Below are 288,358 nucleotides of genomic sequence, written 5' to 3' on the forward strand. Positions count from 1 at the left end.
AGTTAACTAAATAATTAGATAAGAGAATGTAAGTCTCTCTCTCCAGTATGTGTGAATTATCTCTAAAAATAAAACCTTTAAGAAACTCTCAGGAACGTCTCCATGTGACTTTTCTTTTGAAGATAGGTACGGCAGTATATGCTCATGATTTATGATACTATTCTCCCAGACATTCCCTCTTCCTTCGGGGGCGGTAATATAGTATATGTTCTTTCATAATGTTATCAGCCTCCCGGACATTATCTCCTCCTTGGAGGATATATTTTCTGTTGTAATTAAACCATTAATTCTGTTCGAGCGAGTATTGTAGTATATGTTAGTACTTCATGATATCAACTTCACAGGTATTACCACCTCCTTTGGAAAACCCGTGTAATATATGTTAGTTTGTCATATCATCGGTCCAGGCAATACTTTCTTCCTCTAAGTTTAAGTTTTTTTTGGGGAGAGTGGTGATATTATAGCATCTTTTCTGTGATCATAATGCAATCCTCCAGGAGATTGCCTTCTTTTGGAGTGAGGGGGGAGATAGTGATATACTAGCAAAAATATACAACCTAATGTTGGATATATATGCATTATTCCTTAATTGGAATTTTTTTTATTTTGAGATGAGCATTTTTATGTTAATTTTATTTTTATTTCGGACTATTAGTCTCATCTTTATTAGTTTTTGTTTGTTTGGCGCAGTTGATAGAGACGTTTTTGTTTGTTTGGCGCAGAGACGTTTTTGTTTGTTTGGCGCAGTTGATAGAGACGTTGAATCTCTACGGTTCCAGATGAACATTGTCTGAAGATTGCGGTTTCAATCCCACCCAAAGCGTGCCAGAGGTAATTGGTCAAAAATGTGGTGAGACGACGACAACTACGGATGGCAGTGATGGCTGAGAATGCAGTTAGGAGATTCGAAGTTCCTATCCGTCGCGGTTACCACCTGACGAAGGCCAGAGGAAGTTGGCCGAAACGTTGTGAACCAATAAAAAAAAAAACAAACAAACAAACAAAAACTAATAAAGATGAGACTAATAGTCCGAAATAAAAATAAAATTAACTAATGTTGGATATTTTTATTATTACTCCTATAATCCTTATTATTATTTTTTTTTACACAGTGATCACCACTTGTCAAGGCCCGGAAGCCACTCAGGGATAAGGGTTATTGCAAGTACACTACGTTAGTGTGGAGATTTGATGAAGTGTTTACTTAAGGGGGCGGTTCATTAGGAATTTGTTAACGTTGGACTTGAAGACATCCAAGTTGTAGTCCGGTGGGAAGCAGGCAGACGGAACAGAGTTCCACAGGCGTGCAGTTCTAAGAAAGAAGCTTTGTTCATGGAATCCGCGTTTTGATTTAGGCACAGATATAGAGTGGGGGAAATTTTTCACATACTATAATTATTAACGTTATTATTATTTCTACTATTATTAGTAATGTTATTATTATTACTATTATTATTATTTTGTTGCAACTACTGCTATCATTATTACTATTACTTTTATTATTACTACTACCATTATTATATGACCATCAGAGTCATCGTTATTATTACTACTACTCATATTATTATTATTATTATTATTATTATTATTATTATTATTTATTATTATTATTATTATTATTATTTATTATTATTATTATTATTGCTATTTATTATTATTATTATTATTATTATTATTATTATTATTATTACTATTATAATCAGTGTTACTATTATTAGTACGAGTACTATTTTTATTACTACTAATATTATTATATTTTATAATTGTTTTTTTTGGTTTTTGGTTTTGTTTTATTTTGTTTGGTTGTATTAAGTAACTATGCATAATATAAAGCGTCTCATTTTTCTTGAGATGAGATCCCGGATTTCCCCTTTGCGGGAACAGACTATAATTAGTGTAAATGAAAGGTCCTTCCCCTTGCTGCACATTTATTGGCTCGTTCCGGTTCCTGGACAAAATGATGGCGTCCGGGTCCGGACAAAACTAGAAACGGGACGTATTATACGTTGTGAAATGAATCATAGTCTAGGAATAACATTATCGACCAAAAGAGGAAAAAGAGAGATAACTTTTGTGGAGAAAATAAAAGAAATGACTTTTGTTTACAAGTGTGTCACTACTTATCACGTCTCGGAGGCCTCTCGAGAATAAGGGTTAATGAGTGTACGGTAGTCACTGAGACAACAGCGTAGTGGTCGTTAGTGGTGGGAATTAGGTATAATTTAAGGCGGAGGTTCAACAATAACTTGTTTACATTAAATTTGATGACGACAATATTGTAATCAGCGGAAAGCAGGCTAGCAGAACAAAGTTCCACGGGCAGGTAGTTCTAGGAAAGAAGTTTTATTCATAGAATTTACGTTTAGATTCGGCACAGATAGAGAGTGGTGGAAATTGTTGATAATAGTTGTAACTAGACGAGTGTTTTTTTAAGTTTAGCAAGAAGGGGCATAGATCGAATCTCAGACGACCACTTGCCAAGAAAATAACGATAGAGCAGAGACGCTGAAAAAGCCTCTCTTGTGAGAAAGGAGTTGAAAAGAAGAGAAAAGGTCGAAACTTACTAGGTTTCGAAACCGGTTTTGAATTTTGTCCAGGCAAGATAGGGTGATATGAGAAGCTGCTGCCCAGGTGTGACAGCAGTAATCTATTTTAATTTGTAATCTATTCTAGCATGTATCTGGCTCTTATAAAAGTATATGATTATGTCGGGAATGAGATACCTTTTGGGGCGGTAAAATGAGGCAATCATTTTTCTGCTGACGTTGGCAACAGATTTCATGTAAGTCTTCTATTTTAGTTATTTCCTAACTATCACAGATTGTGGCTCATCGTGGTTTTCAGTGGGGAGGCAGTTAATACGGCAAGACTCGGCAATTATAATTAGCCAACTGGACGTGGTGTTTTGTGAACGTGGCCCACCTCACTAACTACTGACAGTTAACGACACATCCTTCTACAGCAAAGAATTCAGGGCATTCGCAAATGAATGAGGCGTGAACTTGAGATTTTGCTGTGCATATGCCTCAGCCGGGAACGGTATATCAGAGCGATGCCATCACACTGTGAAACAGTTCGCAACTAGAATGCACTCCTCCATATCAGAGGCGATCTACTGGTACAACATGACTCCAAAAGACGACGTTATCTTCCTGATGAAGCCCACGGTTTTGAAGAGGCCGCTCAATTGCGTAGAAGCACCTGACAAAGATGGTCACCGCCAGGATGTTGTCTGTGTGATCATGAGATCAGAGAGAAGTGTAACAATAGTCATAAAATAATCGTTCAAGAGTGGCGTGTGTGTATTGTAAAAAGTCGCCGACACTAGAACTCGAAATCCGATCGATAGGAAACGAAAAAGTGACCTGTGAAAACTAAGAAGCGGTCGAATTTGAGTATATTTCTTTCATTCGGGAGGAGATTGTTTGTTTACTCGGAGTTGCTTACACGTACGGTTAGTTCGCATGTCAGTGAGAAAAAAAGGAATACGATTTTTCTACGAACATCGAAACCGGAACAGAAAAAGGAGTGTGGCTTTGGCGTGTGCCGAGAACGTTGCAAGCTGAAGAAAAACAGGTTTTTTTTTTTTGCACGAACATTTAACGGTATTCAGCAATTCGAAGGAAAACTTTAATTTCAACACGTCAGTGAAGTACTGGATCGTCAGCTGAAATGATGCATTTCAAGTAGTTAGAGAATGACCCTTGCATCTAAATAAACTCTTTTGGAGGAGACATCTTTATAGGTGCTCTTTATATTGACGATATCATTCTGAAAAGTTTCTGACACGTATCCGAGAATTTGTCAAAACAATATCGACAAGTTTAAAGATTAAGGACAGAGGGATGCTACATTACTTCTTAAGTGTTAGGATTACTCGTCCCGAACCAAGGAAATATAGACTGGGCAACATTGAATTCTGACGTAAGAATCTAACGTCAACACGAATAAGACAAAGGGAGCAAAACAATAAATAACGAAAACAGTATTTATGGATTAAAAATCACGTTCGGAATGGTCACTGCGAATTAAGTAAAAAACAGATGAGTTTGAACGGAAACACGGTCGCTGTTGAGACAGAGATGCGTGTTGGCCGCATTTTTCGACTGTGGTCAGCAAAACTCAGCCATCACGATCCTCTCTCCCGCAACCAGTCAAATGCCGAATGTCAAAATAAAGCCGTTTTTTTATAAACAAAAAGTTGTCATTTTATTTGTTAAACACTGTAGTACGTAACATATGCAATTTTGTGCCATCAAGTATACAGAGATGTAATATGGTTGACGGAATGAGAGCATGCTACCCCCATGGGTTAAATAAAGAGTTCCATTCAAAATTTCGTGCAGATTCCTGAATTTGACAGAAAGAATCTCGAGTTCGACATGATACAGTTGAAAAAGTTCGGAGGTTACCTCGGCGAAACGCTGCGCATTATTATTATTATTATTATTATTATTATTATTATTATTAGACATTGGAAAAAGCGCAGACGGGTTTAATTATTGTTAATCGAAGGCTTTACCTCTTGTTGTCTTGTGATTGGTCCCTTTCACTTCGGAAACTAAATAATGACATCCGGGTTCTGATAAAACCAGAAACGTAGTTTGTTATACTGCTGTCAACAAGAATTGGATCAAGGACAATATTGTCGGCGTTTATCTGTAATTATAAAAGACGGAAACGTTTTATCGAAAAGGAAGCTAAAAGTAAGATTATTTATGACTTGTACTTTAGTAGCTATCGCACTGGTCGGGTTGAGCCGACTTCTTCCCGAACAATTACAGCGTCTTTAGCTATCGCAGCTCATTTTTTTTTCCGATCCTAATCAAGAATGGCTCGCACCAGTGGTATGTATAATAGATGGAAGGCACGTAGAAAATTATAAAAAGTAAACTAGTTTCTCAGAATTAAGTACATTGTGATAATAATCGTTTTCTTTTTAATTTTGTTTAAGCTTTTAACTTTAGTTATTTTATTCAGTATTTTGTTACTGTTTTACCCATATTTGTATGCCAGAAGTATTTTCGAATCGTACTCTTTTATAATGATTGAAATGTTCATGCGATAATAATCATGTTTTTATTCTGTTTGAATTCATAACTTTTGTTTATCAATCAGTATTTTGTAAGAGTTTTACTCATTTTTGTATGCTTGAAGTATTTTCGAATCGTACTCTTTTATAATGATTGAAATGTTCATGCGATAATAATCATGTTTTTATTTTGTTTGAACTCATAACTTTAGTTTATCAATCAGTATTTTGTAAGAGTTTTACTCATTTTTGTATGCTTGAAGTATTTTCGAATCGGACTCTTTTACACTGATAGAAATGTTTATGTGTTTTTCACTAATATGATATTCTTTATAATGTTCTATATTAAGTGGTTTCTGATAGATCTAGGATAAGCAAATAAAAATTGGTTTAAAAAACTCAGTTTTGTGCAGCATGTAAGGTTCAGTAGCAGACAAAAAAAATAATTTAATGACTGATGCGTATAATTTTATGCTGATGAGTCTCATGGAATAACGAAATTTCTAGTTATTTCATATGCAAATATAATGCTGCCGATTAGAATTAAAAAAACTGTTTTTCAAGGACTGAGGTCAATTTAGAGCAGTGAGCTTTAACAGCAGCGTGTTAAATTTGTATTCGTGCGCTTTGACAGCAATTTATCTAATTTTGAGCCGTGCGCTTTGGCAGCAGTGTGTCGAATTTAATCCCAACAGTTGTTAGCACAAAGTACGAAATTGGTTATTTAACCACAGCTAGATCACACATGTGGCTAACGTTTATTCCATAGTCAAAGACAAGCTACTTGTAGACCTGGTAATGCTGATTATCGCCTCCCAGTTCTTAAGCGTTTGCGCCAATAGGATAGAGAAGGATGGAGAATGACAGGGGCATATAAGAAAAAATAAATTAATAAAATCAGTTGATCTTTAAGAAATGTGAAACTTGGTACAAGGCCAAATAACTATGTCACGTAAGAGATAATGTTGTGGACAGATTGAAAGACGGTGAAGACAGAAAAACAAATGGCGTTATATATTAGGGATCCTACGTCAGAAGTGATTAAGTTAGCTAGTATGAATTTTGAGAAATATCACATCGAGCGCATAATAACCCAGACCGGCAAAATAGAATCGTTCTTAGGGTTCAATCAAAGATGAGCCACAGGGCAAGGTCAATAGGCCAAAGGCCGTAGAAAAACAGGAGTTGAACGATATGTTGATATGATAAATGATGTCACGTTTTCGAGCGAGAGAAAACTAAGGTTCTCAAATCAGAGTCTCCGGGAATCCATGCGAACAAGACATGGCTAAATGAGGTAGATGACTGATATCAGCGAATGTCACCCATGTTTCTATCCATCTGTGTCACTCATTTCTTAAGTTAGAAAGGTTTTAGAAGTAAAGAACTACTCTCTCTCTCTCTCCTTCATAAATTCTCCAAATAAAAACCTGAGAAACTTGGCGAACGTCTCCCTTGTATCTCCCATGCATGAAAAACGTTTTCGCCTGAGTCAAACAGACGAGACGGAAGATGGCCACTTATGGAACTCAGTGGTTTTTGACTTTAAATTCAGATGAACATATGTCGGTTCAAACAAGAGTTTATTAATTGAAATAAGCACCATTAGAATCCACACACGTTTGCCAACACAAAACAAGTGTATTTATACCAGTAACGTAAAAAGAAATTGCGTTCTGGTGACGATGGAGGCGTTTTTGATAGCGTTTGAAATAGTGTTAGTCGGTAGGTGAGAGGTTCGGAGAGTATGGCAGATGAAGCAGAGTTTATTTACCCATTTCGTTCAACTTCTGCAGAGTCGATTTAGCAGCATGCGATCGAGGATTGCTGTGGAGTAGTATATGTTACATCTTTGTAAAATTGTCGGTATAAATAAATTTGACTCTCTGATTCATGTTTCCTCGTTTCATTCCCATAATCTTAAGTTGTTAAATTAGTTCTTGTTAACTAGTGCTCCATTAATAAAGTTAATGATTTTATCTATATTTTCCATTCGTCAATTTAACTACATATATATAAACTGTTCTTGACATTTTTCGAAGGCATTATAGCGACAAAATGTATCCGGAACCTGAAGCGACACTACACTGCCATTATTTGCGACTTTTTACAGCCACAGGATATTTAAATATTTTGCTTCTTACACATATACTTTGCAAATATTGTGAAATAAAATCAAACTCCAGTTTCCTCTATAAACATTAATTTTCAATTTACTTACAAATTTTATATTTAAATTGACTTGTAAATAACACTTATTTAGCATCATTTGGATTCTTTGGGCTACTGTTCTCATATTGAGTGTTATTTTCTACAACGTCTCGGTAGGTGTAACCTCCGACCTTCTTTAAATGTATCTTATCAAACTCGGGAATTTTTATGTCGAACATGTGAATCATTACATCGAACTCAGTTCAAACCTCAGTGCGGGTGACCCAAAAAATACAATTGCGAATTACTTTGGACTTCTACCCAGTCGTGGCTGATCGAACGAGAGAATGCTATCCTGTGGACTAAATAAAACGTTCCGTTCGTAAATCCGTGAAGAATCCCGAGTTCGATATAAACATTTAGGCGTCCGACATAAAGATTCCCGAGTTCGACAATGTACGCCTGAATAAATTCGGAGGTGACATCGATGAGAACAATAGTCTGAAGAATCTAAATAATACAAATAATTAATCCTCAACTCATAAATTCAGAACAGTTTTATTTTTGTTTAGATTACAGATACCGCTTATAAGTTATTTAGCTGCTGCTGATGACTGCATTCGTTTAGATATATTAGATTGAGTAGAAAGTTCTTGCGGAATTTTTAATTTTGATTTCAAATGATACAGTTTCAAATAAGTTTTCGTTATAATCCCTTTAATTTATATATCATTTTAAAAAGCGTTTTCGCTCTATCTAACCGTTTAAATTACAAACGTTTTAAAACAATTTAGCCTTTTCAGAACTCTGAATACAATATAGCAAAAAAGAAAATTCGCACAATTTCCTTATTTCAATTCAAGCTAGGACGAAAAGCTGATGAAAAACTCGCGATATCCACGAAGCATTTGGCCCAGTAACCAATACTGAACGCACAGTATAATGGTGGTTTAAGAAATTTCGTGGCGGCAACAAGAATCTTGAAGATGATGAGTATAGTGGTCGGCCATCGGATGTTGACAACGATCGATTAAGAGTCTTAGCCAAATCCACTCACAACTGTTCGAGAACTTGCTTCTGAATTAGACATAACGTTAGCTATGAGTTGCAACCATATGAAAGAGTCTGGAAAGAAAAAAAAAAGGATAATTGGGTGCCTTACGAATTGAACGACAACCAAAAGAAACGCCGTTATGAAGTGTCATCTTCCCTACTTTTACGCAACAAGAATGACCCATTTCTCGACCAGGTTGTGATTTGCGATGAAAAGTGGGTCCTTTACGATAATCGGCGATGCTCAGCTCATTGGTTAGGCACCGACAAAGCTCCACGACACTTCCCAAAGCCAGAGTTGCACCAAAAGAAGGTCATGCTGACTGTTTTGTAGCCTGCAACCGGTCTCGTCCATTATAGATTTTTGAATACAGGCGAAACCATTATAGATTTTTGAATACAGGCGAAACCATTATAGATTTTTGAATACAGGCGAAACCATTATAGATTTTTGAATACAGGCGAAACCATTATAGATTTTTGAATACAGGCGAAACCATTATAGATTTTTGAATACAGGCGAAACCATTATAGATTTTTGAATACAGGCGAAACCATAATAGATTTTTGAATACAGGCGAAACCATTATAGATTTTTGAATACAGGCGAAACCATTATAGATTTTTGAATACAGGCGAAACCATTATAGATTTTTGAATACAGGCGAAACCATTATAGATTTTTGAATACAGGCGAAACCATTATAGATTTTTGAATACAGGCGAAACCATTATAGATTTTTGAATACAGGCGAAACCATTATAGATTTTTGAATACAGGCGAAACCATTATAGATTTTTGAATACAGGCGAAACCATTATAGATTTTTGAATACAGACGAAACCATTATAGATTTTTGAATACAGGCGAAACCATTATAGATTTTTGAATACAGGCGAAACCATTATAGATTTTTGAATACAGGCGAAACCATTATAGATTTTTGAATACAGGCGAAACCATTATAGATTTTTGAATACAGGCGAAACCATTATAGATTTTTGAATACAGACGAAACCATTATAGATTTTTGAATACAGGCGAAACCATTATAGATTTTTGAATACAGGCGAAACCATTATAGATTTTTGAATACAGGCGAAACCATTATAGATTTTTGAATACCGGCGAAACCATTATAGATTTTTGAATACAGGCGAAACCATTATAGATTTTTGAATACAGGCGAAACCATTATAGATTTTTGAATACAGGCGAAACCATTATAGATTTTTGAATACAGGCGAAACCATTATAGATTTTTGAATACAGGCGAAACCATTATAGATTTTTGAATACAGGCGAAACCATTATAGATTTTTGAATACAGGCGAAACCATTATAGATTTATGAATACAGGCGAAACCATTATAGATTTTTGAATACAGGCGAAACCATTATAGATTTTTGAATACAGGCGAAACCATTATAGATTTTTGAATACAGACGAAACCATTATAGATTTTTGAATACAGGCGAAACCATTATGGCGGGTTAGGGTTAGGGTTAGGATGCCGGGGAAGCATTATTAACAAATAGATGAAATGCATCAGAAACTTCGACAACAACACCCAGCATTAGTCAACAGAAAAGAATTCTCCTCCACGACGATGCCCGACTCCACGTTGCTAAATGAGCTTTGCAGAAGTTGAACGAATTGAACTACGAAACTCTGCTTCATTCGCCATACTCTCCAGATTTCTCACCTACCGACTACCATTTTTTCAAGCATCTCAACAACTTTCTGCATGAGAAATGCTTCAAAAACTTAAGCGATATCAAAATGCCTTCGGTGACTTTATTGCCATCAGAACGCAAGATTTTTACGTTACTGGCATAAATACACTTGTTTTGCGTTGGCAAAAGTATGTTGATTCTGGTGGATATTATGACGATCAATAAAGTATTGTCTGGGCCGAGATATGTTCACCTGAATTTAAAACTTAAAAACCGCAAGAACTCTTTTGTCAACCTGATATATGGGATTACATCTCGTAGTGTTCAATGCAGATAAGGTACGCAAATCTAACACAAGTTCTCGTTGACATCTTGCAGTAGTTTACGGTAAACTATCAGAAAAAATAGCTGAAAAGTCCAACGCGATAATCCAATCAGCAATCAATTGTCAGCAGACGATGTTTTTGTTAACAGGAAAATATCATTTATCTAATACTATTCTTGAAAAATAATGTTTCGATCATAGTTGTTTCCATGGAAAAATAATGTTTTGCCGTTACAAAAAAAAAAAAACTTTTTAGATTCTTTCCATGAAAAATTTAGAAGGAAAAAAACAAACATTTGATTTTCGTTCATAATTCTTTTGATGTTTTCGTCTTTAAAAAAAAAGACTTATTTCTCTGAAATATTTGCTAAAAAAAATTAGCACTCTTTTCTTGAAGAAAAAATAAAAAATATTTTGTTTTTTTTTATAGCATTTTCGCCCCAAACAAGGCACAGTACCATTTTGACGTAGGGAGCTTCTATCTAGGACATAAATTGCAGGGATACTATGTAGGGAGTTCAGCAGCAAAATGTCTTTTTACATTACACTTGAACTTTTGCATGTCAGTAAAGTCAGGAAAGCAAAAACCCGGAAGGGAATACCAAAGTCTAGCAGTTTTGTGGAAGAAACTATTAGAGTAGAAAACTTTCTGGCATCTTGGGATCTCTGATGTGTAGGGGTGGGATTTTGCTGCTTGTCGGGTTTTTCGGGAGTATTTACGTCGAGGGAGTACAAGGGCTTGTAGTTCGTCGGGGCATCCACCATTAAAATATTTGTAAAGCAGACAGAGGGATGCAACATTTCGTCAATGGAACAGAGGCTGAAGTCTAGGTCACACTTTGGGACCTATTAGGTTGGCGACTCTCCTTTGACCCCTGTCCAGGGGGGAGAAACTAGTAGCAGATGCAACAGCCCAGATGTGGCAACAATACTCTATACAAGGGCGAATGGTGGCCTTGTAGAGGTACAGGATACTTTCAGGCGTAAGTAACTTTCTTACACGGTAGAGACAGCCCACCTTCCTCGCAGACGCCGCGGCAATGTCCTCGGTGTATCTACTCACGTTCCCTATGAATGTCAAGCTTAGGAATTTGAACAAAGTATTTTCAGGTAATGTATCATTAGCAATAGCGATTTGTGGTTGAGAATGTTTCTTGTAATTATTAAAGGAAACAATGTGACCATCCATTTTTGTCTCCATTCCACTACAGACTGGAGATCTTCCTCTAGGGTTTCCGCCGTTGCCTTGGATATGTGCTCATTTCTTTTCCTCTCAAACCTGTTATAGAGCGTGGTGTCACTAGTAAATATACCCATCTCAGAGACAATTTTATTAGATTTATTTATTATTATTTTATTTATAAATAACAGGAATAATAAAGGTTCAAGGATCGACCCCTGAGGTACAGTCACATTTATATCATATTGCTTTGACGTACACCCATCGAGGACAACCTGGATTCATCTCTTATTTAAGAAGGATTTAATTATGTTAAGTATTCGTTCAGTAATATTATATGATATGATTTTCCTAAGAAGACCATCGTTCCATACCCTGTCAAAAACCTTAGATATATTTAGGGCTACTACCCTCCCCTCCACTGTCTTATCCAATGCGTGGTATACACGTTCAGATATTACAGTTAGAATATCTGCAGTAGAAGAGACTTGCCTAAATCTATATTGTTGGTCGGAAAGAATTTACCAACTATAAGGTAGTGAACTAGAGCTTGATTAATTATGGAATCAGATATTTTGTTATTCCCCAGCATATGTGTAGTTTCTTTGGGTCGTCTTACTCTCCACCGTTCTTCTCTGTCTATAATTTTTACTTCGTTCCATAATAGTAGATGGTTTCCCTTTTTCCTTCCAGATACGGTCAGCTATACCTGATTTTTTCGATCTCTTCACGTACTACAGATTTTTCCATGTTCTTCTAACCGTACTTTCAGTGGACGGCACGTCTCACTATTGAATAGTTTTCCACATTTACATGGAATTTCATATACACAGTTCTTAGTCATGATTTTTTTCTGTAGGGGGCTTGACTCTCACAAGCTGTTTTCAGAGAGTTGAGTCACTTCTGAATACTGTCCTGATGTGATATGGTTTACATTTTCGTTGTAGTTTTTCAGACAAGCCCTTCATATATAGTATACAAAATATAGTGAGTTTCTGATTGGTGTCCTTTTGTGTCTGATCCAGATGTCTTGGAGCTGATGTTATGCTCTCTAAATAGTTGTTTCGGTGGAGGGTTTCTCTTAAACTGTCCATCTTCTATTGATATGCACTGTTGTTACTACATATTGCTTTTGTCAGGTGTTGAAAGCAATGAACGATTCGAAAAGGTCGGAAGTTACATCGACCGAAACGTTGTGAAAAATCACACTCAAGATGAGAACAGTAGTCCGATGAATCCAAATAATACGAAAAACCAATTCTCATCTCAAAAGTTCAGAAACGTCAAGTTTCAGATTATTTAATTAAAAGTTCTTCTGGCTTCTAACGTTTAAAAATAAATCCTCCTGTCATTAAAATTCGAAAATGTATTTTGCATAAACATGAGTAGCGGCTCATTTTTTCCTATCAATTTGAATTTAAAAGAAACGGTTGAAGCTAAGGTTAAAATACAGTATTAATGTATATTAAGATTCAAAAGATGGTGGTATGGTGTGATTAAGGGGTTTTAAAGAGTTAAGATATTGTCTATATTGCAGAACATAGTTAAAATAAGTTACTTTGATATCATTAAGTTTTATCTTTTGGTTTTAAAGCTTTATTTACAGCGTTTTGCATTTATTGTCTAACAGTGTTTGCGTCGACTTTTTCCTGGCAATTTTCCGGCTGCTTACACTAAACAGTCAAAAGATGCCGACGTGGTTTTGGGTAAAGTTCTGGATAAGTACCGTAAGTAGTTAGTTATACATATAGATAGTAAAGGGAAACTGCTGCGTGCGCTAAATCATGGAGACTAAATAGAGCCATTAGAAGAAGAAGAAGAAGAAGAAGAAGAAGAAGAAGAAGAAGAAGAAGAAGAATTCTCTCATTTTATATAGTAGAACAAAAATAAAATTATCGATTCTCAATGTTGTCATGTTGATCTAGCTGTTGTTGCCATCCTATAAATTTATATCTATGGCTTAAGCAATATGAAAGCCTTCGAGCCGAGGATGGAGAGAGAGAGAGAGAGAGAGAGAGAGAGAGAGAGAGAGAGCAGAAATAAATGGTGGCAGGGAAATAGGTTGTTAGGGACTTGGGAGCAATCAGATTTCATAGACCGTTTTGGTCGACGGGAGGGTTAGAGCTGTCACCGGGTTCGAATCAAAAATTGAATTCGTTAGCGCAATTGTTAGAGGGCAAAACATGAAACTGCAATTACGTTTGATGGGCCGAGCAGATAAGAAATGGCTTCGCGAGAGTAAACAAGTGTCTGCGATGTGTGAGGAGGGTAGTGAGTGATTATATACGCGCGCGTGTGTGTGTGTGTGTGTGTGTGTGTGTGTGTGTGTGTGTGTTTAAAAGTAATTTAACTACTTGGGCAATGATTACATATGAATAAATAACATAAAGTTCTCATTTAGATAGCTCAATAATACGATACTAGAGCTATGAATATTTGTTTTAAAGATACCACATTATCACGTTATTAGGAATATACACACAAAGTATTTACTCATTTCCGGAGTTTTTCTTTTATTGATAACACCCTGTGTACAATTGTTTCACCCCCTCGATGTTGGCACATAAGAATATTACCTTTCATTAAATTATAATTCGCACAACTTGGGCTTCGTCAGCGCGTAGAAAAAATATTTAAAAGTTTCACAGCCCACGAATAGGACCTTTCCAGTTAATACAACGGATATTCATTTTTTATCGACAACATATATATAAAGTTTTAAGGAGGATTTATCTGCATTTTTGGATTGAACACTTTTGCCTTGCAATGTAGTAATCACTCGAATTCTGTAGTAGTTGGTAGCCAGTTCGTTTTTATCTATTGCACGCGGTTTATTTTTTTTTGGGGGGGGGGGGGTTCTACTTCCAGTCGTTCAGGCTTAAGTTGTTAGCTTCGCAGCAAGTGTTATTATAATTCAGTTTATTATTTTCTATAGGCTAATTGTTTAAATTATTATTTAATCAATATTTTTCAAACATACATATTATTTTTTCTAGATTTAAACCCAAATATTTTATACCTTAAGTTAATGTTTACAGTTTTGTTTTTTTTTTTTTTTTTTTTTTTTTTTTTTTTTTTTTGATAAGCTTACATTCTACATTACAGTACCAGTACCGGAGACAAGTTTTAAGATTCGTCGTTATTTTTTTATAATTCAATTTCAAGTTTCCTATATTGGTATCTTTTAGTCTAATTTTTAATATTATAATTTAATTAAAAATACAACATACAAGTTATTTTATTTTCAAATTAAAATACAAGTCATAATATACAGATTAACTTCACTTATTGTAAAAATTCATATTGGTGTATGTTATTCAATTTTTGAACTATCAGCGTCTTATTCCACTGATCGAATTTTTTAACATAATTATTTAGTCAGTAGATATGTTTAATAATTTTCCAATTTTTCCATCCTAGTATCTTTTTTTATTATTTAACGGTATATATATATTCAACATGGTAACGATTTGTTTACATCTACGGTAATTTACATTTCGTTTTTTCTATTGCACGATTTTTATGTAATTGAAGTTACGTTTGCAATGTTTACATTCTGAATTAGTTTAGGTGCAAGTCTATAAATGGGCCACAAGTAATATTTGTTACTATAAGAATCTGAAAAAAAATCTTTATAATGTACGTACTTGTCACTGCATGAAAATGTCATATTCCAAAAATTACGTAAATCGATCAAGTAGTTTTTTTTTTTTATTTAAGAAAATCAAATATTATCGGACGTATTATCGAAGTTTCGCCATTCCACCATCTTGTTTGAGAGATAATGCCACTAGCGACACCTAGCCGATATATAGGTCAACAAGGGCACAACATGCAGACCATCGAATATTTTATCAATCAAGTAGTTTTTTTTTGTTTTTTTTTTTGTTTTTTTTGAAGAAGAAGAAGAAGAAGAAGAAGAAGAAGAAGAAGAAGAAGAAAATCAATTTTTTTTTTAAGGAAAAACAAATTTTACGATTTTTAGGGATAATAAATAAATAAATTGACTTCTTTTAATAAAGAGAATGTGGAAAACACTAGTTTTTTTTTTTTGTTTTTTTTTTTGTTCGCCTGAAAACAAACTTTAATAAGCGAAGTACTTTTTTTTTTTTAAGAAAAAACAAATTTTACGATTTTTAGGGATAATAAATAAATAAATTGACTTCTTTTAATAAAGAGAATGTGTCTTTTAATAAAGAGAACGTGGAGGGCAGACCATCGACTATTTTTATTTATTTTTTTTTTTTAGTAAATGTCGAAAACCCTTTTTGATTGATAAAATATTCGATGATCTGCATGTTCTGCCCTTGTTGACCTATATATTCGCTAGGTGTCGCTAGTGGCGTTATCTCTCAAACAAGATGGTGGAATGGCGAAACTTCGATAATACGTCCGATAATATTTGATTTTCTTAAATAAAAAAAAAACTACTTGATCGATTTACGTAATTTTTGGAATATGACATTTTCATGCAGTGACAAATACGTACATTATAAAGATTTTTTTCAGATTCTTATAGTAACGAATATTACTTGTGGCCCATTTATAGACTTTTGCACCAAGTTTGTTTTCAGGCGAACAAAAAAAAACTAGTGTTTTCCACATTCTCTTTATTAAAAGAAGTCAATTTATTTATTTATTATCCCTAAAAATCGTAAAATTTGTTTTTCCTTAAAAAAAAAAAATTGATTTTCTTAAAAAAAACAAAAACAAAAAAAACTACTTGATTGATAAAATATTCGATGGTCTGCATATTCTGCCCTTGTTGACCTATATCCGCTAGGTGTCGTTAGTGGCGTTATCTCTCAAACAAAATGGCGGAATGGCGAAACTTCGATATCACGTCCGATAATATTTGATTTTCTTAAATAAAAAAAAAACTACTTGATCGATTTACGTAATTTTTGGAATATGACATTTTCATGCAGTGACAAGTACGTACATTATAAAGATTTTTTTCAGATTCTTATAGTAACAAATATTACTTGCACCTTAGTTTATTTATTAAAATCTATTTGCACTTATCGTTTATTAGTAGTAAAAGTTGTTAAGTTGTAACGCGCTTATGATATACGTTAATCTACAGACCACGCCATATAAGTAAATTTCTAACTTTTTTTTTTCGTTAACTGGAAAGAAATTTATATAAAATAATTTTATTAAAAAAACAAAAACAGTCATACTCTAGAGTGCAATGTAGAATAACATATATTTTGGACTAAGTTACTGTATGGAGGCATGTGAAGCTCCGTCCCGGGTCGATTTCACGGATTTCGATGACAATAAAAATATAGGAGTGTGAAATATTCGTTGATCATCATTAAATCCCAGGCAACGGCTGTAAAATATACATAAATATTATATTTGAATTCATACAGAAACCGAGACATGCTCATGCAAGTACTGTTTTTTTTCTAAACAGTTCACGTCTTGTAAGTAAAAAAAAAAAATACTCGAGCTGAGATCAAAACCAAAAATAAAGACAGTGAGTTAAGTACGTAATAATTAGACCAACTTGGAAATCTATATATCTATAAAAGTGAACGTGTCTGTCTGTCTGTCTGTCTGTGTACATTTCCCTACGCAATAACTCTGTCAAGTGTAAGCAAACCAGGGCTGAATTATATATTTCTAATAGAGAGTGAGATCGTTATGTCAAGGAAAACTTTTTCATACGTTCAGACTGCAACGTGCATTAATGATTCCACCGAAACATATAAACTTCTTTGATGTGTGTTTCAGGTCGATAATGTAGATTAATCGCAATGCCAAATGACCGGACAACAAATCCCTGGATTTTGGCAAGAGTTTATTTGGATTCATTTCAACTCATTTTTAGTAAACACCCTTAATAAATTATTTATATTTTCGTAAGATATGATTTTTTAATTATATTTCACTCTTTATGTATATCAATCCTTTTTGCTTAGAAGCTCAATGTATGTTGAATATATATAAAAGAATAACAGTATAGCTACATATTCCAAGATCCAAATATTTATTTTTCTTACAAAAAAATTCTTTCAGCATATTAAAATGTCAGTACAATTTTTACAGACCTGTTTCGTTATGTAAAACAATCATTTATTATTATTTCAATATCGAATCTTCTTTTGCATATAGTCCTCAGAAAAATGGAAATTTTTTTCCTTAGAAAGTAAAAATGATGACAATATAATAATGCCAGAAAAAACAAAATCATAGAAGGCCCAGCATCGCATTTCTGTTTATGTAGCCATCTCGAATTATATTGTAAGGCTAATCACGTCTTAATGTTTGAATTAAAAATGTTCTAAAAAGGTTTTAGTCTACAAAGAAAATATTTATATTTATCTAATATATTACTTTATTTACATTTATTGATTGTAATATGTTAACTTGTGTTATATCTAAAACGGGTTTACATAGGTCATGGATGTGAAACTGCTTTTTATAATTTATAAATTGAGATATCAGTTGCCAACAGTACTCATCTTGTGATCAAGTGGTTAAAATTGCTGACTACCAATTAGATTGTTGTAGGTTCAATCCTCGTTTGCTGAAGGAGTTGAGAGGAGGTCTAGTATGACCACAGAAACATTTTTAACTAAACAACGTGGCACACGAAATTTGCAAACTCCCTCGTCAGACAAATATATGTAAAGCTAGACACCTTCAGATAAACCATAACTTAATAGATCCGAGCACTTTTTTGCTTCATTTTACTTCAGTCAAAGTTCTCAGAAATCAAGGGGGCCCCTTTCTTGAGGCTAACACTTCTTTCTATATGAGATACAAGGATATTTGAATATTCCATGAAAGTTCTAATTTGCCTCTCAAATGTTGAGTAAAGAAGTGAAAAACCTTCATTTTCCTCTTTCCTAATTGGTCAGTTAACTATGTCATAGTATTTCATTTGGTCTCTTGGTCTTACCGGATTCAAAAACAAGAATCCTTCTAGTCTGGTGGATTATTCTCTTCGTTACTATTGGCAACATCACTTGGGAAATGTGCACCATTCCTTATATAAGCCAGTGTGTAATAGCCATGACTGAGAATCTTATTTGGGCTGCAAATACTGCTATTCTGAATATTTAATCAAGTGTTTTTGTAGAAGGAAGTATCCCCATATCAGGTTGTCCTGACCTGCACAGAGACTATTATATATCTTTACAAGGCCATAATTCTTTCATGCATGGAGTATTGCTGTTGCCACGTCTGAACAAATGCATCTACCACTAGTCTCTCCCTCTTGAACAGAGTCCAAAGAAGAGTCTCCAATCTAATAGGTTACAATGTTGCGTCCCTGTGCCCATTTTACAAGGATTTTAATGGCATATGATCCCATAAACTTGTGCCTCTTTAATGTACATGCTCTCAACTCACCTGACAAGCAGCAAAATCCCACCCCTTTACCGTAGAGGTTCCTAGATGTAAGAAAGCTTTCTATTGTAATAGTTTCTACTCTTGGACTACTAGATTTTAAAATTCCTTCCATTTGCTACAGAAAATTAAATGTACTATGAACAGACATCTTGCTGCTGAACTCCCCACAGTACTCTGTTTGATGCAATCTTATATAGTAGCCAAATGGCAATATGCCCTGTTTGGGGTGAAAACGAGTTCAAAAAAAAAATAAAATAAAATAATGTATGGCCATCAGTAATATTAGTTTGTTGGGTCAGTCAAATTCCTTCTCATTATATGGCAACGATCAACTGTTGATTGAGGTCTTCAATTCTTGTTCATAATCCTCCCTTAATTATTATAAATTCCGATTTCTCTTATACACAACCTGGTGATCATGCTGCAACCTACACTGCCATCTGCTTATCTAATTTTTTTTTTTTTTTAAATCAGCTGCATTAATACACCGCACTGAACAGATGGATTGTCTTCCCAAGTTCCAAACTGTGTTGCAAATGCTAGCAAATACTTTAATGACATCAATACCAAGTAGCATATAAAAATCTATGTTTCTCTTGCATAACCAGCACATTGATTGTAGTAATTTTACTAGTATTTATACAAATCCTAATAATGCAATTTCTGCATATCACCAGTCAATTTAATTACCACCATCTTCTGTTTTGACCAAAACCACTAATAGCCATGGCTAATGATACATTACCTGAAAGTACTTTATTCAAACTCCTTGGTTTAACGTTCACGGGGTACATGAGTTGGAACAAATACATCGAGAGCATTGCTGCAAAGAAAGTGGGCTTTCTCTAGCATGCTAGAAAGTTACTTAAGCCTGAGAGTATCCTGTACCTCTACAAGGCCACCATTCGTCCATGTATAGAGTATTTTTGCCACATTTAGGCTGGGTCATCTGCTACTAGTCTCTCCCTCTTAGACAGTGTTCAAAAGACAGTCACCAACCTAATAGGTCCCAAACTGTCAGCTAACCTTCAACCTTTGTCCCATCGATGAAATGCTGCATCCTCTTGCCTGTTTTACGAGTATTTTAATGGGAGGTGCTCCAACAAACTACAAGCTCTTGTACCTCCTTGATGTAAATAGCCCCGACAAACAGCAAAATCCCACCCCTACACAGTAGAGATTTCTAGATGTAAGAAAGCCTTCTACTTTAATAGTTTCTCACATAGGACTGCTAGACTTTGGAATTCCCGCTTCCCTAACTGTACTAACATGTAGAAGTTCAAGTGTGATGTAAACAGACATCTTACTGCTCAACTCCCTACATAGTACCTCTGCAACTTATGTTCCAGATAGTAGCCCCTACATCAAAGTGGCACTATGCCTTGTTTGGGGTGAAAATGCAATCAAAGCTGACATCCAATTTAGCTCTAGTCTACAGGTTTACAATGTTTGTTGTTGGTTTCAGAACTTGCTATCTATTATTATCTTGACCTCTAGGGATTGCTATGCATGGTCCAGAACATTGTTATACAGTCAAGTCAAACTCAACCTAACAGCTCTTCTAAGGTCAGATAACCCTCTCTGGAGAAAGACTGCAACAGCCTGTACAAAAACACAGGGTCTGACAGCTTCTGCAACTCTACCAAATACACATCTGTGGCCTTGTCCATATACAACACATACCTCAAACTTCTCATATGGTGTAAACTTGTCATCGGCAAAGGCAGTGAAGAGTGATTCTTCAATTTGCGCTGTATTTGATTTCTGTTCTTTAATCAGCTGTTGGTAAACAACAACCCACTCCCCAACTCCCAGTTAGTCAAAGCTGCTTCTGTACCGCTTACTTCCCTACAACGATATCCAGTGAGTGATGTCACCAAATTCGGCTGTTTTGGGTTCCTGTTGATCATTTGGTATCCGGTAGTCACTCGGTAGTCACTTTGACGAAGACCCTAGATGTTAAAAAGGTCCTGTCCAATGACTCACTACTTCCCCCATGTTGTGAAAAAAATAGAAAGAGCAAATCGCTCAGAAGTGGCCACCAAAATCTGTATCACTGGGGAGTAAAGGTTATTTCAAGTCAAAGGAAAAAACAATAACATTTTGACGATTGGTCTTTTTGAATAAAGTAACAATTATTTGTTGAAAGATTATACAATCTGATTATTCACATATCTTTGACTTAAGTTCCAAATATTTCTTTGGACAGCGTTAAGTCTGGTAGATTTTCAAGTTTAGCAATTGTAACCCTAAGCCTGAGGGTCAGTCTCTTAACGATATGGAGTTAGCAGGCGAACAAAATTGAGTCACTGAAGCTCACTCATGCACCGACTTATGTTAAGAATCAGAGGAGTATAACTTCACCCCCCCCCCAATAGAATTCAATTCATAATTCTCAATAATACATTATTAGTAATATTCTACAATTTCTCTGGAGTATACATTATCAGATCATGAGTGGCTAATAAATTTTTAGATCTGCCCTTTTCTTCATCTATTTTTCATCTCTCCCAGCTAATGGGAGGTTTCTCCCCCTCTTTGAGCTGGTCCCTGAAATCGCAAATGTGCTTCCTTAATTTGCATTAAAAACAATCCTTCTTTGTTTAATTTGTTATTGAAACATCAATCACAGACAGGGTCCTTTGGCAGGAAATTTAATTAATACTGCCTCTCAGCCCTGACAGCAATTCACCACTTGACACATACAGGAAACTTGGTCAGCAGTGTCTTGTTTTAGATATTGGTCAAGATCCTAATATTCTCATTATGATAATAATAAAAAAATAAAAAAAAAATAAAATCTCCCCGAGATCAGCTCACAGCAGAGTTTTTAAGATTACCCTCAGTGAAAGATTACCATGCCTGGATAAAAAGCCATTACTTTTTATCAAAATGTCAGCTTATTTTTTTATTTTTTTTTTATCACAAATCTTCAGAGAAGCGAATTTAACATGGCCCTTCTCTTCATTATCAATACCTTTTTTTATGACTCCTACAAGCATTTAACACAGTTGAAACCTTTTTCTTTACCTTTTATTGTTTTTGTATTGCACTGTCTGAATTCAGACGTTTGTCTATGTGGCATATCAACTCTTTTTAATCCGTCAATATTGTTACACTTCACTCCAGGTAAGTGACACTAATTCCACTTTCTCAATCTATTTAATGACTGCACCAGTCCCATCAAGCTCCGGAATTATCTTTAACTCTAAATGGATATTTATTTTAGGCGGAAATAACTTCTAACTTGTTTCAAATTGATAATTCAGACTAATGCTCTCATCTTGAGTGATATATTCACAATGTTTCCATTAATATAACCTCCACATTTCTTTATGAGTATCTTGTCAAACTCTGAAATCTGCACAAAATTTCTCACAGAACCCTTTATTTAATTCACAAGGGTAGCATGCTCTCTGTCAATCATGACTGGGTAGAAATCCTAGATAATTTATTTAATTAACCTTATCCGTAGTGCCATGGGTCTTGCGCACCAAACATTTATACAAAATCAGGAATTTATTTTCTTTGTTTATTCACACATCTTCAGAGCAAGCAAGATGAGAACAATAGTCTAAATAATTCAACATAGGCATCCTTATCTCAAAATTCTGAAAAAAAAATCAATTTTTTTAATCGTGTTGCAGCTTGCTTAAAAAATTGTGCATAGCAAGAAATTTGATCATTGAAAACAGTGACAAAGTATAGTATCTGTTCTCATACTACACTTCATTTTTTTCTGTCCTTTGTCAGTGATTACAAATCCTTCTAGTTGAGACGATTTTAATTTTTGTGTTATTAGAGAGTGCCCTTTAAAACAAACCTTATGTCTAACTCTGTACTAACATGTTGAAATTTAGATCTAATGCACATAGACATCTTGTTTCTCAATTCCTTACATAGTGAACTTGTAGACAAGTCCCTAAATAGTAGCACCATTTTTGGAGGGTGAATAAGAGTTAAAAAAAAAAGAAAAAAAAAAAATATATATATATATATATATATATATATATATATACACACACACACTAGTGTTAAGACGGAATTAATCAGAATCGGGAATTGGAAAAAAAAAAAAAAAAAAAAAAATCGGCAAATTAAGGGGTATCAGAATTGAAAAAATTGGTGCCTATTTTCCGATGCCAAAACAATTCTTTTAATTGTATTTTTTTTTTTTTTAAATTTAATTTTGTTTACAGCAAAATCTTCCATTGCGGATAATAATGATAAAATAATAAATATTTACTGATTATAAAATACCAATAAAGCTAAAATTAATTGATCATTCTCCACAAGTGTAATTTTACGTTTAGGAAAATATCTGCATACTCAACGTTTTTTTTTTTCTGTTTTCTATTTTAACAGAAATCAGGGAAAATAACTCTATAGTTAAATATTTAGAGATTTATAAAGAATCGGAATCTTTAATTGTATCAGAATCGAGAAAAATATTGGAATCGTTCCTTCACTAGTATATATATACACACACACACACACACACACACACACACACACACAAACAGAATAATAGAGAGCACTAGTACTTTCCAATAAATTTCAGAAACTAAAACATCTAAAGACGAATGGAATAACAGAATTACAATCAATCGTTAAAGCTGTATTATTCGGATTTTTCAGACTATGGTTCCCATCTTAAATGCTATTCCCACAACAGTTTGACCAATGTAACCTCTGACCTTCTGTAGATGTACCTTGTGGGCAAAGTACTTGGTAAAATTCAGTTGTAAGTGACACTCTCCTGGAGGTTGAAGGTTCAAGTCTCAGTGTAGGCAACACAAAAATACACTTGTGGATTAATCAACAGGATTGATAATTTACATTATTCGGATTATTGTTCTCATCTTGAATGTCATTTTCACATTTTGGGTTGATGTAACTTCCGGCCTTCTTCCGGTGTATCTTGTCGAATTCTTAAATTTTTCTATCAAGCTGTTACCTTCACAAAACTTTGAACAGAACCCTTTAATCCACAGGGGTAGCATGCTCTTGTTGTGTCAGCCATGATTGAGTAGAAGTCCTGAGTAATTCGCAATGCCTGCACTGAGGATTGAACCTCCAGAAGAGTGTAACTTAGAACTGAATTTTACATGGTACTTTATCCTTTTGCAGACAATTCTAGCAAGAATTTTAGGAGCTTTAAACCTATTCTTATTTCTAGATGCATAATCTTACTACCTCATCCGTTACATCACAGGTTCTTGCAAGCTGAATGTTCATACAAGGAGGAATTTGTTCGTTCACATCTTTTGGGCAATCAAGATAAGAACAGTAGTCTGAATGATACAAATCCAACATCACTCCTATCTCAAAAATTCAGAAACAAATCAATCGTTTCTTTTATTTTTTTTTCAAAGAGTGTTGTAGTTTGCTTGAAGCATTCTGCATACTCCGTTTGATTATTGAAAACAGTGACCAAGTGTAGTTTCTGTTCTGTAACTACACTTGATTTTTTCTGACCTTTATCAGATAAGATAAATCCTTCTAGACTAAGGCGATTTTAAGTTTTTGTCCTATTCCAGAGTGCCTTTACTATACACTTGTGGGGAAAAAAATAGATAATTTTTTTAAAGTTATAAGTAGAAAAATTCTGCTATTTTTAATCTTTGCTTAAATAAAAATTGCTGCCTAAATATACACACACACAGTAAATTATGAAAATAACTATGGTAATTAAGCTACACAGAATTTTCCCTCTTATCTTTGAAAGGATTCTTCAGCCTAAGATACACAGAATTTTCCACGTTTCATCCTGACAAAAATGAAACGCAGAAAATTCAAACGTTGATAATACAACAATATTGAAGAATTCAAGAATTACTAGCATTTCAGCCGGCGTTGCCTGGGTGTTTGGCGGTTTATGTTGAGCATTAAAAAAAAAAAAAAAAAAAAAAGTGGTAGTAGGAAGGCAGGCTCAAACCCGTACCATGAAGAAGGAAAAGAACGGGAAAAAAATGTGACGTCTTTGCTGTTATGACCACCGCCAAACCGGAAGTAACGTAGGTTTAAATTAAGGCTAGACAATCGAAAAGAGGGGCTAACTTTTAAAAATATCGACCAAAAAAAAGCAACCCCTCCCTGTAAAAAAGTGCCTACTTGAGGGTGAAGAAATTAATGTTTATAGCCAATTTTTTGGTACTTGTCGTCTGAAGGGTTGAGCTTCCAAACGATACTGATCTTGTAAAAATCTGTCGCCTCTGACGAAAGTTTTAGGCAGACATGCAAACATACAAACATTTATATATTGGTAGCTCAAATGTTCGACCAAAACCGATTGAAAAGCTTGCCCTCTCTTTGAATACCATTTATGTCAAATTTCAAATGTTTAGACCAGAAATTGTGTGAGTAATTTGGTAGAGACCGCAGAAGTCACTTTTTTTTTTTTTAACTTTGACCCCTATTATGACCCCTTAACATTTATTGTTTTAGGCTCAAATCAAGTTATTAAGTTAGATCCATGTCCAAGGAACCTATATCTAAAATTTCAATTGTTTATACCCAAAATTGGTGGAGGAGTTTGGTAGAGTTCTCAAAGATCAAATCGTTGAACTTTGACCCCTTAACAGCCAAATTTCTGGCCGAAAACGGATTGCAAAGATTTTCCCAAATCTCAATACCCTGTATATCAAATTTCGAGTCTGTAGACTGAAAATTGACAGAGTTATTGCATAGGGTTGGTTGTTTTTGTTTTATGGCATATCAACCCTTTTTTAGGCCATTTAATGCCGATCTAGTGATTTTGAAGAAAAAGTTTTTAATAGAATATGTTTTTTTTTGTCCAAAAAGTTTCTATTTAACCCATAGTTGGGACCCTAACAGGTACTACCACTCTGGGTCAGAATGGACCTGGGAACAATGGCAATTAAATGGTGGCTCCATACTCCCCAAAGCCCACAAGCTGGGGTCTCACCATCGGATATAGTTTAAGGTCATATCCAGGACCTATTGCATAGGGAAATGTACACAGACACACACATACTTTCACTTTTATAGATATATAGATTGATTAAATATTCATCAACTCAGTGTGTGTGTGTATATATATATATACACACACACACATTTCTCTTAGTCTGTTTGCATGTCTGTTCCATTTTTTCTCTGAAAATACGATCTGGCTAAAATTTTGCATGAATCTTTGTCATAAGGTGCAGCGAACTAAGTATTATGGTATCTGTTCAGTGTACAGTAAGGGATTAATAGGGATTAGTTATCACAATATAACATTTACTCTAGAAGTTTGACATAAAGCACTCATTTAAAATCAACAGCTTTTGCACGTTTTTAACAGGCCAAAATGTTTAGTAATAATAATGATACAAGGCCTGCATATGATCATGTTTCAAGGTCACATGAAGAAGAAAGTTGAATTCTTCCATGTTTTTTTTTCTATCTTTGTTGTATATGATTTTTTTATCAACATCTTTAACTTAATATTGCCTAGTAACTGTTTTTGATAAGCAAACTTTTTTTTAAACATCCAAGTGGCATTCAATAAGTAATGCCCTTGACCCATTTCTTATAGTAGTAGAGCTACAAAATTTGGCACAGTTTTTTTTACATGGTAACCATCCAGAGTTACACATTTTCCCATTATTTAATGCAGCTCTCCAGAGCATTTTTGTAGAACACTCTAGGTTGGTTCTCCAACCATGATGTAACTTCTAAAATTAAGGCTGCATCATCAAGAAAATGCTCTTCTTTTAAAAACAATTCCATGATTGGGAAAAGATGAAATCAATTCACCAACAGATGTCTCATCAATGACAAAAGGGGGATAATCAGGTCTAGGACTTTAGTTTCTGGATCATAGTAGTAGATGCAGGTTTCATCTTGTGTAATCAGTCTTTTGAAAAAAATTTGACTCCTTTTCTTGGCACATCTTCAAACTCATCCTCAAGCACTTGACACATTCTCACTTCTGAAAAAGTGTCAGCGACCTTGGAGCCCATCTAACAGACACCATATGCATATGGTGATGAATGATAGTTTTTGCAGACCCTATACTAATCTTGACCTCTTCGGCTATTTGGACGAATAGTCACATATTGATCTTCCAAATTGGTAGCTTCAACTTGACTGACAAATAATTCATTAAAAGCCAAAAGTGTGTGAGAGGGGAGTAGGTCTTTGAGTTGTTTCTACAAATTTCTGGCCATGTTTGAATTCACAATGTCAGCATTTTATAAAGTCATATGATGAGGTATTGTTCCCTTACATTTCATCAAAAATTTTGTGTGGTGCGCATCCTTTTTTAAAAAATTTTTTTTACATGGAGCTCACCACTGATCAAGGCCCGGAAGCCACTCGGGGATAAGGGTTATTGCGTGTACAGTAATCAATGGGATAGTATTGTAGTAATCATTAGTATTGGAGATTTGATAGAGTGTCTTACTTAAGGGGGCGGTTTGTCAGGAATTTGTTTATGTTGGACTTGAAGACATCCAAGTTGTAGTCAGGTGGGAAACAGGCAAACGGAAGAGAGTTCCACAGGCGTGCACTTCTAAGAAAGACGCTCTGCTCATGGAATCTATGTTTGGATTTAGGCACAGGTAAAGAGTGGGGAAAATTATTGACAGTAGTTTCAGCTAGACGGGTGTTTTTTGTGAAAGATTGGCGAGGGGGGGACAAGAGACTGGAGCTCAGACGAGCACTTGCCATGAAAATAACGATAAAACAAAGATAGGCTTGCAACGTCTCTTCTGTGGGAGAGAGGCTGTAGGGAAGAGAAAAGGGCATCCTCCACTAAGCCACGGTCTATTTTGTACTCTGTCAAGGCAGGATCTCCTGCCCAGATGTGGCAGCAGTACTCCATCCTTGGACGTACTTGGCTTTTATACAGATAGAGAATTGCATCAATAGTGAGATATCTTCTAGAGCGGTAGAAGGATCCCACCATTTTTCCAGCATCCTTGGCAACAGACCTGATGTAGGTGTTCCATTTCAGATCAGGAGTAAAGGTCAAACCCAGAAGCTTGTCAAAACATGGAGCCTCCCCTAGACGAGAGCCATCCATTTCAATTGATGCCAGATGTGGATCAGAGCGCTGATGATGTAAAGATAGAAGCTTGGTTTTGGATGCATTAAAAGTAACCAGCCACCTCTTCCCCCACTGTACCACGCGCTCAAGACAAGAGGAGAGAGAATTAGAGAGAGCTTTGTCATTTACGGCCTTTGATGTGTTGCCATTGATGGTCATGTCATCAGCATAGATATCAACGAATGATTTAAGTATGTGTTTTTGGAGATCATTGATGTAGATCAGGAAGAGAGTTGGGCCCAGGATGGACCCCTGAGGGACTCCAGCATTAATACTCTGGGCCTCTGATTTCTGTCCATCAACCACTACTCTTATGAACCTATCGAAGAGAAATGATTTAATAATTGAGAAAACATTTCCAGTGATACTGTAGCTGGAAATCTTGTAAAGTAGGCCTTTATACCATACCTTATCGAAGGCCTTTGATATGTCAAGAGCAATTGCCCTGAAAAGGAAGCCTTTGTCAAGAGATTCACTAATCCTATGAGATATAACCATTAGCACATCTGCTATAGATCTTGCAGAGCGGAAACTATATTGCATGTCACTAAGAAGGTTATTTCTGCTGAGGTGGTTGACTACTTCTTTATTTAATATGGATTCCAACAACTTACTCATGACACACAGGAGACTTATTGGTCTGTACTGAGAGGGAGATGACTTTTCGCCTGAATTCTTAAATACAGGGCATACTGATGAGGTTTTCCAGGGTGTTGGAAAGCACTTTCTTAAGGCAACGCTTAAACAATTTTGTAAGTATGGGGGCAAGTTCTGGTTGGAGCCTTTTCAGCACTATAACTATAATACAAAAACCGAATCACTGTGCAACACTTAACAGGCTCCATTTTACACCTGACTCAGTTCAAACACTTATAAATCAGAAACAATTAAATCAGAGCAGTAATTTCCTACATATCCCATAGAGATATAAATCATTGCACATGCAAATTTTCAGTTACAGACAAATTGGAGTGGTTTATTACCTCGTACCATTGTAGAGAAAAGAATCAAAATTCCAAATAACTAATGATTCTATAAAATTATTTATAAAAAATGTTTCTTATACAAAATTTGGAGAGGATCGAGTTGAACGTTCATGCACAAGTGAGAATTTATGTTCTTTATTCATTCATTCACATTTTGAAAATGTATGCGTGTATTAAAATATACAAATATAAATTTGGTTTTTATTTTTGAATTTAGAGCAGATGATTCTTTTGTTGAGATGTACAAGGAGTTCATATAAGTTTTATATACTACAAATACATACAATTATCATGTCTGGTTGCATACGTTTAAAATCCAAGAATGTACAGTGAAAGCTTGAGCGTTTTTGTATTTTAACATAGTAACTTATATCAAGGGAGATAACTTCTTTCAACTTATTTAAAAACATTTTTTTTTTTTTTTTTCAGAAATTGCTTTTAAAAGATCTGGCATTTTAACATTCTACAAACAACAAAAATATTGTATTTCAAGCGAAACAAATGGTACCTACGTAATTATCAGGTTTTAAATGGTAACATATCCAAAATTTACAAAAACAATAGGGTAGGAAAATTATTAATGAAAAAAGGAATTTGTGAAAGGAAGCGAAATTACTACATTATGTTTACTAAAAAAGAGTTTACATGGGAGATAATTAAGTTCTGTTGCTTACATCACATGACGAACATAATTCAAAATGTTGGATGAAATTTATTTCCCATATAAACTTTATCAAAAACGGTTTTTCATTAATAATTATTTTTCTATCATCATTTTACGTAATTTTTGGATGTGTTATTTGTGAGATGACATTTACCTAGGTACCATTTGTTTTACTAAAAATTCAATATTTTTCCATTCGTATAATATAGAAGCACCAAAGATCCTTATTTTCTCTAGATTTATTTTTATATCTCATCTTATTTTTAGATTTCTTTTTTCAGCAATTGATTCTTATTTTATTTACAAAAACAAAGATATATTTTGTTCTTGTCCAAAATTCCCCCTATATTAAAAAAATAAAATAAAATAAAGAAATATTTTTGATATATATACTCATGACGCAATGAAACTATCTTATTCCAAAAATCACATAAATGGATCAAATAGTGTTATTTTTATAAAGGAAGTCATTTTTAAGCAATTAATGGAAATTCAGTTATATCACAAGAAAAATTTTGTTTGAATTATCTTCCTTGTTTTTTGATATTTTCAAAATGGCAACAGTCGCTCCCCCTGTTACTCATAAAATTTGATTTTTTTTTATTTAAAAGTAAAACTACTTGATCAATTTGTGATTTTTGGAATATGACATTTTTGTTCACTCACAGGCACGTACATCATACAGATTTTTTCTTCATTTTTGTTTTTTAATATGGACGAATTCTGGACACAATGTTTATTAAATTCAAAATGAAATGAAAAAAAAAAATGAAATAAAAACGTTTTATTGGATAGTTAAAATCTCCTCAATGGTCATAATCTTCCTTAAGACTTACAATTTATTCCTGCATCAGAAATAGGTCTGATTTTTTTTTTTTTTTTTTTTTTTCAGTAATTGATTTTAACAAAGATTTTCCATACATTTCCTACATTTATTTGTGAAAGCTGGCCATTTTTGTTCATAAAAGACTGCAACTTCTATCAAGGGAGATAATTTCACCTAATTTTTAGATTTTTTTTAAGCAATTGAATTTTATATATAAAAACAAAGATTATTTTTTTTATTAGTTTTGAAATTAAAAGAAAATTTGTTTTATTAGCTCGTTACAATCTCCTCATTGGTTATTATCTTCCTTGGGAGCTACAACTGCCAATAAAACATTTTATTCATTTAATTTCAAAGATCCATGAAACAACTGAAATATATTAGAACATAAACAAAATTCATTTTTTTTATTATAGAGTTTCATTTTCATTTGGTGTCTCTAGGGACAATTGTCAGTTAGGTTCATAAAATAACTGAAGTTCATTTTATACAGTAATATTAGAAGGCTATCACAAGGCAGAAAAACCAAAACAAGTTATTATTGTTTTTAATTACTAAAAAAGTTTAAATAATCATTTGTTTTTGGTTTAGCTCCTTAACATTAAAATATTTCCACTTTTTTGCATTGTTTTAAGAAAATACATCAGTAAAAATTATTTTTATTTTTTTTACTTAACCTCATATTGTAACTGTTATTTTTATTGTAAACATATATTTGAAATTATTTCTGACCACACAGGCAACATCAGGTGAATACCACTAGTTTATAAGAAATTTGAAGACACTGATGCTGTCTTTTGTATAGGTTCATCTTCTATTATATAAAGGGTATTTGTTTGTATGTCCAGATAAAACTTCAAAAAGAACAATAAACCCGCTACAAAGTTGGTATTTTTTTTCATCAAAATAACCCCGAAAAAATATCTAAATTTTTAGAAAAAAAAAAGACATTCTTTGGGGGTTAAATGGTCATCATTTAATATCATCAAGAATGAAATCCAATTTTTTTAATGTTATGCATTCATACAGCCCAGGAAATTAGTCAGCATTTATATATTTTTTTAATTGAAAGACATTAACTCTGGATTTAATTTATCATTTAACTATTATTATTTCTCCAAGAAGAGTGGAAGAAACTTAATTTCATTAGTGCTCTTGTGGTATCCTTAATTTTATTTGGTGTTTTCAGTAGTACTCTGAAGGCTTCCTGAGTTTTATTTTTTTTCATTTCTCTACTCCTCATATAAAAAAAGGAATTTCTCTGGAGGGGGGGGGGTAACATTATTTAACATCTTAGTTACTTATGGCCTTGAGAAATGATGGGTAGCCTTTCTAGTTAATTAATATGGCACAGTTTTAATAGCAGTACTATGATAACTCTGTGCAAGTGCAATCTGAGACCATCACTGCACATTCCTAGATAGCTTTCTGGTGTGCATTGTCAAACATGTTAATTCTATGCATTCATAGTGTACACAATGTTATGAATCCCTTATAAATATGAAAAAAGAACTGCCATTTTATAAGTAAGTTTCTGTCCAGAATTCTTCCCATCTTAAAGAACCAAAATAAAGAAAAATCTGGATATATGTACTCGCAATGAAACGAAAATATATTCCAAAAATCACAAATTACTCAAGTAGGTTTATTTTTTACAAAGAAAATCATTTTTAAGCAATTCATGAGAATTCATAGAAATTACAACATAATTCTTCCAAGTTTGAATAACTGGTGAATTATCTCTTGTTTCTTGAGTTTATTTTCAAGATGGTGAAACGAGACAGTTGCTCTCCTATTACTTATAAAATTTTCTTTTCTTTATAAAAATAAAACTACTTGATAAATTTACGTGATTTCTGGAATATATTTTTGTCACGTCAAAGACAGATTTTTATTTTTATTTTTGTTTTTTTAATATAAGGGGAACTCTGGACAAGAACCTATAAGTATTGGTTGGGAATGGTAGAATTGGTTCAGCTCCAAACGTCACAAGAGTAACGTCCTCGAGCCTGCATCTTCTTTATGTAATCTGTCGCATGGGCCTTGTCAGTAAATTTGCCACATTCCATGATTATCGATAAAAGTGTTTCATTTACGTCACGAGCCATACGTGTGGCATCACTGTAAAAAAAAAAAATAAATAAATAAAAACATTGTGAAATATATGAACACAATATCAGGTTTGTTTTTTTAATAAAAAATTATTTTGCAATTTTTTTGTTACAAAATAAGTTTTCAGATTAAAACAATTTTTTTAAATACCTAAAAAGTAAAATACAAGATCAAAAATATTTTGGTTAAATTCAATAAACTTAAGTCATTTGGACTTCCGCTTTCTGTTTAGCAGAGCTCTTTCCAATATACCCCAAGGAAAAGTTCCTTCCAATTAATACTTATGTAATTTCAGTTTAATTTTTAAAAAGTTTACATAAAAAATAGTCCTTAATTTGAAAAGCTTTCAAATGGTTTTATTTTGAATAAAACGTTATAATCAGAATATCTTTTTTTAATCTTTATTTTGAAATGTTTTTCCTTTTCAGAATGGTTTTATAAAATAAAAAATATTTTAAAAGTTTAGATAAAAAGAATCTTTACTGCTGCAAGGAAGATAGGCTCCCTCTATTATACCTGAAAGTATCGTGTACCTCTACAAGGCCACCATTTGCCCATGCATAGATTATTATTGCCACATCCAGGCTGCTGCATCTACCATTAGTCTATCCCTCTTGGATAGGGTCCAGAAAAAAGGGATCTCCAATCTAATAGGTCCCACTTTATCAACTAGGCTCCAACTCCTGTCCCATCACCACAGTGTTGCATCCCTGCACCTGTTTTACAAGTACGTTAATGGAATGTGCTCTGATGAAATTTTCGCACTTGTGTCGCCTTGACCTACATGTCACTGCTTAGCAACAAAATCACACCCCTTTACTATTGAAGTCCCTAAATGCCAGAAAGCTTTCTACTCTAATAGTTTATTCCCTGAAATAGGTAGACTTTGAAATTCCATTCCTGCTATCTGCTTCCCTGATTATACTGATATGCAAAAGTTCAAATCTAACGTAAATCAACATCTTGTTAATCTTTCTTAGGCATGACTTAATTAGTAGCCCCTTACATACAAGTGGCGATATGCCTTGTTTGGGTTGAAGGTGAATAAAAAATAAACACCTTATGCGGGGAGTTGAGCAACGAGATGACTGTCTGCGTTAGATTTAAATTTCTGCGTGTTAGTACAGACAGGGAAGCAAGAAACACTGAGGGAATTCCAAAATCCAACAATCTGTGGACAGAAACTATTATAACACAAGAGTTTCTGACATCTAACGACCTCAACTGTGAAAGGGTAGGATTTTGTTGCTTTTCAGATTAGTCAGGAGTTTGTACATTCAAGGGGTACAAATGCTATGAATTCATCAAAGGGCATTCCATTAAAATAATTGTAAACAGGCACAGGGATGCAACATTGTGGCGATGGGACAGAGGTTAGAGCTTGGCTGATAGTGCAGAAACTAATAGATTGAACCCTGTCTAAAAGGAAGATGGTAGCGGTAGATGCACCAACCAGCTGTGCGAGGGAAGAAGCTATTTGAGTAGAAGGCTTTCACAGCATTTAGGAATCTCTACAGTGTAGGCATCAGATTTTGCCACTTGACAGGTTTATCGGAGGTACAAGTGCATTGAGTTCCCCAGAGCACATTCCTTTAAAATACTTGTAAAAGTGGCATAGAAATGCCTCACATTTTGGTGGTAGGATAGAGGTTAGAGTTTGGTTGATAATACAAGACCTATTAGGTTGGTGACTTTTTTTTTTTTACCGTGTCTAAGAGTGATAGACTAGTGACAGATGCACCAACCCAAATGTGGCAACAATATTCCATGTATGGACGAATAGTGACTTTGCAAAGGTACAGGATACTCTTAGGTATGAGTAACCTTCTAGCAGAGTAAAGAAAGCCTACCTTCTTCATAGCAACTTTGGAAAGACTTTGGAATTCCCTTACTGTTACCTGCTCCCCTATTTGTACTAACATGTTGGAATTTGAATGTAATGCAGAGTTTTTCAAATTCCTACATAGTGCCCCTGTAGACATGGTCCCAAATAGTAGCCCTTACAATCAAATGGCAACATACTTTGCTTGGGATGCATACAAATTTAAAAAATAAATAAATAAATAAATAAATAAATAAAAATTTAAAAAAATGATGTCACAAGATAAAAGTATACCCACAAAAAGTTTCAATGGTGAAGATGCTGTTATGATTAATGGAAACCACCTTCCACTATCCAATTAATTTGAGACGTTTAATAAGATTCCAACCCAAAGACCGTGTTAAGTATAAGAAACAAAATGTTGCTTAATCCTGCGTTAGTACCATGGAGTGTTTTGTCATCCCAATTTTATTTAAGTACTCATTATTCTAGTTAGCAACTTATTTCTTTTCCTCCCTCCCAATACTCTCCTGACTAAATGAGGTTATAGCACACGTGATATTGTATCTCAGTTTTTCTTGGAGATACACGTCACTTTGTCTTTCTGAGGTGTCCAGTCACCCCAGCTGACAAATGTAGGTATGATTTTAAGATTTATATATTTTTGTATTTTTCCAGTGGGAATGAAAATTTGTAGATATAAGTGCATATTATGTATCATTAAGCTACTCTGTAATATTTGATATAGCATTAATGTTTTGGTATTTTCTTTATTATAAGTTTTAATGGATTATTATTTTATTTACAATTTATTACTCTTTCAGTCTTGTAACTATGAGCTTAGCTAATGTAATATCTTAATTTTTTCTTATTTTCTTAATTTATTTTATTGTATTATTTTATATAAATATCAACAAACTACAAGTGATCCAAACTGTTCAACAGGGACTGTAAATATATCCTAAACCAGCATAACTACATTTTATAAAAAAATTATAAACATTTTTGTATTAGGGTGTATAAACATCCCATGGAACTAACCATGTTTGAAACACCCAAGTGACTAACTATTAATTTATATACTCAATTAAAATAATAAATTATTATATGATTAATGTATTTTAAAAATAAGTACAAGTGGAAATATGATTTAGTCAAGTGAAGTAACAGGTACTAACCAATTTAACTAGATTGGAAATAATTATTAAAACTTGATTGAAGAATATTTGTACATAATTACAGGCTGAAAAAAATACATTTTTAGAGCAAGACTTTCAAAATAATTAAAATAAACAATAGTAATTAAATAAATAAAATATTAAATAAGGTTACAAATATATAATAGCTCAAATTAAAATAAAAATTTCTTTTTTTAAATAATAATGGTCTTTTTTTTAAATAATAATGGTAAAACCGCACTCACCCACAAATGTAAAAGTGACCGCCAGACTCAATCACACGCCACACTTCCTCTTTATTTTCCTTTAACAAATTCTGGACGTAAATTTTCTTGTCAGTGTCACGGGAGAATGCCACATGAAGATTGGTCAGGGTTTTATTCTCAATATATTCTTCAAGTTCTTCTCGGTAGAGAAAATCTTGTTCTTTGTGTCGACAACCAAAATAGAGAATCGTATCACCAACAACTTTTTCTAAAAAAAAAAAAAATTCATATACTATTAAAAAGTTGTTTAGTGGAACATCCTGAATTTTTTATAAACTAACTTTCTAGGCTTCTAGTTCAGTTTTCTAATGTAGCTCAACTGATTAGACCAGTAGTTCTCAACCAGTGTGATGTGGCACATTATTGTACCATGGAATAATTAGTGGTATACTACAAAAAGATAATAGCTAGAAATCATGTAATTTAATGTTTAATATGTTCCTAGATTTATCAGTCATCAACATTTCCAACTCCTCTAAGTAAAAAAAAAAGAAAATTAAATAAAAAACATCAAAATCTTACTTCAATTCTCAACTTTGTAACTATGTGAACTGGGATTTTCTAACCTATACAACATTTAAATATAAAACGTGAAAGACTGAAAAATATTGAAAAAGAGTTCGTCTTTCTCACATTCACCCACATATTGCAGCAGTAGTTAAAAAAACACTAGGCACAATTGTTTGACATTCACCATTCTATACCAGATATTGAATGCAGGGTATGTTGATTTATATGAAAAAAAAAAAATGTTCCTTCTATGTGTTTGTCATCGCAAAAAGACTTTAGGAGTAGAAAATATTTATTTTTAAAAGAGGTATGTCACAAAAGTTTTTAAAAAAATCAATCATGTGCCGCCATGTAAAAAGGGTTGGGAACCACTGGGTTAGACAGCTGAACACTAATTACTAAATATAATAACAAATGTATAACATATCTCGCATGTCAAAGGCGCTTCGTGCCAAATATGGTGTCATTCTAATTAGTAGTCTTAAGAGCCTGTGAGTTTTTATTTATTTTTTTATTATTTGAAAAACAATAGTAGTGTTTAGATAGCCTCCCACTATTGACACACCTTGTATCTCAAGGGTGCTTCATGTCAATTTTGATGCAATTCTGTTGAGTAGTTTTGGAGCCTATAGGTGATCAACAGAGAAACCAAAATATCAATATACTAAAATGTTATGGTGTTCTTGGAGTTTATCCATTTGTAAGCAAATAAAGTTTATAAAATAGGAATAGGGAGCGTAAACATTACTAACACAGTATTCTTTATGATGTAAACACTTGAGTTTGTATCTCACATAAGTCTAATGGATTTTTTCAACCTGAAGTAACAATTTATAAATTTAAAGAAGTAACAATTTAACAAAAACATTACAATTTTTTTTTTTGAAAAATAAGTAAACTTTTTTTATAATCTGCAAGAAGTAGACAAAGGGTATTCAGCATTAATTCCAAACAAATTATTTTTGAAGAACACAAGCAATAATAGTATTTATAGAAAAGAGCGAGACTAGCAACATCATCTGTGAGAGAGAGAGGTTGCAGAGATGAAGAAATAGTGAGGTCAATTAAATAAGAAATACATTTCTGCACTTTACCAAGAACCTTCAAATGAGACACAGATTTATCAACCCAAATATGACAACAATACTCCATACATGGTCTGATAATATATTTGCAGAGATAGAGAATAACGTCAGGTGTGAGAAAATATTTAGAGCAATAGAGAGAACTGATTTCACAAGAAGCTGAAAGATCAATGGATCTAATATATGAACTCGTTATTTTCATGACAAGTGCTCAACTGCGCTTCAATCTATGGTTCCCCCTTGCCAAACTTTCACAAGAAACACTCGTCTAGTTGAAAACACTATCAATAATTCCCCCCACTCTTTATCTGTGCCTAAACCGAAATGTAGATTCCATGAACAAAGCTTCTTTTTTAGAAGTACATGCCTGTGGAACTATCTTCCGTTTTCCTGCTTTCCAGCTGACTACAATCTGATTATCTTCAAGTCCAACGTAAACAAGTTCTTGATGAGCCGTTCCAATTAAGTTAACAAATTTATCGAATTTCCATTACTAACGATTACTATATTGTCCAATTGACTACTGTACACTCTTAACCCTTATCCTCAAGTGGTCTCTGGGCCTTGATAAGTGGTGATGCCTATGTAAAAAAAAAAAAAACTAAGTTTTCATGAGAAAGAAAGACAAAGAAGTTTCAGTTGATTTCTCCTCAAGAGCAGAACCATCCATGAGAACCTTGAGAAGAAAAAGGAACATGCCTATATTTGAAAGACAAGAGTTGAGTCTTAACAAAATTAAACAAAACAAGTTATTTCATACTCTAATCTACAACTGAACTCAAGTCAGTTTCTAAATAAGCTGCATTTTTCAACTGATCAGAGGAAGATGGACAAAAAGCAACACCAGAATAAAGAGTGGTATCATCAGCATAGCTGTTAATCTTCGATCAGAAAAAGACCTAATAATATCAAACACCTCAGCACTAATAACATAACTCTGAAGTTTATGTAGAAGGCTAGAATGTCACACTGTTGAATGTCTTAAAAAATAACAGTTGAAAGAAAACCACAAAAACCATACTGAACATCACTAAAGAGGACCAGACTTTCAAGAAAATCAACAAGCTTATTGACCAACCTTTCAAAAACTTTGCTAATAACAGAGAGGAAACTAACAAACGATACTTAGTTGGGTCAGACCGATCACTTAAGTAATAGAAGCTAGATAAAGATTGGTAATAGATATACCTAGGTACTGCACTGTCATGTTTGAAACAACCACAGTTATTGGTTTAATAACAAACCAAAAATGATCAATGGGCATAGTATTTACTACCTCTCTAGGAAAGCAGACACAAGGTCAGATGTATTTTTCAAAAACCAGTGCATTAGGATAAGCACACTCTGGCCTACAAAAATTGCCTGAGCAGTTACATCTATATTCCTAGGTAGGTGCGCTTCTTAAAGAAAAAGGGAAGCTTTGAAGAGCAGATCTCCTGAGACTAAATAGAATCATACCTCAGTCCAACAGAGCAGAGCTAATAATGACCCACCCTCTGCCAGTGATGATAGAGGATATAACCATCCTCTGATATGAACTATGCCGACTCAAACTGCTTTGGTTTTGTTGTTTCACAACACTTTTCGGGGTTATTTAATGCTGAATCTATTAACTTCCAAAAAAGGTTTTATGCTTCAAGTTTTTATAACTTCAAATTTTTATTCATGGTGTTTGGTTTGTTTTATAGAGGAAAACTGTTAGTTTGATTTTTGCAGAACATGATTGAGTTTTGCAAAGGAAAAGGAAAAAATAATAACATCAATGTCCAATGCATGTAAGGTCAGGGAGCCAGTATCTTCAGACAGCCTGATCTAGTAGCACCAGTCAGTGGAAGAAGGGTGGAGGTAAGAATATAAGTTACAATAATAACAATGGCTGTTTTTGTTTTACGGCATATCAACCTTTTTCAGGTTATTTAATGCCGAATCTAGTGATTTTGAGGAACTATTTTTGAATGGAGTATATTTGTTTTTAAGTCAGATTCTATTCAACCCATAGTTGAGACCCTAACAGGTACTACCACTCCAAAGATAGCTTGTAGTGAAGATTTCTTTTTATATATATATATATATATATATATATATATATACTGTGAAAGCAAAATCAAGGCTTCAAAAAGGGTGTTAATGGCAACAAAAAGTGTATTTCATTTTACGTTACAATTGTTTCGATGTCCAGTCGAACAATTTCAAACATTATATCGTTTGAAAATTTTCCAAAACCAGTATTTCTATATATATAAAGATATATGTATATAAAGATAATCAACTTAACCAGATGGTCATAGATTTAATCCCAGCTTGTGGCAATTGCTAGTCTAGCTGTACTGAAAGCTATGATACAGCAAAACTGCTTCCCCCCCCCCCCGACCAGACAGAGGCCATAGGATTAGTTTTAATCAAATAATCATTTATGGATTCAAGGAGAATAAAGCAATTTTCAATTTACCTTGTTTTTTAAGGTAATCTCTTTCTTGAATGAATCCACGGAAGGGTGCAATACCAGTACCAGGACCAACCATGATGACTGGTGTGGAGGGCTTAAAGGGAAGACGGAATTGGGATTTACGAACATAAATTGGCACTTTATTAGGTAAACCATTGGATGGCTTCTGAAGGGCAAGGAAACCAGTGGCAACTCCTTTTGTTGGTCGACCAGTGGGTGTGACATAATCAATCAGAACTGCCGTGATATGAATCCGAGTTGGATGGACCTGAAAAGCAAAAAGTTAGAAAGTTATTTTTTGCATTTTTTTTTAATCTTCAGAATTAAGTAATAATATTTAAATGCAGGTGCATAAAAATTAAGTTAGAATGTTAAATTTCAACATAAACTAAAATTAAGTGGAATTTTCTAATTAAAAGCTGAGTGAGAGCTAATTGTTTTGATAGTGATATCACAAAGACAGGAAGTCACAAATCATATGTGGTTAAAAGCCGAGATGATCTTTTTTGACTGAATTAGCAGAAAGAGAAGTAGGTTTGAGATAGCTGCTTACCCCACCACTACCTTCTTTGTGGAATATTTTATGAATGTACATGTTTATAAGAAGTGAGATATAAATGAAATAAAAGTAGAAATAAAAGAATTAAAGAAATAGAAAAAGAAATAGAAAAATTAAAAGAAACAAAAGAAAAATTAAAAGAAAAAGAAAAAAAAAGAGGTCTATAAAGTGAGAAAGTCAGAAAAACAAGAAAGTTATTTTTTCTATCTTTTTTTTTTAATTTTCAGCGTTCTACAATAGGATTTAAATGCAGAATAAGGGTAGGATGCTAAATTTTGTCATAACACCAAAATTACGAAGAGTGTAATTTTCTAATTAGAAGTTGAGTGCAAGCTGATTATTCTGGTAGTAACGCCAAAAAGACTGGAAGTCACAAATCTGATGTGGCAAATAAGCCAAGATGATCTTTCTTTTTCAACTGATTTAGCAGGAAAAGCAGTAGGGTTTGAGATAGCAGCTTACCCTCAACATCAGAAGAGGGGATATTTTATCAAGGCAAATGTACAATATAAAGAAAAAATAAAATCTCAAACAGATTTTTAAAACCCAAGTGCATTTGTGACGTTTCTAATAATGTTCAAGTTATTTTTCCATTCTTTCTTTTAAATTTTAGGAGTTATGCAATAATATTTAACTGCAGATTCATAAAAGGTTATGATGCTAAATTTTGACAAAGTTAAAATTAAATGGAATAGAAATTCGAATTAGAAGTCAAGTGAGAGTTAGAGCAGGAAAAAAATGGAGACACACAAAGAAAAAAGTGCATAAATATACAGAATAATATTCAAAGGAAAAAAATATAGAAAAAGATAAAGAAAAAACAAAAAAATTAAAAAGAAACAGACACATATGGCGGTAAAGGAAAAGACACAGATACATGCAGAGTTAAGAGAAAAGGTTTTGAGATAAAAGAAAGGACATGAAGATAAAGGAAAGGATGTGGATGGACACAGGAGTAAAGAAAAGGCACACAGAAATAGAGGTAAAAGAAAAAAAAACACAGAAAGGCTCAGGTAAAGAAAAGGCACGGATAGATACAGAGGTAAAATATAGGAAAACTAGACTCGGAAAAAATAAAATTGAGCAAACATAGATGCTCCCATGAGGAAAAAAACTAGAGTGAATAGACACTTAAAACAATAGAAGAGTAAATAAATGTGATTGGGGAAATGAGTGGATGAATACTAACATGGCAGGAGTGGGAGGATTGTTTGGGACAAAAACACAAAAAGCAAGTTTTCAGTTGAGAAGGTAAAAAAGTAAAAATCTTTGTATTAACTGACCTTTCCTGATGAGGAGATAGAGTAATAACGAGCTTGGAGTCTAGGCAACAATTCACACAAATGATCCAGGGGCGGTTTCAAAGATGGAATGTCCTCTAACACAGCCAAAATGTTCCGATGATCCTTCACTATCCATTCACTGTACAATTGCTGGAAATCAGGATATGAAATATTAGTGGAAAGCGTTTAAATATATATATAATGATTACTTCATTTAATCACTTAAATTAATATACGAAGATATAATATATGAGTAAATTTTTCAGTATTTACTTCAACAGTACTCAATAGATAGAGCTAGGTAGTAAGTTATGAAAATATATATGGCAATTAAGCTACACAAAATATTCCGCATTTCATTCTCTTCATTCAATTCTAAGCCTGACGAATTCTCACGAAAATGAAACGTGGAATATTCTGTGTATCTTAATTGCCATATATATTTCCATAACTTAATAAATAAATGAATATATATACATTATATATATATATATATATATACACACACACACACATAGAGAGAGAGAAATTATACCATTATACAAAGTGCCTTCAATAAGTTTCCAGACTTTTTTGTATGGACACTTATTGCAAGTAAACACATGAAACTCTAGCTCTCTTCAAAGTAATCTCCTCCAGCTGCAATGCACTTGTTGTACCATTCCAACAACTTCTGGAAGGCCCCATGGAAGTTCTCTCGTGTGAGCATGTCAATGACTTGTCATTGCCTCTTTCTTCTTCTCAATTGTCTTATAATGACAGTCTCTAAGGTTTTCCTTGAGCTGAGGGAATAACCAAAAGTCACAGGAAGCAAAGTCTAGACTATATGGAGGGTGAGGAACTGTCTTGATGTCAATCTTGGTCAAATAGTCTGTGACAAGAATAGAATTGTGGACTGGTGCATTGTCCTGGTGGAAATGCCACTGACCCAATTTGAAGAGTGCTGGCCTCTTTCAACGGAATTTCTTCCTGAACTTCCTTAAAACCTCAACATAGTATTCCTTGTTGATAGTCCCATGGGAACCCAGTGCATGTAGATCATGTCCATGCTGTCAAAAAAAGGGGTCATTATAAGTTTCTGGATGGATTTGCTCAGTCTGGCCTTCTTGGGCCTGAGAGAGCCAGCATGCTTCCACTGGGGACTGTCTCTTGGTCTCTGAGTCATAGCAGTAGATCCAGCTTTCATCACAGGTCACCAGAGCATCAAGAACTGTGGGATCTGAATTGATCTGCTACATCATTTCCTTGCTGCCATGACATCTTTCTTTCTGATCTTCTGAGCACCCTTGGGACAAACTTCGCACAAATCTTTTGCATCTTCAGAATAATTGTGTGTGCAGTTCCCACACTGACATTAAATTGTGCATTTATTGTCTCTATAGATACATAATGGTACAACTCTGGTTTTCTGATTTCCTTACTCCTTTTACATCTATTATCATCCCTTACAGACTCCCTACCTTCCTTGAATCTCTTATACCACTCAAAAACTGATGCTTTATTCATGCAAGATGGTCCAAAAGCAGTTTGAAGCATTCCATACATTTCTGTGGCATTTTTTTTTTCAAGTTTAAAACAGAATTTTATTGTATATCTTTCTTCTAAAGTGTCCTCACGTCCAGATAGCATTTTTCAAATTCACCAGCTGTGATAATCAGGCTTTAGTAAGGTGTATTCCAATTCCTACTGGAGTTGTTCATTTGAACCTAAAATTATAAAAATTGGTCTCAGATGTATAACAATAACATGCTAAATTATCAAGAGTCTGCAACAATTTTAAATGCCTGTACAAAAATCGTTTGGAAACTTATTTAAGACACCTCGTATGTGTATATATACAAAATTTGTTATACTGTATGCAAAAAAAAAGAGAAATGAAAAGTAAAAAAAAAAATCAAGTTCGGAAACCTAACAGAAATAGAAACAAAAAAGAAAAGACACAAAATCTATTGATTCGAACCTTGCCTTCTGGAGAAGTGGATGAAAGTTTTTCCATAAATTCTTTGTCTTTAGGTTCTTTGGCATAATCTGAAAGTTCTTTGAGGACATGGCTCTTCAAGGGGTTCATTACGTCAACATAATGAGTTAGGGCTACTCTGTATGTTGTTGGACACGGAAATGGATGCTTTTTATTGGCTTCAACTGAAAAATAAAGAAACAAGATGAACTAAAGCCTTAAAAAGGGTCATTTAATTTCTGTTAGTATTTCATAGAAATCTGAACAATAAGAAATTAAATTGGTTAAAGACAAGAGCCATTATTTTTTTTATCTGTATGGAAGTTTTTGATGCAAGCAATCAAAAACTTCCATACAGATAAAAAAAAATAATGGTTCTTGTCCAAATTTGCCTCTATATTAAAACAACAAAAATAAAAATCTGCATAATGTGCATACTCATGACAAAACGAAAATATCATATTCCCATAAATTAATCTAGTAATTTTAGTTTTAAATGAGAAAATCAAATTTTATGAGAAACCACGGAGAGACTTTAAAAACTCAAAGGGATATAACTCAACAATTCCTTTCCTTTAATAATTACAAAAAACTTTTTATCAACCACTAACAGCCATGACTAATGATACATTACCTGAAAGTACTTCGTCCAAACTCCTCAGCTTAACATTCATGGGGAACATGAGTTGGAACAGAAACATTGAGGGCATTGCCAAGGCTGCTGCAAAGAAGGTGAGCTCTCTCTCTACCGTACTAGAAAATTACTTCTGCCTGAGAGCATCCTATACCTTTACAAGGCCACCATTTGCCCATGTATGGAGTATTGTTGTCACATTTGGGTTAGTGCATCTGCTACTAGTCTCTCGCTCTTAGACAGTGTTAAAAAGAGAGTCCTGCATTATCAACTAGATTTCAACCGCTGTCCTATCTACAAAATGTTGCATCCGCTGTCTGTTTTACAAGTACTTTAATGGTAGATGCTTCGACAAACTACAAGCCCTTGTAGCCCCTCGACGTAAATATCCCTGACAAACACAAACTACTAGAGTAGAAATCCCTAGATGTAAGAAAGCCTACTCTAATAGTTTCTTCCCTAGGACTGAAAGACTTTGGAATTCCCTTCCGGATTCCTGCTTCCCCGACATTACTGACATGCAGAAATTCAAGTATAATGTGAACAGACATCTTGCTGCTCAACTCCCTTCATAGTACCTCTGCAAATTATATCCCAGATAGTAGCCTTTCTACATCAAAGTGGCACTGTGCCTTGTTTGGGGTGAAAATGCAATATTTTTTTTTTTTTTTTTTTTTTTTTTAATTCAAACATGCAAAAAAAGTTGGGTTTTTTTTTTCAATCAATTTTCACCCCAAACAAGGCACAGTGCTACTTTGAAGTAGGGGGCTACTATCGGGGACATAATTTGCAGCGGCATTGTGAAGGGAGATGAGTAGCAAGATGTTTGTTCACATTACACTTGAACTTCTGCATATCAGTACAGTTGGGAAAGCAGAATCTCGGAAGAGAGTTCCAAAGACTTACAGTTCTGGGGAAAAAACTATTAGAGTAAAAGGCTTTCTTACACCTAGGGATCTCTACTGTAAAAGGATGGGACTTAGTTGCTTGTCGGGTTTGTCGGAGATAGTCACATCGAGGACGTACTAGTGCTTGTAGTTCATAAGAGCATTCACCATTAAAGTTGTTTGTTGCAATACTTACGAATTCCCATTAATCACTTCAAAATAATTTTCTTTTGGAACCAAGAGAAAACAAAAAGAAAACATTTTTTTTGTTAAATTTATTTAAATATCCATTTTAATCTAAACTCAAAGTATACATGTCCCAAGATGAGTAAAATTATCCAAACAAAAAAGCTTCATCTTACTTTTATGTATGCTTACCAAGATTAAAATAAAGATATAATACTACTAAATTTTATGTCTATAATTCTTATTACTATATTGATAAAAAGCCATTGCATAATTTTGATTATAAAAAAATGCCTAGAATTGAAGGCTTAAACTAACGGGGTTTAAAAATATTCAAGGCAAGGGAATCTTGCTTAACTTATCTAATAACTATGTATCAAATTCAATGTAAATCTGAAATATTTGAACTTTCAAAATGGGAGCATTTGTGCGCATATTATATCCTCTAAAAACTCTATAAAATACTTCAAATAAACTAAAATTTGATGAATATTTATTAATTTGTCTCGTGTCATTGTTCTAATTTCACAAAAATCAGAGGTATCTGAATTTCCAAGAAGGGTTTCCACTTCCTCTTTGCCTCTTTTGCATAAAACTAAATATAGCCCACATTAACTACCCTTACACTGAAGAAAAAAAAAGAAAAAAATGAAGAAAAAAAAATGTATAATTACCATCCACGTTATTCAAAGTGAACACAATATCAAGGTCAATATCTAGAACCTTTCCAATGCGGTCAACAATGTCAGGATTATTACTTGGAAAGACTGCGACATGATCACCTGCATCATATCTAGATAAGAAAGGCCAAAGAAAAAACAAAATAGAAACCAGTTATTTTCATTTCTCATTATTGTGTCCTCTTCTAAGGCTAGAAGGACTTCTAATTTCTGTATGTTGTTATTTCACTTGTGCCGCTCAATAGAATCAGTTAATCATCAACTGATATCCTCCTTTGATGAAAAAACCCTACTGAAACCTCTTTATATTAGTTTCTAAGAAAAATTGAAATTGTTTAAAGTCCTAACAATATATAACTAACCTTACCTTGTAGCCCAATGAGTGCCTCTCCGGTTGAACTATGATAAAAATAACACAAATTGTTGGTATAACTCAGTTCAACTCTGTGTTTGTGTGATAATGTCCTGTAGTGTAGAAAAGTCCCCCTAATGTTATCCATTGTTAGTTGTCTGTCCATGTCAGACCTCTGAGTTGCCAGCTGTCCCAAACTAACTGACTCCTAAATTTACATCTATCATCTACTTAAATGATAAGGTTTATAATTAGCTAGAAATTCAGAGAAAGAAAAATAAAAACAGATTCATATATCAGATTAGTTTACGATTAATACAGGACAATAATCATCATCATATTTGGTTTAATATGTTTCACATGCTAGAATGTATTTAGCAGCTTTTAGAAATTGACTTCTAAATTTACCTATCTCTGACCAGGTCTTTATCTTCCTCTCAAATAATCTTTACCACTTCTTTCCATGTCTTCCTCAACAAAATAATTATCTCAACTCTTCTGCATCTACTAACCAAAGAACTCTCATCCAGTTTTCCAACATGGCCATACCATAAAAACATTCTATATTGTACAGATTTGATCTACCTCTGGTCAATAAATCTAAGACTATCTTTAAGGCTTATGTAATACGTACATCATATCATATTTCTCTCCGTGCAACACATGTCCTCAATCCTTATTAGTAATGTTTCACTTCCATACATCTTCACACAGAATTGATATACTCTTCCCTTGCTCAATAGTGGTAACTCTATTGGTTTGTAATGGCAGAAGTTGCCTAAACTTCCTCTATCCACTCCTACTTATTGCAATTAGATTAGCACTAGAAAAACTTCCTGACAACCACAATACCTTCACCATCGAGATATACTTTCTCCACATCAGAGTCCTCATTTATCTCCAATGCCTTACCCTTCTTGCACACAAACTTGTTATCTTCTCTTAAGTTATCAATAATTCTACTGCAGTCTTGTGTGCCCTATGCTTACAAGTATCATTAAAAAAAATTTAAAAAAATAAAAAAAATAAAAAAAGAGCTGCTAGCAACTTCCTATCCACAAACAGATGGGGATTTTCCTTTTTCTGAGATTATTCTTGCAGTAAAATCACTTATCTCCCTTGAAGACAAACAATTGTATTTAACTATTTTTAAATCTTTAATATTTTTATATAATTTTAATTAAAAGAAACTTCTATCAATAATATCCTTGCCTAATATATAAAATTGTAATTGTTAGATTGCTAGCAAAGTTCATGACTGTTCACAAAATCCTATGATTTTGGAAATAAGACTCCATAACAATATATATTTTGAAATTACATTATCCACTGTATTTGGATACATACATTTCATTTTGATCAAATGGGGTGAAATAATATAGTCAGGCCAAATATCAGTAAAAAAGAAATCAAACATTTTACTTTTTTTGATTTGAATAATTATGTTTGTTTTTATGAGTCAGCAGCATCAAGAAATACGTATTGCCTCCATAGTTAATCATTGTGAAATTTCAATTAAATTGGTAATGTAAAAATATGGTTTTATCGATTTTGAACAAACCAGATGTTTCATTTTTATAGATATAGATTTGCACTCCCATTTCAGCCTTTCAAAAATTACATGATTATAATATATAATAACCCTTTTTTTTTTTAACCTAAACAGCCTCATAAGATAAATAAAAATACCTAAATTGTTTAATGAGATTAAACATCTTAAATATACATAAAATACTGAACTCTACAAAATAAAACTGCATGCTGGTTTAATACATAAACTGTAAAATATTCAACTCCACAAAATACAAATTAAAACAGCATACCGGTTTAACATAAAGCTTTAAACTATTAGAAAAAACATTGTTCACTCACTGAATTTGAATGTTTTGAATCTACCTTCAAATAAATGCTACAAGAGGGAACAGGTGGTAATGCCTGGGGTGATGATATGACAGGAAATACTACACTATTCTTCCATTATAAATTAAACACTGAACGCTAGAACATTAGTCTGAAATATAGTAAACTGAATTTTATGCATAATTTTTTTTATAGAAATTCTACAAACTTGGTTTAACTTCTTGATCCATGTGTCTTAAAGTTGAGCTGGCTTCTAAAAAGGCTCACAATGATTATAAGAAACATGCATTTTCTCTTTTTATTAGATTTTTCCATTACACCAAATTGAGCCATAGCAATGCGTGGCAGGGTACAGCTAGTATATATATTTATAGATAACAATAAATGACAAAAGTTTATATTACAAATTTTAAGATGTTGACCATCTTGCAATATATTCCTTAAAGTACGTTGACATGCACAATACTGGAAAGCACCTGTTTTATAGCACAAAACCATTCATTTAATTATTATATCAATCAATGAATATATTCTGCCCTTAACTCATCAGAAGAAAAAAAGCACCCATCAATTCATTAAAAGAAAATAAAATAGACGGACATGATTACAAAATCCAAAAATTGGAAGAGAAGTTGTAATTATCTTTTATATTTTTTTATTACGCCATGTTTGAATTTTCAAGTAAAATCACTCAAATTTAAATTCCCTTAATAAATTGTATTCATTTTGATATAAACTAATAAAAATATTTTATTGTTTAAAATTAATCTATATATATTTACTTAGATAATATCAATAACTGTAAAATCTATAACATGTTTACATATTTATTTAATTTTTATACAAAACTAATTACTTAATATATTGATTTTTATTTCCGGTAATAACATCTGTTGATTAGACTTGCATTTTATATACCTATAAAATCCTATTTTATTAATATTTTAATTTTTTTTTTCTACATTAACTATAATTTAATTATTCTTAATCATTCTTAACATTAATATAGGATTTAATCTTTTTCATGGTTTTTTTCTTTTTTTTTTTAGACGTCATTTGTTTATTATCCATTAAAGGGCAATAATCTATTTTCTAATTTGAATGAATTATTTCCCTTTATATACAATCTTATTACAAATTAAAGGTTTATTCTTTTCCTTTTCCCCCTTTTTACTGCATTAATAAATTATATATTAATCTAATTGTTTTTTTTTTTTTTATATTACTTGTTTATTAATTTATTTTTATTGATTATATTGGTGCTGTCAAAAATTGTGCATGTCAACGTACTTAAAAGAATAAATTGTAAGATGGTCAACGCCTTGAAATTTGTAGTATAGACTTTTGTTATTTATTTGTTATATGCTCTGTAATTACATTGGGCGGTTATCTTTCAGATGCAAGGTTCCTTGTTTACTTGCGATTGTAACGATGTAAGATTCCGTTGTACGGAAGACCAAATCGGCCATAATTTAAATATTTAAATTTATTTATTGAATTTAAATATTTAAATTGATATACTGTTTAAATGATAATATACATCTACGATGTTTTTATTGGCGCTTTTCTTCGTATTTTTTAATAACATTTTTTTGCACCATTTACAAGTTTTTTTTTTTACAAATATTTTTTTTAATACTGTAATAGTAAAATTATTTTAGTAAAATTCTATATTGGATACGTTTTTTTTTATGAAGTTTAAGTAAAAAAAGTTCACTTTTTTTATTATTAAAAATACATTTCATGAAAACACTCATTATAAAATGTTCACGTTGTTTAATTAAAAGTTCTTAATTATAATCTAATAGTTTTATAATTTTGTTATTTTGTTACAAATTTCTAATAAAGATTATTTTAATTTTAACGGTAATTTGGTTTTCATTATAGACTCCGTCATTTTAAAGGCTTGAAAATCACTTTAAATCAATTTTAATATTAAAAAAAAAGAGAAATCAACAGGAAAAAAATCTCGTGTGAAAACATTACGAGATACTTATTCCGTATAATTAATAAATGTGTCTTTATTTTACTATTACAGTATTAAAAAAATTATTTGTAAAAAGAACTTGTAAATGGTGCAAAAAAATGTTATTAAAAATACGAAGAAAAGCGCCAATAAAAACATCATAGACATTTTGGCCGATTTGGTCTTCCGTACAACGGAATCTTACATCGTTAAAACCGCAAGTAAACAATGAACCTTGCATCTGAAAGATAACCCATTGGGCTTCATAAATTAAAGGATTGGTATAAATTAAAGGTGAAACATAATTGAAAACATTTCCACAAATATATATATATATATATATATATATATATATATATATATATATACATACACACACACAGTGTGAAGGGAAAGCGGTTCTGCCATAATAAAATATATTTAAATGATATTTTAATTGGTCCAGATTTCGTATACATTATATAGAGTCGTGATTTTTCAAAGGTAATTAAAAAAAGTTGGGTGCCATCAACTGGAATTGAAACCAAAACTGTAGCATTCAAAGCTGGTGATGTTACCACTGTACCAACATGACACGCATATGAACAGGTTAAAAATAAACTAAGACGAATGTACAAAATGTATAATGATTTTTTTTTTTAATTCTGAACCCTCAAAAACTATTTTAACTGGCTAAAGACACATAAAAAAGAATGGCCAATAAAAAATCCAATCATTTGAGGCCCCTAGCACCACTCTGCGACTTTTAGCTTTGGACGAGATCAGAGTTTGAAAATATGGAGACAGACAACGCCTTTTATATATTAGATTTTTATATATTTCAAATATAAATTTTGGTTTTAAATATAGTTTGTTTTGGTGCTTCTTTGTTATTAGAACGAAATTTGAAAATCGAAATAATGAATTCCACATAAAACCAATACTATCTACTTAATTTATGTTGCAATAGGAACAAATACAAAAATTACAGAAAAGAACTAGATAGAAAATTAATTGTTTATGAAAACCGTTTTGAAGACAATTAGTGAAGTTTTACTATACTAGACGAAGAAAATAGTTACCTCCCTTGTTACCATTCAAACTGTCCAGTTTTTTTTTTTTTTTTTTTAGCAAAACTCAATTTTCATTAATAATTAATTTTCTATCTTTTTTGTAATTTTTGGATATGTTTTTTTATTGTAACATGACATTAAGTAGATACTATTGGTTTTACTCAAAATGCAATATTTTGATTTTCACTCTGATAATGAAGTACTAGTTTTTTTTTTTTTATATAAATTTATTCTAATAATAGCTGAATAGTGCAAGACTAAAGCTATAAATACTTTTTTTTTTTTTTTTTTTCTTAATTATGTTAACAACTTTGAATACAGTAAATAAAACTCGTTTTGAATTATTCAGCGAAAAATTGTCCTTTATTATCTACTAGCAGGGAGTACCCGGCATTGCCTGGGTGTTTGGAGGTGTGTGTGTGTTTGGGGGGGGGGGTAGATCAAAACAACCCTGTTTGAAAAAAATAACGTCGGCCAGGTGTTTGGAGGTGTAAAAGAAAAAAAAAGTTTTAGTAGGAAGATAGGCTTGAACCCCGAAGCCTTGACGCGAAGGTGGAAACGAAATGGAAAAAAACTTGAGGCCTAACCATCTCGGCCACGAGGGGAAAAGCAAGTGATAAGTTAATGTTTATAAAGTGAAATTGACAGGTGCGAGAAAGTCGCATGACCTAGTTTTGCACTGCAAGCCAGTTTCTATTTCCCCTGCCCCATCATTCGCTTTTTTATACTGAAAAGTGTAACGAAGATGAAAATAGTGCGTAAAAGTTTGGAAAATTAAAGATAGCCGTGACCCCCATTCTTAAGTTGTAGATATTATGATTTAGATAGCATATAAAAAGTTTTAAGAAGGAGTGAGCCGACCGAGAAGCCCGGCGAAAAAAGCGTTTGGCAGACATACATAAAAATGCAGCACACACACACACACACATTAACACATTTTCGCTTTTATATATATAAACTAGCAGGGGTACCCGGTGTTGCCCGGTTGTTTCGAGGTGTGCGTGTGTGTGTGCGTGCTCTTAAATCAAAAAGAAACATGGGGGGGGGGGGGGGTAAAATAAGTTTTGGTAAGTAGCTAGGATCGAACCCAAAGCTCTGAGGCGAAGTTGGAAAATAAAATGTGAAAAAAACATAACACATTAACCTCTCGGCCAGCAAGAATGAGTTACTGAAAGATGTTTGAATTTATTTAAGTAAGAAGAGAATTGACAGGTGCCCGCACTTAATGACATCAAGTGGAAGTCGTAGAATTAACATTTTGTGCGAGCGTTACGATGACATAAGCAATAGCTATTCAGCAGTTAACATTTTCTGCAAGACAGTTTTTAATGAGGTCAATAACCCGGTTTGTTTGTTTTTACCCAACTTTGAAGAAAACCAGCTCTCCGTTTATTAGGAGAGTGTCTGGTCTCAAAATGAAAGCAATCGTCTGATATGACGATGATAAGCTGACATTGACCAAACGTTACATGGCTTTTTGGATACCACTGGCCATGAGCCAGGGATTCTAATCGAGTTTCGCTTTTTTTATGCCGAAAAATGAAAGCAACACGCGGCAATCGAAAAATGTTGAATATTTAACGTTTCAAAGTAGGGTAAATTAAATAGACAGGCGACCCCATTGTTAACTCGTAGATATTATCATTTATACAGCATATAAAAAGTTTTAAAAATGAGCGATGGCCTCGAGAGCCCGCTGGAAAAAAGCCTTTTGCAGACATACACAAAAAGCGAACATACATACATACATTTTCGCTTTTTATATATATAGATTAGAGCAAACAATTGTTTCAGCCCAAGATATAAATACTTATTTTTCCTAGTTAGGTCATCATCAGTGCTCATACAACAAAACAAAACATGAAAATTACAGAAATTAGTTACCCTCATGTTAACACACCACAAACAATAAAAACAAAAAAAATTACCGAATTTTGGAATCTGTAATGTCAAATTCAATATGCATACAAGAACGCTCACTATTTTTATGCAATTCTTTGTGTACCACGACTGTTGCCAAGTACGGATTCTTAGCATCATAAGGTCTGCAATAAAAAAGAAAAACGTTTTGTTTATAATTTCCAATACTTAATAGAATCAACTGAAAACCAAAAATAACAAAATTTAAAAAATGTAAACAACGAGAACACATTAATGAACCTGTTTCTGGCCAGATCATTGTCTCTCATTTTCTCAAATCCAGCCTTATCACTTCTTTCTATATTTTCCTTTGCCTTCTCCTGTCAACCAATTCTTGTATCTCAACTAACCTAAGAATTCTAATCCATATTCAATGGCACTATATCAACAAAGTCTCCTGTCCAGATTTAATCTTCCTCTGAAGGCATCAGATTTAAGCCTGTTTTTAAGACTTACATTACACATCCATCACATGTCATTTCTCTTCATACAACATGTTCCCTCAACCCTCACTGGGCAGGTTTCATTCCAATGCATCATACTTTACACACATGCCTCATAGACTCTTTTCTTGGTCGATAGTAAAGTTTTCTATGCAGTCTTCTTTTCTATCTTTTTTTGCCAAAGATACTAACATTTTATAACACTATTCTGGGTTCTACTCAACAGGAAACAAAGTAAACCAGAGCACATTCGATAGCATCCCACACTATGCACAATTACCTCAGCTGGATCCACCATTGATGAGGTCTCCAAGGCGATTGACGAACTCCCACCGGGGAAGGCTCCAGGTACTGATTCTATCTCAGGCGAAGTGATCAAGAGTCGCAAGTCCTCTCTCCTCAAGCTATTATACCAACTCCATTGTTTGGAAGATGCTGTTCCTCAGGATATGAGAAACACAAACAGTCACGCTATACAAGAATAAAAAGGATTGCAGCGACTAATTATAGGAGCATTGTCGGCAAACTGTTTATCTGCATCATTCTGATGAGACTGCAAGTTCTTGCTGAGAGAATATACCCTAAATCACGGTGTGGTTTTCGCTCATAATGTTCCACCATTGACATAATCTTCTCACTACACCAACTCCAGAACTGCAAAGAACAAAACAGGCCATTGTACCTTGCCTTCATTGACGTTACTAAGGCATTCGACCTAGTGAATGCTGCCTCTCATTAGCTTTATAGGGTCATTTCATGACAGTACGATGAGTACCATGCAATTCGATAGAGATACCTCTGCTGAGTTTGTTGTAAAAAACGGTGGGGTGTGTGCTTGCCCCTACATTATTTGGCATTTTCTTTGCCCTTCTGAGATATGCTTTCAATTTGTCAGAAGACAGAGTTTACCTTCGCTCCAGATCAGATAGCCGCCTCTTCAACATCAACCGCCTTTGGTCCAGGATGAAAGCCCAATAAGTTACCATCAGGAATCTACTGTTTGCTGATGGTGCAGTGGTAGCATCTTACACTGAAGAAAGACTTCAAAAACTCATGGACAGGTTTTCCAATGCTTGCAAAGAATTCAGCCTCACCATCAGCCTGAAGAAAACTCATGAGCCAAAGAAACTCATCTCCGATCATCACTATGAATGGGCAGTGCTTAGATGTATTCCATCAATTCCAATATCTTGGGTCTACAGTCTCAGACAACCTATCTCTTGATGTAGAACTCAACAAGTACATCAGAAAGGCATCCACCACTCCTGCAAAATTAACAATTCGGGTGTGGAAAATCATCAGCACCCTTCTGTATGCAGAAAAGCATAGACAACCTACAGTCACCAAGAATGGAAACTGAACACATTTCACATGTGTAGGCTACAGAGAATTCTTGGAATTTCTTGGAAAGACAAAGTTACAAACAATGCTGTTCTTGCAAGGGCTGGTATCCACTATGTTCACTCTCTTTCGCCAAAGACACCTATGCTGGATAGATCATGTGCACTGCATAGACAATGGGAGAATCTCAAAAGACATTCTCTACAGTGAACTCACAACTGGCAAAAGGAAAATTGGTTGTCCTTACCTCCGCTATGTCAACGTGTACAAATGTGACACCAGCTGAGAGCCCAAAGCTAAAGTCTACAACATCTGGAGACAAATGGTAACCAAAGGCTTGACCACTACCAAAATGGCCATTGCAAAACAGGCAGAGACCAAAAGACTATTCAGGAAGCACAGTATACAAAACTCAACAAACCATTAATACAATGCACCGACCTTCACCTGCCATGTCTGCAACTGACAATGTAGATAAAAAATATGCTAATTCAGCCACAGAAGACAGTGTTCAACCACCTCTACATGTGTAACCCTAGTCTTCTAGACTGACAGATGTCAACTACTAATAAGAAAATATTACAAGTATCATACTTACGTTTTTTGTATCTTGTAAGAACCAAGTCGGCTCATTTCTCCTTTGAAATACTGGTCGGGAGAAAGATTGTCATGAAGGGTTAAGGTGTATTGACGAATGCTGAAAAGAATTTGAAAAATGTCTAGTTTTAATATAATCACAAAGTTGTTGTAAAAAAATATTATTTTAAAAAGGTATACATTTTTGTATATAAGTGATCTTGTCCATCTGAGAAACGGTCTCTACCAAACTCCTGTCAATTTTTTATCTACAAACTTGAAACTTGATATATATAGGGGATTTGAACCTGTGGAACAAATTCAGTTTTGTTTTTAGCCAGTAAAAAATAGATGCTAAGGAGTCAAAATAGAAAAAAAATTGGAATCTGGCAGGCATAAGTCAACTTAAAGTACATTTACAGATTTAACAAACTTTTTTTTTTATTTTTTATATGTACATGGATTTAAATCAGATGGTAACAACTAAGACTGGGGCGCTAAATATTTTGTTTTCAATTCAATTAAATGGCATATGTCATTTTTTTTTAAACTTTTAAAATCACTATATATTATCAAATAATCGATAGAGAATTGACTATAATAATAAATATGAAATCTGCATAAATTATCATATTAAAGTGAATTTTATGACTGGACAACAATTTATATGTATATATATAAATTTGCTTTCATATAGGCAAGACCACCTGAAGAACTAACTGACCAAAACATGCTCATGACTGTAACAATATATTACTGCTTACGTAAAAACAAATATATATAATTGTATCACTGTAGCTTCCTAGATGCAAATCCACTGAAACTTCAGTGTTTATCAAAAATGAGAAGCAGAGTAAAATTATATGCGTTATTGGCTACATATGTGCATACGTTTCTGCTGCAATTCCTTTAGAAAGTCAGCATCTTCTACAATGAAACCCGGTTTTAAATAGTCATTGTTTAAGTAACCAATGAATTTTAACAAGAGTGTTCAATACCAAAGAGCATAGAGCGATACAGCTTATGTGAAGTAGGCAATACAGCAAACTTTGCTTTCGTATAAGCTGTATTGCCTGAAGAGGTCTCTAGTTACTGGTAATTAGCTGACTGAAACATGCTAATGAATGTGTAGCAGCATATTACTGCTTATGTAAAAACAAATTAAGAGTATATATATATATATATATATATATATATATATATATTGAGGTTAAAATATTTACCTTATATCATCTCCAACAACCTGAATATTAAAATGTTCACAAACAGTTGGCCAAAATTTCTCTCTCCAAGTCAAGAAATCTTCTTCAATACTAAAAATAAAGGGAAAAACAAAAAAGTTGCAAATTAAAAAGTATAAATACAATTTTAAGACCATCCAATTTACCTCTCTTACTATCAAAAATCTGTAAAATCTGTTCAACAAACAAAAATTCTTTCACTACTCCTACTACAAACAGGTTATTTATACCATATTTTTAAAGAATGCAAAAATTGTTATATCAGTGAAACTCATAAAAACGATTGTGTTAAAATAAAGTTGTTAAACTAAGCAATGTCAAAAATACTCTTATATATATGAATACAATCATAATTTTAACTTTGCTAGCGTTGCAACAATCAAATATGCACATACAATACACTGCAGACGCCTCATAGAAGCAGCTTTGTATACTCATTGTAGCAATAAGGGTTCTTGACCAACAGTTGGGTAGTTTATAGTCTATCAAAAAGTACTGCATGTCATGAAAATCAAATTCCCTCAAACTATGATAGTCTTTATGTGTTTCCAGAAGTTATGCACCCCATAACTTCAAAAGAGATTTAAGAGAAGATAGAGTACTGTTGTCTCATCTGAGGATGAGCAATTAGAAGTACTCTTTCCTGCTTTGACAAACCTTTGAAATTTACTGAGCAACAACCTTTTTGCCACCCTACTTCTTTCTTACAGAAGAGACATTGCTAGTCTATCTCTGTTCTATTGTTATTTTCATGGCAGGTGCTTGACTGAGCTTCAATCTATCCCCCAAATCCCGTAAAACATTCGCAACAAATACTCATCTAGTTACAACAGCCGTCAACAATTTCCCTCATTCTCTATATGTCTAAAACTAAACAAAAATTCCATGAGCAAAGTTTCTTTCCTAGAACTGTCCGTATGTAGAACAATACAGTAGGACTCCTTCATAGCTAACTATAACATGACCGTTTTCAGATCGAATGTAAATAAGTTCTTGTTGAGCTATCCTCTTAAATAATAAAAAAATCTACCCAAGTTCCACCATTACTGATCATGACAGTATTTTCTCACTGTCTACCTAACACTCATTAACCCTTATTCTGTAAGGCCTCTGGACCTTGATAAACAGTGACCTCCAAGTAAACAAGCCGCGCGTGTGTGGTCCCTCTCTGATGCTGCATGTGAGATGATGCCACAAAAAATAGTGAAGAAATGATGAATGTGAGAAGTGTAAAGGGCCAACGTTGAGTTAGTGGTAAGGCAAGTGTATATGTTCAGTTTCCTTCATAATGGAGGATGAACGAGCATGAATAGACATCACCCATGAATCAAAAAATTATGGGGGCAAAACATGTCATTTGGGGGTATTTTTTACCTCTTTTGAGCCCCTGGGGATGCAATGAGAATTTTTGCAAAAAAGTTTTTTTGATATGCACATTTATTTAGTGAAATACAATTTGAGGCAAATTTTCAGGAAAAACTAATGGAAGGTTATCTGGCAATCGTCGGATGCCACTGAAAACATAGGTCCCTCTCCGATAAATCGGGGGACCAATAATAATAAAAACTCAATTCAGGTGACTATACTAAGTTGCTGTCTACTGTTAAACATAGGATAGTTAGCAGTAGGATTCAGGAAAATCCAGAAGTGGCGGTCTAAGAACTTCTGACCATCTTCCCACTCACCTGATTGCAACTCATGTACTATGATGTGTAAAGTGCAGCTGTGAAAGATACCAATTATACTACCTGCAACACCAAGTTAACTCATGTTTCTATATTTATTTGGCTGACAACTTAAGCAAACAGAGGCAAACATGACCGAGAAGCCCCAATGAGAGTGAGGCAGTCACTTGCAATGTAGTAACATTCCTACCGTATCAGCAATTATTGTACAACACTAACAAATTTGTAACTTAATTTGTTAAACTCACAATTTCTCGCTTATTTCTAATTCAATTTTAAAAATACATATATATTCTGGAATGAAAAGAAAATCTTTCTGAATATGTATGTTGTATATGCTTTTATCCATGAAATTATTGAATTTTTTTACAGCAAGCCAAAAATGCGAAATATATTTCTTCAAGACTCAATTTTAAATTAGCAATACACATGTAAAAAAAAATTACTTAAAATATTTCAATGGCATAGAAAGAGCTTTTTTAAATCTTTTAAATCTGACTAAAAATAAAGTTATGACTATTTTTGTGCTATGGACTATTATGTGTGAAGTATTGTTATGAAGGACACCAACTGTACCGCTTGCAACACAAAGGATGGTCTGTTTGGCTTGATCAAACTCATATTTAGGCATTTTTTTGGAGAACACCATGAAGACTGTACTCGAGGTCCATGTCCCCTCCTGGAGGACGTTGTGAAAACTCAGTGTAACTTTATCACATAAGTTGTAGTCAGCAAAAGATCCTTCAAAAGATAGTTTGAATTTAAGATTAAAGAACGGAACTTACTTTGCATCATCATCTCCCATTCCCAAATCAAATATCCGAGTTCCACCTAATTCTTCTAAACGTTTGTCAACATAAATCCCCATTGACTGGTAGTGCTCATAGGTTTTATTACCAAGACCAAACACCTGAAACAGAAAATAAAGAAAATAAACATCTTATTTTTCTTATGAATTTACATTCTTTGCAGTTGGATTAACATTTTAACCCTAACCCAGTAAGAAGAGGAAGGAAGGGGAAACCTCCATCCACTGACTTCCCTTCCCCATTTTAATTTCATTATTTTGAAACAACCCACACTAAAAAAAAGAAGAGATAAATAAAAAATTCTTAATCTTAAAGATAACTTCAAAAGCAAGAATTTAACGAGTAACAAAAAAAATTTTTAAATACAAATATTATAAAAATTAGAAAGCCAATTTTATTTGTTTTTATTTACTCTTAAAGAATTAATAAGCTTTTGACTTTAAAAATGTCTTTATAAGTTCTGAAATTTTTTACTTTTTGTAAATCATCTTTCCCATCAGATATAAATCACTTGTGGATAGTAGTTCTAGCAAATGTTAGTCACATTTGGTTTATATAGCTTGTGCCAAAGGTGTTTGCATGGTAAAAAAAAACATTGGCAATTTGAAAATGTTACATATTTGAATTATATTATAGAAACTAGAAAGCCAAATAACGCCGAGTTTTTTTGTTTTTTTTGTTTTTCACTAAAATAAATTTTATTTATTTATCTTAACAAATAAACAAACTTTCGACTTTAACAAGTTTTTACCAGGTTTTGATATTTTTTTTTTCTTTTCATAAATCGTTTATAAAATTAATTTTTTTCAAACAAAATCTCTTAAGTTTGATAGAGAAAAGACAGTTTTGTATCTTATTGATTACATGCAAGCATTACATAGAGACAGGGTCTGAGCGACAACTTAGAAGGTCAGAGGTAACCTCAAAGCAGAGGTGAAGGAAACCATGCAACTTTTGGTCAAGGAGTTTTCTGTATCTATTTGGCTGACAACTTAAGCAAGCATATGCACAACATACCTACTCTCCAAAGAGCCCCAACGAGGGTAAGGGTAGTTGTGTACAATGTAGTAATGCAAATTACTTAGGACTTCTATCCTGTCATAGCTGACGGAATAAGTGTATGCTACCCCCGTGAATTAAATAAAGGTCCTATTCAAAATTCTGTGCAGATTCCCAAGTTCAACAGAAAAATTTCAGCTAGATCAGCCTGGTAGCTTCAGAGAAAAAGTGAAAGGTAATGTCGTATCATGGTGATTAAGCCTTAACTGTGCATTGAACAGATACCATAACACTTAGTTTGCTGCACCTTGTAACAAAGGTCTATAGAAAATTTCAGCTAGATCCGACCGGTAATTTCTGAGAAAAAGTGCAACAGACAGGGAAAATTAGAGATAGTGTGTACTTACAGCATATGTTAGGCCAGTGAGGTCAATCTCTCCAGTTTGTAAAATGTTATAAAATTCCTGTGCATTGTCGGTTGGATCACCTTCACCATATGTGGCCATGCAGAAGATGGCCAGCGAATTTTCAATTTCAGAAAAGTTGGCTAAATCCTCCTGAAATTCAGAAGTTATACAATAAATTAAACACATTCTTATGCTACAAAAAGGTACAAAAATATGTTACAAAGAGTACAAAAAACAAACAAACCAAAGCAAATATTTAAAACATGTTGCAGTTAAATGGGGTATTTTAGAAAAAAAAAACAAAAAAAAACTAAAGATAGAATTCGTCACTGCATTTCCACCACCTCATGATTTTCTCTCAACTTCCAGCACGCGTTTGTCCCTTTCATTCTGCCAACAGGCTTTTTAATTAAAAAAAAAAACTGACTTCATTTGCATATATGTGCGGTGTGATCTCATGCGATTCCACAAGACCATACCTTATAAAGCCACAGCTGCCATCTTTAATCTCTCTCTCTCAGATCCCACCTGAAGATAAGTCGTACAGCCACACAAGGCACACACACACACACACACGTAGGTGCTTGCTTCTTTGACTATTACATTCAACTCCACACAAGTTTTGGAAATTGGTGAAAAATGTGTTGGTGGAATTCAAATACAATATTGTAAGATTTGAACTATACATAAAAGATTTGTTGTTTAGTTTAGGCATGAACCAAATGCAAACAATCGAATATATACATACTACAAAATATTAAAATGTCACAGTGAGTTTTATGTCTGGATAGCTATATTGTGTTCTATGCTTGTCTCATCTTACTATTTATTTATCTATAATTAGGTTGGTGCAAAAATAATGTTTTTGACATTCAACTTCAAAAGATCATAACTCCTTTCATAATAAACTACTGATCAAAATAAGAACCATTAGAATCGACACATTTTCACCAACAAGAAATAAGTTTATTTATCCCATTAGCATAGAAATCCGAAGTTCTGGAAGCAATGAATTCATTGAAGGCCGATTTGACATCATCTCGGCTTTTGAAGCATTTTTCGCGCAGGAAGTTGAGATTCTTGAAAAAGTGATAATCGGTGGATGAGAGGTCCGGTGAATAAACCGATGAGGCAGTCTCGTAGTCCAATTCATTTAGATTTTATAGAGTCAGTTGAGCAACATGCGAGCAAGCGATGTCATGGAGGAGAATTGGTCCCTTCATATTGATCAATTTCAGGAACATACATTGGAGCTTCTGGTGCATTTCATCAATTTGTCAGCAGTACTTCTCTGCCATAATCGTTTCGCCCAGATTCAAGAAGCTGCTGTGATGGAGGAGACCGGCCGCAGACCACCAAACAGTCACCATAACCTTTTTTTGGTGCAATTTCGGCTTCGGGAAGTGTTGTAAAGCTTCTCCGGCATCTAACCATTGTGCCGAACATTGCCAATTGTCATAGAGGATCCACTTATCAGATGTTGTGATCCGTTTGAGAAATGGGTCGTTTTTGTTGCACAGAAGGAGCGTAGAAGACACCTTAAAACAACAATTATTTTGATTGTCGTTCAATTCATGTGGCACCCATTTATCAACTTTTTTGATTTCCCTATTTGCTTCAAATGGCAAACGACTTGAGTGGTCGACCTCGAGTTCAACAGGAACTTCCTATGTGGTTTTGGGAGGATCGACTTTAAGGCTTTCAAATGTCCGTTATCAACCACAGTCGGTCAACCACGACTGTCTCCATCTTCAAGACTGTCACCACTGCAAAATTTTTTGAACCACCATTGTGCCACACATTCGTTAATGGTTGCTGAGCCAAACGCATCATTGATATCATGAGCTGTCTTGGCAGCTTTTTCAGCCTAGTTTGAACTGGAACAAGAAAATCATGTGGATTTGAATTTTGTCCATGTTCTCAAAAAGTCTGCAAAAAAATGAATGAAGAGATTGAGAATGGTAACGAATAATACAATTAGATAGTGAAAAACGTGCTTCAAAATGATATATAGCAATGAATTAATTCAAAAATCATATATAAAAGTAACATGTGAGAAAACGATATTGTTTTTGCACCAACCTAACATTTATAATTATTGGTTCCCATATTGTTTGTTGTTTTTTTTTTTACTCACGTTCACTCCAAACAAGGCATATTATCACTTGGACGTAAGGGGCTACTATTTTGGACCATGTCTAGGAAAGATTCACAAGATGTTTTGTTTATGTTACATTTAAACTTCTGCATATCATTACAGTCAGAGAAGCAGATAACAGGAAGGGAATTTCAAAGTCTAGCTGTTCGAAGGGAAAAATGATTAAAGTAGAACGCTTTACTATGTCTGCTTAGTTCATCATTGCTCAGCATGTACACTGTTTCTTTAAGTTGTCTGATTCTCCACTGTTTTTCTCTATAATTCTTACTTTGGGTCATAATCCAACATTGTTTCCCTTTTCCTTCCATAAATGGTTAGTCATACCCAACTTTTCAATATTTCCAAGTATCACAGCTTTTCGGTGTTCTTCTAACCTTACTTTAGTGAGCGACATGACTCCCCTTTGTATAGTTTTTCACGTTTAAATGGAATCTCGTACACACACGACATTTCTGAATTTTTTAGATGAGGATTGGTTATTCATATTATTTGGATTCATTCGATTCATTGGACTACAGTTCTCATCTTGAGCGTGATTTTCACAACGTTTCGGTCGATGTAATCTCTGATCTTCTTCAGGTGTATCTTGTCGAACTCTGGAAGGTTTCTGTCGAATTCGGGAATTTGGACAGAATTTTGAATAGAACCCTTTATTTACTTCATGGGGGAGTTTGACAAGATACACCTGAAGAAGGTCAGTGGTTACATCGACCGAAATGTTGAGAAAATCGCACTTAAGATGAGAACAGTAGCCTGATGAATCCAGATAGGAATCATACACACATGTCATGATTTTTCCCATAGAGGGCTTAACTCGTACAAGATGCTTTCAGAGAGTGAAGCCGCTCCTAAATACTGTTCTACATGGCATATGGATTACATATTCTTTGAATATTTTCTGACAAACCCTTCATACAAACTGTAGCGAGTTTTCAAATGGCGTCATCTCAAAAGTTTAGAACTATAAAATATGTAATTTTTTTCTTAATAGTATAAACTTGAATAGACATTAACAGTAAATGATAAACATTGATGTAGAAAGCACCCTATAATTTCCATGAGTTCCTACTGGTACCTATTTAATGTTTCACAAGGAATCCATCTGCCATGTTGGCTATTTTCATTGCATAGTTTGTAATCAATTTACAAACTATCTCTGGCCAGGTCTTTATCCCTCTTTCTTGCAAGTTTATTTTTATTACTTCCTCTTGTCTTTTTCTTGGCCTTCCCTCTTTGAACTCAAACTGCTGCTCCATCTGTTTTACATCTACTAACCCAAGAACTTTTATCCATTCTTTCAACAGTCATACTATTGAAGTTTCCTGTTCTGTATACATCTCCCTATATTATCCATATTTTCATAAAGAGAAAAAGAAAGGATTGCAATGTTCACAATATCATTTGGAATTCTTTAAGTTCTGTTCTCTTTAAAATTAACATACCATATTGCATTCTTCTGGATCCATAGCTATTCCTTTCAGACCATAACGCTGACAATCTTTCGACAGACGACATGCAAATTCCTCAGCAGTGCCAGTTTGGGATCCATAAAACACAACCACATTTTTTCCCTGAAAACAAATAAAGGAAGCTTTGAATATTTTATCAAAAAAAATAAAATAAATGCAGTTTAAATTCCTAGGGATACCAAGTTCAACATATCATAGACATAGAACGTGCATAAGCTAATTGCTAGAAAATCCACAATTACAAAAGAGAATTCAAATAGTGGTGAAAAAGAGAAACCTAAACTAAAATTGTTAAATAGAAAATGGGAATCATCAGCTGTTTACCATGGAGCTGTTTTGGAAATTTACAAACAGGACAGCTGTTTAATTCTTTGCTTTCCAGTGGAAAATACCAGTTTTCCAATAACAAAATGTAGACACAATTCAGTTACTATTGCACTAATACAGTAGAACCCCAGTTACAGTATTTTCCCCACCTTATGGTGTTATTTATAATTTGATTATATACATGTGCATTACTGTACTGTATTTTGTTACTAATTTTTAATTTTATATCCTTGGGTTCTACTGTATATAAATTAAAAATAATATAATATATATAAATAAGTATAATAATACTACTAAAACCTTACTTTTAAGAACTATTCTGTGATATGTTAGTAAGCATATCAAAAAGCTTAAACACCTTTGGTACTAGACAGACAAATAGAAAAGAGGAAGGAAACCTAGGCATACTTGACAAAGGAATACAAATAATTTTTAAAGTTTTTTTCCTTAATCCATGGATTTCCAATGCGATAAATCATTCATTGAAAATCCATGGATTAAGGTAAAAACTTTAAAAATTATTTGTACTTTATCAAACAATAAATTTTGTATGATTTAATTTAGAATTTCCATTTATATTATTGATCTACCTTGCATATTGAGCTTTCTTTATCTGCTTGGGATTGTCATAAATATTGATACAGTAGAACTCTGGGATACGGTGGCCCTAGGATATGTTTTTTTTTTTTCAGATTACAATGTGGAATACAATGTTTTTTAGACACTGGTTACGGTATTTGCCTCACTTTACGGTGTTATTTATGTTATTTGATTATATACATATGTATTATATACTGTACTGTATTTTGTTACTAGTTTTTAATGCCATATCCCAGAGTTCTAGTGTACTAATATCTATTTGGCCTTTACAGTACCAAACAATCTGTATTACTCAATATAAGTTTTGAAAATATATATGGCTATTAAGTTACACAAAATTTTCCCCATTTCATCTTTATAAGGATTCATCAGGCTATTGCATGGAATTGATATTGCTTCATGTTTTTATAAATCCCTGTGGTACTAAAGTTTATTAGTCAGTCAATCAGAATCTTAGTTATTCACATTTATTGTAGCCAATGAGTGCACACAAACCTGTTTCTTTGTTATTTTAGCAAGGACTTTTTCATTTCTTTGTGATCAGAGATCACCTAATTGAAATTTTGATATTTATTTACATTTTATATTATACTAAAATATTTGTTTATTTATTAATTATAATTATGATTATTATTTTCGTTATTATCATTAATAGTAGTAATTCATTTTTTCTATTATCCTAAGGTAAAGTTTATGTTGTGTATACATACGTTTGCTATTTCACTCTTGCAGTTAAATTTTTTTTTTTTTTTAATTTAGGACAGCTAATTTTTCATTCAAACATTGTGTATAGCTTAATCACCATATATATTTTCAAAACTTACTACCTACAGGGTGGAACAATAAATTTATCGCCTAAAGAAAACAACACTACAGCTTTATTAAAAACTTATTGAAAAAATCAATTCCGGTAACTTTGTTATGTAGTAGAGCTGACATCTATTCAATGTATAGGCCTTCAGCCTCAATCACTGTCTCAGGTCCAGAACTGGGAGCATGCCTTTTCCAGAAGCACCGGCAGATGATGGTTATCAGGCTGGCTTTGGTGTTGGGGAGGTCATGTTGGTGATGTTCTTAACATATGACCAAACGAAATAGTCCAGCGGGTTCAGTTCAGGGGAGAATGGGGACAGTGAGAGAAGGATATAAAGTTATGACACTCATTCTGAAGCTGGACTTGTGGACTATAGTTGAGTCCTGCTGCCACACTCAAGAGTTTGTCAGCAACCACCCCATTGTACCAGGGGATCACTACTACATCCAGGTACACTTTGGTGTTGACTTTCAAGCCAAGTTTGAAGATGTGAAGTGGCATGATGTGGCCCTCACTTGAAACCATACCAAAGACCAAAACCGTGGCTAGAAAACTTTGTGGAGCTGTGCCCTCAAGCATTGAACTGTCTGGATTTGCATTTTGAGGGTGCTGGCAATGGTCCTGTTGTCATAACTTAAATCGGTAAAGAGCATGAGTTGTATAGCAGTGCATCTCCGATCTTGCTCGGGAAACATTGTGTCACTTTTAGATATGATAGAAGGCTCATATCACACTTGGAATTTGTACACAACTGGCCAACTAGTAGATAGTTTTCAACAAAAAAAAAAAAAAGTTTTCATCAAACGGAAATGGAATCATGTCATCTTTTCTAGGGCAACAATTTTATCGTTCCACCCTGTAGCTCTATTTAAGTATCAAGCACTGTCAAAGTAAATACTCAAAATATTTACATAAAATTTTATGTAGATATATAAAATAATTTATTTATATATATATATATATATATATATATATATATATATACACCCCAACTGCTTTTGTTTCAACCTTACCTGAGAAAAAAGTATAGAATAGTAAACATAGTTATAAAGTTTTTGTTTTTTTTAACATGCGTGAAGCTAACATATTTTGCCTTAAAATGTGTCTAACAAAGATATGATCCAAATGTAATTTAACGTGAAAATTCCGTAAAGGAATGTGGTTCAGAGGAGAGGAGGGGCATTTTTTTTATTTGAATGACCTGATTTATGCATTAATGTTTGCAACAAAGTTTGTATGTGATTGAAACCAAAACACAGAAAAAGCAACTGTGAAGGTGGAACAGATTAGTATATATAGGTTTTTGTTATTAAACTGTTGAAATGTAAACAGTAAAACATCAACTTTATTATGTATAAAAAAAACTTTGATTCTTCCAATAAGGTTATTTTCTTAGTCATTATAAAAACCAAGCTGGACAATCATGGTAATAAGTTTTAAAAGTATGGAGACTTGTAATGCCTTACCGATGTTTTCATTTTACCAATGAGACTAGAATCTGTAGGTTTAGCAATATGTCTGGAAATAAAAAAAAGAATGAAAAGAAAAAAAAATGTTAAAAATTACTTTGAAAAAATTTAAATATGCAAGCAAAAAACAGAATTGAAATAAATGCAGATAAGATGTTTCCAAACCAGTTTTGCACCAAGCACAATCATATATCAACTTCTTTTTTAATTCCTTAAAATTGGTAAAAAGTAATAAGAGCAAAAAAAAACACAGAAGGCAAAATCTTTAAGTTCCTATTGACTTGCCTCCCCATGAGGACAGAGTTAGACACAACATTGTTTTTTTATCTAACTCCCCAAAAAGAGGCACTCTGGATAGGAACAAAAATTAAAATTGTCTCAATCATGAAGGATTTCTTCTCCACTGACCAAGGATAGAAAAGGTGAAGTTTTTTATGTAGTTTTAAAATTACACTGTAATTACATAACTATTAATCAAAAGAAACTTTTCCTTGGTATACACTGACAAGACTTCCGCTAAACAGAAAGCATAAATCAAAATAAGATAGTTTTATTTAACATGACAGTCATCCAAATTGCTGAAGATTAAAACCTCTTTCCCCACAAAAGAGACGCTGAGAGCCTGTCTCTGCTCTATTGTTATTTTCATGGCAAGTGCTCGAGTGAACTCTTACCTATGCACCCCCCCTTGCCAAATTTTCACAAAAAACACTACTAGCTATAACCACTATATACGATTTCCCCTACTCTATCTGTGCCTAAATCTAAATGCAGATTCCATGAAATATGCTTCTTTTCCAGAACTGCCTGTATGTGGAACAGTTTCACTGGCCTGCTTCTCAGCTGAATAAAACATAGTAGCCTTCAAATCTAATGTAAACAAGCTATTGTTTATCCGTCCGGTTAAATAATCCAAATTCTACCCAATTTACACCATTAACGATTACTAAACTACCACTTTACATACATTAATCCTTATCCTTGAGTAGGCCTTGATAAGTGGTGACTCCCAAGTAAAAAAAAAAAAATCTGATGAATCATTGGATTGTTTTCTTATCACGTTTATTGATTAAAAATGATGCAATAATTCTTTTTAAAAATTAGAATGTTTTTTTCAGCAGATATTTTGTAAATTATATACTGCCATTAATTACAAACCAGCTCCAATCAATTTTGATATGGAAACCATTTAGCAAATATATATCCATTTATATGATTACAACACAATGACAAAGCAATGATTAGACCAATTTGCAATGTTAAGCCAGGTGTACAGTTGCAAGATCTGCTGGAACTGTTTTGCCTCCTATGGACACTGATGTCATGAATTTATAAAAAAGCCTCCGGTGGTAACTTGGCTTCAGGTGTAGCATTTTCAATACATATGCGGGTGTCTTTACGTGCTGATCTTTTATCCTTGACACCGTTTTTCTTGGCTGCATTTTGTGAGTGGCCGTCAATAGTTTTCTCTGTTTAACTAAGATTATTAAATCTCTTTACATGCAGAAAGACACAAAAAGACATCTGCTGAACCAAGTGTAAGAGAGATACAAACAATTGTACTTAAAGAGACAGTTCGAATCTTAAAAAGATCTCTCAGATGGAATATCTAGCATCAAGTAGGATACCCCATTTCTAGAGAAAAATGGTAAAAAAAAACTCAAAAGAAACACACACATATAGGGAGAGAGAGAGAGAGAGAGAGATAAATTTAGCAGTGTAGCAGCAAGTCCTGGGTACAGATACCAGAAAGAACAGTTGGAAATAAGTTATACACAATCCAATATGACTATGCGATTCATACAGCTACATACTTAGAAAACAGAGCTATCGAACTGGACATATCAGATGAGAGAGAGTGTAGCAACCCTAGTTGCAGTCACTGTCCTTGATGATGCTGGCTTTAACAGAACTGTAACCTGACTTTCTTGCCAGTATATACCAAGGAAAAGTCTCTTATGATTATTACTTATGTAATTGCAGTTTAATTTTAAAACTTTACATTAAAAAAAATATAGTCTTTACTTTGAAATGGCCTTATTTTTAATAAAATATGTTAGAATAAAAAAATATATTTTTGGCACACTATGGAAACTGTATTCCCTTTGTATTTTTATTATATTTTTTCTTTCTTGTTTTTTTTGTTTTTTTCAGCAGATTATCAAATGTCCACTAATCTACCAGATTATCAAAAAAATTATAAAAAAAAAAATTCAATTTCTAACATTTTTAAAGGGTGCTTCGTTTCTAATACAACATTCTAGTAAATCAATCTCCCATTTTAGAAACATCAACTTTTTTTCAGCCAAATTTCACAAATTTAGCCTTTTTTAAGCAGTTTAGCCTTCAAAAGAGGCTAAATTCACAAAATTTGACCAGAATAAGTCGATGCTTTTAAAACGGGGATCAATTTACTAGAATGTAGTATTAGAAATGGAGCACCTCTTAAAAATGTTAAAAATTGAATTTCTTTTGATAATCTGATAGATTAGTGATCATTCAATAATAAAGTGCTTAAAAAAAAAATGAAAAAAGACAAAAATAAGAAAAATTTCAAAGGGGGTGTGTACTACTTCCATATGTGCGCCATATTTTTGTGCGCCATATTTTTTAGTCTTAATGTTGAAAACTTTTTTTTTTTCAGAATGGTTTGATATATTAAAAAATATATTTTAAAAGTTTACATGAAAAATATTCTTTACTTTCAAATTTTTTTTTTTTTAATATCTTGTAATGAAAATATACTTTTTAGTTTTTTAAAGTTTACATGAAAAATATTTTTCAAAAATTAAAAAGTATATTTTATCACAAGACATTTATAAAAAACATTTAAAAGTAAAGGTTATTTTTTATGTATAATTTTAAAATATATTTTCAAAGTGAAGACTTGTTTTTTATGTAGATTTTTAAAATTAAACTGAAATTACATAAGTATTAATCAAAGAAACTTCCTTCTGAAACTGTTTTGCCCCCTATGGACACTGATGTCATGAATTCAGAAAAAAAGGCCTTTGTTGGTATGAGTCAGTCAACTTAGTTTCAGGTGCAGTATTTTCAATAATGCGGATGTTTATATGTGCTGGTCTTTTATCACCACTGACACTGTTTCTTATTACTGCATTTCATGAGTGGTCATTGATCATCTACTAAACTAGGATGAATAAAACTCTTTACATGCAGGAAAGACACGAGAAAACATCTGCTGAGTTTTCTCCAAGGTTTTATTTGGAGAGAATCAACGTAAGAGAGAGAGAGAGAGAGAGATTAATGTTATCCTAGCTAATTGTTTACTTCTTTACTTTCTAACTTACTAAAATGAATGACACAGATGGACAGAGACATTGAGGTAACATTCCACTTAGATTATTCTACATTAGGGCAGTGTCTCATCTGCACGGCTTCCCCGGAAAAACTGTATTACTTGTTTTGATTAAACTCATGTTTTCATCTTGAGTGTTCTTTGTGCAATGTTTCAGTCAGTATAGCCTCCGACCTTCATCAGGCATGTTGGTCGCCATCTTGAAAAAGAAAGACGAGTTACTAGCTCGGTAGATGCTTTTGTATCCTTGGGGTTGTTTTTGTTTTTTTCGTGGTTTCATATGTGTGAAAAAAAAATTGGTTCACAAGAGGTAACCAAATTGTTTTCACATACGAAACCAAAGCAAAAAAAATAAAAACAACTCTAAGAATAAGAAACCATCTACAGGGCCAGTAACTTTCCTTTCTTTTTCAAGATGGCAACCAGCATGCTTGATGAAGGTCGGAGACTACACCAACCAAAACATTGCACAAAATAAAACTCACGATGAGAACAATAGTCCGATCAAAACAAGAAATACAAATAATCAGTCCTCATCTCAAAAATTCAGAACTGTAACGGAAAAACTGATTTGAAATCAGAAGTTTTCTTTCAGTTCAAAAGAAACATGACGTCTTTCATTATCATTCACCTCCTGTTTTGTCTGCTATTTTACCTGTTGCCCTCCCACCTTAATCTTATGTCACCCACCTTTCATTCAACCCTGCAAACAATTGTTTTACAAATCTGGTTTATCATGAACTCCGTGTGACCCTTGAAAAATTCACACTGGTATGTGTGTGTGTGTGAAAGAGTTTGATAAAAGATTATATTTCTTTGGTAACCAGGCTTCGTTTTTGTGAAATTTGTATTTTTTTTTTGTGTTCTTAAATAAAAATGCTCCCTTCTAAAGTTAAACAGAGGGAGAGAGGGGAGGGGGGCGGTGGCTTTGGGTAAACTGCCCTTCCCCCTCCAACAAAAAAAAAATAAATAAATAAAAATAACTATGTAACATCAAGTTATCTCTTTACTATTTCTATATTTTGTTATGACTTAGCAATCCTTTTATATATCAATCATTATCAATTTGTACTGTCTTAGAAGAGAAAAAACAGAAATGTGTAATCTGAAATGAATTAACAGACAAAGATAAAATGTTATAAAGAAATTGGAACAATATCGCAATACGGAGAGGGGGATAGGGAGGCACGTTAGTCCTAATATGTTTTTGTTATAAACAATGCTTGACTGCAATCTATATATTTTTCTTAATCTGTCTCTCTGTTTATTCCACTTTTTCTCAGAAACTAGTCGACCGATCTGGCTGAAATTTTGTATGGATCTTTGCCATGATAAAATGCAGTGAAGTAAGTATTACTGCAAGAACAAGCACAAATTTAACTATATTCAATCATCAATTTGGCCTAAAGTACTCATTCTAACTCAACAAGTTATAACTTTTGCCAACTTTAACGGGCAGATAGTCTAGTAATTTATAATTTTGTCTAGTTTTTATGATATAGGACACATTCTTTTTAAACATTGAGCACAATGAAATTTCTAATATAAAAGATGTGAAATTGCTCCAATCAACAATCAATATGCTGAGCAATAGAGGGACAGCAGATATCTTATTACATTTTGTTTTGATCTTAATTGAGACAAGTGAGTGATTGGAAAACTCTAGCAGAATCAGAACAATGGACGAGCATTGTCAAGTTGCCAAGAAATATCAAGAAAATATCAAGAAGATTTGAAAAATATTCATCAGTATCAGGTACTTGAGTAGGTTTGTCAACAATCTGCGTTAGATAAAGAAAATCATGAACAATCCTCCCTTCATCATGTCTTCCTTGACTCGACTTAGCATTCAACATTGTGAACATTAAAATCACTGCAAACATGGATGCTGGTAGAAAGGTAAACAGACAGAATGTGGTCAATTTTCTCAGAGATATGATCAAAGATAGTAACTCCGTCATTGCGAGGGGCAGTACAGGTCAAAGATGGACACAATGTTATAAGTGCTACTCGAAAATACATATAGTGCAATTTAGGATCATTGGGCATGTCCCTATCACATGCAAAACCATCCATAATCTGGGCACACATTCCATGTTTATGACTATCCTGCAAATCAGATTTGAATTCAGAGCCTTTCTCTATGGTTTCAAAACCAATGACTTAATATTCTTTTTTTTTTTTTTTTTAAATTATTATTTATGTGGTCAGTTTGCTTAACATGTCACAGTAGAAGTATTAGTATTAATATGTTAAAAAAATACACTGAAACATGTTATAAAGTAATTATGTACTGCTTTAAGATGAAATTAACTTTAAACTACCTCGTAACATACTGTTTTTTGTTACAAATTACTCCTAAAACTACTAATAAATTATTTATTATTAGTAATAATAAAGTAAAAACGGAAGAGATGCAAAGAAATGATATAAAATGTGAATTTGCAATAAAATAGAAAAAGAAAATATTCATTTCCTCCATCGATATAAAAAGAAATATAGAATGCCATTTCAACAAAGTTATATATGTTCCGTGTGTGTGTGTGTGTGAATAGAAATTGAATTGTGAAGCGACAACAAGTGGACAAGGTCAGTGCTAATTTAATATACTTTTCAAAAGATGATAAATAACTTACGAAACATCAAGCCTTTTAATTGTGATTTTTTCTTCTTCTTTTCGCCAAAAGAGAAAATATGCTGCAAGTCCCAGTAATGAACTGATGATGAATATGTCGAATAGAGATACCATACTAGAAACTTCCGATGCCTGCTCCGTGGCCTGTTCAGTGGCCTCTGCTATGATAAACAACATCTTGCTCGGCCAGTTGGGGGCAGGGGAAAATGTTGTCTCAGGAAAAGCTAAGTCAGTTGGTTAAGTTTTTGGAATGACTAACCACACGCAATCTGAAAATAAAGAAATTTGGAATTATAAAATTATTAACAGAGATTTTTGCAAAAGATTCTGTAGGAAGAAAGAAAATTTTTCAGCAAAAAAAAAAATCAGAACACTAAATTTTAAGCATACATACCATAGTGGGCACTGCAGGGCACTAGAGTTTTGAATCTTTCAACATCATACTCTCTTCAAACTCTGATCCAATCAGAGATGATCAGTTTCTAATCCACTCAATATTTATTCATAAATATGATATACAAATAAGAGGATGGGGAGTAATTGGACCTAAATAATATTTAACTAGTCACAATAACTAAAACAAAAATCACTCCAAAATTGACAATATATAGATGATGTGAGAAGTTGGGGAAATAGACATCTAATATATAAAAAGCGATATGTCTGTCTGTCTTCATATTTTCAAACTATCTCCTCCGAAACTAAAAGGTGCAGAGCAGTGCTAGGGGCCTCAAATGATTGGATTTCTTACGAACAGTTCTTTTATGGGTCTTTAGCCAGTTAAAATAGTTTTTAAGGAGTCAAAAATGGGTCAAAATTGAAAAAAATCGTTATACATTTTGTACATTCATCTTAGTTCATTTTTAATCAGTTTATATGCATGTCACATTAGTACATTGGTAGCATCACCAGCTTTGAATGTTTCGATTCTAGCTGATGGAACCCAAATACGAATATATACGAAATCTGGACAAATAAAAATGATATTTAAGCATGTTTCTAGCTGATGGAACCCAAATACTTTTTGTTTTTACTTTTGAAATCATGACTATAAGAATAAATATATAAGAAATCTGGACAAATAAAAATATGATATTTAAGCATATTTTACGCCCGGGCAAAGCCGGATGCCCCATGTTTTATATACAACATCAATAAAATGAAAAAATGGCTGTTTGTATGAGAACTCCCCACTAGAGCATGTGGCAGATAAGTAGTTTTGCCAGTCCAAAAAATAGATGCAGATGAAAAAAAAACCCACTTTATTCCAAAACACCTCTTTAATGAATATGCCACCTAATTGGAGATAGAAATGGAAATTAACATAAAGTAAGTTAAAAAAAGAGGTGGGGGGCACTTATGACATCATACATAGCCAAGTTAAAAAGGGGGAAAAATAAAATAATCTACTTTAGCAAACTAACCCTCCTGGCTCGCTCCTGATGAGAACCTGCCAAAGCCAATTGAGACACAGCAACAACCGTCATAAACATTTCTGGACTCATCCTAAAAATGTGTTTAGATTGGTCAAGTAAAATATTGTTACAAAAACAAACAAATCAAGTCAAAAAGAATATTAATTCTAAAGTCGTTTTAAAAGAATGATAAACTAAAATATTTCAGATTTTTTTCTTTTTCTGAACATTTTTTTTACATTTTTTTTTCAATCCAAACAAGGCACAGTGCCATTTAGACGTAATGGGCTACTATTTGGGGAAAAATTTGCAGGGATACTGTGTAGGGAGTTGAATAGCAAGAGGTCTTTTCAGCTCACACTTGAACTTCTGCATGTCATTACAGCCAGGGAAGTAGGAATGCAGAAGGGAATTTCAATGCCGAGCAGTTTGAGGGAAGAAGCTATTTGAGTAGAAGGCTTTTTGGCATCTAGGGACCGCAAGAGTGAAGGGGGTGAGATTTTGCTGTTTGTTAGGTTAGTCGGGGGTATTTATGTCAAGTGGGTACAAAGGCTTGAGTTCATCAGAACACTTTCCATTAAAATATTTATAAAATAGGTACAGGGATGCAACATTTCATTGATAAGACAGAGGTTGGAGTTTGGTTGACAATGCGTGATCGATTAGGTTGGTGACTCTTTTTTTAACCCTAAGAGTAGTAGCAGATACATCAACCCAAATGCAGCAACAATACTCCATGCATGGCGAATGGAGGTCTTGTAAAAGTACAGGATACTCTCAGGCATAAGTAACTTTCTAGCAAGGTAGAGAGAGCTCACCTTCTTTGCAGCAGTTATGGCAATGCTCTTGGTGCATTTGTTCCAATTTGTGTTCTCTTAAGCCAAGCAGTTTGTACAAAGAGTTTTCAGGTAGTGTATCATTAGCCATGGCTATCGGTGGTTGAGAAGGTTTCTTGTAATTATTTAAGGAAAGAAGCTTAGTCTTGGCAGTATTAAATGTTACCATCCATTTATGTTCCTGTTCCACTAGAGACTGGAGGTCTTCCTCTTAAGTTTCAGCCTTTTACTTAGATATGTGTTCATTCGGTTTCCCCTAGTGTCTATTATAGAGTGTGGTGTCATCAGCAAATTTACCCATCTCCAGCCAGGAAAGCAAGATTTGGTAAGACATTTGTTGAGGAATTAGGAGAGAATAGGGGCAACCTCAGCCAAGTATTTTTGTAGCGTAGCTAGGATGAGATCAAGTCCACATGTCTTTGAGGTGTTTAGGTTTTTTTATATCATGAACTTGGTATGTGGTTTTTCGCTGCAAAGGAAAATCTGGGAAGGAGTGGTTTGCTGGGTTTAAAACAAAGTTGGAGACAAGTCAACAGGCAAGCAGGTTAGCCTTCTCAGTTGTCATGCAAAAATCTCAAAGTTGTTGGATAGTGAAACAATTGTTAACTGTCCATTATTTACTGCAGTGTTGTAAATTTTCCAGAAATTATGAGTTTCTAATTTCTGTAACTCGATATGTTTACTGATAGTTTCAGTAGGTCTTCTTTTAGCTGCGGTTATTTCACTAATTATTTCTAGCTTCTATATACTTTTGTTTATATGTATAAGACTTATATTGGATAAATATGTGGAATGTATGCTACTTTTGAGCAATGGCAGCTGTGCAAGTACAAGTGAACCATTAGGGAGAGTGGAGTTGTCTAAAGAACTCCCATGTGGTAACACATGCCTCAATTGCTGCTTTGAACCATTCAGTAGCTTCATTTGCACACTGTTCCACAGAAAGAGAAAAGATATTTCCCCATGGGTCATTTTTGATGTGATGCCGGATGGTTTTTCTAGTCAGTCTTCTTGTAGTACCTCATCATTTTGAACAATGGTTCTTCAACCTAAGGTCGACAGTTTAGGGTAATGTTTATCATTATTCCAACATGATCAGCATTCCCAAATCGGTAATGGGCATTTGTTACAAAATCCTTGGGAACTGTGGTTAGAAGTGAAGCTTGCTGATCCTGTCGATCTGGTAGACAGGTTGGGAACATTGCTGTCAAGGAATGGGATATAGAAAAGTTATGTGTGATGCTGTCAGTTGCATCTGTGTAACTAGAGAAACCAAGCCAGTTACTGTGGTGGACATTAAAGTCATTGAATACATGTACTTGTGCGCTGGTAGCTAGGTAGAGATGAGGTATATCTAAAAAATTTAGAGAACTTAACACTAGGATACCATCATGGTTCAACACATTATGTTGGTAAATAACCATTGATTTTTATATAAAGGAATATTAATTATAAAGTTGTTCTAAAAGATTACCATATATACTTGTGTATAAGTTGAATTTCTGAGAGACGATTTTAAGGTTATGTTGGGGGGGCCGACTTATACATAGGTAATGTTTTTGGAAATGTCGACTTGGAACTCGATCATAACATAGAAAACGCCATTTTGTTTGTGCACTCAGTATATACCATTAATTCTAGTAATTAATCGCACTCCTTCCAAACCCCACAGCAGTGTGTTTGCCAGAATGTAAGCACATGCCCGGTTTTTCAGTGGGAGGCTTAATAATAATTGGAATAGCTTTCGCAATGTTCACTCTCTAGACGTGGCTATAGTCCTAAGTTCGATATGATGTATTCAATGATGATAGACTCATAAGAGTAGTGGTTGATGGACAAAAATCAGAGGCCCAGAGTATCAATGCTGGAGTAACTCAAGGGTCCATCCTGGGCACAACTCTCTTCCTGATCTACATCAATGATCTCCAAAAACACATACTTAAATCATTCATTGACATCTATGCTGATGACACGACCATCTATGGCAACACATCAAAGGCTGTAAATGACAAAGCTCTTTCTGATTCTCTCTCCTCTGATCTTGAGCGCGTGGTTCAGTGGGGGAAGATGTGGCTGGTTACCTTTAATGCATCTAAAACCAAACTCCTATCTTTACATCATCAATGCTCCGATCTGCATATGGCATCAATTGAACTGGATGGCTCTCGTCTAGGAGAAGCCCCATGTTTTGACAAGCTTCTGGGCTTGACCTTTACTCCTGATCTGAAATGGAACATGTACATCAAGTCTGTTGCCAAAGTCGCTGGAAAGATGGTGGGATCCTTCTACCGCTCCAGAAGATATCTCACTACTGATACAATTCTTTATCTATATAAAAGCCAAGTACGTCCAAAGATGGAATACTGCTGCCATATCTGGGCAGGAGCGAATAAAAACAGCCTATCCTGCCTTAACAGAGTACAAAATAGACTTCGTGGCTTAGTGGGGGGATGCACTTTTCTCTTCCCTGCAACCTCTCTCCCACAGAAGAGACGTTGCAAGCCGATCTTTGTTTTATCATTATTTCCATGGCAGGTGCTTGTCTGAATTCCAATCTCTGGTCACCCCTCGCCAATCTTTCACAAAAAACACCCGCCTAGCTGAATCCACTGTCAAAAACTTTCCCCACTCTTTATCTATGCCTAAATCAAAACGTAGATTCCATGAACAAAGCTTCTTTCTTAGAACTGCATGTCTGTGGAACTCTGTTCCGTCTGCCTGCTTCCTACCTGACTACAACCTGGATGTCTTCAAGTCCAACATAAACAAATTCCTGATGAACCGCCCAAGTAGACACTTTATTAAATCTCCAATGTACTGTACTTACAATAACCTTTATCCCTGAGTGGCTTCCGGACCTTAATAAGTGGTGACCACCTTGTAAATAAAAAAAAATTTTTTAAATGAGGTTTTATTTTTAACAGGTTAGGAAATATAGTGTTTACAATATGTCATTCTCTCCCTGAGTTCAACAAGTTTTAACAATTTAATGACAACTATTTAATGAAACCATTCAATGGCACTTAATGCATACGTTCACATTATTACAGTATATTACAGCTCATGCAATGTATGCATTTTATTATTGTAAGGGACATAAATTATGTCTACAAACAGTAATTGCACCTGGAATCTACAACATGTCATTGATCAGAATGTCTGATTAGCAACATTTGTGTTCATTGCATGTAAGTGTGCAGCAGGTTGGTTCTATATTGTGAAAATCGAATAGACCACACTTGTGTCAATGCATGTATTATCGCTCGCAAATGCCGAGAAACAATTTATGTCTTACAAAAGAAAAAAAAAACACTGAAAAGGATATTATAAGTGCAAGAAAGGGCTATGAAACGGACCATTTGTCTAGAATTTACTGTTGATTTGTACACAGGTAATACCTAAAATGACAATTTTTGGTGTTAAAATGCATATCGGTTCATACACAAGTATATACGGTAATAAAAATAGCTTCAAAGAGTTTGACTAAAATAATAATCAAGGATTGTTTTAAAAAAAAAAATAAATAGATAAATCAAACATACATATTAAGATTGACATATAAGGAGGAAAATGTTCCTTGTATAATGCATAGGTTGATGTACAGATAGATATCCAAAACCAAAATTTAAAAGATTTAATATGGACACAAAGATATTTGCGAAACAAATTATGATACAAAATTTACTTTGATAGTAAAATTAGCAGCTGAATTATGACTGTCCAAAGTTTGTTGAAAATTAGAAAATTTTCTATCTTATGTGCTATTTATCCAGAAGTCAATTTTCAGCTTCTAGCTAAAAATGCAGGCTTTGAACATATAAAAAGTTTTACAAATCTAATATATTTTGATAAATGATAAATCATTGTTAGGGTGAAAGAACTAGATCAAAGGGAGATAACTCCTTTTCCATTTCAGGTGGAATGTACTCTTCTCCCTCTCCTGTTAGCTCTGCTATGCGAGTTTTCGCTTTGAGACACAAGAATGGGACGCGACAGATACTGGAAGGCGCTCAAGAAAGGACGACTTTGAATACAGGTAAATGAAGATGGATATATATTACTTCTGTCTTTGATAGTTATGACACGCAAACTCAAATAATATCAAACTAAGACTGATAGATGTAATTTGCATCATTTTTTATGTTGCTTCCTTGTAAATAAAATGTCCATGCCAAGTCAACTGTGAGTATCTTCATTTTTTCCAGTCATTCATGTGCTACACACATACACACACACTATTCATCTTTGGGCATAATCTTTTACAAGGCATTAATAATTATGCCAACACCCCTTATTCATAATAATCACAATGAAAACGATAATTATTAAATCAAACTAAGCTAAAGATTGAGCAAAATCACATCCCCTCAAAATAAATGTACAAAAATGACATAGAAGCGAAATTTTGTTCATATAAAATTCCTTTGAACAATTCCTATTTACTTTGCCTCCCTACGAGGGAAGAGTTAGACACCAGGGTCGTTTTTTAATGTGGGGAAAAGGAACAAAAATTAAAAATTGTCTCAGTCATGAAAGATTTTTCATCCACTAACCGAGAACAAAAAATTGAAGTGTAGTATCAGAACAGATACTACACTTTGATCTAGGTCCGAAGGCCAAACAAAGTTAACAGACTGAATTTTAAAGACTCAGACTTGAACCATATAAAAATAGACAGAAACACAACTTAATAATCGAGGAAAAAACTTATTCATGAAAGCCTTCAAATTGGGTTGTTTTGTTTCTGAGACTTGATAATTCGTATTATTTGGATCATTTAGTTGTGATACTCTTCTGGATGTTGAAAATTTAATCCTCAGCACGGACGATATACAGAATACAATTGCGAATTACTTAGAAATCCACTTGGTCATGGCTGACAGAAGGAAAGCATGTGTAGATTAAATAAAGAGTTCCATTCGGAATTCCATGCAGATTTCGCCAGGTTACTGGGGACACAGTTACAAGACTTAAATTCAACAAGATAACCATGATGAAAATCACAGGTTACATTATTCAAGACATTGTGAAAATAACATTCAAGATAAAAACTATAGTTCAAATAAGAATTATTTTATTTTTGTATGAAAGACAACTTCGAACCTTATACTAAGCCCACTATACTGATCAGTCGTTTTTTTCTTTCAGATAGGACTATCTTTATTTGCATAGACACACACATATCAACATTAAAAAAAAAAATTGTCATCAAAGATAGCAACCTAACTTTGTTTAAATAGTGTGAAAAAATCTACTAATGACACTAGAAAAAGAATGATTCTATCATCAGAATTTTCAGCGGTTTACGTAAAACGCCAAAAGGTGCCAAAGAGAAGTTTTTATTTTTTTTTTTTTTTTTTCTTACGCGAACACTGGACATTTTTTTTTTTCAGTGAAAAACATTTTTGTTAATCCTTTAAAATGAGGCTTCGTAATTTGTGTATTCATTCTTTTGTATACTGTTATCTTCATCTTCATAGTTGTTGTTTCACCAGGTTACTGGGGATACAGTTACAAAACTCAACATTCCTATCCCATCACGGTCAATCTCCTGAAGAAGGCCAGAGAATGAATTAGCCAAAACGTGGTGAAACAACAAATAAAAAGATGAGGATAACAGTTTGCAAAAGAATGAATACACAAATTATGAAACCTCATCTCAAAGGATTCAAAAAAATAAATAACATAATACCATTCGGTACTGATCCAACAATGGAAGATCAGATAAGAACACAAAATTGGATTTATAAGATCATAAAATCCAACCTTGATCGTCTTTTAAGACCAATAGCATGGATAGAGGCATTGAATATCTATGGTCCTAGGTAAGAATTGTCTGAAGATAGCGGTTTCGATCCCACCCATGCAGGCCAGAGGATTACTTGTCCAAAACGTGGTGAGACAACAATTATGGAAGGCAGTAATTACTGGGGATACAGTTACAAGACTCAGCATTCCTATCCCATCATGATTAATCACCTGAAGAAGGCTAAAGGATGAATTAACTGAAACGTTTTTTTTATTTTTTTATATGAATTTTTCTTTTTTATGACTTCTCTGTTCAAATCAAGATAAACATTTACTTTGTGTTTTTTATAATAAACTAATGATAGCAAATAAATGTTTTCTTAAATGATGTCTGCTGTGATTTCATCAACAGTGTTTAGGTACTTTCATTTTTTACATAAACTGCCAAGAAAATTGCATTATTCTGCATAAGTACCCAAAACCAAATTTTATTTATTCAATTTTATTCATAATGTGTTTTTTTTTTTCCAAAGAGTCACCACTTATCAAGATCCAGAGGCCACTCGAGAATAAAGGTTAATGAGTATACAGGAATCAATGGGACAATATCGTAGTAATCATTAGTAGTGGAAATTTGATAAATCGGGTTACTTACTCATCAAGAAATTGTTTATGTTGGACCTAAAGACGACCATATTGTAGTCAGCTGAAAAGCAGAGAAACTAAAGTGTTTCACATGCATGCAGTTCTAAGAAAAATCTTTGTTCATGGAATCTATGTTTAGGTTTAAGCACATATAAAGAGTGGGAGAAATTATTGGTAGTGGTTTCAGCTAGACAAGTGTTTTCATGAAAGTTTGGCGAGGGAGACAATACATTGGAGCTCAGACGAACACTTGCCATCATTCAACTGATAATCCATCCATCTCATTAGCCATTATCCTTTACTAAGTGCTGACTTATTAGAATAAAGAAGTTTCAGTTTTTTCCAGTAATTTGACCAATTATCACCATTGTCACTGTCACTCTATAGACTTGCTTCCGCACAAGTATAAGTTAGACGTAAGATCAGTTTTTAAAGAAAAAAAACTCAGTTTCTCATAAAATAGGTTACCCTGGATTAGAAGCTGTTTAAAGCAACCCTTTCCTGCCTTAACAAGGTTCAAAACCGGCTTCAAAAACTAGTAGGTGATGTTATTTTCTCCTCTTTGTAATCTCTTTTTTCACAGAAAAGACGATAGAAATCTATCTCTGCTCTATCGTTATTTTCATGCCAAGTGCTCAAGTGAACTTCAATCTATGGTCCCCATCCTGCATAACATTCACAACAAACATTCATCTACCTACAACCACTGCAAACAATTTTCACCCATTTTCTATCTGTGCTTAAATCTAAACACGAATTCCATGAACAAAGTTTCTTTCCTAGAACTGCCTGCTTATGTAACTATACTGGGAGCTTCTTTCCAGCTGACTAAATCATGGTTGTTTTCAAGTCGTATGTAAACAAGTTCTTGCTTGTACACAATTGATCATTACGCTGCTGTCTCACTGATCACTTGACATGCATTAACCCTTATCCTTAAAAGGCCTCCAGCCCTTAATAAGTGGTGACTTAGAAATAAAAAAATATAAATTGTCTGTCTGGAAGGTTTTCTACTAGAGGACAGAACAGATGAAGTGTAGTATCAGAACAAAGGCCAAGGGATAAAACAAAAAGGTTTGATAAAAAAGGGGAAAAAACATTCAAATAAAATACAAAAAAATAAAAATAAAAAAGGTTACCTTCATAGTTGAAAGTTACAATATGTTAACTACCAACGAGAGACGGTTACATTTCAAGCCTTGGTATAAAAATGAAATTAGAAAAGAAAAATACTATTCCTCAATTCAGATTTTCTAAACAAATTGTCCCACACCTTAATTGAAGGTCAAATCACACTTTTTCTAGCTATGAACTTACTCCAATTTGTCAGTTTTTAATTTAGTACTTAGTACCGAGGATGTACTTAGTATGGACGTGGAACAATGGGTATGCATACGTATGCATGCAAGGCTGGGGTGGGGTGGGGGTGGCCTACTAAAATTACAACTGAATTTTATCAAACTTATTAAGATAAGCCGCTTGTGTGACTATTCAGATAAAAGATTGAATAAGCAATTTTTAACATTAAAGCTCTCATTTTTAACTTTGACAATTGTTTAACAATTTTCTTTTTTACTCTTTTTCAGTCCAAACAGAAGACAGCAGCAAGTTAGGTAGCAAGATGTCTGTTCACATTACATTTAAACTTCTCTGGGTTAGTTCAGTCGAGGAATCAGGAAACAGGGAGAAGATTCTAAAGTCTAGCAATGAGGAAAGAAACTATTAGAGTAGAAGTGTTTTCAACATATAGGGACCTCAACGATGAAGGGGTGGAATTTTGCTCCCTATCGAGTTAGTTGGTAGAAGGTACATCGAGAGGGCACAAGTGTTATGAGTTCATCAGAGCGCATTCGATTAAAGTACTTGTAAAACAGACACTGGGATGTAACATTGTGATAATGGGACAGAGGTTGGAGTTTGGTTAATAGTCTGGAACCTATTAGATTAGGGGCTCTTTTTTGGAACATGTCTCAAAATGAAAAACTAGTGGAAGACGCACCAGCTCAGATATGGCAATAATATTTACTGCACGAATGAATTGTGGTTTTGTAAAGATATAAGATACTCTCTGGTGTAAGCAATTTTCTAGCAAAGTAGAGGAATACTTGGTTTGTTGAACATTATCATAAGAGTCCATATAAAATTTCACCCATATTGGCCTAGTAGTTTCTGAGTAAAAACATTTGTATATAAATCAGTTTTGTATACAAAATGTAATAGAAAAATGATCCCACCATTTCTGGACTATTCTATCTTTTTAGTGTTAAGTAAATTTTATTTACTAAGTGGCAAGGTCGATAAACCACAATCATCTGAAACTAGATCTCCTCTACAATAAAAAATAATGCTCAAAAGCTATCTTCTATAGCAAAAAAAAAAAAAAAAAAAAAAATGTGAAAAATAGCCCTTTTACTAAAAGGACTATTTTTCACAATGATCTTTTTTTCTTTTTTAATTTTTAGAAGTCTGTTACTGTTTGGTGCATTTTAAGTTAAAAATTATCTTTAGACTATCTTATCTAGTAACATCATATTTTTGTATGGGTGATAACTCTTAAGCACTTTTTTTTCTTTTAAAAAGGAGATCTACATTTTTTTAATTCCATCTGTACTCACATAAATAAGAATAGTTTTATTATTTTAGCTAGCGAATGAAGGTACTTTATGCCGAATAAAGACCGTGTTGTATCATTTTTGTAAGCAATTAATAGGAATTCCTGGGCATTACAACATAGATATTGCAAGTTTTTAATTATTATAGAGTTATTTCCCTTGTTTCTTTAGATCTTTTTCAAAATGACAGATGAGACAGTTACTATTTGGATGCTCATAAAATTCGATTTTGTTATTTTTTAATATACAACTAATTGATCAATTTACATGATTTTTGGAAAATTGTTTTTATTTCGTCACAGGTATGTACATTTTCTTTTCTTTTTTTTAATAAAGGAGGAATTCTGGACAAGAATCAATAATTTTATTAAAGATGTCATATGAGCAGGTCCATAGGTAAGAAATTAATTTTGCTCTGTATATTATAAAAATTAAAACACATTTACTAAAAGTAAATCAATATAAATGTTTTTATACATTTATTTATAATAGAAATTGTTCCAAACAAGGCGTTAAGACACTTGATGCAAGGAGCTCAGAACGGAAGATGATTATTACAAAGACAAGAGATGCCTATTGACCTTAGTTTTGAAAAGACCAGGGTTACAGGTAGAAGGAAAACAGTGAGCAGGAAGAGAGTTCCACAACCTTGAAGCTTTTGGAAATAGGAACTTGTGTGCTTCTACATTATCAAAATGAAATTTCAAAAATCGTAAAACTGAATTTCACATGAAAACAATGGTATGTACAAATTCCTCATTTTTAAGATTATATCTAAAAATTACTAAAGTCGATAAGATAGAAAATTATTTATTAAAGAAAATAGAATTTGAAGAAAATGATCGTATTTGCTTATGTAAGACACAGGAGAGTTCAAAAGAGAGGTAATTTTCCGTTTCGATTTATTTTATAAAAACAAGATGGCCGCAATTTTTCACCTGCTAACATGTTTAAAGTTGTTTTTTTAATAATTCAGTCATATTCAGGTAATTTTGACTGCATAATTTGAAAGCTAACATTGTAATTTATTAGAATTGACAAAAAAATTAGTAAAAACAAATTGTTTTTTTTATCTGAAAACTCCATTTATTGACTACAAAATTTCGTCCTGATAGTGTAGAAACACCCGAACCTGTATTTCAGTGAGGTATTAAAACAGCAAATTGATGGAGACCAGTAGACTAACAAGGCAAATGAGCTAGAACAAAGGAAGCAGAGAATAGATCATACAATTCTGAAGAACAAATGTCATGATAGTATTTTTAAAAAAGACTGAAACTAGCAACATTACATCTGCGTTAGAAAGAGAAGTTGCAGAGAAGAAAGTGTGTGGTCCAATCAAATTGCAGACATATTTCTGCAATTTCTCAAGAACCCTCAAATGGGACACACATTCATCAGCTCAAATATGACAGCAGTACTCCATACATAGCCTGATAGTAGATTTGTAAAATAAATTAAAAAAATAGCCTCAAGTGTGAGAAGGTATTTAGAGTGATACTGAGAACCGATTTTATGAGAAGCAGAAAAAGATCAACGGATCTAACAGATGAACCTCAAGAAAAATTTAAGGAAAAACAAAAATCAGCAAGTGTTGCCTCCCCTTTGTCAACCAAATTTTTTCACACATACAAAACCACAATGAAAAAACAACTCAAAGAATACAAAACTATCTATGGAGCCAGTAACTTTTCTCCATTCTTTTCCAAAATAACGGCTAACATGCTTTACAAAAGTTGAAGGCTACATTAACTTAAACATTGCACAAATAACAGTCAAGATGAGAACCACAGTCCGATAAAAGCAAGTAATATAAACAATGAGCCTTCATCTCAAAAATTCAGAAACATAAAAACCAAGAAGTTAGAAATATGAACTGCTTTATGCTGGAAGACGCTGACACCTCAGCAGTGTATGCTTCAGAAAGAATTATCCATCGAATTGGGAAAACTGCTTTTCTCTATACTACCATGAAAAATCGTATTGCGCAATGACATCTAAACTGAAACATAATTTGTAAGTGTACCATTGTGATATTATGGATATCTCCACCAAAGTGTTAAAGTTTAAAAAAAAAAAAAAAGGAAAAAAGTATAGGAAGTAAGGTTCCACATCTTCAGTTCCTTACGAATTATTGTGTACAGTTCCCACACTGACATAAAACTGTGCACTTATTGTCTCTATAAACACACAACAGTCCTTATCCATGAAATTCTTTATTTGGCCAATCAACTCTGGTTTTCTAAATTCCTTACTCCTCTCACACCTCTCATCATCCCTCACAGACTCCCCATCTTCCTTGAATCTGTTATGCCACTCAAAAACTGATTCATGCAAGATGGCCCAAAAGCAGTCTGAAGCATTCCATACGTTTCAGTGAAATTTTTCCCAAGTTTAAAACAGAATTTTATTGCATATCATTCTTCTAAAGTGTGCTCACTTCCAGATTGCATTTTTGAAATTCACCAGCTGTGACAATCAAGCTTTAGTAGGCTATAATTCCAATTCCTACTGTAACTTTTCATTTGAATCTGAAATCGGTTAGTCATTTCATAGCAATAACATACTGAATTTTCAAGAGTCTACAACAATTTTAAATGCCTATATAAAAAAAAGTGTGGAAACTTATTTAAACACCTCGTAGATTATTATTTATTTAAGCATGTGAAAGGATGTTAATTTCCGAACAAAATGGTGATATTTTGAGGATTTAAAGTGTTTGGATTTCTGAAATCTGACTAATTTAATAGAACAACATTGAAATTTTGAAAAAATGCAAAGGTAATGTTCAATAGGCTCTCAAAGCCATGAAGGAATGTTGATGGTATGCGAAGGCCGTCACGCTTCAAACAGTAAAAACACCAAAGCTTTCTATGATGGTCTCAAGGAAATATTTGGTCCTCAAAAAAGTGGTGCTTTTTTAAGCACAGCTGATGGGAAAGCTCTTCCTACCGATAAAGCAGATATACTAAAAAGATGGAAAGAACACTTCGAAACTTTCCTAAATACATCAGTCATTGACAATGATGTAATCTCTTCCATTCTTCAAAATCCAAAAATTCCTAAGCTATCAATTGAATCAGCTTATCAAGAGGTCTCTGAATCCATTAAACAGATCGCTTCTGGTAAATCCCCATTGCCTAGGGATCCAATCCATCCTGAGGTTTACAAGTATGGTGGACATGCATTGATTAAAAAGCTTCATGCCCTTTTTGTGAAGATATGGAAGGCAGAGCATGTCCCAGAAGATTATAAAGATGCATGCATCAAGCACCTACACAAGAATAAAGGAGTAAGGAATGTTTGTGACAATCATCGAAGAATATCACTTCTTTGTATTGCTGGCAAAATCCTGGCTAGACTCATCCTAAACAGAATTATAAGGAATCTTGTGAATAAATCTACCTTGAGTCATAGTGTGGTTTTCGCTTGAGTTGTGACACCATCGATATATTTTCACTCTACCAAGTTGCAGAGAAAGTTTGAGAGAAAAATTAGAGGCTTTATATGGTGTTGTCGACTTAACGAAAGCCTTTGACACTGAACCATGATGCTCTTTGGAAGGTTCTATGGAAGCTTGGTATACTGGAAAATATGCTCAATGTTATCATCTTTTTTCATGAGAGAATGAATACTCTAAGCCCATTCTTACATAAAGAAAATACAAAACAAGACTGTCTGCATCAGCATGGTTATAGTACTCCCACAGAGTAATGACAATTCAACAAAATCTGGTCGTATCGTGCGAGAGGAGCTTTGGGCTAACGGTAATGATACTTTGGCCCTGAAACCGTGCCTAAACCCAGAAACATTATCTGATGAAGGTTTTATTGGAAGCACTACTGCTGTACAAACAACGGCTATTGTATAAACATTTTATACGCATATATATATATATATATATATATATATATATATATATATATATATATAAATTAATTTAAAGGAGATTAGAATAATAGTCTAAAGAGCTAGGTGTATTTTAATGTAATAGTGAAATTACTAGTTTAATTAAAATACAGGAAATGCTCGTTGTAATTTAGATATATAATAAGCTCGATAGTTAAATGTCCTAGAGCTAATTCAATATTAAGTAATGTGATTTATAATTTAAAAATTTAAAAAATTTTTTAAATTTAAAAATCAAAATTTAATTAAATTAAAAATCAGTTTCATAAGAAGGAACAACAACAAAGTCAATTATCTGTACGATCGTTTCGGAAATCCGTGCTTTTTATTTGTGGTATACATGAAGTCACGTAGAACAATTATACATAGTTTTTTTGGTAAGCACGGTCTCCTCATCAGCAAACTTAGGAGGATTTCTATTGAATTGAAAAGACACCAAAAATAAACCTAGCATTAAAAGTAAGGCAGATGAATCTTTTGGTTTTTCTTTTTTTGAATCAATTCAATAAAATAAAAAGCTATAGCAAACATCTAAATGACTACTTTAAATACAGTTCCTGATTTCAAAAAAAGAAAAACCAAAAGATTCATCTGCCTTACTTTTAATGCTAGGTTTATTTTTGGTGTCTTTTCAATTCAATAGAAATCCTCCTAAATTTGCTGATGAGGAGACCGTGCTTACCAAAAAAACTATGTATAATTGTTCTACGTGACTTCATGTATACCACAAATAAAAAGCACGGATTTCCGAAACGATCGTACAGATAATTGACTTTGTTGTTGTTCCTTCTTATGAAACTGATTTTTAATTTAATTAAATTTTGATTTTTAAATTTTAAAAATTTTTAAAATTTTTAAATTATAAATCACATTACTTAATATATATATATATATATATATATATATATATATATATACATATATATATATACATATATATATACATATATATACATGTTATAGATTTTTATCAGTACATAATTTTATCAAACATTTGAATAATACTAGGTGCAGTGTCATTGTCGAGTTTTTATAGTTTCAACATGTATTATTAAAGAAATGTGATAACAAAATACACTTCAAAAGTATTTTTTCTCATTAACTCTAATTCAATGTTTTGAAAAAAAAAAAAAAATTGAATTAGTTAAGGAGAAAAAAATAATTTGGAGGTGTATTTTAGTTTCTGCTCATGACCACACTTTTCCTTCTTTAAAAATACATGTTGAAACTATAAAAAAAATACCTCAACAATTCATAATAAGGACATTGCAACGAGTATTCAAATATATACATAGTTTTTTTTTTTTGCTGTTGTAACAATTTTTTTTACTATCGAGTTGAAACTTTGTGTAATGATTAAAAATGGGTTACAATACACAAATTCAAATAATTTTATTTAGAAAGCCAAATATTGATTCTCACATAAATAGGACATTAGGAACATGTGACATATTTTAGAAACGAAGAGGCTATACATTCAAGATAAAATCTACACATTATGATAAGTAAAGCAGTTCACACAGAGTTATATTGCACTTTCAACAATAAGTTAATGGCTTACTATTGCAAGACTCATTTAAATAAGTTCATACATTATTAAACAAATAGAATTTTAGCAAATTTTACAAGAATTTTCAAAAGGGTTCCAACAACTATTGGTGAGAAGTTGCGGAAATATAAATGAATTTTATCCTTTAGAGTAATTATACAGTCAGTAGTATTATCATCTTATAGATTTTTAAAAAAAATTATTGCATGTGCATAATCACATTGGTGTTTGTTGAGATGTACTGGCGATCTCCTTTTGCATTGTGTTCTGCAGTCTTCAGCATGCTGCCTCAGAATTGTGTGAATGAACATGTATCATTGTCACATTTACAGAGTTCTGTATTGGCTAACATGATGTTCTTAAATTTTATGCATTCCCTAATTAGCTTAGTAGTCTCTGTCAATTGCTAATGGTTTTATGGCCATGGCATAATAAAGGAAAAAAATAGAGTTGGATCAAATTGGCTAATATCAGTATGAACTGATCATTTGGTAACAACTCAAAAATTTATGGAATGGACCAGAAATGGCAATTAGAAACTTTCAGATTGATATGGATTCTTGACTTTTTCTTTTAAATCTTAATCTTAAGATCTGGTTTTGAATGGATGTAATAGAATGAAGATTTTAATTAAAAAAAAAAAAAAAAAAAAAAAAAAAAAAAAAAAAAAAAGCTAATACGAAAACCCTTAGCCCCGAGTGGCTTCCGGGTCTTGATAAGTGGTGACCTTCATGTAAAAAAAAAAAACAAAAACAAAAAAACAGGGTACTGATCCAAGTCGCATTGGCATTTTCTGACAATTTATAGTAAGCTGTCAGAAAAGCAGCCATAAAAGAGCGACATGATTGACCAATCAGCAAACAGATGTAAGCAAATCGCAAGTTTCAATTAAATCAATCCATTGCAACCAGAAAATTTTGTTTTAAATTTCCCTCCCCCCAAATAAGATTTAATTGCACTCCCCTCCAAAAAAGTTTTATTTTAAATTTTTCTAGGTAAAAAGAAAAAAAATCATTTTTCTGACACTTATTAAAAAAACAATTTTTTAAGTTGTTTTCGATCATACTTGTTTACATGAAAAAAAAAAATTGTTTTTGTCTTTACACAAAAAAATTCATTTACTGAAACTTACATAAACTTTTTAGAAAAAAAAAATTTTCATGATTTTCATTCATAGTTGTCTCCATGTCTTTGTTTTTTTTTTTAATTTTGAAACTTGTTGAAAAAAATTTTTTTTTTAATTGAAAATAACTAAATATTTCTTTCAATATAATTATACTTATGGTAAATCTTATCTTTTTGTTGTGTTTTCAGTATTTTGAATTTATCACTTGACAATGTTTGAATCGATTTTTTCTAGCATCTTACCATAAATTGTCAAAAGATGCCGCTGTGAACTTGGGTCAGGTTCTAGATTTGTACCCAAAACAGTTTACAGGGAGAAGAAATCTTCAATAACTATCAACTTTGAGGAGGGCATAGGAGTGACATGTATCGCAATTGATTTACCAATTGTGAAAGCACACAAATTAAGGTCAAAAATACTTTTAAAATACTTTAAAAAAATTAAATTAAAAAAATACATTTTTAATACAAACTAACTTCTAGAGACATATTTACAAAAAAAGCAAAGACAACGGTCATGTAACTCTGCCTGTATTTACATCCACACATCAAAATTATCTCATGTGTTAAAATAAAATCCACTCTTTTAGAGCCAATAGTTAAGTATTAAAAGATTAAACTTTCATCATTCCATCAGTTGGGCCAAAAACAAGACAGTCTGTTAATGCTTAGTATTGTTGTCCTGTTGGGACTAAGGAAAGTAAATAACTTTTTCTTTTTTCTTTTTACAAGGAGTCACTTTTTATCAAAGCCTGAAGGCCACTCAAGGATAAGGATTAATGTGAGTATCAGATGGCTGGTAGTGTTGGAAATTGAGTAGAATTTGATTGTTTAAGAGGACACCCCAACCAGAACTTATTTACATTGATCTTGAAAACAATCCTGTTATAGTTAGCTGAAAAGCAGCCCCATGGTATAAAGTTCCACAAATGAGAAGTTCTAGAAAAACTTTGTTTATGGAATTTGGGTTTAACTGTAGGCACAGATAGAGAGTAGGGAAAATCGTTAACAGTGGTTGTAACGAGACAAGTATTTGTTGTAAATGTATAACAGGGTGTGGGAACCATAGCTGGAAGTTAAGTTGAAAACTTAGCCATGAAAATAATAATCACAACGTCTTTTTCTGTGAGAAAAATCAATTTTTCAAATGGACAATAACTCATACACACACACACTTATTTTTGTACATAAGCATTTATATGTTGCTACACATTTATGAGTGTGTTTCGGTTAGCCAGTTACAAGTAACTATAGATATCTTCAGGCAATATTGCTTATACAAAAATGAAGTCTGTATCAAAGATTACCCTTTTATAAAAGCAATATCGCCTGAAAAGGTCTCTAGCTGACTGAAACATACTCATGAATGCATAATGACATAAATGCTTATGTACAACAAATTTAAAGTATATTTTTCCCTACTTTGGGATTGAGCAATTTTGTTGAAACTTCATTGGTTGCTCCACCTCTGGAAAATATTAACCTGGAATTTATATACTAGTAAGGGTAGCCAGCGTTGCCTGGGTGTGGAGAGGTGGTGTAGTAAGGAACCCCGGTAGGCAGACCGGGTGGAGAGGTGTTTAAAAAAAAAAAAAGTGCCAGTAGGTAGGTAGGATCAAACCCGTAAAGTGAAGGAGGAAAGAAGGTGAAAAACCCCTAACGTTTTATCTGATACATCCACTACAAAATCGGAAGTCGCAAGCATTGGAAGTAAGGGTAGTCAATCAAAAGAAGATGACTCGTGAAAATGTTGATGAAAAAACCGACCCCTCCTTGTAAAAAACGAGCGAATTGAGAGTGAAGTAATTAATGTTTTTAGCCAATTTTTTTATATCTGTCATCCTAGATGTCGAGCTTCAAAACAATACCAATCTCGTGAGGATCCATTGCGCGTGTCAAAAGTTTTGGCAGACATACACACACACATAAACACACATTTTGCCCTTTATATATTAGACTATTAGGGGTGCCCGGCGTTGCCCAGGTGTTTGAAAAAGAAAAAAAAAAGGTTTGGGGAGGAAGGTACTTACTTGCCTCCCCACGAGGATAAAGTTAGACATAGTCTATCAGTATTTTGTTTAATTTTCGATTTTTAAGTGATTATTGGGACTTCCCAGATGACCATCTAATGTCAGCTATTTTTTCTTATTTTAACTTAAAACTTGACACTACTTTTGTTCCAAAGTAAATAAATGCTTTAAAATAAGTTAAACACAAAAAAACTTATCCAGGTAAGTAAAAAAAATAATTTACCTTGCTTTTGGTAACATTTTTTTTTACATGAGAGTTATTCCTTATCAAGACCCAAAGGCCACTTGAGGGTAAGAGTTAATGAGTGTACAGTTGTCACGGAGACAACAGCGTATTAATAGTTAGTGGTGGAAAGAGGGTAGAAATGAATTGGTGGGGGGGGGGGTTCAACAAGAACTTATTTACATTTAACTTGAAGACTTGTAGTCAGCTGGAAAGCAACTAGTGAGACATAGTTCCAAAATTGGGTAGTTCTAGAGAAAAAGCTTTGTTCATGGAATTTGCATTTAGATTTAGGTATAAATAGAGAGTGGGGGGGGGGGGACTTGGTCCTTGTAGCTAGGCAAGTATTTCTTGTGAAAGTCTGACAATGGGGGACCATATATCAAAGCTCAGATGATCACATGCCATGAAAATAATGATAGAGCAGAGATAGGCTCACAACGTTTCTTCTGTGGGAAACAAGATTGCAGGGAAGAAAAAAGGGCATCACATCCTAAGTTTCAAAGCTGATACCGCATATACTTGTGTATAAATGGAAGTGCATTTTAAGACCACTTGTGCGTAAGTCAACTGTAGATTCTAGACAAGTTAAATGGTCCGTCTCATGGCTCTTCCTTGCACAGATAATTTGCTGTTTTTTCTAAGATATATTATAAATTGTTTCTCTGCATCCGTGAGCGATAATATGTGCATTTACACAGGTGTGGTATATTCGATTTTCATATATAGAACTAACCCGCTGCACACGTACATGCAACGAATGGAAATGTTGCTAATCAAACATTCTGATCAATGACATGCTGTAGATTCCAGGCGCAGTTACTGTTTTTAGTCATAATTTATGTCACATACCATAATCATAAATGCATACATTGCACAAGTCGTAATATACCATAAAAATATGAACGCATGCATTAAGTGCCATTAAATAGTTTCATTAAATAGTTGTCATTAAATTGTTAAAACTTGTTAAACTTAGGGGGAGAACAGCATATCATAAACACTACATTTCCTAACCTATGAAAAAAAAGTCATATCACCGAATACATCATATCGAACTTAGGCTTATAGTCACATCTAGAGAGTGAACATTGCAAAAACTATTCCAATTATTACTAAGCCTCTCACTGAAAAACCGTGCATGTGCTTACAAACACACTACAGTGAAGTTCGGAAGGAGTGCGATTAATTACTAGGATTACCGGTATATACCGAGTGCACAAACAAATTTTGTTTTCTATGTTATGATCGAGCGCCAAGTCACTCTTTGACAGCATTTCCAAAAACATTACCTATGTATAAGTCGACCCCCCCCCAAAAAAATAACCTTAAAATCGTCTCCCAGAAATTCGACTTATACACAAGTATGTTTGGTAAACGAACAATTTAATACAAAATAATTCATTAACATGTTGTTTGTCTTTTTTTGTAATAGACATTTTTTACGAAAAAGAAAATACACAAATTAAGACAGTCTTTAAAAGGGTCAGCTTATATAAGTTTAAAACAAAATTTGAAGAAAGTCAACTTAATCACTGATTACATTCCCTTATTAACCTCTCCAACAATATGGTTGCAACAATAAGTTAGCGATAAAAAAAAATAAAAAAAAGCGTAAATTTTGAATTTCTTTAAAATAAAAATAAAAATACAGATATGCAGTTTAGGTTGTAAAGATAGCCTCTCATCCTTGCACGCCAAAAAGGAACAACTTTTAGATTACAGCATTGTGATATCATCTAAATACAGTTGATTTCCTTTTGCTTTCCCTTGTTGTGGTTCTTCGCAAACCGCAATCCAGTTCCTGACAAATATTTTCTCCATATTTGGACTCCCCTCATTTATCCATTCTGATCAAGGAATTTTGTTTATGTCGGAAGAATTCAAAAGATTTTTGATGCGACTTGGAATTGGATCCAGCAACACTATTGCATACAACCCAAGAGGCAACAGTCAATGCGAGCACTACAACAGCATTATTTGGAACACTTTGTTATTAGCTCTGGAATTTAGACGATTACCCCTTAGCGCTTGGCAGGATGTTCTACAGGATGTTTTAAATGCTATTCGCTCCCTGCTGTGCACTACTACAAATGCAACTCCGCACGAACGCATATTCAACTTTTAAAGGCGCTCTTCTGCTGGTACTGCTTTACCTGTTTGGCTCTGTGACCCTGGGGAGGTATTATTAAAATGGTTTGGTAACAGGAGCAAATATGACCTGATTGTCGAGGTAGTGGAACACCTCAAAGCCAGCCCTGCAACAATCTCTTTTACAAGTGGAGGAGATTGTTATATTTTCATTTAAATTATTTTGTTCTTACTATTAAAAAAAAAAAATTAGATATGCAAATTCAGTTTCTTGCCACGTGATTTTGCACGTGTTCCTTTTTCTTTAAAAGACTGTTCTTTCTCTCTTGCTTTAGTAGCTGTGAATTTTGTTCAATAAAGCCTTGGAAAGAGGTTTTGTTTTGTCTTCATTTACTTACTACACATTTAGGCAATAGTTAAATTTGCACCCATTTATAAATTTAATGTTTATTAACATGATTTAGAAATAAATATAGTTAGTTATTAAGCAAAAAAAAAGAAAAAATTGATTAGTCAATTATTTATGTTAATTTAGATGATGTCTTTAAAGTAACAATCAGCGGCAAGTCAATTTAAGACCTGAAGATATTGGTCGACAGACTCGTTTTCTTGTTGCAGATGCGTGGAAAGCAGATGTCTAGCATGAATAACGCTTGGAGACTTGTTGTAAACACCTTTCAGTAATTTGAGAGTGTGTTCGAATCCTGAACAACCCTTGATAACATCAGCAATGGTGGGACTGATGTTTAAATAAAGAACTGCAAGTTTATCAGGGTTTAACGAAGCAATAGTTGATAAATAATAATTAAAGTTACGATAACACAATCTCCAAAGCTTGCTAGCCTGAGGGTCTGCCGAGTATACATCAAATCTGTCCAGACGAATGATCTTCTCCATGAAGGAAATAAAATGTTTGTTCAATAAATTGTAGTGTTGTAAGTAAATGAAGACGTAAAACAAAACCTCTTTCCAAGGCTTTATTGAACAAAATTCACAGCTACTAAAGAGAGAAAGAACAGTCTTTTAAAGAAAAAAGAACACGTGCAAAATCACGTGGCATGAAACTGAATTTGTATTTTTTTTTTTTTAATAGTAAGAACAAAACAATTTAAATGAAAATATAAAAAATGATAAAACGACGTTAAGTTTCGCACCCCTGTATTTACAAAGCCATTTGGCAGAAGTGACATCAAGCAAATTTTTAGCTACGAATGACCAAAACTGTAAAAATTCAGGGCCATGAGAAAGTCTAGTGATGTAAACTTTAATAGTCATCTGCAAGAATTCTAGTGGCAGCGGCAAATCAAAGACAATTATTTTGGAAATATTCTTTATTGAATACATTTTTTTTTTTTAATGATTTTTGATTAAAAAAAAAAATAATGCATTTCCTGAATGTACTTTTATTATAAAAGTTCTATTTTTACGTTTTATTATTTATAAAAATTACTAACACCTCTGATGTTTGGAAAACAATTCATACTATCAGGTTAACAAGAAAGTTCTTGTAGTTTTTAACGTTTAAATTCAGATTTTTTAATTTTTTTTATGTTTTATTAAAAAAAGAAAAAAAAAGAATTCATAAATATTAAGTTTTGGTCATCTGTAGATAAAAATTTGCCTGACGCCACTTCCACCAAATGACTTTGTAAATACAGGAGTGCAAAACTTAACACCGATAAAACCATTGAAAATTATATAAAAAAATTTTCAAAGTGCTTAAAAAATAGATACACGTAACATTTTAGATTACACCATTGCGTTATATATAAACAGGTGGTTAAAATTTAAATCGATTACAAATGTGTACCTGCCTTCTAAGCACTTGCAAAAGTTATTTTTGATAATTTTCAATAGTTTTATCATATAAGCATTAAAAAAAACATTTATTCTATTTTTTCCTGTTGCTTAAAAAAAAAAATTTCAATTTCATCTGGTTTTGATTTCTGATTGTTTTTTCTTTATTCACGATTTTTCCATATTTTATTTTTTTTACATTTTATTCATTTTTAGTTTTTGAGTTTGTTTTTTTTTTGACATCAAAATGAAAATCAATATTATAGATACTAACTGAAAAATTAAGAAAACAAAGCGGATCTTTTCATATTTATCTAGCTTCTTTTTTTTTCTTATTGAATTTTCACCCCAAACAAGGCACATTGCCACTTTAATGAAGGGGGCTACTATCAGGGACTTAAGCTACAGGGGTACCATGTAGGGAGTTGGGCAGCAAGATGTCGGTTCACATTACACTTGAACTGCATGTCAGTACAGTTGGGGAAGCAGGGACCCAGAAGGGAATCCCAAAGTCTAGAGGTTCTGGGGAAGGAACTACTGGAGTAGAAGGCTCTCTTACATCTAGGGATCTCAACTGTGAAGGGGTGGCATTTAGCTGCTTGTCGGGTTTGTCAGGGGTATTTATGTTGAGGGGGTACAAGTGCTTGAAGTTCGTCGGAGCATTCACCATTAAAGTACTAGTAAAACAGACAGAGGGATGCTACATTTCGTCAATGGAACAGAGGCTGAAACTTAGATGACAGTTCAGGACCTATTAGGTTGGTGACTCTCTAGCAGTGTCAGAAATTTTGTGAAAACTATTGAATAATTCCACCTGCTATCTTTCGAAGCTTATAACTCCTCGAAAAATGTAATTCAAACCCTAATTTTTTTTCAGTTAAAGGAGCAAGTAACAAGGTTTCATTAAAAAACAAAAAAAAAAACAAACAACATGGTTTTTTTTAAAAAAAGGTTTTAAACTTCGGACTTTACAGGTAAATTTCTAAAAAACACTATTTTTTTTTGTTTTAAATTTGAATATATTATTTATTGATCTTTTATCTTCAATTTGTGATATATAAAACTTTGGTACATAAATTAATTATTTACTTTTTAATGGACATTTGAAAATGGGGGGGGGCGTGAATTTAAAAAAAACGTTTGTCTAAAATATTATATTCAGTTTATTGGAAAGAGCATAAAATTTCACATTGACCCTGAAAATATCGTAAAAATAGAATCAATAGAAAAATTTAGTAGCTTTCTAGCACGGTAGAGAGAACCTACCTTTTTGCAGCGGTCCTGGCAATACTCTCAATGTAATTTTTCCAATTCATGTTTCCTGTGAACATTAGGCTGAGGAGTTTAAAAGATGTACTTTTAGATAAGAGTCTTTGGCCATTGCTATTGGTGGTAGTGTTGGGACGATTCCTAATTTTTATACGATTCCGATTCCAGGAAAATATTGATTAACGATTCCGATACCAAGTACGATTCCGATTCCGATTCCTAGGGAATTATTGTTTTGAAATATACCAGGTAGTTTTATACTTATGGTCGGTAGTTCCCAAATATGTTCCCTAACTTTGGAAGAGATATTTTATGTCTACACCGTCGTGTTTTGGTTTAAATAAAATTATTATATAGTAAACTAAACGGAAAAATTAGCAAAATTTATTTTAGAGAAAATTTATTTTACTTAATTGGAATACAGAAAAAAAAAACTCAAAGAAAATAGAATTTATCCTTCAGAGAAAAAACAAATAAAATAGAATTTATATAACAGAACAAAAACAAGAAAATTAGAGAATAAATACACACGATTCATTATTTTGGTCATCATAATTAACAGATTTAATGAATAAAATAAGAAAAATATAGCGGAAGAGAAAGAAAATATATACTAATTAAATATAAAAAAGATAAATATTTAATTTAATAATTTATAAATGAACGTGCGTAATGATAAAAAAAACAATATACCACGTGACATGGCGCCGTAGATACAAAATAACCTTTCTAAAGTTAACGACCATATATGAGAAATACCATTAATCGAAAGTTTTTGTGTTTTATACCAAAAGGTAGGTATAGCGAAAAGTTACAATTAAAGGAATTTCAAAAACGATTTTTTGTTTGGCTATTGATAGTTGTATTTGTGACGGCAGTTCTTCAGACCTCCATAATTCACAAGGAGTAGTTAACACCTATTATTTTTTTCTTACTTTTTCATTGCTTTTACACGTTGTTTCTAACGTGAAGAATAAGTTTAGCCAAACTAATTTTGAAATAGGGTATATCAAAGGAACACATATAAAAATGATACCACTATAAAAAACAAATGAAATACTAGATAAAATTGAGCAAACATAATTACCAAAATTACAGAAAAAGATTAAACAAAACAAAAAATGGTGAAGTTTGTTGAGTGAAATGAATTATTGAAAGAAAATTAATTGAACTAATAGAAATGTTAAATTAAAAAATGTCACATTTTAGTATTTTTTTAATTAAATTCTCAGGGTTGTCGAAATTAAAAATTAAGTTTTTTTTTTTATTAGACTTCTTTCGAAGCTTGTTACCTTGAAAAATACATTTAAAACCCTGTTTATTTAAAAAAATAAATTGAAAAATAAACGCAATTAAAAAAATTTAATTGATAATTGAAACTTTAAAAACATATTAAACATTGAAAAATTACTTATCTCACAAATTAACGTCCAATAAAGTAGATCCAGTCTTCATACAGGAATTCGGTTATAATAAATATATCTTTCCCAAACTTAAAAATTAAATCTTTTTTTTTTTTTTTTTTTTTTTAGAGAGAGAGAGAGCGCTTTAAAATCGCCGGAGAGTGCCGCCTAAAATTTTAAAGAAGTAAATTTTAGGAGTTTAGTGCCTTTCAAAGACGGTTATCATAATTTATTATCATCATTTAATTTCCTTTTTTTCCTCCCCCCCCCACAACTTTCCACGTGGTTCAGTAGTTAACCAGTGCTCCTGTTGCTGTCAGTCAGCTATCTTTACCTAAGTTTTAATTTCTAGTTAAAAGAAGTTTTCATGAATAGAATCAGCATTTTTAAAAATTATTTTTTTAGTTGTATATATTGTATTTACTCTTTGAAGTTAAGGAGGGTTAAAAAAATTGGTGACACCTAGATGGTGACGTAGGCAAAAAAAAAAAAAAGACACTGCGATTTCGACCCTCACTAATAAAACTGCTCTGAGTGACTAGTTGGTAATTTTTTGTTCCTTTTCTTTTTTATTTTGCTCCTCCAATTTATTTGGATGCTTCATAGTTAAATGTTTTAACATGTTGGTTGTGGTCGTGTTAGATGATTTTATTCCTCGCGATATTTTAATTTGACAGACTTTGCAAATGGCTTTCAACTCATCATCTTCATCAACTTCAAAAAGTTTCCATGCAAGACTTTTTTTGGACTTTGGGCCATATTAGAAAATTCAGTTTATCTGTAAACAAATAATTTACTATTAAATTTTGTTTTAAAGCTAGTCACTTATTTGGATAATTAATTGAAAATAATCCGCTAAAAAAGACAAAAAGAAAAAATATAAAGGGATGGGGCGGTAAATTGTACCAACCGGTAGTTAACAAAAAAAAACTTATAGAATTTAATTTTTGAAACCAATGTATAAAAGTTTACATAATGAAATGCAAATATGCATTTTCTTTTGAATTTTTTTTTGGTTAACTGTGTTCAATTCACACATGGTTGATGCGGTTCAATATTGCTAAACTATAAGTCTTAAGTAAAATTCTATTTATAAATACTTTTTAAAATGAAATTATTTAATTAATCGTAAATATTATTTAGACATAAAAATTAATTGATTACAAAACCTTTTAAAAATATATATATTAATTTCTTTTTCGTTCGGCAAAAAACTGCGCAAAACACTTAATTTTCAATTTAAAATTCTAGAAAAAAGATATTATTCTGCTTTTAATATAATCAAATTCAGGGTTTTATCTTTCTGGAGAAAAAAAAAAATAATGGATTTTATTTCAATGAAATTAAAAAAAAAAACTTGACTGAATTGAATCAATTACCCTTAAATTAACGAAGGGGTTATTTAATAACTTTAGGTTTGGAAGAGATAGGTATGGGGTCGATTTTTTTGAAACTTCAAAAGAAGCTGACTACTGTCAAAACTTTGCGAAATAATACAACGTGATCAATTTCATTTTAGAGATATTTCTTTCAAAAGCCTTCTTTTAAAAAAAAGAAAAAAAGTATATTGTTCTATTAAACCTTTTACTGTTTAAATAATTTGACTTTGCTCGTTTTATTTTAAGGAAATATAAGTTGAAAAAGCATTTTCATTCAGTATTAGAAGATTTGTCAGTAAAAAAAAACAATCGCCAAAAAGATAAGCGTTTTTTTATTTTTACTCGCAATGTAGAGCCCTGCATACTTCTTTTCAAGTTAACTCTTTTGTAGTTTTGATTACAATAGATCTGAATGAATGAACCTTGTAAGGGAGGGGCACTAAGCATTGCCCTGTTAATAATGAATTTCTTTGGTTTCTTTTTATAACATGCTACATTTCTCTCTTGCAGTTAGAAATATCAGGAAATTTTTTTCTTTTTTTCAACATCAGACTAAAAGAATCGTAATGAAGGAATCGGAAAATTAAGGTATTTTTTAACGATGCGATTCCGATTCCGATACCTCCCAAAATACACGATTCTTACGATTAACGATTCCGATTAATCGTCCCACCACTAATTGGTGGTAGAGAAGTTTATTAGCGGAGAGACCAGATGTTGCTTGGGAGTGTAAAACATTCGTTAATCAGATTAATGAATATTTTACGCGCCCATATTTTTATTGTTATCGAAATTGGTGAAACCGCCTATTTTTTCAATCAAATTGATTGATTAATTGCTCTAGTTCGGGACTGATCGTTATGCACTGGGAGGAAGCTTCACATGTCTCCCCGAAGTGACAGTCCACAATACATTATAGTCTATATTGCACGACAGAGAACCTACTGCTGATTTTGTAAAACTATTTTTAAATATAATGGATTGAAGTTTAAAATACAAAAGTCAAGTATCATGCTTTTATTGTGCTCTAACCAGAAACATATTAAACTAAGAGAAATCTGTATTTTCAGCTATATTTGAATAAAGAAACATTTTTTCTAGAGGTTTAATTTCGGTCCAGAAATAAAAAATCTGTGCGTCATGACACCCTATTTTGGAATCCGGATGTTTTAGAAAATTTGCAATTTTGGAGCTAAAAATAATCCTCTTGTTTTCAAGGGTGAGGAATCCAAAAGTCATAGAAAGGCACCTTGCCAGTTGGTTTATTTCAAACTCCACATTGGACCCTGCAAACCATCCCCTCCCTGACTTTCTTTTGCAGACAGACGCCACACTAGATGATTTGAAAAGCACTCCTCAGGTGCATGATATCATAAAAACCTTGACACTTCAAAAGCATGTGGACCCGATCTCATCCCGACTGCGCTATTAAAAAAATGCTCCGTTGAGGTAGCTCTAGTTCTCAGCAAACTATACAACAAATGCCTTAACGAATCTTGCTTTCCTGAAGGTTAGAAAACTGCTTCTGTGGTACCAGGTTTCAAGAATTTTTGTGAAAGAACTTATCGCCCCATTAGCCTCCTCCCACTTTTCGCCAAAATATTTGAGTCCATAATTAACCAAACTCTAGTCCATCACCTTACAGATGCTAAAGTTCTGACCGACCAATAATATGGATTTAGGCAAGCCCCTTCCACAGCAGATATCCTAACTGTAATCTCTGAACATATATACCATTCACTGGACAAAGCAGAGGAGGGGGGAACAGTAGCCCTAGATATATCTAAGGCTTTTGAGGGTATGGCACAATGGTCTTCTCAGGAAAATCAGATCATACGGTATCACTGGACGAATACTAAACATAATTAAATCCTTCTTAATTAAGAGAAAAATCCAGGTTGTCCTCGACGGTCATACATCTAAACAATATGATATAAATGCAGGAAGCATGTGCACACCTGTAGAATTCTCTTCCGTTTCCCACCTGACTACAACTTGGATGTCTTCAAGTCCAACATAAACAAATTCCTGATTAATCGCCTCCCCCTTAAGTAAGACACTTTATCAAATCTCCAATACCAACTATTATTACAATATTATCCCATTGATTATTGTACACAAAATAACTCTTATCCTCGAGTGGCTTCCAGGCCTTGTAAGTGGTGATCCCCCATGTAAAAAAAAAAAAAAAAGCAGGTAGGACACCACGCTCTATAACAGACACGACAGGAAAACAAATGAACACATATCTAAAGAAATGGCAGAAACACTAGAGGAAGACCTCCGATCCGCAGTCGAATGGGGACAAAAATGGATGGTCACATTCAATACTGTCAAGACTAAACTTGTTTCCTTCAATAATTACAAGAAATCTTCCCTACCGCCAATAGCAATGGCTAGTGACTTTTTATCTGAAAGTACATCTTTTAAATTCCTCGGCCTAACGTTCACAGAAAACATAAGTTGGAACAATTACATTGAGAACATTGCCAGAACCGCTGCGAAGAAGGTGGGTTCTCTCTACCGTGTTAGAAAGCAATTAACACCTGAAAGTATCCTATACCTCTATAAAGCCACCATTCGCCCATGTATGGAGTATTGTTGTCATATTTGGGCTGGTGCATCTGCCACTAGTCTCTCGCTCCTAGACAAGGTTCAAAAGAGAGTCGCCAATCTGATAGGTCCTGAACTGTCAGCTAAACTTCAGCCTCTGTCACATCGACAAAATGTTGCATCCCTCTGCCTGTTCTACTAGTACTTTAACGGTGAATGCTGATGAACTGCAAGCACTTGTGCCCCCTCGACGTAAATACCCCTGACAAACCTGACAAGCAACTAAATCCCACCCCTTCACAGTAGAGATCCCTAGATGCAAGAGAGCTTTCTACTCCAGTTGTTTCTTCCCCAGAACAGCTAGACTTTGGAATTCCCTTCTGGGTCCCTGCTTCCCTGACTGTACTGACATGCAAAAGTTCAAGTGCAAACGTGAAACAACATCTTGCTGCCCAAATTCCCACATAGTACCCCTGATGCTTATGTCCCTGATAGTAGCCCCCTATAACAAAGTGGCAATGTGCCTTGTTTGGGGTGAAAATGTAATAAAAAAAGGAAGGGAATTCCAAAGTCTAGCTGTTTGATACACTAATTAAAAAAAGGAACTATTGGTTTGTTAAAATAAAGGGAAGGGGGGCTTTTTTAACTTTTTAGAGTTTAGGTCCCTGTCCAACTACAAGTACCAAAAGAGTATATTCGATACAAATGTAATAGATGGATTTGGGACGCTAAAAGCTACACAATCGAAAAATGGTCTCAAATTCACTAGGCTCTCTTGCAGTTTAGACAAACAAAAATATGAGGAAAATACGGAGACATATTTGAAATACACCGTCTGTAAGAATGCCATTTGATTGGCTATTGAAAATTACAATTATTGAAACAATTTTAAAATTAAAACGGATATTAAAATTCACATAATAAAATTAGAGGGAAATGTTGTGCATAATTACTTAAATAAACACAAGGCCAAACGACATTGCTTTTAACAAAACAATAATAAAGGGTTTATTTAGAAAAGGCGAGATTGTATCTCAGACTGAAGAGAAAGAAAGAAAGTGTATATGTCTGTTTGAAGGTGTCATCTGCCATCAGACTGCAGTCGTCAACAAGTAGCAGTGGGAGGGGTGAGTAAGAGAGATCTGTATAGGTCGCTTGCTGGAGTCTCTCTGGCGATCGTAGCTGAGATCCCAAAGGGCTAAAAATGGTCCTTAAGGGGACAGCTCAAATCAATGCGCCCTGCCAACCAATTGGTCAGTGTGGCCAAATCACTTTGGCACCGGGCATTGATCCGCTTATAGTAAATAGTTTGTTAATTACTACAAATTAAATAATCTTTATTAAATACAGAAACAAACAATCACAAATGATATTGTTTTCGGACGAGAAAATACCGACTCGATTTCCTTCTCCACCACACAAATTACAACAAATGTAGATTAATTATTGGTACTCATGCACTTATTGATCCGTGCTGAAATAATAACGTCATTATTTAAAAGGCCATTCTTAACATGGGGAGGGTGTTTTATACCTTCTTTACTTTAACCTTAAAATTGAATAAAAAAAAAACATATCAAAACTTTAATTAAACTTGGAAATCTATAATATAAAGCTGGTCTGTGTGTGTGTGTGTGTGTGTGTGTGTGTGTGTGTGTGTGTGTGTGTGTGTGTGGTCACGAATAGGCTCCTATATGGTTGACTATTATAGAAAACTGATCACATATGATAGATGTATCGATCGAGACACAGGAATGGGTATGTTTGATCTGGCATGATGATGATTCATTAAAATTGTGGGGTCTGCGTACGCGCCTGGTCCACAAAGTATGGAAATAAATTAAAAAATTTAAAAAAACCTTTGCAAGTGTTTTTGATATAGATGTACATAATACTTTGATAAGTATGTTTTAACTTAAGTAGAGATGGTATAATAAAGTTGTGGGGTCTGCGTTCGTGCCTGGTCTCCATAGAATGGAAATAGACACAAACTTTAATAAAGACTTTTCATATCTATCTGTAAGTATATTTTGATAATTATGTTTCAATTTGAAGAAATATGGTATAATAAAATTATGGGGTGTTCGTTCGCGCCTGACCTCCATAGAATGGAAATATGTCACAAATTTTAACACGTTTTTTTTAATATAGATCCACAGAATATTGTGATAAGTGTGAACAGGTATGGTATAATAAATTATGGGGATTATCTATTTTATTTTTACTTTCATCATATTTTGCTTTGGTTTTGATACCCCCCAAATTCGAAGCTATCTTTTTACAACCCTTCCTTTTCATAACCTATCATACTTTCATAAATCAGAGTCCATTTTCTGTAGGTTGTTTTTGAACCCAGTCAACGACGGGTACTTTTGCTAGTACAATGTAAAAAATAGCGCGGATCAGTAAGTTCATTAGCACCTAATTATTTTTTTATAATGATGATTATTAAGTAATTAATAATTAAACAATAATTACATTCATTAACAGTAATAATTTTTTAGCAAATTCTGTTACAATAATTACGTCAATTTCAATAGCCAATCAAATGACATTCTTGCAGGCAGTGTGTGTACCCCCAAATACGTCCCAATATTTTCCTCATATTTTGGTTTATCTAAACTGAAAGAGGGACATTTCATTGTTTGTCTTTGCTTTTTTAGTGCACATTAATTATTAATGGTGATTAGTTTTAATGTTTTCACGTCTTAAAAATTATAATCCACGTATAAGAAAAAAAAGGGTATTTTTTACGACCTGCCCCAGCGTATTATAAACACCCCACCTCCCCATGTTAAGAACGGCTTTCGGAATAAGCACCCCCTCCAACCTCCCCATGTTAAGAACGGCTTCCTAGGTTGGGGGGGGAGTTATTTCGAAAGCCGTTCTTAGCATGGGGGGGTTGGTGTGTTTATAATATGCTGGGGCACGTCGTAAAAATTTACCGGAAAAAAAAAAAAATGGATTTCAAACCAGTTTTCGATTGCGTAGATATAAGCGTCCCAAATTCATCCTTCAAATTGGTACCGTTTTAATAAATCGGTACCATACTTTCTATTATATATTTTTTACGAAATATTTTTTTAATTTCGAAATGAAAGTGTTGTGTAATCATTTAAAATTAAATACTTCAAAGGCTTAAATTTTGAATTATAATTACAGAAATAATTACTCTTCTACCTGGATAAGATTTTGGTGTTTTAACTTATTATAAGGCGTTTATTTACTTTGAAACACAAGTAGTGTCGAGTGTTAAGAAAAAAGATGGCAGACACAGGACGGTCATCTTTGGATATAATTGTTTAAAAATCGAAAAGTAAAAATCCACCCAATAAATGTTTACGGTGACCGTTACAGGGTATGTTTCTACAAGCATTTTGTTTAAGTTTTGAGCAATTATCCAGACCCTTCTTCCTCCGCCAGATGATCGTCTCATATCAGCCATTTTGTTCTTTATCTAACTTAAATCTCGGTAGTATTTGTGTTTCGAAGTAAATACACGTTGTATTATTATTCATCGGAATACTGTTCTCATCTTGAGTGTGAAAATCACACACAAGATGAGATTCACAGTGAAAATCACACTCAAGATGAGAACAGTAGTCCGATGAATAATACAAATAACCAATCCTCATCTCAAAAATTAAATACACGTTTTAAAATAAGTTCAAACACAAAACTTATCTTAGTTTTTCCGTTTTGTTGGCTATAACAGGAAAATGCCAAAATTCTGAACTAAAATATTTTAGTTTTCACGTGCTAAAACTATACAGTCCGGTAGAGAATTTGGTATTATTATACAAACACCGTGACAGGGTTAGGGTTAGGGTTTAGGGTTAGGGTTAGGGTTAGGGTTAATTCGCTGTCACGGTGTTTGTATAAATTTACCGAGAATTTAATTCCACCTTTGCTATAAATCATTTTTATCATGTAAACTTTATCCTCGAATAATTTTTGTTCTTGATAAGAGGTGACCTATTAGTAGAAAAAAAATTTAAATTAAAGTTTATACGTAATAAATTGTTTTGGTTAATCTATGCTTTTAACCCAACTTTTCTCGGAAAAGTATTTTATCCTTAAAAAAAAAAAAAATGTTGAATATAAGAAAAAAGTTTTTCTATAAAACAAAGCGACTTAAACAACTTTTTACTAGAAGTGTTTGACTGTTTGACAATCAAATAAAATAAATTTAAAAAAACTCATACTTACTTCACATATTTTTTATCAAGAATAAAGAGGCGAAATAAAATATTAAGTCAATAATATTTGCGTCTGTTTTCTGCAAACTTACTTCAAAATTGATTAATAAAAATCTCCAATTCAAACAGAATAAAAATATTTGTGAATAATTTTCGAATAATAAAAAACTCACGCGTAAACAAGGGGAGATAATTCAAACGGAATAACGCAACATTACATCCGGACTGAAAGAAATTTGAAAATAATTTCTATGTTATTAAAATTGTTTTCTCGCCTCTACGAAACTTGTATTGTTTATTTTTTTTATTATTATTACGAAATGAGAAGCGTTCCAAAAGTAATACCTCCTATTTTTTATTACGTCCGAATGGATCAGAGGAAATTGCAAATTCTATTGCTATTCATGATGACTTGTTGACTATTTGTAGATATTGAGATCCACGCTATTTTTTTAAATCGTATTTCCACGTTTAATTAAAGCTTTTTTTTTTTTTATTCAATTGTAAGGTTAAAGTACAGAATAGGTACAAAATACCATCCCCTCCCCATGTTAAGAATGGCTTTTTAAATAACGTTATTATTTCAGCACGGCGCCACGGCGGATCATCACTCACTCTCTGCATGAGTACCGATATTGAAGGCGTCAGAAACAGATGCGTCATTGATTTCCTAGCAAACGTGCATTTAGAATGGAAGTGACTACATCGAAAGATACATTCGGTAGCACAAAAGGACGCTGGTTTTAATGGCACCACTTCCGTCTTCGTAGTGCTTCAACTTTTTACTTAAAAAAATAACAAAAAATTGGTGACTTTACTTTTAGAACGACCCCCGTATGACAAAGCACGAGCACGATCCGGACGCCCATGCATGATGCAGATGCACAGCCATCATTCATCGCTGGCCAAAGTGCATTGAGAATGGTGGTAACTATGAAGAAAAATAAATTCACAAAATGTCGCTGTACAGTGCGACACTGCGACTCTGCCACAGTGGTACTCTGGTAACCATCTTTGTGGCTGTCAATTTTTTAAGTAAAAAAAAATATTTTTGGAACAACTCTCGTATTAATCAATTAAATTATTTTTTATGCTTATTTAGAATTACACTTAATTAAAAATAAAAAAAAAATACAGAAACATCTTCATGGTGTACGAGTGTACAACATGTACTCGTCACGGAACAAAGACGTCATATTATAAAAAATCACAAATTGAACAAGTAGCTTGGTTTTTTTAATAAAGAAAATAAAATTTACAATTTTCAGCGATTAATAATTTTTTAGCAGCCACAGCCACGACCGTCGTATATTAAATGCCATAGCACAGTTTGTAAAACTCGGTAGTCGAATTGAGTTGTCCGCCCTTGAATTATAACACATTCTAAAAAAAACATGACGGCTTTCGGCTCTGCTGTCTCGCTTGTCATTTAAATTTTCTTATTTAAAAAAAAATGATAAATGTACGTGATTTTGGGAATATATTTTCGTTCTGTGACGAGTATAGGTCGATTTCTAAATAGGAACCAATTTTTCTGTATTTCCTTTTAATAAGTGTAATTCTAAAATGAGAACCGATTTATTTGTTATATATTTACTTTTTAACCATTTTCAAAGTTAAATATTGTTCATTTTATATAACAAGTCTGAATATGAAAATAAAAAGTATATATTTAAATAAAACTAAATATAATTGAATTAAAACATACTTACAGTGGGTGAAAAATACTTGAAATGAAATTTTAAATTTAATGATGAATACAAGACTTATGTCGGGATTTAAACCAAAACTACTAACTAGGACTAGTAAAAAATACCAAACAAGTAAAAGTTCGGTGTGACCCCACCTCTTTCTTTCCTATTCTGGTAATACAAGAGCGACAAGTAGGTTACTACAGAAAATAATGATTACATAAGAAAAAAAGCTGTGACGACCAGGCGTTGACCGGGAATCCAAATTTACTTGCATCTTTCATGAGACCAGTTTCAAGACACAAGATCAGTTTTTAATGAGGGGGAAATCCAGGCTGCTTATTCAGATTGTCACTTATGAGAATAAACAAAAATGAAAAACTTTGGTGTTTGTTAAGATACAGATATAGTCGACAGGTCGTTTTTTTTTTTTTTAATATGCCGTTTTAAGCAAAAACAATATTACGTGCTTAATTTTCATGTCGAAAATAGTAATATATACAAAAGTTACGAAAATTTATTGTGTAAAAAGTTATTTATAGTTAAAAGTAATTTTTACGGAAAATTGGGTAAAATTGCATTTTTCTTAGATGTTATAAAACGATGAAGAGTTCACACACACAGGAAACATAACTCAGAATATATTTTAGGCCTACCTATCACAAAGAGATATATTCTACAAATAAAGCCTTTTTGTAATAAAATAAAAATATAAACAGGAGAAAGGAAACATTTTTATTCCTTTATCTAAGTCATATCAGGTATTCAGTACTATATTATTCAGCATTCTGATAAAAAAATAATGAATGTCAGCGAGACAGTTGTACTTGGTGTCTCCTTACTACTGCTGCCATATGTGAGTTAATATGAGATAGAAAAAGTTAACTCTTCTACAATGTTTTTTTTTGTTTTTTTTTTTAATGTTTACATTAAAAAAACAAAAAAAAACAGTTCACACATGTACAAAGTTTAAAGTAAGACTTTGATGGCCTATTTATTTATCTTTTTTTTTAGGAGTTGAATACTCTTCCATAACAGAAATCCAAAAGGCATCTAATGTCAGTTGTGCATACTTCAATTTGAGTCCATAATCACTTGAAAGGCTTGCTAATCATTTTGCTTCACATTCACGCATAATTGTAAAGTTTGATTTGCATATATTATAAAAATGAACTTGTGTTTATGTGTGTGCATGGAATGGTTTCTACCAAACTACTGTCAATTTTGTGTCTACAGACTTGAAACTTGATATATAGGATATTCGGAACTGTGACACAAATTCGATTTTGATTTTAACCAGAAAAAATAGTTATTAAGTGGTTAAAATTGAAACTTGGAAGGCATCAGTCGACTTTATTCTATGCATGCACAAATATACATTTATAGATTTAAGTACATTAATTTGTAAAATTTTGATAAGTGTGTGTCCTTAGGTAATATAGTAGCGAATACCACTAGAGAGCTAATTCAAGCTGATGACTAACAGGTTACCACTACATTCCGACTTTAGACAAATTCTTTGTTGCAATATTTTTGATACAATGAGGGTATGATTACTGAAAGCTAGAAGATTCTCGTTATAGACACTGGCGATAGGAACAGATGTATCAAAATGAGCCATGTTCTTCTAGCAACCAATCAGAAAGGAATCTTCAATGACTCACATATAAGCCTTCTTCACCTCACATGTACATTCTTGCACACTAGCAAACAGAAATGAATTGCCACTAGTAGCTATACATGCACTAACAAGAACAAGGTAAATTGCTCCATAAAAATATTGAATCTTTTAGCATTCCAGCAAATAAATTTTTCTATGTCAACACGAGAAAGATCTTTTGCTCTTTGCAAGCAGAATTATAAAGTCCAGGACCTTTTTTTTTTTTTTTTTACATGGTAGTCACCACTTATCAAGGCCCGGAAGCCACTCGAGGATAAGGATTATTGCGTGTACAGTAATTAATGGGATAGTATCGTAGTAATTGTTAGTATTGGAGATTCGTCAAAGTGTCTTACTTAAGGGGACGGTTCATCAGGAATTTGTTTATGTTGGACTTGAAGACATCCAAGTTGTAGTCAGGTGGGAAACAGGCAAACGGAAGAGAGTTCCACAGGCATGCACTTCTAAGAAAGAAGCTTTGTTCATGGAATCTACGTTTTGGTTTTGGCAGAGATAAAGAGTGGGAAAATTTTTGATAGTGGTTTCAGCTAGAGGGGTGTTTATAGGATAGAACATATAGAACAACTACTCACTGAAAATTCTTCATCTCCAGGACTTGTATAGAATAGCTACCCATTGGAAACTCTTCTGGAATTAAACATGGCTTTTGATTATGACAAAAATAAGGCAAGTCAGAACTAAAACTATTCTATCAAAGTTCAGACTCATCATGTCCATCACAATTATAGATGTGCTGACCTTATTAATGAGAGTTAATTGAACAAGTAAAGCAAACTATCAACAAAGATAAATAAGACTGTAGTGACTGAATCACAAAGTTATTCAAATGCTAAAAACGCATATGGTTTGAATAGATTAACTTTTTTCTTTCTCCACTTCATTTGGATTCACTTTCTTCTTAACTTCTAAAGGTAAGTAAGTTTTCACAGGAACATATGAACTCCAGTATTCTCAACCAATGAAAATCATTGCAAACCCCAAAAGTAACAAGTTTATGCCAAGATAACAAGGGAACACAAACTTAGAAACTTCTATAAAATGAGGAAACAAACTGCCAAAAACAGAGACTTCACCATCCAGCATACCTGAAGGCCCAAGAACATATGCTCAACAATGCCCTCCTTTTTATCCAGTGGAAGCAAGGCAAAAAGGAATCTTTAATGACTCACATATAAGCCTTCTTCACCTCACATGCGCATTCTTGCACACTAGCAAGAGTCAAGCAAACAGAAATGAATTGCCACTCACAGTTATACATGCACTAACAAGAACAAGGTAAACCAACACACATGCAGTGTCACACTGCCAAATACTCACTTACACATTATTTACACTATGAACCTGTTGACTTGTGACTAATAACTGAACTTTCACCAAACAAGTATAAATGAACACTTACTAAAAATAACTTTTATACGCTTATAAAATTATACATGTAAAAATGTTTTGTTATAAAATTTCATTTTCTCAATTTTTCATTTGTAGAGCTCTGTTTTAGTTAGCACGTTATAAAAAGTTATCTTTCTATTCTCCCAATGTATCGCTTATTTCTATTTTACATAATATATACATATAGTGAAGGAAAAAAAAATGCAGTATAACAACCTTTATACACAATTTACATTAATTGTTGATGTGGTTCTTGGCAATACCCAAAGATGCTATTGTCATCCAAAGATGACTCTGCCAAGGCTAGAGACTACATAACTGATTGCAAAAGATCACCATTTATCAGAAGGAAACACTCAGATACATTGTCACAAAGGCATGAGATGCAAATCTTATGCACTGACAAAATAATTTCATGTCAAAAATAAAGAAAAATCCCGACGGAGAGTTTTTTTTTCAGTCAAGAAAAAACAATTACAGTCAGAAAGTAAACCAAAGAATCAGAAATAGTTATGTGCAAACACTTCAGAAGTTTCTTGCAAGCATCATAGTTTTGCAAGTTTATTGGAATTTGGGAGGAGAATCCTACAGGTCGAAATTCGAGGAAGCATTCTATAAGTTAGTATTGGAGGGGGGGGGTCCTACAAATCGGAATTGAGATGGAGGGGTTCCTATGTCACACAAAGTATCAACTAGTTGCAGTCAGTCATCGAAAGCACGTCAAAGTGTGCACCACATCAACGTCAATGACTCAAAACTTTGTAATTAGAATGCTTAAGACATTGGGGTGGGGGTGGGGATCAGTTGATGATGACCTGATTCTGGCAAGTGGCACAAGGAAAATGACAACAGACAGAAAAAATTGAAAGTAATTCACAAAACGCCTAACTTCAACATGAAACCAGAAGACAAAAATATGAAAATAATAATTAGGGGTCAAAATTGAAACATTTTTAATACTATGGATCAGAACTTATACTTGCAACTCTGGTAATGATCTAACCTATTTTTTTGTTGTTGATGTCAGCTTGTTTTAGAAAAACTTTTGTTCAATAATGATTAAGATAACTGGTGTGGATTTTGACAGGAGTCACAATGGATTGTGCAAAGTTAAGGCAGGGAGCAACAAGTCAAATAAACAAAACAGGAGACAAACAATAATGAATGGCATCATATTTTTGAGCCGAGACAAACAAAAGTTTTCAAATCAGTCAGTCTCTCCATGGAAGCTGTGTGAATTAGACACTGCTAATAATATAGAAAATAATCTAAGCAAAATGTTATCTCAATGTCTATCGATATCTATATCTGTCGGTTCCTTGCTTGACCAATGTGACTTTTTCCACATTTCCCAGTCTTTCATCAGCTGCCTCAAATTTTCAGAATCACAGTTGGCGTCATGTGCAATTTGTGGAGGTATGTGGATCTAGGTCATCTTATGCTCATGTGTCTGTAGAGTCCACAACAAGCTCTTGCTTGCTTGCTTCTCTGATAGTGATCGGCAAATTGTAGACGTCACTCCCTGATAGTAGTAGATATGGCAGGTAGGTTGCCATAAAGTTGCTGCTTCATGAGATGATCTTGCCAAGATATATTTAACACTGTTCATAGCATACAGGTGTACATGCCATCTAGCTTTCTTTCACAAATACCAACCCCGTGTCATAGTTCATGCGGGGGTGGCAACAGTCCAGGATTTCTTCATTGGGCTATACCGTCGGATGAAAGAGACTTATTTCAAACCTAAATTGCGGCAGAATGAGAATATAGTTTCCGGTAATCTGGTAGGGTAACCCATGGCAGGCAGGCAGACTGATGTAGGATCTGAACTGGTTAACAGAGCTCTGGTGATGTCATGGGTATCAGCATGACAATGATGCGCCTTGGCAGAAGAACAAAGAACCAATCAACGACAGGGCACAAAAAATGCTGAGCGGAAGAATCAATCATTGACTAATGGTCAGTCTAATTAAGAAACTACTGCGTTTCACTTGCAGACGTAGCTCACACAAGTGATATTATTCGAGCTTTTGAAAGATTCAATGTGACTCGAAATCTATTAATATGCAATCATTCATTTTAGTAAATTAGAAAGTTATATTAAGTAATTAGCTAAGATAACATTAGTCTATCTCTTCTAAGTTAATTTTCTCCAAATAAAACCTTAAAGAAAACTCTCCGTGAACATCTCCTTGTAACTTCTTTATTACATTTCATTCATGTAAAAATAATCCTGGGCAAGACTGGGTAGAGACAGCTAGTATATATATATTTATTTATTTATTTAAAATTAGATATATCTAATGTGTACATGTTTATATATTTGTGTGTATACGATTTCCACAGACAGACCGATTTGAAAACCATTAAAATGTAAAACTCATGTGGTATGAGAATATTTATCATGATTGGATTGACCCTGAAACTGCAGTCAATTGTTTAAATAAGCCTCTTAATTGTGGTCAGTTTTTTGTCGATTTTGATCATTGATAGCTTTCATTCTACAAAATTAGTGTCTGATTTTGGTACATCTATTTTTTTTGTGCACCGTTGCTAGCATAGAAAAAAAATAATTTGATTTAATTCATTTGAGAAATTATCTGATTGAAATTGTGGCGAAAATAATGCAGAATGTGACTTACACAAGTGATGGCGCCTCTGTCTACCTTATTATGTAATAAAATCAAGGAAGGAAAGAGAAAAGAAATACTTTTGTCTATAGACAGCTTATAATATACATGACATTAATTTGCACATGAAGACAATGACTGCCATGAAAAAGAATGAAGGGGAAAGCACAGGCCAGTCTTTTTTGGGGGGGACCACAGAGAGAGAGAGTGAGAATGGTCAGTGAAGATTACAGTTGAAGATGAGAGTTGGCTAAAAAGAGTTTGGACAAATATTTATTATTATTTTTAAATCTCAATTTCTTTCAGGAATAAATTTCAAAATAACATCATCTTAAAAAAAGGGAAGTAAAATTATATTATAGGGTAGAAGGATAAAAGTGTCACCTTAAAGAAAACAACACTACAGCTTTATTTTTAAACTTTTATTGAAAAAAATCAATTCAGGTAACTTGATTATGTAGTAAAGCTGACATCTATTCAATGTAGCCTCCTTCAGCCTCAATCTTCACCTCAATACGGATTCAGACCTGGGAGCATGCCTTTTCCACAAACGTTGGCGGGAGCTTGGCAAATACTCAACAGATAGCAGCGATCAGGCTGGCTTTGGTGCTGTGGGAGGTCATGTTGGTAATGTTCTCAGCGTATGACCAAACGAAGTAGTCTAGCAGGTTCAGGTCGAGGAAGGGAGGCCAGTGAGAAAAGAGTACAAAGTCATAGCACTCCTTCTGAAACCAAGCCTGAATTTCTTTAGACTTGTAGGCTGGTGCCGAGTCCTGCTGCTACACCCAGTGTCTGGGTGCAGCCATCCGATTGTACCAGGCGATCACCACACTCTTCAGCATATCCAGGCACACTTTGGTGTTGACTTTCAAGCTAACTTCGAAGATGTAAGGTGGCATAATGTGACCTTCACTTGAAACCACACCAAAAACAATAACTGTGACTGAAAACTGTTTTCATCGCTCTGGGCACGTCCCTGTTATTCGTGGCAATCCAGCGATGCATTTTGAGGATGCTAGCAATAGTCCTATTGTCATAATTTGGACCAGTAGAGAGCAGGAGTTGTACAATGGCACATCTCCAATCTCGCTTGTTGAGCATCGTGTCACTTTCAGACATAATAGAAGGCTCCTATCGCTCTTGGGACTTGTACACAAGTGGCCAAAAAAAGAAAACCAGTCTTCATCAAACGGAAATGGAAGCATGTCTTTTCTATGGCGACAATTTTATCGTTCCACCCTGTAATGAATACTTACTTCCCCTTGTTTGATCTACTTAATAATCCCTAACACTTATATGAAATCGGTTCACTGACAAACAAGCTACAATTTTTCTTTCTGAATAGAAACAAGAGATGGTGGATTTCATTGAAGCATAAAACTGTGTCAAAATTATTCATTCATGCGTCAACATCAGTAAAAATCAAACAAGTGATATGTGGAAATTGCTAAAGGTGGCCATTGTTATCAACGTTAGTGTATCTTCATAAAAAGAAATACAACTTGGATGACTTAGCAGGTTATAATTCTTTTTAACTTGATTACGTTGAAGATAGGACATTATCAAATGAAAGAATTAGATAAAGACGATCCATTAAAAAAAAGGTTCTTTACTGACAACTTTTTAAGAGCATAATAAAGCATTCTATCCTGCTTATATACAAAATTTGTAGCTTCTGATCTTGGTTTAGTCAGACAGCTGAGCACTGAATACTAAATTCAGTAAACTATCATCAAAGAACATATCCAATAATCAGGTAAATCTCAAAACAAATAGACAATCAAAAAGCAGAATGTGAAATATATACTTAAGAGTATTCTAGGGCTGTAAAATGTCTACCATTCGCCCATGCATGGAGTATTGTTGCTATATCTGGTCTGGTGCATCCACCACTAGTCTCCTCCTCTTAGACAGTACATACTCTCAACCAACCCAAAAGCATCAAAATCCAACCTCTTCACTCCTGAGGTTCTTATATGCTGACAAGCCTTCTATTCTAATAATTTCTTTGCTCGGAATACTAGACTTTGGAATTCCCAGCTTGTTTCCTGCTTCCTTGACTGTACCAACATGTAGAAGTTTAAATGTGATGCAAACAGACATCTTACTGCCCAACTCCATCCATTTACTGTTAGACATGATCCGAAATGTTCAGCGTTAAAAAAAAAAAAAAAAAAAAAAAAAAAAAAAAAGCATCAAAATCCAACCTCTTCACTCCTGAGGTTCTTATATGCTGACAAGCCTTCTATTCTAATAATTTCTTTGCTCGGACTACTAGACTTTGGAATTCCCAGCTTGTTTCCGGCTTCCTTGACTGTACCAACATGTAGAAGTTTAAATGTGATGCAAACAGACATCTTACTGCCCAACTCCATCCATTTACTGTTAGACATGATCCGAAATGTTCAGCGTTAAAAAAAAAAAAAAAAAAAAAAAAAAAAAGAAAAAAAAGCAGAATGTAAAAATGCAGCATTGGAAATTAGTTTACAGAATTTTCATGTTAACTAAAATTTGTTTTAAAGGTAAAAACACAAAAATATTACATTTAACAACTAATTTTGAAAAAATATTTGGAGCTTATTAATACGCCTTGGGAAAAAAAGGTTAAGGAAGTAAACTCTGACAAAAATCTGGTTTGGAGTCTAGATAAGCAGATGATGAAGCACTACAACACCCTCATGGCAACTCCAGCAGCTGCATTGGCTCAGACCATATTGGCTTGCCTTTCCGTCGGACTTTGTCTGCAATGCCAAGAGTGGGACCCTGGTGACAGAGCATTGTACGGCTCAGACCTGCATCCAGAGAAGCAACTCCAGCTTCAAGCTGTATAGCCACAGTGGTGCTCCACCAAACGCAAAATGTAATTGTGTTATTAAACAGAAGGTTGCTATCATTTATTAATAAAATTGCATCCTGCCTTGATAGAGTTCAAAATACACTTCGTAGCCTAGTAGGGGATGTCCTTTTCTCTTCCCTGCAACCTCTTTCTCACAGAAGAGATGTTGCGAGTCTGCTTTATTGTTATTTTCATGGCAAGTGCTCGTCTGAGCTCCAATCTATGGTCCTCCCTCACCAAACTTTCACGAGAAACACTCATCTAGCTGAAAACACTATCAATAATTTCCCTCACTCTTTATCTGTGCCTAAACCTAAACAGATTCCATGAACAAAGTTTCTCTCTTAGAAGTGTCTTCCATTTGCCTGCTTTCCAACTGACTACGATATGGTTGCCTTCAAGTGCAACGTAAACAAGTTCTTGATGAGCCATTCCACTTAAGTTAACAAATTTACTGAATTTCTATTACTAACGATTACTATATTCTCTAATTGACTACTGTACACTCTTTAACCCTTATCCTCGAGTGGCCTCTGGGCCTTGATAAGCGGTGATGCCTATATAAAAAAAAAAAAGTGTTGTAAACATGGCAGTCTATCCATACAAAATAATTTTTATTGACAACTTAAGAGCATAACGAAGCATCCCAGCTTGTTTATATACAAAATTTGAAAATTTTAATCTCAGTTAAGACAATGAATATAAAGAGTTGGAAAAGATCGAGTTTGAGAATGTTCAAGATGAAAAAAGGTGCTTTGTTTCTAAGAACGAGTTTGGGTTGACTTTTACTTCTTTGCCTTTTGTTCTTTTTTTTTGTTTGTTTTGGTAGAGTTTATGCACTCTTTGTTTGGTTTTTAATATCAGCACGTTTTAGAAACTTTTATACAAAACGATTTATTGAAAAATATATATAATATATATATATATATATATATATATATATATATATATATATATATATTTTTATTTTCTTTATGAACAGAAACGGAAAAGATGGATTTCATTGGAGCATAAAACCTGTGTCAAAATTATCAATAGCTTATTCGCTCATGCTTCAACATGCTCAGCAAGTTAATCAATGGCAATCAATTAATCATTATGTAGAAATTATCAAAAGTGGTCATTGTTAGCAACATTAAACTAAAGTACATGTATGTAAAAAGAAACAATTTTGATGGTGGCAAGTTACAGTTCTTTTTTAAGCAAGGGTTCAAACCAATTAGACAAAAAAGGTAGAAATTGAGATGAAACAATGACGCTTTTTGAGTTAAGAGGAAACAAAGGTTTTCAAATCAGTTGAAGTAGGTAAGAGACACACCCAGTTGGGGCATGGAAGGAAGAATGGAGAAACAATACTTCCAAAAGAGGGGACATTATTGAAAACCTAATTTTGCACCTCCGAGGCTTCGCTACAAGTAGTAGGAAGCAGTGGGTAGCTGTAGACCAGATCAGAAGAAGACAGTGCAAGACTGTAGTAAACAAACATAGGTGGAGACCAATAGACTCTCCAATCTGCCAAACATGCTAAGGAAACCCCTCCCCCAGAACACAGACCACCTGATCCTACACTGTCCAGTTACTAGACTGGAAGGAGGCTACGCGACAGCCCATCTATCTAAAGATAATTTCTCAGACTGGCTAAAAAATAGGGGTATAGAGGTCTAACCCATACAGTACTACTACTAATAATAATAATGCAAAAAACTTTAATAGTTGCTAAGTACGAAATGTTAACTCAATATCTCTGTTCACATGACATTTCAGTTAACTGAATAATTAGCTTAGATAACCTTAGTCTCTCTCTCCAGTGTGAGTCAATATATCTATCTATATAAAGTGAAACGGTCTGTGTTTGTACATTTCCCTACCAAATTACTCTGTCAATTTTCAGTCTACAGACTCAAGATTTGACATAAGGGGTATTGAGATTTGGGAAAATCTTTCATTGGTTTTCGGCCAGAAATTTGGCTGTCAAAGTTACATGATTTGACCTTTGAAAACTCTACCAAACTCCTCCTCCAAGTTTGGGTCTAAACACTTGAAATTTTAGATGTAGGTTCCTTGGACATGAATCAAGCTTTTTAACTTGATTTGAGGCCAAAACAATAAATTTTAAGGGCTCAAAATTGGGGTGAAAGTTAAAAAAATTTAACCTCTCAGACAATTTTTGGCCTAAACATTTGAAATTTTACATAAAGTATATTCAGACATAGGGCAATTGGTTTTTGGCCGAAAATTTGGTTTCCAAGGGGTCAAAGTACGAAAGATTTGACCTTTGCAGTCTCTAGCAAACTGTTCAGCCAAATTAAAAATTTTACATAAAGGATATTTAGACATGGAGCAAGCTTTTTAATCAGCTTTTAGACGAAAATTTGGCTGCCAAGAAGTTAAAGTTTAAAGAGTTGACTTTTGCAGACTCTACCAAACTCCTCTGCCAAGTTTGAGTCCAAACACTTGAAATTTTAGATGTAGGTTACCTGGACATCAGTCAAACTTTTCAATATATATATATATATATACATACATATGCACATAAAGTTATGTACAGTACATAGGGCCCGAGCACAGCTGGTCTGGACTGCTAGTTCTCTCTAAAAATAAAACCAGATAGATAACCTGTGACCAACAAAGCTTTATTAATGCAATTCATATGAATCAGAAAGTTAAAAATCTTTAACTTGCTGGACCGTTTTGCTTATACGTACATATTGTGACCCTGTGAAAATATGGATTATCCATTGAGATAGCATTAGGAAGTGATTCATAAAAAAGAGGAAGTAAAGATCAAAGACAATGGTTAGAAATGATTCACCAAGACACACAAAGGTAATCAGAAATGGGATAGGTAGTCAGCTGGGAGTGACTGAAAGAGAGCGATTTTCTACTTATCAGTTATTCTTGGACAAAAATCCAAACATAGGATTTCTGATTTTGAGTTAATAAATTCATGTCAGAGTTAGTTTTCAGATAGTTTCCAGTTGGGCACAATTGACAATGATTGGTAGATCAGACCCCCCTCCCCACGAAAAAGAATGGAAAGATTGGAGTCAGATCAGGCAGACTTTTAGTAGTTGAGGAGATGAACTGATCAACCAACAACAAAGATGCCTCGACAGACAGCTACCAACGGATAATGTTCGGGGGTCCTTTAACGCACATGCATTCAGAACACAAATGATTTATACACAATGTACAAAGTTGTTTGCTCTTGTTTGCATTGTTCTATTTTATTTCCATACTTGTAAGCCAGTGTTCGCACCCTCTGCAATCGCGAAGACAACACAGCCAGAATAAGAATGAGAAGAGATGAAGACGAATGGAAAACCACAACAAATAGCATTGGGAATAGTGGTAGAGGGGAATGCACATGGCTTAACCACCCATAGCTGACAATATTAACTCATTAAAATCAGACTTTTCAGTCATCCCACATGTCTGCACACATTTAAATGAGAGTTCAAATAAACTTTTTACCTCCTTTACATAAAACTAAACATAGCTCACATTACAGCTCAAGCTGTATTCTAAAATTGATAACCAAACTGATAATGATCAGTTAATTAGTTTAGGAATAAATACTTTGCACACAAATATATAAACATATATGCATACCGAATTTTATATAAATAGAAATATATACACTAGCTATCCCTATCCAGTGATGCCCGGGATTATTTTACATAAGTGAAATGTAATAAAGATTTTGCCTTAAAAAAGGCAAAAAGTAGACCAAACAAGTAATAACCGCATTCATTAATATATATTTAATTTTTTGAAAGAGGCATTATTTTGAAAATTATTTCAATGTGGTAATGGTATTGAAAGACAGAAATGAGCAGTCACGGTTAGCATGTGTTTGCTGTAAGGAAACGGTAGCACACAAACCAAAAATTTGTTTGAGTATGAGGCGAGGGTGATTATGCAAATTTAGGCACTGTTGGGAGTCAAAAATGGCTGAATAAAAAGAGACATTTTTTGCTCTAGAGAAAGTTTTCTTTTGGAAGTCACATCGTTCAGATGTTTTGGATTGTTGCTGCTTATGTGAAGAGTGAACGTCATGAGTGAAGAGGAGAAAATAATTCAGCTAAAATAATTTATGTGACCGAAATAGGAATTAATTAACTAAATACATCTTTCATGAGTGACATAAATTATGAATATACAAGGAACCTTCTATAAATTTCCAGACTTTTTTGTACAGGCATTTAAAACTATCATAGACTCTTGAAAATTCAGTATGTTATTGCTATACATCTTAGGGGATGATTGACCAATTTTTATGATTTCAGGTTCAAATGAATAACTACAGCAGGAATTGGAATACAGCCTACTAAGGCTTGATTGTCACAGCTGGTAAATTTCAAAAATGTAATCTGGACGTGAGGACACTTTAGAAGAATGATATGCAATAAATTGTGTTTTAAACTTGGAAAAAAAAATGCAGAAAGTTACGGAATGCTCCAAACTGCTTATAGACCATCTTGAATGAATTGAGCATCCGTTTTTGAGTGGAAGAAAAGATTCAAGGAAGACAGGGAGTCTGTAAGGGATGAGGAAAAGTGTGGGAGAAGTAAGGAAGTCAGAACACCAGAGTTGATTGGCCAAATAAAGAATTTCAGGGATAAGGACCATCATGTAGCTATAGAGGCAATAAGTGCACAGTTTGATGTCAGTGTGGGAACTCCACACAATTATTGAGAAAGAACTGAAGATGCGCAAGACTTGTGCTGATTTGGTGCTCAGAGGAGATCAGACTATTTGACCAAGATGGGCATCAATACAGTTCCTCACCCTCCCTATAGTCCAGACCTTGCTAAACTCAATGAAAAACCTTAGAGGTTGTCGTTATGAGACAATTGAGGAGATGAAAGAGGCTGTGACGAGAGTCATGGACATGCTCATACAAAATAACTTCCATAGAGGCTTTACAGAAGTTGTTGGAATGATACAACAAGTGCATTGCAGTCGGAGGAAATTACTTCGAAGGGAACTAGAGTGTCATGTGTGTACTATCAATATAAGTGTCCTTACTAAAAAAAAAGTCTGGAAACTTATTTAAGGCACCTCGTAATAATTTCTTAAATTACTTTTTTTTATGCTAGGAATGGTGAACAATGGCAAAAAAATATGACATACATCAATTTTATAGAACGAAAGCTATCAAAGATCAAAATCGACAAAATGACAATATAAATAACCATATCTTAATTTACTGCAGTTTCATGGTTGATCCGATCATGAGGAGGGTATACTTGTACTGCATAGCAGTATATCCCATGATGTATGTTTAGTCACATGTTTTATAAGTGGCATAAACTGAATATGATGAGGAAACACATGACTAAACATAAGATAGAAAGTAGATCTTTGGTTTACTTTTTTAACAGCCTTGTAACTCTTGCTTCTCTTATTTTGTCCTTTAGTCCTCGCATTCAATGAGTGATGTTTCTGACAAAAGCATGAGAATTGCTGTTTTCTGGATCAAAATCTATCCATTCAACACTTATCATTGGCTAATTTTTTACTTTGAAATAATGTTTTTTAACTCCTTATATCAAGTGGCTTCATGCCTTGTCTGGAGAGATTTCCATAAAAAAAAATTAAAAAGTATACATCTTTATGCAAGCTCAAACTGACTAGAATCCAATTTTAATGTTACATTTTCAAAGTTCATGTTTTATATTTATTTTGCAGGATGCTAGCTTTCATGAAAATATTTTTAAACTTTTGTTTACATTTTAAATTTACCAATAAAGTTAAACTTAACTGTGTTTAAAATTGTGTTATTTGTTTTTCTATCAAAATTACAAATAATTTGAAATATTACGGGTAAAATGTGTTTAAAATTATGTTATTTGTTTTTCTTTCTAAGTTACTTTCTTTTTGTTTGTTTTAAATTTAAAATGTTTATATACATGTATATATTAATAATATTTTGTGTGTGTGTGTGTGTAATTAGCCAAGCTAATTTTGCAATGACATTCATGTTTAAATGTTTTTGTTTTAATTTCTGAACCCAATCACTTCTCATAATATAAGAATATTATGTTGTTCTTCGTCTTTGCCCTCCCCTTCTGTGTTGCATATAAAAGTTGAGAGATTGAACTTTATTCTGTAATAAAAATACAGATTATATATCTTTGGTTGTTAGGAAGTTCTATCATTTTTGCCATCCATGTGCATTACTGAACATTGGTTTCTCCTAGCTTGTAACAATATATGTATATGTGTGTGTTCAGGGTATTCTCCTAAACTAATAAACAAAACATTGTGAATTTTATAATTATAAAAAATACAGTGTGTCAACCCAAACTCACACTCATGCTCAAAAATCTTAAATCAAGTTAGATACAAAAAAATTTAATTGAGAAACACATCTGTGGAGATTTAAATGTTCACAATATGAAATGGTTAGCCCACTCAAACAAGACATTTACTATACATCTTATATGCCATGGTGGTGGTAAGTCCTAGCATGGCTTGAGATGTTTGTGTTTATATGTCAGATTACAGTTTTTGACGTATTTCGAATGCGTGTGTATTAAAAAGGAATTCATTGTTTGAAACACTCAATAATAATTTAAGATTTTACGGTTAGAAAGACGAGACGAGTGTGAAAATGTTTTTTAATAAATAATAATGTAATTGTACATATAAATTTGGACTTAACTCCAAACATCTCAAGTCATGCCAGGACTTAACACCACTATGGCATATAAGAGGAAGAAAAAGAAAAAATAAACTGTTCAATTTTCGGGTGATGAATATTTTATTATTTAAAATATTTTGAAAAAAAAAATTGTTTTTTTCGATTTTATTTTTAATAAATAGCAATATTTAAGTAAAACAATTTCACACTTGTCTGGTCTTTCTAACCCTTCTAACATCTAATGTAAATGTTTTTAATGGGGGGTAATTAAATTAAGTTAAATACGTTTTAGTTGGGGGTAAAATTAAGATTCTTTAATAATTAAAATATTAATGAACAGGTGAATTAATAACAATTTTTTATGCCGTTACACACTTGGTACAGACTAGTGTTAGGCATATATATGTTTATGTGTATTAAGCACTTTTTTAAAAAGATGTTTTTTGTTCAATACATTAAACTTACTTAATTTATATAAATTGTTATTAGTCTTGAAAATTTTTTAGGTCACAGTTGGACTTAAAAATTTCTGGAATTGAAACTAGATCGAGCAAACAAAAAAGGCTTATTCAAAAACAGGAATGAGTTTACCAAATTGGAGCTGAGGTAGACCAGCTCGTTTTATGATTCATCAGTTTTAAAACCTTTCATATATTGCTAACCAAATGTTTACATTGAAATATTTGTTTACCGAATGCGTAGAGATATGTAGAAAGAACATATTTGCTTGTCATTTAACCTTTACCAGATTGAAAATACCACTTATTGGGCAATTATTTAACAAGTAAGGCAATTTGTAGCAAATAACCAAACTGTAATAAATATACACACACACATACATATTTACTATAATAATTAAATACCTACAGACACTAGTGTTTCATCCTTTTGGGAATCTTCAGTGCAGGGTGTCACGATTAACACCAGTCGATAGATTCAAACCTAGCGACAAAAGGCATCTCCTGCTTGATAAGCATGGACCGTATCCAATCGGCTATCGTTAACCGCGTGAAATAACATTGAAATCAAACATTTTATTTTTAAATGTTTTTTTTTTATGTCAGTCAGAGTGATCTAATCACTATATGATGATCTATGCATAAGAGCTAAATCGACAAACTTAATAAAACTGAAAGTGCTCAAGGATAAGAAACGAGTTTCTTAAAGGGGCTGACATAATTATTTACAAATTTATGAACAAAAACTTTTTTTCTTTATAAAGTAAACCTATCAAAATAGTAAAAGCCCCTTATAACCAGGTAGGGCTTTATATATATATATATATATATATATATATATATATATATATAGATAGATAGATAGATAGATAGATAAGCCCTACCTACAGATCCAGGAAAAGTGTGTAGAGCAAAATATGGAGTTGTACATGATCTTTGTGGATTTTATGAAGGCTTTCGACACGGTGGACCGAAGCACTCTTTGGGAAGTCTTGCTGAAGCTTGGCTTTCCTGCACACTTCACCAGCCTTGTCAGAGCCCTTCATTCAAGCATGAAAGCCACAGTTAAGCTGAAGGGCGAGCTCTCCAACCCGTTCAACGTGCAGAATGGTATCAGACAGGGCTGCGTCCTCGCTCCAACCCTCTTCTCACTATCTATCAGTTGTGCTTCGGCATGCCTTTAGAAATTGTGATAAGGGTGTTTTTATACGATCTAGGCCGGGAGCAGACCTTTTCAATGTCAATGCATACAAATCCGCAAATAGAACAACAAAGATACTCGTACGGGAGCTCATGTTTGCTGATGACACCGCATTTGTAGCACATAGTCACGAGGATGCTCAGGACATAACTCGCTTCACAGGATCAGCCAAGGCCTTCGGATTGAAGATTAACATCAAGAAAACCGAAATGATGTACCAACAATCCCCTGGATCACCAGCAACAAGCCAGCCAATTAAGATTCAAGACCAGGAGCTTTACAATGTCAGCAAATTCAAATACCTAGGGACCACGGTCATGAACAATAACAAAATGGACGAGGAGATTTCTACAGGAATGGCTAACGCCTCCATATCCTATGGAAAGCTCAAACAGAAGGTCTGGCAAAATAAAGACCTGACTTTCAGAACTAAATGCTTGGTGTACCGCGCCATCGTCCTCTCATCACTCTTATACGGTGCAGAAACTTGGCCAGTGTACAAACTGGTAGCCCGCAAACTCAACACCTATATGATGAGACACCACCGGCAGATTTTAAATGTCAAGTGGTATAACTTTGTCAGCAACAGGGAGATCCTATCACAAGCCAACCTCCCAAGCATGTATGACCTGCTCTACCGGAAAAACCCGAGATGGGTCGGGCACGGAAACAGAATGGAGAACTCCCGACTACCAAAACAGATACTGTTTTCACAACTGGAGGATGGGGTACGAGGCATAGGCAGACCTAAGCTCAGGTTTCATGACACCGTCAAACGAAATCTAAAGGACAGGTTGATCCCTACTGGAAGCTGGCAGACCCTCAGTCGCGGCCGTGACAAAAGGAGAATGATGGTTCACAGGAAGTCGTCTTCGGACACGAAGGACAGCACATGATGATATATATATATATATATATATATTCAATAAATATAAATATTTGTTTACTAATGACTTGATGCTACCAAATTAGGCTGTCTGAAGATATTGGCTTCCTGACTTAAATGTACTAAACATTGATGTCATAGTTTCTTTCCTTTCCCAGTGCAAAACTCAATCATGTTTTTCAAAGCAAAAGACAAAAAAGAAATCTCTACAAAAAAGTAATAAAATAAATACTATGAATAAATATTTGAAGCATAAAAAGGTTGGAGCATAAAAACATATTCCAAAACTATTAGATTCAGCATTAAATAACCAAATAATGGTTGATATGCCATAAAACAAAAAAAACAAAAAAAAACAAAAAAAAAAACACCATGAATACATATTCGAAAATTTAAAGAACGTGAAGCATAAAATTTTTTTTTCAAAATTACTGAATTTGGCATTAAATAGTCCAAGAAGGGTTGATATGCCATAGAACAAAACAATCAAACCATCTGTTAGGCAAGCGTTTAACTAGTAAAGCAATTTGTAGTAGGATAACAAATGTACAATTACACACACACACACACACATGTGCGCATGCGTTTTAATAGCCAGGAATATTGAAAAGAAATCGCTCGATCGCAAATGTGAGAGCTAAAATATAAATTATTTATATAAAAACTATATGTTACATATTTCAAAGACTTATCATGGTTTCATTGCAGTGAATTTGCCTTTTAAAGGCTTTTAAAAAATCAAAACAAAATCAGCAACTCACAAAATGAATAACAAATTGAAGAATGGTGTTCAAAGTGAATTCATTGGTTACAACAAACCAGTGTAGTGATCCTTTTGAAGAAAGTACCATTTCAGTGGCATATGTTACTATGAGTTTTAATCATAGGTAAGTATAGTTACATTAATATAATTGTTGAAAATGGATGCTGTATGCATTCCTGCTCTGAGGAAGTATTTAAATTTAGTGGTGTATGGTGTAATCTATTTGATGCTGAGTGGCTTAGATATTAAGTAAGGATGTATTCCTACTGTTAAATAAAGGCTTTTGGATAAAGAAAAAAATTCTGGAGCAATGAAAATGTCTTATTTCAAAATTTCAATTGCACAACCTGAACGTTAGAAACGAATTAGATCAATTCTTTTTAGCAATAAACAGTGTTATATATTTTTTTCTACTCATGGCTTTTTGAAAAATAAACTATTCTGAGGTGAGGTCGTTTTTTGTTTTTTGTTGTTGAAAAACCTTTGTGGAGCCCATATTTATTTTTTCAAAGAAGGTAGAAAAATAAGAGTTTGTTAACCAGAAATTGGTTGCTTATCCAAAGAAGATCCTTGTGGGTTCTTTTTCGAATCCATACATTGCCAATGTTGTAGTCCGGTTTAGAGGTCACAATATTAAGGTGAAAGAGTCCTGGTGTTCACTATGAGCAGTTAAACTGCATGTGTGCTCTTCCCTTGAGAGCAGAAATGTCTTGTTTACATAGTGTCAGAGAAATCCATATTATCATGAATATAGGGGTGTTAACTACCCCCAGAACAATTATAAAAACTGAAAATCTTGAAGCTTAATAATTGAGTCAATTTATTTTGATATATTAAAATTTTGGGTTAAAAAACATTAATATATATATATATATATATATATATATATATATATATACACACACACACACACACAGTAGTACCTTGGTGCTCAAACATAATTCGTTCTAGAGGTATGTTCACCAACCAAAATGATAGTTCCCCTTAAAAGTCCCTTTTTATCAGCAAACTTTGAAGAATTTATATATTTAACTGAACAGAAAATCACCAACAAACATTAAGATAATAATATACTGTATACCTGCACTAGAATAAAATGTAATTCCAGTTAAATTGGTTTTATTTTTTACTATTCAATGACTGACTGATGGCAAAAGCGGTTGGATGAAGAGGCAGGAACGAATAGTTAGGATTTATCCAATGGTAAAAAAATTTCCATTTCTTCTTCATTGTTTAAATAACCGGTTTAGCATTGTGTAAAGACTTTAGAAGCAAAAAGTCATTTTTTGTTTCATGCAATTAACGTGAGTGTCATCCCAGAGTAAATCTGCTTTGTTTATGTCTCATTAAAGTCCTGGGCTCTACTGATTTTTATCTTGCTTTTTTTTTGGACACCTCGCGGTCCTCTGTCATCTCATGTTAAAAGGAGTCGACCAATCAAATTGTAAGGTTCTGTTGCCATGCTGGTGTGCTAAAAATAAGTCGGACACCTAAACCAGGATTTACCAAACTTCAAGACACTATGGAGCCCCTGAGAAGGGCAAAGATTTTTCACATAGCACTAATAAGATAATTTCTAAAATAAATGAAAAACATTGATGTCAAATTTTAACTAATACTTGTTCATTAGTTGTTCCTGTTCGTGATTTTCATGTTTACAATCATTTTTTGTATTTGATTAATCAGAAAGTGTTGCATTTTTTGTTAATTTATTTTTTCTTTACTTTTTTATGAACCATCTGGAATCTCTTTGCACCTGTGGTCATGCATCAGATTTCTTTCCAGTAAAAAAGATCAATAATTAAATGTCTGCAGCCATTTAATGGTTCCACATAAAGCATTTGGTCCTCTTTAAGAAAGAGCTTGTGGAGCCCCTCAGTCTTGCTCATGAACCCTCAGAATTGTGCATGTCAACTTACTTAAAGGAATAAATGGTAAGATGGTCAACACCTTGAAATTTGGAATATAGATTTTTACCATTTATTTGTTTATATATATATATATATATATATATATATATATATATATATATATATATATATATGTATATATATATATATATATATAATTCATTCATTTTGAATGGTCTCTGAACCATTTGGATATTTACTTAATTATAATGCTTTTAAACAGTGGAAATACTTCTATAACTATGTATTATTAGATGTAGTGAGTGTTTGTATTTCCAGACGGATTTTAAATAGATTTAGTTTTTCTTAATCTGGAAATGCAGAAGTTGAAAGACAAAGGAAACTAACTCTTGACCTCATTTTTAAAAAATCAGAATTGATTTGAGACACCAACTCCCTACTTTGGAGACATGAAGAGTCAGATAAAACGAATCTGACTTCTTGCATTAAGATCGGTTTTATAGAACTCCACTCCAACTTCTTGAAAAATTTTGAACCCTTAACTCTGGTTGCTTAGTCTGATTGAATGTACAAAGACCAAAGACTGTATAAGATACAATTCAAGGTCCTTGTCAGACTTTGTGACAAAATTTAGTCATTTCAAAAGGTCATGATATACCCTTCATCATACATGCTTCCAGATCAAAATTAAAGGAAAATTCAAATTTTAAATTTAAAATGCAACGTAGGATTCTTAAAGTTGAATATTTTAGCTATTTTGAAAGAATAGTGTAAATATACAACCGTACTGCTCGGGGCACTTTTTATGGATATCTAACCTAGAATTTTGATACTCCGAACATTTCGTTGCAAAAATTTAAATCAACATTGATGTTTATGGTTATTCCTGCTGCAGTATAAAGTCACAGAGTTTATACACCTTAAACTGTCCAAAAAAAGGAAAATCAAATGGAAGACAACACAAAATAAAATAAAAAAATGAGCAAAACAAACATAATTGTTTCAACCTCAGAAGACTCATTTTTCATTTAAAGAGTGTTTGTCTGCCTCTCTTTTTTTTCATTCAACTTAGTAGAAATGGTAAGCGCATGGGGCGGTTACATATTTTAAAAGAATCAGGATCATTAATTATATAAATCAGAAATTTAGAACACAATTTGTAATGCATTGGAATTGAAAAAAAAAAATATTGAAATCGTCCCACCATTAATCACAGCTTTCAGTGTGGCTAGACAACCTACATTTGTATGTGATGTTTATATATATACTCTCTACAGAAAGAAACGTTAAATACACCACATAAAATCTAAAAGTATATTCTCATCTTAAATTTACTGGGGAAAACAATGGAAGTGTTCCTGAATCTTCAAGTGTAGTCCTGAGGTAGGGAGATATGAGGGTATAATCTAATTAAAACTTCAATATCCTATTTTTATGAAATTTAAATCATATGTATAAAATTTTTGGAAGAAACAATGAAAGTGGTTCAGAATCACTATGTTACGTGATGAATCTCTACATGCCCTTCCCCATTTAAGTGACTTCTGATTTGAACTCCTCAGTCTGAGTGAGTGTATTAAGAGTGTTTGTCTGCCTCTTTCTTTTTCCATTCAACTTGGAAGAAATGGTAAGAGCAGGGGATCCATAAATTGCATCTTGTTTACGTGATGAACTGATGAACGTAAAACTTTCCGTTCAGATAAAAGAGATAATTTTCATAATTAGCATTGATATTTTTTTTTAATTTAGCTTCATTTGCTACAGGATGAGCTGGGGTGTGTTCTATTTGATAAGAATTATGGTGGTGGGGATGAGTGAACCCATAAAAAAGAGGAGGCTGAGAACAAAGAACAAAGGAACCGGAATTACTGATATGGATTAAGATGGACAGTCTGGAACCTGGAATTATATCTGGAGAAGCCACGTTAAGAAAAGAAAGAAAAAAAGAGGAAGAAAAATGAAAAACAAAATATGAAAAAATATAACCCAGCAAAAATGCACTTTGGCAAACACAAACGAAAGAAAAATATTGATTTCTATTGGATATTAGCTATGTCCATGTGTTTTCATAAGAAGTTCCGGCCGTCACTTTTCAGTTTGAAATATCTTTTACACCAATGGTTCCCAACCTTTCAAATATGGCGCCCCATTTTAGAACAAGCAATGAGGAAGCAACCTCCATCCTTAAAATATCTTATGTATTCATTCATTTTTGTACAAAAACCTACCATATACTGAGATTATTGAATTATAGATTAATTATCTATGAAGTAACTATACATTTTGTAAATTCATGATTAATTTCAAATTTATTCATAAAAAATTCCAAACCTGCTACAAAAATAAATAAATTGCAAATCAATCGAAAATTATTCAACTACACCATTTTCTATTATTATGTAAAGTATGTTTATGAACTGACCTTTATGATATTGGAGTTTTTCAGCTGCAATTCTATCCTAGACTCCATTGTCGATACAACACACCTCAAGTCATCTTCCACATTTAATTGATTTCAGTACTTATTTTTAAGGGTGTGAAGTTGGAAGTAGTTGGGAACTATTTTTATTGCAATTTTGGGGAACTTTTTGCCCCAAATTCTTGTAGTTGAAGTTTCAAGACTAAGATCAATAGGCATCTCCTGTTATTACTATAATCATCTGTCGTTTTTGCTAGCTCTTTACATCAAGTGGTTTCACGCCTTGTCTTGAGCGATTTCCCAAAAAAAACAAAAATTGTGCATGAGGAGCCAAATTCCAAAAGCACCATAACCATTTAATACTATATGGACGTGATGTTTACTTTACAAATTGGAATGCATCAACCATGATAGATGAGCAGGAAATGGTATATAAAATTATTGTGTTGTGAAAGAAAATTGGTTGAATTCAAAGTGAGATATTTGGATTTTTGACCCTGTAGCTATCATACATTTTATTACATGAGTATATACATATGGAGGAAGGACTAATGCACTAAAAGGGCACACAAAGAAAAATAAGCAATCAATTCACCATTGACAGATGTAAAATTAAAGAGAGGAACGAAAAGAGACAAAAACAGGAAGTCACAATTTGAACATATTTAGTCATTAACTATTACAACGGAAATGAAATGAAGGTTAATTCATTGCAATTTGCTAGCAAGTTCTGCAGAAAAAATAAAGCCAGAAGAATTAATAAATGCAATTTTTGTCACGAGAATCGTAATGTTATAGGAGTCGAAATAAAACCAGAGACATCGAGACAAAAGTGTAAAAAAAATTTCAATAATCCCACATTTAACCACAAAATGGGGAAAGTTTTCAATAAATTACTAAAATTTAAGCAAATGAAAAGATAGAGGAAAACAAGGTGAGATAGAAAAAAAGGAGGAAGAGAGAGAGAGAAAAGGAGGAAGAAATAGAGAGAGAGAAAAGGAGGAAGAAATAGAGAGAGAGAAAAGGAGGAAGAAATAGAGAGAGAGAAAAGGAGGAAGAAAGAGAGAGAGAAAAGGAGGAAGAAAGAGAGAGAAAAGGAGGAAGAAAGAGAGAGAAAAGGAGGAAGAAAGAGAGAGAGAAAAGGAGGAAGAAAGGGAGAGAGAGAAAAAGAGGAAGAAAGGGAGAGAGAGAAAAAGAGGAAGAAAGGGAGAGAGAGAGAAAATGAGGAAAAAAGAGAGAAAGAAAAAAGGAGAGAGAGAGAGAGTAAAAAGGAGAGAGAGAGAGAGAGAAAAAAAAAAAGGAGTACGAGAGAGAGAGAGAGAGAGAGAAAAGAGAGGACGAGAGAGAGAGAAAACAGAGGACGAGAGAGAGAGAGAGAAAACAGAGGACGAGAGAGAGAGAGAGAAAACAGAGGACGAGAGAGAGAGAGAGAGAGAGAGAAAACAGAGGACGAGAGTGAGAGAAAAAGGAGGACAAGAGTGAGAGAAAAAGGAGGACGAGAGTGAGAGAGGAAAAAGTGAGAGAGAAAAAATGGGAGGAGAAAGAGAGAGAGAAAAAATGGGAGGAGAAAGAGAGAGAGAAAAAATGGGAGGAGAAAGAGAGAGAGAAAAAATGGGAGGAGAAAGAGAGAGAGAAAAAATGGGAGGAGAAAGAGAGAGAGAAAAAATGGGAGGAGAAAGAGAGAGAGAAAAAATGGGAGGAGAAAGAGAGAGAGAAAATATGGGAGGAGAAAGAGAGAGAGAAAATATGGGAGGAGAAAGAGAGAGAGAAAATATGGGAGGAGAAAGAGAGAGAGAAAATATGGGAGGAGAAAGAGAGAGAGAAAATATGGGAGGAAAAAGAGAGAGAGAGAAAGGGGAAGAGAAAGAGAGAAAGAAAAAAGGGGAGGAGAAAGAGAGAAAGAAAAAGGGGAGGAGAAAGAGAGAGTGAAAAAGGGGAGGAGAAAGAGAGAGAGAAAAAGGGGAGGAGAAAGAGAGAGAGAAAAAGGGGAGGAGAAAGAGAGAGAGAAAAATCGGAGGAGAAAGAGAGAGAATAAGGGGAGCAGAAAGAGAGAAAAAGGGGAGCGGAAAGAGAGAAAAAGGGGAGCGGAAAGAGAGAAAAAGGGGAGCGGAAAGAGAGAAAAAGGGGGGCGGAAAGAGAGAAAAAGGGGAGCGGAAAGAGAGAAAGGGGAGCGGAAAGAGAGAAAAAGGGGAGCGGAAAGAGAGAAAAAGGGGAGCGGAAAGAGAGAAAAAGGGGAGCGGAAAGAAAGAGAGAAAAAAGGGGAGGAGAAAGAGAGAAAAAAGGGGAGGAGAAAGAGAGAGAAAAAAAGGGGAGGAGAAAGAGAGAGAAAAAAAGGGGAGGAGAAAGAGAGAGAAAAAAAGGGGAGGAGAAAGAGAGAGAAAAAAAGGGGAGGAGAAAGAGAGAGAAAAAAAGTGGAGGAGAAAGAGAGAGAGAAAAAGGGGAGGAGAAAGAGAGAGAGAAAAAGGGGAGGAGATAGAGAGAGAGAAAAAGGGGAGGAGATAGAGAGAGAGAAAAAGGGGAGGAGAAAGAGAGAGAGAAAAGGGGAGGAGAAAGAGAGAGAAAAAAGGGGAGGAGAGAGAGAGAGAAAAAAGAGGAGGACAAAGAGAGAGAGAAAAAAAAGGGGAGGAGAAAGAGAGAGAGAAAAAAGGGGAGGAGAAAGAGAGAGAGAAAAAAAGGGGAGGACAAAGAGAGAGAGAAAAAAAGGGGAGGACAAAGAGAGAGAGAAAAAAGGGGAGGACAAAGAGAGAGAGAAAAAAGGGGAGGACAAAGAGAGAGAGAAAAAAGGGGAGGACAAAGAGAGAGAGAAAAAAGGGGAGGAGAAAGAGAGAGAAAAAAAGGGGAGGAGAAAGAGAGAGAAAAAAAGGGGAGGAGAAAGAGAGAGAAAAAAAGGGGAGGAGAAAGAGAGAGAAAAAAAGGGGAGGAGAAAGAGAGAGAAAAAAAGGGGAGGAGAAAGAGAGAGAAAAAAAGGGGAGGAGAAAGAGAGAGAAAAAAAGGGGAGGAGAAAGAGAGAAAAAAAGGGGAGGAGAAAGAGAGAGACAAAAAAGGGGAGGAGAAAGAGAGAGACAAAAAAGGGGAGGAGAAAGAGAGAGAAAAAAAGGGGAGGAGAAAGAGAGAGAAAAAAAGGGGAGGAGAAAGAGAGAGAAAAAAAGGGGAGGAGAAAGAGAGAGAAAAAAAGGGGAGGAGAAAGAGAGAGAAAAAAAGGGGAGGAGAAAGAGAGAGAAAAAAAGGGGAGGAGAAAGAGAGAGAAAAAAAGGGGAGGAGAAAGAGAGAGAAAAAAAGGGGAGGAGAAAGAGAGAGAGAAAAAGGGGAGGAGAAAGAGAGAGAGAAAAAGGGGAGGAGAAAGAGAGAGAGAAAAAGGGGAGGAGAAAGAGAGAGAGAAAAAGGGGAGGAGAAAGAGAGAGAAAAAAAGGGGAGGAGAAAGAGAGAGAAAAAAGGGGAGGAGAAAGAGAGAGAGAAAAAGGTGAGGAGAAAGAGAGAGAGAAAAAGGGGAGGAGAAAGAGAGAGAGAAAAAGGGGAGGAGAAAGAGAGAGAAAAAAAGGGGAGGAGAAAGAGAGAGAAAAAAAGGGGAGGAGAAAGAGAGAGAAAAAAAGGGGAGGAGAAAGAGAGAGAGAAAAAGGGGAGGACAAAGAGAGAGAGAAAAAGGGGAGGACAAAGAGAGAGAGAAAAAGGGGAGGACAAAGAGAGAGAGAAAAAAGGGGAGGACAAAGAGAGAGAGAAAAAAGGGGAGGACAAAGAGAGAGAGAGAAAAAAGGGGAGGACAAAGAGAGAGAGAGAAAAAAGAGGAGGACAAAGAGAGAGAGAGAAAAAAGGGGAGGACAAAGAGAGAGAGAAAAAAAGGGGAGGACAAAGAGAGAGAGAAAAAAAGGGGAGGACAAAGAGAGAGAAAAAAAGGGGAGGACAAAGAGAGAGAGAAAAAAAGGGGAGGACAAAGAGAGAGAGAAAAAGGGGAGGAGAAAGAGAGAGAGAAAAAGGGGAGGAGAAAGAGAGAGAGAAAAAGGGGAGGAGAAAGAGAGAGAGAAAAAGGGGAGGAGAAAGAGAGAGAGAAAAAGGGGAGGACAAAGAGAGAGAGAGAAAAAGGGGGAGGACAAAGAGAGAGAGAAAAAGGGGAGGACAAAGAGAGAGAGAAAAAGGGGAGGACAAAGAGAGGGAGAGAAAAAAAAGGGGAGGACAAAGAGAGAGAGAGAAAAAAAAAAGGGGAAGACAAAGAGAGAGAGAGAGAAAAAAAAAGGGGAGGACAAAGAGAGAGAGAGAAAAAAAGGGGAGGACAAAGAGAGAGAGAGAAAAAAAGGGGAGGACAAAGAGAGAGAGAGAAAAAAAAGGGGAGGACAAAGAGAGAGAGAGAAAAAAAAGGGGAGGACAAAGAGAGAGAGAGAAAAAAAAGGGGAGGACAAAGAGAGAGAGAGAAAAAAAAGGGGAGGACAAAGAGAGAGAGAGAAAAAAAAGGGGAGGACAAAGAGAGAGAGAGAAAAAAAAGGGGAGGACAAAGAGAGAGAGAGAAAAAAAGGGGAGGACAAAGAGAGAGAGAGAAAAAAAAGGGGAGGACAAAGAGAGAGAGAGAAAAAAAGGGGAGGACAAAGAGAGAGAGAGAAAAAAAAGGGGAGGACAAAGAGAGAGAGAGAAAAAAAAGGGGAGGACAAAGAGAGAGAGAGAAAAAAAAGGGGAGGACAAAGAGAGAGAGAGAAAAAAAGGGGAGGACAAAGAGAGAGAGAGAAAAAAAAGGGGAGGACAAAGAGAGAGAGAGAAAAAAAAGGGGAGGACAAAGAGAGAGAGAGAAAAAAAAAAGGGGAGGACAAAGAGAGAGAGAGAAAAAAAAAGGGGAGGACAAAGAGAGAGAGAGAAAAAAAAGGGGAGGACAAAGAGAGAGAGAGAAAAAAAAGGGGAGGACAAAGAGAGAGAGAGGAAAAAAAGGGGAGGACAAAGAGAGAGAGAGAAAAAAAAGGGGAGGACAAAGAGAGAGAGAGAAAAAAAGGGGAGGACAAAGAAAGAGAGAAAAAGGGGATGACAAAGAAAGAGAGAAAAAGGGGAGGACAAAGAAAGAGAGAAAAAGGGGAGGACAAAGAGAGAGAAAAAGGGGAGGACGAAAGAGAGAGAAAAAGGGGAGGAGGAAGAGAGAGAAAAAGGGGAGGAGGAAGAGAGAGAAAAGGGGGAGGAGGAAGAGAGAGAAAAAGGGGAGGAGGAAGAGAGAGAAAAAAAGGGGAGGAGAAAGAGAGAGAAAAAAGGGGAGGAGAAAGAGAGAGAGAAAAAGGGGAGGAGAAAGAGAGAGAAAAAAAGGGGAGGAGAAAGAGAGAGAAAAAAAGGGGAGGAGAAAGAGAGAGAAAAAAGGGGAGGAGAAAGAGAGAGAGAAAAAGGGGAGGAGAAAGAGAGAGAGAAAAAGGGGAGGAGAAAGAGAGAGAGAAAAAGGGGAGGAGAAAGAGAGAGAGAAAAAAGGGGAGGACAAAGAGAGAGAGAGAGAAAAAAAAGGGGAGGACAAAGAGAGAGAGAGAAGAAAAGGGGAGGACAAAGAGAGAGAGAAAAAGGGAGGACAAAGAGAGAGAGAAAAAGGGGAGGACAAAGAGAGAGAGAAAAAGGGGAGGACAAAGAGAGAGAGAAAAAGGGGAGGACAAAGAGAGAGAGAAAAAGGGGAGGACAAAGAAAGAGAGAAAAAGGGGAGGACAAAGAAAGAGAGAAAAAGGGGAGGAGAAAGAAAGAGAGAAAAAGGGGAGGACAAAGAGAAGAGAGAAAAAGGGGAGGACAAAGAGAGAGAGAAAAAGGGGAGGAAGAGAGAGAAAAAGGGGAGGAGGAAGAGAGAGAAAAAGGGGAGGAGGAAGAGAGAGAAAAAGGGGAGGAGGAAGAGAGAGAAAAAGGGGAGGAGGAAGAGAGAGAAAAAGGGGAGGAGGAAGAGAGAGAGAAAAGGGGAGGAGGAAGAGAGAGAAAAAAAGGGGAGGACAAGAGAGAGAGAAAAAAGGGGAGGAGAAAGAGAGAGAAAAAAAGGGGAGGACAAAGAGAGAGAGAGAAAAAAAGGGGAGGACAAAGAGAGAGAAAGAAAAAAAGGGGAGGACAAAGAGAGAGAGAGAAAAAAAGGGGAGGACAAAGAGAGAGAGAGAAAAAAAAAGGGGAGGACAAAGAGAGAGAGAGAAAAAAAAGGGGAGGACAAAGAGAGAGAGAGAAAAAAAAGGGGAGGACAAAGAGAGAGAGAGAAAAAAAAGGGGAGGACAAAGAGAGAGAGAGGAAAAAAAGGGGAGGACAAAGAGAGAGAGAGAAAAAAAAGGGGAGGACAAAGAGAGAGAGAGAAAAAAGGGGAGGAAAAAGAAAGAGAGAAAAAGGGGAGGACAAAGAAAGAGAGAAAAAGGGGAGGACAAAGAAAGAGAGAAAAAGGGGAGGACAAAGAGAGAGAAAAAGGGGAGGACGAAGAGAGAGAAAAAGGGGAGGAGGAAGAGAGAGAAAAAGGGGAGGAGGAAGAGAGAGAAAAAGGGGGAGGAGGAAGAGAGAGAGAAAAAGGGGAGGAGGAAGAGAGAGAAAAAAAGGGGAGGAGAAAGAGAGAGAAAAAAGGGGAGGAGAAAGAGAGAGAGAAAAAGGGGAGGAGAAAGAGAGAGAAAAAAAGGGGAGGAGAAAGAGAGAGAAAAAAAGGGGAGGAGAAAGAGAGAGAAAAAAGGGGTATGAGAGAGAGAGAAAAAGGGGAGGAGAAAGAGAGAGAGAAAAAGGGGAGGAGAAAGAGAGAGAGAAAAAGGGGAGGAGAAAGAGAGAGAGAAAAAAGGGGAGGACAAAGAGAGAGAGAGAAAAAAAAGGGGAGGACAAAGAGAGAGAGAGAAAAAAAGGGGAGGACAAAGAGAGAGAGAAAAAGGGGAGGACAAAGAGAGAGAGAAAAAGGGGAGGACAAAGAGAGAGAGAAAAAGGGGAGGACAAAGAGAGAGAGAAAAAGGGGAGGACAAAGAGAGAGAGAAAAAGGGGAGGACAAAGAGAGAGAGAAAAAGGGGAGGACAAAGAGAGAGAGAAAAAGGGGAGGACAAAGAAAGAGAGAAAAAGGGGAGGACAAAGAAAGAGAGAAAAAGGGGAGGACAAAGAAAGAGAGAAAAAGGGGAGGACAAAGAGAGAGAGAAAAAGGGGAGGAGGAAGAGAGAGAAAAAGGGGAGGAGGAAGAGAGAGAAAAAGGGGAGGAGGAAGAGAGAGAAAAAGGGGAGGAGGAAGAGAGAGAAAAAGGGGAGGAGGAAGAGAGAGAAAAGGGGGAGGAGGAAGAGAGAGAAAAAGGGGAGGAGGAAGAGAGAGAAAAAAAGGGGAGGAGAAAGAGAGAGAAAAAAGGGGAGGAGAAAGAGAGAGAAAAAAGGGGAGGAGAAAGAGAGAGAGAAAAAGGGGAGGAGAAAGAGAGAGAAAAAAAGGGGAGGAGAAAGAGAGAGAAAAAAGGGGAGGAGAAAGAGAGAGAGAAAAATGGGAGGAGAAAGAGAGAGAGAAAAAGGGGAGGAGAAAGAGAGAGAGAAAAAAGGGGAGGACAAAGAGAGAGAGAGAAAAAAGAGGAGGACAAAGAGAGAGAGAGAAAAAAGGGGAGGAGAAAGAGAGAGAGAAAAAAAGGGGAGGACAAAGAGAGAGAGAAAAAAAGGGGAGGACAAAGAGAGAGAGAAAAAAAGGGGAGGACAAAGAGAGAGAGAAAAAAAGGGGAGGACAAAGAGAGAGAGAAAAAAAGGGGAGGACAAAGAGAGAGAGAAAAAAAGGGGAGGACAAAGAGAGAGAGAAAAAAAGGGGAGGACAAAGAGAGAGAGAAAAAAAGGGGAGGACAAAGAGAGAGAGAAAAAAAGGGGAGGACAAAGAGAGAGAGAAAATGGGAGGAGAAAGAGAGAGAAAATGGGAGGAGAAAGAGAGAGAAAATGGGAGGAGAAAGAGAGAGAAAATGGGAGGAGAAAGAGAGAGAAAATGGGAGGAGAAAGAGAGAGAAAATGGGAGGAGAAAGAGAGAGAAAATGGGAGGAGAAAGAGAGAGAAAATGGGAGGAGAAAGAGAGAGAAAATGGGAGGAGAAAGAGAGAGAAAATGGGAGGAGAAAGAGAGAGAAAATGGGAGGAGAAAGAGAGAGAAATGGGAGGAGAAAGAGAGAGAAAATGGGAGGAGAAAGAGAGAGAAAATGGGAGGAGAAAGAGAGAGAAAAAGGGAGGAGAAAGAGAGAGAAAAAGGGAGGAGAAAGAGAGAGAAAAAGGGAGGAGAAAGAGAGAGAAAAAGGGAGGAGAAAGAGAGAGAAAAAGGGAGGAGAAAGAGAGAGAAAAAGGGAGGAGAAAGAGAGAGAAAAAGGGAGGAGAAAGAGAGAGAAAAAGGGAGGAGAAAGAGAGAGAGAGAGAGAAAGGAGAGGAGAAAGAGAGAGAAAAAGTTTTGACTCTAATGTCTCCGATCTCTTTTAGGGTATTTCCAAGCCACCAACATTTGTCATGCTCAGCTGAGGTTGCCCTAGTTCTCTTCAAATTCTTCAACAAATACCGAATCTTACTTTCCTGGCTGCCGGAAAATCGCTTTTTGTGGTTCCAGTCTACAAGAATTCTGGCAAAAGAACTGACCCACTAAACTATCGCCCTATTAGTTTCCTCCTCTTTTTAACCAAAATCTTTGAGTCTGAAATTAATTGAGCACTAGTTCACCACGTCGTAAATGCTAAACTTCTTTACAACTGACAGCATGGATTTAAGCAAGCCTATTCTACTACAGATAACCTAACTGTAATCTCTGAACATATATACCATGCAGTGGATAAGGCAGGGAAGGCTAGGGCAATAGTCCTAGATATATTAAAGGCCTTTGACAGAGTATGGCATGATGGTCTTCCCATGAAAATTAAATCATATAGTATCACAAATACTAAGCATAATAAAATCCTTCTAAAAAAAAAAAAAAAAAAAAAAAAAAAAATCCAGGTTGCACGTCAAAACATGATATAAATGCATGTGTACCTCAGGGGTATGACCTCCCTGACAAAATTGTCTCTGAGATGGGTATATTTGCTGATGACACTACACTATAGCAGATACAAGGGGAAAACGAATGAACACATATCTAAGGCAATGGCTGAAACCTAAGAGGAAGATCTCCAGTCTGTAGTGGAATGGGAACATAAATGAATGGTAACATTCAATGCTGCCAAGACTAAGCTTCATTCCTTTAATTAGCACAAGAAACCTTCTCAACCACTGATAGCTATGGCTAATGGTACACTACTTGAAAGTTCTTTGTTCAAACTTATTGGCTTAACATTCACAGGAAACATGAATTAGAACAAATACACAGAGTGCTTTGCCAAGTTTGCTATGAAGAAAGTGGGATCTCTCTATTATGCTAGAAAGTTACTTACATCTGAGAGTATCCTGTACCTATACATGGCCATTATTCGCTCATGCATGAAGTAATGTTGCTACATTTGAGTTGGTGCATCTGTTACTTGTCTCTCACTCGTAGACAGGATTCAGAAAAGAGTTGGCAACCTTATAAGTCCTGCACTATCAACCAAAACCCCACTCCATCGACAAAATGGTGCATTATTCTGCCGGTTTTACAAGTATTTTAATGGACAGTGCTCCGACGAACTCGAAGCCATTGTACTCTCTCTACATAAATACCCTCGACTAACCAGACAGGCAGCAAAATCCCTACCCTACACTGTAGAGATTCCTAGATACCAGAACACCTTCTAGTACAAATAGTTTCTTCCCTCAAACTGCTAGATTTTGAAATTCCCTTCTGGGTCCCTGCTTCTCTAGCTATACTGATATGCAGAGGTTAAGTGTAACGTGAACAGACATCTTGTTGCTCAATTCCCCACATAGTGTCCCTGCAAATTTTGTTCCAAGTAGTAGCCTCTTACATCCAAATGGCACTGCGTTTTGTTTGTGGTGAAGAAACAGTGAAAAAAGAATTAATCTCATGAAATATCACAAAACTCACTTCCACTCCTTAACTATCCATAAACTAACTCTAAATATATTGACTTTAATATTCGGTCCTTTGTGACAGCTACCACAACTTGATTAATCATCCTATTTTCAATCACTTTGTGTGCCTTGCTGAACCACCCCCCACTATCGTCTTTCTACTAACTTCATTTACTATACTTTTGTTCTGCTAATCAACTATTTTCTTTTTTGTTATACTGTTTCCTTCTTTTTTTTTTTCTTAAAAAATATTTTTTTTAAATCACCCCCCCCCAACACTCTTGTGATGGGACGTCAATAGTATCAATTACTGCAAAACAATCACCTATTTCAAAACTGACGTAATGATTTCAAATGCAATGCAATGGCGCTCACCCTAGATGGGTTGAGCTAGCATACTCTGAAGAAGGAAGTGTCATCGGAATATGAAATTCACAAGCAGTTCTCAGTTGCATGTATAATCCGGTCGGGGGAAATAATGACATTAGGTTTTGTAGATCATGCAAGGAGGTGCTGAGATCCTTCTACATACAGCATGTGGTATTCTCAAATAGTCACTCATCTGGTATTGACCAGGCTCAACGTTGCTTAACTTCAGAGATCTAACAAGAACCGGTGTGTCAACGTGATTATGCCATATATCAATAATTTTAAAACCCTATAAGTTTTAGAAACAGGAAGCAAGAAGGGTCACATGGTGTGTAAAGATGAGAAGAGAATTTCCAACAGTTAAATTCAGCTTCTGTTGAAATGGGTGTTTTTTTTGTTTTTTGTTCTACAATTAATTTCTGACATCTCACTTTCCTTGCCCATATAAATAACAAAATTATTTATGGCATTATTCAAGTCTTAATGAAGAAGTTTATCTTATTTGAAGCCAAAATTATTTTGAGCCACCCTTCATAAACACATCTAGGCATGTGTTAGGTCTGTAGCCAATAAGTTTAGCTTTGAAAATCATATCAGGTTTACCTACTTCTAACTTATATTTTTGGACTTAGAGCACCATTTGTGTGAAAAATTAGCAAAAAATGGGTCTAAATTTGTGACAAAAATTTTTAAGGTCGTCAGAAAAAAATGTAACATTTAACATTTCACTTACCCAAGACACAAAATAAGGCATTCAAGCAAGAAAGTATGTAGATTGAATTCAGCAAAAAGAACTAGACCAAAAACGCTTATTGGGGATTTGCCATGCAAGAATGTGCATTTTCATCTATGACAATTTTTTTCAATTTTTTCCAACTGTGACATTTTTTTTTTTTAGTTTTAAAGGCCTACAGAGTCTCTAATACATACATGAAGTGTGAAATATTAGTCATTTCAATACAACATATTATCCACTGATCAGAAAACCCCAGTTTTATTAAAATCTGATGCAATCAGGAAAAGTTACAACTAATTTTGTAGAGAACATTGGCTTTTGAAGCTGAAAATAATTTTTTTTGATAAATCAAACCACAGGCTCTTTTTTTTTGTTTTTGTTTTTTTTTTACATAGTGATCACCATTTATTAAGGCCCGGAAGCCACTCAAGGATAAGGGTTATTGCAAGTACATTACGTTAGTGTGGAGATTTGATGAAGTGTTTACTTAAGGGGGCGGTTCATTAGGAATTTGTTAACGTTGGACTTGAAGACATCCAAGTTGTAGTCCGGTGGGAAGCAGGCAGATGGAACAGAGTTCCACAGGCGTGCAGTTCTAAGAAAGAAGCTTTGTTCATGGAATCCACGTTTTGATTTAGGCACAGATAAAGAGTGGGGGAAATTTTTCACCGTGGATTCAGCTAGACGGGTGTTTTTCGTGAAAGATTGGCGAGGGGGGACCAGAGATTGGAGTTCAGACGAGCACCTGGCATGGAAATAACAATAAAATAAGGATAGGCTCGCAACGTCTCTTCTGTGGGAGAGAGATTGCAGGGTAGAGAAAAGGGCATCCCCACTAAGCCACAAAGTCTATTTTGTACTCTGTCAAGGCAGGATAGGCTGTTTTTAGCAGCTCCTGCCCAGATATGGAAACAGTATTCCATCCTTGGACGTACTTGGCTTTTATATAGATAAAGAATTGCATCAGTAGTGAGATATCTTCTGGAGCGGTAGAAGGATCCCATCATCTTTCCAGCGACCTTGGCAACAGACTTGATGTATGTGTTCTATTTCAGATCAGGAGTAAAGGTCAAACCTAGAAGCTTGTCAAAACACTGGGCCTCACCCAGACGAGAGCCATCCATCCCAATTGATGCCAGATGGGGATCAGAGCATTGATGATGTAAGGATAGGAGTTTGGTTTTGGATGCATTAAAGGTAACCAGCCACGTCTTTCCCCACTGAACCACGCGATCGAGATCAGAGGAGAGAGAATCAGAGAGAACTTTGTCATTTGTGGTACAACATTATCAAAAAGCCATTTTGATGGTAGTTCACATTCAAATATTATATGCAGTTCAATGAGGTCAATTAAGTGCCACTTACAACACTGCTTCTCTGGACAGAGAGATAAACTGATAGTGAAATGGGTTGGTCAGGACAACGACAACTAGAAAGCTGTTCATCATATCAAGGAACTCTGAAAATTTAAGTGATGCTGCACTGGCTTCAAAATCGAAGCTCATCATGCAACAGTATTGCCTTAGAGTGAAATTGTCATACACTGTTTGATTAACGGTTTTTCTTTGTAAAGTGACTCATTTTGTTTGCCATCTGTATGATCGTACATGTTATTTCTGAATTTAATCAGTAAATTTTCCAGCTTCTTTAAGAAAGTATCTTATTTTCAATTTCAGGTTCCTAGTAAAAAAAAACAGTACAAGGACTAGGTTTTATTATCTTTGGGAAACTGGTCAAAATACTAATTTTGATACATTTTGAAAACGCTAAAATATCTCTAAAACTATGTCAAATTTTGTATTTTTGACAGTTTTTTTTAAATTCCCCATTAAATTTTGACCCAGAAAAACGATATGACAAGACATATAACTTTACTTTGAAAAATGACATGAAAAATTAACCTCCATGAGAAAAACTTCTTTATGGAGACTTGAATAGTGTCTTATCTTAAAGTGTAGTTCTTACTCGCAACACTGACTTTTTAAAAACTTTTTTTGTGCTTATGCACTTATTGAACTGCGCTATTTTTAAATAATATTTTCAAGTTACATTAAAGTTTTATATCTTTTTTTTTTGTGCTTATACACTATCAGAACAAAATTTTGTAGTCGATAAATGCCGCAGCTGCCACCACCACCCACATCCCTCCACCGCCCCCTTCCCCAACGTAAACAGAATTTTTGTGAAATGTTAAACAGTATTCTACTCAGTAAATGTTGGCACAATACTTACGGAAAATGGTTAATTAAACTGAAGAAGCACATGTTAAACTCCACAAGTTCTATAATTGAATACCGTCCGCCCCCAAAAACGGAAAATATAAAAATGTTTTTGTAAACTCATGAAAATTTTTTTAGATCAATTAAAAAGCATTAAAAACTAGGTAACACAAAAAAAAAATGGAGGTAACAAACTTTTAAAAAAAAAAACTTTGTTATTAAAATGTCCGCTCAAGATTCCTCTGCGATGTGATAAGGCCGTGCGCACGTGAATGCATCATGTAAGAAACACTACTGAAGGCAGTGAAATGGCATAAAATAGTCCCAGAGTTCAGACGTTTATACGATGCAAATGGTAAATTTGCGATGGGTTTTATTATCAGATTCGTTGTCAGCGACCTTGAATACCCCTAAAAATCCAAATTAGAGTGCTCAGTGTTCTGTTATAGCAGCGTAAGGTAACATTTACCCTTGTTTATATTTGAGGTTCACATAATGGCCGCTAGACATCAGTTCTCTTTCGAAGAGCAGAGGGTTGATAACTCGTTTATCTCCTTTGGTGACAATTTTGAATTTGGAATATCTCCCTTCATTTTTTGTCAAATATTATAAGCAATATCACATACTAGCAAGCTTCTCATCCATAAAATTTGTTTAAATATATTTTAATTTATGCAGATTTCGTAGTTATTATTACAGAGCTAATATTCTATTGATTATTATATTGTACCCAATATAAGGTAGTGATTTCAAAATTAAAAAAAACTATACATGTGTGACTTAGGCCATCGGCTGGAATCAAAACCAAAATATTTAGCACTTCACCCATAGTCATTACCGTTTGAGCTATCGTCAGATGAATAAAAAAAAGTTAAATTTGTCACAGTTTCAAAATCACCGTCTCCATTTTTCCTTCTTTCTCCCCCCCCCCGCCGGTTGTCTCTTCGCCTTCCCTTAAACAAAGGACACGATAGGCTAACACAAGCTAAACGTATGAACATATTCAGGTTCAGTGAATATATTCACCTTCCCTTTCATCATCAACTTTGCTACGCACATCGGAATTCAAACGCCAATAATTCAGGCAAGTGATTTTTTACTTTTTAGATGAAATTAATTTAAATGTAATCAACAAACTCCGAAGCTACTTGTGATTGCATAAATTTCGTTCTGGAATTAGAGTAGTTTGTTTGTCTTATTAAGAGCGACACCACTAACATCACCCTGGCCAAATGAATACAGCTCGTTTTGGTCCAGTCAACCTTTTTGGCCGGGGAGTAGGAGAAGGCTCCCGAAGCAACGATTGACGCTACCAGTCACGTCAACCTGATCCACCAGCCGAAGGATTCCAGCGATAGCAGTCATCTAAGCAGCAGTTCAAACAGCCCTAATCAGGGTTAAACAAACAGCCCTTATCAGGGCTAATAAGTTTTTTCACTAATGCGATTCACTGAGAGATCCACCAGTAGCGAACTTCACTCCAGGCTCCAGCGCTTCCGGCTCACTCCAGCAGCTTCCTGCTCATTCCCACAGCCTTCCAGCCCTTGGTGCCTCCAACTCGCTCCAGCGCCTCCAGCAGATTTTCTGCAACCTCGCTTACACCTCGCTCCTCCGGCCTACAACCTTGCTTGCATCTCGCTCTTCCGGCTAGCCACCTCGCCTGCACCTCGCTCCTCCAGCCAGCAACCTCGCCTGCACCTCGCTCCTTCACCCTGCTACCTCACTCACACCTTGTTCCTCTGGTCTGCAACATTGCTTGCACCTGGCTCCCTACCGACCATCCATTCCTTAACACTGATCCTCCATTCTCAGTGTTGTTCATTCCTTAACACTGATCCTCCATTCTCAGTGTCGTCCATTCCTTAACACTGATCCTCCATTCTCAGTGTCGTTCATTCCTTAACACTGATCCTCCATTCTCAGTGTCGTTCATTCCTTAACACTGATCCTCCATTCTCAGTGTCGTTCGTTCCTTAACACTAACCCCGCGTTCTCAGTGTCATCTGTTCCTCAACACTAACCCCTAGGTTCTCAGTATCCACCATCCGTTCCGGATCACCCTGATGTCCAGACAATCATTCCGGACCGAGCGAGCAACCCTAAACCACGCTACATTTAGAGTACCTGTTCCAGACCTCCAGACTTTAGCCTCCAGTGACGTGCGACCTTCCGGACAACCGGCATCCAGATCATACGATTTCTTTGTTTCCTTTGCAAATAAAAGGTGAACCCTTGTCTTTAACCAAACAACCTGTGTCTGTCATTCTTCTTTGCCTTTTTGCTGTTTACTTTTTGCCCGTGTCTACCTTGTTAGTTGTTGGGTCGATTGTCCCCGGACGACTGACCTCACAACAAATTGAACTGGCTGTAATCCCCACAGTTGTTTTCATTGGTGGCTATTGGATAATAACGGTCTTAATGTCAAGACTGCTGAACAGTGCGCAAATGAGACCACTGAATGGTTCAAAATGGCAATTGAAGCACATGTTCCCATGCGGAAATTTTATAGCAAGCCTCACTCTCCCCAATGGTTTACTCCTACTTGCGCAACTGCCATTGCTCAAAGGCAGCATGCATACCACAGATTTAACCGACATAAATCCAGTTCAAACAGACAGAAGTATATAGAAGCTAGAAGTAACGTTAAAAAAGAAATAGCGACAGCTAAGGGAGAATTTACGGAAACCACTAAAAAATGCATAGAAGCACAAAAATTAGGAACGCGTCACTTCTGGAAAATCTACAACTGTGTACTAAATAATGGGCAATCAACAATTCCCCCACTAATCAACAATCACGAGGTTGTTTGCTCAGCAACAAACAAGGCTAATGTGCTTGCCAGTCAGTTTGCCTCAAACTTCACACTGGACCCTTCCAACCACCCCTTGCTTGACTTTCCTTTGCGGATAGACGTCACGCTAGATGATCTAAAAATCACCCCTGCTCAGGTGCATGCTATCATAAAAAACCTTGACACTTCAAAAGCATGTGGACCTGATCTCATCCCAGCTGTGCTATTAAAAAAGTGCTCAGCCGAAGTAGCTCCAGTTCTCTCCAAACTCTACAACAAATCTGTAAGAGTATCTTGTGTAGGAGACGGTGAGACTCGTCGTGGGCGACGAAGCGTTTCACTGAAGAACCACGGCAACACACAGCAAACCAACAAACAATGACAGCCACGGCGCGAAGGCAACTAACAAAGCTCAGCTGACTGCACGAATAGAAACGGAACCCAACGGTCACTGTACTGATCGCCACGAACGTCAGAACCCGACTGCCTCGCACCTCCAATGGACCGATTTTTATTACTCAAGATGGCCTAGCTAATTTGCGATCCTGCGAGATTCCGTCTCTAATAAAAGCAGGCAGGCGCCATCTTGAAACTCTTTCTTCCGCTGCCCCGATCACAGGATCAGCCACCACCCCACACGCCAGGCACACACGGACCCTCTTGCGCCGAGGGCTACGGTTAGTCTCACTCCACTAGGGGCGGGGTCGATGCTTAATTGCTTGCTTAATGAATTTTGCTTTCCGGCCTGTTGGAACACTGCTTCTGTGGTACCAGTATCCAAGAATTCTGGTGAAAGAACTGACCCATCTAATTATCGCCCTATTAGTCTCCTCCCACTTTTCGCCAAAATATTTGAGACCTTAAGTAACCATGATTCTAGTCCATCACCTTACAGATGCTAAACTTCTGACTGACAAACAATATGGATTTAGACAAGCCCGTTCCACAGCAGACATCCTCACTGTAATCTCTGAACGTATATACAATTCACTGGACAAAGTGGGGGAGGATAAAGCGGTAGCTCTAGATATATCTAAGGCTTTTGACAGGGTGTGGCATGAGGGTCTCCTCAGGAAATCTAGATCATACGGTATCACTGGTAGAATACTTAACATAATTAAATCCTTCTTAGATAAGAGAAAAATCCAGGTTGTCCTCAACGGTCGTACATCTAAACAATATGATATAAATGCGGGAGTGCCTCAGGGGTTTATCCTTGGACCTCTATTGTTCCTAATATTCATTAATGACCTCCCCGACAAAATTGCCTCTGAGATGGGTATATATGCTGATGACACTACACTCTATAACAGGCATGACAGGAAAACAAATGAACATTTATCTAAAGAAATGGCAAAAACACTAGAGGATGACCTCCAATCTGTAGTTGAATGGAGACATAAATGGATGGTCACATTCAATGCTGCCAAGACTAAACTGGTTTCCTTCAATAATTACAAGAAACCTTCTCTGCCACCAATAGCAATGGCCAGTGACTCTTTATCTGAGAGTACATCTTTCAAACTGCTTGGCCTAACGTTCACAGGAAAGATGAGTTGGAACAATTACATTGAATGCGTTGCCAGGGCCGCTGCGAAGAAGGTAGGCTCTCTCTAACGTGCTAGAAAACTACTAACACCCGAAAGTATCCTGTACCTCTAAAAGCTACTATTCGCCCATGTATGGAGTATTGTTGTCACATTTGGGCTGGTGCATCTGCTATTAGTCTCTTGCTCCTAGACAAGGTTCAAAAGAGAGTCGAAAATCTGATAGGCCCTGAACTGGCATCTAAGCTTCAGCCTCTGTCCCATCGACGTAATGTTGCATCCCTCTGCCTGTTCTATAAGTATTTTAATGGTGAATGCTCTGGCAAACTGCAGACACTTGTGCCCTGTTGCGAGCCAGAATATAAATATTCTAACTCGCTACAAAAGAAAATAATGAAACAAATGGAATGAAGGAAACAAAAACTCAATTGCTGGATAAGATAAACGTGTCGTTTATTTACTGTTGAAAGAATGAATATTTTAGATATAACACGTGTTCATGTCCGCGTTCGGGTGTCACCATAGTTTGTTGCGGGACTGGTAGTATAGAAAGAAAAGGAAATATGTGTTCATCTCACATTCGGGTCACCTTCATTTGTTCGCGCGTGGAAAAAGACACAAATAATGTAGTGGAAATGGGAATGATTGTCTTTGTCTACATGCTGGACTAAGATAGAGGGTTGACATCAGTAAAGCTGTGTGCCACGTTAGCAGTCAGCTACACGAAGGTATTCTCAGGCACAAGTTGTATATATAGAAACAGAGAGAGAAAGTCAATCCAGTTCATGGAGAGAGAAAGCGTATAAGGTGTACGTACTGTTTGTTAGCTTTTTGCCCCACATGGTAGCAAGTGGCGTGAGGCGCACGCCTGCCGAAACGGTGGCGGCTGGTCTTTAGACCACTCACCTCGGAAGTTTGGTCCGAAAAGAAAGAAGCTGCTTATTGCTCTTGCTTTTATAGTTGTTTCCGGTGGTCTTTTGCGCATGTGTGGATTTCCTTTGAAAGGGGAAGTGACGTTGTCCATGTGTGCGTATGTGTGCATGTATGTGAGTACATGTGTGTACGTTAGAGTGTGTGTGTATACACGTGAATGTGAGTGTATATACGCGAACGTGAATATATGTACGTGTGTGGACGTGCGCGCGTATGTTTGTGTCCGCGTATGTGTATGGCAAGTAATATAGCTTGAGATGTGAACGCGTGTTTTTGTGTGAGACTAGAAAAGGCTCATGCAGCCCCCACGACGTAGACACCCTCGACAAACGTGACAGGCAGCTAAATCCCACCCCCATACAGTAGAAATCCCTAGATATAAAAGATCTTTCTACTCCAGTAGTTTCTTCCCCAGAACCGCTAAACTCTGGAATTCCATTCCAGGCCACTGCTTCCTCAACTGTACTGACATGCAAAAGTTCAAGTGTAACGTGAACCGACATCTTGATGCCCAAATCCCAACATAGTACCCCCAGTAGCCGTTGCCCCTGATAGTAGCCCCCTACACCAAAGTGGCAATGTGCCTTGTTTTGGGTGAAAATGTACTTAAAAATAAAAAATAAAAATAAAAAAAATAAAGACTACTCATCAGCGATAATTTTAAATGTGATATTCGTTGAAAACAGCCGAAAATTAACTTTTTAAAAGACTTTAATGGTTGTCTAGAGTACATTGGCTAGAGTTAAACGTCATGATTGCAAGAGAAAAAAAAATGAATTATTTATTATATTTAATTTTATTTTAAATTTTGTTACATTGGATAAAGTAGTTAAATACATTTTTTAGTTTGAAACAAACAAAAAAAAAAACAGTCACATCTTTATTTTCTTACAATTAGCGCCCCAAATTATCGTATGCAAAAAAAAAACTAATCTTAGTAAAAGTAGAGTTACGTCCCTTAGACTAATCAGTCTTTCTTCATGATTGCCTAAAGTTTTTTTTCTTTTACTTGAAAATAATAGTGTAAAGCTTGTCAAGTTAGAACGAAAAACAAAATGGTCTCATTAATCGAGTCTCGATAATCGCTCAAAAATTGAAAATTAAACAATACTGATAGAAACAAATCAAATAAATGTCACCAATCGTGCGAAAATTTAATGTTCTATCAGTATTTTGTTTAAAATTAAAGTTTCATCGTGTTACACGAGAGAGGTGTGGATAAAAATAATGATGGAAATCTAAATAAATATCATTGTGACATTTAATGGGTGGATTTTTGAGTGCTTATTTAGAATCACACTTAATGAAACAAAACTACAGACATCTTTATGATGTACGTATTCGTCACAGAACGAAGATGTCAGATTCCCAAAATTACATAAATTAATCAAGTAGCTATTTTTTACTAGAAAAAAAAGAAAAAAAAAACAAAAAAAAAAATTTTACGATTTTTTTGCGATTAAAAATCTCGGTAGTCGAATTGAGTTATCTCCCTTGAATTTTAAAATAAAATGGTGGCTCTTAAATTTTTCCATAAAATTTAATTTTCTTAATAAAAAAAAAAAAAAAAAAAACTTATTTAATCAATTTGCGTGATTTTTGGAATATGATATATTCGTTTGTGACAAGTACGTGTCGTACATCAAAGACTTTCTGCGTGGGGAGGCAAGTAAATAGGAACAATTTAATAAAAAGATTCGGGTTTGTATTACTGTACAGATTCGAAAAAGTTGTCAAAAAAGAAATATATAACAAATAAATGTTATCAAAGGCAAGATAAATTACTTTTCTACGAAACTGGATATAATTTTCGTGTTTTTATTCAATTTAACATGTTTATTCAGCTCAAAAAGCATACAGTGTTTACCGATATATTGGAAATTTCAAAATGGCGGCCGACTCTCTCTTTAACATGGTAAGTTCGGGAAAAGGTGTTATAAATAATAAACTAGACAAAATACTATTAAAAACCCACCGAATATATGCCAAGTTATGTCACGGTAACATATATTGAGCAAATTTCTAACAGTATTTTGTCTAGTTTATTATTTATTACACCTTTTTCCGAACTTACCGTGTTAAAGAGAGAGTCGGCCGCCATTTTGAATTTTCCAATACATCGGTAAACACTGTATGCTTTTCGAGCTGAATAAACATGTTAAATTGAATAAAAACACGAAAATTATATCCAGTTTGGTAGAAAAGTAATTTATCTTGCCTTTGATAACATTTATTTGTTATATATTTCTTTTTTGACAACTTTTTCGAATCTATGTGTACAGTAATACAAACCCAAAGATTCCGTAAAAAAAAAAAAATGAATTTAATTTGAAAATCCTATCTAAAAATTTGGGTACTTGAAGCATTAAGCAGTACGCAAAGAATAATAAGAAAAAAATATGATGTCCCCACGTTCCGCGGTTTTTTTTGGGGGGGGGTATGCTGCTTCCTGTTTCTGCTGACCGTTCTGCTGCGTGATGAATGCCCTGGAAAAGTCCCTTAGTTTTAAAATATTCTTTTATTTGTGAAAACAGCCAAGTTCGTTTGCTTATTTTAAAACTGGTAAACATTAATCAGAATGAACTTTTCCAGAGCACTCATCGTGAAGCAGAATGGTTAGAAACCGGAGGTAAAAAATAAATAAAAAAACATGCGAAACCTGAGGATATTTTAAATTATATCTTTGTAGAATCATTCCCGTTTCCAAAAGAGTTCCTTGGACTTAAGGTTAGTGTTAGAATTAAGAAAGGGGGTAGTATTTTGTCAAGTTTTTCACGGGCTGTTCACACGTAATCGCCTAAAAAAGAAAGAAAGAACCACTCTAAAAGTGATTCCTTAAATTTTTACAAAACACCAGTTTTCTACTTGCGACAAGATTAGAATTCACCTCTCCCTCCATGGGGAGGTACTAGAATAGAAGAAAATGGACCCATCTACATTTCCCGGTAGGAGCGCCACAGGCGACTCGGCAATAAACTAATCCTCCCCCACCTTCGGGAGATGGTAATGTCTGAAATGATGGCCGCCTAAAAACAGACCGGACTAAACCATGCCTCATTTAAACAAAAGAGCCGGGGAAGTACCCTCAATCGGCCTTGGGAGATCCGAGGCTGATACTGAAGAAAGATGTATTTATACTTTAAATTTACTTACCTTTTCTTTTTCTGCCTCTCTGTTGTTGAAATAAAAAAACTTGAAAGGCCAAAGAAATGGATTTGATGTTTAAATTAAGAACTCAAAATGAAATTAAACTTTTAAAAAAAAAAGGTCCCAACATCTAACAAAACTAAAGTACTAATTTTAAGAAAATATTGTTAATTGTGTTTTTGGACTAAATTAATATTAAGTAAATCCATCCATAAGGACGTGTCTCTTCTTTCTTGGCGTAAATTACAACAACAAAAACACATTAACACTACTACTACTACTACTACTACTATTATAAATGTTTTCTTTCCTTTTTTTTTTTTCATATATAGTTACTACTATAACTATTACTACTGCTACTAAAAAACTTTAACACCTATCATACTACTACTACTAATCTTAACAGTGCTAAGACTTAGCACTCTACAACATCATGGGGACTTTACAACTACTACTAGTACTACTATTAAATTTTGTCCAGGAGGGGGGTTACTTTACATTTTATGCAGAGACACTTTTTTTATATACTAGTTACTACAACTTTTGGCCAAGATCAAAGTGTAGTATCTGTCTTCAGATACTGCACTTCCATTTCTTGTTCTCTTTCGGTGGAGGAGCAGTCCTTCACGAGTGAGACAATTTTTATTTTTGTACCTTTTCTCCACGTTAAAAAACGACCCTGGTGTCTAACTCTGTCCCGTGGGGAGGCATTGTAAATAGGCACAACTATTAAAATATCATTTTGAAAATCTTAACTACTACTACTACTACTACATTCTATACTACTACAAAAATCTTAGCATTCTACAATAGCAAGCAATTTACTTTTACTATTAAGAGGGTTTTTTAGCTGTTCCTGCTGCTATTCACTTTTTAGTTACAGCAATACAACAACTATTACTACAACTACTAAAAAAATTAATAATCTACTATTACTACATTCTATACTACTACTAAAATCTTAGCATTCTACACGTGAACTTACAATTATTATTACTACTACTCTTACTTGGGGAAGGGGGGCTCCTGCACTGCTTTTTTATATAGAGTCACTTTCTTTTATTTAACAGGTGGCCTTGGTGACTTCCCGTTCTCGATTGCTATGTATGTGCAATGAAAACCGATAGGGCCCATTGTTTTGAAAGCCGACTTATCATATGTTTCTGATTACGTTTGTTTGCGTTTGAAAGATTAGTCTAAAGTTAATCTCTAGGGAAAAAAATGTATTTTTGCATGGAAAAAATTATAACGAAAAATATTTTCACGACAGCTACGAAAACCCGGAAATTTCGTTCTCGTGACTCTTTTGCCTCCCAATTTTTCGTCTGCTAAAAGTTTAATCACGTGATTACGGTGTAGCGTCTGTAGCGATAATAAAATAAACCATTCATTCAATTATGAATATGTTATGGATTTAGTTGAATACGATATTAAAAATCACTTTATTAGTACTTATGCACTTATGTTACCGGACTGGCGCGTGTTTTGTAATTATTCTGTATTTTCATAAGAGTAGTGGTTGATGGGCAGAAATCAGAAGCCCACAGTATTAATGCTGGTGTCCATCAAGGGTCCACCTGGGCCCAACTCTCTTCCTGATCTACATCAATGATCTCCCAAAACACATACTTAAATCATTTGTTGACATCTATGCTGATGACACGACTATCTATGGCAACACTTCAAAGGCCGTAAATGACAAAGTTCTCTCTGATTCTCCCTCCTCTGATCTTGAGTGTGTGGTACAATGGGGCAAGAGGTGGCTAGTTATTTTTAATGCATCTAAAACCAAGCTTCTACCTTTACATCATCAACGCTCTGATTCCCATCTGGCATCAATTGAAATGGATGGCTCTTGTCTTGAGGAGGCTCCATGTTTTGACAAGCTTCTGGGACTGATCTTTTTCTAATCTGAAATGGAACACGTACATCAAATCTGTTGCCAAGGTCGCTGGAAAAATTGTGGGATCCTTCTACCGCTCCAGAAGATATCTCACTGCGGATGCAACTCTCTATATAAAAGCCAAGTATGTCCAAGGATGGAGTACTGCTGCCATATCTGGGCAGGAGCTGCTAAAAACAGCCTATCCTGCCTTGAGAGAGTACAAAATAGACTTTGTAGCCTAGTGGGGGATGCCCTTTTCTCTACCCTCCAACCTCTCTTCCACAGAAGGGACGTTGCGAGCTTGTCTTTGTTTTATCATTATTTCCATGGGAAGTGCACGTCTGAGCTCGAATGTCTGGTCCCCCCTTGCCAATCTTTCGCAAACAACACCCATCTTACTGTCAGTAATTTTCCCCACTCTTTATCTGTGCCTAAATCAAAAGTAGATTCCATGAACAAAGCTTCTTTCTTAGAAGTGCACGCTTGTGAAACTATCTTCCGTTTGCCTGTTTCCCACCTGACTACAACCTGGATGTCTTCAAGTCCAACATAAACAAGTTCCTGATGAACCGCCCCCTTAAGTAAGACACTTTATCAGATCTCCATTACTAACGATTACTACAATATTGTCCCATTGATTATACACACAATAACCCTTATCCCCGAGTGGCCTCCACGCCTTGATAAGTGGTGACTTCCTTGTAAAAAAAAACAAAAAAAACTAACAATTTAATAAACAAAAAAGATATCATAAAGCTTGAATTTATATATATATATATATATATATATATATATATATATATATATATATATATATATATATATATATTGTATTGGTAATAATTATTTGTTTGTTTAAAACAAAATATATAAGTGTGTCCACCAAAAGAGTGCTCAATGTTTAGACAGAGCCAAAATAATTGAAAAAATAATATATATATATATATATATATATATATATATATATATATATATATATATATATAATCATTTTATTATATATATTTTTTGGCGGGGGGATTGACTTAGCAAAATAAAGGACCGTTTAAATAGATTCACGATTATTCAAATTTGTAATTATAAAAAAATATTTTATTTTCAGTTGCATGCACTTATCTAATTGGTCCTACTTTGTCAACTAACCTCCAACCCCTGTCACATCGTCACATTATTATATCTTTGTGCCTGTTTTACAAGTATTTTAATGGAATGTGCTCTGAATTTGTTGCACTTGTACCTCCGCAACATACATATCCTCAACAAACCCATTTAGCAACAAAATCACACCCCTTCACTGTTAAGGTCCTAAATGCCAGAAATCTTTTTACTTTAATAGTTTCTTCCTTCAAACAGCTAGATTTTGGAATTCCCTTCCTGCTACCTGCTTCCCTGATTGTACTGATATGCAGAAGTTTAAATGTAACCTAAACCAACATCTTGTTAATCTTTCCTAGGCATGGTCCCATCCAAGTGGCGATATCCCTTGCTAAAGGTGAACGTGAGTAAAAAAAAAAAAAAAAAAGAAAATTGCGCATAGTTTCTCGGGATTACGTTTACAGACATGAGCGACTCATGCATACCAAGATCGCCACCAGTGATAACACAAGAAATTACATTGCTTGATATCCAGATAACTACTCATTTGCAGAAAATTTAAATGCAATATTCATTTTCAGCATACCCAAAAACCTAAATAAGTTATGATTTTAAAGAAAAATGTTCAGGTGGAAACCAAGTAAAAAGTTTTCCAGAACTATTTCAAAGATAATTACCAGGTTGGGCATAAGTCCTGTTACAAAATTTCGGAACTATATTTTATGATAATATTGAAATATATTTACTATTTTATTGTCATTACATGGTAATGTAATATATAATTTCTTATTTTTCAAAAACAGAAGATACTAATTTTTAACAATGTCTGTTGAATTGAAGAGAAGATTCATCATAGAGCAGCAAGAAAAGTGTTTGCGTCCACCAGAAATATTCAAGTCAGGGAAAAACCTCAAAATCAGCAGAATGCTTATAAAAAGCATGACTGAGCATTACCTGGAAATCTCGTCGATCAAAAATAGACAGCAATCAGGTCGTCCCCGCATCTCAAGAACACTTAAACTTATAAAAAAATGTTAGGGAAAAAATCAAGTGAAATCCAAAAAGATCCACGAGACAAATGGAATAGGAAGCACAAACGTCATCAAGGACTATGCGAAGAATATGTTGAAGTGACCTACAGATATCATTCAATACATTTAAAAAGTGAGAACTTCTCTCTCACCCCCAATTGCAAAGATACTCATTGGAAGTCGACTCTTGTTAAACCATATCTAAGAGGATACAGTCAATAACATCATCTTCAGGGATGAAAAGTTATTCTTACTTCAACAGCCCCACAATCATCAAATTGATAGAGTCCTTGTAAGAAGTTGTGGAGCAATACTTCATAAAGCTGGAAAGGTTTTCAGAACGCAGAAATCAGCATCAGTGATGGTCTGGGCAGCCATTTCTAAGAGATGGAAATCTCCACTTGTTTTCTCCCTAAAGAGGTTAAAATTAACAAAGAGCGTTACATTGAGGACATTCTTGAAGGTATAATTCTGTGTATGGTTATGAAGTTTTGACTCTCCAACAAGATCGTGTAACAAGTCACACTGCTCATATAACACAGCAGTTAGTGTAGAGAAAACTGTCCGTCCTAAGTGAATCACCAAAGAAGAATGGCCTCCCTCATCACTTGATCTGCCCTTGATTATTCTTTGTGTCCAATCCTGGAGAGTAACGCTTGTTCTACTCCTCGTAAAAAAAAAATTGAAGCTCATAAGATAGAATTGAACAAATGCTGGGAGAAAATACCCTTAGATATTGTGCGTGCTGCTATAGATGAATTCCACAAAAGACTTAGTAGTGTCGTGAAGGATCGAAGGAAACAATTTGAAAAATACTTATGCCATGTTGTTCCTTTAGTATTTACAAATCATTTTCTGTAATTAGGTTTTGTAATAAATTATTTTGTTGGGATGAATCTGAGTTTTATTTTGTAACAGTATTTATGCCCCACCCTGTAGTAAAGTAAAATCTTAAGATACTGAATGAAAAAGGGTACATATAGTGCAAGGGGGTCTGAAATCAGAGCTTCATTTACAGTTTGTGAAAAGTTAGGACACTTGGTACTCAGTTGTCAGTATCACAGTAAGTAATATAGCCTCCTCTGTTTTGATCCGTGTGGTCTTTCAATCCCCCCCCTCCAGTTTTAAAATGCCCTTCCCACCAAAAAAAAAATTTTGCTGACATTATTTTTTTTAATGATTCCCAGGACTCCAAGGAAGAGAACATCATGGCGCTATATTTATATCCCCCCACACACACACACAAAAACAGATCAAAGAATTTTCGAGCAATTATTATTATAGACTGTGTCATTATCTTATTGAGGATGTCAATGGATTAGAAATGACAGAACGATCGATTGGCTTTTACATAATGGCATCTTTGTTATCATTGTAAACAAAGCAAAACGTACACCGGTAAGGGACACAACTTGAGACGGTGAAAACTCTTATTAGTCCCCATACAACAAGCTGAAAAATTGGCAAAGAAACAAATATATAACGAATAAAGGATACCAAAGGCAAGATAAGTTACTCTTCTACCTACCTGGATTAGTTTTTAGGGTGCTTATACATCTATGTTATCTAAGAAACATAAAGTATGGAAGACAGGTGGTTTCAATGACATACTTCTTAATTCATGCAATTCTGTATATAATCCAAAAATTATTAATATATGGAGGGAAGGATGCATACTTCCCTTCCCCAAGAAGGGTGACCTAAGCATACCAAGCAACTACAGAGGAATAACACTCACTCCAATTGCAGCAAAAATCTACAATGCCATGCTTGTCAACCGTATCCAACCAAAGATCAAAGAAGTCCTCAGGAAGAACAAAAAATGGATTTAGAAAGAATCGCTCTACTACTAGTCAAATACTTACTGTTAGGAGACTGATTGAAGGAGTCAAAGCAAAAAACATTGAGGCAGTCATGATCTTTGTAGATTTCTCCAAAGCATTCGACTCTGTACATAAAGGAAAAATGGCCAGCATATTAAAAGCATATGGCATTCCAAATGAAGTCATTAATGCTATCATGATGCTATATGAGCACACTCGAGCAATGGTCAGGTCCCCAGATGGGGACACTGAATTTTTCAACATCCGCACTGGAGTTCTACAAGGAGATACTCTTGCCCTTTTTCTTTTCATTGTCTGTCTTGACTTTGTACTTCGCACCTCTGTTGATATACACAACATGCTAGGCTTCACCTTAAATGAATCCAGAAACAGACGTCATCAATCAGCACACATAACTGATGCAGATTATGCAGACGATATTGCTTTGTTCGCGAACAACACTGCTAATGCACAAACACTGTTACGTAAGCTAGAAAAGTCTGCAAATGACATTGGTCTCCACATAAATGCGGATAAGACAACGTTTATGACTTTCAATGTAAAGGGAGCGATCAGGGCTTTGGTTGGATAAACACTGAAAGAAGTGGCTGAGTTTACGTATCTGGGCAGCAACATAGTTTCCACAGAGAATATCCGAATTCGCATCTCAAAAGCATGGACCGCATTGGATGGGCTACATTCAGTATGGACTTCACGACTGGCTGACAAACTGAAAAGGCAGTTTTTCAGGGCAGTGGTAGAGTCTGTCCTTGTTTACGGTGCTACAACCTGGACACTCACCAAAAGATTGGAAAGAAAACTAGACGGCACATACACCCGTATGCTAAGAACAATATTAAATATATCTTGGCAAAATCATCCCACGAAGCAGCAACTTTATGGCAATCTACCTGCCATATCTAATACCATCAGAGAAAGACGCCTACGATTTGCCAGTCATTGTCTGAGGAGCAAGCATGAATTGGTGAGTGATGTATTGCTATGGATTCCACGACATGGACGCGCAAGCAGAGGACGACCTAGATCCACGTACAACAAATAGCACACAACGCCAACTGTGAACCTGAAGATCTGAGGCAACTGATGGAAGACAGGAAACTCTGGAGAGGAAGAGTCACATTGGTCCAGGCAAGGAGCCCGTCATGATGATGATGATACATCTATGTTACCATACTATTTTTTAAACAGTATTTTCAAGTTAAATTCAATTTTTACAATATATTTATTTATTAAATTCGTAGGTGAAAGTTTTATTGGGGAGAGGGTGAAAGATCACACAGATCAAAACAGAGGAAGCCATGTTATTTGCCGTGACACCGTTGACTGAGTAGCACATGACCTAACTATTTCAAAACTGAAAACGAGGCTAGAATTTCTGTGCAAAAAAACAAAACAAAACAGAAACACTCTGATTTTGCAAAAAAAAAACTTGATTAATTATCTTCAAAAAGCTAGTTTAGTAACAGTAACAAAAACTGGCCATCGCTGGATCAAAACCAATGAAAACACGATGCACAGAATATCTATGGAAACCCAAAATGTCAATAATGCAATTTTATTTTGAAATTTATAGAAAAAATGAAACATTATTATGTCTTAATTTCCGTATTTTTGAAGATTATGAAAAATATTTAGGTAATCATATTTTGCTGTAATAAAAAAGAACTGTTGATTTAATTCGAATATATATTTACTTTTTTACATGATGATTCGATTTCTTCTTAAATATGTTGTAACAGTAAATTTGTGGGATGTCGGTTTTTAGGGATATGTTCCACATCAGTTTTGGGGTTTTACTTCAGTTTTTTTGTAATGGGAGAAGTATTTTGTGTATGAGACAGATTCATAGAAATATTTTCAGTGAAAAAGGTTTTTGCGTTTATAATGAGATGTGTAGTGACAACAGCATATTGTTTTCACTCTCGAGTATATATCCGTTAATATCTTATATGTTTTTATATAGACTGATGTGGTTCTCGCTTAATTGACTGTGTCTTAATGTGTCGGATGTATACTTGAGAGTCAAAAGAATGAAAAGAATACTCTGTTGTCACAGCCCTAATCATCATACAGATGAATCCACTATTCATGAACAGTCAAAGGGAGATAAGTTAATCAAAATTATTTTCAAGGCATCTGTTCTAAGAAGAACACCGTTCTGCCCATGTAAAATAAATAGTGTAGTGTTCAATGCGTTCCCAATCTCAAGCCCATGTAAATACTATGCGGACTAATTTTTATCTTTGTGCATATGGATATTGTAAACAAGTCAGAACTTTCAAGAATGTTGTGGTCTTGACTATAAATACTATTTCACAGGAAAAACAAACCAGTTAGTTAATGAATTTCTCTCTTTGCTGCTAACTCCATTGAAAGATGTTAAAAGTTTTTATCATGGATTTCACACACACGGGAATTAGCACAGGTGGATGATTAACTTACCAGGAATTTCTACTACTAACCCCCGAAAGTATCCTGTACATCTATAAGGCCACCATTCGCCCATGTATGGAGTATTGTTGTTATATTTGGGCCGGTGCATCTGCTACTAGTCTTTCACTCCTAAACAAGGTCCAAAAGAGAGTCGCAAATCTGATAGGTCCTGAACTGTCATCTAAGCTCCAACCCTTTCCCATCGACGAAATGTTGCGTCCCTCTGTCTGTTCTACAAGTATTTTATTAGTGAATGCTCTGACGAACTGCAAGCACTTGTGCCCCCATAATGTAAACACCCTCGACAAACCCGACAGGCAGCTAAATCCCACCCCCACACAGTAGAGATCCCTAGATGTAAAAGATCTTTCTACTCCAGTAGTTTCTTCCCTAGTACCGCTAGACTTTGGAATTCCATTCCAGGTCCCTGCTTCCCCAACTGTACTGACATGCAGAAGTTCAAGTGTAACGTGAACCGACATTTTGCTGCCCAACTCCCTACATAGTACCCCAGTAGCCATTGCCCCTGGTAGTAGCCCCTACACCAAAGTGGCAATGTGCCTTGTTTGGAGTGAAAATGTAATTAAAAAAAAATTTTTTAAATGTACTAAATATAGGGAAGCAGCTGGTCCACCGACCGCTTAGGTCGGAAGGCGACTCGAAAAAGAGAGAAACAGGTCAGCTCTCTTGCTTTTATAGGTGTTCCTGGTGGTCTTTTGCGCATGTGTGGATTTCCTTCAAAGGGGAAGTGACGTTGCCCATGTGTGCGTACGTGTGCGTATAGGTGAGTACATGTGTGTATGTTAGCGTGTATATGCACATGAATGTGAGTGTATGTACGCGAACACGAATATATCTACATGTGTGTACGTGTGCGTGTATGTATATGACAAGAAATATGGCTTGAGATGTGAACGCGTGTTTTTCTGTGCGAGACTAGAAGGGCTCGTACAATATATAAAGTAAAGATATTATAACAAAAGCTTATTTTAAAATACATCATTTGAAGTAAAAATTAAAAATTTCACAAAAACTTTCTTCTCACCCTAATAACAGCATTGCTGATTGGTTCTAGCAGTGAACTTCCTTTCCAACTTTCCCAATCAGACGCCATCTCTTCTCCATTACATCTTCATAATTTTTCATCCCTTCATCATTTTTTTTCAACTTTCCTGCTTTCCGGACTGCTGGAAAACTGCTTCTGTGGTACCAGTTTTCAAGAATTCTGGCGAAAGTACTGACCCAAAAAATTATCACCCCATTAGCCTCCTCCCACTTTTCGCCAGAATATTTGAATCCATAATTAACCAAGCTCTAAACCATCACCTTACAGATACTAAACTTCTGACTGACAAACAATTTGGATTTAGGCAACAGCAGGCATCCTAACTAATCTCTGAACGTATATACCATTCACTTGACAAAGCAGGGGAGGGTAGAGCGGTAGCTCTATATATATCTAAGGCTTTTGACAGGGTGTGGTATAAGGGTCTCCTCAGGAAAATTAGATCATATGGTATCACTGGTAGAATACTTAACATAATTAAATCCTTCTTAGATAAGAGAAAAATCCAGGTTGTCCTCAACGGTCGTACATCTAAACAATATGATATAAATGCGGGGGTGCCTCAGGAGTCTATCCTTTGACCTCTATTGTTCCTAATATTCATTAATGACCTCCCCGACAAAATTGCCTCTGAGATGGGTATATATGCTGATGACACTACACTCTATAACAGGCATGACAGGAAAACAAATGAACATTTATCTAAAGAAATGGCAAAAACACTAGAGGATGACCTCCAATCTGTAGTGGAATGGAGACATAAATGGATGGTCACATTCAATGCTGCCAAGACTAAACTGGTTTCCTTCAATAATTACAAGAAACCTTCTCTGCCACCAATAGCAATGGCTATCCATCAAGCAGACAAGTTCGCGTCCACAGCTAGTGGCCTGAAGACATTTCCACGTGGACAAGTGCCAACATGTGCGCACAGCTTTACTGATGTCAACCCTCTGTCTTTTTCTTTGTCTACACGCTGGACTGTCATTCCCATTTCCACTACATTACTCACTCCTTTTTCCACGCACGGACATGAACACGTGTTACACCTAAAACATTCATTTTTCAACAGAAAATAAACGACATGTTTATTTTATCCAGTAATTGAGTTTTGTTTACTTCTTCCCATTCGTTTCATTATTTTCTTTTGTAGCGAGTTACGATACTTATATCCTGGCCCGCAACAATATCATTTTAAAGAGCGTTTTTCACTCTATCTAATCGTGTAAATTACAATAGTTAAAACAATCATGTCTTCTTTTCAGAAAGTTTTATACAAAACAGAAAAAAAGCAAATTTGCACATTTTTCTTATTTTAATTCAAGCTAAACTGAAAAGCTGCTGAAACAGCTTGCAATATCAACAAAGTATTTGGCTCAGCAACTACTACTAAAGGCACAGCACAACGATGGTTTAAGAAATTTTGTGGCAGCAACATAGTCTTGAAGATAATAAGCATAGTGGTCAGCCATCAGATGTTGACAACGAACAATTACGAGCCTTAGTCAAAGCCAATCCATGCACAACTGTTCAAGAACTTACTTCTGAATTAGACGCAACATATATGATGATTTCTAACCACTTGAGAGAGATTGGAAAGACAAAAAACTTGATAAATGGGTGCCTCACAAATTGAACGACAATAAAAAAAAATGCCATTATGAAGTGACATCTTCCCTTCTTTTATACAACAACAATGTACCGTTTTTCGAGTGGGTTGTAACTTGTTATAAAAAGTGAGTTCTTCATGACAACCAGCGACACTCAGCTTAGTGGTTAGATGCCGACAAAACTCCATGACACTTCCCAAAACCAGAGTTGCACCAAAAGAAGGTCATGCCGACTGTTTAGTGGTCTGCGATCGGTCTCATCTAGTACAATTGTTTGAATGCAGACTAAACCATTAGGCGGAAAAGTACTGCCAACAAATGGATGAAATGTATCAGAAACTTCGACAACAACATCCAGTATTAGTCAACAGTAAAGGCCCAATTATCATTCACGACAATGCCTGACTGCATGTTCCTAAACCGACCCTGCAGAAGTTAAACGAAATGGGCTATGAAACTTCACATCATCCGCCATACTCTCCAAAGTTCTCACCTATCGACTACTACTTTTTCAAGCATCTCAACGACTTTCTGCTTGAGAAATGCTTCAAAAAACCTAAGCAATATCAAAAACGCCTTCAGTGACTTCATCGCCACCAGAACGCAAAATTTTTGCATTACTGGCATAAATACACTTGTTTTGCATTGGCAAAAGTGTGTTGATTCTGATGGTGCTTATTTTGATCAATAAATTTTTGTTTGAACCGAGATATGTTCATCTGAATGAGTTAAAAACTGCAAGAACTTTCTTGTCAAACTGATATATAACAAACATATTCACAATCTTAAGCCACCCACATATGCTGCTTCAAACGCTCTTTATATTTCGAAATATGAAGGAGAAAACATTGACATTTGTAATTTATATTTTGTATAAGGCTGTTAAGTAATTATTTATTTATTTGTTTATTAAATGTTAAGAAATTCAGATTTTGTCCATATAATGAAGGGCTACATAAATTAATACTTATATTTTATGTCATTTATGTTCATCCATACTTTTTGACGGGGGGTGGGGAGTTGTGTAATGCGGGTTCGTTTCTTGGTTTACACCGTTTGCATGTAACTGAAGAGTAACAAAAATATCTATTCTCTTTTGTAGAGAAAATCGTCTTCAAAATTGTTAATTTAAACATATTTAACCATGTTTTCAACTAATGTAAATATAAAAAAAATTCAGATCCTGTCCAGAAAAGGAGGCAACTGCATAAATTAATACTAATATTGGATCTCTTTTCGAATTCACAGCTGAGTCACCAATTTATAGGATTGTCGTGGTTTCCACCAAAAGAAACCGCTCATCAAAAAAAGATCCCAATTTAAAACGTAAAAACCACAGGTGATGACCCTTCGACAAGTATTTTGACGTGAACACTGTAATAGTACAATTCCTGCTAGAATAATATTTACAACTTTCCCAGCTTCAATTTGATATCACACATGAATATAAACCTCAAACAGATGACTCCCTACAGCACTTTACAGGCACAAAAACAAACAAATCAAGAACGAAAAATGACAACCAGCACAACTACTTTTTTTTTTTTTTTTTACGAGGTGATCACCACTTATCAAGGCCCGAAAGGCATTCAGGGATAAGGGTTATTGCATTTACAGTACGTTAGTGTGGGGATTTAATAAAAATGTCTACTTCAGGGGGCGGTTAATCAGGAATTTGTTTACATTGGACTTGAAGACATCCAGGTTATAGTCAAGTGGGAAGCAGGCAGACGGAACAAAGTTCCACAGGTGTGCAGTTCTAAGAAAGAAGCTTTGTTCATGGAATCTACGTTTTGATTTGGGCACAGATAAAGAGTGGAGAAAATTTTGGACAGTGGTTTCAGCTAGATGGGTGTTTTTCGTAAAAGATTTGCGAGGGGGGACTAGCGATTGGAGCTCAGACGAGCACCTGCCATGGAAATAACGATAAAACAAGGATAGGCTCACAACGTCTCTTCTGTGGGAGAGAGGTTGCAGGGAAGAGAAAAGGGCATCCCCACTAAGCCACAAAGTCTATTTTGTACTCTGTCAAGGCAGGATAGGCTGTTTTTAGCAGCTCCTGCCCAGATATGGCAACAGTATTCCATCCTTGGGTGTACTTGGCTTTTATATAGATAGAGAATTACATCAGTAATGAGGTATCTTCTGGAGTGGTAGAAGGATCCCACCATCTTTCCAGCGACCTTGGCAACAGACTTGATGTACATGTTCCATTTCAGATCAGGAGTAAAGGTCAAGCCCAGAAGCTTGTCAAAACCTGGGACTTCTCCTAGACGAGAGCCATCCATTTCAATTGATGCCAGATGTGGATCAGAGTGTTGATGATGTAAAGCTAGGAGCTTGGTTTTAGATGCATTAAAGGTAACCAGCCACCTCTTCCCCTATTGAACCACACGCCCGAGATCAGAGGAGAGAGAATCAGAAAGAACTTTGTCATTTACAGCATTTGATGTGTTGCCGTAGATGGTTGTGTCATCAGCATAGATGTCAACGAATGATTTTAGTATGTGTTTAGGGAGATCATTGATGTTGATCAGGAAAAGAGTTGGGCCCAGGATGGACCCCTGAGGGACTCCAGCATTAATACTACAGGCTTCTGATTTTTGTCCATCGACCACAACTCTTATGAGCCTATCAGAGAGAAATGATTTAATGATAGAAAAAACATTTCAAGTTATACCGTAGGTGGAAATCTTGTGAAGTAGGCCTTTATGCCATACCTTGTCGAAGGCCTTTGATATGTCAAGAGCAATTGCCCTAGAAAGGAAGTCTTTGTCAAGCGATTCACTAATCCTATGAGATATAACCGTTAGCACATCTGCGGTAGATCTTGCAGAACGGAAACCATATTGCATGTCAGTAAGAAGGTTATTTTTGCTGAGGTGGTTGACTATTTCTCTATTTAATATGGATTCCAGCAACTTACTCATGACACACAGGAGACTTATTGGTCTGTACTGAGAGGGAGATGACTTATCACCTGAATTCTTAAATACAGGGCATACTGATGAGGTTTTCCAGGGTGTTGGAAAGCACTTCTCCTTAAGGCAACGCTTAAACAGTTTTGTAAGCATGGGAGCAAGTTCAGGTTGAAGCTTTTTTAACACTATAATTGGGATGCCGTCAGAGTCAGTTGCTTTACTGGAATCAAGGTTTTTGATTAGCTTGGTGACCTCATGCACAGGTATTTGTATGTTACCTAGCGTGTTCTGTGTTATTGGAGGAAATATGGGGAGTTGATGGCCTTCGTCGCATAGGGTAGAATTAGCTGCAAAGTTCTTGGCAAATAGTTTGGCCTTGTCTGATGCTGACAAGATGACCTCAGGTCCATTGATAATGGTTGGGATAGAACGCACACTTCTGTTCAGGATCCTATTTGTTCTTTGCCAAAACTGGTGGGAACCAAGCCGCTGATCAGGTACTTTGGATTTAACAGACTGAGCATATAGCTTTCTTGCACTTTTTATTACTCTTTTACAGTGGTTACTGGCGTTCCTGAAAGGAGCTTTAGTCTCAGTGCATCTATTACGTTGGTAGCTATGGAAAAGTGATTTCTGTGCATGATTGCAGCAGCACATTCTGGGGAGAACCATGGCTGGCTGTTGAGTTTTTGTTGGAAATTTTTAGATGGTATGAATCGGTCTATACCTACAATTAGCCATTCAGTCAGGTCTGATACTATAGAGGACACATCATTTTTAAACATGGAATTCAGAGGTAGATCAGATATGAATGTACAGAAGCTATCCCAGTCAGCCATGGAGTATCGGTATACAGTACGTCTGTTGGATGAGTATAAATACAGCGTTTTTTTTCAAGAAGCGGTCAGTCACGTCTAGATTGTTGCACGGCAAGGTTGGGCTCATCAGTGGCCCAACCCAACTCAGCAGCAGCAGCAGTCATGTCCATGCAGAATGGTTTAAACTACCTCTCCGACAACAGCCAAACCTAGCAGCAGCAACCACTCGCTGTCGATGCGCTTGATTCCCAGCAGCCCAGCTTCTCAATCTAGCACGTGTTTCCCGTAACTCCTAGCAATGACCTTGTAGCCATACTAGTTCAAACACCAGTTGGACTCCAACTCTCTGCTTGAGACTTCCTACCACCATTCAGTTTCTTTACGAAAAATAAACCTGAACGGATTTATATTTGTTCACGACGGTACCCACTGCGTTTGTCATCTCTTCTTTGCCATTGTCATTTTTCGTCTTCTTACCTGTGTCATCTTTTAGTTGTGGGGGTTGATTGCCACCGACATTCGACCCCGCAACAGAATCGCTATGAATTTATATAAAATAATGAACATTTGGTTCATGTGTGAGGAATATAAATTTGAAGTGTTCATACATGAGATTTTTTTTTAGTGGAAAGGTTCAGTAATGAAAGGTGTCAGAAGTGAAGGTTTTTGTGAGAAGAGCACAAGGCTTGAAATTACTGATTATTTTATGGTAAGAGTGCAGCATGCAGGCATTAAGTCTATGAGAAAAACAGTGCATAAGTCATAAAAGCGAATGCATTGCATGTGTGTATGTGTGCATTCATATCATAACAGTAGTTTGAAATAAGAATATTTAAAAGGGGGTTTGAGTCCTTGTTATATGTAGTAATTTTCCACGCTGAGTATTAAAAAGAAAACTGGTTGTTCTGTGGCATTGTTGGTAATGTTGTTTTACGTCTACAATAGAGTTTCCTCGAGCACGTGCTGTGTGTTGAGAATTTGGAAGGAAAACTGATTTGATTTTTAGCAAGCAAAATCTTTATATGCAGGCCTTCTCGAACATTCCAGCCTGTTTACTGTATTCATACGCAAGGTAGCGTAACACAGTTCCTTTTGTTTCATGTGTGCGGTGGTCGCTTCATGACGTTATGTACCTTCTTCATACCCGTGCAGTGTATCAAAGCGGTGATCGCTGTGAAATGTTCCTGCCGGGCATTTGTTCTGGCTGGGCAAAGCAGTTGCTACACTTATATTTTATGTCATTTATGTCTATCTATACTTTTTTTGAGGGGGTCGATTTTTAATGTGGGATGATTTCTCAGTTTGCACCGTTTCCACGTGTCTCAACAGTAAAAAAGATAACAATAATAATAATAAAAGAAAAGATAAACTATTCTCTTCCAGCAATGTAAATACAAAGAAATTTAGTGAATCAGAAGATTAGGCCACTAGAAGTCTGCGGCAAATAGTGTCAGATAAAAATATCGCAGTTATAATTAATTATTTTTTGCATAAAATAATAAAATGTTATTGTTTCACTATTTTGAATTTGTTTTGAGTATTATAAAAATATTACTTTATGAAATATTTATTGATTTTTTAACTTTTTTTTTTTAGAAAAATAACATAATTTTTTATGTGACACTATTTGCTGCGGACTTTGAGTCTCCCGTTCTTCTGATTCACCAAAAATTTAGATCTTATCTATGTATCGCATAAATTAATACTAATATTATGTCATTTATGTCCATCCGTACTTTTCGGGGCGTAGGATGGGATGGGTTAATTTTTCGGTTTACACCGTTTCCCACGTGACTCAGCAGTAAAAAAAAAATCTGCTCTGTTCTTTTCTCTTCCAGCAAAGATGGCTGCCGTCAAATCTCTCAATCCTAAAGCCGAAGTTGCTCGTGCTGCACAGGCTCTTGCCGTCAATATCAGCGCAGCTAAGGGACTGCAAGATGTTCTTAGGACGAACCTTGGACCCAAGGGGACCATGAAAATGTAAAGAAAGCTTTTTATCTTTTTAAACATTCGTAAAACTATTCTTCTTTATCGTTTGTTCTTTCGTTTAGACCCGCGTGTGAAGAAATTTCCAGAAATGGAAACCGGCTTCGTCATGTCGCTTTCTCCCTTTTTTGTTTGTTTGTTAGTTACCGGCTTTCTCTTTTGTTAATTGCTTAAAAATAAATAGTAAATAATTAATTATTGTTTCATGGAGGTCTTTAAATTTTTTTTATTTTTTAAGATAAAGAATTGTTAATTTTATAGCCTGAATTTTGCAATCGCTTACTTAAATTCTTAATTCGTCTTTTTTATCTGGATTCGACATTTTATTATTATTATTATTATAAACATTTTTTGTGTCTCAAAGACAAATTGCAGTTTTAATTCATAAAAATTAAATGATTAATTTATAATAAAATCTGATTTTCTTGTGAAATTATTACTTCCAAAAGACGATGACATTTTCCTGCACGTGCGTCTCCCCCCCCCCTCTTTAGATGCATCTTTTTAGTTTTGTCTATTTGTAAAAAAAAAAAAAAGAAAAAAACGTATTTTTTGTATTATTCGAACTATTGTTCCCATCCTGGCTGTTATTCTCACAACGATCAAATTTCGGTCGAAACGTTGTGTACCCCCCCCCTCCTCCTCCAAACAAGATGAGAACAGTAGTCCGAACAATCCCAATAATACAAAAAATGTCAATCTCATCTAAAAAAAACAAAAACAAAAACAAAAAACCTGCAAACATCATACCAAAATTTTTAATTAAATTGCATGAATTTAAAAAAAAAATACTTATGCAGCGCACCGCACAGCGGCGAGTTGGAGCCGACTTCATGGAAATCGCGGCTCGTACAATGCATAAGTAATTTAAAAAATCGGTAAATTTTTACGACGTGCCCCAACATATTATAAACACCCCAACCTCTCCATGTTAAGAACGGCTTTCGGAATAAACACTCCCAATCTCTAAAAACGTTCTTAACATGGGGAGGTTGGCGATGTTTATACTACGCTGGGCCCCAGCGTCGCTGGGGCAGGTCGTAAAAAAATACCAAAAAAATCTTTATGATGTAAATACTCGTCACGGAACGAACATAACATGTCGTGTTCCAAACTCATGTAAATTGATCAAATATTTTGGTTTGTATTACTGTACACATAGATTCGAAAAAGTTGTCAAAAAACAAATATAAAACAAATGTTATCAAAGGCAAGATAAGATACTTTCCTACCTAACTGGATATGTTTTTAGTGTTTTTATTTTATTTTTTATTTATTTTTAATTTAACATGTTTATTCAGCTCGAAAAACATAGTGTTTACCTATGTATAGGAAAATTTAAAATGGCGCCGGACTTTCTTTTTGACACGGTAAGTTTGGGAAAAAGGAGTTAAAAATAAAAATATATGCAAAATACTGTTAAAAGCCCACCGAGTATATGTAGGTACGTGAAAGAAAAATTCAAAGTTAACATATCTCAAAATGGAACAGTTCATCAGAAAGAGTATGCAGATACCATTCTAATGATACTTGAACCACCTCTGTAGGACAAATAATGGTAAATTTATACAAATACCGTGACAGCGAATTAGTAGAAAAAAATGTACCCTAACCCTAACCCAGTTTTCAGATTCGTGTTCAGCACACCGAAACGTAACAGAATACTACGTAAAAGATTTTACTAATTCGCTGTCACGGTGTTTGTATAATAATACCCAAATAATAAGAAAGTTACAACAATTCTAAAGCTGAAATTTGAGGCTAATTTTGGACAATAGAATCAATGGATTTCCTTAACAAAGTTGTGACCGATATCAAGATTTTTCACAGTTATTTTGTCATAACTTTCTTATTTCTTGTCCGATTTCAAAAAAACAAATATCACTGGAGAGCTTATTGAATGGAGAACAAGAAAAATATATTTTGAAAGTTTATTAATGAATTATTTACAAGATTAAGAGGTGAAAGGGGATGCTGGGGCGGAAGATGCAGTCAATTACTAAGGCAATATTACATCCCCGCATATGAAGTCTGCTGCTAATGCTGATTTTTTATGTCAAAATAAACTGCAGAAGCACCGTTTTTTTATTTCTCATCATACAAACACCAATAAATATAATTTTTTTTACATTTCTCATGAACTTTTAGCATATAAATTATTAAAATTTCTTTTAGCATATAAATTAAACTTTCGGCTTTGTATTACTGTACACATAGATTCGAAAAAGTTGTCAAAAAAAAACAAATATATAACAAATAAATGTTATCAAAGGCAAGATAAGTTACTTTTCTACCTAACTGGATATATTTTTCGTGTTTTTATTCAGCTCGAATACAGTGTTTATCGATGTATTGGAAAATTCAAAATGGCGCCCGACACTCTCTTTAACACGGTAAGTTCAAGAAAAGATGTTATAAATAATAAACTAGACAAAATACTGTTATAAATTCGCTCATTATATGTTACCGTGACATAAGTTGGCATATATTCGGTGTTTTTTTTAATAGTATTTTGTCTAGTTTATTATTTATAACACCTTTTCCCAAACTTACCGTGTTTAAGAGAGAGTGGCCGCCATTTTGAATTTTCCAATACAACGGTAAGCACTGCATGTTTTTCGAGCTGAATAAACATGTTACATTGAATAAAAACAAAAAATGTATCCAGTTTGGTAGAAAAGTAACTTATCTTGCCTTTGATAATATTTATTTGTTATATATTTGTTTTTTGACAACTTTTTCGAATGTGTACAGTAATACAAACCCAAAATTTCTTTTAAATTATTAAAACTTTTAGAATTTAAAGTTTGCAAAATGTGCATAATAAAAAATATATTCATGAAAGTTTTATTTTTTAATTTTAAAAATAACTCTTGTATTTTTTTTAATTGTAAATTTGTTTATTAGTTTATCATAGAAAAAAAAAAGCAAAGTTACAAAATGGAAGAAAAAAAAGCAGCTCGATAAAATGATAAAGTAGAAAAAAATACATTTTGCCGGGGAGAAATGTTTTGGTTTTTAAAGAAAGTAAAATAATTTAAATCCTAAAAGTTCATTATGCTGAAATAAATTTTAATAATTTAAAAGAATTTTTTTAGCCAGCCGTAGTTTGGCGTCATTGCCGTTGTTGGAAAATATTTGTAAACAAAGTGCGTAGGTTAACGATATGGTGTTAGTGAAATTTTGAAAATTTTCGTAACGGCTTCACATTTTAGGTAAACTCAAAACCAATGAAGGTAAAGTCATATAGGCTTCATATTTCGCACAAATAAGGTTTAATATCTATATTAACGAATATATATAGTTTCAAAACTATTACAACTTACCTTCAGGTCTAATAATGATGATTTAAATGACACAAAACTTCACTTCAAAATTTTTTACACTTCTACTGAACGTATGGAAATAGTTCAAATACCAGCATGTAGCGAAACATGTGTGCTACCTCATCAGTATCCCTGCAGTGTAGTTAACCCCCCCGGATATAGGTGGTAGGGGCAAATTTATGACACATACCTCAGTGCACAGAATTACGGCTTACTCAAGTTACCAATGCCACTTAACCCTCGCAAAAGCCTTGGCATTTTCACATACCTAGTATATGTCAGTCTATATCACGGTAACATATATTGAACGAGTTTTTAACCGTATTTTATCTAATTTTTTATTTTATTTATAACTCCTTTTCCCAAACTTACCGTGTCAAAGAGAGTTGGGTGCCATTTAAAATTTTCCAGTACATAGGTAAACACTGTTTTTCGAGCTGAATAAAACTGTTACATTAAATAAAAACACTAAAAACATATCCAGTTAGGTAGAAAAGTATCTTATCTTTCCTTTGATAACATTTGTTTAAATAAATATATATATATATATATATATATATATATATATATATATATATATATATATATTTTTTAATCTTGCATGTTCAAATCGAGTTGTCTCCCAATCTTATAAACAATGGTGGATCAAAAATAGCGCTTAGCTAGCAGTGTCAGAAACCTATCTTAAAAATCCATGAAAAAAAATTGAATAATTCGACCTATCTTTACAAGCTTATAACTACTTGAAAAATGTAATTCAAACCCTAATTTTTTTATTTTTTTTTTCAATTAAAGGAGCAAAGACCAAATTAAAAAAAAAAAATAACAGGTTTAATAGCAAATTATGCAATATTTGTTTTTTAAATTGGTTTTCTTTAAAAAAAGATTTGAAAATCAACGAAATTTTACTTCAATTATAAAAAATCGATATAAATTCCAAAAAATCACTTACCTATAAAAATACTATTGAATGTGTAGTTCCATTCTTCATTGTTCAGAATTTATCCATATTTATATCTTAAATTCCATTTATATTTTAAATAAAAGAATCTTTTAAACGACTATTTGAAAAAGGCGCCATTACACAAGCATTTTTACGTTCTTATCGAAAAACCGGAAGTACCGGCTAGTTCTTGTTTAGAACTACGGATGGACAGAAGGCAGTAAAAACCACACGTTCGCATTAACCGTCTAACCTTGTGTGTGAAGAAATGTGTTCCCATAGTTTAAAAATAGTCAAATTTTACTTATAATTTTTTGCCTTAAAAAAAAAACAGTTGAATGTTTTTTTTCTTTTCTCAAAGAAATACATAAATCTTTGATTTATTATATTTTAATTCTCCTTTATCAAGTGAAATTTATTTCTTTAAATATCTAAAAAAAAAGAAAACATTGAATGAAATAGGAAAAATTGTTGTCAGCGTCCAATACTTATTGGACAATATAAGTAGAACATAGGCTTCCAATTCAAAAAAAAAAAAATCACTGGTTTTAAAAAAAAAAAAAAAGATTTTACACTTTGGACTTTACAGGTAAATTTAAAAAAAACAAAACTTTTTTGTTTTAATTTACAGTATATTATTTATTGATCTTTTATCTTCAATTTGTGATATATAAAACTTTGAGTAAATTATTAAAATTTTAATAGACATTTACAAATGGGGGGGGGTGAATTTAAAAAAAAAAAACGTTTGTCTAAAATATTATATTCGGTTTATTGGAAAGAGCATAAAATTTCACATTAACCCTGAAAATGTCATAAAAATTTAACCAATAGAAAAATTTTGATAGATTTTTAAAGTTTTAAAAATTGAAAAACTAAAATTCAATTGATTTCATTACGTAAGAAAATGGCTGCATGAAGGCACGCCAGCACTTTGTAAACATTGTTTTTTTTTAAAAAAATAGAAATAATATTTCTATTATTTTTTAAACAACTGTAATAGTTTATTTTGGAAGTATATTCCATAAAGAAAATAAACTTTTAAAAGAGAAATTACAAGTTTTTTTATATTTTATTTGCAGTTTTGTGTTAGGGGTGTCAAAAATTCCCCCCAAATTCTGATACACTTAGCGCTTAGCTTCCTAAATAAAATTTTATTTTCTTATAATAAATTAATGTTACCGATGCCTGGATGCGGTTTTTGTGTTTTAACTTATTTCAAAGCGTTAATTTACCTTTGAAACACGAGTAGTGCTAACTCTTATAACAAGGGAAAATGGCTAGCATTAAACTGTCCTTTTGGGAGTCTCTATAATCGCTCGAAAACCGAAAATTAAACAAAATACTTACAGAAATCCACCCAATAAATGTCATGGTGACTTTTTGGACTGGATTTCTTTTTTTTTACATAGGGGTCACCACTAATTAAGGCCCAGAGGCCACTCGAGGATAAGTTAGTGAATATGCAGTAGTCAATGGGATAATATAGTAATCGTTAGTAATGGAAATTTGGTAAATTGGATTATTTAAGAGGACGGTTCATCAAGAATTTGTTTACGTTGGACTTGAAGGCAACCAAATTGTAGTAAGATGGAAAACAGGCAAACAGAAAAGTTTCACAGGCATGCAGTTCTAAAAAAAGAAACTTTGTTCATGGAATCTACGTTTTGGTTTAGGCAAAGATAAAGAGAAGAAAATTATTAGCGGTGGTTTCAGCTAGGCAAGTGTTTTTTGTGAAAAGAGGGGGGGACCATAGATTGGAGCTCAGGCAAACACTTGCCATGGAAATAACGATAAAGCAGAGACAGGCTCGCAATGTTTCTTATATGGGAAAGATGTTGCAGGGAAGAGAAAGGGTCATCCCTCACTAAGCTACGAAGTCTATTTTGAATTCTGTCAAGGCAGGACAAGCTGCTTCTAGCAGCTCCTGCTCAGATTTGGCAACAGTACCCTATCCTTGGACATACTTGGCTTTTAGAGAATTGCATCGGCAGTGAGATTAGGATCAGTAGAAGGATCCCACCATTTTTCCAGCAACCTTGGCAACAGATTTGATGTACGTGTTCCATTTCAGATCCGGAGTAAAGGTCAAGCCCAGAAGCTTATCACAACATGGAGCCTCTCCAAGATGAGAGCCATTCATTTCAATTGATGCCAAATGGGGATCAGTGTTGATGATGTAAAGATAGAAGCTTGGTTTTAAATGCATTAAAAGTAACTAGCCACCTCAGAATCAGAGAACTTGGTCATTTATGGCCTTTGATATGTTGCCATAGATGGCAGTGTCATCAGTAGGGCTATGACAACAGCATATTCTTTTCATTGCTTTGACTCTCAAATATATATCCAACACGGTTAAACAGTTAATCAACAGAGACCCACATCACTCTATATAAAAGCATATAAGATATCAACAGATGCACACTCTAGTCAAAACAATGAAAAGAATATGCTGTTGTCCTAGCCCTAGTCATCAGCATAAATGTCTACAAATGATCTAAGGATGTGTTTTAGGAGATCATTAATGTAGATCAGGAAGAGAGTTGGGTCCAGGATGGATCCTTGAAGGACTCTAGCATTAATACTGTGAGCTTCCGATTTCTGTCCATCAACCACTACTCTTATGAACCTATCAGAGAAAAATGGTTTAATAATTGTGAAATTTCAACTATACCGTAGCTGGAAATCTTGTGAAGTAGGCCTTTATGCAATACCCTATCGCCTTCGATATGTCAAACAATTGCCTTAGAAAGGAAGCCTTTGTCAAGAGATCTGCTAATCCTACGAGATATAACCATTAACATATCTGCTGTAGATCTAGCAGAACGGAAATCATATTGCATGTCACTAAGAAGGCTATTTCTGCTGAGGTGGTTGACTACTTCTCTATTTAACGCAGATTCCAGCAACTTACTCATGACGCACAAGAGATATTGGTCTGTACTGAGAGGGAGATGATGATCACCTGAATTCTTAAATACAGGGCATACTGATGAGGTTTTCCAGAGTGTTGGAAAGCAATTCTCCTTAAGACAACACTTAAACGGCTTTGTAAGTATGGAAGCTAGTTCTGGCTGAAGCTTTTTCAGCACTATAATTGAAATGCTGTCAGAGCCGGTTGCTTTACTGGAATCAAGGTTCTAGATTAGCTTAGCAACATCACACACAGATGTTTGTATGTCGCATAGCGTTTTTTTTGTTACAGGAGGATCGCCTTTGTTGCATAGAATAGAATTAACTGCAAAGTGTTTGGCTTTGTCTGATGCTGACGAGATTACCTCGGGTTCATTGATTGATGATGGTTAGGATAGAACACACGCTTCTGTTCAGAACCCTGTATTTTGGTAGAAGGTAACTTATCTTGGCTTTGGTAACATTTGTTTGTCATATATTTGTTTTTTGACAACTTTTTCAATTTATTCGCCATACTGCTAAGTGACTAGCCCATAAACATCTTCCTGACCAGGAAAAGATGAGGCACAGCTGCAATAATGAGTGCTTATTGGCATTTATTAAAAAAAAAAAAAAGTGAAATCTTTTATATTCTACCTACTTGTTATGGAATGAAGCTTTTATATTCCAAAAATCAATCAAGTAGATTTTTTAATATTTGCAAAAAATAAATTTGGCATTTTTTACCGATAAGTGACGAGGACATGGTTTACTAAAGATTATGGGGAGGTAATCAGTGATTTTTTTTTTTTTTTCAGTTTCTACGTCCATTAGGATTATCTGCCCTTCTTGTCCACTGATTCAGTAGACACTTTACCCTCGTTTAAACAGTAATATTTGATAATAAATTTTTACTTGGTTTTCACCATAACATTTTCCTTTGAAATTACTGTTGTCAGGTTTTTGGTTATGCTGAAAGTGAATATCGCATTTATGTTTTCCACAAATAAGTAGTTTTCCAGATATTAAGCAATGTCATTTCTTATGTTATTGCTAGTGGCCCTCTTGGTACCTGTGTGCTTGCACGTAGTTTCTCGGGGTTGCATTTACATGCACAAGCGCGTACCAAGATGGCCACCAGTAATAACATAAGAAATGGCATTGCTTAATACCCAGAAAACTACTTATTTGCAGGAAATTTAAATGCGATACTCATTTTCGACATAATCTCTAAAAGTTATCATTTTAAAGGAAAATGTTAAGGTGAAAATCAGGTAAAAATTTATCAAATTGATTTTTCTTGAATAAAAATCAAACTGCTTGATCCAATGTGATTTTTTAAATTTTACATCTTTGTTCCATGACTGTTACGTACATTATACAGACATCTTTGTCTCTGTAGTTTCTTTGATTTTAAATGCCACCAACCTGAAAAAACAGTTGGAAATGACTTGTATACCATACATTACAACCATGTAACCCCTACAGCCACCTACCTTGAGAATGCTGCTGTGAAACCCGACATGGTTATATGGCATAAGTCTGAGAAAGTTGCAACCTTGGTTGAAGTGAGTGTTCCTAATGATGGAGGTCTGAACAGAGCTGAAAGGGAAAAACAGACCAAATACCAAGGTCTCATGTATGATATGAAAAGAAACTGGAATCTTAGGGAGATATCAATCATACCAGTTATTATAGGTGCCACAGGCCATATGAAGAAAAACCTGAAGTCCTACCTAACTAAAATTCCTGGTTAACCAAGTGCAAAAGAGATTGAGACAATTGGACTTAAGAGAACAACGAGGATACTAAAAAAGAGCTCTCGGTTGGTTACAATAAAAAGCATGGCAATGTTGGCAGCTGTTGGCTGCCCCATACCCAGCGTAACAATCTTCAAAGGAAAATAATTAAAAAAATAAATAAACACGAAAATATTCAATCCATCATTTTCACACGTGCACATTACTCCAAATCCACTTTCTGTTTTTCCAGGAAGATCCCAGCAGTCACAAATGATACAAACTTGTTCTTTTTCACTGGAACTGTCATATTCTGGGGGCGCACTTTTGTGCTTTCTCACACTAGACATAAATGCATGCACATCAACTGTTCCTGGAATTATCTGTAGTCCATATCATCCTTGGTGAAATATTGGCGCTGTTTTACAATTTGTCATTGTGCAGAGGGAGACAACTCTCGTTTACTAAGAGATTCATTAATTTTTTTCATCTCCTAATTTAGTATGCTCAATGGAACAAAAAAAGCTGCAAATTTTTTTCTTTTTTTACTGTAACAAAGTTGATTATTATAATAAGAGAATCGTTTCTGTTTTCATATAATTTACGATGCTAATACCAATGATATTTTCATTAAATGAAAACATAAAATAACCTGTGACAACTTTTTTTACATTTCTACGACTAAGAAATTAAATGCAACGATAAATTATTTTTTTCAAACAAAACTTTTTAATAAAACAAGGATGAAAATATGAAAAATAGCTGCGGCAGCTTTTTTTTACTGAACAAAGCTTATAATATTAATAACACCAACATCTAGTTTTTAACAAATAATAAATCAGTTTTCATCTAATAAAAATTGCAATTCCTCTGAAACTATTGTTGCATTTTTATTTTTTGTAATGTTAAAAACTAGATGTTGGTATTATTAATATTATAAGCTTTGTTGCAGTAAAAAAATAAATAAAAAAGTCGTTGCAGTTTTAAGTTTCATCCTTATTTTAAAGAGTTTCATTCTTTTGTATTTTTTAAGGTTAAAGACTAATTAATTAACATTTACTTTTTAATTAACAGCAAAAAAAAGTTGCTGCAGCTTTTTTACGTTTTCGTCTAATGAAAATATCGTTGGTTTTAGTGTCATAACTTAAAATATGAAAACAGAAACGATTCTCTTAATAGTCACGTAAAGACTAGATGAAAAAAAAAATGTTTGGTTTTAACAAAACAAAAAAACTGCATAAACATTTTTATTAAAAGTTCAAACAAAGACTTTGAATAAAACTTCTATTTTTATGTGCTTAAAGAAGAAGAAAAAAGCTACATTATATACGGTATTGGCCATCCGTAGCTTAAAATTTGTCTGATGTTACTTCTGCCAAATGGTTTTATAAACAAAACATGACTCTAAACGAAAACCAGTGTTTTTTAACCTAAAATACATTTTTTTAAAATTCCATTATATTGCACATGCACTGGCATGTGTATACAGTGTGATAAATGAACGTTTCTATCTTAGCAGTCATCCTAATTGGACTAATTAAAAAAAAAATCAACTGTACAAAAAGGTTATTGTATTTCCAAACATGGTATACAACAATAACAAATGAAAATTGGATAGTCAGAATCAAATTTGATATGTCAGTTTAAATGCTGGTCAGGTTAAAAAAAGAAAGAAAAAAGTTGAAAAATCTTACCAGATACCTTCATATTTTAGATGTACTATTTACATAATAAATATTGACTTAATTCTTTATTATAGGTTGGTGTCTGGTGCTGGTGATATCAAGTTGACTAAGGATGGCAACGTATTGCTTCATGAAATGGTGAGACAATTTTTTTTTTTTTTTACTTGGTTATCTTAACAATTAGTTTCCACTTCACTTCCGGTTGCTCCTTTGTTTTTGTTTTTTACGGTATTGTTTCTTTCTTAAATTGTTTAGTGAAAGTACAGAATAGGTAAAGATAGCCCACCGTCTCCATATGTTAAGAGTTTTTCTAAGCGACGTTATTATTTAGAAAAACCATTGTTAACGTTGGGGAAGGGCAACCGGAAGTGAAGTGGATACAGTAATTGTAAATACAACCCATTATTTATATCTTTAGGATGTTTTTTTTGTCTTGTTTTCTGCCATTGCCTCTGGTCGCATGGTTTTGTTAGTATCTATAATTTAAATGTTGCTGGTTCCATAACAGAACAGATATGCTCTCTCCTCCTGAATTAAGCACTGAGCGATAGTACAAATTGACAATTTTATTTATTTCTCCTTCATAAGGAAAGCAATTTTTTTTTTTTTTTTTTTTTTTTTCATAACCAGTTAAAATTTTTTAAAAATTGTCTTTCTCAAATTTATTCACAAATTTTATGTGCGTGTATGTAGGGATCAACATTTTTCTGACAGGTAGTTAAAACATATAATTGGATTCTTTCTCCAGTTTATTCACAATTCTATACTTGTATAAGAAAATTAGGTTTGAAAAAAAAAATGCATTTGCACATGTGTAAAAGCACAATCTTTGCTTATTTATCATCTTTTAAGGAAACCTTGGCAAGCTCTTCAGAAACCTCAGGGTTCCATGCAATCCTGGTTAATAAACCTTGCTACAGATATAAAAAACACCATGTAATTTCTATAATATCCTACTACTTATTTTTATTATTAAAAAATTTTCTCCAGCAAATTCAACATCCAACAGCTTCCCTGATTGCCAGAGCTGCTACAGCTCAGGATGATGTCACAGGAGACGGGACCACATCAAATGTTTTGCTTATTGGTGAACTTCTGAAGCAAGCTGAGCTTTACATCTCTGAGGTAAGTTGATCGTTTTCATTATTGGTTTAATGTCTGCTCTAAATGCTGGCATGTGTTGGATGGCTTTTAAAAATTGACTTCTAAACTAACCTATCTCTGGCCAGGTGTTTATTTCTCTTTCTCTCAAATCTATCTTTATCACTTTCTCCCATGTTTTTCTTGACTGCTCCTTCTGCCAACTCACCCTGCTGTCTCAACTGTTCTATTAATGCAAGAACTCTAATCCATTTTTACTACCTTGTATCAGGGATGCATCCTCAACAATCATTCTGACAATGACTTTGTTGTTGTTGAGCTGAGGTATGGTTCTCTTCAGTCTTAGTAGGTCCATTCTCCCAGGCTATATCTTCTATTTGAGAAAGGTTTTATTGCTAATCGACCAAGGTGACCATATCAGGGTATGCTGGCAAGGCTCTTCAGATATTTTTTTTGTTTTTTAAAGCCAGAGCATGCTAATCCTAATGCACTTGCTTTTCAAAACCACACCTGACTTTTTGTCTAACTTTTTGGTGAGGAGGCAAATAAAATGCTAATAATGTCTCGCGTTCTGCAAGCATCTTTCTCTACTGTCCAAATTTAATTTTCCTCTAAGATCTACAGATCTAACCCTGTCTTTAAGACTTGCATTACACATACATTGTATCATTTTCATATCATTTCGGCAGCATCTATCCTTAACTGGTACGGCACAATCACGTTGACACGCCAGATCACTGAAGTTGAGCCTGGCCAGTACCAGATGGGTGATCATTTCGGAAGGCTAGGCGCTGTATGTACCTTCTGGGAAAGTTGGGGGTGGGGCCAGCATCCTCATCCTGTAAAAAGAACTCCTCGTTACAAAAGCATCTTCAAAGTTGTAGATGGTCTATGCCCCTCCAGGGGCTCAAGGCTATGGGGATGGTATCCTTAACTGGCTAGGTTTCGCTTCCATACATGCATTCATTGTACATACATAACTGATAGACACTTCCCTTGGTTGACAGCGGTATCACTGTGCTGATTAATGATGACAAAAGTTATAAAAACTTCATCCATTCCTAATCTCCATTTTGACAGAATTACCTGATCTATTCCCTGCTTCTTTTGTTTTGGCTTGTTTGACTTGTTAATCTGGTGATCTCCATCAATTTCTGCTTTTAATATCTCATTGTAATACAGCTTCCTATTCCAGTAACTTCTTTCCAAGAACTGCAGACTTGTGGAATTCTCTTCTTGCCTCGTCATCCAAATATACTTTCTGGGTTCTCATCAATTTCCATTGTCTTACATTTCTTGCACATAAATTGGTTTAGCTTTTTGTTTCTTGTCCATCATTCCCTCTATATGAAAAAATAAAAATGAAGAAAAATCTGTATAATATATGTGCTCATGATTAAACAAAAACATCATATTCTAAAAGTTATGTGAATTGATAAAGTAATTTTATTTTTAAATAAGAAAATAAAATTTTTGGAGTAACTTAACATCATTTTGAAAATTTAAAAGAAAGGGAAATAACTCAGCAATAATTCAAAACTTGCAAGATTTCTTTTATGCCTACAAATTCTCATTAATTGCTTAAAAATCTTTATAAAAATAAAACTAATTGATTAATTTACATCATATTTGGAATATATTTTCCTTTCGTCATGGGTACAAATATACAGATTTTTTTTATTTTTGGTTTTTAATATAAGAAATTCTGTAGATCTAGCTGTTTTTTCTTTTTTGATATTCAGTTATTAAATTTCATCGTAGATTGTTAGTAGCATGATTTATCTAATGCATACACATAATAAAACTGTTCTGGGATTTCAAATTTTAGTTTGTGGGAGATATAATTGAAAATTTCAATTTGTAGGAGAAAAACTAAAGAAAGCAGAAGACTATATCTTGGGCAGTATTTAGACTGGTGACTATTTGAGAATACAAGGTGTATACAAAATTGTTGGGGCTATACTCTGACAAATGAGTGTGCAAATGATTCTGGCCATTCATTCTATTAAGACCTAAATTCATCCAATTATTCTGCCTCTCAAACAAAATTAACTTATACCATGCATATTTCAAAAAATTAAATTATTTCGCAAGAGGCATCCTTATAAAAACAATTTCTTGGGGTAAATTCAATAAACTGATGTCATTTTTTGACTCTTGCTTTCTGTTTAACAGAAGTCATGTTGGTGTATAACAAGAAAAAGTACATTCTATGTTATTCTAGTTTAATGTTAAGTTTTCATAGTCTTTACTTTTACAAGCTTTTTTTTTAATAAAATGTTCTAATCAGAATATATTTTCTTTTAGAAATTGAATTTATTTTTATTTTTTTCAAAAGGATTTTATATATAAAAAAATATTTTAATATTTAAATATGAAAGTCTTTATAGTTTTTGTATGTTATGAAATGTTTATTGCACATAAAATGAAACCTAAACAATAAAGAATATTTGCGAAAAAATTGACTTTAATTCACTGACACCAAAGAAACTTTGCAACTGACTATGAAAGTTTCTCTTGCTTGTCCCTATCAATTAAACTCATTGAAAAAAAAAAATCTGAACTTTGATTCAATAGTAGTGAATATAAACATATAAAATATTTTACATTTAAAGTATTTTATTTTAGCAAAAAAATCTGGAGAAAAAAGACCCATTTAACATTAAATTCTCAATTATAAGAAAACTAGAAACCATTATAAAAACATTAATTAAAAGACTCTTTGGCATGACCTTTCACTTGAGCAGAAAGCGCAAGTTAAAATGACATAAGTTTATTGAATGTAATCTTTTTTTTTTCAATCCATTTTTATCCTATAATTGAAAAATTTGTTTTTGTGAATAAAATTTTAATTATTTTTCTATTAGAATTCTTATGTTAATTTTATTCTTGTAGGGTCTCCATCCAAGACATATCACTGAGGGTTTTAATCTTGCTAAGAAGAAGGCTTTGGAGGTAAGTTTCATCCACATTCGATTCTACTGTAACGGATAAACTTTTAAAAAATATTAGTCTGTATCTCCTGCATTTTAACCTTACAATTTATTTCATTAAGAAACTTTCGGCCTCTGGTGCTACCAGATTAGGCTGAAGATATCAGCTTCATGACTTAAATGCACCAAACATTGATGTTATTATTTTTTTCCATTCCCTTTGCAAAACTCTCATGTTCTGCAAAATCAAAAACAAATTTCTTTATAAAACAATTAGACCAACCACCACAAATGAATATTTGAAGATTTAAAGAACTTAAAGCAAAAAACCTTTTTTCCAAAAATACCGGATTTTGCACTTAATTGTAAAACAACAAAACCTTCCATGGACCCGTTCATATTACCTTTGATTCAAGATTTCTATATTAAAAACCTATTGGCATTTCATTATGTATGAAATCCTTTAATTTTCTCTGAGACCTTGCTCAATAAAATGATTTAAATGATTAAGAGAGTAATAGAAGCAAGAGTCTTCATTATAATATCACAATGTATTTTGCCTTTATAATCTTTGTAAAAACATGACTATAAACCAAATGTCAAATTGATATATTCAATAATAAATAATAGTGACCAAAAACGTTTTTTATTATCTAGGTGTTGGAAGAAGTGAAAGTGACCAAAGAAATTGACCGTGCTGTTCTCATGGAAGTGGCCAGAACTTCTTTGCACACCAAGCTACACCACAAAATGGCTGACAGTCTTACCGAGGTAAACAAGATTATATGAACACTTTTTTTATTTTTTATACTTTTCCTTTTTTTATACTTTTCTTTACTTACTTTAAATAAGGCATATATACCTATTATTGCATGTTTTTTTACTTTTCTTTACTTACCTTAAAAGAGACATATTGTCATTTGCATGTAAGAGGTTACTATTGGCATCATATCTACTTGGACACTATGTAAGGAGGTCACATTTAAATTTCAACATGTCAGTACAGTCAGCATTCTTTAACCAGAATAAAATGAATGTACTAACATTTTAACTCAGCACGCTTAGCGACGGTGCTGTTAATTTCTCTCCCTCTTTTTTTCTCATCAGATGAAGGCAAGGGTTGCTTTAATGTGTTATGAAATCGGGTTTTAGTCTGTTTTATTCTTTCTCGTCCTGGAGTTATTATTAGAACCAAATTTTCTAAGAAAATGGCTACTGAGTTCTAAGAATGCGCTCAAGTCTGGTAAGTGATGTTTATGACAATGATTTCATTTCAGGCTGGAGAAATAATATTTCAGATTGCCATGAAGCTTGCTGACAATGTCAAAATGATTCAAACATAATAGCTAATTGGAGCTGTGAAATTTGTAATTTACCATGGGTATTGAACCATTATTTGCAGCCAATTGATGGTTGGAGATGGAAATGTTCAAAAGATGGATTTTGTTGTTCAGTATAAAAAAACTTTTTGAATGGAACAAACTTTTCTTACAAAATATTTATAATTCGTATGAAATTAGGATTTCTTTCAGTTTCAGCATCCATATCCTTTCTAGATTGCTTTACTGCTTATGCTGTTGAATTTTATTTAAAATGAACTTAAATTGAAGGAAAATATAAAGCAATTAACTTGTTCACGCATGAAAATCCAAATAAAATGACCACCAGAGAATCAAATATATATTGAAATAACAATAAATTAATATTGCTAAAAAGGTGTTAAGTTAAAAACACAACTTATTTTGACTTCTGCTTCTATATATCAAATCATGGCGGTGTATACTGAAAAATACCTTGTGATTAATATTTGCATGATTCTAGTTTAATTATAAAACTTCACATAAAGTCTTTACTTTGAAATTTTTTTTTTTTTCTGAATGGTTTTATTTTTAATAATAAAATGTCATCAAAATATATTTGTCTTAAAAAAATTTTTTTTCAAAATTATTTTATACTAGCATGGATGCTCAGTGTTGCCCAGGTGGACATAATGTTCGGTTTGGACACAGCTGCTATACTAAGGATATTGAGCACTTTCATTGCAGAAGGGATCTGAAGAGAAACACTTTTTATTGCTTATGGACCCCCCCCCCCCATCTAAAAAAAAAAATAAATGAATCTAAACAACTTTTCTTTCAATTAAAATAGCGAGTGCCCGTGCGACTGCCAAAAAAAATATATATATATATATATATAGGCGCAGTAAGCAGGCTCAAACCTAAAACGAGAAAAAGTTGCTGGCAAACGCTTTTGCCCATCAGACCACGACTTATAACGTCATGACTCTGGAAAATGTTTTTAAACAGTTTCAGTTTGATACACATGCATGACTTGCAAAAAATGACCCTCCTTGCAAGAAATGGTTCAGTTGAGTACCACAATTAATCTTTTCTAATTCTCATTATGCATCCGAGGGATTGCTCTTTCAGATGGTACCGGTTTCATGGTGGTCCAGTGCTGATGGCAAAAGATTTTAGCAGACAAACATACATACATTTTACAGCACACACTAACAAACTGAGATTTATATTATAGAAGAAAAAAAATAAAAATATTTTGTAAATTTACATATATTTTTTTTTAGTTTTTACTTTGAAAGTATTTTATTTTAGCAAAATATCTGAAGAAAAGGACCAATTAATGTTAAATTCTCAATTATAAGGATACTGGAAATCATTATGTAAATATTAATCAGAAGGTACTTTTTCTTACACCAGCATGATTTCTGCTAAAGAGAAAGCAGAAGTCAAAATGACATTTTTTTTTTTTTTTTCTAGTTTAACCAAAGCGTTCGTAGTGATTTGATTAAACTTAATGTAGATTTTGGCGGCAAAGGTAAAATCAAAAATGTTTTCACACCTGGAAATCCAAGTAAAGCCACTAAAATGATCAAGAAATACCAATTAAAATAGCATTTTTTTTAAATTTCTTTCAGCATATTGTTGATGCTGTGTTGGCCATTCGTCGACCTAATGAAGCTATTGATTTGCATATGGTTGAAATAATGGAGATGAAGCATAAAACTGATATGGATACAAAGTAAGAAACATTTAACAATTTTTGGTTTTGGTCCAGAATTCTTCCTATATTAGAAAATTTAAAAAAAAAAAAATTTGTATGATGTTTATATACATGACAGAACAAAAATATCATATTCTAAAAATCACATAAATTTATCTATTAGTTATATTTTTCAAATAAGATGATCAAATTTTATAAGTAACAGAAAACTGTCTTGTCTGCTATTTTGAAAGTAAATAATAAAAACAAAGGAAGATAACTCGTTAATTCAAACTTGAGATTTATGTTGTAATCCTTATGAATTCTTTATAAAAATAAAATTACTTGATTGATTTAATATAATTTTTGGAGCATGATATTTTCGTTACGTCACTGGTATGTACATCATATAGATTATTTTTTTTAATAAAGGAAAAAATTGTGGATAAGAACTTAAGTATTAAATCCTACAAAAAATTTGTATTTTATTTTCATCCGATTTTTATTTGTAGAAAGACTTGTATTAAATGGTGTATTGTTTGTTTTTTATAAAAACATTTTTCTTTTTTAGTTTGGTTCGAGGAATTGTTATGGACCATGGTGCCAGACATCCCGATATGAAGAAAAGGGTGGAAGATGCCTACATTTTGACCTGCAATATTTCTTTAGAATATGAAAAAACGTGTGTATCATTCAATTTATAAATCTTATTTTTCTGTAGAGAAAACCGTTTCATAACAGAATATACACATATGTTGTATGTACATATTTGTTCTGCAAAAGAATATGCACATGTGTGTACATATTTGTTCTGCAAAAGAATATGCACATGTGTGTACATATTTGTTCTGCAAAAGAATATGCACATGTGTGTACATATGTTATACAAAAGAATATGCACATGTGTGTACATATGTTATACAAAAGAATATGCACATGTGGGTACATATGTTATACAAAAGAATATGCACATGTGTGTACATATGTTATACAAAAGAATATGCACATGTGGGTACATGTTATACAAAAGAATATGCACATGTGTGTACATATGTTATGCAAAAGAATATGCACATGTGGGTACATGTTATACAAAAGAATATGCACATGTGTGTACATATGTTATACAAAAGAATATGCACATGTGTGTACATATGTTATACAAAAGAATATGCACATGTGGGTACATGTTATACAAAAGAATATGCACATGTGTGTACATATGTTATACAAAAGAATATGCACATGTGTGTACACTGGTGCTACCAGATCAGGCTGTCTACTGACTTCCTGAGATGAAACGCACCTACATAGATGTCTTTGTTTTTTTATTCCCTTTTGCAAAACTTAGTCATGTTCTGCGAAAACAAAAACAAAAACAACATTCTCCTCCCCCTCCCCTCCCTCGTTTTCTTTTTCCTTCACCTCCTCACCTTTTTTTTTTTTTTTTTTTTTTTTTTGCCTAGTTGGTAGGGCGATAGAACATACCAACTGCCCCCCTGCAGAGGGTAAAAATCCTTCAATGGGACCACCAGTTGACCGTTGGTGGCAACCCGTAATGCATTAAGAACGGGATCCTGGTGGTTGAGTGGAACATGCCTAGGAAATAATAACATGATACTACAACACACCACTTTGGCCCTTACTAGGCTAGACGGGAGGTTGGATAGGCCCGATCCAATCAATCGGTTGGTCATGACAAGCACTAATTCAGACAATCCAAACAAAAACACACTAACACTCAACATAAACAATAAACTGAATTAATAAGCGATGGCTGAAGGGTCAATCAAGCTGGGAAAAAGGTAACCATCAGGAATAATAAAAATACAGGGAAATCCCATACTTGGGTGGGCATAACCATATATTGTGAATGCTTGGAAACCTCCCCATGTTTGAGTATACCAGCTATGTAGCCCTGGAGAACCGAGGCGAATGGGATTTACCCCCTCATAGTTCTTCCCCATAAGGGGCTCCGAGGAGGGTGGGGAGCATGGCTGATGAATTTTTCAAAAATTATTATGAATACCAAAAAATCCAAGAGACCACACACAGAAATTGACTCTGACAGCGACAATGAAGATACAAACTTTCCAAGATTCATCGTGCTAGAAGCAACGTCTAATATACCGTTAACTAAAATGTCACCCTTCATTATCCAAAAGGTAATATCAAGCAAAATAACACCTAAAAATGTCAAAAAATTAAGGAATGGTACCATATTGGTAGAAGTACTAAATAAAAAACAGGCCAAAACTCTACTTCAACTACAAAAATTGCATGAAACAAACATCAAAGCTTATCCACACCAAACACTAAACTACTCCAAAGGAGTCATAAAAAACCAGGAAATCTCCGTCTGCACAACAGAAGAAATCAAAACAGAACTAAAAAACCAAGGGGTCACAGATGTAAAAAGAATCACATTTAAAAAAAAAGGAGAGGTAATATATACAAACACTTATATATTAACATTCAATTATCCTCAAATACCAGAGACCATCAATATAGGTTATGAAAGAACGAAAATAGAACAATACATCCCAAAACCTTTACAATGCTACAACTGCCAAAAGTTTGGACATAATAAAGACCAATGTCTAAGATTCTTCACATGTGGAAACTGCAGTGAAAAAAACCCAGACCACGATGAAGAAGACTGTCCAAATAAAACCAAATGCACAAACTGTCAAGAAGAGCACCACTCTCACTCAAAACAGTGCAAAATATATAATCAAGAGAAGGAAATAATAACAATCAAATATCAAAAAAATATAACCTTCCAAGAAGCCCGCAAAGAAGTCACAAATCGCACCAAAAACTCATATGCCACAATAACCCAACAAGCAAACAAAATGTACAACTACAATGAACTAAACCTTGCTCCAGAAATTGCAAACCTAGCAAAAGAACTAAAGAACATACTTGAAGAATTAAAATCTTTTTTATCAGAACTGAAAATAAACTCCAACAGCCAAATAAAAGTCAGAAACGAACAACCCAGTATAAAAGAAAACGAAACAAAGGAAATCAGAAAAACTTCCATCAATATTGAGGAATCAATCCCTAAAGAAATGAAACCTCCTCAATTATCAAAACGTGAAAGATCCAAGTCACAAACAAGGACAAAAACAGATGTTAAAAATAAACACACAACAACAGAAAAAATGGAAATAGAACAGAACAACAAAAAAACTACCCCCCAAAAACAAAATGACAAACAAAAAACAGAATTAGTATTAATTGAAAATGAAAATAAATTTGAACTAGTTGAAACTGATAGCCAAAAAAGACAGTCAAGACAAAGTAAATCTAAAAGTCCCAGACCAAAACCCAAAAAAAGCCTCTCACCAGAAACAAGAAACAGACCATCCACTTCCAAAAGAAACACCCAAACTAACATCGAAACTATGGACGTAGACATAAACACCAACAGTCCAAAACCAAAAGAAAATATAAACCATGACTAACAAAATCCTACAGTGGAACATAAGAGGATTAAAAATTAATATCGAAGAAATGCAAATACTTATCAAATCCTTATGTCCTGCAATAATTTGCCTACAGGAAACACACTTAAAAGAAAATGACAAAATTAACATAAAACACTACTCAATATACAACCACATAAACAAATTATCATGCAAAGCCACCGGTGGATCATCAATACTGATAAACGAAAACATTCCACACAGCAAAGTGAACTTAAAAACAAATATGCAAGCTGTTGCAATAACTGCAACACTACACAAAACAATAACCCTATGCTCACTCTATATACCACCAAATGAAACAATAAACGAAACTGAATTAAACAATATAATCAAACAACTACCTAAACCTTTTCTACTGTTGGGAGACTTCAATAGTCATAATATATGGTGGGGCAGTAAAAAAAACAACAAAAGAGGCCAAACCATAGAAAAAATAATTAACCAAAACGATCTATGCCTACTCAACAACAAAGAGAATACATATATGCACCCACCAACGGGAACCCTATCAGCAATCGATATAACACTATGTGACCCAACTATATACATGGATTATAGCTGGAGAACACATAAGGATGCATGCGGAAGTGACCACTTCCCAATCATAATAGAAAACGAGAATCCCAAGCCAGAAGACAAAACACCCCGCTGGAATTTACAAAAGGCAAATTGGGAAAATTTCCAAAATACATGTCAATACAGATTAATACCTGAAGCGAATCCTGACTTAGAACACATCACATATTTCAGCAACACCCTACTCACAATAGCCGAGGAGAACATACCAAAAAGTTCCACTACTACAAAATATAACAAACCCTGGTACAATAAAGAATGCAAAGAAGCTATAAGAGCCAGACGTGCAAACCTAAGGAAATTTAAAAACAGTCCAACGAAAGAAAATTTGGACACCTATAAAAACAGCAAAGCCAAAGCACGGAAAACTATCAAAGAATCAAAACGGAACTCGTGGAAAGATTATGTAACAAAAATTAATCAAAACACAAAACCCAAAAAAGTATGGGAGATGGTCAGAAAAATAGCAGGAAAAAATACAAAGAACCCTATTAAACACCTTATATGCGACAACACAAAGATTACCGACAAACAAAATATCGCAAATAAATTAGCAGAACAATTCTCAATGAACTCATCATCAAAAAACCAAAATAAAAAATTCCAAGCTATAAAGAAAAATGAAGAAAAAATAAAAATAAACTTCAAATCAAAAAATGAAGAAAACTACAATCAATTATTCAACAGTGCAGAACTAGAGGAGGCAATAAACAAATCTCCCGATACAGCAGTCGGCCCCGACGAGATCCATTATCAATTCCTCAAAAAACTACCAAAACCATCACTGGACTACTTATTACAAATTTACAATGAGATATGGATAACTAACAACATTCCAAAAAACTGGAAGCAGGCAACAGTAATCCCAATACCCAAACCAAAAAAAGACCATACAAACCCAACAAACTACCGACCCATTGCACTAACTAGTTGTTTGTGCAAAACTTTTGAAAGAATGATTAACGAAAGATTAAATTGGTACTTGGAAAGCAAAAATCTAATTACAGAAAGCCAGTCGGGTTTCAGGAAAAATAGAAGCCCCACCGATCACTTAATAAAACTGGAAACACGCATAAGAGAAGCATTTGCAAAAAAAGAACATCTAATAGCAATTTTTTTTGACATGCAAAAGGCGTATGACACCGCTTGGAAATACGGAATCCAAAAAGACCTGTATGAACTAGGACTTAGGGGTAGAATGCCAGAAATTATCAGAAATTTCTTAACAAATAGAAACTTCCAAGTACGGATGGACAACACTTATTCAGTCCAAAAAGATCAAGAAATGGGGGTCCCCCAAGGCAGTATCCTGTCTGTCACCCTCTTCAACATTAAAATAAACAATATCATAAAAAACATAGACCCAGGAATTGAAAATGCCCTATACGTGGACGACCTACTTATATACTACCAATCTAAATATATACAAACAGCCGAACGCAAACTACAACTCTGTCTGAATAAAATAAACAAATGGGCCATAGAAAATGGATTTACATTCTCAGAGGAAAAAACTAAATGCATCCACTTTTGCAAATTACGAAAATTCCACCACGACCCCAACCTGAAACTGGATAACAAGAACATCCCACTTACCGACCAACATAAATATTTAGGTATTATATTTGATAAAAAATTGAACTTTATACCGCATATAAAATATTTAAAAGCAAAATGCCAAAAGACAATGCAATTGATCAAAGTCCTAGCACACACCGATTGGGGTGCAGACAAAGTCACATTATTAAAATTATACCAAACTCTAATCAGATCTAAAATGGACTATGGATGCTTCATCTATGGAGCAGCAAGGAAGTCCTACATAAAAGAACTAAATACAATCCACCATCAAGGACTAAGATTAGCCTTGGGAGCATTTAGAACCTCTCCAGTAGAAAGCCTCTATATAGAGGCCCACGAGCCTCCACTGATTCTAAGACGACAGAAGTTAGCGCTACAATATTACCTAAAGCTGGTATCAAGTCCAACAAATCCTGCATATCAATGTACCCTTCACCCACAATACACACATCTCTTCAACAAGAAAGAAGATATCAAGCCCTACAGCCTCCGGATAAAAAACCTTCTCACAGAAGCCCAAATGGACATTACAAAAATACATAAATATAACAAATCAAAAACTCCACCCTGGATGATCAAACAACCACACATAATATTAAAATTAAATAAATATCCCAAAACGAAAACCCACCCATCAACCTTCCATGAAGAACTACTTATCATCCAGAATACATACAAAGAATATACACAAATTTACACTGACGGATCAAAAGATGGAGATAAAGTAGGATGCGCAGCCATCCACAAAAAAATAAAACTAAAGAAAAGGCTCCCAAACGAATCTTCTATTTTCAGCGCAGAAGCAACAGCCATAGATTTGGCACTGAATATAATAACCAATGATGACCATCAAAAATATATCATATTTACTGACTCACTTTCAATACTCATATCTCTAAAAGAAAAAAAAATGACAAACCCACTTATTACAAAATTGCTAAACAAAATAGATGCCATAACCATGAAAAAAAACATTATCTTTTGCTGGATACCAAGCCATATCGGCATATACATGAATGAACAAGCAGATAAGGCAGCAAAGGAAACTCTGCAACAAAACCACATAAGTGGAAAAATCCCCTATACAGACCTAAAGACTAAAATAAACACATTTTTGAAGAGAAAATGGCAAGAAAACTGGAGCTCATGCACCAAAAACAAACTATTCCAAATAACACCAAATATTGGAACGAGAGACACCAAAAAGTTAACAAGAAAGGAAGAGGTAGTAATGACCAGACTGCGAATAGGTCACACTCACATCACCCACTCACATCTACTAAAAGGGGAGGAGACACCAAACTGTATAACGTGTCAAGAACCCTACACAATACACCATATACTGACAAACTGCATTGACCTTGAACAAATCCGAACAAAGTATTACCAAGAAAAAAATCTGAAAACAATATTAAACAAGATTGATTCCCAAAAAATTATCAATTTTCTGAAAGAAACTAAAATATACTCAAAAATATAAGGAAAGACCCCCCCCCCCACAAAAAAAAAAAAAAAAAAACCTTAAGAAGAACAAACCAATATTTAACACAACATAACGAACCTTTCGGCATTAAATGACCCCAAAGTGGTTGATATGCCGTAAAACAAAACAAACAAACAAACAAACATGTGTGTACATATGTTATGCAAAAGAATATGCACATGTGTGTACATATGTTATGCAAAAGAATATGCACATGTGTGTACATATGTTATACAAAAGAATATGCACATGTGTGTACATATGTTATGCAAAAGAATATGCACATGTGTGTACATATGTTATGCAAAAGAATATGCACATGTGTGTACATATGTTATGCAAAAGAATATGCACATGTGTGTACATATGTTATGCAAAAGAATATGCACATGTGTGTACATATGTTATGCAAAAGAATATGTACATATGTTATGCAAAAGAATATGCACATATGTACATATGTTATGCAAAAGAATATGCACATATGTGTACATATCTGTTATACAAAAGAATATGCACATATGTTGTGTGTACATATCTGTTCTGCAAAAGAATATGCATATATGACATCTCTTCTGCAAATCCCAAAGTAAAGTTCTTTTTATGCTTATTCAGAATCCTCCTTCCTCACTTGGAAAATAAAAAAAAAAAAAAATCTCTGCTGTACGTACTTGTGATTGAAAGAAAATATTGTACACCAAAAATCACGAATATTGCTAAGAGAATGGCGGCACCATCTTGAAAACAAGGTAGAGAGCTACAAATAATTTCAACTTACAAGATTTTAGAAAGTCATTATGGGATCACTGGAAGAACTCAGTTTTACTTTTAAAATTTTTTTCTCAATAAAAATACTACTACCTGATCAATTTACATGAATTTTGGAATATTGTATTGTTCAGCTTTCAGGGATACAGAATTACACACAGACTAAAGAGTATATAGTGTAAAAATATAGTGAAAGGTTTTTTGTTTTTTGCTATAGTTATTTAAAGAAATCACATTAAAAGTAAATTTTATACTATGTAAAATTATAACATGGATTTTTTTATTTATTTATATTTTTTTTTTTTAAACACTTATTTAAAAACTTGTAATTTTTTTCTTCAGGGAAGTCAATTCTGGTTTTTTCTACAAAAGTGCTGCCGAACGCGAGAAGCTGGTGGATGCTGAGCGTAAATTCATTGATGACCGTGTTCAAAAAATTATTCAACTAAAAAAAAAAGTTTGCAACAACAACAATAAGAGTTTTGTGGTTCTCAACCAGAAAGTAAGTTGAACTCTTCTATTTCAAATTGTGGATTTGTTTTACCCCAATATTGAAAAATTATAATTTCACAAAAATCTTATTGTATACATATTTGCTAAGATAAAATAAGACTACACCAAAGTTTATGCAAATTCATTAAATAGTTTTGTTTTTTGTTTAATAAAATTTGATTGGTAAATGATTTCTAGTCAATATTATTACCGTTGAATTTTGTTAACGTCACAATAAACACAAAATTTGTGTCATTTTGTTTTATCTTTATGAGCAGTTTTTAATATAAAGGTAACACTGGGTTAATTCCTAATTTTGGTCTAAGTAAAACTGCTATATATTATTCTGATTTTTAAATCTTTTCTTGTTTCTTTAGGGTATTGATCCATTCTCTCTGGATTTATTGGCCAAGGAAGGTATTGTTGCTTTAAGAAGAACCAAGCGACGTAATATGGAGAGGTAAATGAAACAATTTTTTGTTTTTCTTTTTAATATAAATATGTAATATAATATAAACACTTATTAAATTGGGATTGTCTGGATTTTGATCCTTTTTTTTTTTTTTTGTGAAGTTCTATGTGATAATGCAACCATGTGCATTCACCTGGCCATGATCATCCCACATGTTGTTCCGGTCTGAGGCCATCTATCAATCCAGTCAGTGTTGCAATAAAAAATTTTCCTGGACCTTGTTTCTTTCAAAAAAACGGTCCCAGCAGGACTTTTTCCTCAAACAAATCCCTTTTTTGAAGAAAAAAAAATATCTCTTGGATAGTCTGACTATAGCCAGATATATCTACAGTTCTCTACCTCTCCCTTTTCCTCTGGCCAAGCATCTATCACTGTAACATCCGCTGTTCACATGCAGTAGCAAAGCGTGTTGCACAGTTCTTTTACACCTTGCCATAGAATTGATAAATATTATTTATTTTCTTTATTAATCCATTATTTATCCAGACCTATGATCTACAAACCTGTCACGGAACAAAAATGTCATATTCCAAAAATTATGTAAATTGATCAAGTAGTTTTTATATACATATAAAAAAATTTTTTTTTTTTTTTTTTATAACAATTAATAGTATATTGAGACCATTACAAGTCTGATTTAAAAAATTTTGTAGTTCGAATTAAGTTGTCTGCCTTTATTCAGTATGGTGGATTAAGACACGCTGTTCTCACTTTCTTATAAAATTGATTCTTAAAAAAAAAAAAAAAAATGAAAAAAACTACTTGATTTATGTGATTTTAAAACATTCTCATTCCATGATGGATACAGCATAAGGATTTTTATGTATTTTTGTTTTTTAATTAATAGAAAAGTCCACAATTCAATTTAAGATGAAGTAAAATATTGATTAATGCATTACACTAAATGCAAACTAAATATCTGTCAATAATTCCTCCTACTCCTATGTTAAAAACAAAAATGCAGAAAAATATTTAATGTACATACTCATTACTAAACAAAAAGATCATATTCCAAAAATCACAAATTAATCCAAGTGTTTTTATACAGAAAATTATTTTTTTATGATTTTAAGAGATTAATTGTAAATTGGGACTATTACAAGGCTGAAAACAAAACAAAAAAAATTGATGTTTACATTATCTGACTTTTTTTATTAAAGGAGGTGAAGAAAGACACTTCTTTCCTCACTTTCTCATAAAATTTGATTTTCTTAAATTGATTCTTTTTAACTAAGAAAATCAAACTTTATGAGGACTGTCTTGCTTCACCATCTTGAATAAAGTCCAATAACTCAATTTGAACATTTTTTTTTTTGTTTTTCAGCCTTGTAATGACTATTATTAATTATTAATGTCTTAAAATCGTATAAAAATTTATTAATTAAAAAAAAAAAAATACTTGAGCAATTTGTGATATTTGGAATATGACATTTTCATTCCATCAGGAGTATGCACATCATACAGATTTTTCTTTTATTTTTGTTTTTTTAATATAGGTTGAATTGTGGACAAGAACTAATTATCTGTTAAAAATGCTAATGCCAGTTTGTAAAAAAGAATGATAGCATTGAAGAACTATTAAATGATGACTTTGATAAAGTTTCTGCTAAATAAAAGAACCAAAATATTAGTCTAATTTCTAGTTTTTCTAGTAATTTTATCTTTTAGATTCTACTAGTAGGGCTACCCGACCTGGTATGGGGCAAAAATATAACCTATTTCTATTAAAATTATCTCTTATCTTTTTTCTTTCCATCCCCTCCACTCATCTCTTTATGCCCAGCCCATTCCTCTCTTTGAGATGAGGATTGATAATCCATATTTGGATTTTCCGGACCATTGTTCTTGAATGTTATTTTCACAATGATGTAACTTCTGATCTTAGTGTATCTTGTCAAACTCCTAGTGGATAAAGTACTTATTAAAATTCAGTTGTAAGTTATACCAGGGTTAGCACAAGCTTGAAAAGTCCTTGAATTTTGACTTTTGCCTTGAAAATGCCTTATTTCTATTATAACCTTGGAAAAATCCTTAAAAACATGGAAAAAGTATTTAAAAAAAGGCTTAAAAATCGTATTATACCCAGTAAAAATTTGTGTTGCAATATTAAAATTAAAATCAAAATAAATACTATTAAATTATTTTTTAAAAATACCATTAAACTACTTTTTAAATATTGAAAATAAAATCAAATACAATATAATTTCAGAATAATATATTATTGTGGATTCAAGAGTTGCGTCTCTTTATCACAAAACTACCGGATGTTTTCCATATAATAACATTGGAGAGTTTTGTGATAAAAGGACATCGCTCTTGTATCCACAATACCGGAAATTTAGTAGTAAAACGAACATAGCATAGACCAATCTACAATGGGGGAAACTCACATTTAATTGCATTTGGTTATTCGAATATAAATGGGTCAGGGACTGTAAATATGATTGTCAACAAGCATATTGTTTTGTATAGAAATGAAAATGACTTGTTTAAGGTTTTTGGCTTATTATATCATTGTTTATATATAAAGTTTTTTGAAAACTTAAATTTGTCTGGAGAAAACCTTGCAAAACTTTGAAAAGTCCTTGAAATGGCGGTTTTATTAAATATGTATGACTAAAAATTATGTATGATCAATTACCGCTGCTGCTGATTAAAGCAACTTCGACACCGGTGATCAACTGGGTTTGTCAGCATAAACTATCGTAAAACAATCTTGTAATAAACAATAAAATGAATTTACTCAGAAATTTCGAGGGGTTATTTTTGGCAAATATGTTTTTAAGTCCATACTCCTGATTTTTATTAACTATTTCTTACATGGACGATCTACTGAGTTCATTAGTACAAAAAATGTTATTAAAATAAGCAATACAATGACTTAGCCACAATTATTTTTGGCAAATTCTTAAAGATTGAGACTTTTTTCAACCCTATGTGCTACTTTTTTATTTTTGTAAAAAAAAACAAAAAAAAAAACTAATAAACAAGTTTATTTCTTTATTATTGAAATAAAAAACAAAACGACTTTATTCAGTCACAACTTTCAGGCAAGAGTTTTTTGCAAATTAAATCTTACAAGCAACCTTTTTCTTTAAAATTTGAATTTTGTGGCACAACAATGTTAACACTAGAAAATTTTTGTAAAAAGTAGAAGAAATCCTTATTATCGACTATTGTTTTTTTTTTTTTCTTTTTTTTTCAGTTAAACTTGAAACTGTCAAAGTTGCGTTGACTAATTAAACCCTTAATGATTGAGAATTATTTTTCTAATACAATGTGCCAAATAATTGCCTCAGTCTTTTAGGATTTAATTAGACTTACATAAAATTGTTTAATTTTTAGTCATGCATAATTAGTAAAATCAAGGCACGACTAATCTAAAAAATAAACTTTATTTTTTTAAAAAGATTTTTAACAAAAAAAAAAAAAAGTAGCACAGAATTGGAAAAAATAATTTTCAGTTTTTATGTAAATAAATACTTATGTATCTATTTACTATCTACCTTAAGAGAGAATAGTTAAAAAAAATTATTTTTGTAAATACTTTTTATATGAATCTAAAAATATATTTGCCAAAAAAAAAATAACAACTCGACTAAAACTTGTGAGTAAATTCATTTTGTTTATTTTAATAATACCACAACAGATTTTTATATTTTGTGCTAATAAATCCAGTAGTTTGTTTGTGTCAAAGTTGCTTTAATAGCAAATCAGCACCAGGAGAAAATAATCGTACATTTAGTAGTATATTTTTAGTAAACCTCATTATGTACGACCAAAATCTGGCATGACTAAATGTCCAATTCAACTTCTGTTGATTCAAGCAACTTTACGCATTGTATCTATATGACAAACAGGAGTAATCAATCCTACATTGATCGGCCATAATTTTGGTCGTACATTTTTAGTAAAACCCTTGAAAATGGACATTGAAAATCTGTAAAAATCCTATACACTCTTTCAGAGGTTGAAGGTTCAATCTTCAGTGCAGGCGACACTCCAAATACAATTGCAAATTACTTAAGACTTCTACCCAGTTATGGCTGATGCAACAAGAGTATGCTACTCCTGTGGAATCTTGAGTTCAGCAGAAAGATTCATAAGTTTCACAAGATACACCTGAAGAAGGTCGGGGGTTACATTGATTGAAACGTGTGATTAACACTCAAACTGAGGGCAGTAGTCCAAATATGAAAAAAAAAAAAAAAAAAATTTTAAATCAAACAATGCTTTTTAAAGATTCAACCATGAACAATGAACTCTAGATTGCAGTCTATATGATTGTATTCATGCATCAGTTTATCTTGACTGTTTCCAGGTTAACCTTGGCTTGTGGTGGTATTGCAATGAATTCTGTAGAAGACCTCACCCCTGAAGTTCTTGGTCACGCTGGTCTTGTTTATGAACATGTTCTCGTAAGTATCATTCCTTGTTGTAAGCAATTGTACTTGTATCAGTATGTAAATCAGGACCTTTTTTTTTTTTTTTTTTTTTTTGCAAAATGATTGACCAACATGAAAAAAAAAATACTCAGCCTAATTTCTACATAAGAAATATTGAATAACATTTCATAGAATTTGATCTGTGGATTATTCTTAGATAACATTAATGGTTTACATGTTCTGTGCAATTTTTCTTTATTAACAAGTTGAATTGTAAAAAAAAAAAAAATGTAGGTACGTATCTACATGAGAATTTGTATAACAAGTAAAAAGAAGATAAAAAGACATCACGAACAAAGTAATGATATGTCATCTTTATTTACTGGGGTTTAATTTCATCCTTTTGTTGGCGCTTACCAGTGTCTGATTCTTTCCGTTCTTGCATCTCTACACGAGAACTTGCATAATGGAGATAAAAAGAGGAGGTAACTCTACCTGAAACAAGGAGTTAGTTCCCTTGGTTGTAGTTCTTTTGTCCTAACATTATTAAACTTTAAAAAATATTTATTTTTAATGCATTTTGAATTTTGTTATTTTTAGGGTGAAAACAAATTCACTTTCATTGAAGAGTGCCAGAATCCTCAATCTGTAACCATTCTCATCAAAGGACCGAATAAACACACCCTTACACAAATCAAGGATGCTGTTCGTGATGGCCTCAGAGCCGTCAAAAATGCAGTGGAAGATGGTAAGTCTCATGTTCAATTTACTAATGTTTCTAAAAATTCTAATGGTGAACTGAAAAATTAAAGGCATGACATAAAAAATTACTTTGTTCAAAAATATTTGAAAATTCATTTTTAAGTTCTTGTTCATAATTCTCTCATTTAAAATTATTTTTAAGCTGTACCATGAACGTACCCGTATCAGAATGAAAATTTCATATTACAAAAATCATGTAAATTAAATAGATTTAACTAAGAAAATAAAGTTTTATGGGTGAGAAGGAACTCTAACATCACCATCAAACAAAAGGAAGATAACTCAATAATTCAAACTTTTTGTAAAAAGAAAATAACTAGGCCAATTCATGTATCACACTATATAGAATTTAGTATCACGCTGTAATTTAATCATTCTTGACATAAGGTCCTTAATGTCATATGTACTTGTTTTGCAAGTACTTGAATGAAATTTTCTCCGATGAACTCATAGTACTTGTGCCCCCTCTATGTAATAGCCCCAACTAACCCAGTAAGCAGCAAAATCCCATCTCTTCACTGAAGTCCCTAGATGCTAGAAATCCATTTATTCTAATAGTTTCTTCCATCGAACAGTTAAATTATGGAATTTATTTCCTGTATCCTGCTTCCTTGACTGTACTAAACTGCAGAACTTAGAATGTTGTGAACAGACATCTTGCTGCTCAACTTCCCATAATTCCCTGTTAGACATGATCCCAAATAATACCCCCCCCCCTATGTTTCAAGTGGCAACATGCCTTGTTCGGAGTGAAAAAAAAAAATGATTAAATAAATATGTAACCCTATGGCTCTTAGCTATCTTGTTTTATTTCTATTCAAGGCCACAACAGTTTAGTTATGGATTTCTTTTATTCAGGTTGCATTCTTCCTGGCGCTGGTGCTTTTGAAATTGCTGCATATCGTGAATTGATGAAGTACAAAGAGGAAGTGAAAGGCAGGGCTCGACTAGGTAAGGAAGGCTATCTTTATTGACCTCTTGTCAATCTAAATTTTAATTAATTTTAGGTTTCTGAATTTTTTAGATGATTCATTATTCATATTTATTTAGATTTCTACTGTCCACATGGACCCTTGTAGTGGATAAAGTACTTGGTAAAATTCAGTTGAAAGTTACTCTTCTAGAGTTCAATCCTCCTTAGTCCAGGTGACACTTAAAATAAAATTGAAGATTACTTAGGGATTCTACTCAATCATGACTGACACAATGAGAGCATGTTACTCTCATGGATTAAGTAAAGAATTGTTTTTGAAATTTTGTGTAGATTTCAGAGTTCGACAAAAAGATTGCCGAGTTTGAAGAGATACAACTAAAGAAAGTTGGCAGTTACATTGACCAAAAATGTGAAAATGACACTGAAGATGAGAACAGTAATATGAATAATTTAAATAATACATTTTAGTTTTTAATTCAAATTCATTGCATGAAGCATGCAGAACCTAGTGCATAACATGTAAATTTAAAGTGACATTGATATTTTGCTTACAATATATCCATCCAATTTGGGTTTCTTAATGTTGTAACAAAAGTTGCTCTTTTATCTGAAAGAAGTGGCCATGGTTGGCATTTATCTGCTGTAGGGAAGCAGTGTTTTTCGATGCCACCTTGTTTGCATATGATTTTATTGTTTAGAAAAAAAAACAAAGGAAAAAGACTACTGCTTATGCAAAATGCAAACATCTTTGTCGTAGAAAAGAACAAAATAAACACTCGATTGTTTTCCTTTCAACTTGAAATAATTTAGGAATTGCCTAAATATATCTTTCAGTCATGTAAATTATAAATCTTTCAATTGGAGAGGGGGGTTCATACCTTTCAATTCCCTCACTATCCAACAATCATGAGGTTGTTTGCATGGCAACTGAGAAGACTAACATGCTTGCCAGTCGGTTTGCCCCAACCTCCACCTTGAACCCAGAAAACCACTCCCTCCCTGACTTGCCTTTACAGACAAACGCCACCCTAGATCTGAAAATTACCTCTTCTCGGGTGCATGATATAAAAAACCTAGACATCTCAAAAGCATGTGGACTCGATTTCATCACGACTATGCTATTAAAAAAAATGCTCCACTGAGGTTGCGCCAGTCCTCTCCAAACTATACAACAAATGCCTTAACGAATCTTGTTTTCCTGATTACTGTAAAACTGCTTCTGTGGTACCACTTTACAAGAATTCTGGCGAAAGAACTGACCCATTAAATTAATGGGCCATTAGCCTCCTCTCGTTTTTCTCCAAATTATTTGAGTCCATAATTAACCAAGCTCTAGTCCATCACCTTACAGCTCTAAACTTCCGACCAACTAACCAACAGTATGGAATTAGGCAAGCCTGTTCTACAGCAGATATCCTAACAGTAATCTCTGAAGTATATACCATAAAATATAACGTATAAAGCAGGGGAGAGTAGAGCGGTAGCCCTAAATATATCTAAGGCTTTTGATAGTGTATGGCACAATGGTGTTCTCAGGAAAATCAGATCATATGGTATCACTGGATGAATACTTAACATAATTAAATCCTTCTTTCTATATATATAAAAGCGAAAATGTATGTGTGTACATTTTTCTTCGATGTCCACAAAAGGCTTCTTTCAAAGAAGCGCTTGCTCGGTTCACAACTTCTTAAAACTTTTTATATCATCTATAAATTGTAATATCTCGGAGTTATCCACGGAGCTCGCTTGTCTATTTAATTTTATTGACTTTCAAACGTTAATTATTCCACATTTCCCGCATCAGCACGCGTTACATTCGGTTTTCGGTATAAAAAAAAGCGAAACTCTACTCTAATCACAGGCCAAAAACCAGTTGTCTCAAGAGAGCTAAGTAACGTTTGTTCAATGTCGACTTTGTCATATCAGACTGTAGCTTTCATTTCGCTCCTGCTAATAAACAGGGAGCGGGTTTTTAAAAACAAACAAACCGATTTATTCACCTCATTCAAAACTGTCCCGCACAAAATCGTAACTGCTGAATACCTATCGCCATCACGTCAATCAAAAACGCGCACCTGTTTTTTTTTTTTTTTAAACACTTTACTATTTTCCATCTGCGTGTTGTGAAGGCTTCGGTTTTTTTTTGTTTTTTTTTCACATTTTCAGGTTTTTTTCACATACCCCGAAAAACACCCGGGCAACACCGGGTACCCCTCGCTAGTCTTAAATAAGAGAAGAATCCAGGTTGTCTTCGACGGGCCTACATCTAAACAATATGATATAAATGTGGGTGTATCTTGGGGGAGAGGGTCTATCCTTGGATCTTTATTATTCCTAATATTCATAAATGACCTCCCTGATAAAATTGTCGGTGAGATGGGTATATTTGCAGATGATACCAAGCTCTATAACATGCACGAGGGGAAAACAAATGAACACATATCTAAGGAAATGACAGAAACACTAGAGGAAGACCTCTAACCTGTAGTGGAATGGAGACAAATGGATGGTCGCATTCAATGCTGCCAAGACTAAGCTGGTGTCCTTCAATAAGAAACCTTCTAAACCATCAATAGCTATGGCTAAAGATACATTACCTGACAATACTTCAAACTCCTCGACTTAACGTTCATAGGAAACATGAGTTGGAACAGATACATTGAGAGCATTGCCAGGACTGCTGCGAAGAAGGTGGGATCTCTACAGTGCTAGAAAGTTATTTACGCTTGAAAGTACCCTGTAACTCTACAAGGCCACCATTTGCCCATGTATGGAATATTGTTGTCACATTGTATTGGTGCATCTGCTACTAGTCTCTCGCTCCTGAACAGGGTTCAAAAGAGAGTTGCCAACCTGATAGGTCCTGAACTGTCATTTAAGCTTCAACATCTGCTTGACTGCTATAGAAATTTATGCTAAAAAATTCAAATTAGTTTCAATAACAGTTAAATTTTGTTTCAGAAGCTTCGAGATGAGGTGATCTAATTTGTATTTGGATTATTTAGAGTACTGTTTTCAAAATGTTAGTTTACTCCCTACGAATTAAATAAGAGGCTCAGTTTTTAGACATGCACCCGAAAAAAAAGTTGTAATATTGTGAATATAATACTGAAAATGAGAATGATAGTCCAGATAATCAAATTATCAATTCCCATCTAAAAGATTTCGAAACATAATTGTGTTTTATTGCATATGTGTCTTGATACATTGGACATTCTAGCTAAATATGATCTATTTATGGGAAGTCATTTGTTGAAAATTTCAGTAATGTAAAAAGAAGTCAATATTTTTATTTATTATTTTTTTTTTAATTCTTTCTTTTCCACAACCATAATTGTCTTAAATTTATATAAGGTTCCAAAAATGTTATATTTATAATTACAAAGAAAATTTATGGAGGAAGATGTGATCTGTACCCAATATATATTTGAGTGTAAAAAATTCCTACTTTGGGGGGTGAGCATTAAGAAGACAATCCCCTCTTGTTAATTTGAATGTCTTTACTTGTCGTTGCAGGTGTGCAAGCTTATGCTGAAGCTATTTTAATCATTGTGAAAGTCTTGGCACAGAACTCTGGTCTTGATCCACAAGAGACAATGGTGAAACTCCTCCAGGAGTATACCTCTCCTTCTCAAGCTGTCGGTATTGATATCAAAACAGGTAAGAACTATGAAGAGAGTAGACATTTTGTTTGTTAGCTTAGTGTCCATTGAAATATATATATATATATATATATATATACTAGTAAGGAAACCCGAGGTTGCCTGGGATTGAATGATGATGATCAACGAATATTTCACACTCCTATATTTTTATTGTCATCGAAATCTGTGAAATTGCCCAAGAGGAAGCTTCACATGCCTCCATGCAGTAACAGTCCAAAATGTTATTCTACATTGCACTGTAGAGAACCTACTGTTTCTTTTATAAAATTATTTTATATAAACTTCTTTCCAGTTAGCAAAAAAAATAAATTTAAGAAATTTACGTGCGGGGTTTGAACCTACAGACCACGTCATGTAAAGAAAAAAAACCCACCTATTTACCCACAGTAGAATTTTTACGTTGCTAAGCAACTGTGGAAAAAATGGCTTTACAGATGATAGATAAATTAAAATAACGGTTTTGATTATCAGTAATTACCAGAGGTATTCTGAGACAAAACTTAACTCGCTCCTAGACTTATACACTAAAGTTCTGAAAATTTTAAAGAAAATCTCTTCAGCCATTTCAGAGTCTAAGGAACGAACTCTCACACACACACACACACACACACACACACAAAGTTGCATTTATATAAATATGTGTATATATATATATATATATATGTATATATATATATATATGTATGTATATTAGATGTTTTCAGCATGTTAAATTGATTTAAAATGAAGGCTTTATGCACAGTTGATGGTTGAATAGTTGAATTTGTGCTCATTTTTGCACTAAATATGAATCTCTATTAATCTTTAACTGTACATTGAGTGGATACTATAATACTTACTATGCTGCACCTTATAGTAATGGTCCATACAAAATTTCAGGCAGATCAATTCAGTAGTTTCTGAAAAAAAGTGGACACAGACTAAGAAAAATACAATATAGATGGATAGCACTTTCTTCGCCTAAGTTGTATATTCGGGCAATTTGCAAACTGATGACATTTTTAATTTGCTGATAGAATATCATTTCATTTGTGCATTACAATTGTAATATTGATTGGATCTAGAAGCAAAGCGTTTTTAATAAAATAATCAATAATATAGCTATCCTTAACCTATAAGGCTCCACTATCTTATAAATAGAACACCAAATAATTTCTTAAAATCTGCAAGATAATATATAATAGTATTGCTTACCGCATAATTACTCTGAAGAAAGGATAAAATTCATTTATATTTCTCATTTTCGGCAAATCTCAAACGACTAGAAGTGTTTGACCTATATTGCCTTCACCAAATCCTACAGGTCTGTTGGCACCATTTTTTTTTTTCCTATACACAAATCTGAACTCTGCTGGATCATCCCTCTTAACCAAGTACTTTTAATGAGGAAATGCAGGAGAGTTCATCTGCAAAGCAAGAGCTCCAGATGCCCTTACACACCATCAAAGCTAATGTTGAACTTTGTGGCGGTATTCACCCAGGATGAGTTGAGCTAGCTCCTCTTGTAGCACATACAGTGCCACAAATGCAAACCACGCATGACAGTTCATAACGGCCAATATATAGTGATGGGGATTATTCAAATTTTCAATTGTTTCCATAAAACTTCTCACAATAATTAAAATAAAAGAGAAAATCCACTGCACTTTCCACATCAATTTTTATAATTTACTATTAATGATAATCTTGCTTTTGAAATAATAAGTCTGTCAGGATTAACACTTATGGAAGAAATTAATTTTTACTTAATAATTGCCAGCTAAATATTCCTGAAATAAAACGTGTTTTTCATTGTTTATTTTTTAATTGTTTTTTTTGTTTTGTTTTTTTCTTTTTAATAATATTCTGTCTACCATAAAAATAATGGTTAACTAAATCTTCAAATCTAATAACTGGATGTTACTTTTAACATATTTAAATTAATGAATATGATGTTAAATAGTCAGTCGGAGTATATATGTACTGTATGCATATATGGCGTGTATATATGCATGTATAAATGAGTCTATTTACGTTTGATGTTATATCATGTGAAATGGTCTGTTAATTATTTGTTAATTATCTATTTGCATATTTACTCTTTTATTTGTTTAACTCTTTTTTTAACGGCCTTATTTAACTTTTTTTTTTTTTTTTTTTTTAATGGTTCATGATCATTTAGCCTCTAAGTGTATCTTAACAGCTCTACTCATCTAGTCTCTGAATGTGGGTGCGTGTGTGTCAGAACATACAGTAACATATGCATAAAGACATACCTGTCTTCTGCTGGGCTTCTGGGAGATTTGTCAACGTCTTGTTGGAGCTGTTTCTGTTACGATGTATGCAAGACAAGAACCCAAGACTTTGTTTTTATATATATTTTCTTTATTCATTCGCAGGCATTTTGTCACAGCAGACTGGAGTGAATGACGGTCTTTGCTTGTGGTTCCATTTGGAAACTGTTGCCTCCTTATGGGGAACCTGTTTCCCCATCTTGTCTCTTCGGTGTCTAAGAACAAACTCCTAAAATTAACTCGGTTTATTCAAACCAGAACCCCTGACATGTCAGATCCGGTCCCTGTTCGCATACTTTCCGGTACAACTTGATCAGTCACAGAGTTTGACCCTTGATCCTTTCTGCACCTGCAATCCTCACTCGACTATTGTTTCCCACAATTTAATCTATTGTTTACTTTGCTAGACAATTAGATAGATGGATAGATAAACTGATAACTGAATAAATTCTTTCTACTCGGCGTTGCCCTAACATTGACATGTCGTCTATTTGTGTTAATGTATTTCGTGCGATCGTCTCTAGTTATGTGTATATTTATAACAATCTATTTTTGTGCATTTTCACATATAATAAAGGGACGGATACAATTCTATAGAGTCTACATCGGAGAATAAGGAAACATACTTTCCAGCTGGTTGATCTTGCGTTGACGGATCCTTGGAAAAAAACACAATATGTAGATTCTTACAACAGAAGTCTTGTTTGTAATTACAGCCTTTTTCTTTTCTTTTCTTCGATATTACTCATTGAAAAAGGCATGCTGGTCTTCAGTTTGGCATCTTAATTATCGCTCCCACACTTGCTTAGAGACATCACTATTCGTTGACTGTCTTTCTTGACCTTCGATTGCAACTCCCCGTTACACACTGACTTAACTAATGTCTTACATGTAAATCTAAAAATCATTGTCATCACTCGCATAACCAAACAATCAAAACTCCTCATGTTTTATTTTTCCCAAAATCTATTGATTATTTTCTTTGTCTGATAAATTTCTGAACTGCCTCATAACATGACATTTCATCCATCAAGTTACATTCCTAGAAATTATTTAATGTAAATATTTTTATTTTTCTAAAACATAACTTTTTGCATCGATAACATTTTTTTATCTAAACAACAATAATCATCAAAATCAAATATTAGCAAGACTAACCGGTGTTTTCCGGGAAGCTAATTACATAACAATGTTATCTCTGATGATGGTGAAGAAATTTGCTGGAATGCTCAATCATTTGGGGCTCGTTCCTACACGTGTCTATCATGTATCCGGTATTTTATATAAGTTTGGGATTACATTTCTGTAGAGTATGATTATTTTTAAATTTTATTTATTTTCTAGGTGACGCCTTAATACCGATTGATGCTGGAATTATTGACAACTACAGAGTCAAGAAACAACTCCTACATTCATGGTAAACCTTTTATTTATTTATTTACTAATGCACCAATGTCTTCAAGGAAGACTGGATATTTTTTTCATTGCTTTTCAACTTACACCTTTTATAGTCGCTTGACAAAAAAAAACTTGTTTTTGCAATGACCTCTCACATTTTTTTTTTTTTTTTTTTTTTGACTTGTAAAGAACCAGGCATAACACAAAATACTTCATATTAGCTACTGCTGATGCCGTTGTTGAGCATCATTTATTCATACATTTTTTTGTATGAATTAAATGTCTTTTGTTGAAATTTGTTTCCCTGATACCTTTCTAGTTAGAATTATTTTTACAAAGACATCAAGTTCCTCGGGGAGGGACCATATGAAGATTTCCTTCTCTATGGAATGAACTGGATTTGTAGTTAGGTTGTCGGTTTGTGTCGTCGGCCACAGTCACCTCCTTGATGTTGATGTTTAGCTTAAACCTTGCTCTTGAAGGATTACTTATAACCAATTGGAAAATAATCATTATTTAAAACTAACTTTAACTCAACATTGAATATATTACACACATACATATGGAATATTTAGTATAGGTAATAATTGATATACTACAATTGTGAGCTACTCTTTTAGTGAATTTGTCGAAATAACTACTAAACTGAAAGTATTGCTTACCAAGCAAGAATATTTGCCAAAGAATGCTTGAATGATAAGTACTACGTGATTATGACCGTCTTAGAAGTTTTTTCTTAGAGATTTGCAACGATAATATTTTAAAATGAATAATTATATGCGTGTGTGTATATATATAATATATATTTATTCATTTTCTCTTTTTTCTAGTTTTAAATGATTAATAACTTACAATTTTTATTTTGTTTAATTTTCGTTTTGTTTCTTACTAATCTTTTTCTTTTTTTGTCCGTTTTATTTTTGTAGTACCGTAATTGCAAGCAACCTTCTTCTTGTGGACGAAATCATGCGAGCAGGAATGTCGTCTTTGAAAGGAACCTAAAAAAATGAATTGAACTTATCCAATTTATTTAACTTTTTTTTTTTTTTTTTTAATTCCTAAGAATTGTGTTTAATTCTAATACAAGGCTACCTTTTTTTTCCTGTTGAGTTGCACATAAAGCTGTTTCTCTCTTTCAAAAAGTGTTTCTATTGTCAGTGACTTTTTTATGAAGGAAACACACATTCGGTATGCTCAGTTTCACTGTTTTCTTGTGTGCATCTCTTGTGGTTGGGTGCCTCCATTAATGCTCTCCTCTCCCTCCCTCCCTCCCTCTCTCTATTTCCCTCTTTGTTCCCACTCTCTCCCCCTCCCCCATTGTCTGTGTTCATATATTCTGCTTTTTAAGAATACCCAACCACAAATCCATCTACTGTCATAAGAACAAATTGCGATTCATTTAAAAACTGATAAATAAAAAAAATTAAAACAAATGTTAATTTTGTTTTTTTGTTTTTTTTAAATTTTGTCCATGTTGGAATTTTTGTGATCGGAAATATTTACAAAAAATATTTAAAAGATATATATATATATATATATATATATAATTAATAGCTGGTTCTTTGATAAACTGATGCATTTGAAATGAATGTTTGTTTAGAGCACAATTGAACCATGATACTTGACTTTTGCATTTTAAACTTTAATTCAAGCTATTATTTACAGATAATTTTATAAAATCAGCAGTAGATTCTTTACAGTGAAACGTAGATCACAATTTATTGTTTACCAAGTCATTGTGGAATGGCACATGAAGCTTCCTCTTGGTACACTGGAGGGAGGGGGTCTCTAACTAGAGCAGGCAATCAATCAATTTGATTGTAAAGAAACTGGTGATTCCATCAATTTTGAACAAATTTCAAACAACAAGTGGAACATCTATTGATCCACATTAAATCCTGGACAACGTGGGGTCTTCCTGCTAGTGTGTGTGTCGATATATATACACAGCCACTCATAAATATAGCCCCATGTGTCATATTTACAGTCTGATAGAAATTGAAACTAAAAACAATCCACAGATACACCACTTAAGGAATTAAATAACATTTTAAAGGGACGCAACTAAGTATTGCATTTTTCTTTTTTTAATGTAAATAAATAATTTATAAATTCTAAGAATTTATCAGAACCTTTTTTAATTTTTAAACACGTTTTCAACACTAGTACAGTATAATTACGTTGACACTGATTCTCGCTGTATCACCAAAGTTAAGCAACATTGAACCTGGTCACTACTAAATGGGTGACCATTTGGAACGTCCAGGTGCTGTATGTACTCTGCACTTATTTCGGCATTGTTTCCAGTTGTCCTGGACTTCCATGCTACTGAATTCAAATTCAGGAGAGGTGTGGTTAGGCATTGTGCAACCCTTGCCTCACAATTACATATGCAGCTGCCCCTACAAGGAGTATACTTTGTCTTTAGAGACTGAACAGAGGCTTTGATTTCAACACTAAAATGCATGCCTACAATTGTTCTAAAAATTAAAAATAATTAGCAATCGAATGATTTTCGTATTTCTGAGTGGGCTGTGTATGTATTAGCAGGGAGACCCCACGTTGTCAGGATTGCATGTGGATCAACAAATATTCCATTCTCTTGTATTTTTATTGTCATCAAAATTGATGAAATCACCCATTTTTTTAATCAAATCGATTGATTGCCTGCTCTAATTATACACTCTCTCCTCCTCCACAGTGCACCGGGAAGGTGCTTCACATACCTTCCCACAGTGACTTGATCCACAATAAATTGTAATTTCACTGTAGAGAATCCATTATTGATTTTATTAAATTATCTGTAAATGATGGCTTGAATTCAAGTTTCAAATGCAAAAGTCAAGTATCATGGTTCAATGGTTCTCTAAACAGAAATATTCATTTTGAACGTGTCCGTCTTATGAAACCCCCAACTGTTGATTTTCTGAAATTATTTTTACATAATCACTTGAATTAAGCATACCAAAGGTCAACTATCATGGTTCAATTGTGCTTTAAAAAGAACATTCATTTTGAATGCACCCCTATTTTATAAAAAGATTTTACAGTTGATTTTATAGGCTGAGCCTTTCTGCTTGTGCGGTGATAAAACTTTTCCAATACAATCGTGATTAGGTTGTATAAAAGTATTAACTTTGGTCAAAATCATGTCTTCCTTTAAATAGTATTAAATAGTAATAACCCTGAAACAATGTTAAAAAAATCGGAAAAAAAAACACTGTGTATAGGGGGTAAACTAAAGAATAAGCGAAGTTAAAAAAAAAAAAAAAAAACGTTTCCCGGGTGTTTAAAGATGTAAAAGAAAAAAAAGAAAAAAATAGTTTTGGTCGGGAGGCGAGATTGAACCTGGAAGATTTGATGCGGAGTTAAACAAACACCAACAACTTAATCGTGTAGGCTAGGAGTAAGAGGAATTGATTAGACTGTTAGAATAAGGCTTATAATGCCAGTGAAAGAGGTTTGATTGACAGATAGCCACTAAATGAGGTCATCGCGGGAGCGTTACGAGATGACATAATAAATAGATCTCTCTCTCTCTGTCTTCGTGTGTGTGTGTGTCTCTCTCTCTTTTCGTCTTCCTTACTCTAAAGAGAAATAGTGTTACTAAAAAAGAAAATGGTGTTTGGCTTTGTTTTTTTTACAAAAACAACATCGATTGTTAATATTTTTTAAGCATATTTTTTTTTTTTCTTCACATTATCGTATCTAACTATTTTTAACGTGTTAATAACTTTGGTAACGTTTTCATAGCGTGTAATAAAAGAAAACAGAAAAACGAACGTTAAAACTTCTAAAAAATACCCCCCCCCCCCCAAAAAAAACAAAAAACGTGAAAAATGGCTTAAATAAACCTGTTTCGATATTTAAATTTTAAAAAATCAATGGGTACCCGGGTGTTTTTGGGTGTGTGTGGTCGGTAGGGGGTGGGGGTGTTAATGAAAACCTAAGAATAAGCGAAGTAAAAAAAAAAAAAACAGAAAAAAGAACGTTACGTGAAAAATGGCTTAAATAACATTGCTTCAATATTTAAATTTAAAAAATTGTCCGGGTGTTTGTAGATGTGTGTGTTTTTGGGTAAATGAAAAGAAAAATCGTTGGTTGTTTAAAAAAAAACGAAGCCTTGACGCGCAGTTGGAAAATAATAAAGTGTGAAAAAAACAGGTGCCCATTTTTGACGTGAACTTTGAGTGCGGGATAGTGTTTTATTTACCGCGAGTCTGTCGGCTTTTTTTTTTTTATACGAAAAAGCTTAATGCACATGCGGCGATCATAAGCAATAGCTAATCAGCAGTTAACATTTGCTGCGGGACAGTTTTTAATGGGGTCAATAAACCGGTTTGTTTGTTTTTAACTAACTTTGTCAGCTCTCTGTTTATTAGGGGGAGTGTCTCGTCTCGAAATGAAAGCAACCATCTGATATGTCGAAGCCGACATTGACCAAATGTTACATAGCTTTCTAGAGACCACTGGTTGTGGGCCAGTAATTTGAATCGCGTTTCGCTTTTTTTTTTATACCGAAAAACGAATGCAACACGTGCCGATCTGAAAATGTTGAATAATTAACGTTTCAAAGTCGGGCAAATTAAATAGAGAGGCGATCACCGTTGTTAAGTCGTAGATATCATTTAGACGTGATATAAAAAGTTAAAAAAATGAGCGACGACCTCGAGAATCCGCCGGAAAAAAGCCTTTTAAAGACATGCACAAAAGGCGAACATACATACATACACACATTTTCGCTTTTATATATATAGATATGTATGTATAGCTTTTTAATTCCTTAAAAACTGATAAAAGTTATAGACAATTGATTTAGAATGAGTGCTTGATGTCGAATTGATGGGTGAACATGATTAAATTTGTGCTCATTTTTGCATTAAATTAGCAATGCCCATCCATTTGGATGATTACAGATTTCAAGGCAGTTCTATTAAAATAGTCATATTTTAAAAACCAAAACAGTAAGTCCTCAAAATACCATTTTGTTCAGAAATGAATATCGTTTCACATGCTTTAATAAATAATAAACATGATATATTTTAATGGTTTTTAGGAAAAGTAATGATAAAAAATGTTAACTCCATGAAATGGCAGTTTTCTGTCAAATTTATTTTTACCCTCTTGGTGCTTAAAAGCTTGGTACCATTCCCCTATGAAGAATTTTGTCATGAAATTTGGAAAACAATCAGAAAAAATTTTGCATATTGTCAGGGGAGGAAATATTAAAAATGGCTGGTACCAAAAGAGAAATCAATGCAAAATTATTTTGATATATTAAAATAATTTATTTATGACTATGGACATGAAAAATATTTAGAAAAAAATATTCAATACAGGGCATGTTGAAATCTTATTTTCTACCCTGACAATACGCGAGATTTTTTTCTGGTTTGTCTTTCTTTTTTGTCTTTAGAATAAGATTTCAACATGTCCTCTATTGAATATTTTTTTTCAAAATATTTTTCACGTCTTATTTATTTTAATGTGTTAAAATAATTTTGCGTTGATTTCTCTTTTGGTACCAGCCATTTTTAATTAGCCTCTGTCCCATAATTTCAAACACTTTTTAACCATAGGCAAATTGAATAGTACCTATTTACAATGCCTTCCCACACCAGGGTCGTTTTTTAATGTGGAGAAAAGGTACAAAAATAAAAAATTGTCTCAATCATGAAGGGCTGTTCCTCCACTGACAGAGAACAAGAAATGGAAGTGCAGCATCTGAAGAACAGATACTACACTTTCATCTTGGCCAAAAGGCCAAAAATTAGCGCTGATAATTACAAACTAGTCAGCAGCAGCCACTGTCGACTGTTTAGTTTGAAATCAGTGAGTTTTATAAACTATGTTTACAAGTTTATTTAAAAAGAAACAAGTGAAGCGTGCATGGTCCCCCGTGAGTGCACAGTGAATGAGGCATAAAAAATGACATAAGTTCAAACTTTAATTGTAGTAATAAATCGCTTTCTAGCTTCCACTAAAAATAGATTTTACTTTTATAGACTGCATGAATAGTTTAAAAAAAACTTAGTGAAAAAAAAAGGAAAAAAATGACAAAAATAATTAGAGTATAGGTGGATCAGTTTTACATATAAATTTAATGTATAATGATCCTCCATTTTCCAGCCATTATTGCCTTTTAGAACAGTTAGTACTCCAAATCTGATATTTTTCAATTTGAAAAGTTATGACTATGCTACCACTAAATCTAGGTCCAAGTGACAAGCCCACCTCCTAAAAGTGCCCCTCCTGAACTTGTATCATTCACCTTAAATTTGAGTAACAAGACCCACATTGAAAAATCTCCATTAACCCTGTGTTCGAATGAGACCCACTTTAAAATATGTTCTTCTATAACCTTCAAACCAAGTGGAAAGCGCCCCCCCCCTTGTACAAACCGTCTTAAATAAATAAAAATAAAAACTAACTATGCACCCCCCCCCCAAAAAAAAAAACATACAGGATTTGTCTTGTAGAAAAATAAATTGATTAACTGCTCTAAAATGTTAGAAAGACTGGAAATGGATTATTTTGCATTAAATTTATATGTGAACCTAATCCCCCACCCCCTAAAATAATTGTATTTTTTTTTTTTTTTTTTTTCTTTCTGCCAATTTTTCAGGATTTTCACACATATTTTCCCATAGCCTTATCACTAACCTGAAGTCCAATTGGCATAATTGGATTTATAAAAAAATATTTTACAAAAATGCACAGGATTTATTTTATATATAAAAAAAAAAAATTTGTTAGCTACCTTTAAAATTTTATTTATGTATGTATGTATATATATATATATATGTGTGTGTGTGTGTGTATGTATATATATATATGTAAACGGGTAACACGAAAACACAGCAGAGTATGTCGGTTGCATGAACGATTTAAATTGTCTAAAATAGTCTTTTTCTGTTTTTTTTTTTTAAGGTAAACATCTGACTAAACATGTGACTAAACATGCAGCAAAGACATGATTTTTCAGACTTTTTAGTCACAATAAAAACAATATTATGACTACTTTTTAAAAAGCTGAGAAAACTTGATATTTGGAACTTAGAGAATTATTATATTACACCGTATATAGTTTAGTCCATCACCTTACAGATGCTAAACTTCTTTCCGACCAACAATATGGATTTAGGCAAGTCCGTTCTACTGCAGATATTCTAACTGTAATCTCTGGATGTATATACCATACACTTGACAAAGTAGGTGAGGGTAGAGTGGTAGCCCTAAATATATCTAAGGCTTTTGATAGGGTATGGCACGATGGTTTTCTCAGTAAAATCAGATCATATGGTATCATTGGACGAATCTTTAACAATTAAATTCTTAAATAAGAGAAGAATCCAGGTTGTCTTTGATAATCGTGTATCAAAACAATATGATATAAATGCAGGTGTGCCTCAGGGTCTATCCTTGGACCTTTAATATTCCTGATATTCATAAATGACCTTCCTGATAAAATTCTCTGAGATGGGTGTATTTGATGAGACCACTCTATAACTGACTCAAGGGGAAAACAAATGAACAGATCTAAGGCAATGGCGGCAACCCTAGAGGAAAACCTTCAATCTGTAATGGAATGGGGACAAAAATGGAAGGTAACATTCAATGCTGCCAAGACTAAGCTTGTTTCCTTTAATAATTACAAGAAATCTTCTCCACCACCAATAGCTATGGCTAAAGATATATTACCTGAAAGTACTTCATTCAAACTCCTTGGTTTAATATTCACAGGGAACACAAGTTGGAACAGATACATCAAGGGCATTACCGCCACTGTTGAGAAGAAAGTGGGGGTCTCTCTATAGTACTAGAAAGTTACTTACGCTTGAAAGTATCCTGTATCTCTTCAAGGCAACCATTCGGATATGTATGGAGTATTGTCGTCACATTTGAGCTGGTGCACCTGCTACTAGTCTCTCACTCCTGGACAAGGTTCAAAGGAGAGTTGCTAACCTAATTGATCCTAGTCAGCTTGGCTTCAGCCTCTGTCCCATCAACGAAATGTTGCATCCTTCTGCCTGTTTTACAAGTATTTTAATGGTAGATGCTCTGACGAACTGGAGCACCAATAAATCTATATATACTAGCAGGCCACTTGATCATAAAATGTTTAAATATATTTTTAATTCATGTACATTTCATATTTATTATTATAGAGCCGATTCTTATTATATTGTACCCAATATATAGTATTGATTTCAAAAGTAAAAATTTGACTAGAGTGCCATTAGTTAGAATTGAAATCAAAACATTGAGCTCTCCAGCATTATTTGTTACCATCTGAGCTAAATCCATATGCATATAAAAACTTAAAAAAAAAAAAAAAAAAATTGTTAAAGATATAAAATGTATATTTACGTATGGATGACTTATACCTGTCAAGTTCTAATTTAAAATATTTTGACTCCTTAGCAGCTATTTTTACCGGCAACCTAATCGAATTTGTTCAATAAGTCCAAATTCTTTTTATATCAAGTTTCAATCTGTAGACCGAAAATTGAGTAGTTTTGTAGAGACCTTTCTACACACACACACAGACAACGTCACTTATAATCAGTCTGAGGCATAATACTAAATAGACTTCAACTCAAAACGATTTCTCATTTAATATTTGACAAAAACAGCATAAAACCATTTTAAATACAGAATTTTTCTTGCATTCAGCTCTGGTCGCGATCTTTAACGTTTACCCATTTTTAAGTAGATGAGATTATTGCAAAGTATCTGAAAAACAATAAAACAAAAAATAACAAATTTTGGGATAAAAACAAAATTGTTTTAATTCCAAAAATGTAACAATCAAAACATTTGTTTTTTCATGTAGTAAATTGCGAACATGTCTTTTTTGTTGTTTTAATTTATTTTTTTAATATTATTTGAATGATCCCTCCTCCAGACAGGTTAATTAAAACAAAAAAAGCTTAATTTTATCTTGAATTAGTAACAAAATAACATTAAATAAGTTACAGCAAATTGACGATTGCACACAAATTAGGGAATAAAAACCCGCCATGTTGAAAAATTTTAACGGTTCTTGTCCAAATTCCCAATTATAATAAAAACAAAAATTAAGAAAAATCAGAATTATGTGGGTATCTGCGATGAAATAAAAATATCATAATTTGCAAATTACATAAACTGATCAAGTAATTTTCTTTTTAAATAATAAAAAAAAAAATCCAATTTTATGAGTAACCAAGAAAAACTGTCTTGCCTGCCATTTTGAAAACAATTCTAAGAAACAAAGGGAAATAACTTAACAAGTCAAACTTGCGAGATTTAAGTTGTAATGCATACAAATTTCTATTAATCGCTTAAAAATGATTTTCTTTATAAACATAGAACTAGTTGATCAATTTATATGATTTTTGGAATATATTTTTGTTCTGTCATGAGTATGTACATCATACAGATTTTTTTTTTTTTTTTTAAATATAGGGGGAATTCTGGACAAGAACTGAAATATTAAATAAGTTATATACAGCAAATTGACTGACTGTTAATTAAAAACTCACCATGTTGAAAAAAATACAATATGGCTTCCTAAAATTTTCAACAAGTTTGTTTGCATTGTACATGAGTGTCGAAGATGAAGCAAAGTGATTTTAGAAGAGAGGCCGCATTATCTTTTGGTGATGTTAAAAATCTGTTTCTAAAAAACAATGCGACCTCTATTCCAAAATGAATGACAGGAAAGGAGGAGATAAACACAAAATCAAATAAAACTTGCCAAATCTGATTTCTTCAAAATATGGACGTAAATGATAGTGTAAAACTTTTTTGGTGTTTGTGCAATATAATGGGGATTTCAAATGAATGCATTTTAGGTAAGAACAACAACACTATTATATGCTTGTGTGTAATGTTTAAATTAGTATAAATTCCAAAAAATTATGAAAAAATAATTCAGAAAAATAATAGCAAGTAAAAATAAAAATTATTTAATTATAGAGATTTATTGGATGCTAATGCACTTATTGATCCGTACTATTTTTTAAATAGTATTTTCAAGTTTAATTAAAATTTTATATCTGTTTTTATTAAATTGTAAAGGTTAAAGTACAGAATAGGTACAAAACACCCTCGCTTTCCCCATGTTAAGAATGGCTTTCTAAATAATGTTATTTTAGCACGGATGAATAGGTGCACTAGTACCATGTATTGTAGTGTTACTGTTAAAGAGTTCTTCTTAAAATACAAGGGAGGTAACTACAAAATAGAAAATGGTGGATCGCTAATACATTTTTTTTCTTTTTTTTTGTAAAATATAGTTACAGCGCATCTGCTTGATAATTTTTATTAACTTGAGGAATTTTGATTAATTTCAACACGACAATTAAGTACGGAATAGTGTTTTTAGCTAAAATTTATTTTTTTAAAAATCCTATCAAGCACCCACTTTTTTCAGCTGTTAAATTGTTTTGTTAATTAAAATTGATTTTTAAAAAAAATTATTTGATATTTAATTTATTTCAATATTTAATTAATGTATCAGCTGAAGAAGAATTAATTTTGTATTTACCTCTCACTTTTTCATCCTCTCTCCACAAAACTTTGCAGTATCTCCTACTTTCATATCGCTCTTTTAAATGAAAAATGATTGCACCCAAATTGGTAAATAAAAATAAACGCATTGTCTTTTGTCAGTGTTAAAAATCTCTTACAAAAGAGAAAAAAAAAATGAAGCAAATTATCGTCTAACACATGTAAAACACGATTATCAAAAATAATTTTCAAATAAAATTATTTTTATTTCTGATTTTTTTTTTTTTTTTTTTTTTTTTTTTTTTTTTTCAAAACGTTTTGGCCAATGTAACCTCCGACCTTCTATTGAACTTGAAGATCTGAACTTGTGCCATAACAGATAAAAGTCATCATCATTTAGTTTTTGTATTTATGATGCTGCAAATATCCTGGATTCTGAAATGGGCAACACCAGGCAATGTTGGATCCATAGGATTCATACCAGTGATATTGCAAGCAGTCAAGTTAGTTTATATGCACTCAAGCCAGGCTTTCCTTGATCTTCTATGCACCCTCATAAATGTACTCAGTTCTAAGTGAAGCTCTTCTGAATGTTCAATCCTCAGTGCAGGTGCTACTAAGAATACAATTACAAATTATTTCAAACTTCTACCCGGTCCTGGCTGATGGAATGAGAACAAACTATCTTCATCTACTTTCTCTGACCTTAACTCCCGTCTTTCAGGTGGAGTAAGTTTGTTTACTGCCTGAGGCACTCCACTGTGGAATGCTGACTGGTTTACCCAGACAATTTTTAAAAGGTCTAAGTGCTCCTTCTTTAGGAATGCTGGCTTGACTCTCCCCATTTTCCGACCTTGTGTCACATCTTCCCATGTTAAAAAGGAAATAACTACCCTCATGAATTAAATAAATTTCGAAATTCTGTACAGATTCCCGAGTTTGACGAAATGCATCTGAAGAAAGTCAGAAGATGCATCGGCTGAAACGTTGTGAAAATAAAACTCGAGATGAGAACAGCAGTCCAAATGATACAAATTATCAAACCTCATCTTTTTTTTTTTTTTTTTTTTTTTAATATGCAAGCAAGGATAAAAACAACAACAAAAAAAAACAATTGTACAATGTGTTTTAATTAAAACAAATGTAACAAAAAAAAAAATTTTTTTAATCTTTCTGAGTAGCAAGTTGCGAACATGTCTTTTTTTTTTTTATTATTTATATTTTTTATTTTATTTTGTTTATTTTTGGTATTATTTGGATAAGTGCCCCAGGGTTAAGGTTAATCAAAACAAAAAGACCTGCAAAAAAAAAAAAAAAAAAAAAAAAATACCGTTAAATAAGTTAGAAACAGTGTAATATTTTCAATAACAAAATAAATCCATGTTTTAAATGTGCAGGAGGTGATTTATATGTCTGTCTCTGATATTCTCGTTTTGTTTTTTTTATGCACTTTTGCTTTTTTTTTTTTTTTTTTTTGTTGAAAAAGAATTACTAATTATTAACTGAAATGAAATGAACATTTCGCACTTAGCAATTATCAAAGTTTCTTACAGCATTATTGGCAGTGTGTCTCATATGTGCTTTCATAGACTCCCATTAATTGTGGTCTCTATTGTATGGCTTTCACAGACACTGATTTGAAAACCATATTTTTATCTCTTAGCTCAAAAACTGTGACATCATTTGTCAAGTTAACGTCAAGCTCAACAAGGCAGGGCGATTACCAGCAACTTCAACTCAATCAACCTGCCAGTTATGTACAGGATGTTCAGAATCACTCCATCACAAATCTGTCACAATAGCAAAGGCAGAGTGACAAGCAGACCAATGACAATCAACATTCCCTGTTAAGACACCAAAAGGTGCCACAGTGCTTACCATTCTGCAAGAGTTTTGCCACTATCACAAGCCTAGAACGAGCAACACCAGCATCCCTCCACCTGCATCGGTGGATTGAGTAAGTCAAAGACAACAACAATGAGGCTTTTCTGGACCGGAAGAAGACCTCCCAGCAGGCTTTGAACTCACCCCAAAAAGTGGCTAACAAAGGTTGCCAAAACACAGAAGAACCTGCACAAGTGTACACAAGTGCACAGGACGCTCGGTTTCACTGCGGTGCTGATGTGCAGACTATTGCACACATCGTCACAGACTGTCCTCTAAGCAACACATGCTTCGATGTGAACCTGAGAGATACTTCGAACACTGCCTGATGATTGATTTCTAGATGGTGTGTAATACTATGATTATGATTAGTTCTTAACATTTTTTTTATTTAGGTCCAAAGCAAAACGTACTACGTTAATTCAATGACATAAGGGGGTCACATGAGTTTCAAACTTTTAGGTAAGGGGTCGTGATTGTCATAAGGTTGGAAACCCTCTGATATATTGGATTAGAAACCATTCAGCACGAACATGCAAGCTATTTCACACATCCCCACAGACTGTCCCCTAAGTGTGGCATGCTCCGATGTGGACAAGGGATGACTTGGACACTGTCCAATGATGGGTCTAAAGATGGAGTAAAATGCTATGATTATGATTTGTATGTTTTGTCTAATCTAATGTCTCGTTTAGTTGTAACTTCCATGTCAGCCATCCCTGATTCAACTCTGGGAATGATTTTGTGTGGTATAAGCCAATGCCGATACTTTTTTCTAGGAGTGGGGACAGTTTATTATTACTTGTACTCATTAGGAGTTCTAACACAGGTTATCATCAAAGAATACTCACTGACAACAACTGGTGGTGTACCCTGGGATCTGGGTGACATATCTTCCCAGATTTCCAGTACTCTCCACCTCTTTTGATAACGCAAATTCATTTGCAAAGGTTATCACAACAGTCACTTACCATTGATTTCTCACTGGTAACGAATTTAGATGGCAATAAGCATCCTGAAGGCCCCAGTAGACTTCACACTAATCCAGTGGAGGTCTGGTTACTTACATGTCAGCCATCTTTGATTTAACTCTAGAAATCATTCCGTTTTGTTGATTTGTGTTAGTATCATGCACTTGATGTGACCCTTGTCAAAGTCCACGTGAGATAAACTCGGCATGTTTGAAAAAAAAGAAAAGAAAAAAAAAAGAATATGGCTTCCTAGAATTTAGAACAAGATGTAAGTTTAAAATCATGATATCTAATCAAGGGAGATAATATTTTATACAACTGATACTTTTAAACTAGTAAATTACCCCTTTTTTGTGTGTGTGTTTGAAGGATGTGGTCAGGTGATACTTTTCCACATTTTAAATACAATCTTTTTTGTATTGTTTATTGTACACTGCAAGTTCTTTCAAGCTGCACTGATTGGGCAGTAGAGGGCAGACAAGGCAGTGTTGATTACTCTTAATTTATCATTACTAAAAACATAGGTGCAAGTTCAAAGTGCAGCCTAATTAAAAAGCAAAAATAAAGAAAAATCTTTGATGTACATATCCATCATGGAACAAAAATGTCATATTCCAAAAATCTCATAATTTGATCAAGTAGTATTTTTAGAAGTAAGAAAATCAAATTTTATTAGTAAGTAATAGTGTTGTGTCTTGATCCACTATACTTAATAACTAAAGGGAAATAACTCAATCCGAACGATTGTGATCAAAATCAGCCTTGTAATGGCTATGATTTACTATTAAAATTGTCCAAAATTGTAAAAAACTGATTTTCTATATAAATAAAAAAAACTAATTGATCAATTTATATGATTTTTTGGAATATGATATTTTCGTTCCATGATACAGATTTTCCGGTATTTTTAATTATCAATTATGTTAAACTCTGGACTTGTACCAAAACAAAAAAAAGCACTGTTTCCAAAAACTTTGGTCGATCTGAAATTAGTTGCGAGCCATTGCCATACTGCAAAGAATAGGAGCTCCTTGCAACAGATAAAAGGAAATTAGTGGTTTTTGAATTATTCAGAATTCCCCCTATATTAAAAAAAAACAAGAATAAATAAAAATCTGTATGATGTACGTACCAATGATAAAACAAAAATATCATATGCCAAAATCATATAAATTGATCAAGTACTTTTCATTTTTAAATAAGAAAGTAAATTTTATGAGTGACCAAAAAGCAGCCGTCTTGTCTACTATATTGAAAATAATCTAAAAATTAAAAAACAATGGTGATAACTTAACAATAATTCAAACTTGCTATTGCATAGATTTATGTTGTAATGCATACGAATTCCCATTAATCACTTAAAAATGGCTTCTTTATAAAAATAAAATTACTTGATCAATTTATGTGATTTTTGGAATATGATATTTTTGTTTTGTCAAGGCTATGTACATCATACAAATTTTTCTTTTTTTTGTTTTTAATATAGGCGCAATTTTAGATAATGACTGATTAAAAAAAATTTTTTTTTCATCATTTTCATTCAATTATTAAATAATTGGTTGGAATAATTTATTTCGGCCAATTATATGCCTATTTATGTGCTTCTTCACTATTAAACATCAAAACATTGAACTTCAAGTAAAAAACAATGATTTCTATTTAATTTTCATGTCACAGTAATGAACATATCTAAGAATTATGAAAAACGATAACAGAAAATTATTAATGAAAATAGTTTTCAAAGAAAATTAGCAAACATTGAGTATTGCTAAATTAGCCTAAGATTTCAGAAAATTATTACCTTTCTTATTACTAGTTGAACTCTTCGGTTTCTTTTTTTTTTTTTTTAGCAAAACCCATGTTTGCTAATTGTCTTAGATAACCATTTTCATTAATAATTAATTTTCTACCAATCGTTTTTCATAATTTTTGAATATGTTCATTAGTGTGACATGAAAATTAAGTAGATATCATTAGTTTTACTTGAAATTCAATATTTCGATTTTCACTCTAATAACAAAGAATCACTGATATTTATTTACATATTAATACGATTCACAAAATTAAACATTTTTACATTTTTTTTTCATCATACATGACAGTGAAAAAGGGAGGAGATCCTTCTGCAATAGAGACCGCATCATCTTTTGGTGGTCTTAAAAATCCCTTATATAAAAAGACTAAATCCAGAAATTATTGTCATTTAAAACACTATTATTTTTCAATTATTTATGTTTTTGGATTTTTAGAATGAGGAATTTGGATCATTCGAACCATAATGGCAAGGACAACACTAACCAATATCTGGAAAAACAGGTCCATTTCAAAACGCACAAAGAAATGATTCCTGCAAGCATTGGTATTCTCAAGAGCAACATACGGAGCAGAATGCTGGGTCTTAAAGAAAATCGACAATAAGAAAATTACTGCTTTTAAATTGTAGTGCTACCATGGATTTCTTTGTTTAAGTTGGGTGGACAAACATAAAAAACAAATGGGTTCTGGAACAGATTGAACCATACCAAAGACTGCTGGACAACATCAATGAAAGGAAATTGCGATTTTTGGGACATGTGGCCAGAACAGAGGGTATAACAACAGATCTGCTCTTTTGTAAAACCCCTGATAAAAGAGAACGTGGAAGACCAAAAACAAGAATGTCAGACAACATGAAGGACATCATGGACATTAGCATGGTTTAGTTGCTCAGGATGGTGCCAAAACCAAAGTCAATGGCGACGATTTATGAATGACTTGTCAGTAATGACCATTCCATCAAAGAGAAAGAGAACCACTATTCTAGTTGAACACGAAAATTTTTATGGAAGTTTTATTTATTTTTATTTTTTTGTTCTCTGTTTCTACTGTCTCTGATGTTGTGCCATCAGATATATACTACATATTCCGTTTAGCGACCATATTCCCTCTGGAGTATATGATCTGCTTGGATTAGATCTGCTGCCTACTCGTTGGAATGTAACAGTTGCTTCTGTTGCCTACAGATTATTTCATGGTTTTTGCCCCACTGCAATGCTTAAATATTGTCCTATGCTGTGGTTTAACAGACCAAACCTGCGACGATATACATTCGCATTACACCTTCTGTATAATCACTCTGGTGTTTGCTCAGAGATGTACCATCGATCTCCTCAGAATTGTGTGAATGAACATGTATTACTGTCACATTTTCGGAGTTCTGTATTGTCTATCATAATGTTCCTATGTTTTATGTATTCCCTAATTAGCTTAGTAGCCTTTGTCTAGTGCTAACGATTTTATGACCATGGCTTAATAAAGGAAAAAAAATATTGTTACTTGGATATAAGGGGCTACTATTCGAGACCATATCTACAGAGACACTATGTGAAGAGTTGAGGAACAAGATATCTGTTCGCATTACATTTAAATTTCTGCAGCTTAATACAGACTAGGAAGTTATTTTATATAATTGATGCTCTTAAACTAGTAAATGCGACACTTTGGATTGGAGCAAAAATAAAATTTGCCACAGTCTAGAAGGATTTCTCTCTCACTGACTGAGAACAGAAATGATCAGGTGTAATATTAGAACAGATACTACACTTTACTTCTAATCAAAACAGAAAAATATTTAAGAATGTCACAATTTTAGTGAAAGAAAGAAACAAAATAAAATATCTGATTACTTTAAGATAATCAATGACAACTTTTTAAGTCAGTCGTTTTTTTTATTTATTATGAAAATCGCTCCATACAAGGCATGAAGTCACTTGATGTAAGGAATTAACAAAAACAAAAGCTGATTATCGCAAAGACAGGAGATGCTTATTTGCCTTAGTTTTGAAAAGACTGAGGTTGTCAGTAGAAGGAAAACAATAAGCAGGAAGAGAGTTCCACAAGATTGCAGTTCTTGGAAAGAAACTACTTGATTAAGAAGTTATATTACAATGAGGTATAAAAACAGCAAATTGATGAAGACCACTAGACGAACAAGTAAAATGAGCTAGAACAAAGGAAGCAGGGAATAAATCAGACAATTCTGGAGAACACATGCCATAATAGTATTTATAAAAAAGACTGAGACTAGCAACAATGCGTCTGTGAAAAAGAGGTTGCAGAGAAGAAAAAAGGGTGAAGCCAATTCAATTACAGATAAGTTTCTGCAATTTATTAAGAACTTTCAAATGAGATAGATTCACAAGCCCAAAATACCTGGTCTGTTAGTAGATTTGTAGAAAGAGAGAATGACCTCATGTGTAAGAAAGTGTTTGGAGTGATATGGGGGACTGGTTTTATGAGAAGCAGAAAGAGCAATAGTTAGTGTTGGGGTTTGTAGCTCCTATTAACCTTTAAAAAATGAGAATTCAACTATTAACCTTTCGTTTAAAGAAAGACGCAGAAACAACACTAACAAGGTCTCATTTCTTATTTTTTACGACTTTTTCCCTGTGACATTCTGTGTATACTTATTTCTGTAATTTGTTCATTTAAGTCAATTATTTAAATTGAAACAGGTTTTGCCATTACAACCAAACAACTTATTTTTGTTACTTATGCAAAATAAGAACCATGCTGTCGTCAGAATTTTTACGTAATGCACCGGAAGTTGCCAAAATGCTGAGCTATTGAAAATGCCATCAGACAACAATTGGCAAACACAATAAAAAATAGTGTGGAAAATTCAATAAAAATTAAATTCAATAAATTTCTATCATTATATAAAAACTAAACATTTAAACAAATAAAAAAAAAATAAGCATAAAATCATTAGAAAAGAAAAAAATTATAAAATATCAAATAATTTTTTTTATCAGTTGTTTATAATTGTTTATTGATGAAACTTACCTTACAGTGAGTGTTTTTTTTCTTGATTTAAATTTTGATTTTCTTAAAGTATTGTTAACAATTGTTCAATAATTATTCATTGTATTTTCTTTGTAATAAAAAGAATATTTTATTGAATTTTTTTTTAAATTTGAGCCTGTAGTCAACGGTTTGAAATTAATTGAGAACCACTGCCATACAATAGAATTTTCAAAAAGATGTAAATTTAAAATCACTATATCTAATGGAGATGTCTCCCTTGACTAATATTTTTATTTTTAAATAAGAAACGTGGTTATCTTTCTTGGTTAAATATTATTTCATAAAATTGATGTTATAGTAAACAGTAAATTCCGATTATCATTATTCATGACAATGTTTCACATCATTTAAAAAAGTAAATAAAAAAAAAACGCTAGTGGTAAAAGGATTGAAATTAGTTGAAAACGACTGCAATATCATGAGGTTTCAGCTAGACGAGTGTTTTTCGTGAAAGGCAAGAGGGGGGACCATAGATTGGAGCTCAGACGAGTACTTGCCATGAAAATAATGATAAAGCAGAGGCAGGCTCACAACATCTCTTTTGTGGAAAAGAGGTTGCAGGGAAGAGAAAAGGGTATCCTCCATTAGGATACGGTCTATTTTGAACTCTGTCAAGGCAGGATAAGGTACTTCTAGCCGCTCCTGTCTGAATGTGCCAACAGTACTCCATCCTTGGATGTACTTGGCTCTTATACAGAGAGAATTGCATCAGCAGTGAGATATCTATTTGAGTGGTAGAATGATCTCACCATTTTTCCAGCAGCTTTGGCAACAGATTTGATGTACGTGTTCCATTGCAGATCAGGAGTAAAGATCAGACCCAGAAGCTTGTCAAAACATAGAGCCTTCCCAAGACAAGAGCTATACATTTCAATTGATGCCAAACAGGGATCAGAGCTTTGATGATGTAAAGATAGAAGCTTGGTTTTAGATGCATTAAAATTAACCAGCCACCTCGTTCCTCATTGCACCACATGCTCAAGGTCAGGTAAGAGAGAATCAGAGAAAACTTGGTTGTTTACAGCCTTTGAAGTGTTGCCATAGATGGTAGTGTTATTAGCATAAATGATCTTAGGATGTGATTTGGGAGATCATTGATGTAAATCAGGAAGAGAGTTGGGCCCAGGATGGACCCCTGTGGGCCTCGAGCATTAATACCGTGGACTTCTGATTTCTGCTCATCAATCACTACTCTTATGAACCTAGCTTATGAATGTAGCTAGACGAGTATTTGCTGTGAATGTTTTACAAGGAGGAAATTATACAGTGAAAATCAGTGAAACACCTGCCATAAAAATAACAATAGAGTAAAGATACGCTCACAACATCTCTTCTGTATGAAAGAGATAGCAGGGAGGAAAAACAGACTTTGCCCACTAGATTTCAAAGTCGGTTTTGTACTCTGACCAAGCAGAAAATGGTGCTCCTCCCCAGATGCGGTAACAGTACTCCATCTTAGGACTTTTTATGAGAAATCTTGTTAGTAATGCAGTAATTTTTGAGTGGATATTACCTGAAACTCGGGCTCTATCTTACGGATTTTTTTCCTTTTTTTTTTCTGTTTTACTCTTTTTGACTCCAAACAAGGCGTCACTTGGTCTTAAGGGGCTACTATTTGGGGTCATGTCAAACAGGGGATTGTGGAGAGATGAGTAGCAAGATTTCTGATCACATTACATTTAAACTTCTACATGTTAGCACAGTTAAGGAAGCAGGAAACAGAGAGAGAATTCCAAAGTCTAGAAATCCAAGGGAAGAAACTATCAGAGTAGAAAGCTTTCTGGAATCTAGGGATCTCAACAGTGAAGGGGGGGGGGATTATGTTGCTTGTCGGGTTGGTTCGGAGTATATATACATCGAGGAGGCACAGGTGCTATAAGTTCATCACAACTCATTTCATTAAAATACTTGTAAAACAGACACAGAAATGCAACAATGTGATGATAGGACAGGGGTTGGAGCTTGGCTGATAGTGTGGGACCTATTAGATTTGAGACTCTTTTTTGAACTCTATCTAAGAGTGAAAGACTAATGGTGGATGCATCAGCACAGATATGACAATGATACTTCATGCATAGGTGAATGGTAGCTTTGTAGAAATATAGGACACTCCAAAGTGTGAATAATTTTCTAAAATAGTATAGAGAGCCTACCTTTGCAGCAGCCTTGGCAATGTCCTCAATCTATTTGTTCCAACACATGGTAAGTCGAAGGGTTTGAATGATGAGTTCTGAGGCAGGGTGAATTTTTGTTTTTTTTTTTATTGGAATCCATCTCAGAAAATGCCCTCCTAAGTCTGACGAGAGCCATATGCAACTTGAAGGAGAGTAAAAAGTGGATTTTGCATTTACTTTCGGCAGCCTACTAACTCTCGCTTCCCTTATTTGATCTTTTAATCCTCACATTTTATGAGAAATGTTTCCGAAAAAGGGGGAAAAATTGCTGTTTTGTGTCAAAATCTATAAATCTAACATTTATCCTTGACAACTTCTTGACCTTGAAAGTAATCTTTTTATTTTAGCCCCTTACATCAGGTAGCTTCATACCTTGTCTGGAGCGATTTCCTTGACCTGTGCCATTATCCAAAAATTGGGGAGCGCTTTTCCAATATGTGAATCTACAGAATTGTTTTCATTCCAATATCTGATCTACCAATAACACTACTCTTACTTGTAACAATGGATTTAAATTCCGAGTTTATGACTATTATTAACTTGGAAAATTTACCAATTAAAAAAAGAAAAAAAATAAGACGCCTTTTTTTCAAGGCAGCATAATTGCGAAAAAGAAGCACCATTTTTTTTAATGACTGAATGATTTTTAATTTATTATAATATTGTCTTTAGAATGTGAAAAATACTACTTCAAACATCAAGCAAGCATAGCATTATCGAAAATATCTTCTTTTTTTTTGTATTCGAGTAAAGGATGAATTATCTCCCCTATTACATCTGCATTTTCAAAATAATTATTTTGCATTTGGGAAATCAAAAATATTCACATTTTTGTTCAATTTCTTTTTACATATAAATGACAAATAAAAATAATATAATGTAAAAGATTTGTTCTTCAAAAAGATATTTTTGCACAATAACTGGACAACAGAGATTGAAAAAAAAAATAATTCATTGCACGGCAAAACATTTTTCTTCATTTTTTTTAGTATTTTTAATTCTTCTTTTTAGTATTTTTAATTGTTTTTTTTTTTTTTTTTTAGTACTTTTAATTGATTTTTTTGAAAAAGTGTTTTATCTTCTTATATATTTTGGGGGCTTTTACCCATTAAAATTTTTTTTTTTTGCGTTTGTTCAGAGTTCTTTCCAATATCAAAAACAAAAAATAAAGAAAAATCTCTGATGCACATATACATGACAGAAAGTATTGTATATTTATTTATTTGCAGACTTATCCTCATCTTTATAATTGTTTCATCACATTTCAACCAATTATTTCTCTGGCCTTCTTCAGGTGGTAATTACCGAGGGTACAGTTAAGACTCAGTATTCCTATTCTATCGTGGTTAACCACCTGAAGAAGGCCAGAGGAATAATTGGTCGAAACGTGGTCAAAAAACAACTATGAAGATGAGGATAACAGTCAGCAAATAAATAAATGAATATACAAATAAATAAATAAATGAATATACAAATAAATAAATAAATGAATACACAAATTACTTATCTCAAAGGATTCCGATAAATATGAAAAAAAGAAAGTAATATGTTCTGAAAAGCACGTAAATTGATCAAGTACTTTTATTTTGATGAATAAAATAATTAATGAAAATTCATAGGCATTACAAGGCTAAAAAAAAATCTTGCAAGTTTGAATTAATTGGAGTTATCTCCCTGGTTCATTCATGCTGTTTTCAAGATGACATCGCAAAATCGTTGTTCCTTGTTTAACCATAAAATTTGATTTTCTTTTATAATAATATAAATATTTGATTATTTTTAGGTATTTTTGGAATATGATATTTTCTCTCTGTCACAGGTATGTACATGATACAGATTTTTTTTTGTTTGTTTTCATATGGGAGTAGGGCTCTGGGAAATACCTTTTATATTAATATTTTGGTTTTCGACCATTTCAATTTTGTAATGGCTGCCAAATTTTTCATCTTACATTTTGATAATTGTCAGAGTAAAAATAATGTCTTGTTAGTTTTGTCCTGTCTGATTTCTTTTGTTGATTTTATTTGTTTTTAGTTTTACTTTTGCCTGATGTGCATACACTTTATATTTCTGAAGAAGTCGTTGTACCAGCTTATCCAGTTTTACTTCGATATTAAAAACTGCTCATAAAAAGAAATTAAAGAAAATGGCATAAAAAATATGTATTTACATTTTAGGTTTTCAAAAAAAAAAAAAAAAAAAAAAACTAGTACACCAAAAAAATTACACAATCAGTTTTTTAAACAATTACACATGAAGTATTTTTTAAATAAGAAAACTATTTTTTAAACAAGAAAAACACATTTTAACAGTGAAATGTTTCGTCCACCATTTTTTACTTCTATTAAGATCACCGGCCGAGAGACATAATTAAACACAGTCATCATCATCATCATCATCATCATCATCATCATAATACCAGATAGAACTCATTTATATTATTTGGATTCATTGAACTACTGCTCTCATCTCGAGCGTGATTTTCAGAACATTTCAGTCGATGTAACCTCCGACCTTGTTCTTGTTTAGGTATATCTTGTTGAACTTGGGAATGTTTTTGAAAAGTCAGCATTTATGGATGTTCGTCTATTAAAAGTATATTAGTATGAAAATGTAGCACAGAATAATAAAACAAAATCTTTTTTAAAAACAACAAAAAGATTTATTTTAACAGCAGAAAATTGATCTGTGTCCGAGTGAGGAAAAGAAGAATTGAAGGTTCTTTATGATATATATATATATATATATATATATATATATATATATATATAACAGACACGAGGGTAAAACAAATAAACACATATCTCAAGAAATTGCTAAGACTCTAGAGGAAGACCTCCAGTCTGTAATGGAATGGGGCCGTAAATGGTTGGTAACATTCAATGCTGCCACGACAAAGCTTATTTCCTTTGATAATTACAAGAAACCTTCTCAACCAATGATTGCCATGGCTAATGATACACTGAAAGTACTTTCCTCAAGCTCCTAGAGTTAACATTCACAGACAATATGAATTGGAACAAATACATTGAGGCAATTACCAGGGATGCTGCAAGAAAGGTGGGCTTTCTCTACCATGCTAGAAGGCTACGCACATCTAAGAGTATCCTGTATCTCTACAATGCCACGATTCACCCATGCATGGAGTATTGTTGCCACATCTGGGCTGGTGCATCTGCCACTAGTCTCTCTTGCTCCTGGATAGAGTTAAAAAAAGAGTCGCCAACCTAATAAGTCTTGAACTATCAACTAAGCTCCAACCTCTGTCCCATCGCCAAAACGTGGCATCCTTGTGCCTGTTTCACAAGTATTTCAATAGCAAGTGTTTTGGCAAACTCCGAGCACTAGTAGTACCCCCTTGATGACAATGCCTCTGACAAACCCAACAAGCAGCAAAATTCCACCCCTTCACTGTAGAGATCCCTAGATGCGATAAAGCCTTCTACTCAAATAGCTTTTTCCCTCAGACTGCTGCACTTTGGAATTTCCTCCTGGGTTCCTGCTTCCCTGACTGTACTGACATGCAGAAATTCAAGTGTAAAGAGAACAGATATCTTACTGCCCGACTCCATAAATTTCTGCAAATCTGGTCCCAAAGGGTAGTTCCTCATGACTAAAGGGGCTGTGCCTTGTTTTGGGTGAAACATCAATAGTAACAAAATTTGTTTAAAATGTCAGTTTTAAATGTCAGCAGTTATCTTCAGGTGAAGATCGTTGATACTATAGCATCCAAGTTTGGGGGTCTGTGCCTTAATGATGTGGATTTAATGGGTGAGCAGAATAGAGTCCTTGAAGGTTGTTATGGCAGGTCTGAAGATCTTGCCCCCCCCCTCCTTTATTTTCATTTTTTGTTTCAATTTTTTTCAGCAGATTATTATCGAATGGACACTAGTCAACCAAATTATCAAAAATGATGACCGGGGGGGGGGGGGTCAATATTTGTAGGACGTGCTCAGTTTCTTTGATGCTTGATGGGTTCTCTTTGCCAACTGACCGTGATTCTCAGAGCGGCTAAAGAAGTTTCTTAAGGGACAGATGGAATCAATGCAACCTGCAAGCTGATTGGTCAGTGTTGACCAGATTTGCTCATTGAGAAAAAATATTTTATTTTATTTGTAACTGTTACAAGCGCACTAGAATAAAACTGTTCTAGCCTACAAAAATGTCTAAAAAGCCTTGTCAGCATTTCTGGTAGGGGCGCCTCAGGCAATTATCAATAAACATACCTCTTTTCAAATAAAAGGTAAAACCTGGGCGAGTGGTTGTGAGACTAAAAAAAAATCATACCTCAGCTCGACAACAACTAAATTACTGTCACACTGATTGGTGAGGACGTATCCCTGATACAAGGTAAATAAATTAATTGGTGTATTGGTATTATGCAGAATAAGTACCGTGATATCGTTGGAATTTTCTGAGCAGTTTACGTAAAACGTCGGAAGGTGCCGAACAAAAGTTTTGTGGCTTATTTTCATGCAAACATTGCCCAATTTTTCAAATTAAAAAAATTATTTCTGTTATTATAAAGATAATTCAATGAAAAATTAAATGTAAAAAAAACAATATTCTTTTTGTTAAGGAGAAAACAATGAATATTTATTGGAGAGATTTTTATAAAACTTTAAGAAAATTAAATTCAAATTAAGAAAGAAGGGATATTGTAAGGTAAGTTTCATGAATAAATATTTTTGAATAACAAACAACTGATAGCAAACAAAATTTTTTTTGATATCTTATGATTTTTTTTCTTTTATTTCTTTTTTGTTCAAATTAAGATGAAAGAAATTGTGTTTGAAGGCTATATCAATGCAGTTAATAGGAAACACTGTGGACACGAGTTAGTATATAAAAGAATAATGAAAATATTAGAAGGAATTTTTAATTATATTACGTTTATTTAACAAGAATCTGCTTCTCATTCATTCGATGAACAAAGCTTCTTTCTTAGAACTGCACGCCTGTGGAACTCTGTTCCGTATGCCTGCTTCCCACCTGACTACAACTTGGATGTCTTCAAGTCCAACGTTAACAAATTCCAAATGAACCGCCCCGTTATGTAAACACTTCATCAAATCTCCACACTAACGTAATGTACTTGCAATAACCCTTATCCCTGAGTGGCTTCCGGGCCTTGATAAGTGGTGACCACCGTGTAAAAAAAAAAAAAAAAAAAAATATCATTTCTCATACAAGATGGTAGGTGTTGATGTCCCTAATTTTCAAGAGTAGTATCTCTTCTTCGGGGGAGAAAATAAAAAGAAATGTATACAACTGTTGGCAAGGCTTGCCTTTGTCATTTTTATTTTTTATTTATTTCTTTATTTCTGGAAGTCAGTGTCGCAGTGTTTCCAGGATACCAATTGTAATTGGATAATAAGTATTGTTGGGAATTATTATAGCCTTTTTTTTATCTTTTATTTTTTTTTAGTCCCCTGACAAAGGAGGGATTGGCCCTAGTAACGTTTGCATTTTTCTCAATAATCACGTCTTGGATTTTAAAAAAATTTTGCACAAACATTAGTCATGGTGAAAGTAAATTTTGCCAGAACAGATTTTACGAGATAACTCTGGTTGCCACTGTAAGGGACATTATAGAGGTAAAATTACCCTCAAATCATTCAACCGTTCATTTGTTCACACTTTTCTCAATAACCACACCCTGGATTTAAAATTTTTTTTGCACAAATCTTAGTCATGGTGAAAGTTAATTTTTCACTTGTGGAAGGGGAACCCCGCATGCTCAGCTTGTTTCAGTGATAGAAAATGTTTTCTTAACTGATGTTTCTTACTGCAATTTCATTGGCTCAGTATTTCAGAATCTTTCAGTTTTTTACGTAAGCTGCTCGGAAAATTCTGACGGTAACATGATCCCTATTTTACATAAGTACAGTAAGTTTTGTTTAACTTGTAATATCTTTTAATTACATTTATAAAGAAAACAAACGTTAATTTTATTATTTGTTATTTGCAAAATGAAAAGAAAAGAAAATTTTAATATATTTCACTTAAATTTGAAATAAAAACTGATTTTATAATTTGTTATGGCGAAAATCAGGAAACAAATTATATGTCCCCCCCCCCAATACACACCAAAATAATATGGCATATTAGTTTTATCTTTATACCAGTTGAAATGTGAGATGAAAGATTTGGCAGCCATTACTGAGTTGATATATTCAAGAGAACCAACATTTTTATATTCCCAAATATCCAAAAATAATAACAATAAAAATAAATATACACTGTTTTTTTTTTCAATGGAATGAAAAGTAAATAAATTTAATTGTTTTCCTTATCTTTCTTTATTTTTTCTCATGATGTTATAGTTGCGTCCCTTCCCGCTCCATTCCATGATAGTGAAAATAAATGTTAGAAAAAATTTTTTTTTCATTTATCAAAATAATTAAACTGACCAACAAAAATAAACATATATAGATATATGTGTGTGTAGATGTATGAATATATATATATATATATATATATATATATATATACATATATATATATATGTGTGTGTGTAATTAATTAATCTTTATAACAAAGTTGTCTCCCTTTACATATTTAACTTTAAATCAATCAACTTAGCAAGAACACAGCAAATAAATAAAAATTAACATACAAATACACAGAAAAATAGATATATAAATAATATAGAATATTAATAATGATCGTACATTATTAGGTTTAAAAAAATAAAAATAGATTTTATAAAAAAATAAAATATAAATTCCAGGTTCATTGCAATTACTGTTAAACTACTATCGTTTACAACAGCTTCTACATGCACATTTAAACTAAAGCTGAACACATATCTGAAGAAGGAAAATTTTCCCGAAATATTATACAATACGGAACTTCCATCGGACCACAATGACACAAGTAATAACACAATGTAATGTTAAAAGTATGTAAAAACTAAAGTAAAAAACATTAAAAATTCTTTTAAAAATATATAATGGCTGTATAGTTTGGGTTCCTAGATGTAAATCCACTGAAACTCATGTGTTCATTAAGATGTGCTCAATGGTGGACAGAGCAGGTATATTGTATGTTTATTATGCAAACATTATTGGTTATGTATGTGCATACGATGCGTTAGGGGAATCTCAACTAAGAGAGATCACCTAATTAGACTGAAAAAAAAAAGAAAAAAAAAGAAATCGCTTTTTTTTTTCCGGTCTGATGAAGTGGGTCTCTCTAAATTGAGATTCCACTGAAACATGCATGCACATATGTAACCAATAATTTTTGTATAATAAACATACTATAAATATATATATATACATATATATATATATATATATATAATTTTTTTTTTTTAAGTTTGTTTTTGAAATGTTGTTACTTTCAATGTATACCCTTTCTGTTTAATGGGTCTAGATTTTTATTTTAAAACCAGTCACCGTTAATTTTGAGTTAAGCTCAATGTGTCTATTTAATAGAGCATATATAGTGCAAAATTTTGTTGAAAATTCAAAGACTCACGTTTTCTTTTTAATAACCTTCGTTTATTTCCTGGATTTTTTTCCATTACAGCTGTTTCATTGATGAGTTGGCAATTTTACGATTTATGTTTCCATAACAATATCCTGTCCCCATCAACTTCTTCAGATGTTTATCCATTAGATTTTTACAACAAAAGGTATATTTTTAACATGCTGAACATCGTATTCGGGTAAAAGGATTTCCAAAGCCCTGCTTCCTCACTTCCTCCATCTTTTGGTGTTTATACATGTGTGTGTGTGTGTGTATATATATATATATATATATATATATATATATATATTAATAAAAGGTGAATCTGCATAGTTTATTCCGCTGTTTATACATCTTAATTTGCATCAGTTTGTGTCAATCTGATCCATTACAATTCTGTGTTCTATAAATTACCTTGATATACCATTGTTTCTCCATTTAAAATAGAAATGATGCAAGAAATGATGCAATTTTAAAATTATTAGAATCATTATTATTATTGTTATTATTGTTAGAAGCTGAGACTTTCGATATCTAAAAATAACTTCTTCAAAGTAAGATTTTTCCCCTTATTTTGTTGGCATTAATTTTATTTTAAATATTTATTTTTTGAATTTTCAATCAGTTCGTCATGTAAACTTATCATAAAAAATGATCGGCCACTTTAGCACCAACGGGTCTCATTAGCAATAATGCTGGAATTTCATATCGCTTTATTCAGATTATGGTAAAAGTACAGAGTAGTTAACGTCAGCCAAAACAAGGAAACAAAAACAATGTATATAAAATGTATTAGAATGAAATTCTCTATCAAACGAGCTAAGTCTTAACTTTTTATTCTTCTCATTTTGGTGCACGTTCCTATTTACTTGCCTCCCCACGAGGGCAGAGTTAGACAAAAGGTCGGTTTTTAATGTGGGGAAAATCCAGCTCCCCCAAAAAGGGGCACTCTGGATTGGAACAAAAATAAAAATTGTCTCAGTTCAGTCATGAAGGATTTCTCTTCCATTGACCAAGGATAGAAAAGGTGAAGTGTAGTATCAGAACAGATACTACACTTTGTTCCTAGCCAAATGGCCAAGCTTTTTACTTCCACTGTTTAGCAGAAGTCTTGTCAAATCTTGTTGATGTATATCGAGGGAAATCCCTTCTTACATAATTCCATTTAATTTTAAATTCCATAAAAAATATGCTTTACTTTAAAAATATTTGTGAAAAACTCACACAAAAAATAGTCTTTACTTTTCAATAATTTTTAAATCTTGTAATAAAAATATATTTTTAAAAATTTTGAAACGAATAAAAATATTTTTCATGTAAACTTTAAAAATTATTTCAATGCAAAGATTAAAAAACATGCTTTTATTATAAGATGTTAAAAATGAAACATGTAAAAATAAAACTATTTTTTATGTAAACTTTTTAAAAATATTTTTTCTTCTATAAAATCATTCTGAAAACCCCCCAAAACATTTCAAAGTAAAAACTAAAAAAAATATATTATGATTATAACATATTTTATTAAAAATAAAGAAACATTTCAAAATAAAGACTAGTTTTTTAAGTAGAGTTTTAAAATAATTTTTTTTTCTAAGACTTTCTTTGGAATCCACTTTAATCATAGAAAACTTTGTAATTTGTGTGTTTCTTTTCTTCATTTTGTTGGTAATGTTAAGCCCATGGGTAGTGGTTATTAGAAGAAAAAATAAGGTATTAGTTGCATACAATCATCAACAAGATTGGATGTTCAATTTTCTTGGTAAATTTTTACTTTAACTACAACTCAACAATCACCTTTAAATTGACGACTTTTCTAGGTTTTCAGGTATGCCAAAAACGAATATCACATTCAAATTTGGGGCAGGCAAGTAGTTTTCTGGATATTAAGACATTTTTTCCAATGTATTACTTAATGAATATCAGTGGCTGTCTTAACGTGGGGGGTGGGTTAACACGTGTGCACATTAGTACTTGTTTAGTTGGGGAAAAACATGGCCGCCATTAAAAGCATAATGTATTACATTGGATAATAAAGATCTTAATATCCAGAAAACTACTTTCCTGTTCCAAATTTAAATGTGATATTCGTTTTTAGCATATTCGAAAAGTAATCAATTTAATAGTGAATGTTGAGTTGTAGTTAAAGTAAAAAAAAAAAATACAATTTTCTCTTCTAGGTACCAGAATATAAAAAAATACAAATTACAAATATTCTATGATTATGTTGGATTCTAAGTAAAGTTTCAGAAAAAAAAAATGGTTTTAATTTTTCATTTAATAATAAAAATTTCCAACATTACTCCTTTTTTTTTTAAAATTTTTTTTATGTTTTCATTTTTAACTTTACACAATAATGCTCCTAAAAAATGTGAATAACTTCTATTCATAAAAATATTTATGTATAATTGATATTAGTCTGAAAAAAAAAATGATAATTTGTTTTTTAATTTAATAAATATTTTAGAAGGCGGTGAAGGGTCGCAAACAATATAACTCTGCCTGTTAAATTTTTTTTATTGTATTTTTTTGTTTCAATTTTGTTTTGGTCATGTTTTTTTTTTTAAATAACAAGTCTCATATTTTAAACAACAGATAAAAAACTTGTTGACAACATTAATCAAATTTTTTAAAGCGGCAAATAAAAAATTATTTTTAATTTTTTATTTCATGTATACAAAGGTAAATTTTGACAAAAGACAAAAATTATTTGAAATCTTGTGGGAGAAAAAAAAACGAGTTCAATGGCATGCAGAGGGAGCAGGAACTGATGAGATGGTGAGTCCAGGCTCACAAAGTCGGGGAATATCCAATAAAATTCAAACTATCTCTTTTTCATAATATTTCTCAGTACTAGGACTTATACTTGAATCTTTAGGGCATACAATTAAGGAGTTGTCAGTGCAATTATTTTTGTATATACGGGGGTGGGGGTCAAGAGAGATAGGAAAAAAGGCCATTGAAAAGAGACAGTTGAACACACACATACATAATCAATTGCAACAAGTAAACTTAAAACGAATATAAATATCAATATTTATATAGTAATCCAATCAAATAAAAAAGTTCAATACAACCACAATAGGAAGTAGAGCTTGTCATAAGGAAAAGAAATCAAAATTGCAAATTAAAATTTATGAGGAATTTTATTGTTCGACTGAATACTCAAAAAAAAAAAAAAAATGGGGGAGTGTTCTGCCCAACAATAAATTTCCTTGCAAATTTTAACTTACAATCTTGATTTCTTTCCTTATATATATATATATATATATATATATATAGATATATAATGGTTGTATCGATTGGTTTCCTAGATGTAAATCCAATGAAATTATCGATTCTTTTTTTGGTCTGATGAAGTGTTATCCTTGAATTGGGATTCCACTGAAACATGTATACACATATGTAACCAATAATGTTTGTATAATAAACAGATTATTATGGTTGTGTTCAAGTCTAACGTAAACAAGTTCTTGATGAGCCGTTCCATATAAGTTATCAAATTTACCAAATTTTCATTACTAATGATTACTATATTGTCCAATTTCTTCTGTACACTCTTTAACCCTTATCCTTGAGTGGCCTACTGGCCTTGATAATGTGGTGATACCTATGTAAAAAAAAAAAAATTATATATATATATATATGCACATATAAGAAAATTTGCTGGTAGGTATCCAATATTAAACTATTTCTTTTTTCTCATAATATTTTTCAGTACAAGGATTTATACTTGAGTCTTTGGGGCATATAAACAAGGAGTTGGCCTCGGGCATCACCAAACCTTTGCACGCTACTGAGTGAGTTTTCTCCCTTTTTTTAATCCAAAAAATTTAAAGTTTTTTGTCTTTCTTTCGCAGAGAATGTTTGGAACAATTATTTAGCATTATAATTAGTATTCTTCACCATATTGCATCCAAAGGGATCTTCATGCGAAATTCAGTGCAATTCACCCAATAGTTTTATATTCAATAGGTGTTTATACAAAAATTTTAGTAGTAGTAGTACTATAATCTCCCCATCCCCACCTTCTGAGGCATCTGAAATCCTAAGATTTCAGACAATATTTAGTGCAATTTTGATTGGTACGTTTTTAGAGGACTTATATCTTTAGTAGTAGTGACAAGTGCTCGACTGAACTTCAATCTGTGGTTCCTCCTTGCCAAACTTTCATAAAAAACACTTGATTAGTTACAACAACTATAAACGATTTTCCCCACTCACTATCTGTGCCTAAATCTAAATGCAGATTCCATGAACAAAGCTTCTTTCCCAAAACTGCCTGCCTGTGGAACACTGTTCTGCTGGCCTGCTTCCTAGTTGAATACAACATGGTGGCCTTCAAATCCAATGTAAACAAATTTTTGTTGAGCCATCCCCAATTTACACCATTAACTACTACTTTACATTCATTAACCCTTATCCTCAAGTGGCCTTCAGGCTTTGATAAGTGGTGACTCACAAGTAAAAAAACAAAAAAAGTGGTGATAGTAGTATTCTAGCTTTAGTAGTAGTAGTAGCAGTCGTACTATATCTTAATTATTCGTAGTAGTGATTGCATATAATCATGTTTGTAGGATCTTCTCATTTGTGAAGTATTTCATTTTGGCTTCCAGATAATATCGGGTTATCAGGAGAGAATACGCATTGTTTCAGGATTTCCTCTCAATGGTTTTTTCCCCATATCAACCTACTTAACTGACGCGAAGCCTCATTATCCAAAGTTCATTTAAATGAACAGTTCAATATAATCCAAACATAACTATTTAGTGTCTCCCTTATCATTCAAAGTGTCTCGCCCAGTGTTTCATGGTTTTGAGCGTTTCACATATTCGTTGCGTTAGTGCAATTCTGACCATTTCCAGTATATTTTAGATGCTCTTATATATTTAGTAGTAGTAGTAGTAGCAGTAGTAGTACCACCATGTGATTCATCACTTGTTGACTGAGGAAGTGAATGGGGGTGGGGGGATACAAGATCGGAACAGTAAATAATTTCTGACCCTCTCCAGTATCCAGAGTCAATTATATTATTTTTTATTTCTCCTCTATTAAAAAACAAAAATTAGGAAAAATCTGTATGATGTACACACCGGTGACGAAACGAAAATGTCATATTCTAAAAATCACGTACGTTGACCAAGTAGTTTATTCTTGTAAAGAAAATCATTTTAAAACGAATTTTAGTTTTTCAAAATATAAATGAATAAATAAAATGTAAAACATAGCTTTTCTAAAATCTCACAAGTTTGAATTATTCAGAATTATTTCACTTGTTTTCAAGATGGCGTTCTGATATCGTCGCAGTTCGTTTGATTTTCTTATTTAAAAATTAAACTACTTGATGAATTTATGCAATTTTTGGTGTATGATAATTTCTTTTTGAGACAAGCGCCATATCATCTTTAAAAAAAAAAAAATAACTATTTTTAAATTTCTATTTTTGTGAAAAATTGTCATTTGTTAAATGTAAATTTCACTTAAATTGTAGTCACCAAGCATTAATAAAAAAAAATCGTTATTTCATCGAAAAAGTTGACAATAAACTTTTCAAATAAACTTTTCTATTTCATTTTCACCCCAAACAAGGCACAGTGCCACTTTGATGTAGGGGGCTGCTATCTGGGACATAATTTGCAGAGATTTTATATTGGGAGTTGAGCAGTAAGATGTCTGTTTACATTACACTTGAACTTCTGCATGTCAGTACAGTTGGGGAAGCAGGAACCGGAAGGAAATTCCAAAGTCTAGCAGTTCTAAGGAAGAAACTATTAGAGTAGAAGGCTTTCTTACATCTAGTGATTTCTACTGTGTAGGGGTGGGATTTTGCTGTTTGTCGGGTTTCTTTGGAGTATTTACATCGAGGGGCTACAAGGACTTGAAGTTCATCAGAGTATCTACAGTTAAAAACTTGTAAAACAGGCAGAGGGATGCAACATTTTGTTGATAGAACAGAGGTTGAAACCTAGTTGACTGTGGGACCTATTAGATTGGCAACTCTTTTGGCAACTCTTTTGAACGAGTTGAGGAAGAGATTCCATCTGAAAGAAATGGATATCAGGTATCATTGTCACTGGGATGTAGTCCTGGTGGCTAACTGCTGTTGAAATCTGAAGAGAGACATCCCTGCTACTAAGCATTCCAGGAGTTTGAAGAAACGAAAGTTCAAGTCTTGAAGTTTGAACAATGTCGAAAAAACATGCAATTTACGTGTACTTACCTTATCAATGCCAAACATTCAGTTTTTATAATAATCGATTTTTTCTATCAGTTAACCAATAAATGTTGTTCGCAAAACATTTCTTTTACTCTTCAAAACATATTTAGGATGATATACGTTGACAAAAATCAGCTGATAATGCCACAAAAATGTAATCGATTTTATCATAAGATTTGATTTTTTTTCAAATCGACTTAGCACAAAAATCTGACCTGATCGAGAGAAACGGATACCATTTCCTGATTCAGCAGTGCAAAAATACCCTGAATCAGTTGTAGAAATCTACACAACATTCAAAAAGTGAAGAACTGTTGCGCGATATAATCATTGTATGTTGAATTGAATGAGTAAATATCAATATAAATTTAATTAAGTCTTCTATCTGAAATTCTCATATATATATATATATATATATATATATATATATATACATATATATTTTAATTTTTTTATTATTCTTAAAATAGTAATCTACGTACACGCGTGTTTCGAGTTTCATTAACTCTCATCAGCGTAGTTCAATTATTTCTAGAGATCGAACTTAAGACTATGTTTCCACAGTCCGGCGCCCCAACCGTCAGGCCATGAAACCCAAATGAATTTACTGTTTATTTTTATTGCTTATAAATTTAGATTTGTTGTTGCTGTTTTTTCAAACGATAGATTCGGTTAATAATAATAATAATAATAATATATATATATATATATATATATATATATAATTATTTAAAAATTATATGTTACATATTTAAGAGACTTACCCTGATTTCATTGACGTGGATTGCCCATTTACTCTTTGAGAGGCTGTCAAAAATCCATTCAAATCATCCGTGACTCACGAAATGAAAACAAACTGAGAAATAAATGAATTCACCAGCAAATTCTATTAGTGAATTCACTTAAACATTTTTTTGAACAAAAAATGTATTCAAGTTCAAAACACTTCAGTGACTTTTTGGACACCCTGTATATGCATATACATGATTTAATATATTGTTTTGTTTTTAAATAACCAAAACAGTGTTTCATGGTAAACAACTGATGATCCCTTCAAGAACATTGATACTATTGTTTGTTCATGTAAGTAAAACCATTCAGCAATACAGGAGATTAATTGACTAACAAAATAATGTTCCAATGAAGGACATTAAAAAAAAAAATTTTTTTTCATAGTTTTAAAGGTTTTAAAGAAACTCCCAAGACATATATATATATTTCTGTAGAAATATATTTTCTTATAATATATATATCAATCCTTATTTAAGAAGCTCAATGTAATTACAATCTAGAGAATAAATGACAAAAAGTTATATTCCAAAATTCATGATGTTGACAATCCTATACCAGGTTAAAGGTATTCAAGAATAATGAATTTAGCGAAGTTATTAAGAGTGCTCAATATAGAAGAACAAGATATATTTTTATTAATATAAACAAATTTACATGGTTGCGATACTGCTAATGTTTCAGACAAATAGTCGGTTAAAACCAGAAGTTCTTGTTAGGCGACTTAATAAATAGTTGCTTTCAACAGAAGAAACTAGACCTCAAATATATATGAATAAAAAAATACATTATATATATATATATATATATATATATATATATATGATTAGTTTTTTTTGGAAAAAGAATTCCAGCAGAGTGCTCAATTAAAAGGAAAATCCAAATTTTAAGAGCGTACTTATATTTTGTGTACAGAAAGTTGTTAGTTGAGACAGATCATTGGTTTAAATGTGAGGAGTGAAGCTTTGAAAAGTTGCATACATAGAAGGAAGGGGCTCCTAATAAATTGGATCAATGAAAAGAACAACACTTAGATGTTGTTTATATATATATATATAAGGAAAAAAAATTGTAAATACATAAATAATTAGTCGGTAAACTTGGATTTTAATCGCAATTATATTATAGATTTTTAATTAATGTCATATATATAAAAAAAAAAAAAAAAAAAAAAAAAATTATATTTTATAAATGTAATTTATAATCTATTTCGAATTTAAAACTATAGAAAAATATAATAATGTTAATAAACTAGGGAAATCACTTAGGATACATAAATACTCACTTAGGATACATAAATACTCACTTCCCCAAACCTTGAAAGATTTGTGTTTTTTAAAAATAATTTTTAAACGTATTTCGAAATTTTTAAACGTGATTCGATATAATTAAAAATATATTTTTTAAAACTTTAAACGTATTTTTGGAAATTTTTAAATGTTCGATATAATTAAACGAATTTTTAAGTTTTTAACCGATACCAATACAGATTTTGAAGTTTTTATACATAAGGAAAGAGATTTTGAAATTAAATGGGGTTCAAATTAAAATCGATTCATATAAAAAAAACATTTTTTCGAAATTAGATCTTAAATTTAAATAATTCAAAGTTGAAAATTAGGTATTACATTACCCGATATATATATATATATATATATATATATATATATATATATATATATATATATAGATATATATATAGATAAAAAAAAAAAAAAAAAAAAAAAGGGGGGGGGAATTAAACAAAACGAGATTTGAACGTGGATTCGCGAGGTATATATACTTCACACTTCCGGTTATAAGATAGACGAATATTGGCTGAAGAGAGCTTGATAAGGATACCTTAAACGGGCCTTATTATCGGGCTTGAAACCGACGGTACCAATGATCTGTCTCAACTAACAACTTTCTGTACACAAAATATAAGTACGCTCTTAAAATTTGGATTTTCCTTTTAATTGAGCACTCTGCTGGAATTCTTTTTCCAAAAAAAACTAATCATATATATATATATATATATATATATATATATATACTAGCGTATGTTGAGCAAAAAAAGCGGTTAATTTTTTTAATTTTGACCCCTATTATGACCCCTTACAATTTATTGTTTTGGGCTCTAATCAAGTTATTAAGTTAGATCCATGTCTAAGGAACCTATATCTAAAATTTCAAGTGTGTAGACCCAAAATTGTCGGAGGAGTTTGGTAGAGTTCTCAACTGCCAAATCGTTGAAGTTTAACCACTTAAAAAAAAAACAAAAAAAAAACCAATGATCTGTCTCAACTAACAACTTTCTGTACACAAAATATATATATATATATATATATATATATATATATATATATGGATGACAAGACAGCTATATTCCAAATCTCAAAATTTTATTCATCTTACCATTCATTTCTTTCAACATGTCAAAATTTCTATATTTTACAGCACCTGTTTTGTAACACAGAAACAATCAGTTATTAGTATGTCAATATTGAATTTTTTCCATGTTGACTCATCAGAAAAATGGATTTTTTTGAATTTAAAACGAAAAAGAAAAAGAATTGGGCATGATCACACACAGCCAAAAAAATTTTGAAAAGTAGTTGTAATGTGTGGTATGTTTGAAGCCATATTTGATTTAAAGGATAGTTGCCTATGTAAAACTAAAAACTACAAAAAAAAATACCCACAAAGTTAGTATTCTCTTACTTGGCGTTACTCTGGATGAATAATATCTCAAATTTAGTAAAAGTTGTTCATTCTTTGATCCTAGATTGGTGCAGATTTCGTCAAGTGGATTAGTTTGCCAGACAAATCATGTACTAACTAAAGCAAAGTAACTCCTTTTTTAATAAAGGAGTTAACTCTCTTATGCTGCCTCATTTTTTTTAGGAATATATAAAAACAAATTCTCTATGCGTATGTGTGTGTGTTTATCCAGAAAGAGGAATAGACTGGGCGGAAAAGAAAAAACAGTTAGAAGAGAGAGAAAGAAGTTTTAATAGAAGGGTAGCCCTGTTAGTTTATATATATATATATATATATATATATATATATATATATAAAATAAAATCTTGATATTGAAAATTTATTCATATTTTCAAAAAACCTATAAGGAAGGTATACATAATTTTAATTATTCGACAAGAAATACAAATAAAACAAGAAAAACTTATTCCAATTGCAATTCTTCTCATCAGAGGGAAGAAGTTTGCAAAATATACAATAAATGCAGGTTAGTGCATCACGGGAAACAAATGATATGAAGTTTATCATATTTTCATAAAAAAGTCATTTAACAGTTTGAGACAGTTTGAAGGGATTCAAGGAGATTGAGAAAGAAAGAAATGGAAAAACAGGGAGAATCCAATGGGAAGGATGGTAATATATATATTACTAGCATTTCAGCCCCGCGTTACCCGGGTGTTTGAACGTGTATGTTGAGCAAAAAAAAAAAAAAAAAAGTGGTAGTAGGAAGGCAGGCTCGAACTCGTACCGCAAAGGAGGAAAAGAATGAGAAAAAAACGTGACGTCTTTGCTGTTACGACCACCGCCAAACCGGAAGTGACATAGGTTTAAATTAAGCTAGACAATCAAAAAGAGGGGATGACTTTCGACAATATCGGCGAAAAAAGCGACCCCTCTCTGTAGAAAAGTGCCCAGTTGAAGGTAAAGATATTAATGTTTTTAGCCAATTTTTTAATACTTGTTGCCTGAAAGGTCGAGTTTAAAAACGATACTGATCTTGTGAAAATCCGCCGGCTCTGGCGAACGTTTTAGGCAGACATGCAACATACAGACATACATTTATATATTGGTAGCTCAAATTTTCGACCCAAATCGATTAAAAAGCTTGCCCTATCTCTGGATACCCTTTATGTAAAATTTCAAACCTTTATGCCTGAAATTGTTTGAGTAATTTGGTAGAGACCGCAGAGGTCAAATTTTATTTTAACTTTGACCCCTAATATGACCCCTTAACATTTATTGTTTTGGGCTCAAATCAAGTTATCAAGTTAGATCGATGTCCAAGGAACCTATATCTAAAATTTCAATTGTTTATACCCAAAATTGGCGGAGGAGTTTGGTAGAGTTCTCAAAGGTAAAATCGTTGAATTTTGACCCCTTAACAGCCAACTTTCTGGCCGAAAACCAATTAAAAAGATTTTCCCAAATCTCAGTACCATGTATATTAAAGTTCGAGTCTATAGACTGAAAATTGACAGAGATATTGTGTAGGGAAATGTACACAGACAGACACACACAGGCACTTTCACTTTTATATATATATTAAATGAAAGATGAGAAATAAAACTTATATATAACTTTTATTATATCATCAGAACAATAAGGAAAAGTTAAGAGGAAATTAAAAAAAACAAAATCTCTTTAGGCCATCGCATTTCGAAGCTAAATGCTTCTCACCAGAAGAGGAGAAGGGCCAAAATTATACAGAATGCAACTATAGAAAAAAACTGGCTTAATGACATTTAGAAATGAAATGAGAATGGAGGAAAATGATAAAATGGTAAATAGTAATTAAAAATAGGTACAACATAATGGAGTAAATCGAAAGGGTAGTATATATGTAGGTAATATTAAAAAAAAATATAGGTCATTATGAATAATAAAAGAAGAGAAGAAAAATAGGAAAGATAGAAGAGGAAGTTGAGGAAGAAGGGAAGGAGATAGAAATAGTTAATAGGAGATACGGAAATACATATATGACTAGATAATATATATATATATATATATATATATATATATATATATATATATAGAGAGAGAGAGAGAGAGAATGGAAGTTATCAAGTTAGCTTGATACTCTAATATTTATTTTTAGGTTAAATAATTCTTCTCTGTTTTCTCCTAGGCAATGCTGGGACACAGATTCTGCTAGTTATATGCATAGAACAGAAGTAGTTACCGATGCAGACTGCGGATTTGGTGTGCAGTTTTTGAGATCTGTTGGGCCTATTACATAACTTTCACAATGTCGCATGCTTTAGTGGATCTCAATTCTCCTCTGCTGATAGATTGATGGCTTACCTGTCCCCCACGTTTAATTCGAAGAGTTCCTTATCAATCAAGTTGGAAAAAGGAAAACTATCCAGAAATAAATCACAATACAGCATAAATAGATTCACACAACTTATTGGTTTCACTGGAAAAGTCAATTTCTGTGAACTATGCACCTTGCATTACTACAAGCGAACATGTACAATGTAACAATTTATACATCAGCGAACTAAACATCTTTTCACTCGCTCCCTTTTTTCACTCTTTTTCACTCCAAACAAGGCATATTGCCATTTGGAATGTAGGGGGCTGCCATTTGGGATCGTTTCTAACATGAGAATGTGGAGAGTTGAGCAGCGAGATGACTATTCACATTACATTTAAACTTCAGCAGATTACTACAGTCATGAAAGCATGAAACAGAGAGGGAATTTCAAAATCCAGCGGTCAGATTTTGCTGCTTTTCAGGTTAGTCAGAAATATGTATCAAGGGGGCACAAGTGCTATGAGTTCATGAGAGCACATTTCATTAAGGTACTTGTAAAACAGGCACAGGGATGCAACACTGCAGTGATGGGACAGAGGTTAGAGCTTGATCAATAGTGTGTAACCTTTTAGATTTGAAACTCTCTTTAAGAGTGAAAGACTAATGGCAGATGCACCAGCAATACTCCATGCATGGGTGAAGCTTGGCCTCGTACAGATATAGGACACTCTCTGGTGTGAGTAATTTTCTAGCATGGTAGAGGGAGCCTACAGTCTTTGCAGCGGTTTTAGCAATGTCCTTATTGTATCTGTTCCAATTCATGTTGCATGTAAATGTTAATCTGAGAAGGTTGAAAGAATGGGTTCTCAGGCAGGGTGTTATTTATCATGGCAATTGTTGGCTGAGAAGGTTATTTTTGTAGTTGCTAAAGGAAAGAAGCTTAGTCTTAGTAGCATTAAATGTTACTAACAATTTCAAGCTATTCCACTATGGACTGAAGGCAATTTTCTATGGTTTCTGCCAGTGCTTTGGATATATTCGTTTTTCCCTAATCTCTATTATAGAAATAATAGGCAAAAGAACCTATGAACATAATAGGATGATGAAACTTGGTCATACCAAAAACGCTCTTATTTCACATATGCTTGAATGTAATCAGATTTAAATTTACTAAGACTTCAATAATCAAATTTGCGCATAGTAGACACCACAGTCACTTTATGGAAACAGCTTTAATTAACAATATCAAGTAAGGAACTGTATTTCAGACTTGCTTTGTACTTGCGAAGAATATAATTACAGAAAATCCCATTGTTATTGATAACAGCAAAGGTTTTCTTCTGGTTATGACATAATTCCACGGCATTCTAGCATACATCTCAAGACATCTGCTTCTTGCATTACTTCTGTTTTCTAGATGGTGGCAGCTGATATTTGGCATTCCTAACGAAATATCATTCAACAGATATTTTATAATATCCTGTGGTGATGGAAAAGTTGTCACACGTGTAGGCCTGAAATGATGTAAGCATGTAATAATTGATCTGCCATCATTATATGTATGTATGTATATACATGTGCATCTATGTGTATATATATGTGTGTGTATATATGTTTCTGTGTGTATATATGTTTATGTGTGTTTGTTTCTATATATGCTTGTGTGTGTATGTATGTATATGTATGTGTATAAATGCATGTATGTGTATGTAGGTAAATGTATGTGTATGTATATATATGTGCATATATTTGTATGTATTTTATGTGTATATGTATGTATATGCGTGTTTGTATTTGTGTGTATATATGTGTATGTATGCATGTATGTGTATTATGTATTGTGTATGTATGTACGTATGTTTATAGATATGTATGTGTATGTATATATATATGTATGTATACCAATGACCGTCTTCAGTGTCATGTCTGCTTGAGCATGTGAATTCGCCGGAAGGACTAAAAAAAGTCATTTTCGGGCTCATGGACTTTCAGTGTCTGAGGGAGTGGCACTCGTCTGACAAGACGTTGCAATCATCATGTATACATGTGTGTATGTATACCTTTATGCACATATGTGTGTGTGCATGCATATGTGTGTATGCATGCATATGTGTGCGTGTGCATGTATATATGTATGTATACATTTATACATATATATGTACATATATATGTATATATGTATGTATACATTTATGCATATATATGTACATATATATATATGTATATATTTATGCATATATATGTATGTATATATTTATGCATATATATGTATGTAAATATTTATGATTATGTATGTATGTATTTATGTATAGTTGTATGTATATATATGTATGCGTATATGTATAAAAGCAATTTAATATTTAATAAAGACTAGAATTTGAGTGCGTAAGGCTCCTAAATCTACTTGTATATAAAATGTGCGAATTGTCCGTGATCCCTTGACATAATGCTAAAATCACGATCATTTATTATGATTCTTTTTGAAATCTTTTGATTTAAATAGAATATAAAATTATTCACTGATATAAGCATCACTTTCTCTGTTTGTCTGTAATTTAGATTTATTTCAAGGGAGATAATCATATGAAAACTTCCGGTATCAAATGGCACTAATGTTGTGAAGAACAAGCCAAGGAGCTATAAAAATTGTTTTTTTTTTTACTAGTCATTTTTAAATGAATAAAAAAAAAAGTCTATAAATATCAACTTAGAGCTTTTAAAATAAATTCATACCAACAATATTGTGGAGTCTGCGTTTGCACTTAACATTTACATAAAAAAAATACATTTTAATTTATACATATCGATAATATTGCATGGTCTGTATCTGTTTAGGATGGGGGGGGTCTAAAATTCAGTGTGTGTGTATGTATGTATGTAGGTATGTATAATATACGGTATAATCGCGTTGACACACCAGTTCTTGTCAAATCACTGAAGTTAAGCAATGTTAATTCTTGCTAGTACCAGATGAGTGACCACTTTGGGAATTTTAAGTGCTGTATGAGCTCTCCGCTTATCTCAGCATTGTTTCCAGTTGTCCTGAACCTTCACTTGCCACTAGTATTTAACAATTACACGAAACTACTTATAATAATAATGCAAACTAGCAGGGACGCCTGGCATTGCCCGGTTGTAAAGTACGCTTAAATATGATATTTTAATTCTTGCAGATTTCATATATATTATTATAGAGTTAATGAGGTTGGGATAAAAAAAAAAATCCGTATGCAGGCATCACATTACAGTGGGTATCCATAGTCTGTCAAGACTGAAGGAAGCTACCACGTCTTGTTAAAACTAAAAGAAAATACAAATTCAAACAAGTTGGTATGTCTTAGATGTATAGCATGTAAAATTTAGAAAAAAATAATTAATTCCTTCAGGTAGAAATGACAATTCGTTGGGGGTGGTCAAATTCAAGTGTATTTCATTAGTGTGTTTTATCTATGCATGCATACATTTCTTTCCCCTCTAAGCACTGAAAACTAATAAATAGATTAATTTCGAATGTTTTCTCATTATTGTCGACATTAGCTCAGTTGGTAGTATGAAAATTTTAATTTCAGTTCCAGTTAATGGCGTCCATTTAATATATATTTTTTAGTTTCGTAATTTTTGGACATATTACTATTTTCGACATAATAATTAAATAAATAATATTGCTTTTGCTTAAAACGACATATTTAAAAAATCTATGTGTCAACTATCTTAACAAACACCAAATTCTCTGTAACTTAACATATTAAAAAAACAATCAGTTTATGGATGTTCTTACGTGCTGACCTACATTTTTATCAGGGGTTTTAATCCTTTATGCCCTGAATTATGATATAGATAATTAAAAAAGCGTTTATTGTTAATTTTAATTAGTTAAAGAGTAATGATACTATGATTGTCTTCAAACTAGAAAAGTTATGAAGTTCAATAGTTAAACTACCACTGAGAATTTTTGCATTTCATAAACTTACTTTGGTTATTATCCATAGTGCTTGAAAAAAGTGTGTTTATGACTAGGGCTAGAATAACGGCATATTCTTTTCATTGTTTTGACTTGAGTGTGTACCTGTTGATATCTTATATGCTTTTATACAGAGTGATATTGCTCTCAGTTGATAAACTGTGTCTGTGTCGGATATATACTCGAGAGTCAAAACAATGAAAAAATATGCCGTTGTCATAGCCCTATTTATGACAACAAACGAAATCTTCCACTCTCTGAGACAAATGGTAGTATACTGCACGTAAGCAATGGATAGTTGCAAATTGGAGGTATCTGGCATCTACCCAGATACGTACAAATCGTGTTTGAATCAATTTCCACTTTATTTATGCCGTTATATTCATTTATTTACGACTGAATGAATTAGTTCAACCAAGTCATAAAGAGTTTAATTAAGTAAAACCGTCAACTTCCAACGAGTTTCCAAACTAGAAATCGCTTGGATTGATAAATATGCTAGATCTTTAAAGTGAGAATTGTTTATAGTCACTTGATATAAAGTAGCAATTACGGCCATTGGATAAAGAAATGTCCAATCTGTGGAATGTATTTCTGTGGGACTGCTTCTTTGTAGACTACAATGTGGTCAACTTCAACTCTAATGTCAACATTTCATTCTCTTAAGTAAATTTTGTCTTTTCTGGCTATCGTTTTCAACCTCTTCATAGCATATATCGAAATTTCTTCAATGCCATCGGGTAGTATGTTGTGAGGATGCATAAAGAATGTAATAAAACTCCCATCCAGATGTTGACTTGTCGGCTGTCATAAGCAAAGTGTGTAAATTCGTCAAAAAAGAGAAAAATAATAAAAATTAATTAGCCAATGAGAGTGCAGCATACTAAAAATAAGATTTAACAACCAATGTGTCTGTGAGAGCCAGCAAGGAGAAATATAAACCCAGGATTTTTGTAAACTAGTAGAGGAAAAAAAAAGACACCAAGAACAGGACACATGTGCAGTCAAGCGAGAAGTTATCTCACTTTCACTATAAAAGATGAAAACATTGTTCTCTGTGGCCGCTACTTGACAAACAAAAAGAAACAAGGAATAAGTACTCTTTATGAACATTCTCCCTTTTTTCCCTCTGTTTCTTCCAACATCTTACTTTGTATTATTTTGAAAGGTGACGACACATGAAAATGAACATTCAATCCAGTCTTTTATTGTTTATAAAAGTCATTTAAAATCTTAAATATTCATAGTTTGTCCTGTGTTAAATGGAGCTTTTATTTCATGCTATTTTTATATTGTAATACACAAACCAAGTTATAACGTAAATCAGAGTTGGGTCTGGTATAGAGGTTGCAACATATCTGTCATGAGTCAAATAACACATAACTATAAACCAGTTTGCAAGAACTTAGGAAAGGTAACAAAGAAGAAGGTTCTCAAAAGTTGTCACCAAGACTTTTTTCAAAGATCCTTCCTCTCTCAGAAAGAAGTAACCCTCTTAAATATACCCTCAAAGCATAACTTTGACAGACCAGTGGTTGATCGTTTGACATGGCCAAAAAGTTGAAGGCTTTTACTTCTGATTTTATAAAATAGAGGAAGTAGGGAAGTAGTTTGATGCTAGATATTTTGTTTATTTTCAACCAGGCAATGTCCCATACGTGATTTTGAAACACCTCAATGCGATTGGCTAGTTGCTTAGTCCATGTAATATAAACAAGGCCATATAAAACTACTGAGAGGACATAAATAAACTTTTACTTTAACAGTTATCGATACCCGTTTTAATTTTAGAATGGTGCTGTGTTTTTGGAAAGCCATCCAACCCAGCCTGATTCTGCGTTTCAATGTCATCCCGTGATCACTCTCTTATACTGATGGCATCGCCTTTGTAAATCAACGCACACATAAACTTCAAGTTTTTATTAATGTATTAGCAAAGAATGCAAAAGAGATAGGATTAGAAATAAACCTAGAGAAAACAGAATGTATATCTACAGTTAAATCATAGTTTAACCTAAACATGACTATTCACAATAAGTCCTTCAAACAGGTCACCCAATTCATTTATTTTAGAGATAAACTGACTTGGTTTACATATAATCTCGAATTCAAATAACAAATTCTTATTAACCCTTATCCTTGAGTGGCTTTTAGTCTTGCTAAGTAGTGACTCATTAGTAAATTTATAAAGCAAACTAATTTTAGTGAGTGATTGTATAAAAAGTTAATTATTCAAAAGGATTATTGTGATATGAGCAGTATTCACTGATCATTGCCTGTAGGAAGTATGTTCGGAAAGATTTTTGGCAAAAATTATTTTAAATATCATAATTACAGTATTTGCCTTAAATAAATTTATTTCATTTTGATTTCTGATTAGCGAATGTCTTTCCAGTGTGTACCAAGATAAAATTTCTTTTGATTAATTACAGTTTAATTTTAAAACTCTACATAAAAAAACAGTCTTCACTTTAAAATGCTTCTTTTTTTCCAAATGGTTTTATTTTTAATAAAATATGTTAGAAATCAAAATATTTATTCGTCTTTATTTTGAATTTTGGTTTCGTTTTTTTTTTTTTTTTGTTTTTTCCAAATATTCTTTATTGGATACGTTTTTTTATGATATGCAACAAAAAATTATGTAAACTTTGAAAATATATTTAAAAAAAATCATTTCAAAGTTACGACTTAACATTATTTTGATTATAACATTATTGTATTAAAAAATAAAACCATTCCGAAATATATGAAGAATGTGTTGAAGTCAGGGTCATGTAGGTATGTGTGTGCGCGTGTGTGTTATAAGTGCACGTTTAGTCTTGTCAGTATATACTCCCCCACCCCACCAAAGTCCCTTTTGATTAATACTTATGTAATTTCAGTTTAATTTTTAAAACTTTGCATAAAAACAGTCTTTACTTTGAAATGCTTCTTTTTGCATAATGGTTTTATTTTTAATAAAATATGTTGGAAATCCAAATATAGTTTTTAGTCTTTACTTTGACATATTTTTTCGAAATGGTTTTATTAAAGGAAAAATATTTTTTAAAATGTTTATATGAAAAATATTCTTTACTTTTAAATATTCCTTTTTAATGTCTTTTCATAAAAATATATTGTTTTTTTTTTTTTTTGTTTTTTTTTTTTTTTGTTTTTTTTTTTAATTACATTTTCACCCCAAACAAGGCACATTGCCACTTCAATGTAGGGGGCTACTATCAGGGGAAATATCTACTGGGGTACTATGTAGGGATTAGGGCAGCTAATTGTTTTAATCTTTCCCATTGAAAGTGAAAAACTATCAAATTAAAGACTGTTTTTCATGCAAACTTTAAAAAATTCAATGTTAAGACTAAAATATTTTATTATATAAAACCATTCTGAAAAAAAAATCATTTCAAAATAAAGACTAAAAAAAGATATATTTTGATTCTAACATATTTTATAAAAAAAAAAAAAACATTACGAAAAAAGAAGCATTTCAAAGTAAAGACATTTTTATGTAAACTTTTAACAATTAAGCATGAATTACATTATTAATCGGAAGAGGCTTTTTCTTCATATATACATCGACATACTAAAACAGAAAGTGCAAATCAAAAGGAAAAAATTATTTACCATAATCTACTTCTAATATGAGGTAAAGTAATAGAAACTGTTAGCATAGTGGTGTTGGATTAAGTATTACTTAAAAAGAAAATGAACGCGTTCAAAGTTTTTACCTGAAAAAAACAAAAACAAACAAAAAACATCCTGCAGCTGTAAAATGAGAAATAGATTTAATGAAGGCCGTATAAGGTCGGAGGTTACATTGACCAAAACATTGTCAAAATAACACTAAAGATCACAATTCTAGTCCACAGAATCCAAATAATACCAATAAAAATGATTGAAATCTTTAAATCTTTTCTTTTTAACACATTCTTTATCGAAACAATCTTTGTTTAATTAATTTGACCTATCAAACACTACCAACCTTTTGAAACCCGCAGCTCTAATCATCAGAGAAGGATCGTCTGAATAAGTGCATGATAAATCCGAACTTTCGTGCTTGTTGTGATCTCGGGACAAGACCACAGACAGGGTTGTAGGCAGCTGTTGGTCCGTCAGTTTACATATCAACTTCTATGACGGACAAACCAACATAGACATTTACGAAAACTGATTTCAAATATCATTATGTTTATAGTTTTTGCTTTGAAAGAAAAGTTAAAAATACCATATCTTATATTAGTTGAAAATTATTAAAAAAAAACACAACACAAAAAACTGTCAGCGCAGTGGTGTTCTTAAAATTATACTTATTAATCATGCATTTATTAATGTTTCTGGAAAATGATAGATGATTTTACCAAATGGAAACGGATTTTTTCCCCTTATTTTCACAGACGACACTACCGTCTATGGCAACATTTCAAAAGGCAAGCAATGATCAAAAGAGGCATTTAAGACATGGTTAGTCGTATTCTGCAGCAAATAGAGAAAATATTTTATGATAATTTTTTTTCTTATTACTAATTATTCACCAATTATCAAGACTATCGAGATACGGCACCATCGCATTTACACCCTGGTTCTTGCTAAATCGCTAGTTAAGCAACGATGAGCCTGGCCAGTTCCAGATGGGTGACCATTTGAGAAGGCTAGACATTGAATGTACCATGCCTAGTCGTAGAAATTTCCAGGTTGGTATTTGAGGTGCATTTAAATCACTGGGAGGACATGCACCCTTGAATCAAGATGGAAAGCAACAGGAAACTAACGTCTTTACTTGTCTTCCCAAGATTACCATGGCTCTACAATTTTGAGAGCTGTGGTCGCTAACACTATTAAAACACCAGGGCTGCTGATAATGATGATCAAGACTAAAACCCACTCAAGGATAATAGTTAATGAAATGGATAGAATTGTCAGTTGGATCATGATGAATATTACAAGAGGGTAGAAAATACTGAATGCAATGAATATAATTTGTTTACTTAGGACCGATTATGATGAGTATTTATCGACCTTAGCTTTGAAGATGAGTATGTTGTATATCACAGGGAAGCAATCTCATAGTAACATGTTTCACAGATATAAAGTTCTTAGAAAAACTAATTTCAAATATCATCTTTATAGTTTTTCTCTTCAAAGAAAAGTTAAAAAAAATAACAGTTCCAATATTTGTTCAAATTATAAAATATGCCAGTGCAGTGGCGTCCTTAAAAATATTTTTTAGTGCTGCATTTCTTAACACTTCTGGAAAATGGTTTTAACGCATCCAAACATGTTACTTTTTCTTTGATTAAATTTAAAAATACGAATAAAAATTATGTTTCTGAATTTTCGAGATGACTATTGGTTATTTATATTATTTAGATTCTTTGGGCTACTGTTCTCACAACATTTCGATCAATATAACCTCCGACTTTCTTCAGGTGTATCTTATCAAACTTGGAAATCTTTTTGTCGAACAACACTGGAGGTTACATTGACCAAAACGTTGTCAAAATAACAATCAAGACCATAATACTAATCCAAAGAATCCAAATAACACTAATAAAAATGATTTAAATGTTTAAACCTTTTTTTAATACATTTTTTTTATCGAGATATTCATTTTTAAATTAATCTTTATTTTATGAAACAAAAAAACATTTAAAAATATTTACTTCGTTTCTTTACTTTTTTTTATATCATTCATTTATTTCATGGACCTAACTGATAATTGCCTCTCGTGACCCCAGATGGAAATGAAAAAACTATTTTTACAAAATGAATTTCCTTTCAATAGTCTTCAGATTCATTGAAAAATGTGAGCCTTATTAAAACTTATTTGGACGTTTTGTTAACATACCAATTTCTATAATGCACAAATCAATACTGACTTTTATCTGTATACTAGCAGGCCGCCCGGCGTTGCCTTGTTGTAAAATACACATAAATATTATATTTTAATTAATACATTTCCCATTCATATTGTTCTCATATATATATATATATATAAGTGAAATTGTCTATATGTTTTTACATATAAAAACATATACCGTTTTTATATGTCACGATAAAACCACTAAAAATTTTTCCAGATAGGAAGAAGAGTAACTTATCTTGCCTTTAATTACATTTATTTGTTACATTTAAAAAAAAAAAGAAAAAAAAATTTTGACCATTTTTTTCATACCGCAGTGGATTGTAATACAACCCTGAAAACTGTGTTCTCACACACAGGCATGAAAATCTTTTAATTTAGGAATTAATTTATATCTAATTGAACTTCTTTTGAAAATGGATTTTTGTTTTTTACACTTTTAATTCATACCTTGTAAAATTAGTCAACTCTGGCTGGGTAGCGGACAAACCCAAGATATAATAGTAAAACAGACAAAACCTCTAAAGCTTAAAATAAATGAATAAAAAAATATATGGAAGAATAAAAAAAGTAAAATAAAAAAAAAACACTTTTTTATATTTTACCTGTTAATTTAATTATCAATTATGTTTGGCAGTATTTTTTTTTTACAAAAATATTTTATTTAATTAAAACAGTTTTCGGAACTTGGTAAATCAACTTTAAATGGTCACATAGCGAATTTATACTAAGTTTCCATTTTTTTATTTTTTTACACAACTAAAATAAATTTACATATTTTGATAATATCATATGTAGATTTTAGTTTTAGTGATAGTTAAAAATAATAAATATCTATCACTAGTATCAACAATTGGAAATTAAGTTTAAAAATATTAAAAGAATCGTTTTTGGAATCGGAAATTAGGCTATAATTTTTCCGATTCTGATGCACCCTAAAATTCCAATTCTGATTAATCGCCCCAACACCAGTGTAAAGTCGTAATCCTGTTTGTTTGTTTGTTTGTTTGTTCACAATTTGGTTTATATATACAAAAGGTGCACCGTTTCATAAATAGATTTCAATACTGAAAATGGCAAAAGGAATCAACATTCAAGAGGTTATTTCATTTGCATATTACATTACAGAAAATCTGTTTTAAAAATTAGCTCTAAATTTTTTAATGGAAATTAGTAATAGAATTGTTTTAAGTATTCTATTTATAAATATTATATAAAGTTGAGTTATTCAATTTATTTTTAATTTATATTTAATTTATTTTTAATTATTATTATATTTAACAACGGAAGTAAGTTTTTATTTAACCTATGAGTTATTTCCCTTTAAGAGATAAGATTTTCATTTCCCTGTCTGAATTTCGTAGATGAAGATGACTATGTTTTATGCTTCCAAAAACTTAAAATATGGTCAATTTTCAGGAAAATCGTAACAACATATAATATTTGAAGTATTATAAATTGTATGTGATTAAATCTTCTGCCCGGCAATATGTTTGTTACTTGGCGACGTTGGGTATGTACAGCTAGTATAGAAATATGTGTATGGACATGACTCAGAGGCTAAGGAATGAGGATGGAGAGTTGTATGTTTTGGTTTCGATTCTAGTTGCTTGCTCCTAAGTTGTATATATATATATATATATATATATATATATATATATATATATATATATTATAGATAACGCCGGAAAGTCTGCTAATATATATATATATATATATATATATATATATATATATATATATATTATAGATAACGCCGGAAAGTCTGCTAATATATATATATATATATATATATATATATATATATATATATATATATATACTAGCAAAAGTACCCGTCGTTGACTGGGTTCAAAAACAGCCTACAGAAAATGGACTCTGATTTATGAAAGTATGATAGGTTATGAAAAGGAAGGGGTGCAAAGAGATAGCTTCGAATTTGGGGGTATCAAAACCAAAGCAAAATATGATGAAAGTAAAAATAAAATAGATAAACCCCATAATTTATTATACCATACCTGTTCACACTGAAACACTTATCGCAATATTCTGTGGATCTATATTAAAAAACCTTGTTAAACTTTGTGACATATTTCCATTCTATGGAGGTCACGCACGAACGAACACCCCATAATTTTATTATACCATATTTCTTCAAACTGAAACATAATCATCAAAGTATACTTACGCAGATAGATATGAAAAGTCTTTATTAAAGTTTGTGCCTATTTCCATTCTATGGAGGCCAGGTGTGAACATAGACCCCCACAATTTTATTATACCATCCCTATTTAAGTTAAAACATACTTATCAAAGTATTATTATGTACATCTATATTGAAAACACTTGTAAACGTTTTTTTTTTAAATTTTTAAATTTTTTATTTCCATACTTTGTGGACTAGGCACGTACGCAGACCCCATAATTTTAATGAATCATCATTATGCCAGATCAAACATACCCATTCCTGTGTCTCAATACATCTTCTATCATTATATGTGATCAGTTTTCTATAATAGTCAACCATATAGGAACCTATTCGTGACCAGACCCACACACAGGCGTTCAGCTTTATATTATAGAAGATATATGCATATATATATTTAGTTAGTTTTTATCACTCTATTATATATTAGGTTCAATACAATAATCGATAGAGAATTGTCTATATAATAATATGTAATTTGCGTGAATTAAAATATCATATTTAAGCATATCATACGACCGGGCAACGCCAGGCGGCCTGCTAGTAAAGGGAAATAAGATTTGGAAATATTAAAAGAATCGCTTTGGGAATCGGAAATTAGGCTCAAAGTTTTCCTATTCTGATAGCATTTTACGTCAGCGTAGAAACACATTAGATCTGAAGAAGGCCAGAAAGCACATCTGCTGAAACGTTGTTGAAATGTAAATATGAATGTTCATAAAAACAGTAGTCTGAAAAAATATGTAAATATAAAAAAACGTTTTTGCCTAGAATCACCCCTAAATAAAAAAAAAAAAGAATCAACAAAGAACTGTATGATGTATGAACCGTGACGGAATGAAAATATATTTTAAAACAATATAAAGTGTCCAAGAAGTTTTATTTTTAAATAAGAAAATAAAATTTTATGAGTACGAGCATAGCGATTATCTTGCATCACTATCTTGAAAATAATGTAAAAAATCAAGGAGATAACTCAACAATAATTCAAACTTGCAATGTTTCTTGCTATAATTCCCATTGATCCTCTAAAAATGATTTTCTTATAAAAATAAAACTACTTGATCAATTTACGTAATTTTTGAAATATGATATTTTTATTTCGTCATAGGTACATACATCATGCAGATTTTTCTTTATTTAAAAAATTTATTTTTTTTAAATATGGGAGAATTCTGGACAAGAACCAAAATGTCTAGTGCTTGAATGAATTACACTTATTGAAAAGTGAAGAAAATTTATCTCAGCTTAAAAGAAAAGATTATAGTATGGCAGGCCTGTTATGATGATGCTTTACAAACCCATACATCATTATGATTATAAAATCATAATCATTTTAATGGGAATTCGTTGGCATTGCAACATTAATCTTGCAAGTTTGAATTACTGAGTCACCTCCCACCCCTTTGTTTTTTTAGAGTGTTTCCAAAGTGAAGGTTAAGACGACTACGTTTCTGTCACTCATAAAATTTGATTCTTTTTTATTTAAAAATAAAACTACTTGATCAATTTTTGCGATTTTTTAAATACTAGCATGTCGCTCGGCGTTGCCCACCCGTAAAATACACATAACTACTATATTTTAATTAATCTAGAATTCCCATTTATTATAAACAGAAATTCATTTAGGAAAAAAAAAAAAGCGGAAAGAAACTGAGACGTGCATGCGAGTATTATGTTTTTTCTAAACAGTTCACTTCTTATAAGCAAGAAAAAATATTCGAGCTGAGATCGAAACCAAAACCTAACAACAGTGAGTCAAGTACGATAACCATTAGACCAGCCTGACATGACCATTAAAAAGTGTTTTCAAACCAACTTATTCATAACATAAGTAATGTCATATGAATGATTCATGCATGCGCATTCATGAAACAGTTAACGGATAAAAATCCGACCATTCCCGCATTCCACTTTTTCAATTTTAACTCCTTAGCAGCTCTTTTTTCCGGATGAAAACCAATTAAAAAGTGTTTCACATGTCTGAATACCCTATATACCAAACTTCATGTCTGTATATCAAAATTTCGTTGAGTATATTGATTGAGAAATGTCCCCTCTCTCTCTCTCTATCACACACACACACACACAGACACATTCATAGATGATCTTTTCGTTTCGTCACGGGTACGTACATCATCGTACAGATTTTCTTTTTTTTTTTGTTAATGTAGGGGTAATTATGGACAAAAACAAACAAACAATAAAACACAGACGAGAATATTAATGTTGTCGAGATTTTAAAAATGGTTGTTTCTTTTTTTACAATATGAGACTTGGTAAATAAAAAAAGAAAAGAATGATATTTCATTCTTGAAAATAATCTCAATAAACAAGGGAGATAACTCAACAATAATTCAAACTTACGAGATTCTTTCTGTAGTAATGTCTTCGAATTCACATTAATCATTTAAAAATGATTTTCTTTATAAAAAATAAAATTACTTGATCAATTTACGTAATTGGTGCTTTTTAAAATACAATCGATAGATCGATTTAAAAAAAATATGTCGTTTTAAACACAAACAATATTACGTTGTTAATTATCATGCAGGAAATAGTAATATATCAAAAGATTAGGAAAATCATCAAGTAGAAATTTATTTATAGTTAAAAGTAATTTTTACGGAAAATTAGGTAAATCACATTTTTTTAGACGTTACAAATTAGACAGTAATAGTCTACACACAAGGGACATAACTCCGAAACGAATATTTTAAATTATTTGTTCATGGCTGCAATAGATTTTTTTGGGTTGTATTACTGTACACATAGATTCGAAAAAGTTGTCAAAAAAACAAATATATAACAAATAAATGTTATCAAAGGCAAGATAAGTTACTTTTCTACCAAACTGGATATAATTTTCGTGTTTTTATTCAATTTAACATGTTTATTCAGCTCGAAAAGCATACAGTGTTTACCGATGTATTGGAAAATTCAAGATGGCGGCCGATTCTCTCTTTAACACGGTAAGTTTGGAAAAAGGTGTAATAAATAAAAAACCGGTTAAAATACTGTTAAAAACTCGCTCAATATATGTTACCGTGACATAGGTTGACATATATTCGGCGGGTTTTTAATAGTATTTTGTATAGTTTTTTTTTTTATTTATAACACCTTTTCCCAAACTTACGGTGTTAAAGAGGGTGTGAGACGCCATCTTGAATTTTCCAATACATTGGTAAACACTGTATGTTTTTCGAGCTGAATAAATATGTTACATTGAATAAAAACACAAAAAATATATCCAGTTAGGTAGAAAAGTAACTTATCTTGCCTTTGATAACATTTATTTGTTATATATTTGTTTTTTGACAACTTTTTCGAATCTATGTGTACAGTAACAAACCCGATTTTTTTTTGTTTACTAAAAATACAATAGTTGTTCTATTCGATAAATTTTCGTAATTTTTTGATATGTTACTATTTTCGACATGACAAGTACGTAACGTTGTTTTTGTTTACAACGATATAGTTAAAAAAAAATTGATTTATCGACCTTATCTTAACAAGCACCATATAATTTTTGGAATATGATATATTTTTTTATTCTGTTACGTACATCATACAGATTTTTCTTTCTTTTTTTTTTTTTTTTTTTTTGAATATAGGAGGAATTCTGGAGAAGAGCCCTCTCCCAATATAAACAAACAAAAATAAAAAACAAAACAAAACAATAAACCACTTTCTAACAAAACACAGACGAGAATTATAATGTTGTCGAGATTTTAAGATAGGCTGTTTTTTTTTTTTTCTTTTTACAATATGAGGCCCGGTAAAAAAATTTATATTTCATTTATATATATTTTTTTCTTCTTTGATTCGATTTTTTAAAAAAAGATATAATTGTGTTGTTGAGATGATGTCATTCACAGTTCAGTGGTTGGCAATGTGGAACCGTTGGCGTTGATGGTCAACGGAGTGGAGCTCGATGGTATTATTGCAGTTGTAGTCGTACCATTCGTGGTACCTGTCCCATTGACCAACAAGGTGCTTTGGGCGGGGCTGTCCTCTGGTTCGTTGACGATGATCACGGGGATATTATGCATGCATTTTTGGTTGAGGTCATCTATGTTGTCTGGCAATTTCGTGTCTCTGGTCTCGGTGAGAAGCAGGGAGAGTCCAGCTGAGACGAAGGAGAGGACCCCGAGAATGATGAACGGGAGGGTCGGGTGGAGATACTTATTCTGGATGATGACGCCCGAAAAGTAGCGAATAACAGAAAGAAAGAAAGAAAGAAAAAAAAAAAAGAAAAGAAAAACATAGATTAGAATGGTATTAATTATGGAATAAATATACGAGTGGTTTATAGAAAAAAAATAATCAATCTAAAGAAATGTTTTCTAAAATAAATTTCCGATTTATTTTTAACACCTTTCTGTTTTTTTTCTGACGAATCATTGTCCTAGAAGAGTTAAGCTATGAGAACCATCTATTATGTAAATCTCAGTTGTCTGTGTGTGTGTTTGCATGTCTGCTAAAAACTTTTGTCAACCTCATCGAACAGGCATGAATCTTATTGTGTTAGAAAGAGCAATCACTCAGACACCTAATATCGAAAAATTAGAAAAAAAACTTGTCAATTATTTAATGTAGGAATGTCGTTTTGATGTTGTTTGTTAATCACACATGCACGAACGGTCAATTCATTGTTTCATTTTAAAAAGCTAAATTTGCAACGTCATAACATATGTGTCTTCGTGGTCTGATTGATAATGTGTTTGTTTATGAACTTAAGTTATGCATGTTTGCACCCAGCACGTGGCATTTTTTTTTTTTTTTTTTTTTTTTGCTGTCACTTCTGGCTGATGATACTCAAGTCCCGTGTTTTTTTTTTATTATTTAACCGTATTTTATGACCAGGCAATGCCGGGCGCACCCGTCCCTCCTGCCTGCTTGTTAATTATAAGAAATAAAGTTGCAATTATATATATGTGAGACGTGAATGCTGTATAGAAGTGATATAAAAAAATTCTGGAATGCTTGCAGCAAACTAAATTGAGGCAGATTTTAAAAATCTCCTGAGAAAGCCACACTACCAATATTGAAGTCCTAGAACAAACCTCAGTGACCAGTGTTGAGACCACCATCATCCTCCACTGCCTCTGCTAGATAGGACACGTCCACAAGGTGGATAATTCAAGGCTCCTCAAGAAAATGCTATATGAAGAACTGGCCCAGGGTACACGCCACGAGGAGTCCCCAAAATGCACTAAAAAGACCAACTCTAATGCACCCTGGCTCTAACAAAAATCAAGCCATCCTAATGAGAGGAAACTGCAAGAGAAAGGAAGACATGGAGAGGTGCAGCACACCATGGCACCATGGACTTTGAGGAGAAGAGGAAACAGAATGAAGAGTCTCAGAGGGGAAAAGAAGAGGGTGATGAGAACAACCCCCCCCCTACACTCTCTTGCGAACACTGTTCACGACTCTTCCACCGTAAACTCGGACTTAACATGCCACATCATACATAAACATTCACCCCAAAGATAGGAGACTAGTGAAAAACTACAGGACCCAGTACTGACATGATTGGGAGCCAACGACAATATATATATATATATATATATATATATATATACGAGGCTTGCTGTTTGCTTGTAAATAAACACGCAGCTTGAACATTGTAAAAGTGGTGACCGAGTGTTTATTTAAATGGATATTTGTTGAGGCCATTTGCAAGCACCGATCTTTTGGTCCAATGGGTAGAACTGCTGACTATCAATGCGATGGTTGGAGGTTCAATCTCCACCTAGGGAAAGGTGCTAGTCTAGCTGCACTGATGAGTTGTGATACAACGAAACAGTACTGTATGTGGCTGACTATATATATATATATATATATACACACACACTAGCGGAGGGAGGGGGCACCAGGCATTGTCTGGTGGTAAAATACAGTTGAATAAAATAATAAAAAAAACAGGACTTGGGTGCCACCTTATGTTATTAAAAGAACAAAAATACTGCATAGTGAGCGCACATAAGGAAAGTTGAGAATTTTAAAAGATAGGAGAGAGAAATCTTTTTTAAAAGAAAAAAAAATGCAGCACACTGCGTGCAAACTTGCAACACTTTAGTTTGTAAGTGAGCACATTATTGATCGGACCACGATGATACAGATGTCAGCACATTGCAAATTTAGCTTTTTAAAATGAAACAACAAAACGACTGTTTGTGCATGTGCAATTAACAAACAGCATCAAAACTTGACCTCCCCTTCAAACGAAACAACATTTTTACATTAAATAATTGACGATTTTTTTTCTAATTTTTCGATATTATGTGTCAGAGAGATTGCTCTTTCTAACGATACCAGGTTCATGGTTTTGTATATAATATTATAGTTAATGTTCTATCGATTTTTATATATTATAAAGTTGTGATTTCAAAAATAAAAAAAAATATATCCATATGACTTGGGTGCATCAGCTTAAACCGAAACCAAAACTTATGAAAATGTATATACATATATATAACTTGAGTTCCTTCAGCTTAAACTGAAACCAAAACTTATGAAGAATTCTTGGTAAAATTATTCATAAAAAAAATAGATGACTTAAGTGCTATCAGCTATAATCAAAACCGAAGCCAAAACTTAAGAATTTTTAGTAAAATTATGTATTACAAGAAATGGAAGTCCATAACAATTAAACGACAGTCACTCGGATGTAAGCGTGACACACAAAGTAAATAACACACGCTATCCTATTAATAGATAGATTGATTTTAAACTAATAGTAAAAGTAAAATCTATAGATCATCCTCCATTTTTACATTTAGGAAAATATCCGCATATTTAACATGTTTTTATGGTAATCAGAAAAAAAATAACGTTATAGTAAAATATTTAAAACTTTTATAGAGAATCAGAATTGGTAATTGTAATGGGGAAAAATATTGGAATCGTCTCATCACTAATATATATATATATATATATATATATATATATATATATATATATATATACTTCAGAATAAAATTATCTAACAATCAATTGGTATAGGAACCTGTGATTATAAGTTTTACAAAATATTATTGGCAGTAATATTCTATAAGTACTATCCCAGCTAAATAAGAATTGCTCGATATACAAGATAGACCAAATAAATCAAATTTTAGTCATTCAATAAATTAAAAAATTTATGACGTGTAACATAGAATAATAAAAATCTTTTAATTTGAAATTTAACCATTTCGCGTCATAAATTTTTAAATTTATTGAATGACTAAAATTTTATATATATTTTATATATATATATATATATATATATATACTTGCGCGAATGGAAATTTAATTAACTTTCTTGGATTTACTTTTTAGGATTTTACCGTCATTGGATACTTTATCTTTCACCAGACTATCCATTCACGTGAAGACACCTTTTTCTTCACCATATTCCCTCTGCTTCACTTTTTGTTATCAAGTAAGATCTTTGACTTACTTGCAGTTTTATCAAATACTTTTGTATGCAAAATCTGATCCTGCATTTTGCTAATTCCTACCCTCTGATGAGAAGGAAAGTATTTCTTCGAAACTCTGCAGATTAAGGACTGCCCACTTATTGTTTCCTTTTCAGATTAAATATGTTTTTAACTCTTTTTCAAAGTGTTTTTTTACATGTTTTATTAACTATTTGCTCTTATATATAATATATATATATATATATATATATATATATATATATTTCATTAAATAGCACTGATAACTATTGCTTGTTTTTCTTGTAATTCTCCTTTTCTCTTTGTCGGACCGTTTTCCAAACGTTTTTTCCGAGTGAAAAAAGAAATTTCCCATAATTGCGAACGTTTTCGACTTCCATTGGTCATCCTCAGGCGAGTAGTAAAAAATAAAAAATGAAAGTAGCGAGATGAAATGAAAAGACGATTAAAAGATGATTAAAAGTAGTAAAAAATAAAAAATGAAATTGAAAAATGAAAGTAGCGAGATGAAATGAAAAGACGATTAATTTTTTCAATTTCATTTTTTACTACTCGCCTGAGAATGACCAATGGAGGTCGAAAACGTCCGCGATTATGGGAAATTTCTTTTTTCACTCGGAAAAAACGTTCGGAAAATGGTCCGACAAAGAGAAAAGGAGGATTACAAGAAAAACAAGCAATAGTTATCTGTGCTATTTAATGAAACCTGCATAAAAGAAAAAATGCTGCCTAAATATACTAATATATATATATTTATATACAATCTTCAACCTCCAGAATCAACTTTCAGGGAATCTTCAGTACAGGGTGTCACAATTAACACCAGTTGATAAATTCAAACCCGACGACAGAAGCCATCTCTGGCTTTATTAGCAAAGACCGTATCCATTCAGCTACGGAATATATATATACTAGCTAGAATGAACATTTATGGAAGATTTGTGTGCTCTCGTTGGAGCTCAATACATTTCGCCAACTTATGAAGAACATCCCACATGAAAAAGTTGAGAGGGAGCAAATCTGGCGAATGAATATGTAATTATTTATAGCAGATCCTGTATATATGAATTCCTCTTGTATCTTCTCCTTACATAAAATCTTGATGGTAAAAGTAATATTTATTTGTTTTACTCACAATGACGGCGATTTGAGGGGATAAAATACTTCCAATTCGACTCATACACAAACAAGATCCAAGACCAATATTTCTGGAAAGAAATAAAACATGAAAAAAGTATATAATGATAAAAAAAATAAATGAAATATGCGACAAAAAAAGAAAGATGTTAAAAAAATATGAAATAACACTGGAAAGTTATGGGTTGAAATCAAACAATAATAACTCATGTATATCTATGAAATTTGTTCATTTACTCTTAAAATAACTCCTAGGACAGACGGTGGACGATAAAAATGGCACCGGTAAAAATGGTAAAAGTTGATAAATAGGTAAAACTGGCACTTTGATGACGAAAAATTAGGAAAAATGTTGGCTAAACTCCCATTTCCTTTTCATATTCCTTATCTCTACCTCCACAAAGACTTTTCATACTGGCCTGCTAAAAAAATCGCTCAGACTGGCAGAAAACATTTTCATTTTTATTTGACCGTGATTAGCCCATATTAAAAAAAAAGCCTAACCCCACCCCTACAAGTGTAAATGCCCATTAAAGATATTTATTTAATTTAGTTAGAGAGGGAGGGGCTTAGCCCTATTTTAAACTAGAGGAATGGGAGCTTAACATGCACTTCTCGAATGGTCCTAATTTTCCGTTTCAATGTGCCATTTTTACCTATTTATTCACTTTTGCCATTTTTACCGTGCCATTTTTTTCGGTATCATTTTGACCTAAATTCGTCACAGACACATGGTCGTTTTGACGCCCTAAAACAAATTAACCTCTTTGATCCAGTTACATGAATCCCAAAACCAAGACAAGCTAATTATAAAAAACGATATTCTCTCCTCTTTCTTTCAAGGCTAAGGGAAAGAAATGGCTATTCTCAACTCACCCACACACATTCTATAACACAATAAAATGTAAATGACTATCAAACTAACATTTATTATAATAAAGAAAAGTTTCATACATCAAAATACTGTGGACAAAAATAGGAACCAGCTAATTATCGAAAGTGTTCAAATCATTGACCATTGTGGTCTATGAACAGCTGACTACTGAATGGATCCAAAAATGTTCCTAATCAGTTCAATTGATATGTTGGCACATTCTCTTTCAATGGCTGCTTTCAACTCATTCATTGTAGCTTATGTTTTACATGACCCCCCCCCACCCCACCCCACCAAAAAAAAAAAAAAATCCATGAGGGTCAAACCCACTGAGAGTAGATACTACTCCATATTTTCTCTTTGTCATACCCATCAATATAGGCACTTCCAGAATGACGAGAGTGGGGAGGTGTTCCAACCTATTGGAAGCACGATTCTTTATTCGTAAACATCTCTTCGAAACATGGCATAGGGCATTCATGTAGCAAATTGAGATAATTTCAAGAAAGTATACATTTTATTGAGACACCCTATATATATATATATTATAATTGCTACTTCTTGACAGAAGTTTGCCATCTTTTCAGTTAAGCCTTGTGCGTCTGTGTGCACATAGGTGACTTTTTAAACCAGCTTTAGTCCTACATGAAAGTACACATGTGACATAAAAACTTTCCTTCTTGTAAAGGTGATCACATAATAATATTATGAATCTTTGAATGTCGTGTCAGGCCACTTTTAGATTTGCAGATTAGACCACGAATATAAAAACTTAGTGTTGTCGGATGTGCTGTAAAAGCCTTCTCACAAGACTGTCGTTCTTGTCTTTGATTGTGTGATTTCAAATAATTTTTTAAAAAAACAGCTTTTGACAAAAGGTATCTACCACATACAGTGCACTTCACTTCCTGTTGTAATTTCTCTGACATTATATTTTTGTCCTCCTTTCTTAAAACGCGTTTTAAGACAGCAAGATCTACACGCTGCTCTTCAAAAATCTTACAACTTTCTCTGATGGTTTTTCTACATCATGACCTATCATTCGCTTGGGCTTCCCAGTTATGTATATCCATCTCAAATAGTATATACACAGACACACACACACTGACAAAGGCAGCACACATACACGATGTCTAATCCTGTCACACTATCACACACATATAAACTGAAGAGTACTTGAATGCCTGCTAAACACGATTCTCAGGTTTCTTCAGTCTCTCTGTACAGGGTTTTGTCAGACACCTTGGCATGAGGATACTTTTTTTTAAATTAGCCCTGACCAAATAGTAAAAATATTAAATAAAAATGATGTGCTATCTCTGCAAGCCATCCATCACATCCCCAGGCTGCGAATGAGAGCACCCTCTCTATTAATAGAAAGCAGCATTTAATAAAAGTATGGCACAATCACGTTGACACACTGGTTGTTGCCAGGTCACTGAAGTTAACCAACGTTGAACCTGGACAGTACCAGATGGGTGACCATTTGGGAAGGCTAGGTGCTTTACATACCTTCTGGGAAGGTTGGGCGTGGGGCCAGCACCTCACTCCGAAAAAAGAACTTCTTGCTACAGAAGCATCTACAAAAGTTGGGGCTGGCCTATGCACCTCCAGGCTATAGATGGATGGATTTAATAAAAATCTTTAGACAATGTGGAAATTTAAATTTTTTACTCTTGTTCACCCCAAACATTACATTTTGCCACTTAGATGTAACAGGATACGTCTATAAATAAAAACAAAAATATATACTGGCAAACGGCATCCAGGGTAAAAAGGGCCCTTCAACCCATTTATACACCAAGCGAGAAAAAGTAGACGATGGTTTAAACCTTCCTTTCTATAGAAATCGTAGTCATGACAGACACCAAATCAGATCAGCCATAAGACCTTGATGAAAAAACTCCTGCCCCCCCCATTTTCATTATTTGTAACAACAAAGAAAACCCATAAAAATAAGAAGCTTAAAAGTTTGTCATTGCTCAAAAAAAGGTGCTGCTGTTTTGCTACCGCTATTCAAAGTATGAAAAGTCAAGCAAGACATCAAAATCTTGGCTGAGAAGAAGCAATGACAGAAAACAAACATATAGACACATTCACTTTTAACACTCATCCCTTTTCTCCTCTCTTAAACATCAATTGATAATCTCATTAATACTTAGCGTTGAGTGGCTTTTGTGCCTTGTTAATACTAAATTTAAACAAAATTGTTTTTATGTTTTTGAATTTTTGAGATGAGGATTGATAATTTGGATTGTTTCATTATTCGGACTATTGGTTTCATTTTGAGCGTTATTTACACAGCATCTCAGTCAATGTAATCGACCTTCTTCATTATTTTGTCAAACTCGGGAATCTGCATGGAAATTTAAATGGAACTCTTTACTTATCCACAGGGTAGCATGTTCTTGTTCTGACAGCCATGATCAGATAAAAGCTGCAAATAATTCGGACTTGTGTTAATACTAGGCAAAATTCAGTTATAAGTGACACTTTTCTGGATGGTCTAGAGGTTGTAAGTTCAATTCTCAGTGCAGGCGATATGAAAAATACAATTGCAAATTACTTAAGACTGGTAGAAAGCCACCCAATAAATTTAACAGTAACATTTATTGGAAGGGTGCTACCAGTATCTTGTTTAATTTTCGATTTTTGAACGATTATCGAAACTCCTCAGATGACCATCTAATGTCATCCATTTTTTCTTGTTTTACCTTAGCACTACTTTTATTTCAAAATAAATAAACCCTTCAAAATATGTTAACAAAAGAAAAAAAAAACTTATCTGAAGAGGTAACTTATCTTGCCTTTGGTAACATTTAAGACTTAATTTGTTTTTTGACAACTTTTCCGTTTTGTTAGTTAGCTGCAGTGAAAAAGGCTCTAAAAACCTACTGGAAATTCTACATCCATTTTTTTTTTCGTGTGTGAAACAAGGAAAATTTGAAATGGACTTTTCGATTTTCTGTCATATTTTGTTTTGAATGTGTGTTTTAATCCGTGACGAAAGAGCTGACATGCAGGTTTTTCTCATGATTAAACATTGTGTATAGAAATCGTGCAGTCTTACCTGACAACGGTCGGGAAAAGTTCTGCCGTGTAAACAAACAGTGTACACAGGAGTCCGGCGTATGCACAACGGCCGATGATCATAAAAGCTGACACGAGACCCTCTGTGCCTAGAACAGATGAAAGAAAAATACAACAAACTTCTAAAAATAAGAAACAAACAAAAATAAAAATGAGAAAAACAAAAACTCAATATACCATACAAAAAAAAAAAAAAAATATACAAAAAACAAACTTTTTAGCAAAAGTTAAAAACGGGCAAAGTTATAGGCCGTTGACTTAGGAGTGATTTATGCCCAATTGATGGTTGAATATAGTTAAATTTGTGCTCATTTTTGCGTTAAATACTAATCCCTATTAATCCCTAACTGTTCATTGAACGGATATCATAATACTTAGTTTGCTGTACTTTATTATAACAAAGATCCATACAAAATTTCGGTGCTTGTATAGTATAATTCGATTTCAAGTAAATGCATTTTAAGTTAAAAAAAAAAAAAAGTACTTGTGCAGTTTCTGTAAATATTGCTTATGTGAACCACCTGAATATGGCAAGACGCTCAGCCAATGAAAAATCGCTTGGCCAGATGACAATGCAAACGTGCTATTGGAAGAAAATATTAGCTTTAAACGTGCAAAAATGTAAATCATTAAAAATAAATTGGGATTTTTTTTCTAAGTCTCATCTGGAAATTAGAAAAATAATCAAGATAATATAAATGTAATCGCACAACATGACAACTGTACAAAATTTATAGCAAGAGCATGCCATCGGTTCAGAATACACACCATGACAACTTGGAAAATTTTCCTATGAGATATTTGCCAGGAATTCTTCCATAGGAATCCTCAGCAGATCTGAGGCAAAACCATTTCCTTCCATTAATAAAAAAGTATATTCTGCCGGGGACCACGGTCATACCCAACTTGTTGGAAAGCCTAGCTTATCCTATAACTTTAACAGAAATATAACAAACAAGCAAAACAAAATGAAGTAAATAAAAATATAGTTATCTTTTACAAAAAAAATTTTTCTCCACAAAAATAAATAAAAAAACTCCTTAAAACAGTAACATTGTTTACAAAAATAAAAAAATACGAAAAAAAACCCATAAAACACAAAACAAACATTTCTTACAAAAAACAAAAAATAACAATAAAAACAAAAATGTTTTTGAAAAATTTTCTTTTGAGAAAAAGAAAAGCAAAAAAGTTTTCATTTGCTGTTGCACATTATTTTACAAAAAAAAAATATTTATTCATGAAACTTACTGAAAACTTTTTCAAAATTCTATTTTCACCCCAAACAAACCATATTGCCACTTTGATGTAAGGGCTACTATCAGGGACATAAGTTGCAGAGATAGTATGTATGGAGTTGAGCAGCAAGATGTCTGTTCACATTATACTTGAACTTCCGTATGTCAGTACAGTTGGAAAAGCAGGAACCTGGAAGTCTAGCAGTTCTGGGGAAGAAACTATTAGAGTAGAAGGTTTTCTTACATTGAGGGATCTCTACTGTGGAGAGTGGGATTTTGCTGTTTGTTGGGTTTGTCAGAGGTATTTACGTCAAGGGGGGTACAAGGGTTTATAGTTTGTTGGAACATCCACCATTAAAATACTTGTAGAACAGGCAGAGGGTTGCAACATTTCATCGATGGAACAGAGGTTGAAGCTTAGATGACAGTTCAGGACCTATCTCTTCTGAACCCTGTCCAAGAGTGAGAGACTAGTAGCAGATGCACGAGCCCAAATGTGGCAACAATACTCCATACATGTGCGAATGGTGACCTTATAGAGGTACAGGGTATTTTCAGGTGTAAGTAACTTTCTAGCACGGTAGAGAGAGAGCCCATCTTCCTCGCAGTGGCCCTGGCAATGCTCTCAATGTATCTGTTCCAACTCATGTTCCCTATGAACGTTAAGCCGAGGAGTTTGAATGAAGTACTTTCAGGTAATGTATCTTTAGCCATAGCTATTGATGGTTGAGAAGGATTCTTGTAATTATTGAAGGAGACAAGCTTAGTCTTGGCACCATTGAATGTGACCATCCATTTTTGTCCCTATTCCACTACAGATTGGAGGTATTCCTCTAGTGTTTCTGCCATTTCCTTAGATATGTGTTCATTTGTTTTCCCCTCGTGCTTGTTATAGAGCATGGTGTCATCAGCAAATATACTCATCTCAAAGACAATTTTATCAGGGAGGTCATTTATGAATATTAGGAATAATAAAGATCCAAGGATAAATCCCTGAGGTACACCCACATATATATCATATTATTTAGATGTACAACCATCGAGGACAACCTTGATTCTTCTCTTATTTAAGAAGGATGTAATTATGTTAAGTATTCGTCCAGTGATATCGTATGATTTGATTTTCCTGAGAAGACCATCGTGCTATACCTTGTCAAAAGCCTGAGATATATCTAGGGCTACCGCTCTACCCTGCCCCGCTTTATCCAGTGTATGGTATATACATTCAGAGATTACAGTTAGGATATTTGATGTAGAATGGGCTTGCCTAAATTCATATTTAGGATCAGTCAGAAATTTAGCAGCTGTAAGGTGATGGACTAGAGCTTTGTTAATTATGAACTCAAATATTTTGGTGAAAAGTGGGAGGAGGCTAATGGGGTGATAATTTAATGGGTTAGTTCTTCTGCCAGAATTCTTGTAAACTGGTACCGCAGAAGCAGTTTTCCAACAGTCAGAAAAGCAAGATTTGTTAAGACTTTTGTTGTAAAGTTTGAAGAGTACAGGAGCAACCTCAGTGGAACATTTTCTTTAATAGCACAACCGGGATGAGATCCGGTCCACATTTTTATTTATTGTATTTCTATTTTTCTTCTTGGAAATTACTATATGATAAATGATTTTTTCTATCAAGATGTTTTTTTCTAGTATTTTAAAATTTGATCAGAGTTCGATATATTACAACAGTTTATGTAAGCTACCAGATCAGCAACATCACAGGAAAACAGGTCATTCACTGCATAAGTACCTGAAACACTATTACATACTTACGTGTCATGTTGAAATTATTATAATAAAAAAATTTAAAAAATTATGAAAAATGATCAAGTAGACGATCTTTTAGAATTATTTTTTTTTACAAAAAAAAAAAATGAATGAAATAACCCCCCCCCCCAGATATTAGCAATCCGCCATTTTTTTCATTTTGAAATGGTGAATTTTAATTGAAGCAAGGGAGATAAGTAAGCGTTTGATACAGAATTTGTCACAATATTAAAACATTAGCAAATATGATAAAAATTTTGATTCAATAAATAATACTTGTAATTATTTTTCTTGTCGTTCATTTTTATGTGGTTTTTGGAATTTTTACTAATTTTGACATGATACATGAGTAATTGTTTTTTTTGTTTCTTTTTTACATAAAACGCATTTATTTGAAATCGAATTATGCTACATAAGCACTAATATGTCAGCCAGATAGGCTCAGTAGTTTCTGAGGAAAAGTGGAATGGACCGACAGTACAAGAGTAATCTATATATATAAAAGCGAAAATGTATGTATATTTGTGTGTCTGCTAAAAACTTTTGACCGACGGAACAAAAATTCATAAACTTGGTCTCATATGAAAGTCCCACCCTCCAGACGATGAATATCGAAAAATTGGCCCAAAAGGACCATCAGAAGTGTGTCAACTGATCGATTTTCTGCAGTGGGGGGGGGCCCAAAAAAAGTGACATTTTAATGTTAAACATTACATATTTTTAAATCGATTTATAACTGCCCCCAAAAATACGGGCGCCAACTCTTCTACATAAAGTGTACACGGGCCCGTTTATTTTGGGTCAACTTGTATTTAAAACCCGTTGAGTCATGTCACGTGATCTTGACGTCAGCAAGCTGTAATGGCAGTCTGAATTTAAAAACATTGTTGTTATCGGTAAAATTTTTTTAACCCTCACACAAGCTAAACTATGAATTTCTACGCTATGACAATGTTACCAAAGTTATTAGCACGTTAAAAATAGTTAGATACGATAGTTAAACGAAAAATAATAAGCCAAAAATGTGAAGTAAAAAAAAACATACGCTTACAAAAAATATTAACAATCAAAGTTTTTACAAAAAAACCCAGCCAGACGCCATTTTCTTTTTAGTAACACTCTTTAGAGTAAGGAAGAAGTGAGAGAGAGAGAGAGAGAGAGAGAGAGAGAGAGAGAGAGAGACACACACACACACACACACACATACACAAACGCAAACAGAGAAAGAGAGAGAGAGACAGACAGATAGAGAGAGATGTCTAGACAAGAAACGAAATACGCAATTTCATAAACGCTACACGCCGAATCATAAAAAATGTGAAGTAAAACAAAAAATAATACGCTTAAAAAATTATTAACGATCGATGTTTTTAGCATTACTTCATATTCTTTTTTTTTATCACTCTTTAGAGTAAGGAAGACGAAGAGAGACAGACAGATAGAGGGGGAGAAGGAGATAGAGAGAGAGACACACACACACACACACACACACACAACAACAACTTAACATGCTAATCAATTACTCTCACTCGTGGCCGAGACCGTTAAGTAGTTGGCATTGGTTCCCACCTCCACGTCAAGGCTTCGGGTTCAATCCCTCCTCCTGACCAAGTTTACCCCCCCCCCCCATACACGGGTTTATTTATGCCATTTTTTTTCCGTTTTGGTTTTTTTTTTTTACATCGTCTTTTTTTATAATATTTAAGCAGGATTATTAATTACCCCCCCCATACACACACATACAAACACCCGGGCAACGCCGGGTACCCCTCTGCTAGTCTATAATATAAATCTCACCTATTTGTTTAAATGTATGTATGTATGTAGGTATATATGTCTGCCTAAAACTTTTGACACAGGCGACAAATTTTCACGAGATCAGTATCATTTTGAAGCTCAATGTCTCAGACAATATATATAAAAAATTGGTCCAAAATATTAATTCCTTCACCCTCAACTGAGCAGTTTTCTATAAGGAGGGGGTCGATTTTTTGTGAGCCATTTTTGTAAGTCATCGAATCAGTTGGATTGACTTTGCCTGATTTTAAGGTTCCAAACTTTTGGTCGCATCATGGAGTAGCAGTAAAATGTCAGATTTTCTTTCATTTTCTTTTCTGCCTGCCTACTACCACTTTTTTTTTTTTGCTCAACACACACCTCCAAACACCCAGGCTAGTCTATAATATAAATTTCACCAGTCTGCTTAAATGTATGTATGTCCCACAAAAACTTTCGAGAGGTGACAGATTTTCACAAGATTGGTATTGTTTTGAAACTCGACCCTTCGGATGACAAATATCGAAAAATTGGCCAAAAAACATTAATTTCTTCACCCTCAACTGAGCACTTTTCTACAGGGAGGGGTCGCTTTTTTTCGCCAATATTTTCGAAAGCCATCCCCTCTTTTCGATTATACAGCCTTAATTTACATCTACATCACTTCCAGTTTGGCGATGGACGCAATGACAAAGATGTCATGTGTTTTTTTTTTTACATGTTCTTTTCTTCCTTCGTGGTACGGGTTCGAGCCTTCCTGCCTACTACCACTTTTCTTATTTTTGCTCAACACACACCTCCAAACGCCTGGGCAACACCGGGCACCAAGGCTAGTCTATATATATAAAAGCGAAAATGTATGTTTGTATGTATATTTGTGTGTCTGCTAAAAACTTTTGACCGACGGAACAAAAATTCATAAACTTGGTCTCATATGAAAGCCCCACCCTCCAGACGACGAATATCGAAAAATTGGCCCAAAAGGACCATCAGAAGTGTGTCAACTGATCGATTTTCTGTAGTGGGGGGGCAAAAAAAGTGACATTTTAATGTTAAACATTACATATTTTTAAATCGATTTATAACTGCACCCCAAAATACGGGCGCCAACTCTTCTACATAAAGTGTACACGGGGCCGTTTATTTTGGGTCAACTTGTATTTAAAACCCGCTGAGTCATGTCACGTGATCTTGACGTCAGCAAGCTGTAATGGCAGTCTGAATTTAAAAACATTGCTGTTATCGGGAAAAAAATTTAACCCTCACACAAGCTAAACTATGAATTTCTATGCTATGACAATGTTACCAAAGTTATTAGCACGTTAAAAATAGTTAGATACGATAGTTAAACGAAAAATAACAAGTCAAAAATGTGAAACAAAAAAAAAATACGCTTACAAAAAATATTAACAATCAAAGTTTTACAAAAATACAAACCCAGACGCCATTTTCTTTTTTAGTAACACTCTTTAGAGTAAGGAAGACGAAGTGTGTGTGTGTGAGAGAGAGAGGGAGACGCAAACAGAGAGAGAGAGAGAAAGAGAGAGAGAGAGAGAGAGAAAAATGTTAACTTTTTCACCCCGAAATCGACAATTTTCGACAAGGGGGGGGGGGTCAACAATGCATGCGTCAGATGATATCATGACGTCGTGACCTGATTTACTTTAAATAGTTGAAAAACCGAACAAATTTCATATACGTCGCTTTAGCTTAGGTAGTTAAGGCCTTGGTTCATTATCTAAACGTTTTGGGTGCGAATCTTGGTGTGAGATGTTTTTTTTTTCGATTTTTTAAATTTAAATATTGAACCCTGTATTATTTAAGCCATTTTTCACGTAACGTTCGTTTTCCTGTTTTTTTTTTACTTCGCTTATTCTTAGCAACACCCCAAAACACCCGGGTACCCACTGATTTTTTAAATTTTAATATCGAAACAGGCTTATTTAAGCCATTTTTCACGTGTTCGTTTTTCTGCTTTCATCGTTCGTTTGCATTACGTTAGTTTTTTTTGTGTTTTTTTTTCGATGTTCTGATTACCCCCCCCCCCGCTTAATTAAAACGTTGTTTTCTTTTAACAATGCTTACATCGTCGTCGTCATAACGCTCGACGACTTTCAAATATCTTTCACTTATCTGCTTATAACAATGCTTCATTCTGGCTAGCCGATTTTATTTTCAAACTTCGCCTCAGAGCTTCGGCTTCGATCCCCCCCCTCCTCCGGTTTCTTTTTTATTTAACACCACACACACCTACAAACACGCGGGCAACGCCGGGTACCCCTCGCTAGTCTATAATATAAATCTTACCAGTCTGTTTAAATGTATGTATGTATGTCTGCCTTAAACTTTCGACACAGGCGACAGATTTTCGCGAGATTGGTATCGTTTTGAAGGTCGGCCCTTTGGACAACAAATATCGAAAAATTGGCTAAAAACATTAATTCATTCACCCTCAACTGAGCACTTTTCTTCAAGGAGGGGGTCGCTTTTTTCTCCGATATTTTTGAAAGTCATCCCCTCTTTTTGATTGACTAGCCTTAATTTAAACCTTCGCCCACTTCTGGTTTGGTGATGGATGGATGCAATGGCAAAGATGTTACTTCTATTTTTTTTTACATTCTTTTCCTCCTTTGTGGTATGGGTTCGAGCTTGCCTGCCTACTACCACTTCTTTTTTCCTCAACACACACCTCCAAACACTCGGCCAACGAGTTTATTGATTTATAAAGTTTTACTGTATGTTTTAATGTAGAAAAGTTCTCAAAAATCCACGGGAGGTAACTGCATTCAATTATTTTGACCAAAACTGACTTATCTTCCTTGCTTTTGATCAAAATCCCTCATTTCAAAATAAAAATGTCAGACCGTTATTATGGGTGATTTTTTTGTAAAAACAAGATCTGATATATCTTCTTTTGGATCGTTTTTCCTAATTTTTGGAATGTATACTACTTTTGACATGACACATAAGTACATAATAACGTTTTCACTTAAATGCGTTTGTTTCAATATCCGTTATTTTGTATGAGCACTGGGTTTTTTTTGCCATAGATGCAACACTTCTAAATGCCAAAAACGACTGATATGTTATAAACTAAACAAGACCAAAGCATTTGTTGGAAGATGCCGTAAAGTGCGGTGATTTTTCATAACCTCACTTCTTGGTATTGGCAACGCCCTATTAAAATGACCTTGAGTCACATCCTGCCGTCATACTGAAACTGATAAATCTTGACAGAAACTTTGATGTTCCTGAATTTTGAGATGAGGATTAATAATTCATATTATTTAGATTATTTGGACTACTGTTCTCACCTTGAGTGTTATTTTCACAAGATTTTTTAAAAGGTTTATTTACAGCATATAGTATTAATCCGTTCTGGGGTTGGGATAGCCATATGACGGTGCCTAAGCCAAATTTTATACAATACATATTAAAAATTAGTAGCAAAATATAGTACATTATATAATACACATGTATATAATTAAATAACATTATAAATAACACTATACAGCCTAGCAAATATTGTAACCAAGGTCCAGAAAAACATTGTATTCCACATCATAACCTGAAAAAAACGTATACTACGGACACCATATCCCAGGGTTCTAATGTATTTATTGTTTTACTCATGTTCACCCTTTACAAGGTATATCGCTACTTGGATGTAAGGAGATACTATTTAAGACCATGCCTAAAGATTAGCAAGATGTTGGTTTACGTTACATTTAAACTTCTGCATATCAGTACAGTCAGAGAAGCAGGTAGCAAGAAGGGAATTCCAAAGTTTGGCTGTTTGAGGGAGGAAACTGTTAGAGTAGAAAGCTTTCTGGCATTTAGGGACCTCAACAGTGAAGGGGTGAGATTTTGTTGCTTAACGGGTTTCTCAGGAATATGTACATTGAGGGAGCACAAGTGCAACGAATTCATCAGAGCACATTCCCTTAAAATACTTGTAAAACAGGCACAGAAATGCAACATTGCGGCGATGGAACTGGGGTTGAAGCTCAGTTGACAAAGTGAGACCTATTAGATTGAAAACTCTTTTCTGGACCCTATACAAGAGAGAGAGGCCAGTGACAGATGCACCAGCCCAGGTTTGGCAACAATACTCCATGCATGGGCGAATCTTGGCCTTGTAGAGGTACAGGATACGCTCAGGTGTGAGTAGTCTGCTAGCTTGATAGAGAGAACCCACCTTCTTTTGACTGTTGTAACTCCCTACCTTCTTCAGGTGTATCTTATAGAATTCAGCAATTTTTCTTTCGAACTCACGAATCTGCACCAAATTTTGAACAGAATCTTTTATTTAATCCAAGGGGGTAGCATGCTCTTGTTCAGTAAGCCATAATCACAACTGAATTCTTAGTATTGCCCACACTGACACTGAACCTTCAACCACCAGAAGAGTGTCATTCACAACTAAATTTCACCTCATACTTTATCTATTATATCATGAAAATAACAAGATGAGAACAGTAGTCCGGACAATCCTAATAATACAAAAGAAAAAATTGTATTTCTGATTGGGTTAAATATCTTCTTGCAGTTAAAGGTTCAATCCTCTGTGCAGGTGATACTAAGGATATAATTGCAAATTACTTCAAACTTCTACCTAGTCATAACTAACGGAATGAGAGCATGTTACCCCCGTGAATTAAACAAAGGGATCCGTTTGGAATTCTGTGCAGATTCCCGAGTTTGGCAAAAAGATTCAGGAGTTCGACAAGATACACATATGCCGAAACGCTGTGAAAATAACACCCAAGATAAGAACAGTAGTTTGAATCATCCAAATAATACGAAGAGTCTTTGGTTCATAAAACTAATCTTATGCAACCCATCTGCGTCTCTGCTAAAATTCATAATTAGATAAGGCGCCAATTCGTCCTCGTTGTACGGTTGATTTGTTTCGAGAGATTCATAGATTTTGCAGAAGGAATGTACGCTGTAAATTCGTTTATGTCTAATGGAGCCGGTCGTTGAAGAGGGAAGAAACGAGTTACAGGCTAGAGGTGCGAAGTGATTTTGAATTGTGGGTGTGATGAAATGAGAGAGAGAGAGAGAGGGGGGGGGAATACAAGGGACGTCCCAAAAGTAATGCTTACTATTTTTATTCCATCCAAATAGATCAGAAGAAATCGCAAATTCATTGTTATGATGACTGAACTTATGCGTACATAACCAGAAAGTGTCATATCTCTGTTGCAGATATTGACGGTTTGAAACTCTAAGAACGCAACTCCTGTTATGGACCTGCATCAGAAGCAGAGATGCGTCATTAAATTCCTCAATGCTGAAAAAATTGAACTGATAAACATTTGTCGGTGCCTGTTGAATATTTATGAATCTGATGCAGTTGATGTCAGCACAGTTAAGAGATGGGTTCATCGATTGCTGTAGCACAAAAGGTCGCTTGTTTTAACGGTACCGTTCTAGTTTTCGTAGCCTTTCCACGTTTTTTTTAATAATTTTTTTTTAAATAGAGGTTGCTCTAAACAAGGCATGAAGCCATTTGATGTAAAGAGCTGAATAATACTTCAAGGTCAAAAACCTTGCCCACAATAAGTGTTAGATGAAATAGATTCTTACCCAGAAAACAGCAATTCTTCCCTCTTTTGTCAGAAACATCGCTCATGGAATGTGAGGACTAAAGGACAAAATAAAGGAAACGAGATTCACGCAGCTGCCAAAAATAAACCCCAGATCCACTTTCTATTTTCCTTTAGTTTCCGAGTTAAAAAATAGGAAGCTTTACTTTGGGAACGACCCTTGGAGATAGGCAGATAGAGATAGAAATGAGAGAGAGAGAGAGAGGGAGAGAGAGAAAGAGAGAGGGAGGGGGGTTTCTTTAGCTGTTTTTGAAGTTTAATTTCGTTTGACAGTCTCTGGTGAGATACAGAAGAGAGAAAAGAAAAAGATGATGATGAGGAGGAGATAGAACTGAAAAGGGTTAATGCGTGTTTGTGTGGGAGGAGAAAAGCGAATACACTTGGTGAATCAATTATTGTCTTATTTTCCTCATTTCAGATGTGTTAGTTTGTCGGTTTTACTATTTATGGGCGACAAATTAAGGCATGACAAACGTACGACAAGGCACAACTGTTCCTGCTGATTCGCTATTTACATAATATTTATTAGAAATATAAAATACACCTCCACCTGAGATTTTTTTTTTTACTCACGTTCATCCCTAACAGAGCATATCGCCACTTGGATGTAAGGGGCTACTATTTATGACCATGCCTAGGAAAAATTAACAAGATGTTGGTTTACGTTTCATTTAAATTTTTGCATATTAGTACAGTCATGAAAGCAGGTAACAGGGGGGAGGGAGGATTCTAAAGTCCAACTGTTCGAGAGAAGAAAGTATTAGAGTAAAAAGTGTCAGGCATATGTATGTCGAGGGGGGGCACAAGTGCAACGAGTTCATCAGAGCACATTCTATTAAAATACATGCAACATTGTGGCGATGGGACAGGGGTTGGAGCTTAGTTGACAAAGATACATTATGTTCCAACTCCTCAGCTTCACATTCACAGGTAACATGAATTGGAACAAACACATCGAGGACATTGCCAAGACTACTGCAAAGCTAGAAACTAAATACGCATGACAGTATTCTGTATTTCTACAAAGTGCTATAACATAATGTGCGTAGACAGCAGTAGCTGCAGTGAAATGGAGAGAGGAGCAGTAGGAGGTAGCAGGACTGGCAAAGTCACACGGAGATAGCAGCAACAGGAAGACAGAGAGAGAGTGGAGTGAGAAAGACCTGATGGTATGAACAGTAGGAGAAAGAGAGCAGACAACAATGATTCCCCGCTAGACGGTGACAGCTCTGTCAAAATTTGTTATGTATAATGGAAAGCACAGACAGGAAATAAAAACGTCTATTAAAAAAAGTGAGTTCAAAGTCTTTCTTTTATTTGTTTGGCACTTCGATGAGGTCGACAGACGAGAGAAAGAACGAAATAAGAATGCGTTCTTTAACATTACATATTTGCCCATACATGGAGTATTGTTGCCATATCTGGGTTGGTGCATCTACCACTAGTCCCGCCATCCTAGATAGGTTTCCTAAAAAATGAGTCTACAATCTATTAGGTCCTGTACTATCAACCAAATACCAACCCTTGTCCCATTGCTGCAATGTTGCATATCTATATCTGTTTTACAAGTATATTAATGAGATGTACTCTAACAAACTCATAACATTTGTGTCCCTTCAATATAAATATGCCTGACTAACCTGACACGGAGCAGAATCCCACCCCTTTACTGTAGAGGTCCGTAGATGCTGGAAAGCTGTCTACTATTAGTTTCTTCTCTTGAACTGCTAGACTTTGGAATTCCCTTCCTGTCTTCTGCTTATATATATATATATATATATATATATATATATATATATATACACACACACACACACACACTAAGATACGTCCACCTCTATAGAAGGCTCTATCGATCAATGCATCACATATCAATTTCAAATAAAAGCATCAAAGTTCTGTCTTCTGGTTGATCTGTTATGCTTAAGTTAAAAATAGTATTTTCTTTGGTCTGCTGTGGTGTGTAGTGATCTTCTCCCATCCATCGGGTTTGCAGGTGGCAAATAGAAGAACCATTTTAAGATATGGATGTTAGCTGTGAATACTCAATAACAATCCTGGACCAAATAGCAGCATACACAGAGGGAATGTGTGGGATATGTCCTGGTCAGATGTATCTCCATGGAATGTATGCAGATCCATGCTGTAAAATGTGGGCTTGATGAGTATCGGCTGCTATAAAAGCTGACTGACTGACTCAGTTGAGTGGGAACTGTTATTCGTGGTTATTAAGAATAAAATCATTGGCGTCATTATGAAGGGCATCCTACTGTAAAATTTTGTTTCAAAGAAACTCGTTTCATTTCCTTTTTGTTGAATGACAAAAAGAGTTCAACTCTAGCTGTTGGTAACACAAGACGTTAAACCATGCAGTAAGCGTCACGCTTAAGTTTGAAATAGTATTTTCCTTTGGTCTGTCGCTTCAGTTCGAAATAAAATTGTTGCAATAATTTTGATATAAGGAGAAGGGTATGACACCAAAAACTGAAAGCTTCTATTTATAGGCACTGGCAATAGGAACTGATGAATCTAATGGAGCCACGTTCTGCTAGCAACCAATCAAAAACCAGAGTTACTCCATAAAAATATTGAATCTTTAGCATTCCAACACATAAGCTTTTCGTGTCAACACAAGATCATTTGCTCTTTGCCTGTACAGAACAGCTACCCACTGAAAATTCTTCATCTTGTACAGAATAAAATCTGAAATTAAAC

At 33.6% G+C, this 288,358-nt stretch overlaps 3 protein-coding genes across 13 annotated transcripts in view; 1 reads left to right on the forward strand and 2 right to left on the reverse strand.

Annotated features, from left to right (window-relative positions):
* Window positions 1–31,207: 31,207 nt before the first annotated feature.
* LOC145255580 (NADPH--cytochrome P450 reductase-like) lies at window positions 31,208–181,645 on the reverse strand. Of its 6 annotated transcripts, XM_080114047.1 has the most exons (16): window positions 154,247–154,519; window positions 112,093–112,147; window positions 73,367–73,634; window positions 67,409–67,460; window positions 64,175–64,303; window positions 60,575–60,724; window positions 59,145–59,269; window positions 56,657–56,746; window positions 55,456–55,554; window positions 53,082–53,198; window positions 45,918–46,036; window positions 43,540–43,721; window positions 41,580–41,729; window positions 39,741–40,005; window positions 35,676–35,904; window positions 31,474–32,439 (listed from the first exon to the last, which is right to left on the reverse strand). In XM_080114047.1, the coding sequence occupies exons 3-16, from the start codon at window positions 73,540–73,542 to the stop codon at window positions 32,292–32,294; spliced, it is 2,031 nt and encodes a 676-aa protein (XP_079970173.1). In that variant the 5' UTR covers window positions 73,543–73,634; window positions 112,093–112,147; window positions 154,247–154,519; the 3' UTR covers window positions 31,474–32,291. The 6 variants fall into 6 exon arrangements, with proteins under 6 accessions (XP_079970171.1, XP_079970172.1, XP_079970173.1 ...); XM_080114045.1 differs by lacking the exon at window positions 112,093–112,147 and having other exon boundaries at window positions 31,208–32,439; window positions 154,247–155,069; XM_080114046.1 differs by lacking the exons at window positions 112,093–112,147; window positions 154,247–154,519 and adding an exon at window positions 109,861–110,170 and having other exon boundaries at window positions 31,208–32,439.
* Window positions 170,675–212,267, forward strand: LOC145255581 (T-complex protein 1 subunit zeta-like). Its single transcript, XM_080114051.1, has 15 exons — window positions 170,675–170,923; window positions 181,589–181,652; window positions 182,505–182,639; window positions 185,511–185,570; window positions 186,206–186,319; window positions 188,484–188,587; window positions 189,120–189,230; window positions 196,793–196,952; window positions 197,320–197,402; window positions 201,736–201,832; window positions 202,400–202,547; window positions 203,420–203,512; window positions 207,015–207,158; window positions 210,781–210,853; window positions 211,761–212,267. The coding sequence occupies exons 1-15, from the start codon at window positions 170,787–170,789 to the stop codon at window positions 211,834–211,836; spliced, it is 1,599 nt and encodes a 532-aa protein (XP_079970177.1). The 5' UTR covers window positions 170,675–170,786; the 3' UTR covers window positions 211,837–212,267.
* A 52,585-nt stretch (window positions 212,268–264,852) lies between these two features.
* The window catches only part of LOC145255583 (organic cation transporter protein-like), a 416,644-nt gene continuing 393,138 nt past the window's right edge, over window positions 264,853–288,358 (reverse strand). For all 6 annotated transcript variants that reach the window (XM_080114055.1, XM_080114052.1, XM_080114056.1 and 3 more), the window contains 3 exons: window positions 275,234–275,342; window positions 271,288–271,360; window positions 264,853–266,894 (listed from right to left, as the gene is read on the reverse strand). In XM_080114055.1, coding sequence (XP_079970181.1) covers window positions 266,577–266,894; window positions 271,288–271,360; window positions 275,234–275,342 — 500 coding nt within the window. In that variant the 3' untranslated portion in view covers window positions 264,853–266,576. The remainder of the gene's footprint in view (window positions 266,895–271,287; window positions 271,361–275,233; window positions 275,343–288,358) is intronic.

The sequence above is a fragment of the Euprymna scolopes genome, chromosome 31 (genome assembly GCF_053919585.1).
Source record: "Euprymna scolopes isolate OS-2025 chromosome 31, ASM5391958v1, whole genome shotgun sequence".
NCBI lineage: Eukaryota > Metazoa > Mollusca > Cephalopoda > Sepiida > Sepiolidae > Euprymna > Euprymna scolopes.

Bases quoted from the DNA above. Each gene is read 5' to 3' on its own strand.
- LOC145255580 (XM_080114045.1), bottom strand. From the start codon at position 73,542: ATGTTGTTTATCATAGCAGAGGCCACTGAACAGGCCACGGAGCAGGCA. The intron at 59,270-60,574 runs GTAAGTACACAC...TTTCTGTTTCAG, and splicing joins TCACTGGCCTAACATATGCT to GTGTTTGGTCTTGGTAATAA. The intron at 55,555-56,656 runs GTAAATATTTTA...AATTCTTTTCAG, and splicing joins GTTGTTGGAGATGATATAAG to CATTCGTCAATACACCTTAA.
- LOC145255581 (XM_080114051.1), top strand. From the start codon at position 170,787: ATGGCTGCCGTCAAATCTCTCAATCCTAAAGCCGAAGTTGCTCGTGCT. The intron at 170,924-181,588 runs GTAAAGAAAGCT...TCTTTATTATAG, and splicing joins CCCAAGGGGACCATGAAAAT to GTTGGTGTCTGGTGCTGGTG. The intron at 186,320-188,483 runs GTAAACAAGATT...AATTTCTTTCAG, and splicing joins TGGCTGACAGTCTTACCGAG to CATATTGTTGATGCTGTGTT.